This window comes from Hirsutella rhossiliensis (assembly GCF_020360975.1).
Source record: "Hirsutella rhossiliensis strain HR02 chromosome Unknown scaffold00010, whole genome shotgun sequence".
NCBI lineage: Eukaryota > Fungi > Ascomycota > Sordariomycetes > Hypocreales > Ophiocordycipitaceae > Hirsutella > Hirsutella rhossiliensis.
The window spans coordinates 2,156,541-2,426,855 of NW_025408676.1; the positions used below are offsets into that span (position 1 = coordinate 2,156,541).

Below are 270,315 nucleotides of genomic sequence, written 5' to 3' on the forward strand. Positions count from 1 at the left end.
CCCAAATACAGCGCCGGCTCCGGAGTCCTTTTTGGGCTGTCATTCCGCCTATCCTCTTGGATTTCTGGGTGCCGTAGAGCTTTGGCTCGCGAAATTGGCCAATTGCCAGTAACTCTCCAGCCGGAGAGTATATTCTTCTTCGTCATTCCCACTTCACGAGCCTTGGCGTAGGCTCTGATGAAATTGACCTTATCCATCGGAGCAGAACCAGTCATGGAAGCGAACTTTTCCAACTCTCGTCGATATGCAGCTTTGGAGGCGTTGAATACTCCATTGTCCAATGGCTGGAGGCCGTGAGAGCAGTGTGCTGGAAGGTAGCAACAGTAAACGTTGTTCAAAAAGCATGTAGCCATCCATTCGTCCTTCGCTCGGTTAGCAGCGACCTTTGGCTAGGTAAACAAAGACAGTACCGTTGCATGGCTCCCGTGGCCGTCTAGAATGATTAATCTGGCATCAGACTCCTCGGCAGGCTTGGTCTGGGGCAAATAGACCCTTTCAAGCCATTCAACACCAATGTGGTCATCAGTCCACCCGTTTGGTGAAGTTATGTAATGCCAGTTCGCTATCTTCTTGAATTCATGAAGGAACCACTGTTTTTGGAGTTCCTTTCCCTTGAATATTATGCCAGGAGTCAAGGAACGGCCGTCCGCAGTGATAGCTTCGATAAACGAAGTCCAATTTCGAGTTTGTGGTCCCTTGAGAAGAGCCTTTCGCTTTGGGTCCGCGCTTCCGACCACCAGGCTATCCAACCCTAACGAAGAGAGTCTAGTTAGTCAAATTTCAAAAATAAAGAGAAAAGAGAAATGGCGGCTTGCCAAAACCGATCATGATGCCTCCTTCGTCAACGTTAACAATGTTCTCAGGCCGGATCCAGCCGTACTGGCCCTCCTTGATATCGAAGTACCAATGAACCGCCTTAGGCGTGAAGGATTCAAACCTATTAGCTTCCTGACGTCTACCGATCTTAGTCTCAAGGCCTCGGTGGCGCTCGATGAATCTGGCTACCCAGTTGCGTCCTAATTCTGGTTGTTCGCCTTGATGTCTTAACAAGCCCATGACGCAAGCGCGAATCTGATTGTGGGACGGAGAATATCCCAGAGGCTCCTGACGAAGAATCCAGAAAGCCAATTTATCTTCCTGATTCTTGGACAAGCGCTGACCAGGCTGAATTTGCTCTTTCATGGCCGTCAGGCCGTTAAATCTGTCGATCAGAGTCCTTCGAGGCACTCCCCATCTCTGAGCCGCTTGCGAGGGTGAACAGCCGTTATCGGTGACATCTAATATAGCCTCGGCCACGTCGTCTTCTGTATATTTCCAACGAGGCCGCGATGAAGGCATTTGTCGCATCGAGCTGACCCTGTTTGGAAGGAGGATACTTGTTTCCTGTGTATGCAGATATCGGGGTCCCTCCTGACAGCTATTTAAGCTGGGTCAGTGGACACCCAACGCTCTTTACTCTCTCTTTTGTAACAGAAACAGAGACCTCTTTTACCCCACTAGCTTTCACATACGACTTGTCCCTCGTGCGTGCCTCGCAGTGAGATCCGACAGCATTTTTATTGCGTTGTAAGAGACTGGCATGAGAAATGTTGGGAAAGAGCGGTGAGGAATTTGGTGATTAAGATGGTGACATTTCCTTGCAATGTGTCGAGAAGAAGGTCCGAACGAGTTGAGGTCTCTAGGTCTCTCTAGGTAATACAGCTTGAAACCAGGTAAGAAGGGAAGTCTGCAGACTGTTGTTTCTTCTTCCTAGACCACTGAGGGGTCCGGAGGATTTCCTATTCGAGCGGGATCCTCCAAGGAGCCCGGTATATCTTTTACTGGCTCGGGGACCTCAAGAGATTGAACTATCGACCTAATAGCTTGGAAAGCTATTGATCGGGGAGATCGAGCTGAATGTGCTGACGTAGATGGCTTACGCGGCCTTCAGTGAGAGGCAAGGAGTGCCCTCTTCCTGATAGAATGTACATTATACCTGAACACGGGATATGAGCACAGGGAAGGCACAGAGGGATATAAAAGGGGAGGGCTAGACGGATACAGGGCAACCGGAGAGAGCAATCAACACATGCACATCACCGACTATCAGATCATCTGAGAATCTACCTACGAAAAAGTCCCTTTATTCACTTTTATGCCCACTTTTGATCTCTCCTTCGCGAGACAATGGCTTGCATACATCACGTGCCCCACGCAACTGCACGAGACCAGAAAAATGAATTCCAATCAATCTTATATCTATGAGAAGTGACCGCTTGCCAATAACTTCTATTTTGGCCAAATTCTGTATAAATGAAATAGTTGAGTTTTGGTGGTGGTTTTTTTTTTCGCCTGGCGAAAGGGTGGGTGTTGGGTCGTGGGTATTCGTGCTGTGCACAGGGGTGATAGAGAATACGAATCAAAGGTGCTAAAGAGCTATGCCTGTGACTGTTGTATTGGTAATCTATGAAGAGAAGAGAAAAAGATGAAGAAGAATGAGGGGAAGGAGGAGAAGAAGGAAGGAAGGGAGGAATGAAGGGAGGCGTGTAACCCCGGTCCGAATGTCTTCCGAGACCCTCCTATAAAGCCTCCTTCTCGCGTAGGGCCAGTAGAGCCCATGTCCCCACATAATGAAGTCCTCCGCATCTAGACACTAGCAACTTTTTCTTTCAAGGAAAGACAAAGGTAACAATATAGCTGGTTGATAATCTAGTGGCCAGGGAAGGAAAGAAGTCAAAAGGCAAGGAGACGCTCTGTTTCACACTGGCCTATGGACTGACCCTTCTACCCGGATAGTCAGCTGGTTAGTCGAGATGAAGCGCTCAAGGGCCTTGTTTGGTGACGCCTTCGTCATTGCATCAGCTGGGTTGTCGTTGCCGTTGATCCATCGGACTTCTAATATCTCCCGTCTCTCATATGACTGCCGTAGAGCCATAATGTCAATCATAAGACGCTTTTCCTTTGTTGTGCCGAGCTTGACGATGCATTCGTAAAGGGAATAAGAGTCTACGCAGACGATAAGGGGATTGGAGGAGATTCAGTCGGTCGGTGATCATTCTTAGGGTCGTTGCAATAGCAAGGCTGATGTCAAATCCGTCGGTCATGCCGTAGATCTCGAGGCAAGCACACTTCGGGTTACCCTCTTGCACTTCGTAGAGCTCCAATGGATCAAATTGCCGTTAATGTGAAAGAAGGAACATCCTCGGAGCTTTCTTGTTTTTCGTTAACAAGCATAACAAGAAAGCCGATTTGTGATGAGAGGTCCTTATTGTTGGCAAATGATCCATCCGTAAAGACCATTAGTTTAGCTGTCTGTAGGTCTAGGGGCACGTATTGGATCCCTCTTTGTAGGTTGTCCTGTTGCCATTTGAGTCTTTTGTTGAGGGTGATGCAGTCCGTGTCTGTGGGCTGTTGGACCTGTGCCGCGGTTGACATATCACACGTAGCTTCTGGCTGGCAGATTGAGGCGATATAGGCTCCTCGGGCGCGTTGTTCCATGTACTTTTGCATACGATCAGAAGCTTCCACGTTAATAAGGGCGATTTTCTTAGCTTGTCCCTTCTGCTTAAGGTGAATTCGACCTTTTCGTCTAGTGCAAGCGTACAGCCGTTGAAGTCTAGGGCCGAAGAAATTAAAAGCTTTGTCTTTGGCTTGGCGATAAACTTAGCTTCTTGTATCTTGTTTTCTTCGTGTACAGAAAAGCCTGCTGTTCCGAGGATCAGGGTGTCATCCGTCTGCATGCCCACTATGCCAAACGCTTGGTTGGGGTCCGTGTTCGTTATAAGGAGGCATGGGTCGAACGTTGAAGTCGACATCCGTAGCTGCTCCCTATGATGCTTGTGGTATGTTGCGAACCAATGTAGGCCTGCTTCTGCAATGCCATAAAGAGGGCGGACGATCCGGATGATAGTCCCCTTTGGGTACTTATCCTGTAGTTCGATGGGAAGATAGGTTAGGACTAGGCGTGCAAGTCCTGTCGTTGAATGCGTATAGGCTTGTGATATATCCCTTAGTTCGAGGACATACCGGACGTAAGGAGCGTTGGGGCAAGGGCTATGATTAGTCTTTGACTAGCCCGCTGGATGGTAGGCGATTGGGTCAAAAGAGTGTTCTTCTCGTCGTCGTTATAGCCTTGGACTACGAGGCGAGACTTTTCGTACGGCTTTATATACTTTCCTTTAACTTCTCGGACTAATCGTGACTTGAAAATCCGTGTTCCTCGATGCTTGGTCGGGTCGAATAACTCGAAGGTAGCAGTTGTCCAGTCGGTGTAATAGTGATGATGGTTAACATCGGTGTCGAAATGCGTCTTAACCTTGTGATACGCTATTGCAAATGTATCGTCTTGATCGACGTAATGAAGGTAGAAGGTTTCTGCTCGTCCGTTAAGAATCCTAGGAAATACCGCATAGAATTGGGTCTCCCGGATCTGTGCATGGAAGCAGATGTTGAAAAGATCTTCATCTTATCGTCAAGGAGGTCGTAGGGCTCGCCTGTGTACTTTGGTCTTTGTCAAAGGTCTTTAGAAACTGGGCAGAAACGGCGGGGTCAAGCCGTTCGTTCGGAACGGAACGAGGGGGCAGGGCCTTGTACGGCTGATGCCCGTCAGGCTGGGTCTGCCTTGAAGGAAATGACTGTAGTAAGGGGGCTTGGGGAATAGACTTCGTCTGGGTCTGTTGAGTGGGGATGTCTTGGGGAAAGCTTTCCTGGGAAAATGGGGCTTGGAATAAGGTTCCTTGGGGGGTCATCTGTTGGGCTTGCTCGGGAGGCCTCTGGGGTCCTTGGGAAACAACCTGTTGCTGCTGTTGCAAAGCCTGGGCTTGGGTTGTAGGCTGGTCCCTTGGTGACTGGTCTTGGGTCGGATTTTGGATATTCTCTCGGGAAGAAGGCGTTGCGAGGGCTTGTTGTTGCCAGGAAGCATTTGATCGTACGTCAAATATCTGTTTTGTGAATTCCTCGGGGTCCCAAGTAGGGAAACTGTCGGCTTCGAGTAGCTTAATCAAGGATCGTTCGATTCGCTGGTGGTTCGTCCCAGTATATACTCCCTTTCGGCGGAGAACCCGGCGGAGCTCCCGCCGGTATGAAATTTCAACCATAAGGAACATGTCTAGCGTCCATCCTTCAAAGTCTTGTTGGAAAGCATGGAAGACTTCATCATCCCACATCTTCTCAAGAGTATAGGCTTTAAGGGCCTTAGCTGCGTACGTGGTTGCATGTATCTCCGTTATATTATCGACTGAGATATCTTTGAATCGAAGCTGAGGGTCTATAGCGGAAAAATCGGCCGCGAAGTCGGTTCCGCGCATAAATTCCTGAGCAGAAATAGGTTGGCGTAGGCGTACATCTTCTTGAGGCTGTATAACCCTTATGCCTTCTGTTTGTCCTTGTGACATGTTGATTGTTGTGATGTCAAGGCTTTCCTACCGGCTTGGTCTAGTCGGTTCTTGTCGTGTGTGTAGCATAGACTTCCTCTCTCGGGACTATGGTGCAACCTATAGAAATAGGTCTCGCAGGGAATTCTTCAAGGAATCGGGTCTTTCTCTTCCACTTGCAAACTTCCTCTCTCGGGACTATGGTGCAACCTATAGAAATAGGTCTCGCAGGGAATTCTTCGAGGAAACGGGGATGCTTTTCGATACCTAACTTTCTGTGGTTAAACAGACGTTCAACCACTGATCAGTGTTGGGTCGTGGGTATTCGTGCTGTGCACAGGGGTGATAGAGAATACGAATCAAAGGTGCTAAGAGCTATGCCTGTGACTGTTGTATTGGTAATCTATGAAGAGAAGAAAAAGATGAAGAAGAATGAGGGGAAGGAGGAGAAGAAGGAAGGAAGGGAGGAATGAAGGGAGGCGTGTAACCCCGGTCCGAATGTCTTCCGAGACCCTCCTATAAACCCTCCTTCTCGCGTAGGGCCAGTAGAGCCCATGTCCCCACATAATGAAGTCCTCCGCATCTAGACAGTGGGGTTGGCGAAAGGGTGGTGGTGCATGGGTACTGTAAACAGACGATATGCTATAAAGCTTCGACTCCGGAGCTCCTCTTCTTAGATGATCTCGCTTGCCGACGACGCTACTTCTTCCGAGTGGGAAACTTTCTAAATCACTTCCCTTATTGCCATGGCATTTCTTTCTCTATAATGCTTTCCTGCGGTACGCGCAATGCAACAATAACCCTCCATGTTCCCCCATCGCCCTGCCTACGTCTGTCCAATACTCCCGGTCTCGGCCAGCCTGCGCATACAACTTGTCAGCCCAACTTTGTCAAAAGCCGCCCTCCCGTCGTCGCTCTCTGCCCCACACTCTAAAGCATACTCCCCAGCCCTTCCAACACCATCTTCCCCACCTTGCTCATCAGTTCTCAAACAGTATCTGCGAGTCCGCCTCAGCGTGTGACACACTCGCGGTATCAAGGTCCATCTAGACCAGACCGTCGGCCTAATCTTAGGACTGGACATCACCCTGCCTAGCCCTCCTTCTGAAAACTGCACCTTGCTAAGGAGATGCATAGATACATTCGGCCCTCCTCCAAGTGACAACCACTTCCGCCAGTTTTTCGGGTTTAAAGTACCGCCCTCCGAAGAAATGAGGGCGTCCTTGACACATACCTAGACCAGTCACCAATCGTTCAACTAATACTGACATATCATTTCTTCCACCCGCTCATCGCTCCTGCTCCACCACATCTTCCAAAGCCACTCGACAGCCAAAAAGGCCCCGGCGATGACATGTCCATGACGTTCTCAATCTAGCCGGACTGCCCTTCTAGATTTACTCGCTACGATCAGCCATCGCATCAATGATCAAGGCCATTAACGCCAAGACACTGGCCGGAATCCTCCTCCCTAGATCGACCCCAGACATCCGGCTTCACCGTGTCCACTGTCCAATTGTAGACTCGACGAGGCTTCCACCCACTTCGCTCAGCCGCATGCAATACCCATCCAACTACCGACGACCTTCCAAGAAGGATTCCTGCAATGCTACCATAACCTCTTTCCTTCCTTCAATCTAATTCGCCGCTACCATCTACTCTATGGAACGATGACACCGAAGGATACCACTAAACTTTCTTTTTCTTCTGCAGACTCACGAACACTACCTACCTTTCGCCGACCTCCCAACTTCCCGCGACATGACTATTGCCCTGCTCAACTTCTAACCCTCAGCTGCTGACGTCACTCACGATCATTGAACCAAACGAGACTCTTCCAAAGACTTTGCCAGCTCATGTCTACCTACAGCCGCTTCTGATCTACCACCTGAAAGGGGCATCTACTAACTCTCAAGTCTCCCCGACCCTAGCCGCGAACCTTCTTTCCAACGGTAAGAAAACCTGCCTTATAGGACGCCTACCTCTACTCTACAATTTCCCCTCCATTACACTTCCTTGGGTGACTGCATCCTGCCATGTTCTCACCATGCCGACCTCCCAGGTCAATGCCGATACTTCGTCCTCGCCACGGCAACCTCTCGACAGCACGTCTCTCGCCGTATCTCGACCTCACCCTTCTTCCTGTCTTCCTGTAACTTCTCCTGTCTCCTGTCGCCAACTTCGTTCCGAAAGGCGTCTTTGCGCGAGCCGCGGCTGGCGAGCCTTCCACTCGTTTTACGTTCCATAACCGCACAACGGCCCCACAATGGGCAAAGTACGTCGATTCTAAGCAATGTAATTGGCCAACTTCGCACCGGTCCAGGGTAGTCATCTCTTAATTATTGACATCAAGTACTTGACAACTTGACACTCTTGCAACTTGATTGATTGACGACAGCTATTAAACTTGACTTGAGAACTTGACTTGACGGGAAGTCAAACTTGATTGAGACTTGTCAAGTTCGAGCTTGATTGTTAGCCACACTGTGTGCAACAGCGAGGCCACTACGGAACATGCGCTGGCCTCGCCGCCAGCCAGAGCCAGGGTGGCGATCAATTCCACCTCCACCTCCACCTCTTCAATAATATTGAAGTGGAAGTCACGTGTTTCAATTCAATCAATTCAATCTCACTTGCACATTGAGAGCTTCAATCCACGCCGACGCCTGGAACGTTGACCACGCATTGAAGCATGTATGTATGTATGTATGTGTATTTTTCGTCCAGCGGCCGTGAGGCCGCTCAGGTCCCGGTGGGGCACAGGACGTGCTGAGCTAGGGCTGTCTACAGTTTCCCCTCGCAAACGTAAACAAACCACCATCCAGCATTTCATCGGCTCTGAGGCGCTCCGTGTTGAACCTGGTGCCCGTCAGCGGGTCGTACAGGCGCGGCAGTGAGATTGCCATTCAGTTTTGGTCTCCAAGGGACCGTTGTCGGAGACTGCAGAGCGCAGCCTCAGTTGACCCGGCCGGGCAAAGGGTGTTAACCACGCATTGAAGCCGTTGAAGCGGGGGGTGATCTAGGGTAGCATATACACCTAGTCGAGTCGCGTCTGACGCGCATGGTCACTAACTAGCCTTACTCAAGGTCTTGGTACTCTAGGTCTCATACTAATTTTGGATGTGAGAATGTACTCAGTACTTGTGCGATTGGACGCGTCTGGGCTGAAACTTCCCACGGTCGCGTCCCATGGAAACTTTGATCAACAATGCATCTATCTCCTTCCTGCGTCAAATGGAAAACGACGTTCCTGTCAAGCCCCAACATGCTTCAGAAAAGGGCTCATCTAGCAAGCCGTTTACTAACACCGATGTTTTTGCAAGACGAATAGAGCATCTTCCCATGGAGTCTCCTTTCGCCAGCTCGAGCACTGTCGCCCCCGACGTATTTTCGCAGTGACAATAACCATATCTTGCACGATACCGTTCGAAAGCGGAAATTGACGCCGTGGATACATTGATTGACGTGTCAGGCAAGGATGCGAATAGCATTATATGGAGTGTGGGGGATAATACCAGGCATGCTGCCGGTCAGGGCCATTGGAGACCCCGTGGGCTATACGTGGTTCAACGTCTTCAATTCAACTCAATCACTCCCATCTGAAAGCAGGTGGTTCAACTCAACGGGACCAATGATGAGTAAGCTGTCAATTCAACTCAATGGTGAGCCCAAGTTGATGGAATTGAATTGATCGCCACCCTGGCCAGAGCGCGTTGTTAAGATCATTACCTCTACGGAAGAGGCAGCAGCAGTGGAAGAAGCGATCGATCCTGTCCTCGAGGCAGCGTATAATAGTGAGGTTGAGCGGAAGTTGCTGTCAGCGTCGCCACAAGGGCCCACGCCGCCGTCATCGCCGCCGGAGTCAGGGGGTATCCCCTTCTCTTGGATGACCTTGTGGAGGATCTGGAAATATTGATTGACTCGGGTGAGGTCTTCTGAGGCTTGACGCTCCGAGTGGAGCTTCTTTTGAAGTTTCTTGAAGTACGGTAGCCGTGACGTTTGAGAAAGCGAGAAGTCCACTTGCTACCAATGACGCGATCGGCTTGACCAGATCGCTGATGCAAAATATAATTTGCTGCATCGGTGACGAACTCTGGGCGTACCGCAAGGTTGATATTGTCAAGGCGATCGATGTAACGACATAAAGCCGCCTCTTCTGGTTGCGATAGCTTCAAATTCGTGGCTGGTCGGCCTGCTTTGGGAGGACGGCCTTCGAGGCGGTATCGCAATCGATTGCGTGGTGCGCCGAATTCGCGAGCAACCGTGGCCACCTTCGCACCAGAAAAATGTTCAATATATCGAAGAGCTTCTTGAATACGGGCTTCCATTTCGGCAAGTCATGTCGCGAAGCACGTCTGAGATCTTGAGCTCGGGGTCCCATAAGGGGTATACAGCTAAGGGCCCCGACGGGCTAGACAGAAAGGCAGCCTGCAGAGAGTTCTGCGGCTGCAGAAGACTATTAGGAGACCGCATTAGGCAGCCACATAGGCTGTAGAGAGACTGCATATACGGGGGAAGCTGAAAGAGCCCTCGGCGACTAGGAAAGTCAGTATGCAAAGGGGGCTGGGGAAAGGAGCCCAGCCCCTAGATATTGTACCTATACAACTGAAAAGGGATATCAATAGGGAACCAAGGGATATAAATAGGGAGCCTAGAAGAGGGCATTTGCAAGAGGGACAGACACGACGGAATACAACACATCATACCCATCGTTACACAATCAATGCCCACTTGCATGCTCTCTTCGTGAGAAGTCAAAAGAATGTGACCTGGTTGAAGTGCAGGGGGTTGAAGTTGGACGGAGAAAAATTTGGCTATTGCGGTGTACTGGCTAATGCGGTGTCCAGCACCAGCTTGTATGTATGTATGTGTATTTCACCCGGAGGATTTCTCCTATAGGGCCTAGACGTAAAAGCTACTGACATTTCAATACATTAATGCGTAACACCTTAAGCCCCACGACACCAGCTTATGGAGCTGGTGAGAAACGAACGCGAAATAAGTGGGGCGTGGCACGGGTACACGGTCTTAGCACACACATGGCTGCAGCACATACCGTTCCAAGAAACAAATGAGGAACAGAAGAACAATGCCGCGGAAGAGCAAGAACAGCACCAAGCGCAACTCGAACCAATTCGAGTTGCTCGATGACGAGGATGACGGTACGAACGATAATGTGGCCTGTGGCATCATTGTGGCCAATTCAACAAGCGCGGCCGACGTGACAAGGACCAGCGCCCGCGGTCGCCCCCTGAAACCGACACTGCAATTCGACCCAGAACCGCGCCCATCACGAAAGAAATCCGCCGTCCCGAAAGCGAAATCGACGAATTCCGACCCCAATGTCAACGAGGATTCATTGGCAAGAATCGAAGCTCTCCTGAAACGCGTCGAGGAGCGGGCCGAAAGGGCGGAAAAACGCGTCGAGTCTCTGGAAGAGTTCATTCGAAACGAGCTCTTCCCACGCGTCGCTAGCCCTCCGGAGTCCGCCACTCCAAGTGCGCCTCATCAGCAACAGCACCAGCACCTGCCACCTTCGCCACCACCCTCTCCGGTCCCAGGGCCACTGCCAGGCATTGGGTTGGACGTGAGTCGGGTCCTAGACAGCGACATAAAGGAAGGCAATGCCGGCACCATTCGTCGGCGCGCGAACGCTGCCCTTGAGAAGTTGGGTGTGACCTGCCTGGGCGTCAATTCTAAGGGAAACGGGCGTTTTCGGCTTCTCTTTCGAGAGACGGACGTCGATAAAGTACGGCAGAACGACACCTGGATAAAGACACACTTCGACAAGGGAACGCTATATGGGGAGCAGTGGTACCCTCTACGGGTTGATAGAGCACATCGCGGGGTTGCGACGGATGATATCGGATGCGCCGTGTTTGAGCGGATGAACGGGGTGAAAGTGCACAAGATGCGATGGCTCGGGACAGCGTCTGTCGACAAGGAATACCGCTCTCTAGTGGTACACCTGGATAAGAAAGAGGAGGTGGACAGGTTGCTTGCAAAACGAACGGTTGAGATGGCGAATGGCGAGTGTGCATACACGCGACCATTCGTTCAGGGACTTCAACCAGCGAGATGCTACCGTTGCCACCTCTACGGACACTTGCATTATCGCTGCAAGGCGCCAGCTCCGATCTGTGGACAGTGCGCCCAACCGGGCCATTCTGCGTCGACTTGCACCTCGGACGTTTTCAAGTGTGCAGCGTGCGGTGGAAAGGAGCACACAAGGCTACAGATCCTGGGTGCCCGGTGTATCGCCGGAACTCGCCAAGTTACGACCGACGCCCTACTAACATACATCCTCTGTCTTAACCTTTCTTTTCAGCACAAACCCTCTACCTATACCTGTGGTTGCCCCACAGCTGGTAGGTTAGCTACACCGGACGGCTGAAGGCAGGTGGACTCTTCGTCAAATGCGGCGGAGGAGAGTGGTCTGTACCTCATCAGACAGGCTCCAGAATTGGAAAGGACAGGTCAAATGAGCAAGAGACGGATTGAAGGATGTAAGAGAAATTCAGGCATTAGATCGGGACGAATTCCTTGGGCTCGGAACCGAGTATTGGACAACTCTAGATTAGGCTTAGCGAGTCTGACGCAGTGCCTCTGACTATCGTCAATGGCGGAATATACAAAAAAAAAAAAAAAAAAAGAAACAAATGTTCGCAGCACACACAGACCCAGGACAGAGATAACACTAGGACACACATGGTCCCAGGACACATACGGTCCCAGGACGAATATGGCTCCAGCACACACGGTCCTGGGACCGATATGACCGCAACACACATATGGTCCCAGGACACACGCATGGTCCCAGGACTGTCCTAGGACACATATGTGACATGTCCCCGGGACACATACGATCCCAGGACGAAAATGGATCCCAGGACACATATGGTCCCAGGACAGATACGGTCCCAGGACACGTACAATCCCAGGACATGTATGGTCCCAGGAAACATGCCGTCCCGGGACACACACGGCCCCAGGACACATATGACCCCAGGACGAAAATGGATCCCAGGACACAGATGGTCCCAGGACAGATACGGTCCCAGGATACAGACGGTCCCAGGACAGATACGGTCCCAGGATACAGATGGTCCCAGGACAGTACGGTCCCAGGATACAGACGGTCCCAGGACAGATACGGTCCCAGGACACACACGGTCCCAGGACACATATGATCCCAGGACACATACGGTCCCAGGACACACATGGCCCCAGGACACATATGATCCCAGGGCACATGCGGTCCCGGGACATACACGGTCCCAGGACACATATGATCCCAGGACGAAAATGGATCCCAGGACACAGATGGTCCCAGGACACGGATGGTCCCAGGACAGATACGGTCCCAGGACAGATACGGTCCCAGGACACATATGGTCCCAGGACACATACGGTCCCAGGACACATACGGTCCCAGGACACATACGGTCCCAGGACACATACGGTCCCAGGACACATACGGTCCCAGGACACATACGGTCCCAGGATACATACGGTCCCAGGACAGATACGGTCCCAGGACACAGATGGCCCCAGGACACATATGGCCCCAGGACGAAAATGGATCCCAGGACACAGATGGTCCCAGGACACAGATGGTTCCAGGACAGATACGGCCCCAGGACACGTACGATCCCAGGACACGTATGGTCCCAGGACACATGCGGTCCCGGAACACACACGGTCCAAGGACACATATGATCCCAGGACGAAAATGAATCCCAGGACACATATGGTCCCAGGACAGATACGGTCCCAGGACAAATACGAATTCTGCCACACACGGTACATCAGCCTCCAATGGCCTGGCTCCCCAATTCGCACAGTAGCCACTGCGTCACCACCTTAACAGTCACAGAACCTTCCATCAGCTTCTAGTCACTCATTCGGATCTCCTATAAAGATGCTGCTCATTCTACACTCTAGGTAGGAGAATCAAGAGTTTTCCAGTCCCCGATTTTATGCCCACTTGTGAAAGGCATCACCAAACTGGGCATGCAACCAGGTTGTGGCCAAATACAGTCTATTATCCTGATAAAGAAGAAGAAGAAGAGAGAAGAGTATACAGCTAGATCCCCCTTTTATGATGTAGCTGTGAGCTCAGGGGCTCAGGGGTAGAGACAAGGGTTCCTTGTCCGTCCCGTAATTCCAGCTCAGGGCTTCCAGCCCTATAACACCACTTGCTCATTATCACGGGGCAGACCTAGGATGCCAGGGAAGATCTATGTTATGCTGTGAGGAGGGCAAACTATGGAGGTGAAACAGAGTCCAGAAAAAGTACAGGAGGCACGTGACTGAAGCCAGGTTGGTGCCGTGACACTCATCATCCATGCGATAAGTTCCATAAAACAGACTTTCTCGGGGCGCGTACCTGTAAGGCACACAATCACGACGAAACAGAGAGTGAAGAACGGGGGCCAGCGATGTAATTGTTGATCTCCAAAGAGCCCCTCCAGTGGGCCGTGGTCATCCCCTCGTACTTATATACCGGTAGCTCCTGCCGCCCGTCGCGATCCCCACTTCGGTTTCAGATGACGCAACCCAGGTCCGTAGGCGCGTGATAGTACCTATGTTGTAAGTTTCCTAATTTTCTGAGTGGCACGTATATAAGAAGTTGTGCGGTGTCACACACAGACCAAGTGCCCTAACTGTCAATTGCGCACCACTCGTTGGAGCGCGCGCGTTCTACTTTTGGCGCAATATGCGGTGTAAAGTCCCATGACGCCCACTCTTTAACTTTTACCTGCGTCTGAACTCTTTGTTTCGCAACCCCAAGGGAGAACATGCTGTTGTGCCAGACAGGCAATTTACTCCAGACAAAATCGTCCCTCTTTTGGGACTAAAAGGCTGGTCCCTTCTCTCGCGAAGGAGAGAGCAAAAGTGGGCATAAAAGTGGATAAAGGGACTTTTCGAAGGTCGAGTATCATACGATCAGATGGTATGTGAAAATGCATGTGTTTTTTCTCTCCTCTGGTTGCCCTGTATCCGTCTAGCCCTCCCCTTTTATATCCCTCTGTGCCTTCCCTGTGTTCATATCCCGTGTCCAGGTATAATGTACATTCTAAAATACTTCGAACACCCGTTAAGTTGCCAAGGCAAGGGGCTTAACGGCTGAATATCCAGCCCGAAGGGTGAACATCGTATTCCTGCAATTCAACTTTCCTAGGGGGGGACCCCCTAGAACCCCCCTTTCGCCTGCGGCGGCCATCCAGCTGTTTAAACCGCTCCTTGACTGGCCCAATCTAACTATATACCCTATATCGAACCTCCCCCTTCCCTGTAGCTTATAGGAAGACGTCGTTTAGTCAAGGTAGAGTGGTGGATACGGTGCATCGCTCAGCTGTTGACCCTGACGCCGTTGTTGGTCAGCGAGGCGCATCTTCATCCCTGCTTTAGCCTTTGTAGTTAGCCGTAAACGCAGCACGTAGGGGAGACAGGCTTATAAACCTTCTGTCGGCGTGTGGTTATAGAGGCTCTGACGATCGAAAGGCGCCTCAAGGAGTAAGCCTTGCAGCGACGTAACCCGTGACACAGCAACATAGCTAATACCGGCCTGGAAGTCGCGTGTAGCGAGATCAGTAACTATTTGCTCCTTCGTTAGGCTCTGGCATTTGTGAACAGTGATAGCAAACGCCACCATCAGGAAACTGCGTGCGAGCGCAGGTCTCGTTGCCCATAAGGAAATCACGCCTGACTGGGAGGATGGGTGAGATTTTCCTGCCCTCGTTAGTTATTAGATATGGCGGTCCATCGTAGCTATCAAAGTCCACCATAATAACGGCCGGGGGATCTTCCAATGGTTCGGCGCCTGGGTTCCAGGCGATATCGTATACAGTACCCTGGGCACCGTTAACTAGGCCAGCTGGCTGCCATAGGTTAGTAGTGAGCATTACCCTGGCGCCCTTAGCAACAGGGAACTTGTTAGATAGATTGCCAGCATTGTCGCTTGGTGCCTGCCCCGCGCCCTTGCCCTGATTCTTTGCCTCCACCTGTATTGCCGGGGCGTTGAGATGCACCATATGCTCGTAATTGTATTCGTTGACCCGGGCCCTGGTAGAATACACCCGCAAAGCGGCCCTGAAGCTGTCAACCTCGCTCTGCGTTAGCCTGGACTGTACCCGACTGCTAAGGAGGTTCCAGGACGGTATGGATAACTTGACTTCACGCAGTTCCTGCAACGCCCGACGGAACTGAGCCTGATCATCACCAGCCTGGCGCTGTACCGTGGTCAGGAAGACGGTGCGGTCAAATAACCGGTAGGCCACCTGCCCTCTCCTTTCCAACGAAGACAGGCTGGTGCTAGTCGAATACAGGGCTTTTGCCGGACTGGTGGTAACTGGAAGAAATCGCCCACAAGCAAGACGCTCACACCACCAAAGAACTCGAGGCTACGCTGTGGAAAGGCCTGTCGCAGACGGGAATCGATCCGCGCGAGCTGCTCAATCCCCAGCATGCTCTTTTCATCGATCACGAGGTATTTGACGTGCCGTAGGCGGGACTGAAGGGCGGCTGCGTCGGCTGGGGAAGGTCGGTAAAGCACCACCTACTGGGAGGCGTAGCAATGAATGAATGGTGCTGCCCTGTATCTGGTTACTCGCAACGCCTGTTGGCGCTACGCGGCAAATAGGGCTAGGATTCGGTAGAGCGGCCGCCTGAAGAAGGGAGAAAGCACCTTGATAAGGAACGACTTGCCGGTGCCACCACCACCATCAACGTGGAGAAGGATTTGAGTGGGATTTCGCGCCTGGAAGTGGCCCATGAATGTGTCGTACACGAGCCGTTGTTGTGGATTCAGCGTATTACGCCATTGAGGGCCAAGGACCTCCACATCGTTGGCCATGGGGTGGCTAGCGATAAGGTCCTTCCAGTAGCCATCTCGAAGTTCCGGATATGTACCCACATGCCGTGTCCAGTCGTAATTGACGTCGATATCGCGGCGGCCAAGAAGGTCAAGAACTTCCTGGGTAAGGGGGTGGTCAGGTAAAAGGGCAGCGAGGCGAATCCAGTCTTCGTCATCAAATTCTTCCCCCACAGGCAGAGCCTCATATTGATCATCTTGAGGCTGTAATCGAGCCTCTTTTGGCTGGCCGTAATGGTCATCACCATGATTGTGATGCTGCCAACAATAGGAGAAGGCCTGAACGTGGGAACTAAAAGCCTGGCCGTCGAAAGTGAGGAGCTCATCAAGCCGGCGATGTGGGTGATTTAATGTCAGCTTTACACGGCAATAATCTGGCCACTGCTGGCCTTCTGGAGCAGCCTGATAGCGAGGAAAGTAAACCAACACACGGGGCCTGCCGTTAACGTTGCCTGGCCGCCATTGCTTCCATGCGGAAGGGTCTCTAGAGCGGAAATTCCAGTGTTTGAGGAAGGAAACGTAGGTCAGGTCCTTCAGGGCTTCCGGGCGCTGACCGTACTTTTCGTAGACGTTGGGGCCTCGTCAACCTCATCGCCGTCAATGCGTAAGGAGCGGGAATGTCTGTCAGGATGACGGCAGTCAACGTATAGGCAGATTCGTGAGCCCTCCTGTAACGGCAGGCCGAGGAGTAAGTGGCTAACCTCCTGCTTCGAGTAATCCCGTTCAGCAACTAGCTGATTCAGGAGCTTTGACGTGAAAGAAATCAGGGGGTTGTGGTCCTTGACCCGGGGCATCAGCGCCTTCCCAATCTGGGCAAAAGACTCGCTCTTCTTTTCTGACTTGGAGCAGTATTTGGCTGCGTAATCGATCACCTGCTGGAGGCTCGTGCAGGGAGAGACATCTGTATTGGCTAGCCATGCAACGGTAAGCAAGCGGTTGTAGTGGTTAATCTGGCCATCGTTCCTCCCACCCCTAAAGGTCCAGTGCTTGGAGTGAGGCAACTTGTCAAGGGAGGCTAGTAGGCGCTGTCCGTGAGGAAATCCAAATCGGCACTCTACCTGCTTGGTATGCTTATTGCGCTGCATACAGTAGTTGTTGCAGCGGTGGCGTTGCACGCGGTTGACTACCATCGATAGGAACTGAACGGTAAGGGCTGCTCCAATAGATTGCTGATCAGGATTCCCTTCCCAGGAGCCTGTATTCGATGAGGCTCTGGGTTAACGGCAGATACGTGATATCCCCAGATACGGGCAAATCGCTCCCGGATCGATTATCGTCAGGATCCAAGTCTGGGTGGCCACTTAACCAATATAGGCCATGGTGGTGACTGGACCCCCTGCCCTGCCACTCATAGCGGCCCCAAAGGTCCGTTAGGTTGAACTTCTGCTTCAGGACAATAGTCGTAGAAGCGTATAACGCTTGTAGAAGTGGTAGGCGGCGATGTGGGCGTTGTCTCGCAGTAGTTGCCGGGACAGGACCATGCGCGCCGCCTCAGGAGCTGCTTTCCACTCTTGGAATCGAGGCATGTGACGATATAGTGATTCCCAGTGGTAATCGGCCGCACTTGCAGTAACGAAAAGGCCAGGTCTGCCCAGATTGTAGGCATATGCTTCCAATTCCTTCCTTTGCTTATACCAATACGGCCGGGTGCCCCTGATTACCGCGGCTTGGCGCGTGATCGACTGGATCAGGTCCTGAGCCTCTGGCTCATCAGGCTCAGCCATCGCTTCCTCTAGGTCAGCGCGTGTAAGGGTTGACGGCGGCTGTCGCGTTGCTTGACGAAGTAGTCACTTCGCTTTCGGACCTGCGCACGTAGCAGCGTGTTGAGGGCGACGAAAGGCCACGTTTTATGGCGGGCAAAACGTCCGTCATGCCATCTCATCGCATGGCCAAGGTAGTCCTGGTACGTGATGCTCCGTAGGCGAGGCTCCACGAAGTCGGCCTTGCCGTCAGGGTAGAGGGTAGGGAACGCAAGCGATAACAGCGGCTGGGAACGGTTGAATTCGTCGATAGGGGTCCTGCGAATGGATGGCAATGGCATCTGGTGGTGAGCCTGCGCGCTATGCGACATATACTCAACATTAGCCATACGCTCAGAGTCAGGGGCAACATCAAGGACTCGGGACTGCAGGGCGTTTAATTCGGTATCGGTAACCTGCAAGTTCGGGATCGCTGATGCGTCCGCATCGCAGGGATCCTCTTCCAAGGCCTCCTCAACAGGGCCTTGTGGGATCTCGCCGTCAGGTATGTCAGCCACTTGGCTAGCAATGGAAGCAACTATGCTGCCGTCAAGAGGAAGCCGTTGCAGGCGATCCTGGCTCACGACGATATCGCGATAGCCCGGGTGGTGGCGCTGTAGGTAATACAGCCAGGTCAACAGGCATGAACGGCGTACCCGGAAATCGCGAGCAAACTGTTGCTGGAAGCGAGGGTCGCCTTCCATATTAGGAGGCCGTAGGAGCACGATATCTAGCTCCTTCGGTAGCACTGGGAGCTCTTCAAATAGCCTACCAATGTTGCGAAGAAAGTGGATAACGTGGCCGCGATATTTGTATTGAGCGCCACGCACTTGTAGGACCTTGACGTGTACGTGAATCCTAGCAATAAGCATCTCCTCAACCATCGTTAGATCGGGTAGATTGCCGGGGACTTCCCCAAAGTCGAGGTTATTCGCAGCGCTGAAGAAGTAGGGCTCGTCGAGGGCTTTCTTCCTGTCTCGACCAATGCAGCGGCTGCAGATTTTCAAGCTATTTCGTTTCATATCGAACCAACGCTCCTGGCAGCGAATGCAACTATGCATCTTGTCGTCATTCAGGGCAGTATAGAACTCTCGCACAAGCGCCTGATCTTCCTTACTAAGGGCGGGCAAGTCAAGGTCACCTGTAAAGGCGGATCACTACTCTGATCAAACAGCCGCGCTTGAGGCTGTGTGCCTTGACGAGTATAACGGCCGCGGTGATGACCCTGTGACAATAATGAAGGAGTGGTAGGAAGCGATTCCTGTGGTATAGGAGTGCCTTGCACAACAGGAGCTGTAGAAGCAGTGTCTTGAATCGGCGTGCCCAGAACTACTGTTGGCAGGCCAAGGGTAGGAGGAAAAGGGAAGGTCCTCAACAGGGCTTAGAGTAGATGGCCCCAGCGGAGGTATAGGCAGTTCCGGTGCAGGCGCCAGGCCACGGAATAAAACAGGCATGGCAGGAGGTCGTAGGTCAGTCACAGACGCAGGCGTTGGCGCAGTCCGCCTTGGAGGCGTCAGGTTAGCTAGCGAATCCGTCCTCTTCGTGGCTCTGCGTAGCGATGGTCTCGAGGCGATATTCCGCATCGCGGTAACGGCGGCTCGCGATTCGGTTGCCCGTTCTTTTCGGTGTGCCCTACAGCTAGCACACTGTCCTGTAAACTTCGTAGGGTCCTTGACGCTTCGAAATTCGACTTCGGGCAGATCTTGCTTGCAGGTACGACAGTTGCGGACTGCCTCGGGCATATTGTTCTCCATCTGACCGTATATATCCACCTCTTTCCCACCGAGACTGCTAGATATTGCTCGGGCAGAGGCTTTGCGAGGACTTGCGTGGCTGCAGCAATACACACCCGCAGGTGGTGCCAGGAATGTTGTAGCTAGGTCGGCCGCGGAGCCAAATTTGACCTAGAATCCGTTAGTAACCGATGGGTTCGATAGATTCGACCCACGATGGAAGTGGAAGCGTGTGCTTGAAACTTGCATTGAAGAAAAGCTCTCGGAAACGGCTAGCTCGTTACCTAGTCAACGCTCAGGGTTTGCGGCATGGCCTTCATTTGGTGGCGTTGCCAACCGACCACTCCCCGCACGAGTTGAGTACAGGGGAGGCCAATTAGCCAATGAGAAGAGGTTTTATGCCTCTCTTTCTGACTGAATACGAGAGGAAGGCTCGCCAGCCGCGGCTCGCGCAAAGAAGCCTTTCGGAACGAAATTTGGCGACAAGAGAACCGGAGAAGAGTTGGCTACAGAAGAGAGAGAGAGAGTTGGCGACAGTAGATAGGAGACAGGAAGAAGAGTGAGGTCGAGATACGAGACACGGCGAGAGACGTAGAGCATTATCGTGAGTGAAACCGAGACAGAGCGTCGGGAAGGCAGCCTAGGCCGCTGGAGGAAAATTTGGTTTAAAAAGGCGCAAACTCAAAGGGCGTGGAGAGACGGCAGGGTTGAAGAGAGATGTGAGTGGGTAATGCATGTCTGGGCGAGTGGAAGGCTCGGAAAATTTACATGTGCTACCGGTATAAGTCGTAGGTATAAACAGAATAAGGAGTATATTGGGGAAGTTTTGACTTGATCGTCTTCATGAAAAGGAGAACAAGAAGAGAAGAGAATGTGCTATTCGAGCCTTTGGCAGTTGATTTTGAGGATGATGAGACATGTTGTCATGTTGTATTGTTTCGTTTGATGCTTTAAAGTTCAGAGAATATTCTTGGGCGGACGTCGGGCGCGCAGTGGTCGGGAAGATATCGACGCGGGAGGTCTGATAGAGCCAGAGGCGGATGTGTCTTGGTGATTGACCTGTTCGGTGTCCGTCTCTGACTCTGCGGGTCTTCCGGGGACAGAAAGGAGGAGGTATCGGATTTGGGGAGTCTTGACCGTCACAGTCGGTGATTATGGTGGAAGTTTCGGGAGAAAGTCGCGGTCTCTTGGTTGGGGTTTGGTAGGGATCGGGCAATGACCGACTTGATGCCAGCATAAGGGGATCAACTGGGCCAGAAGCATGCGGCGTGGGGGAGGTGGGGCTTTGGGCGGCCTTGGGTTTCTTCGTAGAGGTAAACCTGGCCAACGCAACGCTATAGTCCGAGGGATTGCCGACCGCGCTCTTGGGTGTCGTCGGCAGTAGTTGTGTTGCAGAAGCCTGGTCGGACATGGCCTTGTCGTGGAAAGTCCACGTGTCGGGGACGACGATGAAGATATAGTCTTGGTCGAAAGCCGGGGCATGTTTCATGATCTGGTGATCCAGTAAGCCGGCGATTTTGCCCGTACAGGTGAAGAGAGCGTTCGACTGGAACTGGCTGTCGCGCCTCTCGGTCATCTTCTTGCATAGGGAGGTCCAAGGATTAGCGTGAATGGGGAAGATGACGAAAACTTGGAAGGGTGAAAGCCCTTGAAGGGGTTTGCCGGGAATCCCAGGACAAATAAAGGTGGAGAGCTGGACAAAGCCGCAGCAGCTCAGCTGGGTGTCGTCAAGGGCCGCAGCCGAGTTTCCATGCAGGAGGTCGCGGCCGGAGCCGATGACAGGTCCCGTGAAGGAGACAATGGGTTGTATCGTTGGGAAAGTATCCACCGAGCTGAGGGTGCGAGTGACAATTCTATGGATATCGTCAGGGAGGGCAGTGGCGACAGAGAGATTTGGAGCATAGACTCACGGTTGGTAGCTGTGATCGCGGACTATAAGCGCGGGGACGGTGTATTCTGTGATGTTATCATCGTCCGACTCAAGCCATCACGTCGCTCGATTTCCCACGTCAGGGCAAAGGGATGAACACGGCCGACCATGAAGAACCATTGCTCGGTCCATTCCGAGGAGATTATCTGTTGGTTGTATATGGAAATATTAAGGCTGAAGAAGATGCAGGTCGATGGATTGCCAGTATCTGACCGGATTGCTGCATACTCCGGAGTCGACAGCCATGAGGGCGTGGGAAGGAAGACCCTCGCTAGGGTTTCTGCGTTGAGCCCTTTGACACGATGCTCATTCTGGTAGGCGAACCTAGCCGGGCAGCCGGGCTGGACAAAGGCCATCATGGACATGTCGGCGCCAGCATTTTCTGGCTGTCAAGAGGTTGCCGCGGGAGGACGAGGTATCGACGTTGATCTGGGAGGCCGACATCGTGAGAACATGGCAGATGTAGTCACCGTGGAAGTGTAAATGAGGGTTACGCAGAGTGGAGGTGGGCATCCTATAAAGCAGGTTTTCTTGCTGCTCGAAAGAGGGCTCGCGGCTAGGGTCGGGGAGACTTAAGAGTCAGAGAATGCTACCTAGGTGATAGATCAGAAGCGGGGGTATGCGGGAATGAGCTGGCGAGGTTCTTGAACAGTCTCGACCATCTGGTTCTATGGTCGTGAGTGAAGTAGGAGCCGGGGTTGGAAGTTGAGTAGGGGTGATGGCTATGTCGCGAGAAGTTGGAGGTCGGCGAACAGTAAGGTTAGTGTGGGTAAGTCTGCGGAGAAAGAAAGTCCAGCAGTACCCTTCGGTGTCATCGTTGCATGGAGTAGATAGCAAAGGCGACAATAACGAATGAGAGTGAAGGAAAGAAAGAGGTTATGGTAGTATTGCAGGGGTCCCTTTTTGACGGTCGTCGGTAGTTGGATGGGCATTGCGTGCGGCTGAGCGAGGCGGGTGCCGACCGTGTCGAGTCCACTATTGGGACACGGTGAAGTCGGATATAGGGGACGACCTGAGGAGGAGGATGCGAGTTGGTCACGAGAACTCTCAAGAGGGTTTGCAAGTCGAGACTCCGGTGGCTAGCGACTACAAGAGGACAGGCAGGGGATCCTGGCTGTCGCTTTAGCATGAAGGCCGTTGATGCGACGTTGGTGGTGGCGAGGAGCAAACCTAGCCGGGTAGTCCGGTTGCACGAGGACACCGTGGACATGTTATCGCCGGCAGCCTTTTGGCTGTTGCTCGACGAGGTGGAGTGGCAGATATTGATGGAGCAACTGATGCGCAAGGTGGGTGGGACGGCGTTGGAAGGGCCGGAGAGTATGGTTGGAAGTGTGCGGCGGGCGGTTGGCGCGGCCACCCCATGTGCCGGAGGTCGGCAGTAGCCAGGGATTCGCTGGAGTGCGCAAAGAGAGCACGGCGATGGAAGGGCCGCCTTTGGCAAAGCTGGGGTAGCAGGTCGCACGTGGAGACCAGCCGAGGGCCGGGACGGTGGACGCACATAGGGAGGGTAAATGGGGGATTACAAAGGGGTAGTAGTATTGCATCGCTTCGGTACCATAGGCAAGCATTATAAGGGAAGAAACGCCACGGCCATGAGAGTAGTGATCGTTAGGAAGCTTCCCACTCGGAAAGAAATAGTGTACGCCAAGAAGCGAGATTATCCAAGTGGAAGTGCTCCGGAGCCAAAACTTTCTAGCCTGTTGCCAATCCACGCTAGTCGACGTCGAGGAGGCAGTAGCATGGCGGACAGTCCTGCAGGGAAGCTAGGCGAGGCGGCCGCTCACCGTGGAGCCTGTTCGTTGTCAGTCGAGGATGGAGAAGAGGGTAGGAACGGGGGAGTGCCTGTTTCGGGGTGCGGAGATGATACAGGGCAACTCCGAGAAGGGCACGGAGCACGGGAGACAAGGTTGGGGCGGTTCGGGAGATACAGATCAGTGGCGAATGAAGCATTAACGTTCCGGCTGATTCAGCCTAAGCAGTCTGCGGTCGAAGAAACCGCATGGAGAAAGCATGCAGAGGCGATCGCAAAGTCACTGCCGAGAAGACCGCCGCGAGGCGGTTTGCGGTCAAGCAGAGCACGGAAGTCCGTAATTTGGTCAGCAGCGGAAATTCCGCGCAACGTCAGTCACCGAGTCCGCTTCCGAGGTTCGTGTTGCCTACAGAACGTGGAGACCAGGGGCAGTGGGCTCTAACAGTCCGCCCCTTCATCGGCCGTTTTGCCCCAGGAGAGGGTCCTGAAGGTGACGGGCAGGGAGATAAGGCGGCGACCGGCGGTGTCCCGGGTGTTCGTTCGAAAAAAGGACCGACGCTCCGACCTATCCAGCCCAAGGATACGACTTTCCAAGACCTAAGACGAACGGCGCAATTTGCAGCATCGATTGCATGGGGTTTGCCCAAGCTCCGTCGGGGACCGGTTCGGCGGCCAAGGGCACAGGTGGGTGTGGACGATGGCGCAGCAGAGGCAGCGGACGGCTCGCTGCGCGGACAGAGGCAGTCCCGGAGGCGGGAGAAGAGAGCCCGTCTTCCTAGCCGGGATGGGCGCCCGATAAAACAGGTCCGAAGTGGAATCGGAAGGCATAGGAGACGGGAGCTGCAGGCCGAAGACCTGGCGAGTGTGCTGCGCTTTTTGGAGGAAGACTTTGCCTTGAAGGAGAGATTGTCTAACGATCAGACGTGGTGCACGCCAATACCGCTCGAGAGGAAGGTGTCGACGGTGCGAGACTTCTATCAGGCGTTCCACGATGCGAGCACGTTGCCGATACGGACCTGCATGGTGTGCTACCGCAAGTGTACGAGAGGAGAGTTGAGGAGATTACATGGGATCATTGGCTGTCAAGTTGCGTATCAAAGGGCGGCCGCTCACCATTTTCATGCCGGAGTTGCTTTCCTGAGGGCGAGTCCGTGTCGGTGTGCGCCGAGTGTGGCCGATGCCTGGCGCGCAGGAGCCTGTCGCCGGCGATCCACCTTCACAGTCGCCTTGGCTGCGAGCACATGTTCCCCGATGAGCTCAAGGGACTGACGCCGGTCGAAGAGAAGCTCATCTCGCTGAACTCATGTTACGGGTTTGTCACGAGATATAGCATTCCGGGCGGGCAGAGGCAGAGCGTGAAGTATCCGAGGCATGTCAGGGCCACATCACGGTGTTTCCGAACAATGTGCAGGAGCTGGCCACAAAGTGCTCCCGCACCCCTTTGCAAGCACTGGACGAGATCCACATCTCGTGGCAGGGCGCGGAGAAGCCGGCACCGAGCGACCTGTCGAGTCTCTTGTCGGTGAGGCGGCGGGTGGTCGAGAGGGCCCTTGTCTGGCTGAAGCGGAACAACCCCCACTACGCCGAGATCGAGATCGACGCGGCGGAGATGGAGAGCTGGGGAGACTCGATACACGGGTACCGTCGTCGGTGTGCGATCGTATGGAGCGGAACGAGCCGTCTGGGTGGGAGAAAGCGCGGACGGCGCACGTTGTGCCGCCCACGGAACGCGCCGTGGACGAGGAGGGGGTGGAGATCGAGGAGCTCTTCGCCCTGCTCAACCAAGGACAAGAAGCCGGCGGCCAGGGTGAAGGTCACGGGCCCAACGGAGAAGGCGCGGTTCGCGATGGAAGTGACGCCTGCCCCGACCAGAACGTTCCAGCGATCAACGAGGTGACGTCTTCTGGCATGTTCGCGCTCGACGGACCGCCAGACGTCGCGGACGTGGAGAAGCTGCAGTTTGCCTGTGACGCTGTTGGTGAAGGTGCCGACGACGGCCGTGCGGGCCCGAGCGTGGGTCGGGTCCCTAGCCGGGGTTCGGGGCGTGGCGACGGTGGTTGTGAGCCATACATCCGGGTTTCGCGGGGTGAGTTTACCGATTCCTTTGAGGCGTCCTTCTTTGCCAGGACGTTCCCGACCCTGTTCCCATTTGGCGTTGGGGACCAAGGCTGGTTGAAGAGACCATGGTCGACGCGGGAAGGTCACGGCCAACTTGCGAGGCAGGGCTGTCGAGGCAGAGGCGGCCGCGGAGACCCGTATCGTCTCGAAGCTTGAACCTTCAGGCGTGGGCCGAGATCGTGCTCCGGCGCCATGGTGGTCGATTTGCACTGCACCACATCTTCGCATTTCTCGTCTTCAACATGGGGTGCGGTCGAGGAACCGCCGGGTCAGCATGTTGAGTGTGGGAGGAAGAACTTCCGCAAGGTAGAGCGCATCGTGCGTTCGATGACCACAGAAAGGCTAGCGGCGGCGAGGGTCGAGTTGGAGAGCTCGGGTAAGACGACCGATGGTGACGTGAAGGAGCTTCTCAGGAGCCTCTCGCTTTACGGCCACCGGCAGCCCATGTCGAGAGGTCCGTCTCAATATGCGGCGGAAAATCCAGTCGCTCATCGTCGGATATGGCGTGCCGGCCATCTGGTTCACCATCAACCCGAACGACATTACGAACCCGGTGAAGCTGCGACTGGCGGCATACCGCACACGCGATCCCGACGCGGCCGAGGAGTTCTTAGAAGGCCTTGGGGATGCGTATAAGCGGGCACGGCTGGCGATATCGGATCCCATGAGCTCGGCCGTGTTCTTCCACCGCGAGATGAAGCTGTTCTTCGATCATTACGTGAAGGTCGGTGAAGAGTCGGTATTCGGGCGCATCGGCAAGTACTATGGCGCCGTGGAGACGAACGAACGAGGGCGCTTCATGTTCACGGCTTGCTCTGGCTGCACGGGAACGCGCATCTCAGCTCGATGCTTGCCGACATCCACGGGGAGGATCAGGCGGCGTATCGCGAGCGAATCGTCCGATACATCGATAGCGTCTTCTCAGAGGTAAGAATGCCTACCTAAGATGTGCCACCGGGAGCCTGAAGTACTCTTCTGATGGCCAAGTGGGGCCGGGTTGACGTGCAAGGCAGGATCTGGACCAGGAAAGTTTTGCGCCGTGCAAGCGGAGCGATCTGTGACGGGCGGTATTGGTTCCCTGCTGGACAACGCCGCGCAGTTCTCGGCCGCGTTTATCGAGGAGGCCAACTTCTGTGCCGGCGCGACGCAGGTGCACACGCATAGCCCGACCTGTGTGAAGTATTCCTTGGGCAAAGGAGGGCGGAAGGGACCTCTGCCGGTTCAAGGCGCCATGGAGGTTAGTCGACAAGACCGCCCTCACGGCAGACGGGGTGCTGCAGATCCGGAGGACACACAGCATGGTCAATCGATGGAACGAGGCTATTGCTGTCGGGCTCCGGCACAACCATGATATTTCCTTCATTGCGACGCAGCGCAAGACAATGGCCCTCATCTATTATGTCACGAACTACGCGACCAAGGTGGAGGACCCGGTGTGGAAGCGTGTGGCGGCCGCGGCCGAGCTCCTGGCCGCCTCAACAGGTGATGGCACGGCCAACGGAGGGCGGGACGGTGGCGGAGACGCTGCCACCGATGACCCTGTCAAGGGAACAGGACGCGACAGTTCCTGATGAGAGTGGCGAACCGCGTGTTCACGGAGCGTCCGCTATCACAGGTCGAGGTCGTCGCTCACCTTCTCGGATATCCGGCCGAGTTCACCGACAGCAGCGCGTGGGCGTACCTGAACTGTTCTCTGCTGTACTGGGAAGTCTTTCGGCGATGGCGGCATCTCCGAGAAGCCAGTGGCGCTGCGGCTATGGATGACACCTTGGATGAGTCGGTCGTCGTCGAAGAAGAAGGCCTGAGAATCTCCCACGTCGAGGCGTACCAGCACCGGGAGAGCTGCTGAAAGGCCTATGCCTGTATGACTACATATCGATCGTCAGACTGAAACGCATCGGCAACGACGAGAGCTGGGCGGCTTGGGGAGATGTCTTTCGAGGATGGATGGGCGCCGGGACGACGCTGGGTTCAGGTGCTCAGGCGGCCGGGCAAGCACGCTACCGTCTGCCTCGACGGCTACCTGAGCAAGGACTTCACCTACGATGACGAGTCGTGCTACCGGAGGTGTGTATGGCAACTGCTCTGTCAGCGGGCATTATCGGAGAGGCTAACCCACCCCCTGAAGGGCAGCCGTGCAGCATCTTGCGCTGTTCGTGCCGTGGGAGTCCTTCCTGGGCGAAGGAACAGGTGAGATCAACAGCATCTGGGCGCGGGCTCGAGACGCTATGGCCCGAGAATATCATGTCTCGTCGACAACGTGCAGCTGCTTCGACGATCCGCCGAAGACGCAAAACGCGACGCCAAGCAATGGGCAGCCTCGTCCGGCGATGGCGACCCGACGGTCGCACACGTCGAGGAGGGTGGAGCAGGCGAGGCGGGCGCGGAGTCTGCAGCGACATATCAGCCCAACAGCATCGGAGACGCAACGCGGCTCATCGACGTCGTCCGAGGTGCAGTGGGAGCGAATCAGGTGACGGCCAAGTCGCCGGAGCTCATGGCAATGATACAGCAGCTCTGTCGGTTTCAGCAATCGGCGCTGCGCTCGACGGCCGAGCTCGAGGCCACGGCGCTGATCGAACGGGGGGAGAGGCGGTTAAGCATGCCAGGGCGGGTATTTTCCGGGGCCGCACTCCCGCCGCAGGATCAGGTCAAGGCTATCAAGTCGCAGCAGGTAAGTGCCTCGAAGGAGAGGGAGAGGATGATCCAAGGGATACAAAGCACGCCCGCCGCCTGGGAAAGCGATCGCCGCGCAGCTGCGAAGGGTGATGACCGGTTTCGGGAGGACGAGGTCGAAATGACGATGGCCGACTCCGACGAGACCGCTATCGACGCAGGGGCGGGAATGGACGTTCAGTTTGGCCCATCAACCTCCTTCCTCGCGGCGGGCAAGGTGTTGGCAACACGGCTGACGCTGAACAAGAGGCAGTCCATCGCTTTTCTGATAATATGCCGCCAGCTCGATTTGATGCAGCAGACCGACGGGGGCGATGCCTGCCAGCTGCGCCAGTTCGTCGGTGGCGAGGGCGGTACCGGCAAGTCGCGAATCATCGAGGCACTCGTCGAGCTGTTCAGTAAAAAGAGCCTTTCGAATCGTCTGCTGATCACGGCGACGTCGGGGACTGCGGCGGCGCGGATCAACGGCATCACGATCCACTCCGCCTGCGGGTTCACTAAAGACCAAGGGGGGGGCGCGAACATGGTCAAAGACCTTGACGGGGTGCGGCTGCCGAAACAGGCGGAGCGGTTCATCCACGGCCAGTCTCGAATGGATTGGCAGGAGAAGGATATGCTCGTCATCGACGAGGTGAGCATGCTCGGGGCGCGGACGCTGCACGCCGTGAACGAGCGGCTTCGCCGGCTTCGCGGATCGCGGCAAGATTTCGGGGGGATCCCCATCGTCCTCTTCTGCGGAGATTTTCAGCAGTTCCGGCCGGTCAAGAGAGGTCGATCGTCCAGCCTAGCGCGGCCATCTCGTGGGACGTAGACAACTCGTTCAAGGCCGAGCAGCGTCACCAGCACGACAAAGCGCACGCACTGTGGAAGAGGTTCACGACGGTCGTCATGCTGGACGAGCAGATGCGCGCCGCCGGCGACCCGGAGCTGCAAAGGCTGCTGAAGCGGATCCGTCTAGGCGTGCAGGATCGGACGGATCTAAACCTCCTCAACTCAAGGTGCTACCGGGAGGAAGGCGGATCCCTTGGGAGACGGGCATCACCGTGGTGACGCCGCTCAATAGGAATCGGTGGAACCTGAACATGGAGGCGAGCCTGGCGTTCCGGGTCCAGCAGCGGTCGACGATGCGCATTTTCATCTCCGAGCACAAGTGGAAGGAGGAGCTGCCGACGGAGGAAGAGGCGATCATGATACTCAACCAGGGCGACGATAGCGCGATCCCGGTGCCGGCCGTCTTCATGTTCGTGGCCGGGATGCCCATCGTGGTGAACCACAACACCCACCAGGGGCTGAAGCTAGTGAACGGCGCGAGCTACTCGGCGGTGGAGGTCATTGTCGACAAGGCGTACCCGGGCATCGGATCTCGGCCGATATGACGATCCACTTCGGGCCGCCGGCGGGGATCATTCTCGAATCGGAGACGACGAGATATCTCCACTTCGTCGGGATGCCGCCGGGCACGATCTTGTTGACACCCATGACCGTTAAGATACAGTGCCAGCGAAAAAGGCCGTGGCAACGCAACGACGTCAGCCGAAAGGGTTTGCCGTGCGCAGCAGCGTTCGCGTGCACGGACTACAAGGTGCAGGGCAAAACGCTGGAGCGCGTGGCCCTCGAGCTGCGAGGACACGGACGACGAAGATGGATGGAACGGTGGTGCCCTCGCAGTGCGACCCGTACGGCCTGTACGTGCAGCTATCGCGCTGCCGAACTCTAGACGGCATCATGCTCGTGTCCAAGGTGCGGGACAGAGACTTGGTGGGCAACCGGGTCCCCGAGGAGATGACTGCCGCACAGGCCAGGCTCGAGGTACTGAGCGAGAGGACCGTTGAGGAGGCGTTGCGCTGGCTGGACGGTGATGCTGAAGAGTCAAGGCGGCCGCGCTAGGTGACGCGATGAAGAGTTCGGCAGGCGGGAAGAGTCGGCAGGCGGCAGACAGGGTGGGAGGCGCCTAGTGGTGGGATAAGGCACGCGAAAAGGCAACAGAAGCCGGGGGAAGGGCAGCGACCAACAAGGAGGGAGGCAAGGAGGGACCAATCACAAGGGACCAATCAAGGGGCGGAGAACTTTTGGGGGGAGAGGGCGGGGTCTGCGGGGCACGTTAGAAGGCCTTTCGTTCCTCAAGGCACACGTTAGAAGGCCTTTCGTTCCTCAAGGCAAACGCCCTTCGGGCTGAATAAATTTGCTGTTGCACACAATGCCAGGCAGCTATCGTCAATCGCGGGTAACGAGCGTCGAGGCCGATCGAGGCTGCCTGCTTGTGTGCTGGCAGTCGACAGGCGATGCGGGGTGCCACGTCTTGGAGCAGCTGTCGAGAAGAAGGTCCGAACGAGTTGAGGTCCCTAGGTCTCTCTAGGTAATACAGCTTGAAACCAGGTAAGAAGGGAAGTCTGCAGACTATTGTTTCTTCTTCCTAGACCACTGAGGGGTCCGGAGGATCTCCTATTCGATCGACCTGTTTCTGTAACTTCCGGTGGCAAAATTGCAACCTTGAGAAAGAACCCTCTTCCCCGCGCTTCACACCACCTCGGCTTATCTTCGCCACCTTTTCGGCCCCTCTACGGCAGTTGAAGATGTCGAAGACCTCGGCTATGGCGCCGACGAAGCGGACAATTCTAACTGAACCCCAGGACTGGGACCGTTGGGTCAAGGAGCTCCGAGCACGAGTGGATAAGCTTATCCACAAGCTGATCTTTCAAGATGGCTCTGAAGCTATGGAGCTACCTGAGCGCCCGACTTTTGACGACTTTGCACAAGGCGTTCGACAGTTTGTTAATCTAACCAGCGAACAGCAAAGAGCTTACTCGGCGGCACTTCATGAATATGAGGGCAGGCGTAAGGAATACCTTTACGAGACTAAGCTAATCACGGCAGCCAGGACAGCTATTACGGGTCTATTAGCACTGCTAAACTAACCTCCCTTCGAGAAGGGATACGCTTAGACAGTGGCTGCAGAAGCTAGAAGCATCGACTGCTCCTTCACGCGGCTTTATGACTGACCGAATTGGGAAGCAGTATTCGAGTCACCTTCGTACTAGTACTAAGACTAACATATTAGACTGGCTGACTAAGTGGGAAGAGATTATAGAAGAAGCTGACCTTTACTTCCTAACTGAGGCACTAACAGGCCAGTGGCTACGAGATATAGCTAGCGTCATCCGACCTCTTAGCGATGGATACGCCACTATCTTCTACGAAGACAGCCGAAGAATCGATGAAGAAGCAGCAACTGCTCAATATAGGGTCTATCAAGCTCTTCGACCAGACTCTATCGGAAGCACGCCTACTTTGGCAGCAGTACCACCTTCTTCGACTCACTGGACCTTTCAGCTTGTTGCTAGAAAAATCAGAGAAATTGCAGAGCAACAGCCGCACCAGCAGAAAGGAGGAATCAAGAGAGGTGCCGGCTTTCTAGCTGATAAAGAAACTGATGAAAACGACCCTTCTGAAGAAAGACCGAAAAAGAAGAAAAGGAAGAAACCTGACACAACCAAAAACACAGAAAACCGATAAAACCGATAAAAACCGATGCCCTGCGTGTGGACGGATAAGTCATGTTCTTTCTGACTGCTGGGCTCTCTTCGAAGATAAACGCCCTCGTGGTGTGATTCGAATCCTCGAATAGAAGAAAGGGTGCAAAGGCCCTTGAAAATGACCCAGATTTGAGAAAGAAGGTGGAAAAAATCCGTCATGAGAAGGAGGCATAGCAACTACCGAAGAATCGGATAGTCGGAAGAATCGTTGGGCACGCAAACCCTGCCTTTGTCTTTAAGGCTAGCCAAACGACCGCCTCTAACGACTACCCTCTTCGAAAGTCGACTCTGCTAGACTCAGCAGCTTCTTTACATATTTGCAATAACCTATCGAAATTCCGGTCTTTTAGAAAAGCAAGAAACGAATACCTAGTCACAGGGATTCAGAAGTCCGGATCGAAGGTTATGGCAGAGTCAACGTTACGGTCACGGCCCTAGGCGGGTCATTACGGTCTTTACGGTTAAAAACCGTTGCTTATTGCCCGAGATTTTCAGCAAGCCTGGTATCTTTCCAGGCTCTTCGAGACGAAGGAATCTACTGGGATACCTTCACAGAGCCAACACGGCTAGTCTACCGAGACAAGAGACCGATTTGTATTTTATTTCGGAAATATCGCCAGTTTGTTCTCGATTTCCAGCCTATTCAGAAGGAGGATATCGAAGAAGCGGCTTTCAAGCCTCTAAGCCGAGAAGAAGAGGCTCCGGGACCCAAGACCGACAGCGTCAGCAGAAGCTAGCCTTTGGCACGCCCGACTAGGTCACCCGGGACCCTAGCTTTACTAAAGCTAGGACTACGAAAAGGAGTGCATATTCGAGGTCCGAGGACCCATGAATGCCAGCACTGCGCTCAAGGGAGGGCAATAAGACAGGTTTCTCGAAGAACCCCTATTCGAGACGAACGTCAAGAGCCCTGCCAAGAGATTTGGATCGACTGGACCGAGCTTACCCCTGATTTCGAGGGCTATGTCCGTGTGATGTTTATCACAGACGCATATTCGGGCATGGTTTTCCCCTATTTCCTTAAGACCTATCATTCAAAGCATCACCTAGCCGCACTTCGAGATTTCGTTAGCTGGATGAAGCTTCGTTTTGACTACACGGTGAAAATCGTACGGTCTGACGGAGAGCTATTCACTAATAAGATTAAGAAGTGGCTACGAAAGAGAGGAATTTCAGCAGAAAAATCAGCCTCGAATACACAAGCCCAGAACGGAGGGGCAGAGCGGTCCGGTGGAATTGTTATTGAAAGGGCTCGCAAGATGAGGATTGCAGCAGGCCTTCCTCACGACCTATGGAAAGAGACCGTGGAAGCATCCTGCTATCTACGGAATCGAACCCCGAGCCCCTAGGACTACGAACTCGATTTCGAATTCGTCGGAAGACTGGAAAACACCTCTTGAGCTCTTTACGAAGAAGGATCAACCTCAACAGCATGCCCAGCTCAAGGCGTACGGCTGCAGAGCCTATGCCATGACTTCTAACGCACAGCTAGGCAAGAAAAAGAGGCAGAAGCTTGATCCACGGTCACATATAGGATACCTGGTTGGATATAATTCAACGAATATCTTCCGAATCTGGATTCCACAACGAAGAAAGGTCATTTCGACAAGGGATGTTATTTTCGATGAATTTACCTATTTTGATGGGAAATTCGAGCAGCCGACGCTGCTTCCTAGCATCAATGACCTAATTCAACGCGTTGAGATACCGGAGGACCAGAAAATCAACCAGGAAATCCTTGACGAAGAATCGGAGCTTGAGAGCGTGTTCGACGAAGACTCGGAGGAAGAAGAAGAGGAACAGACCGACCTTACCGATAACGAAGAAGACTATAAGAGGGCTAGGGAGCTTGAAGAAGCTTCTCTTATAACACCTCCACTGACAGAAGAAGATCCTGAGGCAGGATTCTTGGTCTCTCTTCCGGTTGCTACCCTAAGGGGTGGGGCGGTTTGACAACTCCTGGAAAGCTTCCTTTTTATCAATCGACGAGTCAAACAGACCTCTTTCTACATCGTCTACCAAGGAATCGTCTGATCAGATGATAGGGGTAGATCCGGAACTCAAACCACTGCCGACTTTGGACCGATTTAATGACTTTTATCCTACTCCTATAGAGGACGGGGTACACGGAGCCTTTATTGCTGGACGACTATTCAAGCCAAAACCAAGGACCAAGGTACACAAGAAGGACCTACCAGACCCACCAGAAAACACCAAGCAGCTAGAAAAGCACCCTTTTAAGAGGAATTTGTTCAAGCTCAAAGGACCACTTAGCCTCTCACGAGGAGATGGGGTCCTTTATCGAAGTTCCTTGGAAGAAGGCTGCGGGCAAGCAAATTCTATACTGCAAATGGGTCTTTACCTATAAAACGAATAAGCATGGGTTCCTTCTAAAGTGCAAAGCCCGCCTTGTGGTCTGCGGCAACCAGCAGGAAAGGGGATCTACCGACTCGAGCAACGACCCTAGCAGGGATGTCTTTCCGGGCACTCATGGCTATTGCAGCAGAATTCGACCTCGAACTTGATCAAATGGATGCAGTAAACGCCTTCGTTAACTGTCCACTCGAGGAGGTAGTCTTTATGAGGATGCCTCCCGGGTTTAGCAAACCAGGCAGAATTCTTTTGCTCCGGAAAGCCCTATACGGTCTACGACGATCCCCTTTGCTTTGGCAACAGCACCTTACCCGATCCCTAGAGGAATTAGGATTCGAAAAGGTCCCACAAGAACCTTGTGTGATGAAGAAGGGGGCAGTCATTGTCTTCTTCTACGTTGACGATATTGTCTGGGCCTATAAGAAAGAAGACCAAGGAATAGCTATGGAGGCTATGCGAGGACTGCAAGAACGATATAAAATGACATTGCTTGGGGAGCCCCTGGTTCCTAGGCATACACATCCTTCGGGACCGGACTAAGAAGACGATTTGGCTGACGCAAGATGCCTATATCGAGAAAATAGCCCACAAGCTATTAGGACCGGACCGACTTTCCTCAAAGCTTCCAGACACACCAATGACAACAGAAGAGCTACTCCCTTCTACTAGCCGAGCAAGCGAACAGGAAATTCATAGGTACCTACAGAAGGTAGGATCTATCCTCTTTGCAGCTATTTCGACGAGACCAGATATCGCCTTTGCGGTCTCTCGGCTAGCTAGACATAACCAGAACCCCAACGAATCACACCAGAAGGCAGCAGACCGGGTTATTCTTTACCTCTATAATACCCGTTCCTTTGGAATTCGCCTAGGAGGATCAACCGACAAGAGAGCCGATATCTTTATTTGCTCTAGTGATTCTTCCTTTGCCGATAATTCTCTTGACAGAAAGAGCTCACAGGGTTATATTATGACCCTATTCGGTGGACCTATTGCGTGGAGAGCTTCGAAACAAGCAACAGTCACTACTTCTAGCACCGAAGCCGAATTGCTGGCTATTTCAGAGGCAGCAAAAGAAGCTATTTTTCTTAGCCGGATGCTTAGGGCCCTATACCTTCAAATTCCGGACCCTTTGCAGCTAGAATGTGATAATAGTCAGACGATAAGACTGCTTGCAGAAACGAACGCGAAGCTATCAACGAGACTACGACATGTTGATATCCATCAGCATTGGTTACGCCAAGAGACTCAAGAAGGAAGAATTCAAGTCCGTTGGGTTCCAACGGCACAGATGAAAGCAGACGGCCTAACCAAGGCACTCCCTCGTCAGAAACTACAGAAATTCCAAGAGATTATTGGAATAGTTGACTTAAAAACCAGGCTTCGGCTTGAGACCCGGATGGAAGACCTACGAGACCGGATTCTAGTAGGACGGTTAGGAGAGAGCCCTTGACCGCATAGGAATATTAGGGAGGTCTCCTGGCCACGACTACACGGTAACCTCGTTGAGGACCTATAACCCTTGGCTGTAGCTTTGACCCGTTGGGACGGCTCATAGCTAAGGGTGTGTCGAGAAGAAGGTCCGAACGAGTTGAGGTCCCTAGGTCTCTCTAGGTAATACAGCTTGAAACCAGGTAAGAAGGAAGTCTGCAGACTATTGTTTCTTCTTCCTAGACCACTGAGGGTCCGGAGGATCTCCTATTCGATCAGGATCCTCCAAGGAGTCCGGTATATCTTTACTGGCTCGGGGACCTCAAGAGATTGAACTATCGACCTAATAGCTTGGAAAGCTATTGATCAGGAGATCGAGCTGAATGTGCTGACGTAGATGGCTTACGCGGCCTTCAGTGAGAGGCAAGGAGTGCCCTCTTCCTGATAGAATGTATATTATACCTGAACACGGGATATGAACATAGGGAAGGCACAGAGGGATATAAAAGGGGAGGGCTAGACGGATACAGGGCAACTGGACAGAAAAAAAAACACATGCACATCACCGACTATCAGATCATCTGAGAATCTACCTACGAAAAGTCCCTTTATCCACTTTTATGCCCACTTATGCTCTCTTCTTCGCGAGAGCAGCACTTTGACCGCGTGGTCCTGGCCGTGTCCCCCGACGTCGCGGCCAGGGTCTTTTGGCCACTGGCGTCGACGCTACACGAGATGCCGACGAAGCGTGTCGAGAGCTATATCCTTAGCTCCGAGCCGGGGGCCCTGTCCATCGCGAGCGGACAAGACTCAGTGGCAGGGTGCTCGCATCATTGCGGCGAAGCCTGGCCGGCCCAAGTCATTACGGTCCGCACGCAGTTCGACGGGGACGCTTCGAGAACGCAGGCTCTCCACGCCATGCCTGGAGGAGCGCTGGTCAGCACATGCTTGCCCGGCGACGGACTCGAAGGCGGTGTTACGGACTGCAAGCTTCACCAGAACCTTGCGCACCACCGCAAGCAGAGCCGCAGTGCAGAGCATCATGGGCTTGGATAAGGTATTCCGGCAAGACGCACAAGACGAAGCCCAAGGTAGCAGCTATCCGGCTGGGTGAATGGCGAAGACAACGTATGGCTGGCTGGCTCTTGGTGCTGGGACGGCATGGTGCTGCTGGAGGGATGCGTCGTGTCAGCGATGCGGGTCGCCGAAAATTTTGGAGTGCGCATACCGTGGCGAGGCGACTGACGGGCGTGCGGACATATTGGCACATTGTCAGAAGAAGGCAGAAATAATGTATCCCGCATAAGAGGGATGTCTCATTACCCTGGTCCGATCGCAAGATACGAGGCATAGCGTGCCGCTGGTTTAGTACGTGGAGGTACCGGTATAGTTTTGCAATTCCAGCTCGTACTGGACAAAAACCCACAGTACAACCACGTAATATACCGTGAGTACGGTCAATACCAGCATAGTGTTACAGGGTCAGCACTGTTGGCACAGGTGCTGAGCGTACAGTAGTTGATGTAAATTGAAGGTTCTCCGAGACCTCTCCAAAAAACATGACTTCAGCGACCAGAGGCGAGCGAATCGATGCATGACGATCGAAGATCTCAAGGAGCAAATCGAAACGACAGTTAGCACGACAAAAATCGGTCAGGCTTGAGGAACTTCGGATCCTTGCTGTTCTCTTTCTCCTTCTTCTTGCACCCGCTGGAGCTCGCCCCACATCCATCCTGCGTCTCCGGTTTGGAGACATCCGGCTCGCACTGGTGAAAGTGTCGAGAAGAAGGTCCGAACGAGTTGAGGTCTCTAGGTCTCTCTAGGTAATACAGCTTGAAACCAGGTAAGAAGGGAAGTCTGCAGACTGTTCTTTCTTCTTCCTAACTGGATGATGGTCCTCAAAAAGTGGGCCGGAATTCGGTAGCTCGCAATACCCTGGATCATACTTACCCCTTTCACCAACACTCCTCATCTTGATGTTCTTACTGTCATTTACCATGAGTCCTACGTCTGCCCAAAGGCTTTTACGATGATGGTGCCTATTGTCTGTGCCCGCTGTGGCGAGGAGGCCGGCAGTTGATTTCGTCAGCAACAGGAGCTCGGCTAGGGCAACTAGGAACTGCCTGAGCTGTCGCGACCAGCGCACTTCTCCTGTCAGGTCAGTCTCCCACTTTGGAGGTTCAATACTGACGAATTGAAGTACGCTAGGTCCAGAGGCGCGATCCTGAGGTTAAGGAGCCTCGCCACCGCTCCTACGTCAAGTGGCTCTCTCTTCGAAGAGAACGGACGAAGATGCCGGCCTATCGCCTGCAAAGGATAGGTCGGGAACTCGTCCAACGCCGCCAGAGACACTACAACAACCATCTTCCGTAGCTAGAAGCTTGTTCGGAGAGCACAGCAGCCAGCCTCATGTTGTATTGGGCACGCCGCTTCCAGCAACCCAACAAAGCCGGCGGCTCTTCAGGGCACTGGCTCCCTCGCCTCCCGTGCAGCGAACGACCCATCCAAGAGTCTCACTCTAATGCATCGACTGTCCGAAGCAGCCCTGGTAGTATTAGAGATTACAGTTACTTGGCTGGTAGATTCCACAGAGGTGGGAAAGACTCGCAAGATGATTCTGCCAGGGCTGGGGCGAGAGCCAAGCGGGCCAAACGACAAGGTCTGCTGGCAGCTTTTCACGGACCGAGTCGGAAATGTCTTTGGTCAAAGTGTAGGTGTCGTCATGCTTTCTCGAGACGACTGACGAGGACTCGAGCACCTCAAAGGCATTGCCTAGTCTTGAGCCGTCTGAAAGCAGACTGGCCAAGTCCGGGGCAAGACCCGAGGCAACTGCGCCTACGTGCTCGATTTCGCCTTGAGCAGTCCATCTTTTTCGCGGCCTGGCTCCGCGAAGCAACACGTCGATAGGAATATTGTCCGAGGCGAGACGGAGAGACGATGCGCGGCTCAAGGGTGCTTGGTTTGCTTGGGCTGCTTCGAGGCAGTGTCATGGTACTAGGAAAAGGTGCCGAATGTGGCATGAGCCTATGTGTCTCGTTGATGAAGGCGGACTCCACTAATGACGATTAGTACTAAGCGAGGAACCGTGGCTACGGCCAGGGGCTGTACATGTGATTTTATTCAGGATGTTGTTAATCAAGGGGGTGAAGTCTGCAATCTTGTGGCACATGTCTGAGCTGACGGAGAGGCTTGTGAGGGCAGCTAGGTAGTCCTTAGTCGACGCTCTCCCAGCTACAGGCGGATAAGCAGGGGAGCTACATGTAGCCATGGCGTTGGCTGCACTCACTTGGATGCGGATCGCAGCAGGCAGAGAAAGGCCGGTGAGCTGCGCGGGGGCGCGGTTGACGACGGGGCCAAAGTGGTGGAGAATGGCGGCCCATCTGGAGCCGATGCGGAGGATGTGATAGACCTTGTGCCTAGTGCCATTGACAAATGGCAACGCATTCTCGATTTCGCGCACGATGGGATCGACCGACTGGCCCTTGTGGTACAGCTGGGCGAAGGCGTATCAGCAAATGCGTCGAAACAGCTGCTGGATCTCATGCTCGTGTTGCCCCTCTCAATGGCCAGGAAGACACTGACAACGGCGCCGCCGGTAGAGCAGCCACCCACCTGGCCAATGTCGAGCTCGTGGCCGTTTCCAAACACGCTGGTTGCGCTGTGCGGCGAATACGTCTTGACCAGGTCGGCGGCGGCAGGGGACAGTCGAGGTGGTGAGTTGTTGCGTGCCTTGACAAGCAGCTGTTCTCGAGACGGGTCGGGCAACGGACCGTTGGCTGCTGGCGATGATGACGGCGACGACGACGGCGATGGCGACGGAGCTTGTTTGTGTTTTCGCGGCTGCTTCCGTACTCGAGACGCCGTCGGGGCTGCAAGCCTCTTCTTGCCTTGTCGGACAATGGCGTCGTCGAGGTCTCGTGGCAAAGGGATATGGAATAGATGCGGCGCCTCTGTCAAGGCTTGCTGGAGGATGCCGGCCTATGCGCACACGAGTCCACGAGTTGTTGTTTTACTGAATGGAGGGGGGGTGGAGCGGTTACCTCGCCCGTGGAGATGTCGGAGAATTGCTTGGCGCGAAATTTGTGGCATAGGCAGCACTTGCCAGAGGCGCAGGCTTTAGCGCAGACGAAAGGTACTTTGGGGCCAGGACGAGCTATTGGGGAAGGTCCGTTATTATGTACCCGTGCCACGCCCCATATTTATTTGGAACTCGCGAGCTCGCACCATCAAACCAAATAAATAAGGATCGGGCCGGAGGGTGAACGTCCGCAAAGAGAAGCCGTGGCCATGCCAGACCTCACCTTGCAAGAGATCGAGGAGAAGGTGATGGCCGCGAAGCCCTGGAAAGCGCCTGGTGAGGACGGCCTTCCTGCGATCGTATGGAAGAAGCTCTGGCACGTGGTGAAGCACCGGGTGTGGACGCTCTTCAGCTCATCGCTCCGAGAGGGCGTCGTGCCTCATCAATGGCGAACGGCCAAGATCATCCCTCTGAGGAAACCAGATAAAGGAGACTACACCATGGCCAAGGCGTGGCGACCGATTTCTCTCCTGTCGACGCTTGGCAAGATTCTGGAGTCAGTCGTGGCGGAACGTATCAGCTATGCAGTCGAGACCCAAGGGCTTTTGCCCGCGAACCACTTTGGTGCACGGAAGCGCAGGTCCGCAGACCAAGCACTCGTGCTCCTGCAAGAACGGATCTACAAGGCATGGAGAACGGGCAGAGTGCTCAGCCTCATCAGCTTTGACGTCAAAGGCGCATACAACGGAGTGTGTAAAGAGCGAATGCTCGAAAGGATGAAAGCCCGAGGCATCCCGAGTCGTCTGGTCAAGTGGATCGACGCATTCTGCTCGGGACGGACCGCGTCGGTGGTTGTCAACGGGCACACTTCCGAGCAACAACCCCTGCCGCAGGCCGGCCTACCCCAGGGATCCCCTCTGTCGCCAGTGGCTTTTCTTTTCTTCAACGCAGACCTGGTGCAAAGACGGATCAGTAACAACGGTGGCTCTATCGCCTTCGTGGACGATTACTCTGCCTGGGTCACGGGGCCAACGGCAGAGTCAAACAGAGATGGTATTCGGTCGATTATTGATGATGCGCTTGATTGGGAGAAGCGCAGCGGCGCCACTTTTGAAGCAGAGAAGACATCCGTCATCCACTTCACACGCATCACGGAGCGCAACAGCGACCTGCCTCTCATCATCAAAGGAAACGATGTCAAGCCGAAGAACAACGTGAAGCTGTTGGGAGTCATCATGGACAAAGCGCTTCGCTTCAAAGAGCACATCGCCAGAGCAGCCGCCAAAGGCTGGCCGCGGCCATGTGTTTGAAACGACTGAGAATGGCTTCACCACGGACGGCGAGGCAACTGTTCGTCTTCGAAGATGAACGTCAAGCATGCGTAGGCGTTTGTGCCGGCAGCGTCGACAGCCGCCATGCAACTGCAGGCTATGGACGAGGGCGACAAATATTAGGTACCATGCCCCACCCCCCTTTGGGTAACGTACTTCACCCCCTACCGTGCCACGCCCCACTTTATTGTCACTCGTAGGACTCGCACCACGCCTTTACTGCCCGGGCCACGCGCGCCGCGGGTGAGCTCATCCAGTGGGGAGCCGATAATGGCGTAGTGTTCGACCCGGGCAAGACAGAAGTCATCCACTTCACGAGACCGAGATACAAAGGGGACCTGCCGTCGGTCTGGCACGGGTCCGTAGAAAGGAGCCACAGCAGGACCTGCGCTGGCTCGGCGTCTGGTACGACAGAAAGCTCTCATTCCGCACGCATGTGGAGAAGTGGGCCGCGAAGGCGATGACGGCCGCAGGGTTCCTCCAGAACCTCTCAAACACCCGGCGCGGAATCCCTCCCCGGTCGACACGGCATGCGGTCACGGCCTGCGTCCTCCCGATCCTTTTATACGGCGCCCATGTATGGTACCCGGGGGCGCTTCGGCCTGTGTGGGGGACTGCCCGCTTAGTTCCGTCGCGGATCACCTACCTGAAGAATAGGATCCAGCTGACCTTAAACGTCGCGATGCGCGCCATCGCGCCCGTCTGGTGTACCATGCCCATTGTGGCCCTCCACCGAGAGACCGGGATCCCCCCTGCCACGCTGCTCCTCGCAGACGCTCAGAGACGCGCCGCGGTCCGTCTACGCTCCCTAGATGAGCGGCACCCTTGACACCCCGTATGAGCATCCTCCCAACGCCTGGCCGGGAGCTAATGAAGAGGCACGGTATGCGGGCCTCGCGCGGCCCAGAAGCAGCACGCCTCGAGACTCCTGCGTCTTCACCAAATGACGGCCCATGCTCGAGGCCCCGACTTCTCCCCAGCACCCCTCAGCCCGACCCGACAGGGGCGTAGACAAAACGCAGGCGGCGAGAGACTTCAACTCGTGGCTCCGGGTATGCCCTGAAGATACCCTCATCGTCTACACTGACGGCTCGCAGAGCGAAGACGGCGCCTGCGGGTATGGGTACTCAGTGTGGCTAGGCCCTAGCGAAGTGACCTATGGCAGCGGTCGGGTCCTACTCGCTGAGGTCTACGACGCAGAGGTGGAAGGCGCCCTCGAGGGGCTTCGAGCGGCACTCACGTGGTCCCCCAGGACCCCGGACCAGCAGTGCCGGATAGTCGTCTGCCTTGATAACTCTGCGGCTATAAGAGCCATACGAGGCAGCCCATCGATCTCGTCGCAAGCGGCGGCGGAGAAGTTCGCTGAGGCCGCGGCTCGGCACGGAGACGTCAGGACGCGCTGGTGCCCCGGCCATACGGGGATCGCCGGCAACGAGCGGGCCGACCAGCTAGCAAAGGAGGGCTGCCGGGCCTCGGCCGGACAGGCCGCCGACGTACGCGAACATCAAGAGACAGGCCAAGGCTGCGGCCAGGCGCGACTTCCAGGACTGGTGGGCCGCGGGGCCCTGAGCAGCTACAAGAGCCTAGGGCTCAAGGCCTCGCTCGGTGCCCCCGGCTGCACACCAAACGACAGCACCTCCATCACCTGCTCGCTGCGAGGAGCGGGCACGGGGACTTCGCCGACTACCACGAGAGGTTTAACCACGAAGAGGCCCGGATCGAATGCTCCTGCGGGGGGGAAAAACCACGACACACCCCCTCTACTGGCCGAAGGTAAGTACTCGACACCGCCTAAGGCTAGCCCCACGGCGGGCAAGGCTATCAACCAGGCACTAGGAAGGGATTTGACCGGTTCCTCGGGCTAGTAACGGAGGCAGGATTCTTTGATCGGATTTGCCACCGCCACTAGCTCGAGGCAACCCCAACCTAATATGTACAATTCTCTCTTTCTATGTTTTCTGCCCGTAGGCTCCCTTGGGCCTACGGCCCAGCTGACTGCGTGGGCTTTCTCAGTCACCCGGCTCTGACCGAAGACTGACTAATATTACGGCTTTACCGCCGTGCCCGGAACCCGCTGACGGGGGAAGGGACCTGAGAATCCGAGCGGCCACAGAGTCCAAGAATTGCTAGATAGGGGAGTAGAAGTAAGGAAGGCGCGACGGGTTTCCGGCGAGCACCCTCATCTTGTACTATACCTAGCCTAGCACGTCTTTTGCCCTTATAGGGATGTCCCAGACGGTAATCAATACTACTACTACTACTACCACGCCTTTACTGCAACTCTCCCCTGTAAAAATTCTTCTCTTCTGCGGGCTGTTAGCAGCCTGTTAGTGGATAATTATTTTCAGGTCACCCGACCATGCTTCTGCCTCTCTAGCCCTAACGGGGCTCTAGCAAGCACCAAAAGGCAGACTTTGGAGAGTTCGTCTCCTCTTGGGAAGCTGGTCTCGAATAACGGCATGCCTCGCGCTGCCTCGCCTTCTGCCGCCTCGCGGCATCGCCTTCTTCTGCCGCCTTTACTGGCTGGCCTCGACTTCTGCCGCCTCGCGGCCCCGACCTCTTCTGCCGCCTCGCGGCCGACTTCTTCTCGCCCTTCCTGGCACGCCTCGCGCTGCCTCGCACCCTCTGCCGCCTTTACTGGCTGGCCTCGCCTTCTGCCGCCTTGCGGCTCTGCCTCCTTCTGCCGTCTCGCGGCTCCGAACTTGCCGCCTTGCGGCCTTTCTGCCGCCCAGCGGCCACGACTTCCTCTGGACTGGTGGGCCGCGGGGCCCCGAGGAGCTACAAGAGCCTAGAGCTCAAGGCCTCACCCGGTGTCCCCGGAGCTGCACACCAATCGACAACACCTCCACCACCTGCTTGCTACGAGGAGCAGGCACGGGGACTTCGCCGACTGTCATAACCACGAAGTGGCCCGGATCGAACGCTCCTGCGGAGAAGACAATCGCCATCGGGGCGAATCCCCGACTAACATTGCTACACTCTCTGCTTCCTTTTTCTTTTCTTTTCTTTCTGCCCCGTAGGCCCTCCTCGAGGGCTTGCGGCCGGCCCATGACTTCGTGGGCTTTCTCAGTCACCCGGCCTCGGCCAAAGACTGACTACTATTACGGCTTCACTGCCGTGCCTGGAACCCGCTGACGGGGAAGGGCCCTGAATTTCCGACCGGCCTCAGAGCCTCAGAATTGCTAGATGGAGTGGTTAGGTGCTACACACGGTCCTTAGTCCAGGTACTCGGGATATTCTATGTATCTAGTCTTCTCTAGCCTAGCACGTCTTTTGCCCTTATAGGGATGTCCCAGACGGTAATCAATACTACTACTACTACTACCACGCCTTTACTGGCTGGCCTCGACTTCTGCCGCCTTGCGGCCCCGACCTCTGCTGCCGCCTCGCGGCCCGACTTCTTCTCGTCCTTCCTGGCACGCCTCGCGCTGCCTCGCACCCTCTGCCGCCTTTACTGGCTGGCCTCGCCTTCTGCCGCCTTGCGGCCCTGACCTCTGCCACCCAGCGGCCACGACATCCTCTGGACTGGTGGGCCGCGGGGGCCCCGAGGAGCTACAAGAGCCTAGATAGAGCTCAAGGCCTCACCCGGGTGCCCCCTGGAGTTGCACACCAATTGACAACACCTCCACCACTGCTTGCTACGAGGAGTAGGCACGGGGACTTCGCCAACTGTCATGACCACGAAGTGGCCCGGATCGAATGCTCCTGCGGGAGAAGACAATCGCCATCGGGGCTAACCCCCGACTAACATACCTACACTCTCTACCTCCTTTCTTTTTTTTTCTGCCCCGTAGACCCCCGAGGGGGCTTGCGGCCGGCCCATGACTTCGTGTGCTTTCTCAGTCACCCGGCCTCGGCCAAAGACTGACTACTATTACGGCTTCACTGCCGTGCCTGGAACCTGCTGACGGGGGAAGGGCACCGAATTTCCGACCGGCCTCAGAGCCTCAGAATTGCTAGATGGAGTGGTTAGGTGCTACACACGATCCTTAGTCCAGGTAGACGGGATATTCTATGTATCTAGTCTTCTCTAGCCTAGCACGTCTTTTGCCCTTATAGGGATGTCCCAGACGGTAATTGTAATATAGGCTAACTGTGCGAAAAGACTGATATACCCTGTGTGACAGCCTGTCACGTGCCAGCTGAAGCAGACCTCCGAGACATTTCGGAGGTAAGCGTCAGAAACGGAGGATGCTATTATGTTAAAATCTCGCGAAGATGAGAGCAAAAGTGGGCATAGAAGTGGATAAAGGACTTTTCGAAGGTCGAGTATCATATGATCAGATGGTATGCGAGAATGCATGTGTTGATTGCTCTGCCCCGGTTGCCCTTTTCCCGTCCAAACAGCCCCTTTGTATCCCTCAAGCTTCTCCCAAGTTGATATCCCGTTTTCAGGTATAGTATACATTCTATCAGAAAGAGGGCACTTCTTGCCACTTACTGAAGGCCACGTAAGTCATCTACGTCAGCAACATCAGCTCCATCTCCCCGATCAAATAGCTCTTCTAGCTATTAGATAGATAGTTCAGTCTCTCGAGGTCCCTGAGCCAGTAATAGTTATGCTGGACTCCTCAAAGGTCCCCGTTCGAATAGGAGATCCTCCGGACCCCTCAGTGGTCTAGGAAGAAGAAAGAACAGTCTGCAGACTTCCTTCTTACCTGGTTTCAAGCTGTATTACCTAGAGACCTAGAGACCTCAACTCGTTCGGACCTTCTTCTCGACATAAAATGATCTCACCTCTCAAGCGTTGAATAGGCTCTTTAGAGATCAACAATTGCATCACTGGCCCCGTTCTTCACTCTCTGTTTCGTCGTGATTGTGCGCCTTACACACCCTCCCTATCCTCTTTACAACAATAGTAGGGAGAGAGGCTCTTCTAACCTTCCTCGGGAAGACGAAAATAGGGACGGCGACGTGGTTTGCGAAAGAGTAACCTAGGGACTTCTAGACCTCTAGAACCCTAGGGGTGAACAATAAGGCGTGGGACCAAAAAGACTGACCTTATACTTGTTTCCCTTTTTCTTTCCTATACACCCTGCTAGCTATTTAGCTAGTAAAGCTAGCTATTAAATTAGCTAGCTGCAGGGGGCTAGCCCCTGCCGCGTCATAGCCTAGACGGCCATATACGCGTAATGAATAAAAAAAAAGGCGCCAGAAAGACCGCGGTCACGGCAAACAAGACACCCGCCTCGGTAACTGCCTTGATAGTTATCTCGTCCTGCATGTTGAAAAGTGGCAGCCTTCAACGGTGGAGAGGGTGGAATTTGGACTTGGAGTAATAAAAAATAAGTTACCAAAAACAAGCGTTGAGGTTGAACTAGGAACAGATCAACAGACTATGCTAAAGTAGAGCATCCCGACATCCCGCACCAAAGAAAACAAATAAGCAACCGACCATCGGCCAACACGAAGAAGCAGCATCTCGGATCATTCTAGCTGATCATTCGGACTCGTAGTGCTGCATTCTCGATGGTTGGGCAAATTTCCTAGTATGACCCTTACTTACGTGATACATTCTCTTAGACACACGGATCTAAACGGCCTGGCCGCCTGCTTAGATGGTCACTGACGTGTCTGATTGCTGAAATCAAGACCAATGATCAAGTCGCGGGGCGTCCGGTCACGGAGTTGCGCCGCCCGTTCTTCCGGTGTTCCAGTGCGCCCTAGAGTTGGGCTCGGATTCTGGTCCCTGGCAATGATAGTGGCTGGAGAATCTGACCATAAGACTTTCCCACCGTGCAGCATCTTGCCGTTGATCGTGATACGGGGGAACAGCGTGGCCACTATTGTGTGGTTTGCAATACCAACTTTGCCGGCGTTGCGAACTCCAAACTCGGGGTAACTCTCCATATGCTCGTCTTCACCCATGAGAATCGTAACTTGAACAATATCACTGGCTGGCTGAGCTTCGTGAACCCATACCTGGGCTGCTCGGCGCAAAACTCATCGACCCGCCGATGGAACTCTTGCACATTTGCACGCGAGACCAACCGATCGAGCAGCCTTAGGATATAACCTCCAGCATCGACTACCGCCTCCGCAGCCGCCTCCAGCTCTGAATCGTCTTGGAATTTGGTAACCTGGTGGCGGAAAACTTGTTGTAGCTCTTTTCTTCCTCGAAAACTCGAGCATCTGGTCCGCTGCCTGCTTAAAGTCATGCGGGACGTAGAACGGGCGAAAGATGTACGCTGAGAGAGCTTCACAGATGACGGCCTGTCCCGCCGCACGGCGCATTAGAACTGCCTCTTTGGTAGCCCCAGTTGACAAAGGGAGACTAGGAAAGCGGGATTGCAGGCTTTGCAATGGGGGATTAGAAGTCTATGACACTGTCAGTTAATGTCTGTTAACCTCGCTACGGTAGCAGCCAGCTCACCCTTGCAGCCTCGGGGTCGGACATGAAATTCTTAACAATGGTGTGGGATACTGCTGCCAGAGAATTCAGCTGTTCTCTACTGTAGAAGGCGTCAGTCAACCGTTGTAATTTTAATAAGGCAAACCAGATACCCACAGTCTTAACTCTCGAGTCTCGTCCACGTCATGAAAGAAACCAGAGCCAAGGTCTCCTCTCGCCTGCATCAGCTTCAATCTCAGATCGTCGCGTTCAGCTTGAGCCGCCTGGAGCTGAGATCGGTGTATAATGCAGTCTCTCTCCATTGTTTCTGTCTTCTTTTGGAGTCGATCACGTGCATTATTGGCCGAATTGGCATTCAACTCGAGGGTTGCTACTTGTTTTTGTAGAGAAATGTCCCTGTCCTTGATCGTCTCTAGTTCCACTTGGAGTTCCTCCATCTTCCTTTGGTGAGTTTCCAAGATGGCCTTGTTTTGGTCAAATATCTTGTACTGTTCGCCAAACGTATGTGCTAGCACGGACCTCTCCTAGCCGCGGCCGCCTTATGCTGCACCAGTTCCCCATTTAGCCGCAGGACTTCTTTTGTCTGATCGCCTAGCTCTCTCGAGTCGTTGCTTTTCGTCGATGAGGTGGGCGTAGTTTTGTATAGCGTCGGCGTCTCCTCCTACTTCTCGGGCGAGGCAAATGAGGGACCAAAGTTTAGAATCTTTACTGGTTTTGGAAGGGGGCCCTCTGGCTGCCGGCTTTACCTTGGACTCAGCCATAGCAGCGAGAGACTGAATCCGCTCCCTGAACGATAGATGAATCATTTGGCTGCAGAGCCAAGCTGAAGAGGGCTTCGTCTCCATATCATATAGGTGCGCCGCCAACACCCACCCTTATTCCACTGGCCGACCTCCAACTTGGCAGGCAGAATTTGAACCTCAGTTCTGCCTGTCGTGTTACCATAGAGGTGGTGTGATCAGGGTGGTTTTCCATACATGGAAAGGCCTGCAATCGATAATCGGTATCGGCCCCACATTTATTGCAAGTATTGCAATACACCTTTCCATACTTGGTCCGTGCACGACGACAAAATGTCACTGAAGACACCTTCGACAAGATGGACAAATTCACACCATATGGTGAATTAAAAATACGAAGTAATTGATTGAGCTCAATGATAATGTCCAAAAGAGAGGGTAGGCAAATCTTACGTGTTTTGTTCCAAGACGAGGAGGGAAATCAGACGGGAATTTGCACGAATTCTCACGCCACGGTCACGCCACCGCCCCCCTCTTCAAGACATTGTTCTTCACCCAATGCTTCAACCAATTCTCCTTTTCAATTTGGTCCGCATCCAATTGTGCCCTTTCCCAGGAGATCGTACGACGAGCCCCTGAAAACACCCGTTCCGGCTCGTCGCTCATCGCTGGCATTGATAGGATGTCTATTGCCATTCGTGATAACTTCGGCCGTCGGTTCCTATGTCGCTCTTGAAGCCACCATGATAAAGCAGTTGTTGGCGCAATCTCATATGGATCACCTGAGATGTAATCTTCATACTCGTCTTGACTTGTAGGTCGAGCACAATTCTGCAGATTTCTTGAAATACGATCAAATGCATCAAGGCCATTGTCTTCTTCTTCGTCCAGTACATGATACGAAATTGTACCGTCGTTTGTATTTCGGTAAGAGTAGCAAAGGTCTTTGACCCGTTTGAAAGCAGTTTTATGCCACTTCTTCTAATTTGAGTGGATGTACGTCGTGCGATAGCTTGGATGAAGGACCAAAGAAGCGGCGTAATAGGGCGAATTCTCTTTATTGATAATTTCTTGGTCAAGGTAGCCTTTGAAGACACGGCCCAGATCCCACGCTTGCCCGTAGAGTTGATCAAATCCTTCGATGATGGACGGTTGAAGAGGAGATAAATTCTCTGCGACGTTGATGACATACTTTCTTGCCCTCAGGGTGTTTTCGAAAGCTGGCGGTGACAGAAGTACTGTAGGATCATTCTGGGGACAATAAAGATAATATATGAGGCGGTTCCTGCCTTTGAACTCCGCTTCCCCTAACCCTTTTACTACCGGTACATTACTGCCAGATGAGCATGTTTTCATGATCCAAAAGCAGGTTTTTCTCTTGTCTTGGGAGATATAGACGCGAATGAATCCGAAGCAATGGATTCAGAATCGAAGAAACATAACTAACACAGGCTCAGAATCCATTGTCGCCAGGTGATAATGGTATGCTGTGGGTTGGTGGTGAGGCTGATTTTGTGGATGTGCGGATTTGTAGCGGGGGTTCCAGGCCCACAGCCCCTGTAGGTAGCCCCCTGTAGGAACCCTTGTTAGTGGCGTGGTTCAGCCAATAGTATGGAAATACATGGATCCATATCCATACCTATTCCATGCCATTCATGGAAAGGGTATTTCCATATTTAGATATGGAAAACCACCCTGGGTGTGATTGTGACCAGACTAGATTGGCCAACGAGTGGGGTGCTGGGCAAACCGTTGACACAGCGACCCATGCAGGAGGCCATCCAGTTGTTACTATATGTGGTTCTTAATGCAGAGTCATAGATTGTACGCGAGACTTCCCCTTCAAGGACTAGTCGACGTTAGTTAAGGCTACGACGGATGGTGGGCCGAAGGATCACTCCTGGAGTACCAAGGACGAATGGTTCTAGCCACCAACCTAGTGGAGTGCTGCCGTCAGCGCCGCTCTGCAACTCACGCGAGTGAGAGGAGCATCGAGTGCAGGGCCAACAGCATAAGTCGGGCAAATCATAGATTGACACGCTGTTGGGGGCAAATGCGAGACCTGCAAGGACGGCCGGGGCAACGAATACGTAGTTGCAGCCTTTTGCATTAAGATACTACATTGCTATAACCAACCGCATATAAAGTACATGTTCTCGGCCGGAGATAAGAGGGACTACTCCACTACTCCACGACCCACCTTGCTCTCAAAATTTAAGCCTCACCCATGAGGGGTCTCCAGCTTCTCCCACCAATCTGCTACCTTCCAGTCACAGGGCCCCATTTAGGCATCGCCGTCCCTGCAGGCATCACCTTCGCCTGGTGGCCGCGAGTCTCAGTTACGGAATTATTCTACATTGTGTCCGTATGTGTTGCGTCGACCAGCGCAATGGCGCCGGCGGGGCACGAGCTAGAGTGGCTCCCACTCGCGGTATCGCAGGTCAGGCGGCAGCATACATGTGAAGGACGTCGACTCCAATCGGCGAGTATCTATCCGGCGGGCGCGAGAGCAGCTTCCGCCGAGATCCTCCTGCCTCGTCGATGACGTTCAACTACTCCGGCGGTCGCTGAGGACGCAAAGCCCGGCCTCGGGAGGCGACGGGGATCCCGCTGGCGCACTCGGCGAGGATGGGGTGGAGGGGCCACGCCCGGCGGACCACGACGCGACCTCGGCGTACCAGTCCGACAACGTCGGAAACGCAACGCGACTGATCGACCTCGCCCGAAGCGCGTCCGGGGTGAGCCAGATCACAGCGGGATCGCCCGAGCTTTCGGGAATGATACAGCAGCTGTGCGCTTCCAGCAATCAGCGGCGGCGCTGGCCTCGACGGCCGAGCTCCGGGCCGCCATCGTGACGGAATGGGGCGGGAGGCACATCGACATGCTGGGACAGGTGTTTTCCGGGGCCGCGGTGCCGCCGCTCAGCAGGTCCAAGGCCGTCTGGAGCATAGCCCTGCCTTCGTTGACACTATTGCTGCTGCTGCTACTGAGCCTCTGCTGCTCGGTCGTGTTATTGGTCGTGGCTTCAGCTGGCGCCAAACGCGTTGCAATCCTGGCGCTCTGCTTTGTCCCATCTGCCGTATCTTCAAGCTGTCGTGTGGCTTCCCGAATCTTGCTGCTAGGTCTCGTGACGAGACTCGAATTTTTTCGTGGGCGTAGGAGCGGGTGTCGCGCCCTGCCCCACTATGATGACGGCCTCAGCCGACTCTTCCCTGATGGAGCTCCTTAATCCTCCGGTGCTGTTCTTTCGAGGAGGATGTCGGTTGAGCTCGGAACGCACCGTATGCAGTGTCGACTCTCGTTCGTCTTCCCGCGGGCGATGTCCGCGGCCAGTTTACCAGCAGCGGCGACATCCGCCCCGCGTGTCTAAATAAGCGTTCACCGTGGTGACGCCGCTCAACAGGAACCGGTGGAACCTCAATATGGAGGCGAACCTGGCGTTCCGGGTCCAGGATCGGTCGACGATGCGCACCTTCATCTCTGAGCACAGGTGGAAGGAGGGCCTGCCGAAGGAGGAAGAGGCCATCATGATGCTCAACTAGGGCGACGACAGCGCGATCCCGGTGCCGGCCGTCTTCATGTTCGTGCCGGGGATGCCGGTCGTCGTGACCCAAAACACCCACCAGGGGCTAAAGCTGACCAACGGCGGCGGCTACACGGCGCTGGAGGTCATCGTCGACAAGGCGTACCCGGGCCACCGCGTCTCGGCCGACACGACGATGCACTTTGGGCCGTGGCGTCGGAGACGACCAAGGAGTACTACTTCGTCGGAATGCCACCCGGCACCATCCTGCTGACGCCAATGAGTGTCAAGATCCAGCGCCAGCGGAAGCGGCCGTGGCAGCGCAACGACGTCAGCCGAAAAGGCCTGCCGTGCGCGGCGGCCTTCGCATGTACCGACTACAAGGTGCAAGGCAGAACGTTCGAGCGCGTGGCCCTCGAGCTACGGGGAGCACGGGCGACGAACGTCGACGGGCGGGTGGTGCCCGCGCAGTGCGACCCGTATGGCCTGTACGTGCAACTCTCGCGGTGCCGGACGCTAGACGCCAGCATGCTCGTCTCCAAGGTGCGGAAGAGAGACCTGGTGGGGAACCGGGTGCCCGAGGAGATGAGCGGCGCGCAAAGCAGGTTAGAGGAGCTGTGCGGCAGAACCATCAGGGGAGTGCTTCGCTGGCTAGGCGATTGCGCCGAAATCTAGCGGGGAGACGGACGAAAGGCGTGGAGGGAAAAGGTGAGGATCGTCGCCCGAAGTGCGGCGATACGGCGACGACCCACCGCGTTATGCTTGATTGGCAGGATTTATTGATACGGATGGTCATTTCTCTATAAAATTAACAGGTAATTATGTGTCGAGAAGAAGGTCTGAACGGGTTAAGGCCCCTAGGTCTCCCTAGGTAATACAGCTTGAAACCGGGTAAGAAGGGGGTTCTGCAGACTGTTCTTTCTTCTTCCTAGACCACTGAGGGGTCCGGAGGATCTCCTAATCGAACGGGGACCTCTTGAGGAGTTCGGCATATCTCTCACTGGCACGGGGACCTCGAGAGATTGAACTATTGATCAAATGGTTGATTGGGAAGATCAAGCTGAAGTTGCTGAGCCTGCTGCGATTGTCTGTGGTTGCCAGTTGCTCTCCTTCACTTTCCAGCATAAGCGTAATGAATGAGTGATTGTCGCTGCCTTCCTCAGGATGGGGCGTAGTACGCTGGAGCAGCTGACACTTCATGCTCGGCTTGCCGCTGCTATCAGAGCTGTAGTCGTCGGCAGTAAGCTCGTCGCCATCTGCAGTTTGGAATCCGATCGCTGCTTCGTTTGTGGAGGTGATCAGGGCACATCTGAACACCTGGAAACTCTCTACAACGTGGAGGCCAGGGTCAGAGGAGCCTATAGTCCTATTAGGACTATAGGCTCAGCGCTCTGAATAGTCCCGACCATTAAGAGGACTATTAGCCCAAACTATAGCCCAAAAAAGAGATATAAATAGGGACTTAGATTTAGGGCAGAAAGAAAGGAACATGGACACAGAAATACACAACAACTACCCATTTTCTACAATATATGCCCTTTCTGCTGACTTTCTTCGTGAGAGCAGCTGCTAGCCTTGGGCCACGCCACACTTCATCGGCAGCGCGGGCAAAATCCGCTCTCACGCTGTGAGGAGTCTCCAGCTCCAAACTAATCAGCAATGAAGTGGAGAGCTCAGCAGAGCAGAAAGCAGACCAAAGTCAGAACAGGCCATTCCAGCGTGTGTCTGTGGGAGCCAGGGGGCCACAGTTACATGGACTGCCGACAACATCTAACGGCAGCAAATAGCGCACCAACGCTAATGTGGAAGGGGGCTATTGCACCAAAAGTAGAACGCGCGCTCCAACAAGTGGTTCGCAATTGACAGTTATGGCATGTGGTCTGTGTCACTCTGTGTGTGACAGGGGCCGAGACGAACCGTAGGATGCATGCTAATTTGTGATTCTCTTGCGGTTATTCGTTACAGTCACAGAGCCGCATTCCAGCTGGTCTAAGCTAGCTGTCAGAGCACGCATCTTCCCCGCCAGACGAAAATCTATTGCTGCTCAGCAGAAGGACCAAGCAAGGCAAGGCTCAAGAAGACGCCGACAGTTAGAGTTTCTACGACGGACCCTAGAATGATGGTGAGAAACAAAAGCACGCATCCAAGGTTCGTACCGGCGGCACAACCACGACCGCAGCCAGCCAAGCTCGTGCGAGCCGAATTCCACTCACCGGCCAAAGCACGCCAAAGGCATCGCAAAAGCACCGAGGGTGGTCGAGGAGGACGCCATCGTCTTAGATAACACTGGCGTTCGCGCCCCGGGGGCCACTTGCGGATTTTGATATTCAGAACAAATAACTCGCATGCAATGGAAATATCATATTGATAGACTGAACTGTGCTTGGCCTTCCGGCCTAAGGAAACAGCGATACTAGCGCTCAAACCCGAATGCCAGCGTCTAGAGGCGTGCGCGCGCTGCACTAATCTGAAACGCCGTATTCCACATAGCTGCCTCACAACTTCATTGAAGAGATGAGCTTATTCCGTATTTCTTGAGGGCTCCACGTTCCATCTATTGGGACCAATGCCGTTGAAACAGTTTTGCCTTTCTCCTTTTTCAGTGTTGAGATAGTTGTTTCGTTATTGATCTGAACCTGAAGGTTATAGCTTTGGGGATCACCGCTCGTTTTCTTCATGCGGAAAGTTCTGTCAGCAAAATAATGAAGCCTTTTGGGATTAGCAAGCGCACTCACACCCTGCATATCTAGCCGGAAATCAGTGTCCTTGAATATCGTGTGTTCTCCGTCTGTGATATCTTGTAGTTTATTGTCGGGGATGCCTTCAATAAATGTCTTAAGGGCTTTGCTAGCTTTACCCATGCTGGACTGAGGTTCTCCGTGAGAAACGTGGCGTTTATCTCGTGTCGAGGAGGGTTGGCGATGTAAGGGAGGAGCGAGAAGATATAGCTGGCACTGGTGAAGGATTCGAATTCATCCACCCCAAACCCCACACCCCACCAGTACTTTCTCGGCAAAATCTTCACTGCGCAGAGAACCCCTGCTTTGCTCTAATAAAATCTTATCCCATCATTAGGCGCTATTGCCTAACAGATGCAGGGTCGCATGCTTTAGATGGATATCGGAGATAGATGTCGGACGGGCAGCGGGCTTTGCTCCTTTCAATCCCATCTAATCATTAGGCGCTATGGCTCATTAAGTGCAGGCTCACATGCTTTAGGCGACAGGGAGGCAACCCGATCGTGGGTTGCGCAAAGGAGCCTTGAGGAACGAGGGGGGTATTGCATTGGCAGGGGGATCAAAAACCAACAAGGGTTAAAGAGGCCTTAGCGGCCGGCGCGGGAGGGCCAGGTATGGAGGAAGGCATTGGCACGAGCAGCCAATGGAAAGTAGGAAGGCCGGCCAATCAGGAGGCAGCTGGTACGGCCTGAACCATGCCGACCGGGTGGGCCCTGCGCGGAGATGGATGCGACTTGCTCTGTTCGCCCCTAGCGGCGACGGAAAAACTTTCGGGCGACATGGACGGAGGCGACACGTTTAAAACATGGACGCCTCACCCCGCCTTTCGGTTGCTACAGGTTCTCAAAGCAATGGCATCACCAAAGCAGCAGTCAAAGGGGTTCGAATGGGTGCCGACAACTTTCTCACTCGAGCCTCGCTGGACCACTGAAATCGACCCCGAATCGATCAAGAGAGTGATCGAGGCAACCACAACGGCACGCTGTCTCCAAGTAAAATTCTTGGCCCAAGGAGCGTTCAACAAAATCTACACAGTCTGCATAGATGGCGGAACTCTCATTATGCGGGTGTCATTACCGGTTGACCCTGAGTGGAAGACAGCCAGTGAAGTTGCCACCATGGAATGGATTCACGACAACACCGCGCTTCCGCTACCAAGGGTCCTTGCTTATCAAAGTAATCAAGATAATGCTCTTGGGTTTGAGTGGATTCTCATGACGAAGATGCCAGGCAAAACATTGTCTAAGGCCTGGAGATCAATCGACATGGAGGCGAAACAGAAAATAGTTCATCATTTCGCATTGTATGCGTCCGTTTTGTTTAAGAATCAACTGCGCGGCATTGGCAATATCTTCCTAGATCCGAGAGAAAAGTCTCATGGCAAGACCAAGTTTACTGAAGTGGGAGGATTATCTCGATGCAGTTTTTAAGTCGCTTGCAACAAAGCGTTCCGCGAGGACCATTTCGATCAAGCAAAGACTGGATCGCAGCACGTTTGTCTCTCAACGAGTATGAATGCAAATCGACATTGGCCAATAGTCAAGACGCAGATGACCTCGAAGATGCGCAGAGGACACTGGAAATCATCCAAAGGCTCCAAAGCATCCTCGGCGATGTCTTTCCCGAAAAGAGCGCACACCGAGAGCCTTCAATGCTCTGTCATGACGACCTTTCTCAGCATAATATTCTGGTGGACGAAAGCGGTACGTTGACTGGAGTTTTGGACTGGGAGTGCGTGTCAGCGGTTCCACTGTGGAAAGCATGCTCCTATCCTTCTTTCTTGATCGGTCCAAATCGGACTATGGTGCCCGACCGGAGCAGATATCGATTTGATGCCAATGGCGATCCTGGAAGTTTGTATTGGGAGCATTTGATGGAGCATGAGCTGACGCTCTTGCGCTGCTATTTTGTGGAAAGAATGCGAGTCCTTCAACCGCAGTGGGTCAGGGTTTTTGAATCGAGCCGTTTGCAAAAGACTTCGACTTGGCGGCGAATAGTCGCGATAGCGAGTTCTTAGCACCGCACATTAACGAGTGGATCGATGCGATAGTGGCCGGAACGAAAATGACGACCAGTTTGTACGACCAAATATATACGTCTTGAATTTAGACTGGAAATAGACAAATTGGCTTGCAATCGAACCTCTCATACCAATGACGACAGATAGTGACTTAGGGGATGACAAGTTGATACATTGGCGAAGAGTGCCGAAGACTTTGACCCTCTACCCTTTACAACCCAGGGATGGGCATCTTACGAACGGGAATCGAATTCGATAGATTCATTCGACCCCCCTAGTCTTTACGAATGTCGAATCGAATTTCGTGGCGTTGAATTCGATGCGAATTGAGCGGGCCTAGGGTAGATTCGCATGGAATCGAACGCAGCGTATTTCATTCGCGGTCGAATCTAACCGCTGGCGCCCGTTCGATCGATTCTGTCGAACGAGTCTCGCCAAGCTGTCGATGTAGGCGCACGGCAGCCTCACAGGAAAATGGCACCACGGACCGCACAAGGATAAGTATGTGTTGGTGACAGCACAATCGATACTGTACAAAAAGGTCATGTTGAAGCCGAGTTTCGCGTGCAATCTAGCGTTGAGACCACAGGTGTCTGGAATGGGCGCGCAAAAGTGCATCCGCTGGCGAATTGACAATCGAAGGCCGTGTGCGTCATTTGTTGGTCCTGCCTGTGTCAAGCCTGCATTACATGTTCGTCCGATAATGCAAGCCATTCTCTTGAGATGGTTGCCACATCTGCCCTGGAAAGGACTTGAGCGCTGGGGACCTTTGCATCTGCACGCACAGCCACGTACATAGCTAAGTACTACAATCATTGCTTGGTGGCGCCCTGCGAGTTTCTATTCCAAGCGCCGGAATAAGAGGATGACGCACCTGATTGAGCCCAACTCGAGCAACACGCCGCACTCAACTCGCCAAGCGCCGTAACGTTGTGTCGGTCACCCATAATTTTCAGAGCAACCCCTCGATCCGAGCTCACCGCGGCGAAAACAAAAAGTGACTCACACCCACCCATGCCTGTCGGGGGATATGGCTGACCTCAGATTCTATACGTTGAGCTAACGGCTGTGGAGCTGAAGTGCATAGGTGCAAAAACCCCGAACCAACCAGAGTAAAAACGTATCCCTCCCTGCAGCCTTTATTACCCTGCATAAAATGCAACAGGGAACCAACAGCATACCCAAGCGCTACCAAACCGGTTTTCGGTTCACAGACATGGCGGAACTTCTTCCTCTTCGAGGCCGCTCGCCGTCACTCTGTTGGTGGCGCTCTCCTGCCGAAGGTATCGCCACCGTCTGGAGACGTGCCAGTAGAGCACCGACAACGTTCAGGTACGCCCAGATGCTGCCGCTCGTGAACTCGCTTGGGTATACCAAGAGATGGGCGACGACCTCGACTTGCGACAGAGCCCGCTCCGTGAACACCCGGTTCACCGCTCTCATCAGAAACTGCCGCGTCTTCTTTTCGGTTCCGTCGTCGCCGACGACGCCATTTCCGGCATCCTCCCCAGCGGCCGGCTGGCCACCTGCCGAGACGATGGGCAGCAATTCCGCTGCCGCAGCGACGCGCTTCCATGTCGGGTCCTCTACCTTGGTCGCGTAATTCGTCACGTAATATACGAGAGCCATGGTCTTCCGCTGCGTTGCTATGAAGGAGATGTCATAGTTGTGGCGGAGCCCCACGGCAATCGCCTCGTTCCACTGATTCACCATGGGATGAGACCTACGGATCCGCAGCACGCCGTCCTGTGAGAACGTTGTTTTCTCGACCAGCTTCCAAGGCGCCTTGAAGCGACAGAGGTCTCCCTTTCGCCCCTTGTTGCCCAGGGAGTACTCGACGCATGTCGGGTTATGGGTGTGGATCTGCGTCGCGCCGGCGCAGAAGTTGGCTTCTTGAATGCGGCCGAGAACTGTTCGGCACTGTCCACCAGGGATGAGACGTCAGACGTCACCGAACGCTCCGCCTGCACGGCGCAGAGGCCTTCCTGGTCCAAGTCCTGCTTTCCGCGTCAGCCTGCGTCTTCTCGGCCCATGACAGCAACGCCCCTGCCGTTACCTCGCAGAAGACGCTATCGACATAGCGGATGATTCGCTTACGGTACGCGGCTTGTTCCTCCCCGTGGGCGTCGGAAAGCATGGAGCTCAGGTGCGCGTTTCCATGTAACCAGAGCAGCCCGTGGACGTGAAGGGAGCCTCGTTCGTTGGTCTCCACGGCACCGTAGTAGTGGCTGATGCGCCCGAACACCGACTCCCCGCCCTGCATTTACGTAATGCTCGAAGAACAGCGTCGTCTCCCGGTGGAAGAATATGGCTGAGCTCATCGCTTCTTCGCGCTGACAATGTTCGTGTGGAATCGTGGCACATGTGCAACGTCGAGAAGAACGAGGGTGCGTGTGTTTCTTCCGTTTTCGCCATCCAGAACATTTTCCATCCTTCGGGTGCCTCGCGCTTCGACCTTCAAGGAACCTTCTCCGATCAGAACGTAGTCGGCTTCCTCAGCTTCGCGGATGTCGGTCAACAGACTCCTGTCATTGACGATATGGGTAGTTGCTCCTCCGTCATAGATCGTCGAATTGTAAAGAGGATGCTTCTCGCGTAGAGCTGAAAAGACCGAGTCGGTGGTTCCACTTGTGAGGCTTTTAGCAGGGTTCCGCGGCATCGGCATCATGTGGTGCATACAGATCACACGTAAGCAGAAACTGTCATGGTTCGGATTCCTATTATGCTAATATCCTCTAGACGCGGTGAAAAGCATACGGAACCTAGGGGGGGGGCCGCATTAGGGGGTTGGGTCATAAAGCGCAGCCGCAATGCTATCTGGCCCCAAGCCTGTCCATGGGATTTATCTTCGAAGCAACTCATTACTAGCCACTTACCGCAAGGCACTGGCATCGGCTGCATGTGTTATTGTGAGGATAAAAGCTGCGGACAGAAATGAAGTCGAAGACACGCGGATGCGACGTGACGATGGGACGATCTTCAATTTCAGCCGGGTTGCAAAATCGTTAGCCGCGAGATCGTGGAACAAGCAAGGGGCCTCTTCGGAGTTGGCCGAGTGGAATAAGGCTATTTGTGTAAAAATTTCACTTCGAGTACAGTACTGTATCTGCCAGCTCTCACGAAGAAAGCAGGGCAAAGGGCATACCCGTTGATCTTGGTGTGGGGCCACAGCAGCCCAACTAAGTGTCTTCGCCACTTAGTTGGCCCAAAAAATCCGGCACAGCCCAAAAAATCCGGCACAGCAGGGTCCTCAATTTGGGGTGCAAAATCAAGGGAAATTCTACGCTTCGCTTCATGGTACCGTCAATGCGACTTCAAATAGCTAAAATATACATGTGATCAATAGCTGCGGATCACCTAAAGACGCAAGTAACAACGAAAAGTGAAAAATCACGTCTTTGGGCCTATTTAGGAGCTGCCGCCTTCCAGTCGAAGAGATAGGAAGACCGCGTTTGTGAGTCCAAATAGACGTATTATGTAGTAATTTCGCCTGTTGTGCGTCTCTGAGAGCTATTTTATCCATACCTGTGTTCCTGGAGCGTCTGCTGTATCTTGTTGGACGATCGGGTGCGCGGTCGAGGGCATGGTGTATCGACTACCGCTTCAACCGCTGCTAACGGCGGCGATGAGGGTATATTCTCTTGCGTGTCGAGTAAATTGTCCTCGTCTTCATCGTCGGCGCCATCCTCACTATGTTTGTCAAGATCGAGGCCTGTGAAATAGACGGTATCGTCACTGCCGGGCAACGACGACATATCTGTAAGTGGGCGAGGTCGGGTCGCTGCGCGCGCCCTGACATCTCTGGCGGAGTTATTTCTCTTCGTGGTATCATAGAAAAGGATTCCTTGGATGGCTCTTTGAGCTCCCGCATGAGGTATCGCAACTTTGCTCCAGAGTGTAGAACTCAACGTCTCGTCCCGTAAACTCTAGCCAGGGCTTAAAGTTCAATGTCTTGACTCTGCCATTGACTAACTGCTTCTTCCCGACTTTATAGTCTTCTCGGATCTTCTGCATCTCTCCACGAACTCGTTTAAGATGCATCCTTATCTCCTGGCGCGTTTGAAGCCGGGTTTGCTTTGCCTGGAGCTCCTCATACTCCCGGGTGATGTCGGCCATGCTGGAGCTCGTGATAAACTCTCCGCGCGGCCTGACAATCTTGCCTCTCTTCATTCGATTCGCATACGCCTGGGTTCGGCTATTCTTATCGCTGACTATGCCCTGGGAATGTGACGCCATCGCGATAGACTCGGTGTTCACTTTCGCAAGAACCCGCAAGTTTTCTCGTGATGGCGAGCTCATGAGGGCCCATACCGTTGCCGGATATCATTGAGGGCATCCGCGGCGACTTGAAACGCGTCTCCGAGGGTAGGAGCGAGGCGTATGCAGGATTGATCGGCTGCTGTTGTCGTAGCTGCTCGTGGAGGATCTTGGTGATCACCGGCGCTGGGTCGACAGGAAAGAGGCCTGTTTTTCAAATGCCGCCATAATGTTATGCCGCGTGAAGCCAGCCTCATATACGTCCTGAAAAGCTGTGAGGAAGTTGACCCGCGAAAATGATATGTTGCCTTCTGCGAGCGACTTCCGAAGCGCTTTCTGATGTGCTGACTTTAGTGGCTGGAATACCCCAACATCAAGCGGCTGCATGAGGTGGGTGGAATGTGGAGGAAAATAGCAATGATGATATCAAACTTGATACAATACTCAGCAAAGTCAAGGTGGTATGCCCTGTAAAGCCATCCACAACAAGCAATCGGTAGATCTTCTCGTCGTCAGGCCGTTGGTTTGGCGGCGCCTCCGCGACTCATCCCCATGTTGGGGCGCCGAAGATGCTCGTCACAGCCGAACCACTCTTCCAGCGAATTTCCTGACTGTTTTGCTTGCGCTGACGATGCCCAAGACCAGCAGTTGAAATGCCTTGCCCACTCAAGGTGTATCTCTGCGTTGGAAAAGCCAGTTGGCGACTGGGCAAACCGTACGCCTGTCATGATGTCGATGCCGGCCCAGTTGGTGGTAGGGTAATGTTGGAAAACAAGCCAGGGTGGAAGAGAGTCCCCCACTGCGTTAACTGAGGCAATTACCGTGCAGGATTCTCGGTTTGCTGGGTCTAAAACTCGGGGCCGGGTGCTCTTGACTCTAGTGGTGCGCAGACTTGCAAATAGATAAATCATAATCAAATCAAATCAAATTAAATCAAATTAATCCAAATCAAATCAAATCAAATTGCCCCTGCGCTGAATCAAATCAAATCAAATCGCAACACCCAAATTTATTTGGATATCTGATTATTTGGATACGCCCCACAATGGCGACCTGGGCCAATAGTTTTGGGGAGCCAGCCCTGCCTGGCCTAGAGTGGTCGCTAATTACGGGCAGTTGCTTTTCCAGGCCGTGTCACCAAGCTTTCTTTTTGTGTTTTACCTGACACGTTTGATCGTGAAATATATCTTTGGGTGCATCTGCCATATTACGGGGGGAGATATTTGTAGCCGATGGCCAAAATGGGACAGCTCTGCACTTGACTGCTGCAATGGCGCATATGGGAGGAGTACCGAACCCTCGCGGTCGAGCAAGATACGATACCCGAGGAGCCCACAGCTGCAAGGAAGACAACGGACCTAGATGACTTCATGACCTCAATTAGGAAACTTGGCGCCCAACCTGCGCCCTCACCGTCCTCCATGCGTGACGAGTACGCAGAATGGGTGGGCAGTACCGATCCGGGCGATTGTCTTGTGGACAATCCCATCCAGTACTGGCTTCTCCGCAGACGCCAATATCCACGCCTGTCGCGAATGGCAATCGACCTCTTTTCCATTCCGGCGATGTCTTCAGAGCCGGAGAGAATATTTAGCCTTGCCGGACAGATGGCCGCAGCTCAGAGAGGCCGCCTCAAAGCGGACCTTATCAAAGCGGACCTTAAGGTATAGGAGCGGCTCAATGTATTTTGTCGTGGGAAAAAGTGGGGCTATCCAGATATCCAAATGAGATCCAAATCGATTCAAATCAAATCAAATCAAATCAGATCCATGATTTTGCTATCCAAATCAAATCAAATTGGACCCCGGATTTGATTTGATTTATCTATTTGCAAGTCTGGCACTGGTGCGCGTGATGAGAACTTGGATGCGTTCTCGCAGGCACCCAATGCGTATTCCGGCCTCGTCTTCATTCCAGATCTCTGAACTGCCAATACGGTAGCTGGTGATGATTTCTCGAAGCTTTGAGTAGAAAAATTCGACTTCTTCTACCCCGTGGGCTTCAAAGGACTTCCGGGCTCGTTCAACTGCTTTGAGATACGTCTTCGCGATCGCAGGATGACTTCCACGCCAATTGTCAAGCCAACTTGACGAGACCGGGCGGGCATTGGGATCTCGACGCATTCTTATTGCATTTGCAACAGCTTCAAGTTGCTCTCGTGGCGGGCATGCCGGGGGGGTCCATCCCCCGTACATAAGCAACCAGGGGGGCGTCTTCGTCCTCCCGCAGCGCCCAAGGACGCCCTGGAGGACGGGAAAAGGGGGTTCTTATGAAATTAATGGCTCTCTGTACGGATGAGCTCTTCACATTGTAACGGATGGCCGCATCTCGCACGGAAAGAGGCGTTCTTTTGGTGTTGTTGAGCGACGAACATCGGCTCTGGGGTCGCGACGAGACGCCAGAACGGCTTTGCTGCCTCCAGGGTAGCCATGTTATCTGTCATAATGTATTCCGGCAAAAGATACGTAAATAAAGTCAAGTTGCGCGAGAAAACGCGGTTGAGATGCATAGGGTTGACGTTTTGGAGGTGGGCTGCTGTGCCGGATTTTTTGGGCTGTGCCGGATTTTTTGGGCCAACTAAGTGGCGAAGACACTTAGTTGGGCTGCTGTGGCCCCACACCAAGATCAACGGGTAATTATTTTGGGGTGCATGTGTGTTCCTTCTTCTTTTCTGTCATAGGCCCTTTATTTATCCCCTTGTCCTGCTTCTTCCTCCGTCTTCCATCTTCTTCCTTGCGGACTTACTAATCCATAGGCACCCATCTCTCCGCGTCAGCGTGCCACGTCCTCCCCGTTTCATCCTGTCTCGCCCTACACCTTCAGCTAGCTATCAGGCTTCAGGACCGAGTCTTAGACCCTTCTTCTCGACACCAGCCGGCTAATTGTGTCCACATAAGTAGCCCGAGTTTTATTCCTCCGAGCCAGGATGAGATTTTGGTAGTTATATTCGGCTCTATAAGTCTATATGAGTCACATACTGTACGGCAGTGGCGGCGACAACGGCTGCAAGTCGTTAACCTCATCTCCTGGAATTGTTCGCGGCATCGCTAAGTGAGCCATTTACAAATGAAATCATCTTCATCAGTCCTTTTGAGCACGGATTTTTTTAATTCATTACGCGTGTGTGGCCGTCTGCTATGACGCGGCAGGAGCCAGCCCCTGCAGCTAGCTAAGTTGATAGCTAGCTTTACTAGCTAAATAGCCAGTAGTGTATGTAAGAAAGAGACAGGTAAGGAAAAATTAACAGGGTCAGTTCTTTTGTTCCCACGCTTTATTGTTTACCCCTAAGGACCTAGAGGTCCTTAGGTTACTCTTTCGCAAACCAGTTCGCCGTTCCTATCTTTGTCTTCCCGAGGAAGGTTAAAAGAGCTTCTCTCCCTACCGTAGTTGTAAAGAGAATAGGAAGGGTTAGAGGCTGCCCTCTTAGGGCCTTTCTTAGCTGGGTTCTCTCCTTCGTGTAGTTCTTACAACTAAGAATAAGGTGTGAGGCAGTATGTCTCGACGAGCCACACCTACACCCTTCTAAGTCTGTCTTTCTAGCTCTAGCTAGGTAAGCTTTCAGAAAGCCTATCCCTAGTAGGAGCTGGTTAAATGCTGAAAACACCGCGAGGCTCCTATCTGGCTTATAGGAGAAGCGAAGAGCTTTTTGCTTAGCCTGTCGGTAGTGCTTCCCAAGGCCCTTAGCTCTAGGGCAATTTTCTTCTTCTGCCTTCCATAGGGCTCGCCAGCTATCCAGGCTGGCGATACGGACTTGTTTTCGTAGATAGCTAATAGAGACTGTTGGCGTCCCTACTAGCGGGGCCTTTAGCCCGCTCTTGCTAGCACGATCCAATGCCACCCATCGGACAAAGAACCACCGACTGCAGAAGCGACGCTCCCTCAAGGAGATGCAGTTCGGGTGTACACAGCAGGAACAGGGTCCAGATACCTTCTCCGTCGAGAGGGCAAGGGGTGTAGCCTCCATGCCTACGACGTTGTCTATGTCAAAGACCACTCTGTTCAATTCTGCGATAGTCACAGCTGTAAGCACTCATCTCCGACCGACAAAGGGTACCGGTACAACAACCACCCGTCCATGCTGGTGGCACCGGGCAGTCAGTGCGGGCGTAACACCCGCAAAGACACCGTTGTCCAAGAACTGATCCATGCGCCACTCTGTTTCCAAAAGAATAGGGGAAAAAACTCACCCTCGTTCGTACCAGTTACACCATGTTCGTCTGTCCCTCGACTGATGCTTCCAGCGCAGTAAATGGACCCTCTTGGTTGCGCACACCACTGCGTGGGGGATTAAAATGCTGTCTGCCGATAGAGAAAGAGAGGCACGAAGAGAGAAGGAAGGAGTTTGGGTAACTCCAAAGTGCGAGCCCTCCGCTCTTACATACCCATTCTACTGGGTTCCTCCATCACGTGTGATTCGCCCTACCCGCGCAAAGTGAAGGGAAAAGGAAATCCCTCGCGGGATTAAAAAAAAAAGGGAGCGGGCATCGCAGCCCTTCTTATACCCTCCGGTGCCCGGGCTTCTCGTCCCGGTCATGTGTGGGGTCAGTGAAACTGATCGTAACCTGACCAATTGACGCGGCGTGGTCCTCCGCCCCCCTGCCTCTTATGACGATCAAGTCGCTCCTTCCAGTCGCAGGCCCAACGGTGTATTGTTTGGGTGTGGAGTGTATGACTAAGTGACTTGGTGTTGTATGTTTGTTTTGGTATTCGTCACTCAGTCCGTATCCATGCGTATTGATGTGTGGTGTCCGTCGTGCGCCCTTGCGGACGCCTACTCCTCCTGATTGATGTGTACTGGGGGCCCTTGGACCATGGCACGAATTGGTAAAGCCGATTTCCCTTGCGATGGACAGCAGTACAAAGCAGGCGTGGAACGAAGAAGTGGCTTGGTTTAATGAGCCAATGAGACGGAGGGAGCATGGTACGCCGCAGGATGCAAACGACGTACAGTTTCACTGCAGCATTCATTTCCACAGTTGACCGGGGAAGGGACCCGGTCATATTTCATAGGCGAAGCACAAGGAGAGCGGATCGATCATGGCCGCGTATGCGGCTTGTCTATATCATCCAATGATGCCTTGACAGGGGTAAAGCGGTTATGGAGCAACACGTCGGGGAGACAAATACTTAAGGGTCTTGATGTTCGCTGCCTCAGTTTCTGTTTCAACCAAGACAAGTTCACCCTCCATTACATCCATCTGTGTCCTTGAGGTCACTTGGTTAGCTTCGAAGCAACCCGTGAGTTCTTGTCCGTTCGCAGGAAACAAATCTGGGCGTCGCCGGACGAGAGTTACTAATCAGTGTCTAGAAACACTAACCATGACGACCCATGGCAACGTGGCTGCACATCAGCAGGAGCGGGCCCAAGGAGCCAAGGGCAAAACCTTTTTCTGGGGCAAGGAGTTCGTACCTGAGAGTAGCGGAGCCGGCTCCCTCTTTCAGAGTCTTTTCTGGCTTGCCAAGAAGCTGTACGAGGGTCAGGTTTTAGATCTCACTAAGTTGACGACGAACCTTTCGTCTTTTTGGTGCCCCTATATGGGTGCAGGGGACGTGGCTGTTGTTGCCGTCTACTTTCTTTTCAACCGTCCCGATGAGATGGATATCTGTTGGCGAGAGCTGCGAGGGAACCTAGCGGTAGCCGCTGACGTGTGGCAAAGGTGGCCCGATACTTTGGCGACCGGAGAGCAGGATTGTACCATGGTCTTGCTCTTTGATCCATCATCACCTTTGGAAGGGCCGTTGGAGATGGAGGAAGCGGTGCAAGCAGTCCAACATTTCATGGGTTATTGTTCCAGAAGGGAAGGGGCGTCCCTGCTGGAAGGACGCACACTCTGCCCTCGTCGAGCTTGTTCCAGAGAAGAAGAAGGAACAGTGGTTTGCATCTCGCCTTTACTACTTTCGTTTTTGGGCAGCATAGTCGTTGTCCCGGTCAGCCGTTTCCTTGTGAAACGAACTAGCCGACTCTCTAAACAACCCCACTTGCCGCTTTTGGTAGTGACGATAGCTTTATCCCCTCAGATCGGTGTGCATCGCGGTAAGAGCATCACTGGATGGCGACAGTGTCATTCGCTTGCCAACAGAGCGCCGAAGAAAGTTTATGGCCACACGCAAGAGCAAGATCAATCTTTTCCAAGCGAAAACATGGCACTTTTCTTGGCATTCCTCCCGCAAGAAAGAGGCAAGGATGCTCACACCCCTTCTCGGGTCTGGGACACTTCTCCAGGCATTTGACCGCTTTGTGCAACACGTCAGAATGGCTCTTCCAAGGTAGGGATGACCGCAGTAGAGTCTTTCAGACGGCGGGTTCTTGGACTCTGGAGTATTGTTGCTCTTGGCAGGCTTGGGGAGTCTTGTCCAGCGTTTGATGTTATTGCAAATAAGCACAGGTGCTGATTGACGCCGATCTCCGCGCGCTTCTTATGCGACCCGACACAGCCCCATCTCTCGTCCGATGGTTTCTCAACTTTCGGCCGATACCCCACTACAAGGTAGCAGCAGGTCTCGCGAGAAGCTGGATTGCGTGCACCGCGATAACGACACGATCACGAGCGGACGGAGAATAAAATGAGACAAACGGTAGCAGTGAATGTTTTATCCTTGCCGGCTCCCAATCACAAACAGCGGCGAACGACCTGCAAGCACCGCCATCAAGCGCGCCCCCCGCCCTTGGTACGGCTCACAATCAGGAGCTTGGCGGGCCGTGGGCGACCGACCAAACACCGGCGAGAAGAGGTCCCTAAGAGAAGGAGGTATAAGCGGGATAGAGTTCTCCGTCGCGCCGCGCTGGCGTTGACGGCTATTCGGGTATAACGCGCCTACGGGACCTGACGCCCCGGCCCAATTGGGACGGAGGTCCCCCACCTGCACCAGGCTGGCGGCTGCGACCCTCTCGCGAAGATGAGAGCAAAAGTGGGCATAGAAGTGGATAAAGGGACTTTTCGAAGGTCGAGTATCATATGATCAGATGGTATGCGAGAATGCATGTGTTGATTGCTCTGCCCCCGGTTGCCCTTTTCCCGTCCAAACGGCCTCTTTTGTATCCCTCCAAGCTTCTCCCAAGTTGATATCCCGTTTTCAGGTATAGTATACATTCTATCAGAAAGAGGGCACTTCTTGCCACTTACTGAAGGCCACGTAAGTCATCTACGTCAGCAACATCAGCTCCATCTCCCCGATCAAATAGCTCTTCTAGCTATTAGATAGATAGTTCAGTCTCTCGAGGTCCCCGAGCCAGTAATAGTTATGCCGGACTCCTCAAAAGGTCCCCGTTCGAATAGGAGATCCTCCGGACCCCTCAGTGGTCTAGGAAGAAGAAAGAACAGTCTGCAGACTTCCCTTCTTACCTGGTTTCAAGCTGTATTACCTAGAGAGACCTAGAGACCTCAACTCGTTCGGACCTTCTTCTCGACAGACCCATCTTGCTCAACACCGCGACGACGGCCGCCCGCGGGCCGAGGCAGATGGGAAAGGTTGTATATAGGTTTTCCTCCTGGGCCACCGGGTTTTTCCTATATAGGTAACGAGTAGAGGCTCTAGAGCTTATAGGCTAGCTAGTGTAATTGTCAGAGGGAGCAGACTGACGGTCTAATCCGCACACGTATAAACTCCGGTGAAAGAGGCAGGTTAGACACAGGGACTTGAGTCAGGTATCGATACAGTAGAGGAACGAATCCATAGATTGATTGATTACATAATTGCACGAGCCATGGATTGACGTTGACGTAGACTGACCTCAATAAATTGATCAGCATTGCGGAAGCCGTGGATTGATTTGTCAGCTGTAACTGCTCCCTTGATCTAACTCGTGGCTCAAGTCGCTCCAGTAGATGATATTTCGACCTTTCACTGGTACTTGAGTGGTCTAGATTCAAAAAGAATGACAAAACTGTCTCAGCATACAGGGTGGCTTTTCTCGCCCCCTCGCCTATCCAGAAACAAGTAATCAGCAGCTAACTACTGGCAGGACCAGATTGCAAGCCTTGCCGTAAGTATCCGGGCCGCGATAAACAATATGCGGCTGGCGACGACTCTGCTGTTAAATACGTTTTGGATGACCCTGAGTCGAAATTCCGGGGTAAAGGCAGTATTGAACCAGGTGATATTTGCACGCTAAATCTTGAATTTAGGCGCACCTGGTCAAGACCCTGTGCACCACTATGGGCACTGTGTTGAGTGAAAGCATCCAAAGGGTTTAGGCATGGAAAGTGGCCTGGTGCGCAAAACTGCGAATTAGGGGGAGTTCCCAGCGATTCAAGCTGCCGTGCACCAGCCTTTGCCAGCTCTGTTGTCGGGCATGCCGTAGGAGAAGGGAGTGAATGTTCCTCGTTTGGACGGGTATAGAATGCCTGAGAGTACCGAGGACTTGTTTGCTGCACACTTTCCGTTCTAGTCGTTGGTACTTGGCCTAAGGAGGGTTGTTGAGGCACCAACACGTTTGCACATCGACTCGGAGCTGACGACGAGGATTCGGACAAAATATCTCCAATGCCAAGCGTATCCAAATGCCGACCTCCAAAATCTCGGATGTGATCTTCATCTGCACGATAGCTCGGAACCCCTTGCCATTCTGCGTGTGTGACGACGCTGACACCTGAGGTTGCTGGGTCTAGGTCTGGCAAGGGTGTTACCTGATTGTCGGGAGTAAGCATTTTGTCAGTGGAAGTGGCGTCAATAGACATCGTCTCGTCGTTTGCTGTTGAAAGTGGGGCATTCAGGGCATCGAGAGTAGTTTCTTCGCGTGAGCAAAGCGATTGTTGCAATCGTTCGACACCTAACAGCCGATCGTCTCCATCACTGGTGGTGTCAGTATGAACTGGCATTGTTGGTGTCGCATGGGTGTCTGTTGACTGAGGCGTGTCGTCCCTGGAGCCTAGTACGGAAACAGTGTCGTGATAATTGCGTCCTTCAATCGTTTAGTGAGCATATTCCCCATGGTTGTATCTTTCATGGACTTCAGCACGCGCACCTTTGCATTTGTCTGCACCGATGGCTGCAGCTCCCTTTGGTTCCGACTTGGCACGTTCTTGAAGAAAGTTCCGTACATGTTCGACATACGGAACAGTTTTGACTTTTGAACCGTGCGGGTCGAACTTGTCGAGATATTCGGCAGCAACCCAAGCGACAGGGCTTTTGCGAGGAAAAGTCCTATTAGTAAAGAACATAACGGGAAACTGCCGCTCTGAATTGAAGGGTTCTCCTATTCGGAAAGCGTCGTGCCACGCATACTCCCCTGTTTGCGGGTCTTTCGTGTAACATGGTGGTACACACTCATTAAGAGATGTCTCGTTGAACGAGCCTGGCAGGCCAATATCGGCAAAACTGCCCAGAGGAAGGACCATGACGGCGTGCCACTTATTATTCCAAAGTGCAAGATAGACCTCTCCGGGAACTGGATCAATGACACCATGTTTTGATCGCACAGCACGGCCGCGCGTTTTAGTTTCTGATCGGTCACCGGTGGAGGAGGCCGAAGTATGGCCTTTTTTGGGTTGCTGTTCCGCCAAAACGGCCTCGGGATGTCCGTATTCATCATCCGGTGCATCCTGGCCCGCAGTATTGTACTGTTCTGTCAGGTTGAAGTTGCGGTTATGGACCCGAACGCCTAAGTGTTTGATGGCACCCGCATGCCCTTTCGACCATCGATGATGTTTGCTCCTCACATGCTTTGCGGCACCGGTGATGGTTTTGAAAGCGATTCCATGTTCCCGCATTGAAGGATGAACCACTTACCACTTATCGGTGGATATTCGACTATCGTGGGCTTTCCGGTGAAACTTTGTCTTTGGGAACACGTCTCGAAACGCTGCCGACCCTTCGTCCATCGCTGACGGTTGTATCTCAGTGCGAGCGCGCTTGCGTATTTCGCCCGCAGCAGGGGTATCATGGTTTCGTTTTCTCTGCAACAGTGAGTAAATGTACGGTACTGGGTCTTGGTAGAGGTAACACGCACAGAAATCTCTAGCCCGGACCATCTGCCGCGTCTTCCTCCAAGAACGCATTCTGCACCGGCGATGGCGGCTGAAGTGGAATGGCTTCGTCGAGGTCGTGTTCCTGAAGTGACCTGTGCACTACGGTCGGGCCAAGTGTCCTCACCACATCATCGCAAAGCGATTGCAGAAGTGCTTGCATTTTCTCATCATGCGCGACCTTCTCGAGCTCTATGAAAGCCTCACGATTGAGCTCGAGCTCTTTCAACTCACCTCCAATCGCCAAAGTCGTTTCTCGAATGGAGCAGAGTTGGTCTGGACTGGGATGTGATGGTATGTCTCTCCACAGACTTTGCAAGCGGTGCTCAGCAAAGTTAACCCTTTCTTGATATGAGTCTTGTGGTGGTCTGATCTTTCTAAAATTTTCACGCCATCGTGAGAGGCAGCCATCGAGGACCGTAGCTTTGGTGAAGGCATCTTTTCTCTGGACAGACATTTTGTCCACGCGAGATATGCGTTCCAGATAATGCGGGCGGCGACCCTAAGCCTCCCGAGGAAAGCAGGACGGTCGAGATGAGGGATTGCGAAGTGGTCAAGCATGGATGAATACTTATCAGATAAACGATATGCACGGCAACTCGTTGCGACAAAGAATGACAAGGCCGGTTGGAGTAAAGATTCCAAGCAAGAAGTGAGAGAATTGAGAAGCCTGGCGCGAAGAGGGCCGACATTGTTCCAGGTTGGCAACTAACTAAGGGGGCGCTATCCCTGTCACGCCCCGCTTATTGCATGTCGATCACACCGATCACGACTTTTGCCCTCACGATACGGAATGGCTGCATCACGCAACTCACGCAGCCTGTGCGAGGTATTGAGTGCGTTGAAGGCCACGACCTGAACTGGCCTTTGCCCCCTTTCCTCAAGTGAGGTTTTCGGGGACTACGGCGCACCGAGGCATTTACAGTCGCGTTTGATATCAGTTTCACCCCGCAGACCCCGGAGATAAAGGCTCAGGTGGGCCGCTTTTGGCTGTCACCACTTCAAGCGTGGCTGAGTACGATGAGTACGACCGTAGGCAGCTTGGATATCCTCATAGTAATTGCGGTGCAACAAAATTCGTTCTGAGCTGCGGCTTGCAGTTCGATATGCTAGCGAACCGTCCTGGTTCTTTTTCACCCCTTTATGTAACGTTGAAACGGTGTCTATGGCTCAGTTGCACGCTAGTTGTTCCTCGACTCACAATCTATGTCTGGGGTGGGCAAAGGTGCTAAAGGTGTGATGTATCACGCTGCATAAACATATCACATGCTTAGCATTCACGACGCCTGCCGGAGCTTCATTATGTGTCACTATCACCGATAGAGTGCATAACCGTTGGTGACTAGCACCGTCGCCTAATTGCGGGGTGATTGTCAGCGGCCTGTTGTCGACCTGATGGGGCAATAAGGCCGATGATATACCCAGAGGCAGTGACAACGAATGCAGGGATTTAGTTGCATGGCATGGTGCAGGGCTAGCTCCTCCCGAAATTTGCTTACAGCTGCTTGCGGGACGGAGAATCCACACAATGAAGTGACAAGAAGGCGGATTCGTGTATGCAGGTGCGCTGCGGCATTGTGCATCTAGGCACCAACATGTGACTCGCTTATACTAATCCCGTTAAGGAAACGATATGTGAGTTACTACGCAGTGGCGTCGAAACACTGCCCAGCCTGTCCGCGGATTCTAGCCCCTCAAGTAGCGAATGTGGATGCAGCCCTACACTCCGTGTATGCAGGAACGTGTGGCGGCCCAGTTACAATGTAGCAGCATTTAAGTTGCTCTCACCTTTCTTCTGAACAAAGGCTTTCCCCTGCAAAGGCGAGGGGTGCGGGGAGGTCGCCAACAAGGGTCACGACTACGACGATGTACACGAAATGTAACTTAGACTGGCGACTGGTCCTCGGAGTAAAGAAGGTAGCTACAAGCCATGTCGTTAGAGCCTTCGCCCACCCGAAGTAGCTAGCTCGAGATGGCCCATCTACATAAACAATGGAATACGCTTCACTCTAATACTAGGGTCAGTCGTACTGTACGATGAAGGAATCGATCATTCGTCCGATACGCGCCTTATGCTTTACTTTCATACGGATGCCGCCTACTGGGGCAGTAACCAGCCTAGGTCCAAGGCCCGACCGCCTATGCCAAAAGAGCCTCCGATATTGTGGGTCTCCCCGGAGGCCGTAGAGGCCGCCGTGCCGTCTTCCCCACCCCAAGAGACCGCGATTTGCCAATCAAACGGCACGGACAGTACCTGATAGTGGGAGTTAGGCAACCGCGAAGCAGCCATGCGCTTGCTTCTTCTACATAAATGGTCCACATTGTTGGTCATAAACGAATGGCGACCAACAGCCTCCGCTCTGGTAGCACTGCGTCCTGCGATGGTCTAACTAAAAGTTTCCCGAAGGATGGCCGTCTATACTGGCAATCTAATACGTGTTGGTGCCACAAGAAAGCCGCGCAAGAGCCAATGCGCATGGACACACAGCCATAGCTGCACATTCCACCCATCATCAGACTACATGTTCATGCAGAGACCATGCACCGGTGTGCGAGCACGAACCTCCGCCGAGTATGCACACACGCTGTCGTCGTCATCATCGTCGTTTCTCAGCTCCCTCTCTCTACCAGCTGCCCGCTGCCCCTGCACCCTCTACTACCTACTTAGGCATGTACCCTCCACCACCACCACACCCCTCGCTACCACCGGCAGTCTCCAGAGTCCAGACCGCCTCGGCATCTCGCCTCGTACAAAGACGTCACCTCACGGCTCTGCCCTTTCCCCCTTCTTCTCCGAGATTGTCGAGGCAATTGCCGAACAGTCCCTACTTGCATCTGGCTCTCGCTTGCATGCCTGCCCCATCCGACCAGGGCCTTGCGTTTGCGCGACAGATGTACCTACAGCATCCCTTACAGCACGCCTCACAGCACGCCTCACAGCACACCTGACAGCACACCTTACAGGAGGAAAGCCGCCGTGCATGTGGCATCATGCCCGCGTCCTGTCTACAGAATCCTTGCAGTGACTGTACAATAAGAGCCAGTAGGACATCGGAGCGGTGATATTGCCAGCGCGCATTAATGAATCAGCGTGCCATCCACGAGCCAATCGCATGATGACGGCGGCGACGACATGGCCAGCGATATGGACCTTTTGTCGTAGCAACACACCAAATCCCGAGAATATGGACCCGACACACTACTGCCTGTTGCCTGGGAAAATCTGCCTAGGAGTACCACCAGGCTGGTGAGGCGTTGGTCGAAGGCTCGGGTCCCCCAGGCCCTGGTGAGAACAGCAGCCTGTTTTCCCCTTTTGGCAAGCATGGAAAGATTTTGGTTCGGCCGGAGTGCCCCGTGCTCACCGATCGTTGGCGCTAAGTGACAGTGCAGTGCGCCCTTGTGTCCTCACGCTCCTGGACTTGCTCGACCCAGTTGGACAAGATGCAGCCCGATTGGGAAAGCACAGTCTCTTTGTCCCGAGAGCTAGCGGCTCTAGGTTGTACGAGCCGGCGGCGGCCACTCTTGACTAGAGTGGTTGGTGCAACGGGACCTTCTGCCGAGCCGATTGAGACCTCACGCCAGGCCCCATTGGTCGCGGTCTCGACCTGGCCAGGTTCGCCTGATCGCCCGTCGAGAGATCTGAGATTATGGTGACAGGTGGCTACAAATCCGTCACGGCGCACGGTTGACTAAGCCAGTCGACGGCAATATGCGAGCTTAATCCAACGACGTCTCTTCGTTGTCGCAGGCGACTATTTTCTATGACCGTCAGGGTGGTGGTGGACGCGTCGAATGAGAGCAATTGCGGCCCGAAAGTCAATCGCCACAAGGGATGCGCGGGGCGACGCGCAGAATGAGGTAGCCAACAGGCCATCCCACTTGACCTCTTTGCCACCCCATGATTCGGCGTTCCATCGCACCGGTACGTCATGCTAGTGCAGGAGCGCGCGCACTCTGTCGGCCGTTCATCGATGGTTAGGCCGAGCTCAAAGAAACCGCGATTCGGTCGCGACCCTTGCCTTCGCCGCAAACCCCCAATGCTTCTGTCGCAGATGTTGTTCTCGCCACTCGGCTCACATGGCTCGTCATCAGGCGCGCTTCCGCAGCACCCGGACGTTCTCCGAGGCACACATATCATCTGGCAGATTCCAAAATAGACAGCATGCAGCTGCAGATCCTCTGAACAGGCAGGTCTCCCCTGAACGCCCGCGAGCAGCAACGTCCCACGGGACCTGGGCGTGTTAACGCCGACGCCGCTCATTAACGGACGAGTTGCAGCGTTGAGCAAGGCACTGCTGGCTGTTGTCGACCAGTGCAAGTGCCCATAAGCAGACGCCTAACCGACCAGGCTTCGAAAATGAACTTGCGACGGCCTTGTTGAGCGCGTGTTGGCGGCCGACCAGCTAGCTAATCAAGGACGAAGACAGCAACCCTACCTCGCTTGAAGTAGCGGCTAAGTGGGAGCCGTTTTGTTCCCGTGCCGATCGCTAGGGGAAGGCGGGAGGCGGGGCCGACGTCGATCATGCCTATCATGCAGTGTGGTTTTCAATCTGGACCCTTGTCAATCCAATCAATCAATATCGCGGATCAATCCTAGTCAATCCGCGTGGCCAATAAATCAAATTAGGGGGCGGCGCCTCAAACGGCGGATTATGGCGCCGCAAGGATTGACGGATTGAACTTCATTCAATCCGAGCGCCGGCAATCCCCATTATCGGCAAATGAGGATCGATAATTGCGCGCTCGTCTGGAAATTATCTCATTTTAATTAACTATTTGTTCCGCCAAAAAAAATGGACTGTTAAATTGGTGGCGCCGCCATGGCAGTTGTGGCACCAACTGGATTGACAGGATTGACAATCTTACTGGCCAATTGGATCAATCCGTCAATATCGATTGATCAGGATTGACTGGATCGAAAACCACACTGCTATCATGGTTGGCAGGATTGGGGGCGGGGCGATGCATTAAGGCTGTCACGAATACAGGAACGCTACTCTAGCCTCTGGCCAAGATGCAATGCGAAGAAGGCGCAGGTCCAGGCGAGAAGTCCTCTCATTAGCACTGCCAGCGCTTGTTCTCCTCCGATAGCACAAAAATTCTTAGTGCCTCAATGTGCCGTCCGATCGCTTCTCGTCCGTCTGCATGAATCATTAGCCAGCAGAACGACGAATCACGGACCTGTCCTCAATACGCCTTTCCTCCTCGACGGGATCCGGAACGGCTTGGTTGTTCGTCCGCTCCCCGACCATATGTACTCGCCCAAGGGCTGATTGGCGAGATTGGCTCGCGTTGTGTCGTCCATACACATGGACTAGGAAAGACTAAATGAATGATCTCTTAATGATGATGATATCTCTCTAGCTACAGAAGGAGTGGGAGGCTATGTCTTATATAGACATAGCTGACAAATGTCGACATGATCATAGACCTTCTAGAGACGACCAGTCTCTTCCAACACCCCCCCGTAGCCAGACATGGCTAGATGACTGAACAATCCAAATGTCAAACATCGTGACTTGCAGATTAGGCAATCGGAAGAGAAATAAGTCCAAGTTGACGAACAAAAGCAACATGGCGATCCTGGGTGAGTGGCTTGGTAAGTCCGTCTGCCACCATATCGTGCGTCGAGACATGTTGAATGTCAAAGTCTCCTCGGGTTGTGCGATCAATGATCCATTTATAGCGAGTGTCAATGTGTCTTGTTCTTGCCGAGTTCATTGGATTTAGTACCGTGAGCTGTGCATTGCGTGAGTCCGTGAATATGATGACTGGCTTGCTGGATCGGATTCCAAGGTTCTGTATGATGCGATCAATCCACAAAAGAGCTTGTCCACTTGGCGTGAGATTCATGAATTCGGCTTCCGTTGTTGACAGTGCGACAATTGTCTGTCTACTGGATTTCCAGAGAACCGGACAGCCGGCTAAAAGAACGGTATAGCCAGCAGTAGAGTGCCGTGTTGGTATTCGGTCTGCAAATGCTGCATCCGCAAATCCGAGAAGTGGAAGATTGTTAATCGAGAATTTCCCACCTAGACAGAGGGACAAGTTCGTAGTTCCAATGAGGTATCTAAAGAGGTGTTTTAGCAGCTGTTTATGCTGGTCAGACGGTCCGGCGTTGGCTTCGCAGAGACGATTTGTCGTGTATGTAATGTCTGGTCTCGTTCCCGTCGAAAGAAAGTTCAGTGATCTCGTTTGTCTGATGTATGACTTCTGAGAGGCCTTGTCTGGCTCCCAGGTAGCGGGAAGTTCGAATCCTCGAGGCCAGGGGGTTGTCGCGGCATTGAGTCTCCGATATCCGTACTTCGAAATGATTTTCTCCGTAAAGTTCTTCTGAGAGAGGTAGATACGCCTGTTTGGCCTATCTCGGATGACAGTGAAGCCAAGGAAGTCTTTCACCTCACCCAGGTCCTTAACTTCGAAAAAGGACTGGAGTTGTTCCTTGACGTGGAAGATTATCTCTTTCGTTGGTGCGGCGACTAGCATATCGTCCACATAGAGGATCAGAATGCAGCCACGCTTTTCATCTTTGAATAGACAGAGATCCGCGTCAAGAGGTTCAAATCCGAGGTTTTGAAGGATAGGTGTAATCGTCTTGAACCACCAGAGAGGGCTCTTTCGTAAACCGTAAAGGGCTTTCCGAAGGAGACAGACCCTGTTTGTGCCGTCTTCGTAGCCTTCTGGCTGCATGACATAGATGTTGGTCCCTTCCGGTATGTCTGCATTGAGGAATGCTGTAGCAATGTCAAACTGAAAACATTCGAGGTCAAGAATCGCGGTCCACAAAAGAAATATTTTGACAGATGTTGTGTTAGCCACGGCAGCGTACACGTCTTGGACTGCCCAGCTGTCTTCTTCTTCAAAATTCCCGCAGACGACCCAGCGGGCTCTGCCAAAACATTCACCGGTAGGTGACATTTTCTCGTCAAGGACCCATTTTCCTGGAAGTAGCTTCCCGTCGGGTGGCAAGTTCGTTAACTGCCAAACTTGTCGATCCTGGAGATATTTATACTCTGCGTGCTTTCTGAACGATGTTTACTGTTGTTATTTCCCATCTCACTGTTCTCATGGCCTCCAGCCATTAGACAGCGCTGTTTTCAATCATATAATGACAGCCTACCGGAAGGAGCTTGACAGACTGGCTTCTTTGACGGATTCCACGCCCGTTGACAAGGTCAACTTTATACGTGCGTATGCCAGGGGACGTCAAACGGGAATGAAAGCAAGAAACAGCTTGTCCGGCTGGAGAACCACCGGAAATTGGCCAATCTCGCGTTCCAAGGCATTGGGGCACCCTGAGATCCAGAAGACAAAGTTACGGCATCCCCGGAATATAGGCCGTTTTTGGACTCTGATAACACCCCGAAATCCAGCCGCCATATTCGTGACCTTGGCAAAAGCAGAACACCTACGACTCGGAGGCTATATGCCAAGATAGCTAAAGGCTGGGAAACTCAAGAACAGGCACTAGCAGAACATGGTGGTAAAATTGCTAGGCTGGAGGAGGAAGTGGACAGGCTGAAGAGAGGAAGAAAGAGGAGGGCCATCCCTAACCCAAATAGACGCTTCATGTGTCTCGCCGAAGCTTTGGCGGCCGGTGAGATTGTCCCAGAAATTGGGAGTCCAAAGAAAGCCGTTGTGGTGGATTGCGACTCGGAGGAGGAGGAGGTGGAGTCGGAGACGGAGACAGCTCCGGGATTGAGGTCAAGGTATTTGGGCCTCCCAGCGCACCACACGACTGGGTCCCGTCATAAAAATACCAAGAACCAATTAGTGTGTTCAATTCTCGTTCAAATGATGTAGCCTTTACATTTTTATCTCCATAGTTCGCTGAAATATAAGCAGTTCAAGAATCAGATTTTCTCGCGAAGATGAGAGCAAAAGTGGGCATAGAAGTGGATAAAGGGACTTTTCGAAGGTCGAGTATCATATGATCAGATGGTATGCGAGAATGCATGTGTTGATTGCTCTGCCCCCGGTTGCCCTTTTCCCGTCCAAACAGCCCCTTTGTATCCTCCAAGCTTCTCCCAAGTTGATATCCCGTTTTCAGGTATAGTATACATTCTTATCAGAAAGAGGGCACTTCTTGCCACCTACTGAAGGCCACGTAAGTCATCTACGTCAGCAACATCAGCTCCATCTCCCCGATCAAATAGCTCTTCTAGCTATTAGATAGATAGTTCAGTCTCTCGAGATCCCTGAGCCAGTAATAGTTATGCCGGACTCCTCAAAAGGTCCCCGTTCGAATAGGAGATCCTCCGGACCCTCAGTGGTCTAGGAAGAAGAAAGAACAGTCTGCAGACTTCCTTCTTACCTGGTTTCTAGCTGCAATCCCTAGAGACCTAGAGACCTCAACTCGTTCGGACCTTCTTCTCGACAGATTTTTGGTGAGGTTTGTCTCATTTGGCGGAGCAAAAGGGGGGGGTGAGCAAAAGGGGGGGTAAGGATGGTAGGCGTGGAGAAGCGATGGCAAATGCTTACGAACGTATGACGCTCAAAACGTGGCATGTACCGACCTTACGCTGTCGCGTCGTATGCACCTATGGTTCCATGGTCTAAGAATCGCGACCGAACCGTCGTGAGGGCTGGGAGTTTCGGGTAACACAGAAACGTGCGTAGAACACGGCCTATTAATGCGTCGGCTAATTGATGGCGACGGAGAAGTGATATCGCGCGGGGGGGCAAACTGTGTGATAAGGCACGGCCAAAAACTGCACTGGGGACGGGGACGTGGATAACTGGCCAGGTTCGTCTGTGGACGTTGTCGCAGGTACCCATTGCGTTGCGCCGTCGTCCGGTTGCTGACGAGCAGATAGATGACTGATGTGGCGGCCTGGATGTGGATGCAAGTTCGGAATGGGCTTCGCGAAAGAACAGCCTTCACGGCCGCGGTCCCGAGGGCTACACTGGCACAGGACGGAGAGAAGCGCAATTGTGCAATAAAGTCTTTCCCGGTCAAGCTCCGTCGTACTGTGTTGACGTGGCGAGTTGCATTTCTCGGCGCTCCACTCCATCGCTGCGGCTTGCGCATTCAGGATTGGGAATCAAGTGTGTGGGCATCTGGCCGTAATCGAATGTTAGTTTGTTGATATTATTACGTCTGCCGCCTACGCCGCTGTCATCTGATTCTTGACGAGCTGGTCACGGCTTGGCAAGGATACGCGCTTTTTATTTTTATTTTTTATTCTTTACTCGCATGTAGCCTCTATAAGCAATCCTAGCTAGCTACATAGCTTTAAGAAGCCTATAACTAATTAGGGAAGGGATTTTGTAAGGAAATACAAAGGTAACATAGGAAAGGTCAATCTGGTCGGTCCCTCGCTGGTTCTTTTACCCCTAACGGCTTTTTAGGGCCTATAGGTTACTCCTTCGCCAACCATGTAGCTGTACCTATCTTAGTCTTCGCTAGGAAGGCTAGAAGGGCTTTCCTTCCAAGCGGCTAGCTATAAAGAAAAGGTAGGCTAGGGGTTTTCTGCGGTCTTAGAAGAAGGGCCTTATAAAAGTCCCTTCTTTCTTCCTTATAGTTAGGGCACCTTAGTATAAGATGCTCTGCTGTATGCCTCTCTTGCCCGCAGCGGCAGGTATCGAGGCTAACCTTATTAGCCTTTGGATACGCGCTTTACGTCAGCTTCGCGAACCAAAACAACCCGGCGTACTGAGTTTGTGGCCTGTTTCCACTCGCTTGATTGAAGCCGTTGCCAGGAAACAAGAACCCGGAAAGACAAGAAAAGAGCAGCATTCCAACATGTCCGGGAACTGTTCTACATACTGGGACGAAGTGTACGGGCAAAGGCAAGTCTGATGTAGACATCCGGCTAGCGGAAGGTTGTTGGCGACGCCCTCACCGGCATCCCAATTATCCACTTCCTGACAAATTGTCACACCACTAAGGTGGTCCCGGGCAGGGACTGGTAATGGCCCTGCCTAGCGCCGGTATTGGGGCCAAATCTAGGTAATACGTCTCAGGTCAATGCTGGCCACATGAATGCGCTAATGCCATGGCCAACGTCCTTTATGGCACCTGGACCACTTCCTATCGAAACAGCGATCTCGAAGGCCAGATGAGGACAGTTCCCACTGTGACTTATTCATCACCCTGGAAGGCTACCCAACCACCCCCCCCCCTTAAAGTTCAAGGCCACAGGATGCCGCCCTGGGGCGACCGTGAGGACTCTGGCCCTACTGTAGGATGGCAGGTTCCTACTCAGGTAGGTCCAGAAGTGGTATACTCTTACCCGGTATATCCTTGATTGATACAGATCACCTTTAACGGCATGTCGTCTCATAGGTACTATTGGCACGCAGTAATCTAGATGAGCCGGAGACGGCCCTGATACTGACTCCGATTCGTGCTGTCTGGTGAAGTAAGCCGCTCTTTCACTGATGTCAACTGGAGTGCACTGCCTGTTAAATACTCTCCTGCACGGCATCTGAACCATTATAACGCCGATTCCTGCTTAAACATGGCGCGTGGGAAAGACTCGGAAAAGGCCTGTCATGTTGGCCTCTTTCGGTGTCTCCCTATGTTACAACCTCCATCCTTTGTTAGTACACTAAAGGCAATCAGTCATTACGCACGTACTGTCTGACCGGATTCCCGCGCAAAGAATGGATCAGACCTGGGGTTACATGCAATTCTGTCTGTCAACTTAAGGCTTGTGTGGCGTACGTCGCCTACTGTACATTCAATGCCATGTCTCTGTGGAGGAAGCTATCCCTCAGCACCGACTATTGAGGTAACTTGTGCTTCGAGAGAAAGAGACAGCGTGGGCTGTATTAGAGTTTCTGATCGATCATGCCGTTTACGGTGCAGTACAATACAGTACTGTCTGTACGATGATGTATCTGACCCTAACCAAGCGGTACAGGCAAGAAGGAAATAGTTGACCTTCTTGCCCAAGTCCGTATTGTGAGGGCACACTTCTACGCGCATGAACTGAACAGCTGGAAGCGAATCCACCTATTTCAAACGACAAATATAACGCGATGCGTGCATCTACGGCCTTGAGCATTGGCACTGTTATCCAGTGCTAACAAAAGTCATGGTCGAAATTGTTGCCTCCACTCCTCAGAAAAGGGACCGAAGGAGTGAGAACGTGTCGAGAAGCTTGCGCAATGTGATGAAGAGACTGGACACGTTGCGATCGAAGTACGATGTCGATATCTACTTCTGTGCTAGACATGGTAGATATTTCGAATATTCATCATCTCCTTCTTTCCGACCGTCAGTGCTTGAAATAGTACGTCAATCTGCCATGCTGGAGATTGAGATAGAAGCTAATTGATGACCAGGAAAGGAGTTATAGGGCCGTGCAGAAGGGCCCTGAAGACTTTAGAACGAATGATGTCCTCTCGGGCTCTTCGGTTCATCCGCAACGCTCGCCAATGAGCACCTCAGAAGTATTGGAAGTCGATGAACAAGAAGCGTCGGAAAGTCATGTACTACGGGCGGAGGTTGACACGTCTGTAGCCAACTTTACAACATAAATGACGTTCCGGCGGGGCCATGTATGGCCGCTCAAGATTTCCATTTGACGCAGACCAATGACATGAACAACACCACTTCGGACCGGCGTCGTCCGGTGAGATGATAACCGTCATCACATGAAAGAACATAGAGGACCGGCATGTACCCTTGACATTTAAGTCTGGCGGCTGCCGCGAAGTATCGGACCTGCTGATACAGTATCTTATGTGTTAGAATGCATCTGTCTCGAATGCTTCTGCCAAGTTGCAGAGAAATAGGCTTGGTTGTCCAGTTCGTGTGCCGCTCCGAGCATGGTGTAGCCAACCGAAGGCCTGTTACCCCGGGGCTCGCGAGGGAACCCGGAGGAAAGGATAGCTGTCCTCTAGGGTGGACTGGAATTGGCTTTGTTTCGTGTTGCAAACCAGACGTCGTTTTAAAGTGCGCCTCAATTGAAGGCCGGGCTTTGTTAAGAGACTTGGCTTCCGCCTTCGTGCGGATGTACCCGTGGGTCAAAAAGAAAAAGGAGCGAATCAAAACTATGGATGCCACGTCTTGTGTAAGAGTCATGCCATTGTTTTCACGCGCCTGAAGTGCTTGACCCTGGTAGGTGGCTGGTGATTCCAACTACTGGCTGAATTGACTATTCCAGAGAAAAAGCACGGGGCCGGGAGTCATCTCGCGGTTATAAAAGCAGGTTAGCATAGCCCCTTAAGGAGGCCGTCAGAGATCAATGAATTGAACGATTTGGCCCCGTTCTTCACTCTCTGTTTCGTTGTGTGCGCTTTGCAGGTGTAACCTTTGTTCATGCCGGTGTACGATCTAAAAAGATCTTCAACGTCATCTAGGTACGACTTGCTCTCTGGGTCCCCTCCCGGCCCATCTCGCGGCCACAGTCAATAAGCCGGCATAAGGTCGAATAGAGGTCTCGGAGGGCATGAGATCCCTAATTTCAAAGGGAGTGAATCATGTTGCACAGTCAATACAGTACTGTACTGGCATCCAGAAAGGTATTTTTTGCCAAGGTTTGCCGAAAGATGCACCGAAAGTAGAGAATTGGCTGTCGTCAAGTTTAGGCATCGGGGCCGGGCGCAGGGAAGAATTAGTCGTTGAGCTGGAGCGAACTCCCTGCAAACAGCCATTTGAAAAATTGATTCGCCGAAGACACCTGTCAATTGCTGTGGTCGGAGTCAGCCCTTTGACGGCTGCTTCTGCTGCGCCAGTTTTGAGACCTTGCTGGTTCGCTGGTGAGTTTGGGAGCCCGGAAAGTTTTGGAGCCTAGCGAGCAAAAGTTGACTCTCGCACATGCCGTTCGTGATTTCTATAAACATCCGCCATACCCATTGGAGCCAGTGCAGCACGTGAGGCCCAGACTGCAGGGAACGTGCAATGCTGGCTCAACATATACCTTGCGTCTTCTTCAGCTCCCTTTCTTCACGCACTGCCACCGCTGCTCCGCAATAACCGGGAGCATAAACTGCTTTGCGAAAAGGTACGTTTCTTCCTTGTCGATTGCAACATGACTTTAAAGCAATTGGCGTTATTATTTCTCTTATCTGACGGAATATGACCTGCTAGTTTTTCGTGATCATAGTTGGCTGAATCATGAAACTGCCCTTTCGAAAACGTGACAAGAAGATTGTTGTTGCGTCGCCTTGTCCTGACGGGGTCCGCCTCCCTAAGCCGGAGCCGCCACTGATTCCGCCACGTGGAGCATTAGCCGGACCGCTCACGCAGATCCTCCCGGCCATCCTGCAATATATATTCTCCTTTGTGTGCCCGCACTCGCGTGATGAGAGCTACGACACGTGCGAGGGGAGTATCGGCGACGGTGGATGCATGCTGTGCGACCTGAGAAATTTGTCTCACTGCGCTCAAGTCAGTCGAACGTGGCGAGCCAATGCGACCATGGTCCTGTACGTTTTTGCAAAGCCGCAAACCCCTCTTTGTCTGTTGAGACACCAGTCTTATGCACAGTCTCTGGTTTCCAGTTATCACAGCGTTCGAATAGACATGGTGCACTATTGCAGGCTCGAGGCCCATCTAGCTGAAAAGCGTAAGAAGACTTCACACCTCGACCGCAACGGCATCCCGACAAATCCGGCACTAGCGAGATTGAGGCTCTTCCGACGGACAGTACGTGAAGATCCAATTCGTATCGGCAAGGTCGTCCAATTTCTCAAGACGCCGTTTATGATACGCGAATCGTGGCAAGTCGAGTTGGCCCAAACCATTGCCGTGCTGCCTAATCTGCAATATGTTGACCTACCTGAGAGAATGTTTACTGATGAGCCCAATAACGCCATGCTCAGGCGCGAGGTGCAGGTGCGGTGCTGTAAGCTCCGCAAAATCGCATATTCTCGGGGATCTGAGTGTTGGCTTGTCGGTTTGGCCTCTCAGCAGGTGTGGCTATGGCTCGAGGTTCTGGAGCTCAACAGCCTTGACGTCGACCCCTTGGCGATGCGGGCTGTCCTCGCATCTCTAACCCGCCTCCGGGCTCTCAAGGTCACAAAGACACACAGCTTTTCCGATGAGCTGATGGCCTTTGACGACGGTCTCCCTCCGCTGGTCGCATTGGAAGAGCTGATACTGAAGGATACGCCTAGGATGACTACTGTCGGTTTGATCAAGTACTTATCTTCATATGAGACCCAAAACGCGCTTAAGGTCCTAACTCGAGGACACGGGCGTCCAGTCGTCGCAGCTGCAAGAGGTCTTGGTAGTGACACCAAGCTTGAGGACCTTGGCTTTCCAGGCAAAGGTTTCGGAGCCTTTCCCGAGCGCGAAGTGGCCTCAACTGCTAGCATCGGCGAAGCTGAAGACGTTGCGTTTCGAGATTTCCGAAACGCCAGACGCGGGTCCATACACAGCGCCTGGCTATTATTCATACCTCGCGTCTTCCATCCTTTCTGGAGGTCTGCCCAGCATACACAGACTATACGTTAACGACGTCAGCTTCCCTAACAAGCTTTCACGATTGTCGTGGCCGATCTCAAAGCTAGGAAGAACCCGAATCAGTCGAGGCTGTAGCTCCTCTATCGCCAGCCCACCTTCGATGCGCATGTCGCTAACTTCAATTCCTGCTGTCGCCATACCACCCAATCAGCCGAGTTTCAGCCTGAACAAAAAAAATCGCCTCAACTGTAATTGTCCCCCCTTTGTCCAGCAGGAAGCAGATGCGCCTCCAACACAGATCCTTGAAGTATTTAGCAAGAGCAACGACATTAATACCTGGGACTTTACCTGCATTGACTCCCACAGAATGCCAGGCGCTGGGGTAGCTTCGAGCAGTTGTCCGGTGAGCAGGTACGGTCTCGCGGCGGACGTGGCCGGACATGACTGGGACCGAGGCGAGGCGCGCTGGAGCCTACTGAGCAGAGATAGCATAAATGAGTTCTTTGTAGTGTCGGGGGGTGAAAATTAAGCAGAACAACAATTCGTACCGCCCTTCAGTATAACTTTAACGAACAGAGTCGCCAACAACAGCAGCTGGTGCGAGGAACAGCATCAACCGTGTCCTTCGACGAGGCGATTCAGTTCTTGTGGATGTTTGCCTTGCGAAACTTTCTCAAATTACCCAAACCCTCAGCAAGAAGATATAGTAGACTTATTGCAAGACCGCTAGCAGAGGAAGCACACGAAGGAACAATACATGATTTTGCGAAATTGGCCAAGATCTAGGGTTTCAGTCGCCAGAGATCAAGAGTCTAGCGCAGGCGTCAGGCAGCTCCGAAAATAGCTGGGGAGTCGAGCTCGATTGTAACTTGACAGAAAAAGTTTGCCTGTTTGAGCATCACAACGTCGTCCCAGCGAGTGTGGTGGTGAAAAGCGAGGGCAAACCGCATTTACAACGACGTTGCGGTCACCCGAGATACGAAACGTACTACCAAGTCCGGAAGTTTCTCGAACCACTTTCCTACAGACGCCGCCTTACGGACGCCGTGTGGCTGACCCCCTAAATCTGGCATGGATACATTCCACTGCCATGCACCATGCCCCTTCCAGTGCATGGCTGGTTTTGGAACTTTCGTTCCAACCATTACTTCCCAGCCATTCTTCTGGCTAGAAAAGGCAGCTATCTGTAGCTATCCTAGAATTTCGAATCTTCTCCATTTCAACAATACTAGGAGTAGCGATATGACCACCATCCTGTCTCCTGGCGGCGGCCAGACACAAACATCGCGTGCTCTGTTCGACCCTGGGCTTCACTACGGCGATGGAGACAATAATTCCTTATACAATCTGTTTGCGATATGGCCAGAAAACTATTTCAGCAGTCTGCCTAAGCCGCATGGCAATCGCGGAGTCGATGAACCGTATTGGGTTTTGCGGCAATCACGAATATTCTTGGACGACTGTTTCCGCGGCGGCGGCGCCAGGCGGTTATTTACCCCGGTGATTCCAGGCCCCGACAAGCCGGAGAGAGCGTGCTTGCGCGAGCAGACGAAATCGAAAGACACCGACAAGTACATCGGTAGCACCGTTCGCTTCCAGTTCGCCTTGTATTTCGCTCAAGAGCAAGCCAAGTTTGACACAGAACTGGCTCTTGAATTGGCCAAGAATTGCCGTAGACTTGGTCCTCGGCGAGTTGCTTCAGACATCCTCAGCCCATCGACGTCGCCCTTATCACCGTCGCCGCTGGAGCAACCAAGCGGAGAGCAAGAGGGATATGAAGAATGGAATGGCATTTCCGATGCAGAGTCTAGCAGTCAAAGTACCTCTGCACCTATCCCTAATCCGCCAATTCCTGGCCCTGCCGCTTTATCGATTGATGCCCTTCAATTCCAAGTCAACGAGTTCGCAAAGAAAACGGATTTGGGGTTGTCAGGCATAACGGCTCCGGCAGTCAAGCGCGGAAAACCCGATACGTGTTTCAGTGTGACCGGTACGGCGAGCCTCGCCCGTCTAGGAGCGCAAGTCTTCGCCAAAAACGGTCCCGCAAGTGTGGTTGTAAGTGGAAAATTATTGCGGGGGCCCTGGAACAGGACGACTATATGTGGACTCTACGGGCGTTTTCCAATCCGCAGCACCGCCAACACAACCACGACTGCAGTATGAGTCTCTCGGCCCATCCAGTTCATCGGAGGCTTACTGAATCTGTCAAGGCCACAATCGAAGTGATAAGCCGACGAGTCGGGATAAGGGCGCGCGATATACGCGGCATCGTCAGAGAAAAGCACCCCGGCATGCTCTACACGAGAAAGGACATATACAATGCCCGAGCACTTTTGCGCCGCGAGAAGCTTGGCGGATTGGGCTCAACGGCCGCTTGATCAAGCTCTTTGACGAGAGGGACATTCCATATATCGTCAAGTGGTCAGCGACAGAACCTGGTCGCCTTGTTGGCCTAATATGGACCTTTCCATTCTGTCTCCGAATGTGGAAACGCTTTCCGGAAATAATGAGCTTTGACAACACGTATAATACGAATCGATTCAAGCTACCGCTCTTCCAGGTTACAGGCCAGACTTGCCTAAAGTCTGTCTACAATGCCGCGTTCGGTCTGATCGATAACGAGAAACGTGAAGGGTTCCAATTCCTCGCAGAAGGGATCAAGAAATTGAGTGAGAAACATGAGATTCCGCTACCTGAAGTCGTTATCACCGACTACGATCAGCAGATGAAGGCAGCATTGATAACCAGTTCCCCGACAGCCAACAACAAATATGTATCCACCATATCAACTCCAACGTTCTTCTCAATGCCAAACGGAAGTGGAAGAACGCAAAGGAAGAGAGCGATAGCGACGGTGGTAGCTCTGGCAGTGGACAGACGCAGATAGCGTTGACTTCGGGGGATATAGACGCTGTCCTCGCGGTAGGGAGACATGGTGACCCGCCTTTAAAGAACGGCCGCCCCGCGCCTGTGCCTCACAGCTACCGGGGCGTCCTTGAGCTATGGAAGTATGTGGTCTTCGCACAGACCAAGCAAAATTACGAGAAGGCATGGGTGCGCCTGTGCGAAGAGTTCAATGACCAGCAGGCTATTCTAACGTATCTTTACAAGACCTATTTGCCCATAAGCGCGCAGTAGGCTCATTGCTTCATCAAGAAATACCGCAATTTCGGGGTTCGGTGACCTCCGGTACCGAGGCCAGCAACAACAATATCAAAGTTATCTACTCAACGGAATGAGCAATTTTCATGGGCTTGTTGAGGCGATTGAGGGTATGCTAATCGATCAGGAGCGAGACTTCACTGATAACTGCTCGCAAGACGAAGTACTGACCTCACGAACATACTCTGGCCCGGGGTCAGAGTACCTGGGAGTGCTTCGCATAGTGATGTCCCAGCCAGGACTCAATCTGCTCGCTAAGGAACACCGCCATGCTCTAAGATCGACACCAAGCGGTTCCTGTCCTTGGCCGGAGCCGATCGGAGGTTGCAACGAAGACTGTACTATCTCTCCGCAGCTGGGGATTCCTTGCCGTCATACAATCTATAACAAATTGGAAGCAGGGGCGATCTTGACGAAATGGGACGTCCACCCTCGGTGGCACCTAAGGCAGCCCACCTCGCGCAACCCCTACCGCCGAATTCTCGATCCCAAGATCACAACGAGCCTTCGAGGACGTCCAAAGAATGCTACACAACCTGTCCCTGAGAGCAAGGCGGTTAGTCTACCAAACCATGAATGCAGGGGAGATCGGGTAGCGGCTGGCAAGACTAGCACAAGCAGAAAGTTCAAAAACAAGACAGCCGCCCTTGGACCGAGTAAGCAGACAGGTGTATTAAAACTTATATCTATACCATCTTGTTCAATAGTATCAAGACGAAAAAATCTAGGATTTTATTCAGCAGGATAGTTATAATTTTGTTGAGTTGTAAAATAATTAGTAATTATTATAATTACGAGAAATATTATGATCCAAATATTCGTCATTATAACTAGAATCATATTGAGTAGGATATTGTTCCATTTGCTCAGGCTAATTTTTATTATTTGAGTAGGCGGAGCCTACGTAAGTTTGTGAAGCTTGATTATTACTATAATATTGTGAATTTTGATTTATATAAGGAGAGTGTGAAGACTCACCTTGTTCTTCATATGGATTTTTGAGCAATTATAGAATAATAATCATAATTTGATAAACTACAAGAATAAAGATCATAACTATTATGATTTTTATATTCTTCTACAGAACGACTTAGGTGTGCGGCAAGCTGGCCGCAGAAGGCAGCCTAGCATACGGAGAAGGCGGTCAGCATGGGAGACCATCTCTGATCATGAGGAGCTAGAATCTCCACCGAAACGCAGACGCCGAAGCTCCCGTAAGCGGCCTGCCACTTCACTGCCCTCAGCCGTGTCAAGTTTCGGCAGCAAGGGAAATTGCGAGGATTGTATCAATGTGCGAGGGTAATTACATAGGGCCACGGGAGCGAAAGCGCTCCAGGAGGCACCAGTAGTGTAGATATCATCAGCATGGATAATGGCACCGGACGAAACGGGTATTTAGCGCTTCATTCTGACTCTCTCAGCTGTCAGTCAATCCTAGTTCTGTAGCTGCCTGAGTAACTGAGAACCTATTTGACCGGTTAGAGCTACGTCAGTCCCATGCAACAAACACCAGAGAACCTGTATCCGTCCGTTTTAGACATGATGTGGCTGACGAATGGATCAGCCACACGGCGTCCGTAAGGCGGCGTCCGTAGCAAAGTGGTTCGGCGCGCATAGTCATTGCCTTCTCAAAAAAGACTTTCTGCATTACGACTAGAGCAGACTGACGGCCCTGATATAGCGTCATTTTCATACTAAGATCACAATACCTCGCCTTCTTCAATACGTCTAGTCAGCACTGCCAGCGCCACCAATTCAAGGCGCCTGGGATCGAGCAACAAAACTTGACCACCGAAAAAGTAACATTTCCGCCAGCCGTCGGGCGGAGCGTTTTGTTGTTGAGAGAGGATTCGGATTCGGATTATTCAGATGTCACTGTTTTGTCAGTTAGCACGGAGAAGGCAGACGAGGCAGAAAGACGGTCGACGGCGAGGGAAGACTCAGCCGAGGCGTGGGAGGAAACACAGCCCCAGATGCAGCAACATGCTGTCCAGGTGGCGTGCAAGACTTTTAAGGAGAGCAGATTCCTTCACAGTCACACGAGTCGACGCAGGGGACCCTCGTGCGGTAGCAGCTACAGCAAGGGCCTTGGTAAGGGCGAGGGATGAAGCTCTTCTCGGTTACGTTGCAACCCATTACGGACGAGAAGTATTTTGAGGCGGCAATAGAGTCTGGATTGAATACCATCATCGTCCTTCCCGCAAACGATTTCGAAATATTGGTCGCTCTTCGGCGGGCAGGTGGTCAGTTACGTCTGGAGGAGTATTGGCTGGCCGATGCGTTTCCGCTGTGCGCGAATCCATGACGACATAATAGTGTTGCCATGCTATACCTAAGCTAGTCGCGGGATGAGGTGCATGTTCTTAATGCGACCGTGCGGCAGACGGTTAGGTGCCGAGACATTCACCTTGTGTTTTATTTCGTCGTTGACACGCGCATGAAGCCAATGACTGCCCATTGATGGAGAGATCAGAAACTGTATAACACAATACTATGATGATGTTGGTATACAAGTCACGGCAGTGTCTTTGCAAGCGCTACATTCGCCGTGCTGCATGGTGGCCCTTTTTTCCAACGAGTCGTTATTGACCGTAGGCCCTATAACGTCATGATCTGGGGTCACGACTGCGAGGGCTTCGAGGCAATGTAAACAGAACGCCGCCACTCCAAGTGCGGTGTCGTGGAAGTAGCGCACTTGTTTCCGTGCTCGGTACACCTATCCGCCACGTTTGTCGCGGTAGGGTGAACACAGGACGTGCTGAGCTAGTGAGGCGCTCGTTACAAGCCTGCTACCCGTCAGCTCGCGGGCTGTCTTCTAATTCAGTTCAACCGATTGTTTTCTAGCACTTCGGAGCCCTGGTGACCCGGGCGGACGCATGTCGCAGGATCTCTGCGCCCGTCTTAGGCCGAGGAAACGAGAGGAAGGGCAAAAGGAAGGAGAAGGTCAGGGCGGAAGGGGAATGAGCGCCTAGTTGCGTGGGCCAATCCCTCTGAAGAAGGAGGTTGCTTCGCAAGCTTGATGAAGCGTACAAAGTCTTCGCCTAGCGCCCGATTGACAGCTGCGGCCGGCGAGGGCGCAAGCCGCAGCCGGTGGCGTGACGGAATCTTCCTACAATAGAAGACATGCGTTGGGTCTTTCCGTCGTCCGCATGAGTAGGTCAGTCGCGCGTCGTCGTGATTGAACCTTTCGTAGTAGTCAGCAAAATCCCCGTGATGGGTTCTTGCTGCAAGGAAATGATGGAGCGAGGGCCGAGAAAGCGCCAATTCAGGCGGGCAGCCGGTTGTAGCCTTGAGGCCTAGATCTTTGTATCGTTCGGGCGCAGAGGCTTCCCACCAAACCTTGAAAGCCTTTTTCGGCCGCTGCCGTGCAATCTTGCGCAGGTTTGCAAGTGTTGGAAAAGCGTCCGCAGGTTCTGGCAGAGGAGTGCCTGCCTTTGCCAGAGCATCTGCCTCCTCGTTACCTGGAATATTGGCATGGCAGGGTATCCAACGGGTCTCCACAGCTCCTTGTTTTCGAAGCTGAAACGATGTGTCGCCCGACCATGGGTAGAATGCGGGTCTTCATGGCTCCAGAGCCTGAAGTCGGAACTTAAGGTGGAAGGAGCAAATAGGGCATTCTCACTTCTGGCTGTTGTCTGCCTAGGAGGCCATTGGCCTCTTAGGCCCTCCCAGGGAGGGAACCCTGTAGGTGGATAGCAGATTTCAGGCCTACTCTATTCTCGGGCTCCCTTCCGGACTGCGCACTCACCCGACATCAAGCGATCTGCACATCGGGAGTGGACAAACTACTCAAGAGGCGCCTACAGTACCCCGAGGAGAGAGTCGCCGCTGCCACCAACTGGACGATGGAGCTTGAGCTTCAAAAGAACACATCCGAGCATTGCGCTTCTGGCTGCGTGAGTTTAGGGTTTTGGATAAGTCACAGCAGCTATTATCCACTTCTTGCCGCCGCGGGACTGCTATTCCCGCACCCCCGATTGAAGGTAATCAGTTTTCGACGTGCAAGGGCTTTACGGAAGGCTGTCAAATCGCCGACGCATCACCTCAAGGAATGTCAAAAATATGATCATGAAACCCCCGCGAACCCAGTCTAGAGAAAAGGCTGCTTTCTTGCCTTTCAGTGTCATTGTTTGCTGGAAAGCATCCCCAACTGGACAAGGAGACACTGGTCGCAAACTGGCGTGTCTTGGCCGCGCGAGGCATCGCATTCATTGGGGACGGTTGTAGCCTTTAGATGGATTGGTCGGTCAGTCCCAGGGGCTCTTGTACTCTTCTGGCCGCACTGGACCCGCTGCTCCAGGGACAACCCCGCCGTTGCACGTCGCCAGTATTGACCTGTCGTCTGTCCGCACTTTGCCGCCCATGAATGCGGCGCAGGTGTGTCGAGAATGCTACTCTTTTCGACCTTAGGGTCCCTGTTTCCTGGGGACAGGCTCAGCTGCACATTGTAACACAGGCCGCGGATCGGCCCGGTTGTGGCTTATAGTGGCCTCGCAAAGCGTTTCCTATTCGTCAGTTTCCCCATGGTGGGGCATATCTGCGCAAGGTCGCTAGGCAGCGACCAAAAGACGCATTCAAAGCCTGGTGGGAAGTTTCTGCACCCCAACAGTACAGGGTCCTCGACCTCGATGCCACGACTGGCTGCCCGCCAGAACTTACCATTCCACGACCTCTGCTCCACCATCTGCTCGCAGCAAGAACCCACCACGGGGACTTCGCTGATTACCACGAAAGGTTGAACCACGACGATGCGCGACTGACGTGCTCATGTGGTCGACGAAAGAACCAAACATCTCTTCTATTGCCGGAAGATCGAGCCGCGGCATCGGATGAGGCTGGCACCCTCACCGAGCGCGGCGGTCAACCGAGCAATAGGCAGAGACTTCGACCAGTTCGTCAAGGTGGCGAAGGCAAGCTCGTTCTTTGGAACGATCTGCCCCCGCCACTAGGCGGCAGCAACCGCTTTCCCTCCTTCCCTTCCCCTTTGTTTGCACACACACCCATTTTCTCTTTCCCGACTCGGCCGGGCGGAGGGTGCTCTCCGGAACCGGCCCTGTGAGGCCAAAACGAAAGACAAGGCTGTCGCGCCTGAACGTCCCGCTGACGGGCAGCAGGCTGAGCAAAGAAGCGCCTTTGAGCCGATGAAATGCTGAATGGTGGATTGTTTACGTTCTGTGGAAGGGGCAGAAGACGCGGATTGGTTCTCGTTTCGTTTCGCGTATTGTGGGCCTACTCCGCGATACTAGACTTCCAGCAGCTCAGCACGTCCTGTGCCCCGTCTCGGGGACCTGAGCGACCTAAAGGTCGCTGGACGGAAAATACAATAATAATAATAATAAAGTTGCACGGTGGGAGAGCACCGAGCCATCTGCGGATCCAATTGAACCCATTGCAGAGATGCCGAACGATATGGCGTCGTACTCTTGCAAGAGCCTTGGACCCAGGTTCGGGGTTCACGCTGCCTCACAAAAACCCACCCCGCCTATGATACCTACACGCCGGTCAACGACTGGGAGGACAACGACACACGACCGCGCGTCATGACTTATATACGACGAGGCGCAAGACTCTTAGCTGATCAACAACGCCCGGCCGCGACCCGAGACATCCTTTGGCTCATGGTCAACGGCGTAACAGTGGTTAACATCTATCGGGAGCCTTCTTTCGATGCCGCTCTTGATATTCTGTTTGCGTGGCCGATAGCAAGGCAGTGCATTATAGCGGGAGACTTCAACGCTCGGCACCACTCCTGGCAGGTCGGACCCTCCCGCGGTCACGGTAGCAGCATAGCTACTTGGGCGTCGGAAAACGACCTTTCACTCCTCAATCCAATCAATACACACACCAACGTCCATGGAAACGCAATCGACCTAGGCTTCTCGAATATCGCTCTTGCTGAAGCGACCGTGGAAGATCATCTCGCCACAAGCTCTGACCACTTCACCCTTAGCATCTCTCTCCCGGCCCTAACGCCAGCCACCGTACCACAAGGAAAAATTCTGCTTGCAAGCGACGAAGAGCTTAAACGGTATGCAGAACTCGTCGAAGCTGGACTAGCGACCATTCCCGCAGCGGCGTCGGCAACGGAGGATCTCGATACGCTCGCAAACGCAATCATAGACCTTATCCAAACCGCGGCCCGCGCGGCTGGTAGGCGATCCCAGCGTCAACCTCGAAGAGCTCCTTGGTGGAACGACGAGTGCATAGCCGCCGTGGCTGAACACCGATGCGTGAGACGCGCCTTCCCCCTCGGGTTCAACCGCGACGTGCAACTTGCCCGTCGAGACTTAAGGCGCGTTGTTCGACGGGCCAAAAGGGCATACTGGCGCAACCTCATCGACGGGGTGCAAGACGATTCGGACATTTTTAAGATCACACGCTGGCTGAAAAGTCCTGGGGTATTCCGCCCGCCGCCTCTGCTGGTGGGCGAGACGATCGTCGAGACACAGGCCGGCAAGGCCGAAGCTCTACGACGCGCCACTCGAGCGAAGAACTGCGGAGGATGACATTCCCGATCCTTGGATACCGGTAGATGTCACCACACCCATCCCGTTCCTGTCAGAGGTGCCGATCGAAGAAGTGCAGGACGCTCTACTTCGAACACGCAATACGTCACCAGGATCGGACAATATCACGGTGCGCCTACTCAGGACAGCGTGGCCTGTCCTGAGTGGCCATATACAGCGCCTATATCAGGGATGCCTTTCAGTCGGCTACCATCCTCGGAAGTTCAAAGAGGCAGAAGTGGTCATGATCGAGAAGCCAGGGAAGCGGGACCTTTCCAAGACCCGCGCCTGGCGGCCAATATCTCTACTCTCCTGTCTTGGCAAAGGTCTCGAAAGGCTAATCGTGCGCCGCCTAGCCTGGGCCTCGATACACTACAGTGTCCTGCACCTCAGCAAATTGGTGCTCTCCCGAAAAGGTCCGCAGTCGACTTAGTTGCCGCTCGTACACGATATCGAGGTGGCCCTGTCCCGCGGCAAGGTCGCTACGCTAGTCACTATGGACGTACAAGGTGCCTTCGACACTGTCATGCGCAACAGGCTCATCCTCCGACTTAGGCAGCAAGGATGGCCACCTAACCTCGTGAAGTGGGCCGGCTCATTTATGCAGGACCGCTCGGCCGCCGTACGGTTCCAGGACGTCACGACGCCAGCGTCGCCCCTCAAATGCGGCCTGGCACAAGGCTCCCCGGCATCACCGATCCTGTTCGCTTTGTACATCGCCCCAATCTATCGCCTTGGAAGTTCTGGCTGTCGCTTCGGCTACGCAGATGATACAGCGATGCTACGTACCGGGTGGTCGCTGGAGGAAACGACTACGCTCGCCTCTCGCGATATGAAAGAACTGTTGACCTGGGGTGCGTCCAACGCTGTAACGTTCGACCCGGACAAAACTGAAATAATGCACTTCTCTCGCAAGAAGGACATCTCCCGACCGTCGATCAGGCACGGCGGCGTTGAGGTCGCCCGGAGGGCTCCTTACGCTGGCTCGGCCTCTGGCTTGACCGGAAGCTTTCGTTCAAGACCCACGTAGAAGAGTGGGCAGCCAAAGCTCGACGGGTAGCCAACCATCTTAAAGCCCTTGATAATACCAAACAAGGACCTCTCCCCCGTTCAGTTTGAAGGGCCGTCAAGGCCTGCGTCGAACCCATCCTTCCGTACGGCGCCGAAGCGTGGTACCCCGGCCATACGGCCCCAAGCACCGCGAACCTGACCCGTCTTGTGTCCACCAAGATACAGCGTCTCGTGCTTCGCCTAGACGCGGTCTTGAGACACGCCATCCGAGCGGCCCTTCCCGTCTGGAAAACGACGCCATCCCCGGCCTTACATCGTGAAGCGGGATCCCGCCTGCGTCTGTCTTACTCATGCTCAGAGGATTCGCTTCTCAGCCCGCTTGAAGTCCTTTGACGTACGCCACCCCCTAGTCAAAAGGGTCTCACCGGAGTCTTCCATGACGATCCACAATTCTATCAAACGCATGTTCTTCATCAAGCCGCGAGGCTATAAGTCCAGGCTCGAACGCACTGATCAGCTCCTCCCAATATGCCCTCGCCCAGCGCTTCTACCACGACGCTACTTCGACACTGAAGCCAGCCCGCTTCAGACAGCAAGGAAAGCCGAAACTGCCGAGGAGTTCCTCAAATGGCTCAGAACCGCCCCTGCGGGAACGCTTGTTGTATACTCCGATGGGTCGCAACTGCCAAACGGATCCGTAGGATACGGCTTTGCAATCCACCAAAATAGCCAACCGCTATCCCAGGGATCGGGCCGGCTAGGTCCGGCCGAAGTCTTTGACGCGGAGGCAACCGGGGCCCTAGAGGGCCTGCGAGCCGCTATCCGCCTGGCCGAGACTGCGACAAGCAGCATCATAGTCTGCACTGATAACCTAGCAGTGGCCACTTGTCTGCAAGGCAATCCAGCCGATTCATCGCAGGACAAGTTTACCGAATTTCAGGGCCTGACAAGGGCACACGGAGACGTGCAGATCCGCTGGATCCCAGGTCATGCCAACATACCGAGCAATGACGAGGCCGACGGCCTCGCCAAAGCAGGATGCTTGCAACCCGAACCACCAGGGGCCATGCCATCCCTGGCACACCTGCGCAGACTGGCCAGGCAACAACCGAAAGACGCTTTCCACACATGGTGGGCCGTCGAGGCGCCAGTGTCATACAGACCTCTAGACCTCGAAGCCACCACAAGTTGCCCTCTGGAGCTCACGCTGTCAAGAGCGACGCTCCACAACCTTCTTGCCGCAAGATCTCGGCACGGAGACTTCTCCGACTACCACGAGCGTTTCGACCATGACGATGCGAGTCTGGACTGCTCATGCGGACGACGCAAGACGCCAGAACACCCCTTCTACTGCAGAAAGATACCGCCTCGGCTCCGGATGAGGCTGATCCCCTCACCGGCCGAAGCGATACACCATGCGGTAGGCAAGGGCTTCAAAGCCTTCGTCGCGATGACATCGGAATGCTCCTTCTTCCAAAGGATCTGCCCGCGCCATTAGACGGAACTCACTCCTTTTTCTCCCTTTTGTTTTGTGTTTCTTAAGTCCACGGTCACTTCACCCGGCCGGGGCCTCCCACTCAAGCAAGGCTCGCAGAAAGCGACAGCCTGAGCGGAAACCCTTTCCAGGCTCATCGCGAATGATGGGCGCCGATTGCGACTTCAGGTCGCATGCAACTCTACACCCCGCGGACGGGTGCGAGGCTCAGACGAAACAGCGCCTTTGAGCCGTTGAGATGCTAGATGATGTTGTTTTGAGATGAAGTCGGGCGGCTTTGTACAATAAATTCGTCAGCCTAGCACGTCCTTTGCCCCAATAGGGGCTTCAGCTACACGCTCTTCGGACGTTAAATAATTATAGGTTATAGGTTGCACGGCAGGACCGTTGAATGCCACTTACGACACTTGTATGAGTGAAATGACTTTGTTTCTTCGAATTTGTGTTGAGTCAAAACTCGTCAGGAAGCTATGCATCGTTCATTTTTCTTTGCGAATCCTTGCCTACGTAGGGTCGCCATTTATCGATATCTATCCACACTCTCCCTTAGCAAGCACAAAGCCTACGCTTTCAAATGATGTCCGTGACGTCAACTAAACTCATACACGATGTGACTCGCCTTCCCCGTCCATCCAAAAAAGCGTAGTCTATTGGCATTCACGCGTCAGATACGCGTTTTGAGGCTTTTCGCGATGCCGGTCATGTATTCAACGATACCATTCGCTATTTGCGACGTCTATTGAGTTGGCTTGCTGATGGAGTACCGTACTCTCGACTTTAAATTTTGCAAGCGCGCCTCGCGTCGCGCGCGAAGCTCGTAAACCCGTACCTAGTCCTCGAGGTTTACATCGCGGGTAGACCGAACCGCGTACTTAGTGCAACGCCGTTGACATACTGGGGGATATCCAGCCTTCCAACCTTCTACTCTAAATCGTTTCCACTAGAAAACCCCCATAACTCATTTCCATCCCGCCAACATGACTTCGTGCCCTTCCGTCAGTTCATCCGACAGCGACAGCGAGATAGCCGGAATGGGTCTCGAGCCAGCGCCTGGTCCAACGCCCTCTTCGCCACCCCTTCCTCCTTGCAAGCCGTCTCCTTCGACGGGCATGGCAACCCATCTCGCCCACGACGAACAGTACGAACGCACACTATGGAGCCATTTCCCCGGATGGCTTTTCTCCGAGCGAGTCAGAGAGACGCGTTGCTGGGCATGGCAATTCAGTATGACATCCAGAAACAAGGCGATCGCAGATGGGTGTGCCAGGCTTGCATACGCAAGAACGCGCCACGTCCACGCAATTTCGAAGCCGATGGCATTCATAATGTGTACAACTATCTATTCAACGATCATGGGATTGGCGCCCCGCCTGGGAAGACCCAGGGTACCGCTGAAAAGAAGACGTCGAAACGCAGGAGGCCCGTGGGACAGAAAACTCTCGCGGAGTCCATGAAACTTGACCTACATGACCCTCGAGAACAAGCCATCGCGAACTGCTTCATCAAACGTTTGACAAAGAACACTTCCGCAGAGTCCTTGTGAATTGGATCGTAGCCAAGAACCATTCTTTCTCCACCGCGGAAGAAACCGATCTTCACGCCATCTTTGAGTACTTGAACCCATCTGTCTCGGGTCGCAATGCCAACATGACCCACACAACAGCTCGGAAGAAGATCATGGTCGCGTTCGAAGAGCACAGACACAAGGTCATAGACGTCCTTCGCAAGGCTCCTGGCTTAATCCACATTTCTTTTGACGGCTGGAGGTCTGGGAACCGGCATGCGCTGTATAATATCTATTGCTTTTTCAGGACCGAGGATAACAAACCCTGTAAGATCACAATCGGAGTTCCCGAAGTTAGCGCTCGACACACCGGCCCGAATATTGTGGCAGAGATCCTGGATGTCATCGAATCGTATCAGATTGAAGACAAGATTGGTTATTTTACTCTTGACAATGCGCCAAACAATGACACTGCCTTGGAGATTATTGGTGGAGAGCTGGGATTTGTTGGCAAAGCCAGGCGAGGGCGCTGCTTCGGACATATCTTGAACCTTTCCGCCAAGGCCATTCCTTTTGGCCATGATGCCGATGCCTTTGAGCGTCGGTTGTCAGGTGCAGAGCCTCTCACCGAAGCCGAGCATCTGCTTTGGCGCAAGAAAGGGCCAGTGGGCAAATTGCATAATCTCGTGGTATCAATCCACAGATCAGACTTGTTGACCAACATGCTTCGCAGCATCCAAAGAGAGGCATTCGCCAAATCATCTGATCCCAAGCTGAACACGAGAAAGCCGATGGATGTGATCCTAGATAACGATACCAGGTGGCTTTCCCAGCTGTATATGATAAGGCGGGCCCTTCTACTACGCGATAACGTTGAGCGACTCATCGCGCATCATCGCATCGAGTTTGAACAGCAAAACAAGAGTAAGAGGGGGGGTCTGAGAAGACCTACCAGGCTGCCTTTCATTTGCCAGCCCGAGAGTCAGCTCACCGATAAGGATTGGGAGGTACTTGAGATATTTGACCAAATTCTCACTTTTTACGAAGCCACGATCAGAATGCTCGAAGGTGATGGTCAAATTCGAAAGCGGAAGCACGGATGGATGGGATCATATGGCAACGTATGGGATGTCGTTCAAGGCTTTGAATTCCTCCTGGGACAACTCGAACACTGCAAAGACGTGGCAGAAAATTTTCCCGATCCCGAACATCTCAGGATCAACATCAATCTTGGTTGGCAGAAGTTAAATGACTACTACAGCACATTGAGCGACACTCCTATCTACTACACCAGTTTGGCCCTTCATCCAGCGTACCGATGGAAATGGTTCGAACGCAACTGGGGTAATCGGCCAGACTGGATTGACGAGGCACAGAGGATCGTGCATGATGTCTGGCGTGCTGAGTATCGAGAGGTTACTCTTCCGGATGAAGTGGCGCCGGGGACAGAACTCGTGGTAAAACGGCGAAGACTTTCTGGCAATCCGTTCCAAGAATTTCTGGAACGAAACCGCTATGCGGCTCCAGCTGCAGACCAAGACGGACTCGCGCCCGGCCAGGATGAATACCTGCACTGGATAACGCACTGTGAAGCTGGCGACGGCTCAGTTGACGATCCCATTGCATACTGGCATAACAAGCGACACAAATATCCGAATCTGTCGCGAATGGCACTCGACTTCCTGACCATACAGCCAATGTCCGCCGAATGCGAGCGCCTTTTTTCCGCAGCAGGCAGAATGGTCAACCCTCTCCGGAATCGACTCGAGGCGCAGACGATTGGCATGTGCCAGGTATTACGTTCGTGGCTGCGGGCGGGCATCATCCAAGATTTAGACCCCTTCTTCATCTCAGTTGAAGAAGAGACGAATAATCTCGAGCTGGCCCAGATGTCAGATCAAGAGGTTGAAGAGTGGGCGACAAAGTGGCTTACACGGGTGGCTAGCGCTCTGGAGGAGGCAGAATTCAGCTGGAGATCATCTCGCTTAGGGATGCATAAGGTTATGCAGGCCATGCAAAGGCAGAAGTGGTTCCTGCTCTCAGAGACGCTAGTCTCTCAGGAAAGCTTCAAGCTGCATTTCGAATGAAGGCACTTGCCAATCCACTCAATCCACGCAATCCACCATGGCTCCCAGTGGATCCACTGAATCCACTACACTGAGGCATTCAGTGGATTGTAGTCCACCCACTCCGCTCGAGCTGCCAGTGGATTGAGTGGAGTGGATTTCAACCCCTGATTCGGCATGGACGGTAAACTCGTTGAGACCACTCATGCCATACCAACTGGATCGTCCCCCATGACCTTCTGGGTCTGGGGCAGCGCTTATGGTGCGCCTTTTTCGACGTTGATCTCGCGGGAACTATGATAGGGTAATATTTGGCGGCTAATTTCTTCACTGAGATTTGGCCAATTTTATGTCCATGGTTGCGCCTGATAATGAAGCATTAGTTGATTCTGATGTATAGAATAAGCGATTCCATGCCGATACTTCGGCCCGTGCTATACCAAAATCTGCTCGAAATGCCAAGGACATAACGAAGTCACCTGGCCAAGCAATGGTGAGCCATGGCAAAAAAATTGAATTACGAGCCTCAGATCTCTTATCGAGTGCGTATTTAACCGTAAATGTAGTAGCTACGCAGAGGTCACATTCGTTCTCAATATGGACGCCGCCAGGGCAGCCCTCCCTTGTTACAATGATCCATTTCCCGTGAGCTTCGCCACCCCCCAATGCTTTCCATGCATATGCTGCGTAATTGTACTTAAGACCGAGGCGAGGAAAGAGAGATTAGCGGACAGGAACTTGCTTTACTTCTAGTTATCTAAATGCAGAGAATCCCCCATTCCATCTTTAAGATCTGATGCAATCTGTCGGCCAGTCCTGGGACTGCGAGCTGTTCTCGGCGCCATAAGCTAAGGAAAGCCCTAATCACCAAGAGGGCAAAATATGATTGCATTGACAGAACGGTTGCTTTCGAATATCTTCAAAGTTGGCTGAAATCGGTGGAAGTGAAAATGATGGTTTTTGGTGGGCTTTTTTTTCAAATGCGCTACTGCAATAGCAGGGTCGTCGCTGCCCGCATCCCGTCACCAGCCCTTCGCCTTCTCCAGCGCACTCAGCCTGTTATCCACCAGAACCGTCTGTTCTCTCCGAAGCGAGGATCTGCTCTGTGACACCCACCCACGGTCGCAGCTTGTCGAGCTCCTGGCGTGCCTCGCGAACGTCAGGCCTGTCAGGCCCGCTGCGGCCCCCCAGGCGGCGCGACTCGCTCTGAAAACCACTGACCACGCCCAGCTATCTCCACTGGCATATCCCACAGCGTAAGGGTCGAGGTCGGGCAGTTGAAGCCCCACCGCCGGATCGGAGGCTGCTGTCCGCCCGGCCGGAGACACTGCAGCGACGCCACCTTCAGTAGAGCCTCACGGCATGCCCTCAATTCTCTGGCTAGCGGCTACCTCTCTCGTTGTGACGTTGAGCGCTCGTATATGCCGGAACTCTACATCAGCTCCATGTTGTGAAGCTGCAGCCCCCTGTATGAACGCTTGTCCGCGGCCGGCGCGGGCAAGAAGGCTTTGTTACCCAACAGCGTCCGATCATTGCCATGGTTCCTTACGAACGGTCTATGGGTTGCAGCGAAGGCGTCGAACCGTGCCCGCATTGTAGCGGGTTGGATTTATGAGAGGGGCCCAGAACTGGATCCTGAAAAGAGCTGGGATGTACCGCGTGCACGGATGACGCATGCACGGACGATTTCCGTGTCGTTTGCTCGATTCCGGGCGCGGCTGCCTACGGTAGTCTGCCTTGCCGCGACCCTGCGAACCGGTCGCCCGGTGGTCAGGCAAGCCCGCGTCGGCTCCTTTTCTTCTCCCTCATTGGTGCTACTCATTCTCTCGTGGCTGCCTATCAGAGTATCAGCTCCCACGCAGAAACAGCAACCAACGCACAGTTCGTGGGGAGGTGCCGAGTTGCTTGATGGTCGCAAACGTATAGCACGTTTCAGTAGGCGCTGGACATCCTTGCTACTGCATATGTGGCCCGCCCAAGACTGCGGCCGTCACCCAATAGTTTGCCATCAGGCGACCATCAGCAGGGCATAAAAGGACGACTCTGCCTCCCCCTCAGTTAAGAAAGGCCATCGACCGCCAAGTACAGTAGAACCCAAGATAACTTCATAGCTTCTGTCACCATGGCTCGAAAATGGTATCCTGTACACAAGGTCAAATACAACATTGCCCTTCCTGACCCCGATATGCCTCCCGGCCGCCTTCACCACGCCATCCTCGTCCAAACCAAGAAGAACGGGTCCGGTACCCTCTACCATGTTATCGGCGATATCACTTCGAGAGGCGGAATGACTTACGAGAGCAAGAAGACGGAAAATCCGGCGGGCTCGCGGTCTTTCCACTCCCAGGAATTACTGGGTTACACCCACTCCGACGCCCACCCGGGACAGTGGAATTCGGTCCTCAGCTTGCTGCCCACTCCACCCCAACAGAAGGTCTCAAACCCCAAGAAGCATGGCCGGGTCGAGCCCTTCAAGGAGAAAATCGGCGAGTACCAATACGTCTTCTACGAACCTGGGGAGGACCGCCAACCTCTTTGGAAGTGCACCGAGTGGGTTGAGTGGTATGCCATTCCGGCCCTGTGGGAGAACGGTCTCATTCAGGACCAGATCCCCTCCACTGAGGGTCAGTCATCGTCATCGGAATGGGTTTGGGACGAAGGGGTGGGACTTTACAGATACTGGGACGAGACGGCTAATGTCTGGGTATGGCAAGAGCGGGAGTGATGATCCTCGAGTTCTTTTCCGCCAAGGCTGCCGGAAATGGCGCCGTTTGAGTACGACCCTAGCCTCGTCTGACCCTTAAACCATGATGTATCTCCAGATCATTACGTTTCTTAGATGCTGCAAGATTGTCATCAATAGGCCTGCTTCCAGCTCAAGATGCTCTTTGTTCGCATCACGCCAGCAACACTTACCGTCGCAAAGAGGCACAGTGCATCGTTGGAAGTTGTAGGAGTTATTCTAAACAATACTCCTGCCGGAAGCTTCCTGCTCCTCTAGAAAATCTTCTCTTCCGGCAAGCCGCGATACAATAGCTACGCCTCCCCTGCTATCCTGTTGTGCTCTGTCGCGTCCTCATGGTATCATAGGTGAAATTTTTCGGTCTCCCTTTCTTCAAAAGTCGTTTCCACTCAGGCGCGGTTTCACTATAGAGCAATATCCTTCCCCCGCTCCTCTAAAGTAACGGGTTGGGCCTGGGGATATCCTGGTTTGCACTCTCGGCCAACCAATCCGACCCGGCAGGGGGGACCAACGGTAGCTCGGGAGCTCTCCAAGGTTCATTTCCCTTTTCCTTCTTTCCTCCTCTCTCCTCCCTTAGCTTTAGGATACTCGTTGCTGTCGCTCAGCAAGGTTTTAATATACTCAGCCGAGGCCGCCATATCTAAAGCCCGATAGTGTCAGCTGAGCGCTTTGTGCGTTATCTGTCCAGCTATTAACCTCCTTTCCCTCCTAGACGACATAGGCTCAGCGCGTAGCTTGGGACTTATGGGATTCGTCTATACTTGAGCTATGGGAGAATAGTCATCTATTTCTGTATGTCTAGGGCAAAGACAAAGGCCGACCTGGATCCATATACTCAAACAAACAATGATTGAACGACTAAATAAATTGCAAGTCCTGCAGCACCAATAGAAACATCGAAAGCTCTAGCGGGTACGGTTTGATGATGGCATCTATAGTCTCCGGCCAATCACTCCCCGATTGAAATCGTGCAACTGCCGAGGCATATTCCCAATACGCGGGATACCATCCCGCCGACTCCCAGTCCACGATACCTCTGACGTGATAGAGCCATCGCTGGTCAGACTCCGCTGCTTTGACCCCGGCGCTCCTGGCTTGGGTTCTGTGAGTACTTTCTCCACCAGGATGTTTCGCATGTGTAGGTCTCCATGAGTAAAGTTTACTCCATGGTTCTTCAGGGCAGTGGCAAGGTGCCGGGAAAAGAAGCTGGATGTCCACCCGCGCCGCCCGGTTTGTTCCCAATTACTTCGCGATGCGAGGGCTAGCGCCGAACCGACCTCTTCCGCGGTCCTGAACGGACCATTGATACTTGGATTGGGCCAATCCGTCTCAAAGACTGGGTCAGGAATGCTGCCACCGCAAACACCGCCAATAAAGTCGTGGGGCGGACTAAATGAACGCATTTGCGCGAATATAGGCCGCAGCTGCGTGGCAATCGACGACTTAGCTTCTACCGAGAGGGAGTTCCAGACCGACTCCAAGTCGACGCCCCGAATGTACTCCATAACCAGATAAAGAGGGCCAGAGGGCGGGTCACGGTACATGGCATATAAACGGGGCGCGGAAATATTGAGATGTTTCTCGACGAAGAGAAGGGCGTTCCCCTCATTTTCCGTAACGGTGGCGCCGAATTTCACAACGTAGACACCCCTGACGAGGCACATGCCACCGCCGTCTCCCCAGGCGCTCCTCCTAGGAGACAGCTCGGACTTTGATGCGTCGCGGATTTCATCTGGGGTAGGTAGAGGCCCTGGCAGTTCCGCAGCAGCGCGAAAGTAAGGAAGCTTCACGGGCGCTTGTAGTGCCATAGTCGAAGCATTGGCACATAAGCCGTGGAGCGATGAAGGAGTAGGATCTGCTTCAAAGCTGCAGATATGTACTGCAAGCGCCGTGCGCAGCGATGGTGCAGTGGTTTGCGAGGAATGTTTGCCAAAGGATAAGGTGAATAGTCAACGATGGTAAGAGGGCCTCGGATGCGGGAGTGGCAAGGCGGGCGGGCGGTAAAGGACCAAGAGATTTTCGTCACCGTCCGTCACATTAGGCGCGCCTTCCTGAATATCGGAAAAGGTGCGATAAACGTTCGGGTAAGGTCTAGCCCGAGTCGGACTTGGAAGCGAGAGAACACTTGAAGACCTGGCGAGAAATGAACTGAACTGAACTGAACTGAACTGTATTCTTACTTGTAGCCACTAAAAATGCGTAGCCATGCCCGGTGCGGAGTTTGCCAGGCAGCCGACACGGTAAGACGTTTATCCGAAACCCAACACCCCCAACTCTTTCTTCCCCCAATGGAGCCAGCGCTCATCATATATCAATCAACTCAATCAAGCCATCATCCCAATCAAATCAATCAATTCGTTGAACGGGCCTTCTCAATTAAATCAATTCTCCCATTTTAGCAAGTTGAAATAATTGATATATGTTCATGCCGAGTTAAAACCATGGAAATCACTTAAAATGTCCAGGCAGGCTGGAGCTTACCTTAGACTGGATGTCTACAGCTCTAGTTTACTTTCTTACGCGCCTGTACAACCCGCTGACGGGCACCAGGTTCAACACAGAGCGCCTCAGAGCCGATGAAATGCTGGATGGTGGTTGTTTACGTTTGCGAGAGGAGACTGTAGACAGCCCACTAGCTCAGCACGTCCTGTGCCCCAACGGGACATGAGCGGCCGCTGGAGATACGGCGCAAAAAAATAAGTGCCTCCTATCGCTATCTAACGCTGGTGAGCCCGCGACGCGTGACGCGCCCCAAATCACGTCGCGTTGCCGTATTCCTCGTTTCATCAGCGGATACCATTTGCCATGGATGGCGAGATGTCCGACTCTCCAGCTCCGTCGCCGCCCCCTAGTCTTCCGCAGGTGATATCAACGCCTTGCCCCACACCTCTCCTCGGCTTCCTCACGACTGCCCCACGCCAGGACGGTGGCCAAACAGCTCGAAGGGGCTGCTGTCACACAAGGTGCATCAGCCTCCAACGGTCTGATCATGACTCATATCCTCATCAGCCACGCCACCGTTCCCTATAGAACCTTCTACCAGCTTCTAGACACTCATTCGCATCGCTTATAAAGATGTAGTCCCTTTCCCACTCTAGATAGAAAAACAAGAGTCTTCCAGTCCCTGATCTTTATGCTCACTTGCTCATCTCCCGTGCGATAGCTGCAAATGCAGCATTGCCAGCCAATCCGACCATTCAGGATTTGCCCAAGATCGCCAGTACAAATCGTCGTTTCGTGCAGGAGGATTCGCTGGCCCGAAAGGGAGCGAAAGGCCGGAAGAGCTGGATCAGATCCCATGGGACATTCCTCGTCGAATTGAACCACCAGGATCAGCCAATAGGCCATTTCTGGTGCTGCCATCGATGCGACCTGAAGGGCGAGGCCGAGTTCTTCTCTGTACAGGCCACATCCTCGACGGCGGATCATCTTCTAAAGTCCGCTGCTTCCCAGACCCCCCGAAGGCAAGCGAAGCCTTGCTGACTTCCGCAGAACCCATCGGATCACGCCAGCCAGCCAGTCGAACGAATCGAGCCCGAGCCATGACAGCGCCATCGATCTCCATCCGGCCGTGATGCCGAAACGGCGTCGGCTCGAACAAAGCGTCATCCTGAAGGCGAAGGTCAGAGCGCTGAGCGTTGGATTTGTAGTCGATAGCGACGTGCCATTTACTATCTTCGAGCACAGCTTTCTTCGAAGCCTCTTTATCCAGTTCGACCATGACTTAGTGCTGCAGATTCCATGGAGTGGCAGTTCCATCACCCGAGAGCTGCAGCACCTCTTCGACACGAAGCGGAATGTCATCAAGGCAGAGCTGCGCGATGCTTTGACGACGATACACCTCAGCTTTGACCTGTGGACGTCGTCGAATCGTTTTGCGATTGTGGCTGTCTTCGCACACTTCATCGACCGGGGGGCGCGCCAGCAGTCGCGGCTGCTTGCACTTCGATGTCAATTCGGCACCCATAGCGGAGAGAACCTTGCTGCGTCACTTGTGGGCATCGTCCAGGACTGGAAGATCCGGGGGCGAGTCGGCTGTGTTATCTCTGACAACGTAGCCGCAAATGATCATTGCCTGCACTATATGCACAAGCAGCTGGACTCATCCATGAGGCCCGCTGACATCAAGGCACGCCGGATGCGTTGTTATGGGCACATTCTCAATCTTGTTGCGCGGGCCTTTCTCTTTGGCAAAGATGCAGAGTCCTTCGAACTCGAATCCGAGATCAATTGCATGCGAGGCCTTGCAGAGCAGGACCTCAGCCACTGGCGCGCGAAAGGACCCATCGGGAAACTTCATAACATTGTCAAGTTCCGCCGATCGTCGCCACAGCGGAGCGAACACTTCAAGCGCATTGTGCAGGAGGAAGAATATGAGGAATATCGGCTTTACGAAGAGTCTACTGCGGAACTGGAGGTCAACCTGAACAATAAGACTCGGTGGAACTCCACATACATGATGATCGAGAGGAAATGAGGAAGCGGACGGACATCCGGGCATTCTTCTTTGCACTTGAAGGCGAACAAGATGAGGCAAATCGCATCCCGGCGGCTGACATATTATCGAATGAGGATTGGCGCGTACTTGGTGAAGTCAATGCGATTCTCAAGCCAATATACCTTCAGATAAATGCGGACCCAGGGCTGGGGCAAAGCTGACGGCCATGGGCGCCTGTGGGAGGTGTTGGTAGGGATGGAATATCTCTTAGAGCACTTTGAGGACTGGAAGGCATTTTACGCGGAGATGACAATACAGACGATGAGTCAGGCTACCTTGGTCGACCTCGAGCCGGTTGAAGCAGCGTCCATTCCCACTGACTCGCCAGGAGGCCGGCCAAACCGTGCGCGTCGTCTCCCCGCTCGCTTTGATGATGACGAGATTTACGTAGCCAGACAGCGGACCCAAACGTCGAGGTTCACAGAGTCGGCTTTGCCAGAGCATTCACGAACTGAGTATCTCACAATGGGAAAGTCTGCAGCCTCCGAGATCTCGCAGAAGAGCACCCTGCCAGCAGTCTATCGAGCGTTTATCCGGACATCAATAAATAACGGGTGAAAGAAGCTGGACGAGTATTACAGCAAACTAGGAGAATCCCCTCTGTTTGCGGCCGCCATTATTTTGCATCCAAGGTTCGGTCTCGGGTGGCTAGAAGCAACTTGGGTTGCGGAGGAACAGCTAGCCTGGGTGCGCGATGCCAAGGCGGGAATGAAGGACTACTTTTCGCGTTGGTACAATACCTCATTTTTTGCATCAGACGATTTTCATGCGGAATCACACCGATTCCTATGCGACATACTCTATAGCGTTTATCGCAGTACTTCCTCGAGATGTTAAACCTCGGACGCCTCGCGTTGGTTGGCACCTTGATCTGGGCGACGAGGGCCTCGTGCGATCCCATGAACCAGGCGGGTTGCCGCGACGAATGTACCGCTCCGTGGTTTGAGTGGAACCTACAGAACGAAACATGTAGGGCCTCACTATGTGCAAGCAATTCTCCATACCGCAAGGCAGTTGCAGACTGCTTCGCGTGCATGGATAAGAACAATGGGTGGCGTTTCTTTACGTCTTGGGAAGATCTTTATAACTGGCCAAATGTTGAGGCCCTAATGAAGCGTCAAGCCCTGCATCAGTTTTGCCCTCCGAGAGTGTCTCACAATCTGACAGTATACCGTCAGAACCTGAAGAATATTCATCTCTGGCAGCAGTCAAGAGGAGGAAAGTTGAGAGCGACATCGACTTGGCATCACTTTCGGCAAGCTCGAGGCGATGAGCCACGTACGGCAGGTGGCAATTTGCTCCACTACTGTTGACGTTGTCGCAATCCATCGTGGTCAACCCACATTTCTGGCAATGCCCGCTATCATCTTGAGAAGGTCCATCACGTACACGTCAGAGAAGACACGAATGCTCGCTGCAAGCGTCAACTGGCCATCGAGAATGCCTTTGCGAGAACAAGCGAAAAACAGCTAGGGCCGACTCGAGAGAACGAGATCAACACTCTGCGGAGTGTGATCAATGTCGATGCCTTCCGAGAGGCACAGATGCTACTTTCCGCGAATAGGCATCTGCCTCTGAGCTGCGCGACATGGCCAGAATATCAGGCACTTTTGACCGCTATCAACCCTGCAGTCGAAGAGTTCTTGATTGACTCTGGCAATACGGTTGCTTCGGATCTAGACAGGGCCTACAATGCGCATCAACGATCCGTGTGCAGGTGGCTAGAAGGCGCTCGGAGTCTTGTGCACATCGCTATGGATGTATGGTCTTCTCCCTAGCGCAGGGCATACATCGCTGTTCACGCGCAATGGGTCGACGAGGCATACAAGCCCCGCAAGGCATTACTCGGGCTGCCAAATCTTCGCCGATCTCACGCAGGCGCAGCTATGACGCCGCACCTGATGAGAATCATCCGAAGATACAGCTTAGCACAAAAAATCGGCTACTTCACCGGGGACAACGATGCAAAAAACGATACTTGCCTCCGCCAACTTGCCGTTGATTTGTTGCGAGAGTACGGTTTGGCATTCGATCCAATATCTTCTCGAACGCGTTGCGCCGGCCACATCATTAGCCTCTCCCTCCAAGCCTTTCTCATTGCGACCAGCGAGAGCGCCCTTAGGGCCGCCATTGAACAGGCGCAAGATGAATCGAATCAGGTCACTGTCGCGGGCGCCTTGCACGACCATATTCAACTGGAGCCTGCGTCAGGACGTCATGGCAGGCGCAGGAGACGAAATGACACTGCCGGCTGGCGGAGCATCGGCCCAATGGGAAAACTCCACAATATCGCTGTATTCATCCGCAACTCTACAATTCACAACGATGCGTGGGATGACATTGCCGGAAGGGCGCTTGGTATCGACAACATTACACGCTGGAACTCGTGGTTCAAATTGCTTGATGCAGCTATCAGCCAAGAGGGTCCGTTGTCGGTGTTCGTTAATCAGTACCACAGAGAGCTAGAGGACGACATCCTGACTCACGATGGTTGGCAAGTACTGAAGATGACCCATGAGCTCTTACAGCCGTTTCACCAGGCCACTCTGGAGCAGCAAATGCAGTGGGCGTCAATAGATCAGGTGCTGGAAAACATGGACATTCTTTTATGCAATTTGAAAATGCAAAGGTTGGTCATCAATCGTGGGCGGCATCGCCGTCGAGTTGAACTGTTGAAGAACCCAAGCTAAAATTCCGACGTAGGTCAAATACGCCGATAACGCCCACATGGTGAACTCCATTCACATGGGCTGGTGGATTTTCTCGAAATATTACGAAGAAACAGACAAAGTCCCGTATATGCCACGGCACTGCTGCTTCATCCGGACAAACGGCGGAGGTATCTTGACCGTCATTGGGCAGTGTAGTGGCAACAGACAGCTATCGCCGCCGCACAAAGACAATGGGCGAAGTACAAGGACAGGCCAATTTCGTCGGAAATAGCCGTTCGATCCATTTGCGAAAGGCGGGAGGTGACCTCTTATGAGCGCATCAAGCAGTCAATGAGTGTTCTGGACGAGCCGGGCGATGAGGATGAATTGGACAAGTTCATTAATTCTCCCCCCGAGACATATGATGACCGACAATCCGCTCGAGTGGTGGTGTAGGGAGGAGCAGAGAGTCGAGTACCCACGCTTACACCAGATGGCTATTGACATACTTAGCGTACCAGCGATGTCGGACGACCCAGAGCGAGTGTTTTCTTGGGCAAGGCGTACTATCTCTTGGGATAGAGCTCGACTTTCGGCAGACAGAATCGAGAAACTGCAATGCTTGAGTAATTGGGTAAAGAATGACTTGATTCGCAAGCTGTACGTTGCGGTTGATGATGAGATCATGGATGTGAGCAGCGGCGACGGAGATGTGGCTGACCCTTCCGTCTTATATTAATAATTATTGATAAGCTTAAGAATACATAACAATATGAAGAATCCGTAAACAATACATAACAATATGCCAAAATTATGTATTTATTTATTTATTGAGATGTCTGCTCATTGACAATGTAGCTTGACAGGAAGCCCCATAAGAAAAACAAGCAGGCACTGACCGGACAACGCAAATTAGTGACTGCCAAAAAGCGTCCGTCAGCGGACAAGGACAAATGCCCGGACAGAGTCCGACCTGATTCTGCCTCCCCTACTTCCACCAGGGTTCGCTTTGAGAGCTCCAACCATCAACGGAGAGATGGATCTTGGATTAAGCCCGCGGAAGCTTTCCTCGAAGAGCTTTTTTGTGCTGTTATATGTCCTTGTGATGATTTTAGTGACCTCTGAATGAGAACAGGCCGCCTCGCTCCCGATAGCAGGATTAATGAGTTTCAATAAAGCATGTAGCTCGGGCCATTCAGCGCAACGGTCAGACAAATTCCTCATCGTGATGAGTCGGGCAAGAGCTTCGGAGATGGCGCCTTTATGGAGCACGCTCTTTAAGACCTCGTGGCCATGCCGGTCCTGGACCTGTTTCGCCTGGACAGCTTGCTTTTCGAATATTTGACGGATATGAACCGCGCTCTTCTTCTTTATTTCTGGATACGCTGCTTCGATCCGGATGCCGTGGATTATTTCCAGATGTCTCCGGCCAAGGTTCTGCAAAGAGCCTTGTAAGTAGGATTCTCGCAATAGCGGCAATTCCAGTACCATGTTCTCTCTTCATCACGTTCTGGCTCGCTAAGACGGGGTTTTTGAACATGGCCCCACGTGTCATGCGCTGTACAGCCTCGCTTCCGTTCTGCGAATGACAGAAAGGGAGGATGATGCTCTTTCGGGGCTTTGGCTCCGCTGGACGACACTTGAGTGCCACTGAGAGCTGATTGTGCCTGGCGGCATGCCGACGAAGTGAGCATCTCTCGTTATCTTCGACTCCAGAATTATCCCCGCCGGCGGTCCGAAATTTACTACCATGTCTGCCGAGATCCGATGCCATAGGTCCAACTTGTCAAGGATGACCTCCAGCGCTGTGTAACTGGCACCGTTTACCAGCTTCAGCCCCTGATGGGTGTTATTATGGTTCACGACGACCGGCATCCTGGGCACGAACATGAAGACGGCCGGCACCGGCATTGTGCTATCATTGTCCTGGTTGAGGATCATGACTGCCTCGTCCTCCGTCGGCAAACCCTCTTCTCACACATGCTAGGACATGGAGGTGCGCATCATCGACCGCTGCTGAGTCTAATCGCCAAGCTGGCCTCCATGTTGAGGTTCCACCAGCTCCCGTTCGGCGGCGTCACCACGGTAGTGCCTAATTCCCACGGGATTTGCTCACCCTCGTGGTAGCACATTGAGTTGAAGAGGTCCAGATCCGTGCGGTCCCACACGCCCCGTGGGATTCGCTTCAGTAGCCTCTGCAGCTACGGATCGCCCGCGGCGCGCACTTGCTCGTCCAGCATGACGACCGTCTTTAACTTCTTCCACAGCACGTGCGACTTGTCGTGCTGGTGGCGTTGATCGGCCCTGAACGAGTTGTCCAAGTCCCACGAGACGGCCGTGCTGGGGAGGAGGATCGACCGCTCTTGGACCAGGTGGAACTGGTATAAGTCTTCGCGGTTCACCGTACTCGGAGCATTGTGAGCTGCTTGAACCTCTCGGACCCCACAACCTTCTCTTGTTACAAAGTTAGCTGTATCGGTTTGTCTTCAGTCTCGCTGTGGTGTCATACTTCGACTCCGCTCGCTGGTGTATTTGGCTAGCTCGGACAATCCGAGTTGTGGCCAGTGGGCCAGGGCCTTCTGGTCAGTCATCGAGGTGAATGTCGGAATTGTTTGGACTTGCCTGACATCGCCACGGCCACTGCTACATCGGATTCTTCCAAAATTATATGGTGCGCCTGTTTCGTCATAAAACACATGTGGCACAGTAGACGCCTGCCTGAACAATGCGGCGCCAGTTGGACAGAACAAGGTATCACTCGCAGGAGATAGATACGCAGAGAACCACCCTTTGGCCTGGGCGGACGATGTAACTTTGCGTCTTCACTGTGGTGATTGCTCCCCCTACAGGCTTGCGGACTACATGTAAGGCAATGGGGACCGAGGCGATATTTTGGTAGCTTGTATCTATTTGCACCAGAGCAATGCCTACCAGACCGAGGGGTACTTCTCTGGCAGGAAGTACAGCAGCCATTGTTCTAAAAAGCACCTGCAGAGAGAAAGGACGCCACCGTTCGGTTTAGAAAGTTGTTGGAAATTGACCATGATATGCGTCCAAACAAACTATGGTGCGTAGGATTCTGGAAGACTTAGAGAGTGATGGTGACGTCGACTTAGATACGGTGTCTTTACTGTAGTTATTCCACAGGGATAGATTTAATCTATCGGTGTGTGTGGTGCAGGTCGGGGCTGGCGAGACACTGGCTATGACTTTTAGCTGCTCTCTCATAGCAGGACGAAGGTGTTGCCGTGTACTACCATCTGACACCCCTTTCGCTCACACCCCCTTATGCTCAAACAAATTACACTTGCCTCACCAAAAATCTGATCTTTGAACCGCATGAATTCTAATTACAAAATAAAGATACACTCATAATAATTATATCATGTGATAGAGAATTGAATTCTTCATCCGATTCTTGGTCTTTTGACCATGCGACCTGATTGGGTAGTGCGCGGAGGAGGTTCAAGTACTCTCACTTCAGTCCCTGAAGCTGCCTCCGACTCCGACTCCGACCCCGTCTCCAACAGGTCACAATCCACCACAACAGACTTTTTTGGACTCCAAAATTCGGGAATGGCTTCTCCGACCGCCAAAGCTTCAGCGAGATCCATGAAACGTCTGTCGGGGTTCTGAATTGCCCTTCTCTTCCTTCCCCTCTTTAACCTGTCCACTTCTTCCTCGAGCTTGGCTATTTTGCTGTTATTCTCTGCTAGTGTCTGTTCCTGCGTTTCCCAGCCTTTACCTATCTTAGTATACCGTCTCCAGATCGCAGGTGTTTTGCTCTTGCCAAGGTCACGAATATGGGGGCTTGTTTTCGGCGGATCGTCTGACCCCAAATATTCTGGAGAAGCCTTGACCCTGTCCTGTTGGATTTCAGGGTGCCGCAGCGCCTTCACTCGTGAGATTGGCCAATTCCCGGTTACTCTCCAGCCAGACAATATGTTCTTCTGAGTCATTCCCATCTCACAGGCTCTCGCGTACGCACGTATAAAGTTGACCTTATCAACTGGCGCAGAATCCGTCAAAGAGCCAGTCTGTCAAGCTCCTTCCGATGGGCTGCCTTTATGGCATTGAAAGCACCGTTGTCTAGCGGCTGGAGGCCATGAGAACAGTGAGATGGAAGGTAACAACAATAGATATTGTTCAAGAAGCACGTAGCCATCCAATTGTTCTGTCGTCAAATTAATGGGACTCCATTGCCATATACGGAAACGATGCACCGTTGCATGACTTCTATGTCCATCCAAAATGATAAGCCTAGCCTCAGACTCGTCAGAAGGCCGTGTTTGGGGCAAATAGACCTCCTCAAGCCATTCAACAGCGATGTGGTTGTCCGTCCACCCGTTGGGCGAAGTTATGTAGTGCCAGTCCGCAAACATGCGAAATTCTTCCTTAAACCATTGTTTCTGCAGCTCTTTGCTCTTAAATATAATCCGGGAGTCAAGGCGCGCCCATCTGCGGTGATAGCCTCTGTAAAAGAGGTCCAGCCGCGGGACTGGGGCCCCTTGAGAAGAGCCTTCCGTTTAGGGTCTGAACTTCCATCTTCCAGACTGTCTAGACCTAACAAAGAAATCGGATTAGCTTATATCGCTTATGGAGAGTTGATTACATACCAAAGCCCGACGTAATTCCCCCTTCATCAACATTTACGGTGTTCTCTGGCTTGATCCACCCGTACTCTTTCTCCCTGATGTCAAAGTACCAATGCACCGCTTTAGGGGTAAATGAGTTGAATCTGTTGGCTTCTTGACGTCTTCCAATCTTATTCTTGAGCTCTGGATGGCATCTAATGAACTTGACCACCCAGTGAACTCCCAAATACGACTCACGGCCTTCTTGTTTCAAAACAGCTGTGACGCAAGCGCGGATCTGACTCTGAGACGGAACATAACCCACAGGCTCTTGACGAAGTATCCAGGCGACTAATATGGCCTCCTGATCTCTGGATAAGTGTTGTTGAGGCTGGCTCTGGTCAGCCAATGCCGACTGACCTCGCATTCTGCTGGAAACAGTCCTCTGGGGTATTCCCATTTCTGAGCGGCCTGGTGCTGCGAAAGACCGTTATCCGTAATATCTAAAATTGCCTCAACCATCAAATCTTCCGTGTATGTCGAACGGCGCCGTTTTGAAGCGATTTGTGAGAGGTGGTGGAGGATGAGCAAGTGAGGAAAGGAAAGGAGGCAGGAGAGGATTAGGGGTAAAAATTGCCATTTTGCGATGCTAGGGTGTCACGGACCATGAGGACCGGGGTAACCAAATGACATTCGAAAATGAATCTCTAGCCATTTTCATTTACTTGAGAGGTTGCCGCTTGTGAATTGCTTCTCAATTGAGCAGATCCGGTGTAAGTGAAGTTGGCCAATTTTGTATGGGGCGGTGGCATTTTTGCTAAGCATAAGGGGGATGAGCGAAAGGGGGTGTCAGATGGTATACATTACACCAGACTCAGCAGAAGGGGAGCCAATAGAGGCGCGGACCCCCGCGCCTTTAAAGTCGGCGCGGACGTCCGCGCCTGTTATGTAAGCCCAGGCGGAAGATAGTCGGGCCGCCCCCTGACCTGTACTCTCCTTTTCTATTGCATGTGGCAAACTGTCGCACAGAGAGCCAGCCTCATATAGCATACCATCTGCGCTCAGAGTAGTTGTCCGCGGAAGCGATGCTATAATCCGCATATTAAGGTCGAGCGCCTGCATGCGTGGTGCTTGGACCCCATTGAGGCCAAAGCTCAAACGCAGGCTGCATTAAACCTCGCAGGCGGCCTCGGTTACAAGTGTTCTGCACCACAAAGCAGGAGTTTCCTTTCCTTTGTGTATAAAGAGCTGCTCACTGTCGTGCACTACAGCTAGCTCTTCAAGATAATTCCAATATGGGGCTTACTGAATTCCTGACGATTGCCTTCCTCCTGAGGGCCAATTCGACTCGCGAGAGTCTCTTCTTGCCTCAATTAATGCGTGGGCGGCTCCAGAGGCTATGCCTTCACCACAGGCAAGTCCACGAGAGACCCGCGGTCCGGAAGACGCACAGTCATATTTGCCTGCGATCGTGGAGGTAGACTTGGGGCTCATACAAGCAAGGACCAGAAGCCAGCTGATCGGCAACGGTCTACAAGCTCCCGTATCACTGGATGCCAGTTTTCCATCAATGCGAAAGAGAGCCTTGATAAGTCGTACTGGTATGTCAGGCATCGCCCAGGCGAGGAGAAGTCGGTCCACAACCATGAGCCCAGTCTGCATATTACAGCACATCCAGCTCATCGTGCCTCTCCTCAACTGACCAGTCAGCTATTGGGAACCTCTCAAGCGCTGGCATAGCACCAAAGGATATCCGGACATATATGCGCCAGAGCTCTCAGACTGCCCAAGGAGCGACACAGCAAGACATATATAACTGTATCGCACAGCGCAGACGAGAGCTCCTTGCTGGCCAGAGCACAATGCATGCCCTTGCCAATGAGCTTGACAACGAGGGGTTCCAGAGCCGCATACAGCTTGATCATGATGGCCGAGTCACAGCAGTCTTATTCGCACACCCAGCGTCTCTAGGATACCTCAACGCATACCCAGAATTACTACTGCTAGACTGCACATACAAGACGAACAAATATAAGATGCCACTGCTCGATATGATCGGCGTTGATGCCTGTCAGCGGTCATTCTGTATTGCCTTTGCCTTCCTCAGTGGTGAAGACGAAAATGACTATATCTGGGCACTGGACCAACTCCAATCGATATACGAGTTATATGACATTCGCCAGCCATCGGTTATCCTGACAGATCGCTGCCTCGCCTGCATAAACGCAATTTCCCGGTGCTTTCCTGCGTCCAAGTCTCTGCTTTGCATCTGGCATGCGAATAAGGCGGTGCTTAGCTATTGCAAACCAGCTTTCGACCGTGACGATGAGGACTCTAATAGTGATGAGAGGTGGGCTGAGTTCTTTGGGTATTGGCACTCAATCGTGGGCTCGAAAGATGAGGAGACATTTGATCAACAAGTTGAAGAGCTCGAGAAGCGCTTTGTGCCACGATACGTCAAGGAGGTTAGCTACATACGGGAAACCTGGTTGGACCCGTATAAGGAAAAGCTCGTCAAGGCCTGGGTCGATCAATATGCTCACTTCGGCAATGTGGCTACTTCCCGGGTGGAAGGCATCCACGCATTATTGAAGAGTCACCTTAAGAAGTCAACATTAGACCTCTTCGAGGCAACGAGGGCAATCAAGCAAGCTCTCCTCAACCAACTGGCCGAGCTACAAGCCAACCAAGCCAGGCAGCATATACGGATGCCAATTGAGCTCTCTGGAACCGTATATAGCACGGTACGTGGCTGGGTATCACACGAAGCCTTGCGACAGGTTGCAAAGCAACACAAGCGCCTCAACGAGAAAAACACCCCATCTTGCACAGGCAGCTTCACCAAGTCTCGCGGTCTCCCTTGTGCGCACGCATTACAGTCTCTCATAGTGGAAGATCTGCCCTCCGGCTACAACATTTTCATACACATTGGCGCCTTCGACGGGATAACAAAGAGATTGGTCAGGTCCTCATAGAGCCTCGTCGGCGACTAGACCAACTTGTCGCCGCATCAAGGATATCACAGTCATCCACACAGCGCGAGCCAAGTGCATTTGAAGCCATAGAGTCAGATCTACGGCCAAAGGCGCCGCCTACATGCAGCAAATGCCACCAGCAAGGGCACATCATGACATCTCGCAATTGTCCTTTACGCTATAGCGACATACTGCAGCGGGCAGAGGCACGGGCGGCACAGACTGCAGAGACTGCAGCAATTGCAGGGACTGCACAGACTGCACAGACTGTACAGACGGTAGCAGTTCCAGAGACTGCGCAGACTGCAGCAGTCATGGAGAAAATGACAGTTGCAGTCACTACGGTCTCTACAGTCTCTACAGCAATTGCAGAGACTACAGAGACTACAGAGAATCTATTATATGATGACCCACGAGCCATCTATCAGAGGTATGTCAGGAAAGAGACTCTTGGTATAGAGCACAGCCTCGCGGCAGTCTCAAGACCAACCAGGCATACCGAAAGGCAATGGGCTTGCCATTGCGCTACAGCAAGACTGAATATGACTGGTGCCTCGACTGGAAGCAAATGTCAAGGAGCTGCGGCTCGAGGCAATGGACCAAGGTAGAGATGATGGCATACCTTGATTGGGATAAGGCAGAAGAAGAGCGATTAGATGCCCGGGTGGCCGAGGAAATTCAGGTGCAGCCTTTCTCACGAGAAAGAGGTACTGCAGGTATATGGGCTGACTGCGAGAGAGACTCAGAGGAACAGCAGGCATTTTATTCACATATATAAGTGGTGATGATGCCGGCGATGCGAAAATGTGAGGCAGATCGTGAGATCACCGACATGCACCGGCGTGTAGCACTGTAGCTGGCCAATTTTAAGGCGGTGAACTTCCCGCGCACCTCCTTGCCACGCAACAGCGGCGCCCTTTGCGTCACGTCAATCTACCAAATAGGGAAGGCTATGGGTTCGAACCCTAAGGGATATCCTCCTTTGCAATTAATTGAAGCTATATGTATGCAGCAAGCATGCTGTATCGGTGAGGCCGACTGCGAGCGCAGTTGGCGGCGGCCCAAATGGCCTGCCAGGCTTACATAACAGGCGCGGACGTCCGCGCCGACTTTAAAGGCGCGGGGGTCCGCGCCTCTATTGGCTCCCCTTGCCTTGGAGAACATTACTCAGCCTGATCTCGATACGAAATCCTCACATAGCAGAATCTCCACGGCAGAATCGACCCCGGCAGAACCCTCTGGCAGAATCTCGACTGGCAGAATCGACCCCGGCAGAACCCCGCTGGCAGAATTGACAGAATCCCCACCGGCAGAATCACACGGCAGAGATCCCCCTTTGGCAGAATTTGAACTGGCAGAACGCCAAGATGCCTGCCAAGGGCAAAAATTTCCTTTACCAATCTCTTCGAGCGCTGCTTTTCTGACACCCTGCAGTCTCAGCGAGGACGTGCAGCCATTCCGAGTATCATAACCGACATGCTCATACTGTCTTTCACCCTTCCCGTGCAGTGACAATACAACGATGTGACTATTCTCGTGGCGACATTCAGAACTGGACCATTGCCGCGGTCGAGGAAATGCACGTTGCAACACCATTTGCACTGTGCTTTGTATAGCAGCAAGCCACGCGAAGTGGCTGTGCTGGCAGAATTCGCCGTCACGTGGCGGCCGCACCAGGCAGCAACGCGTCAGCAAATGTGGAGACAGCTTACCCGCCTGTTCCCGGGGAGGAAACCGCGCCTTCCTGAGTGGGATGCTCGAGGATGAAAAATACTTAAAAAGAAATTTTTATATTTATTTAAGTTAAAATCTAATCTTTAATATTATACTTATTTTTATATTTTAATTATTTTAGTTAGAAGCTATTTATATAATATAATAGAAATTTTAATAAATAACTAATAGTAAATTCGGTTTTCTATTAATTTAAGTAATATACTATCTTACTTTATTTTTCTTAGGTTCTACCTTTCTAAGCTAGTTTATAATTTATTTAAAACTAAGGTATCTGTCACGACCCTGGGCGCCAGCGTAGAGCCGCCAGCGCAGAACCTCACCAGTGTCACGTGCCCAAGCAGCATCACGTGCCCACGCGCGACCTCGTGTCTATATAAGGGCCCGCTCGGTCGTGTAGTCTAGTCTTCCTTTCTTGCTCCTTAGCTTTGAGTCTTTGTTCATAGTGCCAATACATCTTTATAGCCGTCAAGGCTCGTATGTGCCTGGCCGTAACACTACTCAAAGCTCAATAAGATCGCTTGCCAGCGATTAAGCAAATAGGCACCGAGCTTTCACGTCACACGCGCCTGACGTAAATCCAGCGCATCCGTTCTGACCGTTCCGACCAAGACTCCGACCACCGACCAAGTGATCCTCAAGGCTGAGATCACGTCCGTTCCGACCAAGACTACGCGTGTGTGTAGTCGTCCGACCAACCGTTCCGACCAAGGGATTCGTCCCGTCTGACCTCCGACCGTCCCTGCTTGTGCAGGCATCTGACCGTGATTCCGCGTGGTATCATTTCCGACCCTAGACTCTGACCTCCCGCTCCTCCGACCGATCTCGCCGCGCGCCGACTAAGACTGCTCCGACTACCGCCAAGACTCCGAACAAGACCGGCTCGACACCTATCACCTCGCGACTATGATATCCGAGGAAGCCCTGCCCTCTGATCAGCCTCGCCGTTCCACCCGGCTTGCTGGCCAAGCCACTGAATCCGAAATGGTAGCCATGGCTGCCCCGAGCCCCAAGACGCTCTCATCCGCGAGATGAGGAACAGATTGCGGCCTTAACGGCCCGTCTAAATGAACGCTCTCCGTCTGTTGAATCAAATCGACAGCACCGGAGCCCTCGACTGCTTTGCCGGCCCAAATGGCCCGGCCTTCCGACCAGCAGGCAAAGCTGCCTGGCCTATTTTGCCCCCTTCCCAGAGGGCAAGAACCCGAGTACAGCGACGCCGCCAAATCGCGCATCAAGGTCTCCGCGACGTTCTCAGGAAGAAGGACGAGTTCCATTCCTTCATCCTGAGCATAAAGAACAAATTTGACGAAGACGTGCGAACCTTCCGGACTGAGAACAGCCGGATGGTCTGTCTGTATAACCTGCTCGAGGAAAAGCCCGCCGAGCACTTGAAACCCGCTTCTCCTCTGACACTCGACCCTTCTCTGGAGTGGCAGAGATGATCCAAGCCCTCGAGTCCGCCTATGGCAATCCGAATGAGCTTTCCGAGGCTCTTGACCGCCTGCAACGCCTCCAGTTTACCGTGAATGGGAAGACCGACATTGTGGACTTCCTTGCGGAATTGACTACTTAACTGCGACCGGTCGTGTGCCCGAGGACCAGATGAAGCATACCTTGTGGCAGCACATCCCAGCCAACCTAGATAACAGCCTCTTGACCAAGACCCGTGACGAGTCCGTGACCTACGAGGTTTTCTGTGGGTTCATTAAAGACGCTGTCCACTGCCAGAAGAGGAGTATGAGGCAGACACAGGACTCCCGCTCTTCCGACCGATCTCGCCGCGCGCCGACTAAGACTGCTCCGACTACCGCCAAGACTCCGAACAAGACCGGCTCGACCCTATCACCTCGCGTGATGCTGGCAGAGCCTTGACCGACGATGAGAAAGGGTCCATTGGGATAATGGCACCTGCTTTATTTGTGGAAAAACAGGGCACCTCTCTCGCGAGTGTCCCGACCGCACCCATGCTGTCTCCCGTGTCGCCTCCGTCCCTGTCCCTGCCAACGACTCTGATCAAGATTCGGAAACGAATAGGACCATCACAAGACTCCTTGATGGTCCCTAAGGTGTCACAGACAGCGAGTAGGTCTAGCAAGTCATTCACTCTGCCAAGTCAAGTCCAAGTGGATGGTGTGAGCCTACCTGCCCGCTCCCTCTGTGATACCGGAGCCGAAACCCGTTTGCTGGTTAGCCCAACCTTCGCCCAGTCCGCCGCCCAAAGACTCGGAGCCCAGATTAAGGAGCTCCCGAGTCGGATTCCTCCAAGACTTCCGTGGAAAGCCAGCCGGCTATATCCAGAAACAGCTGGTCGCCACTTTCGTCATCGATGGCCGTTCGTTCGCAAACGAGACATTTGATATAGCTGAGTGTGGCCATGATATCTTTATCGGTCTTTTCTGGATGCGGGAGAAGCGCCTCCTGCTTGACTGCGCCGCCCGACAGATCATCTGGCCAGATGATCTTCCTGCCCTCGCCAAGTTCTCCCCGACGATCCAGCTCTCGTCAAGCCCCGCTCTCGGGTCGGATCGACCCTAAGATCCAGGCCGACGCTGAGAGGCGGAACCGCCTGCTCGAGAAAGAGGAGAAACGCTACCGGATCCTCCACAAGAACTGGCGCCGCTCTGATCAAGCTCCTCCGGCCTCTGTCCCGACCCCGTTACCGACTCCGTCTCCGTCGTTTCAGTCCAAGTCTCCGTCTGCCAAGAAGTCTGTCCGTTTTCAGCTCACGACCGCCCCTGCTACCGCCTTCGTCTCCGTCGCCTCGGTCCAAGCCTCCGAAGATCAAGCCCTGATTAACGCCCTGGTCTGCCAAGTAGAGTCTCACGAGAGATTCGAACAGTGGAACGAACTCGAACCGTTGATGCCCGGGATCCAGTCCAGCTCGAGCCAAGCTCCGGCCTTGACCAGACCGTCCCTAGTGCTCGAACCGTTGCTAAAGTCTCCCGGATCAGAAGACCTACCAGGGACAAAGCATTCCGTTCCTCAGGAGAAGACCCTGAGCATGTTGCTTGTGTCCGTAGTCGTCTACCGCCCCAGCTCACCCATCTAGAGGATTCTTCTCGAAGAAAGAGGCCCACACCCTACCTTCGAGCCGACCCGGTCACGATGTAGTCCTAGAGCTTGAAAGCCTCTTTCGCCGACAGGACCCCGTCGTACCGCACGCCCGTTAAGTATCTGCCTCTAGAAAAGAGACTGTCGATCACCTCCGGAGATAGACTTCATCGAGCCCGATCCGAGTCCGCACGCCGCTTCTGTCCTCTTCGCTCCGAAACCGAACACGACCGCCCGCCGCTTCTGCATCGACTACCGTTGGATGAACGATCATCTTAAAAGTCGCATCACGCCCGCTCCGTCCCTCGAAAGTACTGCTTTCGGTTGCCGTGAAGCTCAACGCTTCACGAAGATCGATGTGATCCAGGCCTTCCACCGTCTCCGCATGGACCCTGACTCCGAGTATTTGACCGCCTTTCGCACCCGTTTCGGAACTTTCCGCTGGAAAGTCCTCCCGTTCGGTCTGAAGGTAGGTCCCGCCTGGTTCCAGCAGTTTATCAACGCGCAGCTTCACGATCTCCTCGACCGGTGCGCCAGCGCCTACGCAGATGACGTCCTGATCTACTCGGATAAAGAAGAAGACCACTGGAAAGACTGTCAAGAAGTGATCTGGCGACTCCATCAGGCAAACCTCAGGAGACATCAAGAAGTCTAGATTTAACGTGACCAAGGTTGACTACCTCGGCGTTCTGCTTGAAGCCGGTGTGGGCCTTAGTGTCGACCCTCGGAAAGTTCGATCGATACAAGACTGGAAGTTTGAGGACCTCCGAGACCGCACCGCGATCCGATCATTCGTTGGCCTATGCAACTTCATCCGTGTTTTCTGCTACCACGCCTCTGGAGTGGCAGAACCCTTGAACCGGTTGCTTAAGAAGGATGTTGCCTTTGTGATGGGCCCGGAGCAACGCGAAGCATTTGATCAACTCAAGCGCCTGGCTATCGAAGCCCCGGTCCTCGCCTTCTTTAGACCAGAACTGCCGACCCGACTGGAGACCGATGCCTCCCGGAATGCCACAGCTGGTGTTCTATGGCAGGAACAGCCTGATCAGACCTGGAAGCCCGTTGGATTCTTCTCTAGGACCATGACCCCGGCCGAGCGAGCCTACCCAATCCAAGATCGAGAGCTCCTCGCCGTCGTACAGAGTCTAGAGCACTTCTACCCAGAGCTCTTAGGCCAGAAATTTGATGTGATCACCGACCACGAAGCCTTAGTCCATTTCTCTACGAAGCGCCTGCTCTCGGTACGACAGATCAGATGGTCCGACTTTCTCGCCCAGTTCGACATCCGTTTCCTCTACCGCCCCGGTCGACTGAACGTAGTCGCCGATGCCCTCTCCAGGAAGACAGCCGAGCTTCCTACCGTAAAGGCCCGGGAAGCCGAGGAACGCACGGTGACCCTGATCCCTCCGGAAAGGCTAGGCTTCGCGACCGACTCTCTAGACCCTACGGCCGCCGGCCACCTGCCCCCTCAGAACTTTAGTCCCGAACCTAAGCCTACTAGACCATTAGTTCTGAGGGCCACGAGTGCCCTACAGACCCCAGAAGACCAAGGGATACAGCAGACGCCCGATCAAGACCGCCCAGAACTAGACCCGAACTCAGTCCCGAAGGGAGCCGAACTCGTTTCATTGATCCGCCAAGAGAACCTCCTCCAAGACCTCGGCACCCATGGAACACACCTGATCGTACCAGCCCAGACCTCAGACAAGCAGACGTTTCTTCAGACCGCGCTCATTCGCGAAGCCCACGAGCCCCAGATCTTCGCTCACGCCGGACAGAACAAAGTGATCAAGCTGCTCCAACGAGACTTCTACTGGCCAAGGATGAAGGAGGATATCCGTCGTTATATTCGGAACTGCCACGACTGCCGCCGCAACAAAACCCCTCGAGACAAGACCCCTGGACTGCTCCATCCACTGCCCGTGCCGACCTCTGTTTGGGAGCACGTCGAATGTGACGGGAAGGATATGCCGAAAGACCGTTACGGATATGACTATGTTTGGACCTTCGTCTGCAAGCTAAGCCGGATTATCGCCACGCTCCCAGGAAGGAAAAACGATACGGCAGAAGTCTTAGCTAGCCGCTACTTCCGCTACCTCTATCGTTTCTTCGGTATGCCCCTCGTATGGATTTCTGACAACGCTGGACAGTTTATTTCTGCCTTCCTCGCAGAGATTAACCGGCTCACGGGAACGAAGCATCGTCATGGAAGCTCCCTACACCCTCAGACCCAAGGGGGTGTAGAAGTCACAAATCAATACCTGGATCAAAAGCTACGATTCTACGTGACGAAGCATCAAGACAACTGGAGTTCCCTGCTGCCCGCCCTCGACTTCGCCCATAACTCGTCTTGGCACTCTTCCATCGACATGGCACCGTTAAAAGTAGTCCTAGGCCGAGATATCCGGAACCCCCTGTCACTGCCCCCGACTGACAAGACCGCTGCCACCGGACCCGCCGCCAGAGCTAGGGAACTTGTGCAGACCGCCCAGGAAACCCAGGAAGACGCGAGGAATGCTGCCACCGCCGCTCAAGAACGTCAGAAGGAACAGACTAATAGGAAACGACGACCAACCGACTTTGCCATCGGTGACCGAGTTTTTCTCAGCAGGAAAGGCTTCGCCACGAACGCTCCGACTACTCGGCTAGATAACCAATGGTCAGGTCCGTTCGTAATCCTGGAAGAACGCGGTTATAGCTACGTACTGCAGCTGCCCGAGTCGTACAAAATGAAGAACCTATTCCACGCCGACCGTCTTCGAAAAGCAGCCAATAACCCTTGCCCCAGCAGATCCAGTCACCTCCGCCACCCGAGGAGATCAACGGAGAACCCGAGTGGGAGGTTGATCAAGTCCAGCAGTCTCGAGTAACCGGTAGGAGTCGACGACTGGAATACCAGGTCTTATGGAAGGGATGTGACCTGATGAGACCTGGTACCCGGCTAGGAATTTCCGTAACGCACCAATGGCATTGAAGATTTTCCACGATGAACATCCGGACGCAGCAGGCCCACCCGTCAACCTGCAATACTGGATCGAATGTGCTGCAGCGGAGGAGGGCTGCGAGGAACGAGACGATGACGACACAGCAGAAAAGCCGTGAAACCAAGAACCCGCCGCCACGACTGACTACCTTGATACGCATATCAAGGCCTTAGACGGGGGGCAGTGTCACGACCCTGGGCGCCAGCGTAGAGCCGCCAGCGCAGAACCTCACCAGTGTCACGTGCCCAAGCAGCATCACGTGCCCACGCGCGACCTCGTGTCTATATAAGGGCCCGCTCGGTCGTGTAGTCTAGTCTTCCTTTCTTGCTCCTTAGCTTTGAGTCTTTGTTCATAGTGCCAATACATCTTTATAGCCGTCAAGGCTCGTATGTGCCTGGCCGTAACAGTATCTATTTTACTCCTTAATTTTAAATTTAGTAGAATACTTAAAACGGAACTATATTTAGTATTATAAGTTTAAATTATACCTATATATATAAGTTTTATAGAAAAAGTCCTCGCTTACTAAGGTACTATATAGTGCTAAAAGAAAAAGTAAAAGTATTATTATACTTAATTTATATAATATAATACCCTTTTAATTTTAATTTTAGATTTTAAGGTAGCTAAAATTATACTAGCTTCCTATTATAAAGCCTTAATAAAAATAAAAGGAGGAAATAGTAAGCTAATATAAGTATTATACTAAGGGATTAACTAGTACTATTATTAGTTTATAATCTTAACTGTGGGTAGGCACCTGCGGCAGCTGCTGCAATGAGACGGTACTAGGGTTAACCTGTGATGTTGTATTCGTCTTGATTCTCTATCTAAGGAGGCAGAGGCCAGCGTGGAGAAAGGGGGCACGCTGCCCTCAGCCGCACACGTGACCGTACGGGTCACGTGCCAACCATGGTTGGTCACACCACTAGATAGATACATTCCTACAATTGCTAAATATAATAATAATATATAGAAGTTTTATAGTCTTAAATTAAAGTCTCTAGCTAGTTCTTATATTTTTTAGTAAAGAAAAATAATAAGGTTAATGTAGGAATGTATCTATCTAGTGGTGTGACCAACCATGGTTGGCACGTGACCCGTACGGTCACGTGTGCGGCTGAGGGCAGCGTGCCCCCTTTCTCCACGCTGGCCTCTGCCTCCTTAGATAGAGAAAGACGAATACAACATCACAGGTTAACCCTAGTACCGTCTCATTGCAGCAGCTGCCGCAGGTGCTACCACACTGATCAGTGACCGGCCCACGCCCGTCACAGACAGCTAAGTAGAAGAGACAAATTCCTCAACCTTCGAAGGTGCTATAGTCCGCGTCACTTTACTGTGGCCCTGAGTAGCGCTCAGAAGAAGGTTATTTGTGCTAAGAACAAGGAATCTCCCGCTGGTTTGCCCAGCCGCGCGAGAGTCCTTCCAACTGTTGATTACGATCGCCCGCTAGTTTGCCTAGCCGTGAGCACCGGAATCGACAGGCGACCACATCGCAAACAACTAGTAAGAACGTTCGACCCTTGACGTTAAGTAGCAAGATCCCCGTCAGTTCAGTCTGGCCGCGAACGACCTACTTAGTACGCGACGCTCGACCTCCTATTAGCGACAACTCGTATACGAAGAGACCAATACGAACCCCACATCGTCTCATTCATTTGATCACGATAGCCCCGACCGCCCGAGCTATGTCCCCAGAAGCCCAGCTCGAAGAAATATGCGACCAGATGCAGGCACTAGACATCCAAGCATCCGCATTCCGACAAATTAATATCGACCTTTGGGACAACGATATCACACACGACGAAAAGGACAAGATCGCAGTAACGACATATGTGGCAAAGTTCATATTCATCGTTCAATCTGGCAGTGATCAAGGATACGACCTCCTTGGTTACTTCCAACAGCATTTTGAAGAATGGACCGAAGACACATGGGACCGCGCCCCGAATGAATACAAGAGAGCCCTCAGGAAACTACTAAGGAAAAGAGGTATCTACACAGGTTCACAAAGGGGAAATTCGCAACACAATTTCTCATATTACAAACTATCGAGAACCCACAAACCTGGCCAGAGCAGGAGTTTACGGAGATGGTGTTTGATGAGAGGACTGCTGCCTTCAGGAGGCAGACAGCATTACTAGGATCAAATGCTTCCACTAATCCCCATCCGTCTCAACCTCCTTCACCATCAGTTACGCCCTTAGCAGCACCTCATCAAGGTCTTAACGAACCACAACCTATTAAGACCCTAACGAGCCCTCCTAACGCACCTACTCCTGCTCCGACTATCCAAGATAAACCTGCTCCGACCTCTCTTACTATTCATCCGACTTCCTACCGCTTCCAGAACCCCGATCTCGTCCAACCCGTCACCAACCCCATCCCCGAACACTTATCCGGCCCTGCAACCTTTGGAGAATACATGAAACTCCCCCCGGATAACATCCCGAACGCTATCGTCGATAGCGACATCCAGCAGAAGTTTATGAAGACCTGGAACAAAGATCGGAACTACACAGGAGAGCCGTACGATCTCCTGATGATAAGCTCCGCCTCTTCTTAAGCAACTGCTCTCATATCCAAGTGAAACCGTCACAATTTCACGCACTCTTTCCCCGGATCCTTGATGGAAGAGCCCAAAGATTCTATCTTGATAAGATCACATGGGCTACGACGTTCCGACAAGCGTATGATATCTTCAAACAACACTTTGACACGGAAGTCAACCATGTCCACTACCATACTGACTGGACAACAATAACCTTTAACTCCATCCGTGCCCAAGATGCTTCGAAGACCCCACGAAGTGCTTCAAACCCTCTTTGATAAGCTTCAGCTCTGCCAACGAGCCCTTGGCAGGAGTACGGAGGAGACCTTCTACTGCGTACAACGCTTATGAAAGCATGCCGTGAGTACCCGAACTCCAATACGCTCTTTTCAAACCCGCCGATAACGTCGAGCACCTTCTTGCAGATCTTCGTGCATCCGTTGAAACCCATCTTGCCCTCATAACAACTTCTCAATTTCCCTTGACTTTGCTGGATCATTTGATCATAACGATCCACACCATCAGTACTACCTCGACCGTCGATACAATAACAACCGCTCTCGAGGTAGATACGGATATTCAGGTCAACGACCCAGCCGCGGATACAGACAAAGCTACAACCGTGGAAACTACCGGCCTCAAAGCCGTAGTAACTACAATCATAGCTACAGTAACCGAAACTGGACGAAGAAGTGTTTTGTTTGTGGACAAGAAGGCTGTTGGTCAACTAAACACTCTACGGATGAACGGCAAAGGCCAAGGACCAACATATCACTCAATGTCACTTCATAGGTGTACAACTCACGGACATCGGAGGCTATATTCTAGACTACGAAGGTCATGAGATGAGCAGCTTTGATGACACTGAAGATACATGGGAAGAACATGACAATAGCACCAACGATCACCCGGAACAATGGCAAGCAAGCCAAATGCTCTGTCAACAGGCATTCAATCATTTGATCACAGGAGAAGACGTCTATCAGACGGATCAAACCGTTGTTCCAGCCTCGCAATTTATTATTGAAGATCGCTATTCAAGGGATAGATTCAAGGTATCATGATCGACACAGGTGCAGCAACATTTTCCACAGCAGGATACTCTCAGTACATCGCCCTACAACGAGAAGACCCTTCTGTAGCTCTCGACAGCTCCACATCCGGCCAGGCCTCCATCAAATTCGGCAACAGCGACGCCATCCACTCCTCGGCACAGTCGCCCTTAACACACCCTCGGAAGGATCACGTTCCACGTCCTTCAAACCCCAACTCCCTTTTGCTCTGCCTTGCTGATATGGACCGGCTTGGTATCTATTTCAACAACATCACAGATACCATCAATTGTACTAATCATTGTACTAATCGCCCTACAAGCATTCCAGTCGTACGCAAATGGGGACATCCCTGGTTCTTCCTTACGAAAGATGAAGAGTCCATCTCGTTTCTTACGGAAACAGAGATTCGTACACTTCACCGACGCTTTGGACACCCAGCAGTCCCTAGGCTCCATCACCTCTTGAAGCAAGCCGGGCACAGTGACGTCTCGATAGACACATTAGAGACTATCTCTAAGTTCTGTCACCACTGTCAAATGCACTCACAAGCCCCACGCCGCTTCAAGTTCACCCTTAACGATGATCAAGAGTTCAACTACGAAATCATCGTTGATGTGATGCACCTAGGAACACCACAACGCCCTGTTCTACACGTTGTGGACTCAGCTACTGCTTTCCAAGGAGCCAGATTTTTACCGTCAATGTCAGCTAAAGATACATGGGAGACCCTCCGGACCCTCTGGATCGACACGTATCTTGGACCTCCTGATACCCTCCGTCATGATGCAGGAACTAACTTTGCTTCTCTCGAATTCCGGAACGAAGCAAAGATTATGGGAATCAAATGCTCTCAAGTACCTGTTGAGACGCATTGGTCCATTGGAAAGATTGAACGCTATCACGCACCCTCCGACGCGCCTTTAACATCCTCCATGCTGAGATTGGCCACACCACTTCCGCCGAAACAGTCCTTCAAATGGCTGTTAAAGCAATCAATGATACGGCAGGACCTGACGGTCTTGTGCCTACGTTGCTTGTTTTCGGCGCATACCCTCGCGTATCTACAGACTCGCCCCTTCCGCTTCTACCCTCAAAAGATCGGAAGCTATGCAGAAAGCGATGAAAATGCTCCGCCAACTCTCGGCAGAAAGACGAGTTAAGGATGCCCTCCATGCACGCAACGGCCCGAGCACGACAGAAGTGCTATCCCTCCCGCTGCAAAGTGAAGTTCGCGTTTGGAGAGAGAAAGACGGTTGGCAAGGACCCTTCAAGATTGCATCGATTGATACCCATAACATCACCATTGACACAGTCAACGGCCCCCAAGTCTTTCGATCGACCCTTGTACAACCGTATCTGCGTGATGATACCACTCTTTCCGACCCTACACACGACACAGACCCCTCAGGCATTCGTTCAGATCTTAATGAACAACCGGCTCAAGACCCCGTTAAGACCCTAACGGACCTGCCTGCCCGACCCGAACCCCGCCCCCGCAGAGAGGACGCCCACCAGGATCAAAGAACAAGCCAAAGGATTTGATCATGATGGCCCAAGCCGTAGACCAGAGCTTCTTGACCCAAAAGGAGGAAGATGCACAAGCTCTTTCCTCAAGCTACGGTCTGATGGCATAATCACCTCTCCTGGTGACCCCTTCGAAGAATCCGATAACAAAGAGATTACTGACCTCGTTGGCCGCGGTGTATTCCAATTTGAACGATACGATCAAATGAGTCATGGAAACTATAGAATCTTTCGCTCTCGAATGGTTCGTGAAGTCAAAGGAATCAACACTAAGCCCTACGAAAAGTCTCGACTTGTTATTCAAGGACATAACGACTTTGAGAAGACCACCCTCCTGACGCAATCTCCGACAATTCAACGCGTTAGCCAGAGACTCATCCTCGCTATTGCCCCGGACTTCTTCAAAACTACGGCATAACCCTCTCCTCCGTGATATCACTCAGGCATACCCGCAATCCCAGACCAAGCTTTCCGGACCATTCTTACGTATTTGCCCACGGAACTACAAGGCAAATACCCTAACAGAACAATTATTCGTGTTATTAAGCCCCTGTACGGTATCGCAGAAGCCGGAGTCCATTGGTTCCGCACATATCAGCAGCATCACCTCGAAAAGCTGGATATGTCTACCTCCACCTATGACTCCTGCCTACTGATTTCGAATACTGGCCCTGACACGCTCGGTATTGTTGGAATGCAAACTGATGACACCCTCATCCTTGGAACGAACAACTTTTCTACCCGTGAAGAAGAAGAGCTACAAAGGCAGAATTTCGTTCCAAGCCCAAGACTGACATCACATACGGAACAACGGTTGACTTTAATGGTGCAAGACTGACGTTGCTGAATAATAACCCCTTAAGAAAGGATCCCTTTACTTCAACAGAAGGGACAAGCAGCAAAAATGACCACCATTGACCCTAAAGCAATTGATCGTCACCAGCGCTACGTTGAGGAACGAGCGCGAGCCTCATACATTGCTTCAATTGCTCAACCGGAAGCTTCTTTCGATGTTTCAGTCGCCGCCCAAGTACAGACCCTGAGGATAAAGATTACGCAATTTTGAACAAGCGACTGCAATGGCAAATGGATCACCAACTACGTGGCCTCACGTACAAACCAATTGATCTAGCTACTGCAAAGCTGATGGTTTTCACCGATGGTTCTTTCGCAAACAACAAGGACTTATCCTCCCAACTAGGATTCGTCATTGCCCTCGTTAACGAGACAAACCACAAAGAAAAACAGTTCGAGATTAGTGGTAACATCGTACACTGGAGTTCAACAAAGTGCAAACGTGTTACCCGTAGCGTCCTAGCATCAGAGATCTACGGTATGGCCAACGGATTCGACATAGGCATCTCCTTGCGATGACTATGAAGATAATTACGGAACGACTCAACCTTCCTCCTATCCCTCTCATCGTCTGTACGGATTCGTACTCTCTCTACGAATGCCTAGTCAAGCTCGGTACGACGAAGGAAAAACGATTGATGATTGATATCATGGCCCTTCGCCAGTCATACGAGAAGAGAGAGATAACAGATATTCGTTGGATCAACGGCGCAGACAACCCAGCAGATGCAATGACGAAAGCATCACCAAACCGAGCCCTGGAACGCTTCATCGATACCAATAGTCTGACAATTCGAGTCGAAGGATACGTACAACGTTCCTAACCGCTCCTTATACCTATGATCAAATGATTGCTCCTATCAGGAAGACCCTTCACTTCTTCCCAGATATCTACAGCTAAGAACAAGACGTCGGACCCACTTTTTGGCAATAATGACACACGCCCTCACGGCACATTCCTTCACGGCCTTAACGCTACTATCCTTTAGACCCGTTCAAGGTGTTGCTGTGCTTCTCACAGCAAAAGAAGAGTTGCCTGTGTAGGAATGTATCTATCTAGTGGTGTGACCAACCATGGTTGGCACGTGACCCGTACGGTCACGTGTGCGGCTGAGGCAGCGTGCCCCCTTTCTCCACGCTGGCCTCTGCCTCCTTAGATAGAGAATCAAGACGAATACAACATCACAGGTTAACCCTAGTACCGTCTCATTGCAGCAGCTGCCGCAGGTGCCTACCCACAGCAATAGATATATAATTTATATATATATATAGTCTGCTCCCTTCTTTTATCGCGAAGCGTGGCCTGATTTCGAGGTTCCTAGATATCCCTCAGTAAGAGGGATCTAGGAAGCTAAAACTATCGGGAAGCGGTTATCAGACATTTGTGTCAATTGCAGCGCACCTGTCGCAGCGCGCGTTCTACTTTTGCCTACGTGGCGCAATGGTCTTCGCGACAGAAACAACCGGTATAGAAGAAGGAAGAAGAAGCTGAAAAGAGGTGCAGATAGGAGGGTGGGGGAAAGAGGGGAAGCAGAAGTAGCGATGGCTTCCAATGGAGGTGGCGAGAGATAAAGCGGGATTGCTGGCAACGGCTGGAAAAGAGGGGTAAAAAGGCTGGTCATCTGATGGACATCGAGATCTGGCCTGTAAGGGATTTCCCTTATCAATTGGGATGCTAGAGGGACATAGAGGGGAGCGTTGGATAGAGGAAAAGAGGAGGAACAAGGCAATACAACAATTAATTCTCTGCCCTTATTGCCCTTAAAAGATTCAAACAACTTTGCCCTGCCTGTCCGACCCCGTACCGTTAATTTCACCTTGGTGCATTTTATATGCACTTCTCGCGTCTCACTTCGCGAGATCTTAAGATTAGTAATTTGCTGGACCTTAATACAATTAAGCCTACTTGGCTATATTTTGACAAGGCAACTATAAAGAGAGGCATCTAAAAGAGCTCGCAGGAAGCTATTTAAGCAATCTAATAGTCAGCTTAGAGAGAGCTGCCGCAAGAGAAACTTAAGCTTAGATTAAGAGAATTCCTTAGCATCTAAAAGATCACTAAACTTAAAAGAGGAAATAGGCATTAGGAGAGCTAAGAATGTCGCGAAGCGTGGCTGGATTTAGCAGGTCTCAAGGATATCTCTTAGTAAGGGAAGCTATAGGAGGAGCTACGGGTAACCTAGGTGCAGAGAGCTAATAAGGGGCTATAAGAGGAGCTAAGGGAGGTGTAGGGAGCTAAAGAGTAGAAGAAGAGGTAGCAAAAGCTTCTAGTAGAGGGAGCGAAAGATAAGACGGAAAAGCCGGCAACGGCTGGAAAAGAGGTCCAAAAAGTTCTGTCTTTGGTCGGACATCGAGATTATAGCTATGCTGCTGCTGCTGTTATAGACAGTACTGTGTGTATTTCCGCAAAATACATAGAATCTTGTTAGAAAGAAAGACATATGTCAATTGCAGCGCACCTATAGGAGCGCGCGTTCCACTTTTGCCTGCGTGGCGCAATGGTCTTCGCGACAAATCCAGTCCGTGCAACCTTTATTATACTACCCTCTTTCGTCCATGCATGCAGCATCCCTTTCTCCTTACGTGTGCCGCCGTTAGGCATTCCTCCGCCTTAGCTGTCTGGACCGCCTAGATCCGGCTGGTGCACGACCTAGTCTATATATTTAGCGCTTACCTTTATATCTGCCGTTTGACAGACCCTGTTGGAGGGATGATTATACTTTTATTTTAGCTGCTTTTTGCTATCCTTTTATATTCCCTTTTCTAGAGTCTCCTTTTTCTTTAGGCGTCTATAACCTCTTTCCTTAAGCGCTCTCAAGTGACTTTTGCGGGATAAAATACCAGGGCTGAATTAGTATCTATACGATCAAGGAGATAATTATTTAGAGCTTTACCGCGCTACCTACGCTGCTTCTGTCGCAAAGTGTAGCCGGATTTTGCAGGTCTCGGAGATATCTCCTAGCTAGAGGGGTATAGAGGAGCTGAAAGCGGTGTAAGAAGCTAGAAGGAGGTGTAGAGGTCGAGAAAGGAAGGTGTAGGAAGAGAGGGAAGCGGAAGTAATAGCTTCTATAGAGGTAGCGGGAGAGTAAGACGGATCTACTAGCAACGGCTGGAAAAGAGGGTAAATGCATTAGTTCTAATAATTAATCATTTATATCGTATTATAACTTATATACTAGTACTATATAAACCACCGTTAGGCACCAGGGCGCCTATATATTAGCCGCCTATCTCTAACCTATATAGAGTTAATTGTCTAATACTACATATAACCCCGCACGCATAGCTATATAGCTAGGTATATAATCTATAGCATTATTTAATAGCCTAAGGCACTATTATAGTCTTATAGGCTAGTCGGGGTAATAGGCCTATATAAGGACCTTTATAGCTCTAATAGGCGTAGGCCTAAGGGCACTTATATCTTTCGTGGGTGCTAGGTTATTATAACTAGCTATAATATATAGCTGCTAAGCTAAAAGCTAATAAATGCACTATTATATAATATTAAAAACCTAACCTATAATCTTTATCCTAAATATTTCTAGACGGAGAAACTTCTCCGAGCAAGCTATAGATATATAATAAGATAACTAATTTTACGGCCTATTATATACTCTAAATTTTAGATAGATATATATCTTAGAATTTTTACAGTTATTTATATAAGGAGGCAACTTCCGCCTAGGAAATATTATACTATGTAATTTTCGCGAAGCGTGGCCTAATGTCGCTGTTCTCGGAGATATCCCTTAGTAAGAGGGACCTAGGAAGCTGAAAACACCGGTGTGGAAGAAGGAAGAAGGAGCTGAAAGGAGGTGCAGAGAGGAGGGTGGGGGCAAGAAGGGAAGTAGAAGTAGCGATAGCTTCCTATAGGTGGCGAAAGATAAGACGGATGTGCTGGCAACGGCTAAAAGAGGGAAAAACCGGCAAAAGCTCGGTAGTTAAGAGGACATTAGTGGCTTCTTTAAGCAGGATCTTCTTTGTTAATTGGGATGCTAGACGGATATAAAGAGGGCGCTAGATAGAGGAAAGAAGGACAATTAAGGCAATACAACAATTACTCCCCTGCTACTGCTACCCCGCAAGAATCAAATAACTTTGCCCTGCCTATCCGACCCCTTACTTCTACTTTTACCTTCGTGCATTTTATATGCACTTCTCGCACCTCTCTTCGCGAGTAATCATAAGTGCTAAATATTCAACGTCTTATTTATATTCATCCTTGCTTTTCTAGGATAACTAGATCTGCTACGAACATCTCTATTCCCGGATTCTTATATTGCCTAGTTTATTTACCTGCTCCTATTTATATCCTTTCCGGGATCATCTAGAGAGCTGCCATGGCACTTAGAATATTGTCGACGTTGTTTAAACATCCAACAGTAGACGAAACTTCGTCTATCGTAAAAGGAATTATGCTAACCTTTATAATTATTTCGGCAATCTCTCTTATTAAATGTCGGCTCGAACACTATCTTGACCAAAAGCCGTTTCCTCTGGCTAACCCTCCTATGTGGTACCAGCCTCGGATTATTAGACAAATAGAGTTTTTATTTAAAAGCTCGGAAGTTCTCTCCGATGGTAGAAGAGATAATGTTGGAAAGCCCTTCAGACTCTTGTCAGAACTCGGCGAAGTGTTGGTGTTACCGTCGCTATTTGCAAATGTTATTGGCAACAATACACGTCTTAATGCTCATAAAGCTCGGGCAGAGGTGAGAAACTAAACCAACTTTATATCACAACGTATTACTGACTATAAGTAGCAAGTTCATAGCTATTTACCTGGTTTTGAGCCGTTCCGGTTTATTCAAGATGAGTCTCGAATTTTGCACACAGTGATTAAGAAGTGGCTGAAAGGAGGGAATCTCGGTACGTTGGCCCGGTCTTCAATATCTCAATGGTTTCTTTAATAATATATCAAGACGCTTTAGTTAAGCCGCTTTCATCCGAAGCGGAGCTAGCTACCAGAATGCTTCTCGGCGACTGCTTAGGTAATTCTTTCGCCAAGAGTTGTATAGGCTGTATTGACAGGACATATTAGAATGGCGCGAGTGCAAACCTTTTGAATCTATTCTCGACCTAATAGTCCGCATGACATCTGGTATCTTCCTGGGCGACGACATCGGCCGCAACGAAGACTGGTTAAGGATCACCAGCGAGTATACATTTCACAGCCTCGAAGCAATCGTAAAGATCAACCTTGTACCTAGGCCGCTTCGGGGCATGCTTCACTGGTTCTTTGCAGATTGCAAAAAAGTGAGGCGATGTTATGCCCAAGCGCAGGAGTTCTTGAGACCTATTGTCGAAAATCGAAATACGAAAGGCCAGTTCAAGACTGGAGACAAGTTTAAACCGATATTCAATGACAGTATCGATTGGGCCGAGCACGAGAGCAACGGTCATTCCTACGAACCGTCCGCCTTCCAACTCATACTATCATTTACAGCAACACATAACACAACGGACCTTTGCACCTATACGTTAGCCCTGCTGGCCAGCAACCCAGAATTATTTGAACCAGTGCGCAGAGAGATGGTCGACACCCTTCGGTCGCATGGATGGAAGCAAGGGGCGCTCGATGATCTGAAATTGCTCGATAGCGCGATAAAAGAGGCGCAGCGTCTAAAGCCTATCGATTTAGGTGAGGCCACCGAAAATTACAGCCATGTTTATTTCGTGCTGATCATTTTAGTGACAATGAGCCGAATCGTTTCCGAGAATACTATCATTGCCGGCGATTTGAAGATACGTAAAGGTGAACGAATCGCTGTCGACGTCTCCAGTATGATGGATCCAGCCATTTATGGAAACCCAGAAAATTTTGATATCTATCGCTTTGTCCACCTGAGCGAGAAACCGGACTGGACGAAGAAAGCGCGGCTTGTATCAACAAGTGCGGAACATCTAGGATTTGGCCACGGATTTAATGCTTGTCCTGGTCGGTTCTTCGCTTCCAACACGGTTAAGGTGGCTTTATGTTTCTTAATATTGAAGTACGACTGGAGACTTGGGTCGGGAAGCGACGTGAAGCCACTTATTATTGGCCTTATTAGAACCACTAATCCAAAGGCAGCGTTATTATTCCGACGCCGAAATGCAGAGATAGACCTCGGAAGCCTGCTTTGATAATGGTATTGCTCTGGGGAATTCACACTTGCGACGTACGTTATAAAGAAATAGTTGGTACGTACGACGCTTGCGCGAACTTTGCGTCTTCATTAAGGGGACATTAGCCTCAAGGAAACGCTTTTGACCATTGTCGCTCAAGCAATAAACAGCCATGAGTGCGTAGGCACACTCGGTGATTGTGGGCAGCGCATCGTTGCTGGTCATCGATTTGCGCTCTCTTTTTTGGCAGATTCATTGTGCAGTAATAAAAGTAAGCCGTAAATCAAGGCCGTGACTAGGGAGCACATACTTCTGCCTAAAGAGCCCAAAAATTAGGGCAGTGTGGCTAGTTAAGGCGCAGCGCCGATACCGCATAATTAGGTGCGTATGTTGGCTCGTCTTAAGGAATTTTCCGATGATCTGCCGGATCCCGTGACCCGCCGGACTTACACGCGACCGTAAGTTAATAGACATCAATCCATAATAACTCCATAGCAACGGGGCCAAATTTTCTCTAACTTAAAATGTAATAAAAAAGCGACTACGAGATATATATCATCCTATTTCGTAGTCGTTAAGCTATTATTGTCACGACCCAACGAGGGTCTTAAAGACCCAACAAGGGTCCCAGTGGGCCACAGACTAATGTATAGCTATTGAAGGTTGGGCTCACGCCCACACGCACTAACAGGCGCGCCCCTCATCCCTATAAGCGGAGACGATGCCATCGCCGCATCCGGAGGCACCGAATGCGGTAGTTAACCTAAGGGATGCTAAGGAAGTCACTTAACGGATCCGGATAACCGTAAGCTGCCGGATTAGTAGGGAAACCTATTCCCCCCGTACTTCGTATATATATATATAGTCACACCTACGGACTCCCTCTTTTAGGCAGGACAGAGCAATATACACCCTCTTTCTTTAATGCAAAGACCTAATAACTAGCAATAATTATAGTCGCTTACTATTCCGCTGCGGCCGTCCCGAGCTCCGATATACTACTACTATCTCCCGATTACTCTTAATAGCTAGAAAAGGTCTTTAGGCACGAGGTGTTCGGCCTAGCGGAATCCTTGCCTTCTTTGCTAAGTCGTGCTATAGCTAATCTAGCGCTTGCGATATTACCGGAAGCTCTAATAGTAACGGAGGAGCGACGATTATTTCGTTTAGAATTCCTAGACTCTTCTCTTATAGGTTAAAAGGCCCTAGCTAGCTTTACTACCCCTATTACGGCCTTTCCTAGTAAAGACGCCCGAAGTCGTTATAAAGCTATTAGTTAGCCTCTTTCTCTTACTTTCTAGCTTCTTTTTCCTATAATTTTCGCTCCCTTTTCTTCTCTCGCTACTTCTTTCTTTCTAACGGACCTCTTTTATTCTTCCGCCTTCTACTATTACTAACCCCTCTAGGATTCCTTTTAAAGAGCCTCCTCTTTCTTTTAGGCCTCTATTATAGCTTTCTCCTCTTAAGCTTAGGCTACTTTTTACGGGCTAAAGACTAAAGTAAAGTTAGGATCTATATAGTTAAAGAGGTAATCTTTTAAAGCGGTACTATACTACCTACGCTACTTCTTATAAATTATTACCTTATAGAGTCCCTTATTCTTATATCTAAGTAGCTTAACCTCGGATTTAAGGCTTTTAAGAGTGCTCTTTAGCCTCTAAGTATTAACTTTTAAATCTATAGTAGATTTATTAACTACTTTATTAATAAGCCGTCGTAATTCTTAAGTAGTAGGTGTCACGACCCTGGGCGCCAGCGTAGAGCCGCCAGCGCAGCACCTCACCAGTGTCACGTGCCCAAGCAGCATCACGTGCCCACGCGCGACCTCGTGTCTATATAAGGGCCCGCTCGGTCGTGTAGTCTAGTCTTCCTTTCTTGCTCCTTAGCTTTGAGTCTTTGTTCATAGTGCCAATACATCTTTATAGCCGTCAAGGCTCGTATGTGCCTGGCCGTAACACTACTCAAAGCTCAATCTTCGCGTGCCCCGCGAAACAAATATAGGCAACCTTCGCGTGCCCCGCGATAAACAAATAGGCACCCACAACCTGGTCCTTCGCGCTGGACTGAAAACTCGTGCACTCCGACCGACCGTTGACCCGTTGCACTAAGGACTGTGCCCCGACTCAACACCGACCGACCCTCCTGTGTGTGATCAGGAGCCCGACCGATTCGCTTCGTTAAGGACTGCGTTGCGAATCACTTCCGACCCTCTGTATGTGATCAGAGGTTGACTGTCCGTGAGGACACTCGACCAAGCCCTCCGAAGGTACTGGAGGCACCTGTCGACTCGTCTGCGTGTGCAGCTCGGCTCGGCCTTGACCCGCGCACGCACTAAGGACTGTGCAGCGCATCGACCCGCTCCTCTTCCTAAAGACTGGAAAGGAACAACCTCCGCCTGTCGACTTGACCCTCCTGTGTGTGATCAGGAGGTTTGGCCCACCGATTCGCTTCGTGTTGGATTCGACCCCGACTCGCCCTTGACTAGGTGATGCCGAAGAAACTCGACTACGGACCCCCGACAAGGAAGTCAGTCCGTACGGCATCGCAAGTGCCTGATCAAGGCCCCTCGACCCAAGACCAAGACCAAGACTCGACCCCGATTCTCCAGCTGCAAGAGGAGACGTCGGCCTCAATCGAAGACCCGCCAACGATGGCCCAAGTGACGGCTCAGCTGGCCGCCCGTCAACCTGCAATACTGGATCGAATGTGCTGCAGCGGAGGAGGGCTGCGAGGAACGAGACGATGACGACACAGCAGAAAGCCGTGAAACCAAGAAGCCGCCGCCACGACTGACTACCTTGATACGCATATCAAGGCCTTAGACGGGGGGCAGTGTCACGACCCTGGGCGCCAGCGTAGAGCCGCCAGCGCAGCACCTCACCAGTGTCACGTGCCCAAGCAGCATCACGTGCCCACGCGCGACCTCGTGTCTATATAAGGGCCCGCTCGGTCGTGTAGTCTAGTCTTCCTTTCTTGCTCCTTAGCTTTGAGTCTTTGTTCATAGTGCCAATACATCTTTATAGCCGTCAAGGCTCGTATGTGCCTGGCCGTAACAGTAGGCTATTATAATACTAGTAAGTCTTTTAAACCGCTGCCTATATTAAAATCGTCGGTTTTCTTCTTTATAATTTATAATAGGACGACTTTAAGATTAAAAGGTAGGAGCCTAGTCTATATCTACTTACTTTTAATATTCTTTAAAAAGAAAGACGCCTTAAATATATTCTAAAATAAGGTCTAGAACTCGCGCTTAAATAGCCTAACGAGCCCTTAAGACTTTACTATCTATTAGATAAGCTAATTTATATATACTATTAATAGAGGGCTAAATAGGGATACGTTTAAGGGCTAGAGCTTATAAGTAAAGTAAGGAGGAAATACTACTATAATAATCTAATACTAATCGTACTACTTTAGAAAGTCTATATTAATATAGCTAAAGTATTTATTAGTAATAAAAAGGTAATAATTACGTCCGTTTTATACTTTTACTTTAGTAAACGGATTCTTATTATTAATTTATACTAAGGGACCTATTAAAGGTATCTAGGAAAGCTACTTATTCTAAGCGGCTAGAAACTATAGCTTATTCCGTTTAAGTAAAAACTAACTACCTACCTTTCTTCCTCTTTAAGTTTATATTTAACTTAGTACTTAATAATTAGTAAGGTAAATTATCTTACTAAATAATATAGTTATTATAGAGTATACGTACCGCCCTAGCGCCTAGGTACGCTAGCGCGCCCGGGCGTATCCTTAATATATATAGTTAATTAACGAAGCTATTACTTAGTTAATTTCTTTCTTCCTTTACGTATACGTATACTTTTCGGCCTCTACGTAGTAGAGGGGTTAGTAGTATATCTACTACTTTAGCCTACCCTCTAGCTAAGACCCTAATAATAGTATCCTATTATATCCTTAAAATTTACCTTAGACTATTAATACCTACCTTTTTAGTAGTAGATATAAGCTAGTTAGGGATTAGGTTAAGCGCGCTAGTAGTCCTCCTAAAGGTCCTCTTCCTTATCTAAGTTAAAGGCGCTAGTTACTATCGCTTAGGCTCGCTAATAGATTTCTTTAAGGGAGTATATCTTAAGTCGTTTCTACCTTAAAGCGGCCCTAGCTCTCTTAAGCCTAGAAGGCCGCCCTAGCCTCTTCTCCCTTTCTTTCTCTTTTTCTAAGGCTATAGTTATAGCTCTTTACCTCTTTACTAGCCTTTTAGTTAGTATAGCCTCTACCTATCCCTTAGCTTAGGGCCTTACCTTTACTACTTAGCGCTCTTAAAAACCTCTTAGGCCTTACTAAGTAAGAGCCTTAAATACTATCTTATACCTTTTATAGTTTTAAATAAGTATAGCTCTACGCTAGGTATATATCTTAATAAAGCGCGTACTAAATAAAGATCTCTTTAGTCTTTAATTAATATATATCCTTACCGCCTTTATATATTAATACTTTATATTAGCTATATATCGCTTTTATACTATAGTACTTAGCGATATATTTTATTTAATAGTACTTAAAGTACTAGCGAACTATATGCTACCTAGGGCGCTACTATAGCGGCCTAGGTCAAACTAGGGCGTTAGCTAAAGAGGAAGGCTTTACTTAAAGGCCTTTAAAACTATATCTATAATAATAGACTTAATATTACTTAGGGTTAGGCTTAGTAGCGCCTGCCTTACTTTAGTAGCTAGGAGCCTTTATATAATATTTTTAATAAAGTTATAAGTAGCTCCTTATATATATTTAGTAATATTAGCCTTTACTTTATTTTTAGTAATTTACGTAAAATCGCTTTAGTTTAGTCCTAAGCTTATTATATTACTATATTCCTATTATAATTAAAAATATAATATTTAGTAGTTACTTACTTTACTAACTACTATTAAGTTACCTCTTATCTTACCCTTATCTTAAGGCTATTATACTATCTTAGTATAGGGGTAACTAGGTATAAGGAATCTAATAAGATTATTTATTTTAATTTTAGCGCGCTATAGCTAGCTTAGGACTATTATAAGGCTTTATAAGAGTCTTTTTCTTTTAGTAAACCGATTAAAAACGCTAATAAGCTAATCTTTTCTAAGCTTATAGCTAGTCTAGCCTATATCTAAGGTTTTAAAAAATACTTATTAATACTCTAGGTTAAAGTCTATAAGCTAAGTATTATAAGCTATGCCTATAAAGGGCTAAGGTTATACTATAACGACCGTACTAAAGTTAGGCTAAAGTAAACCTACGTATAGGTAGAGCTCGACTCGAAATTAGGCGAATAGTACTTAAATATAAGTCGAGCTAAGGACTAAGGAAGATAGATAACTAACGTAACTAAGATAGAGTTTTCCTCCTTTCTCCTTAGCTTTAGATAAATAATTATTCGGCCCTATACTACTATACCAAGTATATACTAGCCCTTAATATATCTAAAGCTCCTTTTCGATAAGGCTATAAAGCCTAGAAAGAGATCGGACCGAAAGGATATAATATAGATATCCTAACGACCTAGAAAGGGGAGAATAGGCCTAAGGACGGCAAGGAGTAGCGATAGGAGGGCCTAACGCCCGGCTAATAATAAAGTAATATACTCTCTATAGGTAAGAAAGGTAGAGATAAGGTATTAGGTAATATAGAGCTAATTATAAATATAGGAACTAATTAGCTAGATTAAGAGGATATACTAAAGGATAGATAAACTAATAAGAATAGGTATATAAAAGGGCTAGGCGAGATAAGTAGTTTAATACTGCCCTTAGGGGCAACGGGGGGCTAGCGACGCTAACGACTAAGGGGGGGATAATAGGAAAGAATAGCTATAAAAAGCCTCTCCTAAGCCTAGGAAAATTTAACGGATAACGACGGTACTATACCCTATAAGTATAATATATATAAGAAAAGTATAAGATTAATAAAGAATTCTTCTTAAGCTTAAGGGAAATCTTCTACCTTATTTATAATTACCTAAACGCCGGGCTATAATAAACGGTCGCTATATACTATAAAATAAAAGTAGAGAAGAGCTACGATTAAAAGGAATTCCTAAAATACCTTAACTTAATCTACCTTAATATAGATATTTAGTTACGCGCGGCGGCGGCGATCTAGATAATAAAATAAAGGGAGAGTTAAACGTTTCTAGTATTCCTCCTAAAGTTTAAGTAAAGACTCTTTAAGGCTAAAGGCGGGTCTTAGCTATACGACGTTTAGATCGTCTTCCTAGAGGGGGCTCTAAGAATCTAGCTCCGCGAGGCGTTAGCTATAGTTAACCTCCTTATATTAAGCTTCGCTACTTATACTAATTAGGTAGTATAAATAGCGGCTAAGCTAGAGAGGGTCTAGTAAATAAGATAACCCTCCTTAAACTAAAGGAGATTAGCGGATATATACCCCTAGGAAAGGAAGGATAAAAATAAGGATACCTTAATAATTAGTATTAACGCTTTAAATAAATAAAAAGAAGGGTAAAGCTAGCTAGAGAATTAAATATACTTTAACTATAGAGTAAAAGGATATATCGCGCTCTATTATAAAAAGAAGAGGTAGGAACCTTAGAGGGTAGGCGTAATAAAGGAAGAGAGGGGCGCTAAGAATAATAATAACTTAGAAAAAGGGGAACCTTAGTATAAAGTTAAGTACTAAAGGTAAAAGAAAAATAATAAGAAGCTTAGAAGTTAATAAAGGACTACCTTATACTAAGCTTAGTAACGCTAAAGGTAAGTATTCTCGCGAAGAGAGATATAAGAAGTATATATAAAATATATAAAGGTAAAATTAAAAGTAAGGGTCGGATAGGTAGGCAGAGATGTTTAATTCTTACGGGGGCAGCAATTACGGTAGGGGAGTAATTATTATATTGCCTTAATTCTCTTTCTTTCCTCTATCTAACGCCTATCTTTATACCCGTCTAGTATCTTAATTAATAAAGAAGATCCTGCTTAAAGAAGCTACTAATGTCCTCTTAACTACCGAGCTTTTTACCGGTTTTCCCCCTTTCTAGCCGTTGCGGCATATCCGTCTTATCTCTTGCTACCTCTATAGGAAGCTATCGCTACTTCTACTTCCCCTCTTACCCTTACCCTCCTCCTTTTAGCTTCTTCTTTAAAACCTGTTTTTTAGCTTCCTTAGTTCCCCTTACTAAGGGATATCTCTAAGAACTACGAAATTAGGCTACGCTTCGCGATATACCCCCTTAGCTATAGCCTGCCCTTATAGTAAGGGCATAGCTAATACGGCTTCGGGCTAGTAAGCGTATAAAGGAGGTCTTAGTCTATACTTATCCCTTACTCGAGAAATCTAGGTTTTAGCCCTAGGCTCTTTAGACCTACTTTAAGAAAAAGGGCCTAAGGAGGAAATTAAGTCCTATAAGAAAGGGGGCTCTCTGGATAAGTCCCTAAAAAGGGGCCTTTAAGAAAAATAAGTCCTAATTAAGCTAAGGGCCCTCCTTTAAGATAAGTCCTAGTTCCTCTCTTTAGCTATAAACGTTACTTTCTTATACGTTCTATTAGCTCCTCTCGTAGACTCTTAAGGCGGGCCTCTAAGGATAGCTTCTTATAGACGTCTTCTAGCCTAATTTACTATAAAAAGACAGCTAGCTTCTACTTTAGTAAGGGCTTTATAAGACCGTTGGCTTTTATCGTTACCGTTAAAACCTAACAGACGGAAATAAGTCCCCTTTAAACCTCTTAGCGTAACTAATACTAGTAGATATCGATATACTATAGCCGGGTCGATAGCTTACTATTTTCCTTTATAAGAATTCGTATAGTCTATATATTATCGTATTCTATAGCTAACGGGGTCGGAATTTATAGTCGTAAAGATATAAGTAGCTAGCTAAGGAAAATCGCTTCTTTTAACGCTTCTAAAAGAGCTAGTAGCTCTACCTCCGTACTTAAAGTCGTAACGGTAGCTTACTTCGAAGCTCTCTAAGCAATAGTTCCTTTAAAAAGGGATATAATATACCCCTATAAGCTTTTTCTATCTAAGGAATTATCTATAAAGGACGAATCGCTTAAATAGAGGAAGATTTTAGTAGCTATTTTCTTCTTTCCTTGCCCTCCTAAGCGTAGACTATATAATCTCATTAAATAGAGATAAAGGATAGCTCGGTCTATTACTTCTTAGTGCCTAGGGCTAGGATTTTAGTTATACCTAGCTAGCTAGGAGACCGTAAAAGAGATATCCGGTCTAGTAGAAATAGCTAAAAAAAGTAGGGAGCCTACCTTCTATTAATATCGGTGTTTCTCTTACTCCCTAGCTTAAAAGGACGGATTAAGTAAAAGCTCTTTATCTAATATAGGCGTAGAGGGAAGCTTCTTATCGAGGGAATTAGGGAGGAATTTATAAGCGACCTTATTAATATAGGCGTCCTAGGTAAGCTAGATAGTCTATTAGGACCTATTCTAAAGGATTCGAATCCCTAGGAACTACTTTAGCTCCCCTAGCCTAGTTATCTTATACCTTTATTATAGGCCTTTTATAGCCTCCCTTATAATTACTTCTTCTTTTTTTAGGTAGGCCTAGATAATATTATCTACGTAGAAAAAGACTATAAATTTACCCTTCTATATTATATACGGTTCCTAAGGGACTTTCTTAAAGCCTAGGGCTTCTAGGGAACCTATTAAATGCTATTACTAAAGAAGGGGTGATCTTCGTAGTCCGTATAGAGCTTTCCTAAGCCGTAGAACCTTTCCTAGCTATTAGAAACTAGGAGGAAGTCGTATATAGATAACTTCTTTTTCTTTGAGAGGGCAGTTAACGAAGGCGTTAACTATATCTATCTAATCGAGCTCGAGGTCGAATTCTACTACTATAGCTATAAGGGTCCGAAAAGATATCCCTACTAGGGTAGTTGCCCTAGTAGGAAGATCCCGTTTTTCCTACTAGTTCCTATAGATAACTAGCTAGGCCTTATACTTCTAAAGGAAGCTATGTTTATTAGTCTTATAGATAAAGACCTACTTATAGCTAAGGACCTGTTTTCCTCTTACTTTTTCCTTAGGACCTCTTGAAAGACCCTATCTCTTTATATAATGCTAGGTAGTCTTTCTAGGCCTAGAAAACTAGTCTCTAAAAGGTGTTTTTCTAGCTGCTTTTAGTTTACTAGTAGGTCTAGGAGGTCTCTTTATATACCTTCCTTGCTAATAGTAGCTAAAAGCCGGCCTGCTATAAATGCTCTATAGGAACCGTCTTCTATAAGCGTTAGATAGAAGTCGGAAAAACAATCGAAATAAGGGAGAGGTTAGTCTTCTTTATATCGGGCCCTATACCTTCCTTTGCTTCTCGAAGCAGGGATAAAAAGGCAGCTAGGTAATCCTTCTAGAGAGGTGCCTTTCCTACCCCCTTAGGGGTCGAGATAGGAAGACTAACTAAAAAGCTGCTTCTAGATCTTCTTCTTACGGAGGAGGCATAGGTAGGCAGGCGTATTTTAGCTCTACCGCTTTCCTATAGTCTCCTTCTTCGTTTAGATTATCTAATCTAGCAGCTTCCTCTTTAAAGTCGGCGTTATCCTCGACTACTTTAACGTCGGTTTCTTCTTTTATTTCCTTGTCTAAGGCCTCTTCTTATAACTATTAGGAAGGGGGGATTTAGATCTTTTAAATTAGCTAACGTTATAAGAGTAAGAGGGGCTATTAATCCCTCTTTCCGTCGAAGAAGCTAGATTTATCGAAAATTATATCCCTAGTTAAAATAACCTTTTATAAAAGAGGAATCTAGATCTAGAAGATATTTATAGAATTATAGCCGATAAGGTAACTAATAAAGGCTCTAGGATTAAGCTTTCTTTTCTTCTTCCTTTTTAGCTATATATAGGTAGTTATAGCGTATGCCTTATAGCCGTAGGCACGAAGGTAGACTAGCGAGGCCCTCTTCTTCGTAAAGAGCTCGAGGGGGGATTTCTAGTCTATCCCTTAGTTTAGTTCCCTAAGGTCCTTAGGGTCCCTAGGGGTCCGGTTCTAAAGGTAATAAGCGGTCTTAACGACTTCCCTCTAAAGGTCGTATAGAAGCCTTATAGTAAGTCTTATTATACGGCCCTTTCTATTATAGCACCCCTAATCTTTCTGCCCTCCGTTCTAGGCCTAGGTATTTAGTGCTAATAGGAGGGTAAAATGCCCTTTTAAAGCTAATTTAAGATATCCTTCGTAAATAGCTCTCCGTTAAACCGTATCTTCTTTACCTCGTAGCTAAAGTAGGATTTTATCTAGTTAACGAAGTCCCGAGGAGTAGACTAGTTATACTTACTTAGGTAGGTCCGTAAGAAATAAAAAAACATTACCTTAACGAAGCTTTCTTAATTCCTTAGAGACGTCGGTCTAGTCGACCTAAATTTCCTTATATAGCTAGTCCGGCCGTAAAGGGGTTCGTCTAGAAATTCGTCTCTTAGTCTTTCCTTAGCCGTAGTATTCGTATTCGACGGTCTTTAGGCCCCTTATTCGTACGCCTTATTATTAGCCTAGCTTATATAAAGCTAGGGGCCCGCAACTAAGTCGTGCGTGCTAAAGACCGTCTCCTTAGGCTGCTAGAAGAGGGTCCTTTAAACCTACCCTCCTTCGAGCAGGGAAAGCTAACTTCGAGAGATTCCTTCCTAAGGATAGGTCGGAATTCGAGAATAAATTAACCGAATTTCTCCTCGATAAGCCTAATAGTCTAATTCTTCTAGACTAGCCTTATAGGCTTAGACGTTATATCCTAAAAGATTCCTTTCTCTCGAAGAAAGCGGAAGGAAATTAGGCTCGTTAAGAATCGAGGCAAAAGCTACCCTTTTCGTCGAAGAATTCGTATAGGCCCGTTAGGTAATTTTATCGTAAAATTTACCCTTCCGTATCCTCTATCTATACGGTTAATTCCCGGCAATAAGGTATTCCTCCGTGCCTTCTTAAAGGACCGGAATCGTAAGAGAATATTATAGATATTAAGGGAAGCACTAGAGTTAAGGATAGCTGATTTTCGTAGGGGATAGTCGGAGGGTCCTAACGGGTGGTCTTACTAATCCGTAGGGAAGATAAAGGCCGGATTTACTATACTAACGATTTTTCCTCGAATTTATAGTAGCGTCGTTAGTTACTATTTCTTAGTAACCCGAATCTCGTCTATCTTCTTTTATAATAAGGGGTCCTCCTTAAGAGACTATTATACTATTTCTTATAGCCTCTTTAAAGGGTTAACTCCTTTAGGTCGGTTTTCCTCGAAGACCTACTAGTATTATAATAACCGATAGCCTAGGGATTTATAGGCTAGGCAGCCGTTTCGTTTAGTCTTTCGTTTCTTCGAGGAATCCTCGTCCCGATCTAGTAGGTCTGCTTAAAAACCCCCCCTTTTTACCCCTTATTGCTGATTTTAACGAGGTTCGATTTCGACTAGTTCCCTGACTTTTCGACTAACGGACTAAAAGGTCTATTAGGGGACTAGTCGGGCCGGACGGACTAACGGGGCCGGGCCCGGAGCAGCAAGTAGAGCCGGGGCCGGGACTAGTGCAGCCGTTAAAGACAGGGTTAAGGCTCTCGAGGGAGGAGGAGCCAGAGGGGCAGCAGCCGTAGCAGTAGCAGCGGGGGCCGCAGCAATAAGGGCTGCAGCAGCTGCAGGGGCAGTAGGTCGAGCTGTCTAGGTCGAGTGCTAGCTACGAAGGAATAAGACTGCTTACTATTATACTCTAGCAGCCTCTTTATTTAGTTCCCGGCTAGCTTCTTAAAAGATAGTTAAGTAACCGTTACTAATAAGCTTTATTAGCAGAGATATATCCTATAGCTACTAGCCGGAAAGAGCTTCTATTAGGAAGTATTAGTTAGCTTCCTCGAGGATTTCTTCCTACTTAGCTAGCTACGAAGAAGCTAGTAGGTTCCTAGCAGAAAAGACTCCTAGGTATACCGTATAGGTCTTCCTAATACGGTTAGTTATATAGCCCCTCGAGGGAGCTATCGAGGTCTTAAGCTTTAAAAGCTACTGCCTAGGAGTCTCTTCTTCTTAAAGAGATTAGCTTTATAGCACTAATAGATTCCGTTATTACCGCACGAGCAGTAGTTAGTAGCTTTGTCTCGTAAAGGTATTCCTTACGGTAACTCTTATAGTTACCTAAGGTAGTAGAAAAGCTCTACTATACGGAGGTTAGCTTAGAGAGAGGAAGCTCCTTCTATAAATTCCGTTGCTCTAGGATAAAAGGGGCTCGAGAGGGTCCTACTTATTAGAAGATTAAATTATAGATAGTTCTATCTATACGAGCCCATAGCTCCTTTACCTACTTATCCTAATCTTAGGGCTCTATAAGAATCGTCCTACGGACCGTAGGGGCAGCAGAGGAATCGTTTTTCGATATTATTATAGGGAAGGGTAGAAAAGTCGGTTAAAAATCGGCTTTTCTAGTAAGAGGTAAAAGGCTACGAGGATATAAGAAAGGTGCCTTTATAGCAGCCGGAAGGTATAGGAATACTATTCCTCCCGGGCTTATAACTCTCGCGAAGAGAGATATAAGAAGTATATATAAAATATATAAAGGTAAAAGTAGAAGTAAGGGGTCGGATAGGCAGGGCAGAGATATTTAATTCTTATAGGGGCAGTAATTATAGTAAGGGAGTAATTATTATATTACCTTAATTCTCCTTCTTTCCTTTATCTAACGCCCCTCTTTATACCTATCTAGCATCTTAATTAATAAAGAAGATCCTGCTTAAAGAAGCTACTAATATCCTCTTAACTACCGAGCTTTTTACCGGTTTTTCCCCTCCTTTCTAGCCGTTACCGGTATATCCGTCTTATCTCTCGCTACCTCTATAGGAAGCTATCGCTACTTCTACTTCCCCTCTTACCCCTACCCTCCTCCTTTTAGCTTCTTCTTTAAAACCTATTTTTTAGCTTCCTTAGTTCCCCTTACTAAGGGATATCTCTAAGAACTATAAAATTAAGCTACGCTTCGCAATAAGTATTAATAGGAAGAAGGGACTTAACGCGCTTATAGATACTAGCTATAATTACTATACTATAGTAAGTAAGAGAGTAATAATAAAGTTATAAATACCTCTCGCTAATAAGAAGAGAAGATAATTAAGGCTATTCTTAAAAGATATTCTAGCCCTATAGATAAAAGGAATTATAGTATTTAAAATAGATATTAACGGCTATATAGAATAAACTTTTATATATATAGTCCTTAAGCTAAGCTACGATATATTCCTAAGGAGGCTATAGATAAAGAAGAACTAAGTAATATATAACGTAGCGGGGATTAGATTTAGTATAGTAAGGCTAAGATCTAAATAGGCCTATAAGGATCGGAAGTAGTAAAGAAGGTAAAATAGATTTAAGGGGAAAGGATTATTAGCGCGGTAGTATTTATAGCGGAATATTAAAGGGAGAGGGCGGTAAGGGATAATAAAGGAAGATAGAGGATAGTTAATATCTAAGTAATTACGATAAAGGATATAAAGAGAGCGCTCTAGCTAAAGATAGCGGTATACTTAGCGGACTATATCTTAAAGTAAGCGCTAGATATATACCTAGACCTCTTTATACCTAAAAAGGCTTTAAAGATACCCTTATATAGGCTAAGGGTAAACTATAAGATTAACTTAATACTAGATAAGGATAAGGTAGAGCCCCCCTTACTATAAGGACCCCTTTATAATATATTAAGGGAAGAACTCTTAATACTAAGGAAGACCTTAAGCGAGCTAATAGAGGTAAACCTAATCCGCTTAAGTAGCTCCTTAGCCGCGGCCTTAGTACTCTTTACCTAAAAGTTAAATAGTCGCTTATAATTTTACTATAACTACTAAGCCTTAAAAGCGATTATAAAAAAGGATAAGTACGCGCTACCCTTAATTATAAAGATATTATAAATACTTATAAAGGTAAAGTAGTTTATAAAGCTTAACGTTATAGTAGTATTTTATAAGATTTAGATAGTAAAGTACTATAAGTTTAAGATAGCCTTTTAAATAAAGTTTAAATTATTTAAGTAATAGGTATACTTATTTAGCTTAATAGGGACGCTAGCTACCTTTTAATAATATATTAATAAGGTACTAAGGGAATACCTATATAAGTTTATTATAGTATATATAGATAACGTTTTAATCTACTTATTAAGGTCTCTTTAAAACTACTAATAAAAGGTAGTAAGGGTACTTTAAAAGCTATAAAAGGCAGGCCTAACGCTAGACTTAAAGTAGTATAACTTTATAATAAATAAGGTTAAGTACTTAAGCTTTATTATATAAGTAAAGGGTAAAGTTTAATATAACCTAGAGAAGATCTAAGTAATATAGATATAGTAGGTACCTTAGAATATAAAAGGAGTCCGGAGCTTCCTTAGCTTCGCGAACTACTACTAAGTCTTTATACTACTCTATATAAAGGTATTAGTATACCTAGATAGCCTTTATAAAAAAGGCGCGATCTTTAAGTAGATAGATAAGTACTAAGTAGTATTTAAGTTTATTTAAAACGCCTTTTATAACGCCTTAATACTATAACTTTATAACTTAAAAAGAGAAATATACCTAGAAGCAAACTAATTTAAATATATAATAAGGGGGGCGCTAATATAGATAGGGCCGGATAGTATATAATACTTAGTAGGATTCTTCTTAAAGAGACTAAACCTAGCGGAGTATAACTACTTAATCTATAATAAGGGGATACTTATAATTATATAGTACTTAGACTTTTAAAGAGTAGAACTTTAAAATATACTTACTTTTATAATACTAACTAACTATAATAACTTAAGGCATTTTATAATAAAGAAGAAGTTGTGACGGCCTAGCACCGTCACACCCCCTTTGCATACATGACCCACATGTTGCTGAGCCAACGGCCCACACGTACGGAAGGCATATTTAGGGAGAGGACACCCAGTTGTATTGTTCTGTTCTCCTTTCTCTTCTTCAGAGCAGAATCTTCGTAATAGAGTCCACAGCCTTCTGGCTCAGTCCGTGACCGTCACACTATTCTGCTCTCTACCACGCCATCGCTGCCGAGCGATTCATAAGAACGCCACGACTTTACCCCATGCCAAGACTGCGCTCGGCCGGCCCACTTGAACAGGACACGGCCCTCCATAGATCGCAGCTCCCGACCCGTCTTACCAAGCATCGAAGATCAAGACCAAGACCAAGACCAAGACCAAGACCAAGACCAAGACCAAGACCAAGACCAAGACCAAGATCAAGATCAATACCAAGACCAAGACCAAGACCAAGACCAAGACCAAGATCAAGACCGAGATCAAGACCAAAGAAACAGTTCAGGGACCATCGAATCGCACATAACCATCCAGGAAGGACAGGGACCTAAAATGGCTGACAGAACCAATCAGGAGGGCAGCAGCGGCTTGTTCACCGAATTGTCTCCCGAGCAGAGACAGCAATTAACCGACCACATCAGCCGAGAAGTGGCCCGTTTGGTCGCCCAAGTACGAGTGACCGAGCCAAGAGACAGCCAATATGGTGAAGATGAAGTCAGCACACCAGGCCAACGGGAAGGAACAGCCTTTGACGACCGCGAAGAATTCCGGCCGTCAGGATATGCGGCCCTTTTAGCCTTCCGGAGATATGAGTCGATGGATGGCACCAACCCAAACTATAGAGAGGGACGGAAACGTCGGGGAGAGAAACCCACCATGTTCTCCGGCGAAGGACTCCTCGTTTGAAAGCTGGATTAAGCAAGTAGAGGGCAAGTTCGAGGAGGACAACGATACTTTCGCCTCTGAGAAGACGCGGATCAACTTCGTGATTACGCGTCTCGAGGGCACCGCGTATAAGACCGTAGAAGGACGCCACCACTCGCTGACTCGGCCTTTCACAACATTGGCCGAACTAATCCAGGTCCTCCAGACAGCGCACACAAACCCAAACAAAGGCGCCGACGCCCGCGCCCAGCTGCGTGTCTGCAAATACGATTGGAAGAAGGACTTCAATATTTTCTTGGGAATTCAACTCCATGTACGAGGCGGCGGGGTACCAACCTTCAATGCAGAAACAGACCCTGTGGGACTCTCTTCCTGCTCCGGTCAACCAAGCGGTGGTCGAGAGGGTCTACGATACGAAAGTGCGCTACGAGGACTTCTGTGAGTCAGCACAGCACCAGGTGTTCGTGGCCCGCCACAACTTTTCCGAAGCGCAAAGAAGCGCAACCACTCTAGTAGTAGTGGTGCCCGAGGGTTCGGAACAATGGCGGCAACCGTAACAATGCCCGTGGTCGCCACCGGGAACAAACTGGCAACGAAGGGCTAGCCGGGAAGCTGGAGGGAACCGTATCTCCGAGGAAGAGAGGGAACGTCGCCGCATCAATAACCTGTGCTACCGGTGCGGAGAATCTGGGCATATCGCCCCATTCTGTCGCACCCGCAACAACAACACCCGGAAAGGCAACCACGAAGACCGTGGAGAGCAGGCGGCCCCAGTCAGCGCAGCGACAACCAACACCGCCACGGGCAAGGGCAAGGTTTGCGACCCAGACTCGAGCAGTTCGGAGTCGGAAAACGAGTAGGCCAGGACAAAGTCTCGTTCCTGGCCGACTTGGTGTCTGTGATTGGAGCGGCGGATTTGGACAGACTCATAGGGGGCAAACAGCTGACAATCTCATCTCGCCTTAAATTGAACAACATGTCTATTCTCATTCGTGCCCTTGCAGACACCGGAGCGAGTATGTATCTCGCCATTAACCATAGGTTAGCGAGAAGAGCGGCCTCACAACTTGGGGCCCAGAGGAAGAGGCTTGATCAGCCAATTCACCTAAAGGATTACGCGGGAGTCAAGCACAAACACCCGATCAAGGAGGTTTTTATGGACTTCGAGATTGATGGACGACTCTAAAGAACTTACCATTCTTGGTCGTCCGGATGGACTACGACATCATCATTGGCAGGAAATGGTTTGAACAACACAGGGTCGCCGTTGCGCCTGGACTCAGGAAACTTCTCTGGTCATCAGGACGGGAAGGCGCGACGAGATTATCGGGCCGAAGACGAGACAGTCTGGGGAAGCCGTCCTGGCGAAACCCGACGATTCCAACCACGCGAGTCGACGCCGATAATCCGCAGCAAATCCGCGCTGTTTCCGGTACGGAGCCTATCCAAGGAAGGGGGAAAACGGACGACCAAGAGGACGTCATCCGTGACTGTGGTCGCCTTGCTACCGACCAGCGTCTGGCCGGCCAGGAGAGCAATGCCGGCGGGCCGCCAACGTGTTCGGCACAAGCGCAAGCCCCAAGAATTCATGAACTAGCGTCTCCGGGAGCAAAGGGGACCCAAGTCGACCAGAGTCAATTGCCACAGGATGGACCACCCCACGACCACGACTCTGCAGGCCGACGGGGTGGTTGCCAGCTTTCTAAACCCGCAACAGGACCGGGAACTTCAGGGCTGCTGACAGCCCGCCTTAAGGGAATTCAGAGTGCATCGCGCCTCGGAGAATTGGCTCGAAGAAGTGTTACGGTGGCTCACGTGAACCCGCAAACGCCAGAGATGCCTAAGGTACCACCGAAGGACACCCGCCCAGTTATCCCACTTCCACGGGGTGAGGATGACGAGACGGTCCGCCTGATCAAAGAGAAACTCCCGACCCCGCTGGGCCATCTGGCTGGATTTTTCTCGAAGAAGGAGTCTAACCAGTTGCCTCCTCTCCGCGGCCCAGGAGGGACATGAAGATCTACCTGACCAAGCCATTGCCAGAGCGTTCGAGAGGTGTCTACCGCAACCCACATCATCTAGACGAACTACTCCGAAAGACGATTCAAGATTACCTGGACAAGGGTTTCATCGAGAGCTGCTGGCCTGGATTTGCCTCACCAGCCTTCTTTGTGCCCAAGGGTGACATGGGCATAGATCGAGATTCGTGATCGACTACCGGGACCTCAACGACGCCAGTGCAAAGATGAAGTACCCCATGCCTCTGTTAGAAGATACCCTGGTAAAACTAGCAAGCGCCAAGTTTTTTACAAAAATCGACATCCGTCAAGCCTTCCATAGGTTGCGAATGGCCCTCGAAAGTATGGATCTGACGGCATTTCGGTGCCGGCTGGGAACTTTCCGTTGGAAGGTGATGCCCTTTGGGCTGACGAACGGCCCAGCAATCTTTCAATGCTTTATCAACGACTGCCTGAGGGATATCCTGGACATCTACTGCAGTTCGTACGCCGACGACATCCTGATCTATTCAGAGTCGGCCGAGGAAAACGTGCGCCAGACCGAGGAAGTCATTCGACGACTGGCAGCGGCAGGCCTACAGGGCGACATCAAGAAGAGCTCCTTTGCGTCACCGAGGTGGATTACCTCGGGCTGGTGATTAAGGCGGGGGAAGGTATCGCCCTTGACCCTAAGAAGAAACAGGCCATCCTTGAGTGGAGGCTGTCGGACCTAAAATCTACGAAAGCCATCCGATCTTTCCTCGGATTGGTTAACTTTGTCCGACGCTTCTCGAAAGAAGTAAGCGAGCTGGCGCACCCGCTCAACGAGCTCCTAAAAAAAGGGGCAATCTTCAAGATCGGCAAGCAAGAGGAAGCGGCTTTTGAAGCACTCAAGGAAGCCCTGGTCCGAGCTCCCGGAATGGGCTTCTGGAAGATAGGCGCCCTGACTCGGATAGAGACTGATGCGTCAAAGCATTCGGTAGGCGCCACCGCTTTACAACAACAGAACGACAACTCATGGAAGCCGGTGGCCTACTTCTCCAAGACCTTGTCGTCAACAGAGACGGTATGGCCTATCCAAGACCGAGAATTCCTCGCCATCATCCGCGCCCTAGAAGAGTGGAGGCCAGAGCTGGTTGGGGCCCTTTGAAGTAGTAACGGACCATGAAGCTCTCAAGTACTTTGCGACAAAGCGGGTTTTATCATCTCGACAAGCCCGTTGGGCACAGATTCTGTCGGAATTTGACTACAAGATGACATACCGACCCGGGAAGGAGAACATAATTGCAGATGCCCTGTCCCGGAAAAGCGAGAACTTCGAGACCGTCAGAGCCAGAGACCTGGATTCCCGCACCATGGAACTGGTCCCGAACGATCGGGTACCCGCAGAAGTTCTCGAGGAGACACATGTCGAAGCTGCTCCCCTAGACATCGCGGCAAATTCTGAGGACCGCGGCCCAGCAGTACCTGGGGAGGCACCAGCCGGAGTGTTCCTTGTGGAGCTGATTGTCCGGGAAAATGAGAAACAGATTCCCAAGGAGGACCGGCGGAAGGGAGATCGTATCTGGGTGCCGGAGTACTCGTCAGAAGGGCTCGCACTGCGAACTGCCTTAATCCGGGAAGTCCACGAACCCAAATCAAGGGTCATCCCGGGAAGAACAAGATGAAGGCGATGCTGCGGCCGTTCTATTACTGGCCACGTATGGATGAGGATCTCGCGCGCTACGCACGCAATTGCCAGGCATGCCGTAGGAACAAGGTGTGGAAAGATAAGTCACCTGGATTGCTCCATTCGTTGCCCGTCCCAGAGGAACCTTGGCATACCGTGCTGGTGGACGGAAAGGACATGCCGAATGATCGAAATGGATTCGACTACGTTTGACGTTCATCTGCAAGCTGAGCAAGCTGATTCTCACGATTCCGGGAAAAAGACAGACACCGCCGAAAGACTGGCTGCGATATTACCGCCGCGTGTTTGGTCACCTCGGTCTACCGAAGATTTGGCTCTCGGACAACGGACCACAGTTCATTTCGAAATTCATGGCCAAGGTCAACGAGATGACGGGAACAGAGCACAAATTCGGCAGTGCCTACCATGCGCAGACTCAAGGAGGCGTGGAGATTACCAACCAGTATCTTGACCAACGCTTGACGTTTTACGTGTCGTATTTTCAAGACGATTGGAGTGAGCATCTGGCGGCGTTAGACTTCGCGCATAACTCCACGCCGCACGACTCAACAGGCATGACTCCGATCGAGGCCTCCCAAGGGCGAGCACCCCACGCGGCTTTCGTTCATATAGCGACCGACAAGCAGGTCGGGGATTGGACCGACGCCCAAAAGGCAGCCAAGGACTTTGTGAATCGAGCCAAGAAAGTTTGTTCGCTGGCAAAAAGGAACGTGGAAGCGGCTCAAAGGCGCCAGGAACGATCAGCCAATTTGAAGAGAAGAGTGCCCGATTTTGATGTCGGTGACTGGGTGTTTGTTTCGAAAAGGGGCTGGTCAACTGACAGGCCAACAACGCGGCTAGATTCTAAGAACGCGGGTCCGTTCAGAATCGTGGCAAAAAGGGGTCACTCATTCGAGCTGGACCTACCCAAAGGCATGAGGGTGGCAAAGGTGCTGCATGCCGACCGGTTGAGAAGGGCTGCGCGAGACCCGCTGCCGGGACAGCAGGTGGAAGCTCCGCCGGCCGAGATGATTAACGGCGAGCCAGAGTACGAGGTGGCGAAAATATTGTCGTCAAGGATCTCAAGGGGGAAATTACAGTACCGAGCCGAGTGGGCAGGACAGGACCCTGACGAGCTATACTACGACGCTGAAGGGTTCAAGAATGGTGCCGCAGCTCTCAGGCGGTTCCACGACGAATATCCCGAGGCACCTGGACCGCCTGTACGATTGGCAGAATGGCTGCTAGCCGCTGCGGAAGACAGGTGGGCAGAGAGTCACAACGATGACAACAAGGCTGTCGGCCGTGGGCATGAGCGACGGCGACTGCGACGACACTCGTGAGGAGCCATCTCCACCGTTGGTGTTCGACGGCTTTAGGGGTAGTGTGACGGCCTAGCACCGTCACACCCCTTTGCATACATGACCCACATGTTGCTGAGCCAACGGCCCACACGTACGGAAGGCATATTTAGGGAGAGGACACCCAGTTGTATTGTTCTGTTCTCCTTTCTCTTCTTCAGAGCAGAATCTTCGTAATAGAGTCCACAGCCTTCTGGCTCAGTCCGTGACCGTCACAGAAGTTAAATAAGAGATAAAGCTAATAAGCGATAGAGCTTATATCTTATAACTTTATACTAAAGTTCTAGCTAAGGAGGCTAGTAGCGGTGCCTAACGCGCTATCCCGCTATAAGTAAGATTAGCTAGTAGGCGAAATAAATAAAAGGGAAATAAGGTAGGTAGTCTAAATAATTCTAGAAACCGGGTACTTATAAGGCCGCTTAGTCCTTATTAAGGGCTAATACGCCGACTTACTAAGACGCTTAACTTAAGATAGGGCGGTAGTAATAGCGCTATAGGTAGGTAAAAGAGGGGTAAGCGTAGTAGTATACGTTAGCGGAGTAAAGAGGCCTACTAAACGACTTAAGGAGGAGGCGAATAAAGGCGATAACTACCCGTTGATCTTGGTGTGGGGCCACAGCAGCCCAACTAAGTGTCTTCGCCACTTAGTTGGCCCAAAAAATCCGGCACAGCCCAAAAAATCCGGCACAGCAGCCCACCTCCAAAACGTCAACCCTATGCATCTCAACCGCGTTTTCTCGCGCAACTTGACTTTATTTACGTATCTTTTGCCGGAATACATTATGACAGATAACATGGCTACCCTGGAGGCAGCAAAGCCGTTCTGGCGTCTCGTCGCGACCCCAGAGCCGATGTTCGTCGCTCAACAACACCAAAAGAACGCCTCTTTCCGTGCGAGATGCGGCCATCCGTTACAATGTGAAGAGCTCATCCGTACAGAGAGCCATTAATTTCATAAGAAACCCTTTTCCCGTGCTCCAGGGCGTCCATTGGCGCTGACGGAGGACGAAGACGACGCCCTGGTTGCGTATGTACAGTGGATGGAACGCACCGGCATGCCCGCCACGAGAGAGCAACTTGAAGCTGTTGCAAATGCAATAAGAATGCGTCGAGATCCCAATGCCCGCCCGGTCTCGTCAAGTTGGCTTGACAATTGGCGTGGAAGTCATCCTGCGATCGCGAAGACGTATCTCAAAGCAGTTGAACGAGCCCGGAAGTCCTTTGAAGCCCACGGGTAGAAGAAGTCGAATTTTTCTACTCAAAGCTTCGAGAAATCATCACCAGCTACCGTATTGGCAGTTCAGAGATCTGGAATGAAGACGAGGCCGGAATACGCATTGGGTGCCTGCGAGAACGCATCCAAGTTCTCATCACGCGCACCACTAGAGTCAAGAGCACCCGGCCCCGAGTTTTAGACCCAGCAAACCGAGAATCCTGCACGGTAATTGCCTCAGTTAACGCAGTGGGGGACTCTCTTCCACCCTGGCTTGTTTTCCAACATTACCCTACCACCAACTGGGCCGGCATCGACATCATGACAGGCGTACGGTTTGCCCAGTCGCCAACTGGCTTTTCCAACGCAGAGATACACCTTGAGTGGGCAAGGCATTTCAACTGCTGGTCTTGGGCATCGTCAGCGCAAGCAAAACAGTCAGGAAATTCGCTGGAAGAGTGGTTCGGCTGTGACGAGCATCTTCGGCGCCCCAACATGGGGATGAGTCGCGTGGCGCCGCCAAACCAACGGCCTGACGACGAGAAGATCTACCGATTGCTTGTTGTGGATGGCTTTACAGGGCATACCACCCTTGACTTTGCTGAGTATTGTATCAAGTTTGATATCATCATTGCTATTTTCCTCCACATTCCACCCACCTCATGCAGCCGCTTGATGTTGGGGTATTCCAGCCACTAAAGTCAGCACATCAGAAAGCGCTTCGGAAGTCGCTCGCAGAAGGCAACATATCATTTTCGCGGGTCAACTTCCTCACAGCTTTTCAGGACGTATATGAGGCTGGCTTCACGCGGCATAACATTATGGCGGCATTTGAAAAACAGGCCTCTTTCCTGTCGACCCAGCGCCGGTGATCACCAAGATCCTCCACGAGCAGCTACGACAACAGCAGCCGATCAATCCTGCATACGCCTCGCTCCTACCCTCGGAGACGCGTTTCCAAGTCGCCGCGGATGCCCTCAATGATATCCGGCAACGGTATGGGCCCCTCATGAGCTCGCCATCACGAGAAAACTTGCGGGTTCTTGCGAAAGTGAACACCGAGTCTATCGCGATGGCGTCACATTCCCAGGGCATAGTCAGCGATAAGAATAGCCGAACCCAGGCGTATGCGAATCGAATGAAGAGAGGCAAGATTGTCAGGCCGCGCGGAGAGTTTATCACGAGCTCCAGCATGGCCGACATCACCCGGGAGTATGAGGAGCTCCAGGCAAAGCAAACCCGGCTTCAAACGCGCCAGGAGATAAGGATGCATCTTAAACGAGTTCGTGGAGAGATGCAGAAGATCCGAGAAGACTATAAAGTCGGGAAGAAGCAGTTAGTCAATGGCAGAGTCAAGACATTGAACTTTAAGCCCTGGCTAGAGTTTACGGGACGAGACGTTGAGTTCTACACTCTGGAGCAAAGTTGCGATACCCTCATGCGGGAGCTCAAAGAGCCATCCAAGGAATCCTTTTCTATGATACCACGAAGAGAAATAACTCCGCCAGAGATGTCAGGGCGCGCGCAGCGACCCGACCTCGCCCACTTACAGATATGTCGTCGTTGCCCGGCAGTGACGATACCGTCTATTTCACAGGCCTCGATCTTGACAAACATAGTGAGGATGGCGCCGACGATGAAGACGAGGACAATTTACTCGACACGCAAGAGAATATACCTCATCGCCGCCGTTAGCAGCGGTTGAAGCGGTAGTCGATACACCATGCCCTCGACCGCGCACCCGATCGTCCAACAAGATACAGCAGACGCTCCAGGAACACAGGTATGGATAAAATAGCTCTCAGAGACGCACAACAGGCGAAATTACTACATAATACGTCTATTTGGACTCACAAACGCGGTCTTCCTATCTCTTCGACTGGAAGGCGGCAGCTCCTAAATAGGCCCAAAGACGTGATTTTTTCACTTTTCGTTGTTACTTGCGTCTTTAGGTGATCCGCAGCTATTGATCACATGTATATTTTAGCTATTTGAAGTCGCATTGACGGCACCATGAAGCGAAGCGTAGAATTTCCCTTGATTTTGCACCCCAAATTGAGGACCCTGCTGTGCCGGATTTTTTGGGCTGTGCCGGATTTTTTGGGCCAACTAAGTGGCGAAGACACTTAGTTGGGCTGCTGTGGCCCCACACCAAGATCAACGGGTAATCTGCAAGAGGATGTCACAGGTCCGGCTTTGGTGGGCGGTCAGCGGATTACCCCGCAGATTACCGCCGATTACCCGCTTGCCCTTGACATCACCTCTGCCGGGTTGATGTCATCTTCGGAGCGCCATAAAGCGCGAAAGCCGGGACCGACGACGACAAAACCAGTTCGACTGGATAGCCTGCGTTTGTGCGATCAGAATGCACCCTGTCTAAGGTCCTACATCCTGTCGGTTGCGAGGTTGCGGTGATTTGAAGCATTTTCTAGCCTTGACGCGCTGGAGCTACAGCGGCGCTTAGCGGATGCATACCCTGTCTACAGGCCACTACCGCTGACTGTAGCGACGCAGCCCTGACGGCCTGGGGCACTTTCGCCGCCAAGGTCCTCGTCATTCTATCAGACGGGTGTTCAAAATCACTGCGCCATCGACTTTTCGCTACCACCGACGTTGAATTGCCCCGACGCACGTTTGTGTCCCTTTTCGCCTTGCCTGTCCTTTCGGATGGCCTTGAACAACTTATCCAAAGAGCTGGGTCCACGTTCTTCGTCCATTTGCCTCGCCACGATATCTTCAGTTAAGCCGTCCGACTGGGCCCGCCTCCGAACCTCATCGACGATGATCTTGCGCGTGGAAAAGTAATTCTTCTCTGCAGATGGCCGCCATCGAGCACCCCAGTCTCGCTCAAGAGAATCCACAGAAGGCATTTCGCCCCAGCCCTGCCGCCAGAGACGCAGCAGCTCCTGTACAGATTTGACAGAACGGGGAGCTTGAAGCTCGGAGGTTCGCGCGGCCCAGGCGGCTCGCCATGCGCTCTTCCTGGGGCTTGCCCTGGCCCGCTTGCACCATTCCCTGCTGCTGCTCTAGAGAGCGGAGCGTATGTCGGACCGCCCGCTTGCGAAGGGCCTATCTCGGACCTGAGGACCGTCTCTCGTGGAGCGCGGCGCCTCTGTTGATGAGCTCCCGCGATCTCCGCATGTTGACCTGCAGCACCTTGGCCGGGGCTGAAGGTGACGGTGTAGGTGGCCTGCGCAAACTCATCCAACTTTGTGCATAGTTCGTAAGAAGCCCCCAAAAGGTCTAGATGTCTTCGCTCAGCTAACTGCTCGGCTGCGACCTGTTGAGTCAGTACTGTGCGCAGCTTCTCCGCAACCACCGGGATCGCTTTTGAATGACCGTGGTATGGCTGTCTTCGTGGTCCCGTGTGCATGTGTCTTGAACTTTGCTGGCGAACGCTTCAAACTCGGGGCAAGAGAAGACCGGATCCTGAAAGATAGGATGGTCGGGGTAGGACTCGCGAAGGAAGACAGCGTCCTGCAGGAGCACCTCTCGAAGCCACTCCAGGAGTTCCAAGAAGGCGCCGGCGGCCATGTTCTGCTCCACCCCAGATCTGAGAAAGGGCTACTGTGGGCCTCTTTCCATTTGTCGAGTTGAGGCCAGACCTGCACGAGTAGCACCACAGGCGGCCTCACGGTGGCCCGGGCACGAAATAAGACCCCGACCATTCAGGGTCAAAGTCGGCCACGGCCTCATGAATTCGAAAGGCAGGAAGTCAGATAGCAGCCGGTCATTTGGTCTCCGTTATTCCAACGACCGGCTCGGCGGATCTGTATAGTTCGGGTCAGCCCGGGCCAGGGGTTGGCGGCTTGCCTAGGGCAGATGACATGCCTGGCCTTCATCCCCCCCGGCCATGTCGGCGTTTTGCGTCGCCGCCACTCTAGGCGCGTGGCTGACCTTGGAGACCTTGATGCCGGCCTTCTTGTAGAACCTGGACGTCCATTCTCGGGCAGTCTGGCCCGACAACGGAGCTGTATATTCGGTGAGTGAAAGGGTCGATGCACCCTCTGAGTTATGGGATTCCGGTGAATGCCATCACGCTTACCTTGAGGCTCCTTCGCCGATCGGCGGAGCACCTTCGTTTCATACCAGTCTTCGCTTCTTTGGAAGACGGGAAACCTTTCCGCCTTTTCTACCTGCCAGCGCCAGAAAAGCCAGAACGCGAGGGCGCCGATGAGACAAGATCGCGGATCTCGATGCCGCAGAGCAGATCCATACTCCATGCGGCCGTGCTGGTTGGTCTTCCCACAGTTCATCACGACAACCAGCGCCTTTGTGGTATACCCTGGGCCTTGAAGCCCTCGTTGGGTAAGTCCAGGGAAAGCAGTCTGCCAACTCCATCGGCAGGCGGTTGCCGGACCGCAGCAGCATGTGGTTCCCGAGCAGAAAGTCCACCTGCGTCCTCAGGGCGCAGGCGATCTCTCCTCTCGGACCATGCCACGTTGGTGTGGTCGGGTATCTGCGCCGGCGCATACACATCTCTCAGAGTTCCAACTCCCTGTCCATGTATTCCTTCCTCTTCCGGCTCCAAGTCGTTGCAAGAATGCTGCGTTTGAGCGCCTTCAGTGCCACTCCTGTGGCCGGGCCGCAGGATTGACTCCCGGCTCTTCTGCTCGTCGTAAAGCTTCTGTATGGCCGAGACGTAGCCCCGTACAGTATTATACTGTAGTTTGAGCGTGGACTCATACAACTCCAAGTCGGAGTCTGACTCGTATTCGCTACCTCCGCCGCCTACAACGATGGTATCTGCTGGGGAAGCTGGGTGTTAGTATGATGGGCTGGCTCAGTCCGACGACCACATCCCGTGATCAACATCTGTTACCTGATGGTGCTCTGCGTCTTTCACGGCCCTCTTGGCTTCCTGAGCCTCGAGGTGTCGTTTTCTTTCATCGGCGACCCTCTTCCTTTCTTGGGAGGACGTGATGCCACTACCTCCTTCATGAAGAGCAAGAGCTTTCCTTCATCGACCAGGTCTCCGGGTAGCTGTTGGCCCTGTGGTACCGAGGCCGGCCAAACGTCCGGGATCGCAGGCCAGTTGGCTTGACACCACTCCTGTGAGGCAGTCAATGCATGGATCTACATGAAGATTGCAGGGCGCGCATGCGGGCTTGCCTTCCATTCTTCCTGCTTGGGACGATAATTTCGCTTCGTATTCTTCGGCTGGGTGTTCTCCAGATCTAACAGGTAGTGCTCAATGGCCGCCCTGACCCGGGATCCTCTATCGCGTTCGACATGGTGCAGGCGGTCGCCGTCGCGACGGTGGCAATGGAGGAGGTGGAGGAGGGAGGTGGGAGGAGGGAGGTGGAGCGCAACGCGCGTGAGCGAGACCGAAATCGAAGGTCTCGCGCAGGGCCCCGCGGGCGTGGACCTTCGATTTTGCCGTCCGATGGCGGTAATCCGACTAAGAAAACGCCAGCCCCGCAGGGCCGGGCCTTCGAAAACGACATGGTTTTGCGTGGGGCGGGGCGGTAATCCGATTACCGGATGACCGGTCAGCCGGCCCCGGGACCTGTGACACCATCGATTTAGAAAGAGGTTCCAGTGTTGGATCCACCTGTGCACTAGGCACCGATCGCGCACGTATAACTAATCGACCGCGCTAGTCACGTGCGAGTAAGAGGTGGGGCACAGGAGGAAGGTCTTTGCACACAGTTTAGGGACACGTTTCCTGGTTACGCAAGATATAACCAATTGAACCAGTTCGAATAACCTCACTGCAGTGAAGAGCCTGTCCACATATTTCAATTTAATTCAAGTTAAGTAAGTTGAGCGACGAATTTATTTCAAGTAATCAAGTTAGACCCCCGAACTTGACTTACTTGAATTGATGTCAGCGCTGTTGCGAAGAGAACCGACGAGCTGGGAATGACCCTAGGGGCAGAAAACAAGGAGATATATTACGGAGAGAATGAATTCCTGGTTTGGTGGGATGGTCTTCACGAGTTCATGCAACCTCCTGGGAGCAGAATGACCCATAAGAATGAGATTGAAAGAATGGTACGCAAGATTGTTGTACGCTATCATATGCGCGACATGGGTGACAAGGGACGCCACTTCGCGACAGAGCTGGAGCGACTGTTCGAACTGGCCGGAGCTGAGCGAATTGCGATCGAATTCCTGGGCAGCGGAACAGCCGAGGGAAGCAATTCTGCGACACAAGCAGTCATACAGGGTATTTCAACCATCGTCAGGGCTCTTTTTACGCTACTTTGGCGACGCTTTCACCATACGAAAGGCTCTCGGAGGGTGGGTTCTTCTGAATGCCGCGAGGTTCTCATGTTTGCGCTCGTACTGGGACTCACCTTCCGAATCCGCGAGGGGAGAGAGCGAGCAGGAGCGAGGCGACTTTCTGTTGACTTGATATGAGACATGGACCAAGACATGTTTAGGCAGCAGTTACAAGTGGTGAGTCACTGGATAGTGGCACGGACGTGCCACTATGTATATATGTATGTTGAGAGCTGTCAGACAGAATTGAATAGAAGTAAGTTCAATCGCAACAGGTTATGCACCCGGTTGCTTTTATTATGCTTCCACTGCACGATTGAACTCGGCATATGAGAACACTTTTTCGTCAAGAATCGACGGTTGACAGCAAAGACCCGGCACTATGGGCAAGAAAGACTACAAAGGAACCATCCTTGATGGAAGAGACTCCTTTGACAGCTGGAAGATGGATCTTGAAGATAACTTGTTGAGTGACGATCTTATGAGCTGCGTCACCGGTAAGGCAACAGCGGAATCGTCAGATTTATCAACGCCAGGAGAGAATGCTGCGGACATTAAAAATGTCTCTCTTGCGAGAATGAAAATACGACAGAGTATTGACCAGATCCACAAGAACTCAGTCAACCATCTCACCGATCCACGAGCAATTTATCAATCCTCGTTAAGCGATATGCGACATCGAACAAAGCGCGCCTTCGACAGCTGATCCGAATGCTATACGACGTTAGTACGCAGACGAATAGAACTGTGCAGGAGAAGGTCGACGACCTAAAGCGACTTCGAGCTCAGATTAATAGCCAAGACAAGGACATTGTTATCCATGAACAGCTATTGATTTGCTTCTTGCAAATGAGCATGGACGACGCTTTTAACACTACGGTCGAGATCTTGAACGCCTCGACAGAGACGTTGACAATGGAAAAGGTGCAGAGCTCTCTGGAAAGCAAAGAGTTGGAACTCGTCGATACTACAATCAAGGGAGAAACCGCACAATTCGCGGGTCGTGGCCGCAGTGCATGGAACAAAGGGAACAACAGGTCCAAAGCACAGGATGGTGGCGATGATAGCAAGGAGGAATATCTGAAGAAGGCAGGGGTGCTGGTCTTGTGGCGGTATGCATTTCAAGCATGATTGTGCAATTTGGCACCAAACCAAAGCAGGGAAGACCTGGCTAGCCTCTGAAAAAGCGAAGGCGAGAGAGGCCATGGATAGCAAAGGAAAGGCAAACGCGGTCAGGATCCTTGAAGACAGTGGTAGTGAATCTGAGAGATCTAAGTCCCTGCACATAGAAATGGGCACCCCCCTGTTTTGGGCACCCCAAAAAAATCACGACCATTTTCAACACCATTAATTCAATCCCTTCTCACTGCCCACCACCGTGCACTACGATACAATCGTCACCTATTTCTGAAACCTCAGCTTCGGTTTCATCAGATTCTTCATTCTCAGCTGCGTTCACCTCCTCCTGCGCCCGTCGTATTGCCTCAATATTGGCGAACCTCGAATTCGGGCTCGTGACCACCCTCTTCCTTTTTCGGCTTGACGGCCGCCAATTGTGTTTCCAGTGCCTGAATCTGCAATTGAGCTTTTGCTAAAAGGCCATCCTTCTCGTCAAACCCTTTTGTGATCTTCCTGAACAGCAATCTCTTCGTGGGCACGTCGTCGTCTAGCTGGTTGAATTGAACTACCTGAACCTTCAGATCTTGCGAGCGCCTCGGGGTCGACCACGCAATCTGGGATGTGTCTGATTGCCAGTCACTGGTGGGTAAGTGGCTATTGAATGCATTGGCCACATTTTTCGCGTTCTTTTGCGTCTGTTGCTGTTCTCCAGCAGAAGAGGGCTCAAAGTGGCTTCGCCATCGACACCGGCCACAAACCCGTCGCTTTCCAGCCACCCTTGATGTTTGACACAGTGAGCGCTTGCTCGCGTGCTTTCTGGTAGCAGGAAAGAAAGTTTTGCTTGCCGACTGGGCTTGAATCGGTCAGGAGGCTGAGAAATCCGACCTGTTTGCGGTAGTAGTGCTTAAGAGCGGAAGACAGACAAATCGAGCGGTTGCAGCACATGAGAGGTATGGGAGGTAAGAAAAGAAGGTGAATCTGATGCTGGTAGCATAGATACATGAAGTCAACCGTCTCGTGACTTCCGTGGCCGTCCAATACTAGCAGTCTTCGCTCCGAAGGGTCGGGTGGCTGGGTTCTTGGAATGAACACCTTTCGAGCCACTCCACCGCAGTTTGGTCCGAAGTCCAGCCGTTCTTTGTCGCAGTGAATTGCCAGTCACTAAAAGTACTGAGATCTTCTGGGAACCACTGTTGCTGGACCGATTTGCCCTTGAAAATGACGAGTGGAGGGAGGAAGGTGCCGGCAGCGGACACGCACTCGATGAACGACGTCCAGACCCGAGAACCAGGCGTCTTCTTTTGTACAGATCGTTTTTCAGCACTGCCAACGACCAGGCCATTCTCCCAAGTCCTTCCATGATGCCTGCTTCATCCATGTTGTACCTGTTCTCCGGCTTAATAGCCAGAATCTCGGAAGGAAGAAATTGTTGAACCAAGGCCGAATTACCTCGGTAGAAGCGCCGTTGACACGCGCAGAGTCTCTGTGATGGCACTTCTGGGTCCGAACTGCAGGATTTCGTCTTAAAAATGCTTGCATCCAGTGTTTTCCGAGCGGTGTGTGGTCTCCTTTGACGGCGAGCATGCGCTGCGCGAACTGCCTGATCTGCGAGTGAGTGGGAGGAAGGCCCAAGGCGTCCTGAATGAGAATCCATTCGGTAAGTTGCTTTTCCTGTGTCTGAGAAAGCCTCTGAAGAGCAGAAAATGCATCCTTTCTGCATTCGTGACCATGCATGCGATTGTAAAGAGTTGCCCTCGGACGCCCCAATCGCGAGCAGCCTTCTTGGCGGATCCGCCATTGGCGATTGCCTCAAGGGCGCTGTGAATGTCAGACTCTGTATATTTCATCAGTAGTGGCTTGAAGACACATGCGTCAATTTTTTAGCAGATTGGATGCGTTTCCGCGGTGAAATTTGCTGTTGAAGTTGACGCAGCCGTTTAGGTTGGGCACCCATCTTGGGTGCCCAAAACAGGGGGGTGCCCATTTCTAAGTCCCTGCACATAGAAATGGGCACCCCCCTGTTTTGGGCACCCCAAAAAAATCACGACCATTTTCAACACCATTAATTCAATCCCTTCTCACTGCCCACCACCGTGCACTACGATACAATCGTCACCTATTTCTGAAACCTCAGCTTCGGTTTCATCAGATTCTTCATTCTCAGCTGCGTTCACCTCCTCCTGCGCCCGTCGTATTGCCTCAATATTGGCGAACCTCGAATTCGGGCTCGTGACCACCCTCTTCCTTTTTCGGCTTGACGGCCGCCAATTGTGTTTCCAGTGCCTGAATCTGCAATTGAGCTTTTGCTAAAAGGCCATCCTTCTCGTCAAACCCTTTGTGATCTTCCTGAACAGCAATCTCTTCGTGGGCACGTCGTCGTCTAGCTGGTTGAATTGAACTACCTGAACCTTCAGATCTTGCGAGCGCCTCGGGTCGACCACGCAATCTGGGATGTGTCTGATTGCCAGTCACTGGTGGGTAAGTGGCTATTGAATGCATTGGCCACATTTTTCGCGTTCTTTTGCGTCTGTTGCTGTTCTCCAGCAGAAGAGGGTCAAAAGTGGCTTCGCCATCGACACCGGCCACAAACCCGTCGCTTTCCAGCCACCCTTGATGTTTGACACAGTGAGCGCTTGCTCGCGTGCTTTCTGGTAGCAGGAAAGAAAGTTTTGCTTGCCGACTGGGCTTGAATCGGTCAGGAGGCTGAGAAATCCGACCTGTTTGCGGTAGTAGTGCTTAAGAGCGGAGAAGACAGACAAATCGAGCGGTTGCAGCACATGAGAGGTATGGGGAGGTAAGAAAGAAGGTGAATCTGATGCTGGTAGCATAGATACATGAAGTCAACCGTCTCGTGACTTCCGTGGCCGTCCAATACTAGCAGTCTTCGCTCCGAAGGGTCGGGTGGCTGGGTTCTTGGAATGAACACCTTTCGAGCCACTCCACCGCAGTTTGGTCCGAAGTCCAGCCGTTCTTTGTCGCAGTGAATTGCCAGTCACTAAAAGTACTGAGATCTTCTGGGAACCACTGTTGCTGGACCGATTTGCCCTTGAAAATGACGGGTGGAGGGAGGAAGGTGCCGGCAGCGGACACGCACTCGATGAACGACGTCCAGACCCGAGAACCAGGCGTCTTCTTTTGTACAGATCGTTTTTCAGCACTGCCAACGACCAGGCCATTCTCCCCAAGTCCTTCCATGATGCCTGCTTCATCCATGTTGTACCTGTTCTCCGGCTTAATAGCCAGAATCTCGGGAAGGAAGAAATTGTTGAACCAAGGCCGAATTACCTCGGTAGAAGCGCCGTTGACACGCGCAGAGTCTCTGTGATGGCACTTCTGGGTCCGAACTGCAGGATTTCGTCTTAAAAATGCTTGCATCCAGTGTTTTCCGAGCGGTGTGTGGTCTCCTTTGACGGCGAGCATGCGCTGCGCGAACTGCCTGATCTGCGAGTGAGTGGGAGGAAGGCCCAAGGCGTCCTGAATGAGAATCCATTCGGTAAGTTGCTTTTCCTGTGTCTGAGAAAGCCTCTGAAGAGCAGAAAATGCATCCTTTCTGCATTCGTGACCATGCATGCGATTGTAAAGAGTTGCCCTCGACGCCCCAATCGCGAGCAGCCTTCTTGGCGGATCCGCCATTGGCGATTGCCTCAAGGGCGCTGTGAATGTCAGACTCTGTATATTTCATCAGTAGTGGCTTGAAGACACATGCGTCAATTTTTTAGCAGATTGGATGCGTTTCCGCGGTGAAATTTGCTGTTGAAGTTGACGCAGCCGTTTAGGTTGGGCACCCATCTTGGGTGCCCAAAACAGGGGGGTGCCCATTTCTATGTGCAGGGACTTATGTGCAGGGACTTACCTACTTGCTTCCGAACACAAAGGAAACAGCCCCTCCACAATGGTATCTCGACAGCTGTGCTTCCCTCCATATCACCCCAAGGGAAGACCAATTTATCTCAAAGTTGTCCCCTACAAAGACAAGTGTTGAGATTGCAGACGGCTCGAGGTTCGTTCAAGAGGGAAAGGAGATGTGAGGATCTTTTACGTCTCACAGAAAGGAAGAGCAAGGTCGACAATAGTACGTGGTGCACTACATCCCGGAGGCGACGAGCAGCCTGCTATCAGTCGGTGAACTGGAAGACAGGGGCATGTATTGTCGTGGACTCTCCGGGAAGACAGTCACGGTGACAAGAAATCAGGAGGAGGTGCTGTTTGGCCACAGACATAAAAGGTGTGGCGCTTGAGCCAGACAAGAGGGCACCGAGCCCATACAATCCAAGAAAAGGATGGCGATAACGGGGTAGCGCTGAAGTCAATCCTGAAGATGCCTGAAAGACTACTACATGCTAGGCTGGGACACCCTGGAAAGCATATGGAGGGCAAACTGAACGCCGTAATGGATGATCTCGGAGACAACTCATTCTGCCCGTCATTCTGCTCAAGCTGCACCGAGGCCAAAATGACAAGAAAGGTCTCAAGGGAGCCAATGTCTGCGGTGACAGAAAAGCTAGAGAGAGTCCATATAGATCTTTGGGGGCCAGTTGAGCTATCACTTCAAGGAATGAAGTACATGCTGACAATCACCGATCAGGCTACCGGGCGAGTTTGGGTTTATTTCTCTAGAGACAAAACGAGAATTACCGACAAGATCAAAGCCTGGGTAGTTGTTGCAGAGGCAGAGTGTCGCGAGTACGGAAAAGGCGAAAAGGTCAAGGCGATGCGCTTTGATCGCGGAAAGGAGTTTCTAAACGAGGCAATGAGGGTATTTTGCACGGGGAGAGCTATTCGGATCGAACCAACAGTGGGCTACCACCCGGAGGGGAATAGTATCTCTGAGAGGAGCATGAGAACCATATCAGAGAGGGGGTCTGCTATGCGTCACGAAATGGATCTCCCTGCAGCATACTGGGAGTTTTCGAACGCAACAGCGGCCTATCTGAGAAATAGGGGAGCAGACTTGCAAATAGATAAATCATAATCAAATCAAATCAAATCAAATCAAATTTATCCAAATCAAATCAAATCAAATTGCCCCTGCGCTGAATCAAATCAAATCAAATCGCAACACCCAAATTTATTTGGATATCTGATTATTTGGATACGCCCCACAATGGCGACCTGGGCCAATAGTTTTGGGGAGCCAGCCCTGCCTGGCCTAGAGTGGTCGCTAATTACGGGCAGTTGCTTTTCCAGGCCGTGTCACCAAGCTTTCTTTGTGTTTTACCTGACACGTTTGATCGTGAAATATATCTTTGGGTGCGTCTGCCATATTAGGGGAGATATTTGTAGCCGATGGCCAAAATGGGACAGCTCTGCACTTGACTGCTGCAATGGCGCATATGGGAGGGTACCGAACCCTCGCGGTCGAGCAAGATACGATACCCGAGGCCCACAGCTGCAAGGAAGACAACGGACCTAGATGACTTCATGACCTCAATTAGGAAACTTGGCGCCCAACCTGCGCCCTCACCGTCCTCCATGCGTGACGAGTACGCAGAAGGAGGCCACACCATCCCCACTTGGCTACAATGATGGAGACGACATCCAAATTAGCCGACGCCACGAATTGACGGAAGATTCGCCAGTCTATTCAGCAGACGACGGTATTTCCTTCCCTGGGGACTATGGAGAAGACTTGGGACGAGAATGAATGGATTGAGAGCTAAAGCTCAGGGAGCTTTGGAGGAGGCATACAAATCTACCACTCTGCCCTGTTCTTCGACCAGCTTCCGCACAAGATCCAGTGCAAGACGACCAAATGGGTCCAAAATGTGGATGAAAGAAAAAGTCGATTTTCAACATGGATGACGACGTACGAACTGTATTGCCGCGAGCCTGTGGTGGGTGGATCCGTTGAAATGGTGGTTGAGAGTCAGCGCAGCGGCGACGGTTCCTAACTTATCTTTGATGGCCATTGACCTTCTTCGATTGCGCTGTCTACTGAGACAGAGCGGCTCTTCTCCAAAGCCAAACTTTCGGTAACCGACCAGCGAGGATCTATGAACATAAGCACTACTACCGCAAACAGGTCGGATTTCTCAGCCTCCTGACCGATTCAAGCCCAGTCGGCAAGCAAAACTTTCTTTCCTGCTACCAGAAAGCACGCGAGCAAGCGCTCACTGTGTCAAACATCAAGGGTGGCTGGAAAGCGACGGGTTTGTGGCCGGTGTCGATGGCGAAGCCACTTTGAGCCCTCTTCTGCTGGAGAACAGCAACAGACGCAAAGGAACGCGAAAAATGTGGCCAATGCATTCAATAGCCACTTACCCACCAGTGACTGGCAATCAGACACATCCCAGATTGCGTGGTCGACCCCGAGGCGCTCGCAAGATCTGAAGGTTCAGGTAGTTCAATTCAACCAGCTAGACGACGACGTGCCCACGAAGAGATTGCTGTTCAGGAAGATCACAAAGGGTTTGACGAGAAGGATGGCCTTTAGCAAAAGCTCAATTGCAGATTCAGGCACTGGAAACACAATTGGCGGCCGTCAAGCCGAAAAAAAGGAAGAGGGTGGTCACGAGCCCGAATTCGAGGTTCGCCAATATTGAGGCAATACGACGGGCGCAGGAGGAGGTGAACGCAGCTGAGAATGAAGAATCTGATGAAACCGAAGCTGAGGTTTCAGAAATAGGTGACGATTGTATCGTAGTGCACGGTGGTGGGCAGTGAGAAGGGATTGAATTAATGGTGTTGAAAATGGTCGTGAATTTTTTGGGGTGCCCAAAACAGGGGGGTGCCCATTTCTATGTGCAGGGACTTATTGATCCTCGGGGGCACCTACGACTACGTGGCCGCTTATGGGTGCCAGGCGCACCGATCACGACAGAAGCAGCAGCCAAGGCAGCACCGCTAGAGCAGGAGTCGCTAAACGAATTACGGGGCTCCTTAATCCAGAAGGTTCATGACTCCCATGTAGTAGGCCACCCGGGACGGGAAGGGACGATAGAAGCCGTATCCAGGGACTTCTACTGGCCGCTAATGCAACAGCATATCCGACGTTTCTTGCGTAACTGCGATGTCTGCGGCCGTACGAAGATATGGCGCGAGCATAAAGGGGTCTACTTAGACCGCTACCCGTACCGGACCGCTTCTTCCGCCAGATACAGATGGACTTTATTACGGACCTCCCCCTTGCGAACGGTAACCGCTGCCTCTGGGTTATCAAGGACCGGCTAAGTAAGGAAGTTATACTCGAACCGATGCCAACGATGGAAGCGGAAGCATGTGCAGAGCGCTTTCTATGGTGCTTCGCCCGCTACCACTGGTGGCCCGACGCTATAACGAGCGATAGGGGCTCGAATTGGGTAGGCCGCTTTTGGAGGCACATGTGCAAGTTACTGGGGATCGACCAGCAGCTAAGCACGGCGTACCACCCCCAAACCGACGGAGGCCCTGAGAGGATGAACCAAGAAGTACAGGCATACCTCCGCGCCGTGATTAACCAGAACCAGAACGACTGGGATAAGTGGGTTCCCGCGGCTCAGATGGCGTTAAACGGTCGGGTCAATACCTCTATAGGGATGTCCCCATTCTTCGCTATACACGGCTATGAGCCGAAGTCACCAGTTCCCTCGTTACGGAAGCATATGCGGAAGAGTATCCTCAGCATTCGCCAGAAACCAGGGCAAAGAAATTTGTTACCAAACTACAACAGATTACGGACCTCTGCCAAGCATCAATGGCGACAGCTACGCAGCAACAAGAACGCTTCGCTAACAGACGACGGAACGCGGCAGAACGCTTCGAAGTAGGCGATAAGGTTTGGCTTGACTTACGGAACTACGCGTCAGAGCGACCTAAGAAGAAGTTCGACTGGCTGCACGCTAAGTATACGATAAGCAAGGTACTCGACCCGTACACGGTTGAACTAGCAGACCTCCCGAGGGCTGCTATAATAGGTTCCACGTCGACCAACTCCGGAGAGCGGGGACGGACCCAATGCCTGGTCAGCAACGCACAGACGCTCAACCCCATCTATCCAAGTAGACGGGGAGGCTCACCAAGTAGTAGAGGAAATACTATGCGCTAGGTGGAAGAGAACCGGCCGCGGCCGTAGGCGGGAAGTCCTTGTACGCTGGCAAGGTTGGCAAGACCCGACCTGGACCTCTTTAGACAATATGCAACAGACAGCGGCCTTGGATAAGTACGAACAGAGATACGGCCCGGCTCTCGAAAACGATGGACCATACCAGCACCGACGAGTGGCAACGGAAGCACAGCCGGCCCAAATCCAGGGGCAAGTCGAAGGAATACAACCACAGCTGCAGATACAGGGCAAGAGAATACGCGGACCACTACGGGCTAGGACTAATGGCGACGCCCCGTCGATAGTAACGGCACCAGACCCTATAGACGACGGCCCTACGATCGTTGTAGAGGGACCAGGAACAGGAAAAAGGGCACCAGCGCCAGAGAGGAGTAGGGGCTAATGTGGCTACGCCCCGATGTGTAGATCTGGCATGGCCAGACTAGTCACGTGCGAGCGCCACGGACACGACTCCTAAAGGAGCGATGTAGACACGTCTCCCTTTACACTCTTTGTAGCTCAATTTACATCAATTACGCCCAGCACCTGTGCCAACAGTGCTGACCCCGTAACACAAACCACTGCAAAAAGACCTTAAAAGCGATGGCTGGAGAAGAGGATCAATGGATCCAGTAGGTTACGTTTGCCTTGAGGAACGAAAGGCCTCTTCTTATCGCGTTTGCCTTGAGGAACGAAAGGCCTCTTCTTATCGCGCGACCACCCAACCCAATTTTTTCCCCCCCAAACTCCCGTCCTCTGATTGGTCGGGTTCCTCCCTTTTGATTGGTCGGAAAGGAAATTATCATGGTTTGAAAGCTTCCCCGCAACCTCGACTGCTTACCGCTCCTTCCTCCGGCCTCCTTTTTTTCTGATGGAACGGCCCTGTTTCGTCCGCCCTCTCGGCCGCCTATCACTCCTAGCCGGGCCCTTTGCCTTTCTTTTGGGGTGTCTTGAAGAAGACGTATAGAACTTGCCCCGCCGAGGTTTTGTGAGAACGGTGGTTCTGCGGCTCGGGCCTAATGAGGAAATAGTTGGGCGTTCTATCTATTTATCCCCAGTCTCGTCTTGTCCTCCCGCGGCCCCGGAGGTCATCGCCGAGCCAGCGTAGCGCCTCCCCGACGGTCCTCTCACTGAGCCTCTCTAGCCGTGCCTGCGCCGCCGTCATCTCCTCGGGCACCCTGTTCCCTACCAGGTCCCTCTCCCGCACCTCCGACACGAGCATGATGCCGTCGAGCGTCGGGCACCGCGATAGCTGCACGTATAGGCTATACGGGTCGCACGGCGACGGTACCGCGCGCCCGTCGACGGTCGTCGTCCTCGCCCCCCGGAGCTCCAGCGCCACGCGCTCCAGCGTCCCGCCCTGCACCTTGTAGTCGGTGCAGGCGAAGGCCGCGGCGCACGGCAGGCCCTCCGGCTAACGTCGTTCCGCTGCCACGGCCGCTTCCGCTGGGCCTGGATCTTGACGCTGATGGGCGTCAGCAGGATCGTCCCGGACGGCATCCCCACGAAGTGGAAATCCTGGTCGTCTCCGAGGCCAGCACCATGCCGACCGGCGGCCCGAAGTGCATTGTCAGCTCCGCCGAGACCCGGTGGCCGGGGAAGGCCCGGTCGGGTATGACGTCGACCGCCGTGTACCCGGCCCCGTTCACTAGCTTCAGCCCCTGGTGCGTGTTCTGGTTCACGACGACCGGCATGCCGGGCACGAAGAGGAAGACGGCCGGCACCGGAGTCGCGCTGTCGTCGCCCTGGCCTAGCATCAGCACCGCCTCCTCCTCCGTCGGCGTGCCGTCCCTCCACTTATGCTCGGAGACGAAGATGCGCGCCGCCGTCCGTTGCCGGGCCCGGAACGCGAGGGCCGCCTCTAGGTTGAGGTTCCAGCGATTCCTGTTAAGCGGCGTCACCACCGTCACCCCAGTCTCCCACGGTATCCGCCTGCCCGCCCGGTAGCACCTCGAGTTGAGGAGGTCTAGGTCCGACCGGTCCTGCTCCCCCCGCCGGATCCGCCCGAGCAGCCGCCGTAGCTCCGGGTCGCCGGCGGCGCGCATCTGCTCGTCGAGCATGACGACCGTCGTAAACTTCCTCCATAGCGCGTGCGCCTTATCGTGCTGCCGCCGCCGCTCGGCCGCGAACGCGCCGTCCGCGTCCCACGGCACCGCCGCGCTCGGCAGCAGGATCGACCGCTCCTGCACCGGCCGGAACTGATGGAAGTCGCCGCAGAGGATGACTACCGGGATGCCGCCGAAGTCCCGCGGCGAGCCCCGCAGCCGGCAGAGCTGCTCGTTCGCCGCGTGCAGCGTGCGCGCCCCGAGCATGCTGACCTCGTCGATCACCAGCACCTCCTTCTCCTGCCAGTCCATCCGCGACCGGCCGTCGACGAAGCGTTCGCCCTGTCCCGGCAGCCGCACCCCGTCTACCTCCCTCGCCGACCCCGCCTGGCCGCCCTGGCCGACCAAGAGGCCGCAGGCCGAGTGCAGGTGATGCCGTTGATCCGCGCCGCCGCCGTCCCCGATGTCGCCGTGATTAGTAGCTGGCTCGATAGGTCCTCTGGGCGAACAGCTCGACGAGCGCCTCAATGACGCGCGACTTGCCGGTACCGCCCTCGCCGCCGACGAATAGACAGAGCTGGCCGGCGTCGCCGCTGTCGCCGGCGTCGCCGCCCTGCCGGGCCTGATCGAGCTGGCGGCATATGATGAGGAGGGCGATCGACTGCTTCTCGTTAAGCGTTAGCCGGCCCGCTAGCTCCCTGCCGGCGGCGACAAACGAGCTCGACGGGCCGAGCCGCACACGCATCCCCGCGTCGGCGTCCGCTGCCGTCACCTCGACGTCGTCCTCGCCGAAGCCGCCCATCACCCCGCGTAGCGCCGCACCTCGGTCGGCCCCGGGCGCCGACGCCGCCGCGCCGCCCTGGATTCCTTGGATCGCCCGCTCCCGCTCCCGCGCGGCGCTCCTCTGCTGCGACTTGATGGCTCTTACCTGCTCTTGCCGCGGCAGCGCCGCCCCGGAGAGGGTCGACCCCGCGAGGATTACCCGCCTCGGCCCCGCCTCGCCCGCCACCACCGTCGCATCGAGCTCGGCCGCCGACGAGAGCGCCGACTGCTGAAACCGGCAGAGCTGCTGCGTCATCGCCAGCAGCTCCGCCGACCGCGCCGTTACCTGGCCCGCGCCGGCGGCGTTCCGGACAACGTCGATGAGCCGCGCCGCGTCGCCTGCGCCGCCGGCGCGGTACACCTGCCCGCCCCCCTCGGCCGCCTCCTCCGCGCCCTCGTTGGCGCGTGCCGCCGCCGCCGGCTCGCCCTCCTCGGTCGTAGCGGCCCATTGCCTGGCGTCGCGCTTGGCGTCCTCCGCCGACCGCCGGAGCAGCTGTACGTTGTCCGCGAGCCGCGCGATCCTCGGCGCCAGCGCCGCCCGCCCCGCGCCCAGATGTCGTTGATGTCGCCCGTCTCCTCGCAGACGAATGCCTCCCACGGCACGAACAGCGCTAGATGCTGCACCGCCGCCCTTTGCACCGTTAGCCGGGCCACGGGCCGCGTCGCCGTCCGACGGTACGCCCTCGGCTTTGCTATACGTACCTCCGATGACATGACTCCTCGTCTTCCTCGCCGAACTCCTTACTGAGGTACCCGTCAGGCGTACGCTCGCCCCTTACCCGGCCGTCTGAGCACTTGCGCCCAGTCCTTCCCGGAGCCCAGCTCTCGTTAAAGGGTATCTCGCCCCAGGCCGCGCAGCCCTCGGCGCCTCCGCCATTCCGTTTCAGCCTTACGAGCGACGCGTAGTCGTAGAGACAGAGGCCCTGTAGGAGCCCGCCTCTATGCCGGTAGGCCTCGATGAAGGAGATCCTCGGCCCCGCCTCCTCGACGACGACCGTCTCGTCCGGCGCGTCGCTCGCCGTCGCCTCTACCCCGCTCGCCAGTCGGAGGTGCCGCCACTGGCGGAAGACGGCCCAGTAGAGCTGGTTCGTGTTCACGTACGCCCACGCCGCGCCGCTGCAAAACTCCGCGGGATACCCCAGGAGGTCGGCGATCACCTCGACCTGGGATAGCGGGCGCTCCGTGAAGATTCGGTTCGCCGCCTTTAGTAGGAACACCTCGTCTTGTTCCCCTTATAGGGTCCGCCGCGGCCTCCTCTCCGGCTCCGTTCCCCGCTATCGTTGCGGTCGGCGCTGGGGATACTGCTCTCGCTGTCGGCTCTAAGGTCGGGAGTAACTCGGCCGCGGCGGCCACCCGCTTCCACGTAGGGTCCTCTACCTTAGTCGCATAGTTGGTGATGTAGTAGATCAGGGCCATGGTCTTGCGCTGCGTCGCGATGAACGAGATGTCGTGGTTGTGCCGCAGCCCTACCGCCATCGCCTTGTTCCACCGGTTCACCATGCTATGTGTCCGCCGGATCTCCAGCACGCCGTCCGCCGTGAGCGCCGTCCTCTCTACTAGCCTCCAGGGCGCCTTAAAACGGCAGAGGTCGCCCACGACCGGCCCCGCGAGCGAGTACTTGACGCAGGTCGCGCTATGCGTGTGGACCTGCGTCGCGCCGGCGCAGAAGTTGGCCTCCTCGTCGAACGCGTCCGTTAAGCGCTCGACGTCGTCAAGCCACGACGACATGTGCGCCGTGATCGACCGCTCCGCCTGCACAGCGTGGTGCCCTTCTGCGTCTAGCTCCTACGGCCTAGGGTTAGTTTCGGCCCCTTTAGTCTGCGTTCGACGGAGCCGGGAGGCTACGCCTCTAGACGTCGTCCGCCTTACCTCGGAGAAGACGCTGTCTACGTAGCGGATTATTCGCTCCCGGTACGCTGCCTGCTCCTCGCCGCCGGCGCCGGCCAGCGCCTCGCCGAGGCGCGCATTGCCCTTTAGCCAGAGAAGCCCGTGGAGGTGGAGAGCACCTCGTTCGTTCGTCTCTACCGCCCCGTAGTACGCCCCGACGTGCCCGAACACCGACTCGTCCCCGACGTCGACGTAATGCTCGAAGAAGAGCTTTATCTCCCGGTGAAAGAAGACGGCCGCGCTCATCGGGTCCGCTATCGCCAGCCGCACCCGCTTATACGCAGTCCCTAGCTCTCTTAGGAAGGCCTCGGCCGCTTCGGGGTCGCGGGCGCGGTACGCCGCCAGCCGTAGCTTTACCGGGTTCGTAATATCGTTCGGGTTTAGCGTGAACCAAATGGCCGGCACCCCGTATCTGACGATGAGAGATAGTATCTTCTTCCGCATACTTAGGCGGCTCTCCCTCGACATCGGCTGCCGGTGGCCAAACACCGATAGGGACCGGAGGAGCTCCTTTACCCCGTCGTCGCCGGTCTTGCCCGTGGCCTCGAGCTCGACCTCGCCGCCTCGAGCCTCTGCGTCGTTAACGACTTTAGTAGACCCTCGACCTTTGCGAAGTTCTTCCTCGTTACGCCTAGCATACTGGCCTGGCGGTTCCTAGACCGCACCCCATATTAAACACTAGGAAGGCGAAGATGGGATGCGTCGCGAACCGGCCGCCGTGGCGCCGTAGCACGACGTCGGCCCATGCTTGGAGGTTCATGTTCCGGGTCGACGTGAGGCCCTCCGCGACCCGCTCCGCCTCGGCAGCCCGGCCCCGCCACCCGGTAGTCTCGCTTCCACGGGTAGCGGCCTCGTCGGCGAGCCTCGGCCCCACGCCAAAGGGAAATAGCGTCGGGAAGGTCTTGGCGAAGAAGGAGGCGTCCGCCGAGTCGGCGAACTCGTTGCCGCGCCGTACCTGGATATAGGGCTCGTACTTGTCGCCATCGCCGCCGCGCGCCGCCCCTCCGGCCGCCGTCCCCACCCACGTCCTCGGGCCTGCGCGGGCGCGCGCTCCGTCGGCCCGACGGCGTCGCGGGCGAAGCGAATCTTCTCGGCGTCCGCCACCCTGGCGGCCCGTCGAGCGGGAACATGCCGGACGACGTCACCTCGTTGATTACTTCCCCGCCCTCTTCGGGCCTAGCGCCGTCCTCTTCGTCGTCGCACGTGGGCCTGACGTCGCGACTCTCCGCGGGATCCCGCCCCTGGCTTAACATGACGAGGATCTCCTCGATCTCGACCGCGCCCTCGTCGTCCATGGCCCGCTCCGTCGGCGGCACCACCTGCGCGGTCCGCGTCCTCTCCCGCGCTGACGGCTCGTTTCGCTCCAGGCGCTCGCATACCACCGACGGCACCCCGTGCGGCGGCGCCCCCCAGCTCTCCATCTCCGCCACGTCGATCTCGACCTCGCCGTAGAGCGGGTTGTTCTCCTTAAGCCAGACGAGCGCCCTCTCGACCGCCCGCCGCCTTACCGACAGGAGGCCCGACAGGTCGCGTGGCCCCGGCTTCTCGGCCCCCTGCCACGAGACATGGATCTCGTCCATAACCGGACTAGCGGGTGCGGGAGCACCTTGGTCACCAGCCCTGCACGTCATTCGGGAATACCGTGATATGGCCCTTGACGTGCCTCGGATACCTCACGCTCTGCCTCTGCCCGCCGGGGATGCTATACCTCGTCACGAAGCCGTAGCACGAGTTGAGCGAGATCAGCTTCTCCTCGACCGGCGTGAGGCCCTTGAGCTCGTCGGGGTACGCGTGCTCGCAGCCGAGCCGGCCGTGGAGGTGCATGCCAGGCGAAGCCCTCTCACGCCCGAGGCACCGCGCGCACTCTGCGCATACCGGCACCGCCCGGCCCTCGGGGAAGCAGCTTCGGCACGCGAATAGAGACCGGCCGCCCTCCGTGACGGGGCTCCGCCATGGCCACCTCTCCCACGCCATTTCCCTTAGCTCCTCTCTTGACCGCTTCCGGTAACATACCTTGCAGGTCAAGACCGGTAGCGTGCCGGCGTCGTGGAACGCCCGGTAGAACCTCTGCACCGTTCGCACCTGCCTCGCGCGCGGCACCGGCATGCACCACGTCTGCTCGTCTGCGAGCCTCTCGCCCGCCGCGAACTCCTCCTCGAGGTGCTGCAGTACGCTGGCTAGGTCCTCGGCCTGCAGCTCCCTCCGTCTTGGGGTTTTCTGGCCCACCCGGACCCGGGAGCATTTCCCTAAGGCCTGCCCGCCGGGGGTGCGGCCCTTCCTCTTCCGCTCTCCCCCGGGCTGCCGATTCATTGTCCTGCCTGCGCCCCGTTAGCCGTCTTCATGCGCCTTGGCCTCGCTCTGCGACCGTACCGGCTTGTTGGCTGTCCGTGCTTCCGACGCTCGGTCCCGCCTCGGTGGGGGGCGCCGCGTGGACTCCGCCCTCAGAACCGGCCGAGCCCGTATGTGCCGCGGCGCCTGCTGGCCTCTGGGCGGGCCGCCCTCGCTCGGCGGCGGTGTGAGACCGGCTGCGATCGGTGTCGGCCGGGGCTGGATACGCCGCAACGCCTGCTGCCTTGCGTCGGCTTGGAGTCTCTGCTGCCTCGGTGGTCTTCCCCGCCTGCGCTTCGCGCCCTCGTCGACACTCGGCTGCGGCGTGGTGTGGCCGTTCCACCCTATTCCCATATCCGCTTCGCCCTGCCTAGGCTGGGCGATGTCGCCGCCGTTGGCAGTCGCACCTATCGGTCTCCAAGCGTCCCCGCCCGGACCGTCCTCGACCGGCGTCTCCAAGGCGCCACGCGGTCCGTGGGCTTCCTGCGCCGGGCTCGCGCCCCCCCCTGCTCCGCGCGGTCCCCCTCCAGCAGCTGACTCCATCGCGATACTGGCTGCCACTACCTTTATAAACCTCTCATCTACCTCGTGCTGCTATGCCCCTGACGTGGAGCCTCGTGAGTCGGACGTCGACGTATACGTCCTTTCCTGGGCTGCTCGTCTTGCGCTTATGTTGCTACTCGGCATGCAGCTTATGCGTAACGGACACTTTACATTTACAATGACCTATGTACTCTATATAGAGCTCCGTAGTACGTCTATAAGCATGCTGCTGCTCTTCACATTATACCGGCGCCGACTTTCCATTAAGCCTACCGGGAACTGCCTGCTGCTATCGCATGCAACGGCCTAGGCCGGTCTTTACATGTAAGTCGCTACGGCACCTTCCTCTTACTCGTGCTTTACATTCTACGCTCTCCTTGTTATCTGGAGCTATGTCGCTAAGCGCCTTGGTTCGAGGTTAGATGCTTGCATACTGGCTTTTAACCCCATGTCTTAAACGTGTCGCCAATGAAGCTGCCCTATTCTGTGACAATATGGCTTCCCGTATGTCGGTTGTCTTAAAAACCCTCTATCCCTAAGCAGACCGCCTTTTGCCCTTTTCCCCTCGCTTCCCATAGCATTCTCTAGACAACGCTCTTTCCATGTTCTCCTAACCGCTAAAATTTTTCCCGTGTTTCCGTTAATATCTATGCTCGTGTTCTGTAAGGCGGCCCTGGCCCTTCACTTCCCCGCCGGTTTCTTCCAACGATACAAAAATAGGAAGAGTTCCTGCTCCTATTCTGCCCCGCTTAAACGATTCAAAACGGCAGCGTCGCTCTTACGCTATACAACCTCGCCATGTCTTCGTCCCCGTCTTCGGCCGCCTCTCCGCCGCATCTGAAGAGGCCCTTAGTACTGGCAAGAGCGTCGACGGTGACATGTCTATGATGTTCTTCGCCCAGCCCGACTGCCCCTCGAGGTTCGCCCACTAAGACGAGCACCGCATCAAGAACCTTAACGCCGAAGGCTATCGCCCGTGTCTTCCTGCCCGTCCCCTCGTAGCTGCTCCCGGCCGAGTACGCGCCCTCCGCGCGGAGCCGGATGCCGCCGACCCGGCTGTCTCTCTCTCTTTAGCCTAGGTAAACCTCTCGATTTACGGCCAGCCGGTCGTCGACCCCGACCGGTCCGAGCATCGGTTCTTCGTTAACAGCCACGTCCACTCCCATGCCCTCCCTGGGGTTCGAGTGCCGCGACGGTCTCCACGCCGGCCCGGGCGATACCGTCGTCTACAATTCCCACGCTCGTCGTCCGCGACCATGGCTACCATCCATGCCCCCGCCCTGTATGCGTCTCCTCCCTGCCGCGTCGCTGACTTCTCCTTCTGGCGTCCTCCCGCGCTCCTTGGCCTCCCGACGGCCACTTCCCCTCGGCCCCTCCCGTCGTCTCCTTCCACGGCGTCGTCGCCGGCGCCGGCCTCTCCCTCTTGCGACGGGACCTCCAGCCCGGTCTCGACGCCGTCCGTCTCCGCTGCCGGCCGGGTAGTCGACCGTGTCTTCGTTCCTCAAGGCTTTTGTGCGCAACCCAGGGGGTTGCCTTACCTCGTTACCAATATGGGTCAATTCAGGCTCATAGCCACTTTCTTGTTACGTTATTCGCTACTATTTATTACGTATTCCCCACCTCGCTGAGCCTTAGTCCAAAAGTAGTGGATGGGCGGCTCTTTGTCGCATAAGTTATCAAGCCTGCCTAGGATGATTACTCATGAAGTGGCGGTATTACTACGCAACGCAGGCAACAAGTCTTTCATTTGTGTATAAAGAGCTGCACAATTCCCTGCAGCTCGTTCACTCACTTCTTGTTCTTTAGATAATTCTCATCAATTGACTGATGCCATTCAGGTCGCTTTGCACAGCCGCTGTCGTGCCAGGTGTGGGCCGTAACTGTCTGACACTCTTTTTTAATTTCCGAGAGCAACGGGCACAGAGCAAAAGTACGTTTATGGCCAGTGCGGTTGAGAGCACAGCTTAGTGAACACATCGACCCACGCTTTTTGCTGTCGGCGTCCTGTGTCAGCCCATGCCATGTGATGAGCGTCTATTTGCGGCCGTCTGCGGTCGTCATTGCACTTCCCGGCTACGAGATGACTTCGGCTTGCAAGATGTAGCCGTACTGCGGCAGAAGTCACCGACCTTCGGCAGGAAATGGCTTCCATAGCATAGGAATTGGAACAAAGGCAACAATTGGACCTTCGTCATAACGAGTTTCATCGTTGTAAGGTAAGCCAATGGCGTCGCGCGGCGCCTTCCCGCCTCTCCGAGTTCTCACCTGAATCGCTTGGCGGAAAGGTGTTTAGCTGAATTCGGACGGTCGCGCTTTTCTGCATGGTTCAGCGTATACATCTCAATTGAAGACATCCAGTTAAGTACTACATGACTCCTGGGCGGCATCTCGACACCGGACAGCATTACGCGTTCCGAATGGTGATCAAACCCTCTCCAGGTACTGTAGCAGTTCGAGGGGATAGCGTCAACTCATTTTGTCCAGAAACGAGCGGACAAACAGTCCATGAAACAGCTTCCAGGCATTGCAACCTCGGACGCTATCGGATCACTTGCGGCGCATGGCTTCCTTTAATTGGCCGTTCATCGTCACAGCTAATTTGTGTCGAAGCCGGTTCCTTTCACCCCAGCACCGTGCGGCTGTTACTCACCGAGACGATCGAGCTACAAAATTGTGCGTTCCTGCCTTATGTATCGCCGTGCTCGCCTCGCAACAATAGAAACACCACCCAGATTCCGCCGCTCAATCATGTCGCAGTCTGAGATCATTCAGGCCATTCTGGCTAGGAGGATCGCACCGCAATGGAAACATCGAGGGCAAAATGCACCCGCCAGGTTGTCGCAAACCGGTATCAGGAAGGTCTCGGAAGCGGTATGATGTCGCGACCAGCGGATACTGGGTCCTCAAACGGGCCCAAGGACTGTGCGTCGCAGCCAATGACCTGCCAGGCTCCTTTCCCTACGGAATGGTCATGTTACGGGCGACATGTGGTATTGAAACACCCCTGTGCCTGGGGGCATTTACTGACGCGACCCAGTGGTGCCAGATAATGGCGAGTCTGGTTCTCTATAAACGAGGCTATCTAGGTAATCGTCCAGGTTGAAATGGTGAGCCTTAATGCCTGCTAACTTGTCTCATAGTTTGGAAGACCTGGTGATGCTCCAGGACTCTCAGTAAGTCATGACCCAATCACAGGAAACAGAGCGAAACGGAGAGTCTGAATAGCACTAGAATAAAGGAAACCCAGCGGATGTATGTTAACCACTGTGGTCAAGACTACGGCACCTAACAACACGCAAACAGAGTCAATGAGCTTTTGCAGAGCAAGGAGGAGTAAGCGCCCTCTCGCGCTCACTTGACACAGCCGTCTAACCTCGCCTGTAGTGAGAAATCTCAGGTACAAGAGGTTTGGAGTAGTATCATCCTAGCAGCGGCTTCTTCAACACAGTGGACCTACCAACTTGCAGCTAGGAAAGTCCGGGAAATTGCGGAGCAACAGCCCAAACGGTCGTACGGAGGGATTAAAAGAGGTAGTGGTTTTCTTACTAACGATATAGACGACGATTCTTCTTCCAACGAGGCACCTAAGGAAAAACGAGCCAAAAGAGACGCATCCCCGGCCACCCCTCGAGGACAGGGTGGTTTTCCATATCTAAATATGGAAATACCCTTTCCATGAATGGCATGGAATAGGTATGGATATGGATCCATGTATTTCCATACTATTGGCTGAACCACGCCACTAACAAGGGTTCCTACAGGGGGCTACCTACAGGGGCTGTGGGCCTGGAACCCCCGCTACAAATCCGCACATCCACAAAATCAGCCTCACCACCAACCCACAGCATACCATTATCACCTGGCGACAATGGATTCTGAGCCTGTGTTAGTTATGTTTCTTCGATTCTGAATCCATTGCTTCGGATTCATTCGCGTCTATATCTCCCAAGACAAGAGAAAACCTGCTTTTGGATCATGAAAACATGCTCATCTGGCAGTAATGTACCGGTAGTAAAAGGGTTAGGGGAAGCGGAGTTCAAAGGCAGGAACCGCCTCATATATTATCTTTATTGTCCCCAGAATGATCCCTACAGTACTTCTGTCACCGCCAGCTTTCGAAAACACCCTGAGGGCAAGAAAGTATGTCATCAACGTCGCAGAGAATTTATCTCTTCTTCAACCGTCCATCATCGAAGGATTTGATCAACTCTACGGGCAAGCGTGGGATCTGGGCCGTGTCTTCAAAGGCTACCTTGACCAAGAAATTATCAATAAAGAGAATTCGCCCTATTACGCCGCTTCTTTGGTCCTTCATCCAAGCTATCGCACGACGTACATCCACTCAAATTAGAAGAAGTGGCATAAAACTGCTTTCAAACGGGTCAAAGACCTTTGCTACTCTTACCGAAATACAAACGACGGTACAATTTCGTATCATGTACTGGACGAAGAAGAAGACAATGGCCTTGATGCATTTGATCGTATTTCAAGAAATCTGCAGAATTGTGCTCGACCTACAAGTCAAGACGAGTATGAAGATTACATCTCAGGTGATCCATATGAGATTGCGCCAACAACTGCTTTATCATGGTGGCTTCAAGAGCGACATAGGAACCGACGGCCGAAGTTATCACGAATGGCAATAGACATCCTATCAATGCCAGCGATGAGCGACGAGCCGGAACGGGTGTTTTCAGGGCTCGTCGTACGATCTCCTGGGAAAGGGCACAATTGGATGCGGACCAAATTGAAAAGGAGAATTGGTTGAAGCATTGGGTGAAGAACAATGTCTTGAAGAGGGAAGGGGCGGTGGCGTGACCGTGGCGTGAGAATTCGTGCAAATTCCCGTCTGATTTCCTCCTCGTCTTGGAACAAAACACGTAAGATTTGCCTACCCTCTCTTTTGGACATTATCATTGAGCTCAATCAATTACTTCGTATTTTTAATTCACCATATGGTGTGAATTTGTCCATCTTGTCGAAGGTGTCTTCAGTGACATTTTGTCGTCGTGCACGGACCAAGTATGGAAAGGTGTATTGCAATACTTGCAATAAATGTGGGGCCGATACCGATTATCGATTGCAGGCCTTTCCATGTATGGAAAACCACCCTGCTCGAGGAAGAAGAACGCCTCACCAGCGCACCGAAGAGAACCTTACCAGCTTATCGACAAAGAGACCGTTGCCCAGCGTGCGACCTTTCTACACACTCACTGTCAGGCTGTTGGCAGGTATTTGATGAATTACGACCTTCTCGATTCGAAAGGAACGACCGACTTTGCGAGAGGGCAAAAAGAGCGTTACGAGACGACCCCAAATTGCAACAAAGGGTCGATAAGATTCGCAAAGAACAGGCATAGCAATTACAGCAGCTTCAACCGTCACAAAACCGGCTTATTGGAAAATCGTTGGAACAGCTAATCCCGCCTTTGTCTACCCAGCAGGCTCAAAGCCATCACCTTCATCGGCTAATACGGACTACCCTCTTCGCAACTCGACTCTCCTTGACTCAGGAGCTTCCCTAAGCGTCTGTAATAATCTTAGTCGATTCAGGTCCTTTAGGAAAGCCCGGAACGATTATCTAGTCACAGGGGACTCAGAAGTCCGCATCGAGGGCTACGGAACGGTTCACGTTAAAATCACGGCACCCGACGGATCGAAAAAGCGGCTACGGTTGAAGAGTGTAGCCTATTGTCCTCGATTTTCAGCAAGCCTTATTTCTTTCCAGGCTCTCCTAGACGACGGAATTTTCTGGGATACCTTTACGACACCTACCCGGCTGGTCTACCGCGATAAGACCCCGATTTGCATTCTATTACGAAAATACCGTCAATTTCTACTTGAATTTCAGCCCGTTACTAATAACGACATAGAGGAAGCCGCCTTTCAAGCCTCTAAACCTCGAAGAAGAGGGTCTCGAGACCCTAGGCCGACTGCAACGGCTTCTGCAGACCTTTGGCACGCTCGACTAGGCCACCCGGGACCACAGTCTCTTCAGAAGTTAGGGCAACGCAAAGGAGTTCACATTAGAGGTCCGAAAACAGCCGAATGCGAGCATTGTGCTCAAGGAAGGGCCTACAGACAGGTCTCGCGAAGACCCCCTTTCCGGGAAAGAGATACGCCCTGCTCCGAGATCTGGATCGACTGGACCGACTTAACCCCTGATTTTGAAGGCTACGTGCGAGTTATGTTTATTACTGACGCCTATTCCGGCATGGTATTTCCATATTTTATGCGGACCTATCGAGAGAAGCACAACTGGGCAGCGCTACGAGATTTTATCGACTGGATGAAGCTTCGTTTTGAGTATAACGTTAAGGTAATACGGTCTGACGCGGAGTTATTTACTAACAAGATTCGAAAATGGCTACGAAAAGGGTATTTCAGCAGAAAGATCGGCCTCAAATACCCAAGCCCAAAACGGGGGTGCAGAGAGATCAGGGGGCATCATCACAGAAAGGGCCCGCAAGATGAGGATTGCAGCACGGCTTCCCCACGACCTTTGGAAAGAAACAGTGGAAGCTGCTTGCTATGTGAGAAACCGGTCCCCGAGGGCACCTAGGACAACAGCGAATTCAACGGACCCTGGAAAACCCTCTCGAGCTCTTTACGAAAAAGGATCAACCGCATCAACACGACCAACTTAAAGCTTACGGCTGCAGAGCTTATGCAATGACTTCTAACGCACAGCTGAAAAGGAAGCGGTTGCAGAAGCTTGATCCAAGGGCTTATATCGGCTACCTTGTTGGCTATAATTCGACGAATATCTTCCGGATTTGGATTCCCCACCTTAAGAAGGTCATTTCAACACGAGACGTAATTTTCGACGAGTTAACATATTTCGACGGCAAGTTCGAGCAACCCACGCTGCTAGCTAGCATCAACGAGCTGGTTCAGAGGGTGGAAATCCCCGAGGATCAGAGAGCCAATCAGGAAATCCTTGATGAAGAAAGTGAAGAGGAGGAATTTGACGATTTTGAAGAAGAGGAAGAGGAAACGGAAAACGACGACGAAGAGGCCGAGAAGCTACAACAAGAAGAAGCTTCCTCATGACCCCACCGGCAACAGACGACGAGCTAGACTCTATTTTTTCAGTCTTGCTTCCTGTCTCTAACCCTGAGGGGTGTGGAAGAAAAGACCCCTTGAGGCCATCAAAAAGAGGGTTTTTTATTCTACCCAACGACGATTTCACGATTTCACGACCTAACGATTCAACGCCCTCATTTTACCTAATCTAACACTAGAACAGCCCGATCTGATGCCTCTAACCAAGGAGTCTTTATATGTCACAGGGATAAGCCAGGAAGACCGATTTCGGATCGATTTCACGACTTTCACTCAACGCCTATAAAAAACGGTATTCACGGAGCCTTTACAGCAGGCAGGCTATTCAAGCCGAAGACAACAAAAAGGACGCATAAGAAGGACCTTCCCGACCCTCCAGAGACCCAAAAGCAGCTACATCGGCACCCCTTCAAGGAGGGATTCATTAAAGCCCAGAAAGACCACTTACAGTCACACGAAGAGATGGGGTCCTTTCTAGAGGTTCCTTGGAAAAGGGCTGCCGGCAAGCAAGTTCTAGGCTGCATGTGGGTCTTCATCTATAAGACCGACAAACACGGGTTCCTTCAGAAGTGCAAAGCCCGCCTCGTGGTATGCGGCAACCAACAGAAAAAGGGAGACCTACCGACCAGGGCCACAACGTTAGCAGGAATGTCTTTCCGAGCTCTGATGGCTATAGCAGCCGAATACGACCTCGAATTAGATCAAATGGATGCAGTCAACGCCTTCGTTAACTGCCCTGTCGACGAAGTAGTCTATATGAGGATGCCACCAGGATTCAGCAAGCCAGGAAGGATCCTACTACTTAGGAAAGCTCTTTATGGACTACGACGGTCGCCTCTTCTTTGGCAACAGCACCTTACGGGTTCACTAGAGCAGCTTGGATTTCAGAAGGTTCCACAAGAGCCTTGCGTGATGAGAAAAGGGAGTATTTTAGTGTTTTTCTATGTTGATGATATCATTTGGGCATATCGGAAAGAGGACCAAGAAGAAGCTAAAAGAGCTATGCAGGGTCTTCAAGAGCGGTATCAGATGACCTTATTGGGAGAACCTAAGTGGTTTCTAGGGATTCATATCATACGGAACCGGTCTCAACGGACGATTTGGCTGACGCAAGACGCCTATATCGACAAAATCGCCCACAAGCTTATGACAGACTTACCCATGAGGAAGCTGCCGGACACACCGATGACTAACGAAGAGCTTCTTCCTTCTCCTTCTTCGGACCAAGCTTCTAAGCAGGATATTCACCGATACCTTCAGAAAGTCGGATCTATCCTTTTTGCAGCTATTTCAACAAGGCCCGACGTTGCATTCGCAGTCTCCCGGCTAGCTAGACATAACCAGAACCCCACCGATTCACACCAACAGGCCGCAGACCGAGTCATCCTTTACCTCTTTAACACACGTTCTTATGCAATACAACTAGGGGGCCAACGAGACCAGAATTCGAATGCGGCAGAGATATTCCTTTGTTCAAGCGATGCTTCCTTCGCAGATAATACACTCGACAGAAAGAGCTCTCAAGGTTACGTTATGACCCTTTTTGGCGGACCTATTGCATGGAGAGCATCAAAACAAGCAACCGTCACTACTTCAAGCACCGAAGCCGAATTTCTTGCTATTTCAGAGGCAGCCAAAGAGGCTATTTTTATCAGCAGATTACTACGGTCGTTACAGTTAGCTATTCCGATCCCTTTACAGCTAGAATGCGACAACAGTCAGACGATACGACTACTCGAAGAGGATAACGCAAAGCTTTCAACACGGCTTCGTCACGTTGATATACACCAGCATTGGCTACGACAAGAGACTCAGCAAGGCAGAATTCGAATTCGTTGGGTTCCGACCGCAAAGATGCGAGCAGACGGCCTAACAAAGGCACTTTCATTGCAGAAGATACGAAGTTTTCAAAGATTGATTGGCATTATTGATATTCAAGAACGATTACGGCTTGAGACCCGAATGGAAGACTTGCGGGCTAGGATCAAGGACAAGCATGGGGGTGATTCCCTAGGACCTGCTGCTCTATAGTTCCTCCCTACTGGGCATTTGAGGAGCTTTCTCCCTAGACTGGGCATTTGAGGAGCTTCCTCCCTAGGCTGGGCATTTGAGAAGCTTTCTCCCTAGTGGGCATTTGAGGACTATTCACATGAGACGCGGAGTCTCCCTTCAATGAAGTTTTACCCCGAAGGGACCTCTCGAGACACTCAGACAGAGCTTTTGAGTTTACCTTGAGTTTTCTCCCTGACGGACCTCTTCAGAGGAAGGCTTCGAAGCTGTTTAGCTGAGCCTGAGGGGCAGCCACAGCTAAGGGGGTGTGTCGCGAAGCACGTCTGAGATCTTGAGCTCGGGGTGACCATAAGGGGTATACAGCTAAGGGCCCCGACGGGCTAGACAGAAAGGCAGCCTGCAGAGAGTTCTGAGGCTGCAGAAGACTATTAGGAGACCGCATTAGGCAGCCACACAGGCTGTAGAGAGACTGCATATACGGGGGAAGCTGAAAGAGCCCTCGGCGACTAGGGAAAGTCAGTATGCAAAGGGGGCTGGGAAAGGAGCCCAGCCCCCTAGATATTGTACCTATACAACTGAAAAGGGGATATCAATAGGGAACCAAGGGATATAAATAGGGAGCCTAGAAGAGGGCATTGCAAGAGGGACAGACACAACGGAATACAACAAATCATACCCATCGTTACACAATCAATGCCCACTTGCATGCTCTCTTCGTGAGAGAAGTAATTGGCATTGACTTGACGGCATTCGTTATCGCAGATACGGACAAGGTCCATAAATTGACTAATTTCGGTAGGAGTATCTTTGCCCTTAGTGAGAGAAAGTCTCCAGATAACGTTGTCGTGGAGGGCACGTCGGAGGTGAGCAATGAGCGCCCCACTATCCCACTCGGTGAGCTTGGCGACGGCATACCATTCGGGGAGGAATGTCGTAAGGGATCTATGGCCTTGTTTCATGTCAAAGATTTTGAGTTGGGCGGTAGCTTTAGCGTCAATATCCCCGAAGGCTGACTGAAGGGTGTTTTTATGGCATTGACATCGTCGAAGAGAACCACCCCATCTTTAATGTTGTAGCGGACTTGGTCATGTGCTTTGCCTTTAAGGCATGAGACGACATATCCCATACGTTGAGGTTCCGAGTTCCACCAATCTTTATTCATTTCGAGCTTCAACTCGAGGTGCTGGAGGAAATTCGGCAGAAGCGTGGGGTCCTCTCCGGTGAAGGCCTCAGGATCAGGGTGTTCTGGTGTGCGGTGTGAAGCTCCTTTGACTGAATGATCTTTATGTACGCTTCATTTTCTGCCATAAGACGGGCGATCATTGCGTCTCCATCACTTTTAGAAATGAGCGTGTTTTCTAGGCGGGTTTGGAGGTCCTCCATTGCCCTATTTGTCGTCGTGGTCGAGGCACGTAGTGAATCGATTACCGCTTGCATACTGTATGCGGCATTGCATACGAGGAAGACTTCTTTCATGAGACCGGCTGGGTTAGCAACAAAGGCATTTCGGAACGTTTCATCGGTATTGCTGGCGTTGAGGAGGGGGCAGGGGGGCACTCGATCGACGGGTGTGGGGTAGCGGTAGCCATTGGGTTGTTGACGGTGATGGCTATAGTGCAGGTGGCGTTCGACAGTTTCGTTACGTTTTAGTTGACTTTGCGATTGTGATTTGTTGGTTTGTTGGTTTGCTGATTCGTTGATTGGTGAATTTGGTGCGGTGGTGGTGGTTTAGGTGGAAATTTGGTTGCAGGGTGTTTTGGTGAGGTTAGAGGTATCGAAATCAATAGTCACGTCGCGGACAGTGGTCTATTGAGGAAGGGTAGTCGGTAGACAATATGTGACGGTACAAGTGCACGAACAAGGTCGAGTGCGACTTGGGTAAAGTGATTGTCTACAAGAGAGAAAGAGGTTCCTAAGGAAGACTCTGACTTTCGCTATTTACATGAATAAAAGCGGGACCTTTCATAAAGTATGAAAGTCACATGATCGTTCCCTCACAGTAATCCCAAGTAAGCAAAGCGTCGAAGAGCTGTCGTACAAAAGCTTTTGTCAGGTTTGCTTGTGTCCACGTATCAGTTTGTGACTGAACAGCATCTCCAACTATGGGGAGTGGCGATAAAGAAGCGACAGTCGGCAAAACCCGTATCGAAAGAGTTTCATTGGCTTCCACCAATACGCTGGGATAGCCAAACAAAGAGCGGCGTACCATCGAAGAGGGCAGATGAGTAAGGCAACCCGCACAGATGACTTCCCCCATGGCCGTATTAATGGGCTCAACTGGATATGCTATTCGTGGGAAGGCGTCTTGAGACGGACCGGCATTGTTTTCTTCTTCTCCAATGCCTTCAAGACGTCCTGACGCGATTTGTTGGCATCCTCAGTCGTTGAATAACCGCTCTGCACGTTTCATCATGGCTGAAAGAGAGGGTTTCGAGCAGTTTGTCCTTTCTCATGTTGCTTTCGTTTAACCGCTCGATTTCGGCCCGTAACTCGCGCTTTAATTTGCGCTGCGAGTCGTCGTAGAGGCATTCGCTATCAGCGTCCCGACATCGCCAGCAAGGGTTTCGTCCATCACACTATCAATCCCAGTTTCAGTACTATCATTCCGCTGGGAAACTTTGAATTGGAGTAAAGGCAAAGAAGTTGAAGAGTCCAATTTTTGTACTACCTTGATTCGTTTCTTGCGGCAACGCTCGCAAGCCTTGGGTACCTGGATTCGACGGGGTATATTCCGTTGTTGCCGCCCCGTAGATCGTTGGAGGAAAGGACTAGGCTGAAGTCGGGGTTGAATTTGTGGCATCCCTTTCATAGAAGCAACTGCAAAGTTCTATCGTCTCCCCGATCCACAATACTGAGGTTTGGGACACGGACAGGGTGGTTTTCCATATCTAAATATGGAAATACCCTTTCCATGAAGGCCCCCTTTCCGCTCCCTGTGCCCGATTTTTAGTCTCCCTGTGCACCTTACCGTACTTAGCAAGACTCCACACGTAGACGCGTAACACACCATAATACACACAATTGGCGTCGCGGCAAGCAGTGCCTCCTGATACAACACCACAAGCCAAAATAACTCGTGATAACCACCCACCTCGCAATACCACATCGCGTCTGCGCAGCTAAGTTTCCAGAGGCACACAACCGCCACAAAGCAGCTAATCAAACCGTTCTTTCGTCAAGATGCTTCTCCAGCCCCCGCCAAACAATATGCCACTCTTTGAGACCTTTGACGATGCGTTTGACGAGCTCCAGCGGCATGCGCGCTGCCAAGGCTACGCCATAGTTAAGTTCAAGCCAAGCAACTACGAACATGGGCTCCCACGCCGTTACGACATCGTATGCGCATGCGGCGGCCGTGAATACAAGTCAGCCTCGTTAGGGCTCCGGAAGACTGGCACTAGGCGGACTTCCTGCCCGTTTAGAGTCAAGGTTGTGCGCCTGAAGCTAGAGGAGACCTCTGGCGAGTCTCTGTGATGTGCCCAAGGCACAACCATGAGGCCAATAGGGCCGGTGCCTTCCCAGAATACAGGCGCCTTCATCCACATCAACTCCAGCAGGTTAAAGACTCGAGGAAGGTGCCTTCCATAAAGAGCTACTTGACGATGAGGATCGCTTCTTCTACCAGATTGTGGGCCTTGACCCTGCCTTGCGGCTTTGGGCACAACATTCACACCTCATGATGGCCGACGTAACGAACAACACGAATAGATATGGCCTCAAGCTGCTAGAGATCAATGGAATCACTGCCTTGGACTCTATCTTCCCTGTGGCTTTCTGTTTAATCCCTTCCGAAGCCACGAACGCATTTACCTGGTGTTTTATACAGCTTCGCGAGTGGTTACAGTCAAAGGCAAGGCTAAGAGGCGAGGCTGACGGCAATGCCTTTATCCCACATTATCATCACTGACTATGACGCTGCTGCGCGCGCTGCATTGACGGCTACCTTCCCGGACTCGCAGCTACAGGTCTGTACGTGGCATATCATGAAGAACATCACTACAAATGCGAAGAAGCGCTGGCTTGGCGACTATGACGATGACGACCCATTTGACCCGCCGCAAGAGCCCCAAGGCGATGAAGACCCCGGGCGCTCTGCTGCTGCCGGAGCCACTGCCGGAAAAAGAGGCCCTTGTGCCTTCACAACAGCTTTCCGGTCCGTAATGTATGCCCCGACCGAGGACGAGTTCAACAGCCGCTGGGACATCGTCAAAGGCGCCTTCTCAGACCAGCACATTATTCTTAGGTATGTGGAAGAGGTCTGGATGCCTGTACGAACACAATGGGCGCGCGCTTGGGTCTGCCGTTACCGCAACTGGGGCCACACAACGACCTCGCCTTGTGAACCCCTTCACTCAAGCTCTCGCACCTTCCTTCGCAACGGCCAGTCGAATCTGCTTGAATTATATCATGCCTTGCAACTACAAGCCTCAACCTCACGAGAACACCATGATCGGACCGTTGAGCGCGAATCACGACGGACTCGCGACCCGTTCCGGCTACCATTATAAGATACCTGGGTTGCCGCCGAATACGCCGTCACAGGAGTAAGCAAAGCTGTAAATTTATGTGCTACGAAGGCTGTGCTTGGAGAGGATTGCAAGCAAGCCAGCAATTCCCCTTATTAATCGTCATCCAAAAGGCTCCTGTTCGCTCCTGTGCATATGATCAAATGGCTCAGACTCTCAGTTAGAAAAACCCCATCCCCGTTTTGCTGACCCATAAGAGAGCCAAATTGTCACATTGAGAGTTTCTGCAAGCAGGCGAATGTATGACCAGTCAATTCAATGCTTCCTGGGCAGTCACAACCTGGCCAGCACGCCGGGCAGCGTCAGCAGCCCGAGCAGCCATAGAGCCATCCGTGCGACGCCGGATATCATTGAGATCAAAGGACGCATCAAACATGATGCCATTCAACGTCTTGGCGCGCGAGACGGCGACGTAGGTGAGGCCAGACTGGAAATCGCGATGGGATATATCGGCAACAACCCATTCAAGCGTAGCACCCTGTGCCTTGTGCACAGTGATGCTATATGCAATTGTCAAGGGAAACTGAGTGCGAGAGCAGGCATACTACCCTTGATGAAGTCCCGCCAGGAGCGAAAGATAGGCTGGACGTTGGCTAGCTCAGGGTCGTCGAAATAAGGGGGGCCGGTATAGCGATCGAAGCGGACCATAATGACAAAGGGATGATGAGCTTGAGGATCCTGTACGTGATCCTCATAGGCAAAGTCATATATGGTCCCCAGTGCACCATTAACAAGGCTAACATCAGTCCAGACGTTCTCAGTCAACATAACTCTTGCCCCAATGCAAATGGGTAACTGGTTATGTAAGTTGCCAGCAGTCATAGAGTCAGCTTCGGCGGCTTTTGGACCGACATTTGTTGCCCGAACCTGTATGCAAGGCACAGCTAGGCGTTCCATATGATCCCTATTGAACTCGCGGACCTGGGCATTCGTTGTGTAGATGCGTACTGCCCCGTCAAAGCACGTAACCTCGGCTAAGGTCAGATTGGCCTGGACGCGGGTGCAGAGCAGCTCCCAGTCTAGGACAGTAGGAGCATTTATACGTAGGCTCTGAAGAGCAGTGCGAAAAGGAGCCTGCTCTTCGCCCTGCTGACGCAACACTTGTCGTAACACAACTGTCTTGTCGAATGCCAGGTAGGCATTGCGGCCATTGATATCAGGTAAAGCCGTGAGCATAGACGTAGTAAAGAGCGGCTTCTCCATAACAGGTGGAAGCTGGTAGAAGTCGCCGAGCGACAAAACGCTACGGCCGCCGAAAAAGGTGTCTTGATATTCGGGAAATATTTGTCGGAGGCGGCTATCAATGTAGCCAAAAGTACGCAAGCCAATCATTGACTTCTCGTCGATAATGAGGTAGCGGAGGTTGCGTAGCTTTGACTGTAGGTTGGCAATGTCTGTAGGGCCTAGCAACGGCAGCTCCGTTGAAGATTTGGTAAGAGGGAGTCGTAGAAGGGAGTGTAGTGTAACGCCGCCAATTGCATTAGCAGCCACACCGGTAGGGGCAGCCCGAGCGAAGCAGGTTGGAGATAGCTGCCCAAGACGTGCACAGAGCGCTCTGATCATAAAGGATTTACCTGTGCCACCTTCTCCGTCTACCTGCACAAGGAGCGGTGCCGGGTTTGGCTGTTGAGGGTCGAGAGCCTTCTCAAGATGTCGAGTAAATAGGTCAAACACAGTGCGCTGCTCGACGTTAAGCTGATCAAAGAGGCCATCAGGGACATCATCTTGGTTGTTGCCTAGGGGGTGTGAAGCTTTAAGCTCCTTCCAATAGTCATGCCCCAGAATGGCTAAATCCGGATACTTGCCAATGTAGGGCTGCCAATCGTGAGCAAGGTCAAAATCGCGATTCCCAGTAAGTCAATGTCATCTTCATCTGGACCACGATTTGGAAGCACTGCAGCAAGCTCTTCCCAACCCTCAGCCGCAACATCTTCCTCGTTACGCGGTTCTTCCTGGAATTCCTCTTCGACTGGAGGAGGGAGGTCCCCGTAGTAGTCGTCTGGATGAACGTCGTGGACAGCAGAGCAATGGTCGTATGCCCCAGAGAAGGTGTCGAAAGGGCGCCATCTACCTCTTTGAGTTCCTGAGGGTCGCGATGAGGATGGTGGAGGGTTAACTTGACACGACAAAAGTCCTCGTACTGCTCGTTACCGCGGAGGGCCTTGTACCGAGGGAATAGCTCAACACACGGTCAGGGCTCGGCTGTAGTAGTGCCAGGCTGCCGGGCGTGTAAAGTCAACTTTGGTGAGAAGCTCAAAGTAGGTCAACTGCGCCCATTGATCGTTGCGAGCGAGGTATTTCTGATATATATTCCTTGAGGCCCGAATACCATCAGCAGCTTCATCTACAATAGCTGCCTGCCATTGCTCTTGAGGAGGGCGGCAGTCAACCGATCGTACAGTCCTCGTGCTTTGCTGGAGTGGTAGGCTGAGCAGCAGGTGGTTAATCTCCATAGCAGACCAGTCACGCTCAGCCGTAAGCTTGTTCATGAACTTGGCGACGAAGCTGACGAGACCCTGTCGTGCATTGACTCTAGGCAAGATGGCCCTGGCGACGTCGCGGTAGCTCTCCGTCTGCTTCTCAGCTTTAGAGCAGTACTTGCCGAGATAGTTAACAACTGCATGAAAGGAGGTGCAGGGAGAAATGTCATGATTTGCAAGCCAGCCAATAGCCAAAAGGGGATTGAAGTTGTTAAGCAGAGGGTCGTTGCGTGCGCCATCATACACAAGGAATGTCGGGTTAAGGCCATGTGTGACGTGGGCCTCGGCATGGGAGGCGCGAGGGGAAGTGGAATCGACATAGCTTTTCCCTTGACAGAGAGTTGTCAGGCAGTCGGCGGTGTCGCAAGCAATAGAGCTCAGAACAACGATGGCGTTGTACGCGATTAACAACCTCAGCGAGGAACTGGAAAGTAGGCGGCGGTCGGACTAGTACCAATGGATTTGCGTCGCCTTGCTGCATCACACGAAGCGGCTCTGGGTTAATGGCAGAGACATAAGGGGCCCAGAACCGGGCAAACTCAGCTTTGCCTTCGAGAGTAGACATATCAGGCTTTGGTGTATCCCTAACCCAATAAAGGCCGTGCACATGCGTGCTGCCACGGGCCTGCCATTCGTAGCGAAACCAATAGTCGGTAATGTTGAACTTTGGCATCGATACTATCTTAAGGAAGCTAGTAAAACGGCTGTGAAAGTGATATGCTGCGATATGAGGGTTTTCAAGGAGATTCCGGAACGCAATAGCACCCTTACCACGGCTATCAGCCTCACGCCATTCAACATATGACGGCATGTGTCTCTGGAGGCTATCCCAGTGAAGATCAGCAGCTGAGAAGGTGAGGAAGACACCAGGACAGGTAAGGCCGTGGACGAGGGCCTCAAGCTGATGTCTCTGGCCGCCCCAGTAAGCTCGTGTGCCTTTTAAGCTGCTTGAGAAGCGCACAATGGAGCTCAGGAGTGCACGAGATTCCGGGTATCTTCCTCAAAGGCATTGCGTAATTCATCCATGTCAACTCGCTGCTGCAGGCCAGGCCTCTTCACAAAGAAGGAACTGTGAGAGTTAACCTGTTGCCGCATAAGTGTGTTAAAAGCAACATATCGAAAGCGTGGATGCCTAGCAAAACGACCATCATGGTATCTCACGGCGTGTGCGATATACTCATCGTACCGAATTGTCCTCTGACGAGGTGCCACAAAGTCTGCCTGCCCAGTAGGGTAAAGGGTAGGAAAGGCGAGAGACAGCAGAGGCTGGGAACGATTGAACTCATTGAGAGGCGTAGATCGGATATTAGGCATCTCGATGTGGGCCTGGCGCAGAGGGATCTGCTCGGGCGGTACGGGTTCGTGATCCTCAAGCTGAGCCCGGAGACGCTCAAGGTCAGCCTGCGCTGCAATGAAGTTTGGGACTGCTGCTGCATCGTAGTCGTCGATGCCAGCTGCATCAGCATTCTCAACAGCCTCAGGGTCAGGGTGCTCTATAGGATGTTGCTCTGCTTGCACGCCCTCAGGCACAGCGACTTCCTCGGCAAGCATTTGATCAACCACATCACCGTCGTTTGGTAGCTGACTTAGGCGTTCAGCGTCAATAATGATATCTCGATAGCCAGGGTGGTTAAGTTGAAGGTGCTCCAGCCAGACGCGAATGTGACCTTGCCGAACACGGAATTGACGTCGAAACTGCCGGACGACGTGTGGCTGGTTCGTTGAATCCCGTGGGCGTAGTATGATGATGTCCAATTCGCGCGGCAGAAGAGGAAGCTGCGTATAGACGTGGCCAATATCCCGTAAGAAGTTAATGACATGACCACGATACTTATACTGCTGGCCACGGTACTGGAAAACCTGGATGTGGACATGCACCCGCGCAATGAGCATCTCCTCGACTTGGGATAGTTCTGGGAGCTCGTTGGGAACGCTGCCGAGATCCAGGTTATTTTCCTGGGAGAAGAGGAAAGGTTCGTGAGGCTGCCTTTTCCCATCGGCGTCACGACGACGGCAGGCAGAACAGACATCATTCACAAGGACCAGGTTGAACCAGGACTCCTTGCATCGACTGCAATACTCAAGAGACTCAGATTCAAGCCTGTCGTTCCACAGATTAAGGAGGTCCTGATCACTCTGAGAAATGGCCTGTGCGTTGAGATCGCCGGCAAAGGGCCCAACGATGTCCAAAGGAGGAACGTCTTCATCGGCCTCGTTGCCTTGGATAGATTGTAGGCTTGCAGGGACAGAAAGGCCAATGCGAGGAACCAGGGACAGATTCAAATCGCCTGCTGCAAAAGCAGAAGAGGCTGGAGACGACACGTTAGAAGGGCTGCTTGACTGCGGATAAGAGAGATGAGAATGTGTTGCTGACCGCGGAATGGAGAGCGCAAGAAATGAAGGGACGGGAGACGAAGGGGCCGGCTGCATAGAAAGCAACTGGGAGGTGCGTTGCGTTGCGGATGGCTCATGGCCTTGCCGTCTCTCTATACGATGATGTCGACTGATGGCAACTTGGCGGGCGTGTGCCCTTGCATGGCCTGGACTATCCTCTGGCCGAATGCCCCGAAAGAACCTCCTAGGGGTCCGAGTGCGAGGCTGTAGTGGAGGTAGGCGTAGCGGAGGCGGGGCAGGACGAGGCTGCAGAACAGGCAGAGCAGGCAGAGCTGAAGGTGTCTGTGTAGCTGTAGGCCTACGCGCCGTTGGACTCTGCACATCCACGCTTGCATGTCGTTTGTGGATCGCTGAAAGGCCTCGAGTAGCTGCCATTAAGCGTTGAGCCTAGGTGAAGGAAGATTAGCAGACAAATTGGGGAAAGGAGGCAAAGGAGAAACGCACACCACGATTATAAACCTGACGACAGGGAGACATTTTCTAGTGCGCCTAGACGGGTCAATCAGATGAATGAATTGATCGTCTTGCTTGAACTGGTGGCATTGAATGCAAAGACGATGGGGAAGGGTATTGGGTAGATCTGAAAGGCCCCAGTGGGAGGAGGATCCTCGGAGGAGACGGAGACGGCATATAGATGTCATATAGGCAACTTTCTAGATGATTAATTTACCAGATTTCGAAAGGAGGACTAACGTCAAAGGAAACAATGCCAAAGGATTCGAAAAGAAGTTCAATGTCAAAGGATATCAAGAATCGAAATTTTCAAGAGTAAATTGGGACTTTCCCCTGCGCGGGGCCCTGGGGCTACGCCTGCGGCCGGCATTTTCGCCTGCAGCGGGCTTTTCGCCTGCGGCGCTGCATGCCACGCGATTCTTGCGGCGTGATTCTTAGCATCATATTTGCCAACAGCAGGCATTTCTACAGCTCAAGCTCCAGATGCAACAATGCATTAATATAAGGCGCGCGCTGTGTGACGTCTGTTGCGGCAAAAGGTGCCCTCTCCACGGCAAAGGCACGGGTAAACTTTTTGGGCCAATCAGGAGCACTCTTTACGGTGTGAATAAATTTACTGCGTACAGTATACATGAGCTCTGACCAATCATAACGTTGCCCACGGATAAACTCTGGGTAAATCTGACCAATGATGGTTCTGCAAATTGTGAGTAGGGCCAATCAAAACGCTGGGCTAGCAAAACAGTGGAACGCACTTTTTCCTCAGTAAAGAAGCACAGCTGAATCTGCGCACTGCGTGTACTTCGTCACTTCGTAGCACAAATTTACAGCTTTGCTTAATGAGGAAGCCGTCGAGAAGGCGTCATATCGGTCTCTCGAGCTTGTACAGAAACAGGCACTAGCCGCCTCGGCCGGCCTCCTCAAACCACAAGAGCGGCCACTTGGGGAATGTGGGACTAGCTTCACTGCCCAATACGGGCTGCCCTGCAAGCATATTATCGCCTCGTACCTCCAGGTCCAAGGGGAGGGGACTAGCCGCAAAGCTATAGCTACAAGACCCTTGCCCTTGAACTTGTGGGACAACCACTGGCTTCTACGGCAGGATCTTGCCGTCACAGACCCATACAGACGAATTCGCGATCCTCGAGTCATTGCCCGGCGCCGCAGACCAGCCAGAGCCATTATCCATAGCCTTTGCACCTGTGGCCACGACTGCAGCCGTTGCAACAGCCGCTGTAACTACACCTGTGGCCTCGTCAGCAGCAGCAGCAGCAGCTACCCCACCAGCTTCGCAACAGCCACAGCCTCGCGGGCAACAGCAACAGCGGCAGCCAGTCTTGCAGACAGTGCTTTCGCGGCTTGAGGCTATTGGCAACTACCTTGGCATTGGGCCGGCTATAGCTTCGTGGCCGGTGTCAACACCACAAGCAACGTCAACGCCACAAGCCGACATCGTGATCCGTCAAAAGCCTACACAGCCGACCTCATACCAGCAGCCGCAGACTTTCCGGCGCTCAGAGTCTGCCACCCAACTTGCGGCGGCTACCTCCGCCTTCGAATATCACGAGCCGCCGCGGCCGCCGCCTCAAGGAGGGTCTCAACGGGGGCATCGCGAGCGCCCTCGTCTCTTTACCCTTGTTACGGGGTCAGCACTGTTGGCACAGGTGCTGGGCGTAATTGATGTAAATTGAGCTACAAAGAGTGTAAAGGGGAGACGTGTCTACATCGCTCCTTTAGGAGTCGTGTCCGTGGCGCTCGCACGTGCTTCACAGTACTCCGTCCATGAGGTCATTCTATTCATCAGGTCCAACACGAGCTCGGAGTAGTACTCATCACGGAACATAGTCTCTACGAACCTCCGTCCACCCTCGTCTCTTGCACGTCGGGTGCAGTTGTCGGCCGACAACTTCATACTTCGACTTGCAATAGCACCTAGAGAGCGTACCTGGTCTGATATAGCAATACCATATCCTATATTCTCAGATAGCTTGCATCTCGGTTCGACAGCAGATAACATCTGTTGGCACAGGTGCTGGGCGTAATTGATGTAAATTGAGCTACAAAGAGTGTAAAGGGGAGACGTGTCTACATCGCTCCCTTTAGGAGTCGTGTCCGTGGCGCTCGCACGTGACTAGTCTGGCCATGCCAGATCTACACATCGGGGCGTAGCCCTTACATTAGCCCCTACTCCTCTCTGGCGCTGGTGCCCTTTTCCTGTCCCTGGTCCCCTACAACGATCGTAGGGCCGTCGTCTATAGGGTCTGGTGCCGTTACTATCGACGGGGCGTCGCCATTAGTCCTAGCCCGTAGTGGTCCGCGTATTCTCTTGCCCTGTATCTGCAGCTGTGGTTGTATTCCTTCGACTTGCCCCTGGATTTGGGCCGGCTGTGCTTCCGTTGCCACTCGTCGGTGCTGGTATGGTCCCTCGTTTTCGAGAGCCGGGCCGTATCTCTGTTCGTACTTATCCAAGGCCGCTGTCTGTTGCATATTGTCTAAAGAGGTCCAGGTCGGGTCTTGCCAACCTTGCCAGCGTACAAGGACTTCCGCCTACGGCCGCGGCCGGTTCTCTTCCACCTAGCGCATAGTATTTCCTCTACTACTTGGTGAGCCTCCCGTCTACTTGGATAGATGGGGTTGAGCGTCTGTGCGTTGCTGACCAGGCATTGGGTCCGTCCCCGCTCTCCGGAGTTGGTCGACGTGGAACCTATTATAGCAGCCCCTCGGGAGGTCTGCTAGTTCAACCGTGTACGGGTCGAGTACCTTGCTTATCGTATACTTAGCGTGCAGCCAGTCGAACTTCTTCTTAGGTCGCTCTGACGCGTAGTTCCGTAAGTCAAGCCAAACCTTATCGCCTACTTCGAAGCGTTCTGCCGCGTTCCGTCGTCTGTTAGCGAAGCGTTCTTGTTGCTGCGTAGCTGTCGCCATTGATGCTTGGCAGAGGTCCGTAATCTGTTGTAGTTTGGTAACAACAGTGTTGCTAATAATATGACAATAAAGTAGTATACTGCAGTATATACAATACAATACGCGATTTCTCATATTGTACCAATACAATATGCTCGCCGTCATATTGTGACGATACAATATAGCGCCTTCCATACTGGCAATATATGGCTTGTATTGTTTGTATTGGTTGGTAGTCATTCGCCTTTCCGTTCCCCAATTCGCGCCAATATGATGACGCGTCAAAAAACACGCGTAAATATAAGCATGTTCTATGTATTGTTTTTCGTCTGGCGGACCTCCAGGACGTAAAAGTTTCCTATTGGCGCACGGAAACGCGTAAATGTATGTATAAATCCAGACCTACAGGGTAGCGGCTCGCCGTCCAAACACTGTTTTCCTCCTCAACCCCGCTTTCCCACCCCAGGACTTACAAGCAATCTCGATGCCTCAACAACGCCTGCCTTTTGTTCAAACATCGCCGCGACGGGATTCGTCAATATCAGACGAATACTCGGAGATTTCCAGCCCACGGTTGCATGATCCAGATGAGACCCAAACCACTGAATGCCAATCGTCGCAACCTCGCACGGCCTCCATAAACCCTTCGGCCAAGCCAAGAACATCATGGGTCTTTTCTCATATGCCAGACGAGGACATAGAGACGAAATACTACAATCAGCGGACCGGAAAAGAAGAATGGCGCTGCAAACACTGTGACAAAACGTATTGCTGTTCCGGTGGAACTGCGGCCCCAGCCAAGCACCTTACGGATCCTCCTCCTGACGGTCACGGCCTCCCAAAGGCGCGCCACGAACTGCCAAAGTCACGAATATACGAACTATTCTCGAGATAGCTCGTGTTACGGCCAAAGAACATCCCCGAAAACGCCGTCGGCTCAACGATCAATCCGGAGACTCGATCGACCCAGACCAGCTCGAAGCTTTATACGTAAGGTTTATTACGTCCTGTTCTCTCCCATTTAGGCTTGTGGAATGCCCAGAATTCCGAGCATTCTTAGCCTACCTCAACGCCGATATCGATACTTGGCTTCCAGATACACACGAGACCATCAAGAAATGGATTATGCGGCAGTACGAAGGTCAGAAGGAGAAGGTCAAGCAGCGCATCCAGTCAGCAAAGTCAAAAATTCATATCAGCTGCGACCTATGGACTTCCCCCAACTCTTTGGCCATCTTAGGCGTAGTTGCTCATTACGTTGCAGAAGACAGTCAGTTGGAACACCATGTCTTGGCTTTGAAAGACATCGACAGTGAGCACGACGGATATCACCTGGCAAGGGCAATTTTGGAAGTGGTTGATGACTGGGGTTTGCTTCCAACCTTGGATATTTTGTGATGGACAATGCAGGCAATAACGATACAATGATGAGATCTCTTTCCTTGGTAAGTACGGCGCACTGTTTTTCTGACTGGCCCTAACATTTACAGGCCTTCTACGTCGATATGACATTCGATACGATCCCAAATCTCACCGACTCCGCTGCCAAGGTCACATTATCAACCTTGCCGCCAAAGCTTTCCTCTTCGTTACCGATAATGAGAAGCTCAAAGACGACGAACGTGATGGGCATAATGTGACACTAAAAGAGATCGAGGCGTGGCGGAAAAGGGTCCCCTTGGCAAGCTCCACAACTTCGTGGTTTTCGTCCAAAGTAGTGTTCAGCGTCGCCAAAAGTTTCTGGCCATCAGCCATAATCGCAAGCTTGCGCGAGATAATGACACGAGGTGGAGTTCGTGGTACACCATGCTACGAGCGGCCTTGCATCTTAGAGGCGCAGTCGAGGGATATTTCAACAAATGGGTGGAAGGAGATTGTGCCGGAGACGAGCTCTCCCGAGGAGTGGGTCATCCTCGAGAAGATCAAGTCTTTCTTGGAGAAGCTTAAAATGACGACAAAGGCCCTTGAGTCATCGTTTGCAACTCTTGACAATGTTCTCTTGGCTATGGACTTCGTATTGGCGCAATTCGAAGCAGGAAAAGAGGCACATATCGACGATCCGATTATGGCACCAATGTATAACTCGGGCTGGGCGAAGATGGATAAGTACTATTGTCTTACTGACGAATCGCCTGCCTACGTCGCTGCGATTGTGCTTCACCCTTCGCATAAATGGCACTACATACACGAAAACTGGAAGAAGGAGGGCTGACTCGTCAAAGAAGCTGATGGAGACACTGTGGGATGATTATAAACCTGTGGAGCCGCCTTCTCTATCTGAGGTTCCGTTGACGACCACGAACGAGTTCTTGAATTGGAGAAACAAGCACCTACAACCAGCACTTATCACAGACGAGTACGAGCGATATTGTAAGTCTGAACGGGTTTATGGGTTCACAAGCGCCCTCGCATGGTGGCTGGAGGAAACACAGCAAAAGAACTACCCATACCTGAGCAAAATGGCGGTGGATATACTGTCAATTCCCGCAATGTCTGCTGAGCCCGAAAGACTCTTCTCTGGGGCAAAAATAACCATCACAGACCGTCGAAATCGACTTGGGAGTGATGTAATTCAGGCATTGGAGTGCTTGAAGTCATGGTTTGGGATACAGGATTTTCAGGGTGACGATATTTCAGCAACGACGGTTGAATAATGAGGGTCACGTGGGATATACGGGATATATTGTTTTACTGGCAATATATTTGGTCACTGGCAATACAATACAATATGGACCAATGCCATATTGCGCAATACAATACGCACCTCTTGACAATACAATAATATTGCGAGGGGTCCATATTGCCAATATACGTATTGTTTATATTATTAGCAACACTGGGTAACAAATTTCTTTGCCCTGGTTTCTGGCGAATGCTGAGGATACTCTTCCGCATATGCTTCCGTAACGAGGGGAACTGGTGACTTCGGCTCATAGCCGTGTATAGCGAAGAATGGGGACATCCCTATAGAGGTATTGACCCGACCGTTTAACGCCATCTGAGCCGCGGGAACCCACTTATCCCAGTCGTTCTGGTTCTGGTTAATCACGGCGCGGAGGTATGCCTGTACTTCTTGGTTCATCCTCTCAGGGCCTCCGTCGGTTTGGGGGTGGTACGCCGTGCTTAGCTGCTGGTCGATCCCCAGTAACTTGCACATGTGCCTCCAAAAGCGGCCTACCCAATTCGAGCCCCTATCGCTCGTTATAGCGTCGGGCCACCAGTGGTAGCGGGCGAAGCACCATAGAAAACGCTCTGCACATGCTTCCGCTTCCATCGTTGGCATCGGTTCGAGTATAACTTCCTTACTTAGCCGGTCCTTGATAACCCAGAGGCAGCGGTTACCGTTCGCAAGGGGAGGTCCGTAATAAAGTCCATCTGTATCTGGCGGAAGAAGCGGTCCGGTACGGGTAGCGGTCTAAGTAGACCCTTTATGCTCGCGCCATATCTTCGTACGGCCGCAGACATCGCAGTTACGCAAGAAACGTCGGATATGCTGTTGCATTAGCGGCCAGTAGAAGTCCCTGGATACGGCTTCTATCGTCCCTTCCGTCCCGGGTGGCCTACTACATGGGAGTCATGAACCTTCTGGATTAAGGAGCCCCGTAATTCGTTTAGCGACTCCTGCTCTAGCGGTGCTGCCTTGGCTGCTGCTTCTGTCGTGATCGGTGCGCCTGGCACCCATAAGCGGCCACGTAGTCGTAGGTGCCCCCGAGGATCAATAAAGCACTCGGCGACTTGTACCTTCAGCTTAAGCTTGGGGTCGAGGACCGAGATCCGTTTCGTACCGCGTTATAAACGCTTGTAAAGACTGGATCCTGGTTTGCCGTTTGCTGCCATAATTGTTGTAGCTCTGGGTCGTGGAAAATCGTGTGTTCTTCTTCGCCTTCTCCCGCTTGAGTCGACGTTACTCCGACGTAGGTACGTAGGGCTGCTTCTGGAATAAGCTGCATATCTCGTGCTTCGTGATCCGCTTCGTTTGGTCGGTCCTGTTCGCGGCGAGAGAGCGCGTCTGGCACCACTGCTTCCGTCCCGGACGGTACTGGAGCTGGAAGTTAAAACGCGAGAGATATTCAGCCCAACGTGCCTGCCTTTCCGAGAGCTGTTGGCGCGTCATGAAATACTCGAGGTTCTTATGGTCGGTAAGGATAACGAAGTTATCACAGCTTCGTAGCTCGGCTGACCATTGTTCGAGACAACGAATAATAGCGAGCATTTCCTTATCATGGATTGGGTAGTTGCGCTCAGCCGGTGATAGCTTCTGCGAGTGGAACGCTACTGGCTTGCGTTGTCCGTCGACTTCCTGCGTAAGTGTGCCCCAAGCGCCCAGCCGCTACAGTCTGCTTCTACGAAGGTTGGCCTCTCGAAATCCCATTGAGTAAGAATAGGGCGTTCGTAAATAGCGTCTTTAGTGTCTGGAACGCCATATCGTGCTCGTCCGTCCACTTGAACTTAGTCCCCTTTCCTGTTAGTGCTGTTAGGGGTGCAGTTATTTCCGAGGCTTGCGGTATAAATATCCGGTAGTAGTTAACGAATCCTAGAAAACTGCGCAACCCCTTCTGGGTAACGGGGACTGCCCACTCGACTATTGCTCGTATCTTGTCGGGATCTGCCTGAATGCCAATTCCTGCGTGAATAATGAATCCTAGGTACTTAATCCGCTTGACTCCAAATTCGCATTTCTCCGGGTCTAGGTGTAGTCCATGCTCGGCGAGGCGTTCTAAAACTAACCGTACCTTCCGGAAATGGTCTTCTCTGCTCCCGCTCGAATAGATAAGTATATCGTCCATATAAGCAGAGGCGAACTCGTCGAGGTAGTCTCGTAGGATACCGTTAATATACCGCTGGAAGGTTGCTGGCGCGCCACTTAGCCCGAACGGGGTAACCATCCATTCGAAGAGACCGTACCGGGTGCGGAACGCTGTCTTCCACTCGTCTCCTTCTGCAACCCGTACTTTATGGAACGCTTGTACCACGTCGACCTTCGTGAACCACTTCGCATCTTTTAGGTTGCGAAGTGTGTCCCCTATTAGAGGAAGGGGGTAACGGTCCGACTTAGTGATTGCGTTCAACGCTCTGTAGTCACAACAGAATCGCAGCCCGCCACCTGGTTTCCTCACAAACAGGACTGGAGCTGCTGCTTCTGAACTGCTTGCACGGATAAATCCTTTATCCACTAGGTCTCGTAGAGTCTTCTTAAGAACCAGGAGTTCCTCTCGTGACATACCGTATAGTGCTCCATACGGTAGTGGTAACTGCTGGCCATTCGGGTCCTCCTTGATTCTGATTTCGTGGTCTATGCCTGGCTTATGAGGATTCAGCTTATCAGCTTCCTTCTTCATAAATAGAGGCAGTAAATCGTGGAACCGCTGGGGTATCGTTCGGCGTAGCTCTGCTTCTGACATGGGTTTCTTTGGTGATAACGCCCTTTCGATATCCTTCATGCTGATAGCGAAAATCGCCGTGGCAGCTGCCTCTCTTCCTTCCTGCTTGCGGATCCTTTCAAAGTAACCCACAAAGGTACTGGCTAGTACGTGCTTTGCTTCTTCGAACTCCTTGGCTTTCGCAGAATATTCTCCTTCCCCGAGGTGATCTACCCAGTCTTGTGTAGGTTCATGCCATAGTCGTTTCTCGTGGGGCACTGAGTACGACTTTGTGTGGCATAACCAGGGTTTTCCTAGGATTAGGGGGAATTCCAATCGGGGCACCACGTAGGCACAGATCGTCTGTATGTGGCCGTTGACCTCCATTGATAGCCATACGAGGCCCCTAATCGTTGCTCCTTCCATTGCCCCTGATGCTCCTGTAATAGCTCGCGGTGCTATTTCCACTATAGGAACTTCCAACTTCTCGACGACTTCTTCGTCAACCGCGGCGTAGCACTGGCATCCCTCGTCTACGAGTGAGGAGAAGAGATTGGTCCTATTGATAATGCTTCGAATTATTGTAGGACCAACTTCCATTTTTCCTGAGAACTTCTCTTCTTTGCCACTGCTCCGTTCTTTGGCCTCGAGACCCGTCTTTGTTTCGAGGCTACGCATTTCCGAGAGGATGGGGTCTCGCTAAGTCCTGACTCTTCCTCACTAGAGTCGTTACCATCATCTTCCAGCAAGGGCATGATCCTAGCGGTGCGGACTTTACATCCCTCGACCGGCTAGGGTCCTGTCCTGGCGAGTAGGGGCAAGCGGCAATGAAATGGGTGTTGTCGCCGCAGCGGAGACAACGACCCTCGTCACGGCGTTTATTCCGTTCGTCCTCGGATACCCACCTCGCCCGTTGCTTCCGTCCTGACCTAGGCTGGAAGCGAACCGTCTTGCTCGTTCCACTTGACCCCTGGCCGTTCGCCCGTCCTCTCTGACCCTGCCCCTGAGTGCGTGTAACCGTCATTATTACGTCGCCGTCATGGTCGCGTGCGTCACGTGCGTTCTGCTCGGCGGGTAACGTTGCTGACGGTGCCGGGGTGTTGTCGTTACCGGCGACCTGGATGTTGCCGATGCCTGATGCCTGCCCTTGGTCACGTTGCCCGCGGGAGCCCTGCTTCCTCTGCAACGCCTTAAACTTCGCGGTGTGCTCGAACGCCCAAGCAATCGGGTGTAGACGTTGGATGTACTCGTTGTAGTCCTTCGGCATGATAACCGGGACTAGTTGCTCACGGAGAGCAGGAGAGATCGAGTTCCGTAGCCATGCGAGCTTGGAAGCATTATCCCAGCTCGCGCCGCCCGCTTTGGTCAATGTTTCCTCGAATTCAGGAGGAACTTCCCAAACTCTTGGCTGTCTCGTTGAATGAGGGTGCGCAGCCTGTCCTGCGCCCTCTCTGTCTGCTGCACGCTGCCGAACGTCTGGGCTAGGTGCGAGAAGAATTTCCGGGGGTCTGGGTTGCCCTTCGCGCTCTCTTGCCTCCAAAAACCCTCGACTCTCCTCATCATCTGATCCGGCAAGGTCTGCAGGATCTCGTACCACACGACGTTGTTATTGCCGTTTAGGCCCTCCTCTTCGTCGGTATTGTACTTAAATACCAGACGGTCGAGGTAGAAGTGGAAGGACTCGGGTTGACCGTTCCACTTCGGCCAAGTCATCGGCTTGCGCTTCTTGCCACGGTCCATTTCCTGGGCTGCTTCCGGCCTCGGTTCGACGGGTAAGATCGCCGGGGTACTGAGCACCCCCGGGCTGGGTGTCAACGGTGGCGCTGCTAGGCCTAGCCCGGTGAACATCTTCCGCAGTTCTTCGTCTCCCGCGATCCCAGATAAGATCTGCAAGAGCTCTTGCTCCTTCCTCCATCGGCTCGTTGCGCCGCCGGTCGCGGTGCCCTGCATAACTACTATTGTCCTCCATCTTGTTCGTCCGTCTCGTCGTCCGATCGATCGTCCGTCTCGTCGTTTAGCCTATCGCCTGTCTTGCTGTCTGTCCTGCTGACTGTCCTGCTGTCTGTCCTGCTGTCTGTCCTGCTGTCTGTCCTGCTGTCTGTCCTGCTGTCTGTCCTGTCTTTTGTTAACTGGTAGCTCAATATGTTACGGGGTCAGCACTGTTGGCACAGGTGCTGGGCGTAATTGATGTAAATTGAGCTACAAAGAGTGTAAAGGGGAGACGTGTCTACATCGCTCCCTTTAGGAGTCGTGTCCGTGGCGCTCGCACGTGACTAGTCTGGCCATGCCAGATCTACACATCGGGGCGTAGCCCCTTACAACCCTTGGGTCCTCGACCCCTCTTTCCAGCACCCTTGCATCAGTGGAAGGAGGATTCATGCCGCTCCCGGCCAGACTTGCAAATAGATAAATCAAATCAAATCCGGGGTCCAATTTGATTTGATTTGGATAGCAAAATCATGGATCTGATTTGATTTGATTTGATTTGAATCGATTTGGATCTCATTTGGATATCTGGATAGCCCCACTTTTTTCCCACGACAAAATACATTGAGCCGCTCCTATAAGGTCCGCTTTGATAAGGTCCGCTTTGAGGCGGCCTCTCTGAGCTGCGGCCATCTGTCCGGCAAGGCTAAATATTCTCTCCGGCTCTGAAGACATCGCCGGAATGGAAAAGAGGTCGATTGCCATTCGCGACAGGCGTGGATATTGGCGTCTGCGGAGAAGCCAGTACTGGATGGGATTGTCCACAAGACAATCGCCCGGATCGGTACTGCCCACCCATTCTGCGTACTCGTCACGCATGGAGGACGGTGAGGGCGCAGGTTGGGCGCCAAGTTTCCTAATTGAGGTCATGAAGTCATCTAGGTCCGTTGTCTTCCTTGCAGCTGTGGGCTCCTCGGGTATCGTATCTTGCTCGACCGCGAGGGTTCGGTACTCCTCCCATATGCGCCATTGCAGCAGTCAAGTGCAGAGCTGTCCCATTTTGGCCATCGGCTACAAATATCTCCCCCCGTAATATGGCAGATGCACCCAAAGATATATTTCACGATCAAACGTGTCAGGTAAAACACAAAAGAAAGCTTGGTGACACGGCCTGGAAAAGCAACTGCCCGTAATTAGCGACCACTCTAGGCCAGGCAGGGCTGGCTCCCAAAACTATTGGCCCAGGTCGCCATTGTGGGGCGTATCCAAATAATCAGATATCCAAATAAATTTGGGTGTTGCGATTTGATTTGATTTGATTCAGCGCAGGGGCAATTTGATTTGATTTGATTTGGATTAATTTGATTTAATTTGATTTGATTTGATTATGATTTATCTATTTGCAAGTCTGCTCCCGGCTTCGCAGCTAAGTAACGCTACAGTTAGAGGAAAGGGGGGACGCTCGCCACGGTGGAAAAGAGGCCACGCAATGCGGCAGCCGTATGAGCTTGTAATGCGGCTAGAAGATATGGAGGAAATGTGCGAATAGCTTCAAATTCACAATGTTCAACGCAAAGACTACAATCCGTGACTACCTTCTAATTGGTGTGTTGCACACAAATGCAAGTCTTGGCCGATTCGCGATGCTTCTACCTAATACGGTAAGGTGCACAGGGAGACTAAAAATCGGGCACAGGGAGCGGAAAGGGGGCCTTCCATGAATGGCATGGAAAAGGTATGGATATGGATCCATGTATTTCCATATTATTGGCTAAAAAAAGGGAAGCGGAGTTCAAAGGCAGGAACCGCCTCATGTATTGTCTTCATTGTCCCCAGGAGGATCCCTACAGCACTTCGGTTACCACCAATTTTCGAAAACACCTTGAGGGCAAGCACGACATCAATGTCGTAGAGAATTTATCTCCTCTTCAATCGTCCATCATCGAAGGGTTTGATCAACTCTATGGGCAAGCGCGGGATCTGGGCCGTGCGACAGAGATTGAGTCCCAGGTCTTCAAAGGCTACCTTGACGAAGAAAAGATCAATAAAGCGCTAGCTTGGTTAGTCGTCATACTAAACCTCCCATACCGAATAGTTGAATCTCGGGAATTTCACCTATCGCACGGAGGATGAGCAAGTGGGCATAAAGATCAGGGACTGGAAGACTCTTGATTCTGCTATCTAAGGTGGGAAAGAGGCGAGATCTTTATAGACTGCCTGAATATGAGAATGGAAGGGAATGGTAGTGAATGGAAGCATCTGATCGGATCATCTGGAAGCCACTGATGCGTTGATGATGCCTCCTAGAAGTTTCTGTGGGAAATGTGGAAACGGACTGTGCGAATAGGGGTCAGACTGTTGGAGGCTGATATCCTATGTGTGACAAGGGTTGGAACGCCATGGACCGGTACAGAGGGCAACTTGTCCAGGGGCCGTGACGACACCATGAGCTCTCTGGTGGAGATGGACCAAACAAGGATGGTCAAAGACACGAGCAAAAGGTGTCGTTGGTCCGTTCCACATTGGGATTCGTGGGCAACAGCGCGGCTGCCGGAAGCGTGACTCTCAGCTGTGACAATTCCGCAAGGTGGGTTTCGAACTGGCACGCAGAGCCAAGAACTTGGCTCTCTCCTGGTCGGCCTTATCGGGGCCATTGGTCGTGAGCGTCAAGAAAAGGCAGGATTGTCAGGCTGGAAGGGAAGGAACAGAGAATAGATCTCTGAGATGGGAAAAGATAATTAGTTACTGGGCAATTCCTTCGGCTTTTCCATCTCTTCAAGAATCATCTCCATCGCCCTTTCTAAAAGTGCTCTACCCTTGGGCCTTATCGCTGTCCAACTCATCAACAGAACACGGTTCTTGACCATCCATAAAAACCGCGCTCGCACCGCAACTCGCCAATTTGACAAATCTTCTGGACTCTTCCTGCCATGCTTCGTGCATACTTATTTCCATTTCGGCGCTGATGCTCCTGAAAACCGGAATGCCCACTCCCACACCCAACCTGGAGTCCTGGACGGCCCCCAAAAATATCTATCCTCATTCCTCACTGAGCTTTCGACAATACCAGTAACGGAGAAGAGATGATTTATCTCTGAGGTCGTGGAAATTGTGGTGGAGTCTTTTGTGAGGGTCCTGCATACACCTCTTGCAATTTTCGGTGATGATCTGAAAGGGGGTGGACTCCAAGTCGGCATGGCTCCTCATGGCTGCACTTCTTCTGATCAGTGTCGTTGAGGTGACCGCACCTAATCGAGCATGGGGTGACAAGATGTGATGCCATCGTCTTATTGCAGGTAGCTTGACTTTGTTGAGTCGCAGAAGACTTAGAAGACTTGAAATGGTGAAGACTTTATCGCCATTCGATGCCATATATACCAGAAATCCAGCTCCGCAGGTGCCTGCACACTCTCTGCGCCTACAATGCGAAGAAAAGCCAATAATACTTCACCTGAAATCTGTCGCAGGTCTTAAAGTCTCACTACTGTGCTATGTCGTTGGCCATGTCACCTGCAGCGTGTGCAGGGTGCAAGCAAGCCCGGTACAGGATCGATCAGGCCTGGCGTTGTTACTGTATGGCTGTGTCCATATATGCGCCATTTTATAAACCCTGCTCCGTAGCTGCCACTTTCTCTGCGCCCGACGCTTCAACTAGAAGCTGCCGCAGGATTTGAAGTCTCAGGAAGGCGTTTAGACCGGGCCAGGGCCACGCATTCATGTTCCCTGACACTTGTTGGTAGGGGGACATGCCCTTCTAACCCCTGCGAGCTGGACCACGGATGCTTGGCCCCTGTGATTACGAGGAACGGTTCGGATGGAGCCCAGCCTGTGAAATGGATGGTTTTAATTCGCCGGGAGGCTCTAAGGTTATGCCCAATAGGGCCTAGACGTCTAGCTGATTGCGCTTCCTCTTTTGTCTCGACCGCCCGCAAGCCCTTCCTCGCTTCCTACGCTCTGCATCCCTTAACCTCGTAATGTCAGTGATAGGCCCGCCACTTTCTCCAAGTGTTCGGCATCCTATCCTCAGCAGCTGAAGCGTGGTCTGTCGCTGTGTGAAACTTTTTGATGCTAGTGTTGCTCAGTCTGCATAGTCACCTCGACTGCTGCCCCTGCTCTCTGTCGAGCCTTCCCGTCGCGATTGGGAATTTGATCGCTGCTCTCACTGCTCTCGTCTAGCGCCCAATTCCCCCGGGTCGTGCACTGCTTGTCCTTCACAAAAGTACGACAGGTTTCCGATTTTTGTTCTCGCGCATTGCAGCATGATCTCGCGTTCCGCCATCCATTTCTTGCATCGGAAAAGAAGATGCTCCCTTGACCGCGGTCGTACAAAGCGGACTCCGTGAGCCCGGCCCATGTTGCCCACAAAGAGGCGAGATGGGGATCATGATAACCAAGACACAGCGGCCACAGTTGCATCGCCATTCGGGGCCCATTTCTATTGGCACACAGACAAGCCGAGATGCATTCGTCAAGCAGACAGTCGGTGCGGGCCAGACGCGCCAGGCGGGAAGGCCGATAACCCGGATATAATTCCGGCTGCAAGACTCGAGTCAGCATCCCTTGCGTCTTCTCCAACCGAAGGTGATGAAGAACACAGCCGCGCGTACGCCCGCCTCGGACGGAGGCCAGCTGTCTGTCAGGGTTGTCGAGGGTGTACGGATCGGCCGTCCGCAAGGCGAAGCGGCAGTGCCGGGATGAGGCCAAATGAATCCATCGGGCATGCGAGTCGCATGGAAAATGAGTGTCGTCGGAAGCAACGTTGAAGGTAGCACTCCAAGATGTTGGTGGACTATCCTACGACCCATTCAGCCAAAAGAGGGAGATGATGGACTGGGAGAAGTGCATGTAGTTGAATGGTTGACGCCAAGGCCATCACGTCAAGTTGCTTCTGGAGAAAGTTGTCACCAGGGGTGAAATCTTGCGGGACGGAGGAAGAGGGCACGCCGCTTCGGCCGAGAGCAGACTCCGAGGAAACGTATCCGAGCCAGGACTCGGAGGCAGAGGACGACGGGGCTGCAAGTTGAAGGACTACTCGTCCCACAGACCCACGTAAAGTGGGTCCTCACCACCTGTCTGTGTCAACCACCTGGCTGTGTCACTTGACGGCTTCAACGCCAACTTAATTTAATAATAAAACGGCAAAAAAAGTTAAAAATTGATGCATACGATAATTGAATACTGGCCGCAATAGTCTACCTATTTTTGACTTTTGTAGCTTATAAAGCTGATCGTTGGGCTTCTTTTTCGGCTTTCTTAGCCGCCCAGGCTGCCCGTCGCTCCTCGAGCTCAATCGCCCTTTTCTCCCTCTTTTGCTTCGCCAGTACCAACTTTTCTGCTTTTGCAATGCGAATATCTTCCTTTGACTTCGCAATAGCCCTCCCTTCGTCTACAGTCAGTACTCCACCGCTTTGAAGGTGGCGGTTCTTGTATTTCTTCCGGCCTTGGCGTTGCTGCTCGGCAAGCTTGGTATTGTACAGATCGACCATCGTTTGCTTTAACTCGTGGCCTTGGGAGATTGCACCTTTAACGTAGCGTTGAAGGTTATGTACGAAGACCTCCTTCTCAATATCATCAATTGGGTCAAACTCAAGGAGACGTTGGCCAACTGATTCAAACTTCCGTACGGTATGGGGGGTACCAAAAGGGGATGAATACGGCTCTGCAGGTAGCTCTGTCGGCGGCGTCTGGTCCCGTACCCTCTCTTTGAGTCTCTCGAGGATTGGCTTTGGATTGAATGGGTGGATTCCTGTTTTTTTGAATGCCGAGAGGATTGTAGACTCCTTGAAGGCTTTGACGCGGATTGATTGGATCATAGCGAGGAACTCCAGCTTGGTGATTTTACTCGCACCACTGCGAATAGCAAAATCGACTGCCCGACTGTGGTAATGTTTATACGGCTGAAATACCACGACGTCAAGCGGTTGAAGGAGATGCGTAAGATGCGGAGGCAATGCAAAGAGCACAATATTATGGGCTTCAGCGTACTCGATAAGGTCAAGGATATGGTGGGAGCCGTGGCCGTCAAGGAGCAATAGCCTCCAAGCACCTTTGCTCTTTGCATGCTTATCGAAATGTTGAATCCACGCTAGATTGAGCTGATCGTTCGTAAATCCCGTTTCCGTAACACCAATAAGGGTATCGCCATCTAGCTCCTTGATGGCGTACCACTGTTCGAGGTGGACCTTGCCGGATAGGATCAAAAACGCAGGGATGTATCGACCATCGGCAGAAATCGCTTCAACGGCTGTTGCCGACTCCCCTGTTTTCCTCAATACCAAAGTATTGCGATCGCCTTGATTTCGTGACGACAACTTGGTCCCTGCCAATACCAATACGGAAGCCCGTCTCGTCCATATTCCAGATATCAGCCGGGTTAATCCCGTACGAGGCAATCGTCTCGTGGAGCTTCTTGAAGTACCGGTACTCGGTAACGTGCGGGACTGATTCGGCAAGCTTGCGTTGGTTATCGAGTACCTTTTTGCTTCATAATATGATATCCCTTGCGTTTAATAAAACGGGATATCCAGTTTTTGCCAACAAAGCATTGGGAGTCGAAGGGTTCGTTGCGGGTACCATCAGGGCCGACCGTGGAGCTTAGAACCCGATTTGCTGCATCGCGTAATAAGTCCTTCCGCACCGCAAGTCCTATACGCTCAAGACGATCGATATACAGATCGATTGAGTCCTCTTGAGCTGGCGATAGCCTCGTATGCGTTGCTTTATGGCCGCTGCGAGGTTGGATGCCGTGAAATCGCAAGCGGAGTCGTTCGCGTGGAACCCCAAATTCCTTAGCCGCAGCGCGAAGGGACATATTGGGATTTGCCTCAATGGCTTTAATAGCCTCGGCTACGCGCCTTTCAAGCGTAAGCTCTTTATTCTTCATAATGTGCCGTTGTTGAGGTCAAGATAGAGGCTTGAAGCGGTGAAGTGACACAGCCAGGTGGTTGACACAGACAGGTGGTGAGGACCCACTTTACGTGGGTCTGTGGGACGAGTAGCTAGCTTCTTGCGTTTCCTTGAGGAAGAGCCTGTTCAGCTGGGGGTAGACAAGGTGCACACTAGTGCCGCACAAAGGAAGGCGTCGACGGTACGTGGCTTTTGTCAGGGATTCCGCGATGCGAACACGGCCAATACAGACTAGCATGCTGTGCTACCGCAAGCGGACAAGAGTAGAGTGGAGGGAGATAGCATTGGCTCAGTGGCTGTCAATTTGTAATCCTAAGGGTGCTAGAATTGCTTCCCTAAGGACAGGTGAGTAACGGTCCGTGCAGAGTGCACGTGATGCTTGAACCGAGGTGGCTTGTTGTCGGCGGCCTCAACTTCATAGCCACCTTGGCTATGAGCACTTGTTCCCGGACGAGCTCAAGGGCGTTGCGCTGGTAGAGAAGTTGATCGCGGTAAACTCGTGCTACGGATTTGCCACACGGCGTATAATCCCGGGCGAGTAGCGGCAGGCCGTGAGGTAGCCAAACCACGTCAAGGTCACGTCATGGTGTCCCCAAACAATGTGCAGCAGCTGGTGACGAAAGTGCTGCTGCACCGCTCTTGCACGTGTCGTGGCAGGGGTGGAAAGTCAACTTCAAGTGATTTATCGGGTCTCCTGTCCGTGAGGCGGCGAGTTGTTGAGGGTGCGCTTGTTTGGCTGAGGAAGATCAATCCTCGCTATGCCGAGATCGAGGTCAACTCGGCAGGGATGATAGTTGGGACCGCACAGGGTGTCGTCGTGGGTGTACGATTGCCTAGAAAGGGCTGCACATCGCCAGCTATACTGTCCCTCCTTAAGCGCATATTCTTTTCGATGGCCTGTCGGATCTCTCCGACTTCCGCCTTGCTTCTGTCCTTATATTCGACTCTGGACGTATCAAAAGTACAGTACAAGGTCTCAGTGGAGGCGCTTGGTGCTGTGCGAATCAACGAAAGGGTGCGGACGTTTGTCGCCTGGCTCGGGGGTGATGTGTGGCCACATCTGCGTATGACATTCGTGGACCGGTCTGGTGGCTCGCGAGGATCGGCTACTCGCGATCACATTAAGCTTGTCGCGCATGTGCTTCAGTTCATCGCCTGTCTCCTTCACTTGTCGGTTTAGTTCTTGGATGATTTGCAGCTGTCCAGTGCCGCTGCTGCTGACCTTCGCGGCTCGGTCGTGCTGTTAGCCGCAGCCTCGTCCAGTGTCGCTCGCGTCGTGCTTCTGGCGCTTTTCACTTTCCTATTCGCCGGGTCTTCAAGCTGTCGTGCGGTGTTTCGGACCTTGCTCCTAAGCTTGACTCGACCTTTCGCGGGCGTCGGAGTGAAGGGCGCCCTGCCCCACCATGATGACGGCCTCCGCCCGCCCTTCAATATTCACCAGAGTTGATAGCCGGAAAATATTTTTCCCGGCCTTAGGCGCCAGCCCGATTGTTGCACAACCGTCACCTTCAGGCACCGATGGACCTTTCTGTCCATCAACCTCTGCTGCACAGTTCTGCTTATGGCGTCAACGACATTCTCTATTGAGGACGCAAGGAGATTCCTTCTTGAAGATGGCTTCTACCACTTGTTGGACCCGGAACAGCAGGAACATAAAATGGCCATGGCGCAGGAAGACTTTGCCCTGTCGTCGGAGTACGGCCTGGACTTTTGCAAGCTCAAAGTCCTTGACGACTTGGTCAGTAATGGCGAGACATCCTGGTGATATTTACCTAACTCGGATAAGCGCATTCGATCAATCCTTGAGGCTTTCTTTGAATGGTCCGGCCTAGGACTCTATCTACGATACAGAAGAGATCCAGGTCACATATTCTCCTTTAGGAGGGGTGGCGCAAAGGCTGGTTTGCGCGTCCTGCTTGTTCAGGTGTGGAGCAAGGGATCTCGAGCGGCATTCTACAGCGGTTCACATTTGCATTCGTTACCTACCGTTCGAGCAGCAAACGACTTGTTCGAAATACCATCTGCTGCCTTGAGGAGAGTGGGCTGTGAAGGCAAAGAGACTGAATTTTCGAATGGCGGCTTGTGAGTTTATCCGCCGCCGCCGCCCCGGCATTTACGTTCTGACGTTCGTTTAGAGTTATTCTCGACGCTCGACTGTCTTTCGAGATCAAGCAAGGCTCCGCAACCATGTTTGCATTTACAACCAGGGACGAACTGGCGACATGGGCTAAAATGATCCTGCCGAAGTCACCGGGCTTGGCGCAAAAGGTCGCCGAAATGGAGAGCACAACTATCGGCGTAAATTTTGCATTTGAGGAATGAGGAGTGAACTCTGAAGACATGGCTTAACAGAAAAAAGATTATTGCTCTTGGTACCCTGCAGCTTCATCCTGTGATTCCTGGAATTCAACACCATTGTTTTGCATACTTCGAGACCGATCAACTGTTGGAAGCAAAGGTGAAGTCATGATGTCTGTATGAACTTGATCCAACCCCCCCTGGTATTGCTGCGCCGTATGGTTTGGCGGAAAGGTCATGTTCCAGAAGACGGGAGCGCTATAGTCTTCATACGGTTGGTCCAGAAGTTGCGAAGTCCGGTACAAGGTCGGCACTGGAATATTTGCAAAGTCGCCACCGATAGCCATGGCCTCATCACAGCTAGCCGATGGCCTAAGAGTGGTGACTGATTGCATGGAGTTGAGGACGTGGCCACGGCCCGTGCCTTGTTGGACGTTAGAACGCTGGCGAGGAAAATTCCGGAAAGAGTTCCATACCTATGAGGTCATGGAAAGGAGCTGGTGGCAATGAGTTCCTAATTTTCTCATCGACGCTGTTAGTTTCTGCTCTTGTCCTGGTCCTTTGAGCCCTCGAAGTCGTCGGGCTCAATTCCATGTTTGCGACATCCAAAGATCGTTTCTTGGTCCTATTTTCCCCTCTTTTTGATGGATGCCGAGATCCTGCAAGTAAAGGACGCAGCTCATCATCGACCCGTTTACGGAGCCCATCGCAGATCTGGGCTGTATACGAATCTTTGCCTCATGCCCATCTCTATGGCTGCTTGCATGCCCAATGTACTGACTCGCCCTGGTGAAAACTCGGAAGCAATACACGCATACTTCTTCGCACCGAACGTCTGCGCTTGGAGTATTAGCAATCCGCCTATCCAGAAAATGGAACGAGTGTTACGTGTTGCAAAGTGCCGCCGAAGTCTTTTCTTTTGTCGAAGGGCTCGTTTCGCCTGCAGTCTTTGTAGGGGCAGTAGTGTGATCGCGACCATGCGATGTTCGTCGCTGCATATGCTACTTCACCGTCATCGTCCTCTCCGTCGCAGTTATCGCCATTCCCATTATCGTTGCCATCATTTCCATCACATGGCGTATCGTAGCTATCGATGAGCTGACTTGAGTGGGCTCGACATTTGGCGATCTCGGCTGATAGAAAGCTTTCCTTAGACTGGAGAAAGATCAGCACGGCCAGTGAAACGGCTAGAGATAACTTACTCGATATCCTTCAATATGGGTGCGTAGCTCCTGTTTGTTGGAAAGCAGCCCAAGCAAATCTGACATTGTCGCTGCTGATAGATCTCATCCGACATGTTCTCGTCAATTTTGGAGGACGAAATGGCAAGACAGTCAGCTGGGCAGAAAATTAAGTGGAGGATACGGGTATCACATGTTGCCCTTGTGGCCAATAAGCAATTTGCTGAGGTAGCGAGCTGACAAATTTCCCGCCTTTAGGTTTCTCCACCTCTCATGTCGGGAAGCATTCACCCTTTTGATATCCTTGCTAAGAACTATTTGACTCGCCTTGACTCGCATCTGCTTACAACTGCCTGTGCCGAAAACGAAAATGTCCAAATGTTCCACATGCGCCGGTCATGGCGTGGTCAAGGGAATCATATGCCCTGATTGCGGCGGGGAAGGAGAGACCGTGAAGTGCAGGCGGGCATCATCTTGTAGGTGAGCGCGTCTGGAACGCACGACAGCCGACAGATTACCGCTTCGTATTTTACTAATTCATCTGTCAGCATAATCACGAGCCAAAAGAGCAAGAGCAAGACGAGCGGAAAGACGAACAGCCAGAGGAACAGCCAGAGGAACAGCCAGAAGAGCAGCTAGCCAAGCAGCAGGACGAGCCCTTAGAGCAAGACTACCGACATGCAACAAGTGCCACACAGAAGGTCATAGGAGAGGTGCAAATGTTGCCCATTATTATTATTATTATTATTTTGTATTGCGCCCGGAGGGTTCCCCCATAGAGCCACTACGCTAAGCTACGTACCTACTATACATGGTTTCTCCTCACCTAAAGCCCAACGCTTCTTTCCATCTGTTTCCAGCCTCGTTCGCTGTGACATGACAGGCCTGCTTGAAGGTCAGTTTCTCCAAGTGTTCAGCGTCCTACCTTCAGCGACTGAAGCGCGGTCTGCCAAGTTGAAGGCTGTTGTGTTAGTATGGTTGTTCTTGATCAGTACATGGCCCGTTAACGGTCCATACTGAAGCGTTTTGTCGCCAATGCGAACTGTATCGTCGCACGCACAGCCCCAATATCAGGTTGCCACTTGTCGTCGTCTGACTCTGCCTTGCCTCCTAGGAAGAAAGACAAGTCTCCCACCTTTCCGCGCGCATATCGCAGCATGGTCTCTCGTTGTACCGTCCATCTTCTGCATCGAAAGAGGAAATGCTCCACTGTTTCTGCAGACTGCCCACAAGTGCACTCATCCGATTCCACCGCCCCGATTTTGCAGAGGTAGCTATTCAGCCGCGATTTGCCAGTTCGAAGTTGTATCAACACTTCGGATTCCTTTCTTGTTAGCTCGTCGTACAACTTGCGGGTGTGCTTGCCCGGCAATGCCTTATCGATGCGCTTTGAGTGCTTTCCAACCCTTCCGGGATCTGACGAACGCGAGCGTTTTCGTTGAGCAGCAGTCGTAACGTCGTTGATCTTGCTTGAAACGTTGCTGGTTCGGCGATGCACTCGTCTCGCGTCGCTCTTTTCGCTTGCATTTTGGCCAGTGGCCCAAGGGTGAACTCCTCATTCTTTGCAGGCACCCAACGAAGTCTGACTCTGCAGCCTCTTTTCGCCAGATACTCAACAGATCCGTATATCGCCCGTATCGTGCACTGACCAGACTGTTGCCGTGGCCGCCCGATGACTTGCAGGACAGAGCGGTTGCTCGTCACAACCGTGAGATCTCGGTCATGAAGACCGAGAGGTACACACCTCAGAGCCGTGGCGATTGCCTCGAGTCCTGCTGTGTAGGCATTCTCTCATCACTGGAGCCGAGAGTGACGGAGTAGCTGGCCAGCACTTCGTCTACGCTGTCGCGGGAAGCATCCCGAACGACGCCTCCCAACCCGACCTTGCCTTTCCTTTGCGAGCTGGACGTCGCAATAGTGATGTCCTCCGGGTCATCCGACTTCAGCACCTCCACTCGGTCTGTCTCATCCGTTGCCTGCACTCGTTCGTCCCACGGCGCCAGTGCGAACTCGTGGATGACTTCCAGGCGCTTGGTATCTATTCTTCCCATCGCCGAGGCGAGCTTCTGCATTGGCGACGCATACCTCCTGTTCAGTTTGAGCCTCAACGATGTCAGAGGATGCGTCTTCGGAGCGTCCGCATCCTTATCCAGAATTTCGCTGCCGCTTGAGCATGCCGTTCTCGGAACGATTGCACGCCGGCCTCGGCCTCGGCCACTGCCGTTGCCACCGTGCGGAAGCCTCCCGTGACAGCCTGGGCTCCGATTCGCTGGGCCCTGCCAATCCACACCGCTTCTTTCACCCCGCACGCGTGCGACCACACGTTTGAGGCATAGTCCATGGCTGGCGCCACGGTCGCGACGAACAGTTGCCTCGCCATCCGTGGCGAAGCCATCTTCAGTCGTTTCAAACACATGGCCGCGGCCAGCCCCTTGGCGGCCGCTCTGGCGATGTGTTCCTTGAAGCGAAGCGCTTTGTCCATGATGACTCCCAACAGCTTCACGTTGCTCTTCGGCTTGACATCGTTTCCTTTGATGATGAGAGGCAGGTCGCTGTCACGCTCCGCGATGCGTGTGAAGTGGATGAAGGATGTCTTCTCTGCTTCAAATGTGGCGCCGCTGCGCTTCTCCCAATCAAGCGCATCATCGATAATCGACTGGATACCATCTCTGTTTGACTCTGCCGTTGGCCCCGTGACCCAGGCAGAGTAATCGTCCACGAAGGCGATGGAGCCACCGTTATTACTGATCCGTCTTTGCACCAGGTCTGCGTTGAAGAAAAGAAAAGCCACTGGCGACAGAGGAGATCCCTGGGGTAGGCCGGCCTGCGGCAGGGTTTGTTGCTCGGATGTGTGCCCGTTGACAACCACCGACGCGGTCCGTCCCGAGCAGAATGCGTCTATCCAATTGACCAGTCGACTCGGGATGCCTCGGGCTTTCATCCTTTCGAGCATTCGCTCTTTGCACACTCCGTTGTATGCGCCTTTGACGTCAAAGCTGATGAGGCTGAGCACTCTGCCCGTTCTCCAGGCCTTGTAGATTCGCTCCTGCAGAAGCACGAGTGCTTGATCTGCGGACCTGCGCTTCCGTGCACCAAAGTGGTTCGCGGGCAAAAGCCCTTGAGCCTCGACTGCATAGCTGATACGTTCCGCGACGACTGCCTCCAGAATCTTGCCAAGCGTCGACAGGAGAGAAATCGGTCGCCACGCCTTGGCCAGGGTGTAGTCTCCTTTATCTGGTTTCCTCAGAGGGATGATCTTGGCCGTTCGCCATTGATGAGGCACGACGCCCTCTCGGAGCGATGAGCTGAAGAGCGTCCACACCCGGTGCTTGACCACGTGCCAGAGCTTCTTCCACACGATCGCAGGAAGGCCATCCTCACCAGGCGCTTTCCAGGGCTTCGCCGCCATCACCTTCTCCTCAATCTCTTGCAAGGTGAGGTCTGGCATGGCTATTTCTTCTCTCTGCGGACGTTCACCCTCCGGCTCGATCCTCGTTGGCAGAGGCGGAAAGAAGGTGCTCAGGAGTTCCTCGGCTTGCTCGCCCTTGCTTTCGGTGATCGAACCGTCGGCTCTCTTCAGCGGGGCACCTTGTCATCCGTCATCTCCGTACCAGGCTTCAGATACTTGGCAGCCCTCCAGATGTTGCTCCTTCGATGACGAAGTCATCCCAATGGGCCTTCTTTTGTCTCCGCAAATTGTCGTGGTACTCCTTCGCAGCCTCCTTGGCGCGCTGCTCCAGATCCGGACGCGATTGACCGGCTCTTCGCTGCGCCCTTGCTTGATTGCGCCAATACGTGTACGTCCGACGGAGTCGCGTCAGGTCCTTTGTCCACCATCGCTTCGCGTATGACGGCGGCTGGGCTCGAGGAGTCAGATCTCGAAGCGCCTTGGTGACCACCCGCATGAGCTGATCCGCCTGCGTCTGCACCCCCACAGTCCACGGAAGAGGCCGAAGCTCGTCCTCGACCCTGGTTGCGATGGCGATCCACGGCGCGTTCTTGAGCATCAGGCGCTGCGGAAAGGTACGCTCCGGCACTCGAATGTCGAAGGTCGTCTGGATCGCTCTATGGTCTGATCCGTGCTCTGTTGGATGAATCACGCAGGATGTCAACTCGTCCGCCAGTTCCGCCGATGCCAGCACCAAGTCGATGGTGCTCTCCTCGTCCGACCTTTGCCACGTTTTCGTTCCTCTCGGGAGAAGGCTGCTAAGACCAAAGTCGTCCATCAGGTCAATGATGGGCTGGCCCTCCCTGTCTGCTCGCTGACACTTCATCTCCGCCCCAGAGGAGGTCGTGGCGGTTGAAGTCCCCGCCAAAACCACAATGTTGCCCATTGGTATGGATTTATTTCGCCCGGAGGATACTTCCTATAGGGCCTAGACGCTCTGGCTATTGACGGTTCGATACACTGATGCATGACACCTCAAGCCCCACAGATCATCTTACGCTGCGCCAACCGTTCCACTGTTCGCTTCATGACAGACCTGCTTGAAGGTCAATTTCTCCAAGTGTTCAGCATCCTATTCTCAGCAACTGAAGCGTGATTTGTCGAAGTTGAAGCTGGTTGTGTTAGTAATTGATGGTGGTTGGTACGCCGATTGTACTTGACGTATTCTTCTGTTGCAATTAACTTTTTTTTTTGTTTTCGGTTCTTCCTTTGAACTTGACGTTGTGAACTGGTGTTCTCTCATGACGTTGGCCCTGATGACGAGCGGGAACCCGGTGTACCCTGTTCACCCAGGGGTGCCTCCAGCCGGTTTCGAACCGACCTCTCTGCAGAGCAGAGACTCCAGACGTGTCACCACTACGCCATGGAGGCAATGTTGCCCATTAAAAGGGTAGCACAAAGCGAATCCCAATAAAGTGGGGGCGGGCACGATTAGCCTGTAGCGAGAGGCAGGAAAATTTACCGTGGACGGTACTGACTCAGCAGGGACCCGTGGCTTGTACGGACCCGTGTAGTTAGTTAACTTAGTTAACTTAACGTAATCCAGCCCCTTCCCGGTGTCGCGAAGCAGATTTGATGTTCAATTGAACATGTCACCTGAACAACAGGTGGCTTGATTTTTCGTGACAGTTATGAGCCCGGGAGGAGGGGCTAACCCCTCCTGGAACTTCCGGTAACTGCGCACGACCACCTAGGCTAGCGCGCACCCCGACGGAGTCAGTGTTCGAGACCTGCACCTGTGTAATGCCATAGCCAGAGCCCGAGGCACTGTCGCAGAGTAGCCCGAATGGCACAAGGCAGAGAAGGCCCAGAGCTAAAGCGAGTGGTCTCAGGAATCCCAGGCTAGCCCGTGATCCCTGAGGGGGTGTGTCGCGAAGCAGATTTGATGTTCAATTGAACATGTCACCTGAACAACAGGTGGCTTGATTTTTCGTGACACCCGGTCACACCCCCTACCCGCTCAAAAATTTCCCACCGACGCGACCCGCACCTCACGTCACGACCAACCGAACACAACAGACGGCAATTGATTCCAAGAGACAAACAAGCAAGTCAATTCAGAACTGTCTATCTATTACACGTCCGGGCATTGTGTTCAAAATACCTGCATTTACTATACCGTGGTGGTGCACGCTGTCTTAGGACGCATAGCTCTTCTTCTCTCTGCCGTCGGGCCTGCTCCTCCTCGACAAGTTGTTGCCGTGCATCATGGTTGCCATTCCTGTCAACCTGAACGCGTAACCGTGACAGAACCCGGGTCAGATTGAATGGGGAAAGGCCTGTGGCCATGAATCCACTTCGGATGTTCGACGGGGGAGAGTGCTTGTCGGCGGGCCTCGACGTATAGAGGCAGGAAGTCCTCTTTCTCGATGTGGTTGACCCCTGCGAGCATCTTCTCTTGAACCTTCCGCCCATATATCGTTTTAAGGGCGAAAAGCGCCCGACATCCAGAGGCTGTAAGAGATGTGAGGAATGAGCTGGCATTTGGAGTACCACAATGGCATTATCCGTACAGTACTTGTCAAATTCCGGCGTAACATGGCTGCCGTGCCCGTCGAGAATGAGAAGTCGACGTGTTCCAACCGTACGGCGCCGTGTAGGGGTGATAGATGAAGGTGAATTTTTTGAAGATTTTGAATGAAGGATGAATCAAATGAATTGAATTTTTTGGATCTTGATTCAAAATCTTCAAGCTCCATTTTCGCGATTCAAGTTGGGTTCGGGCCAATTCAGGCCATTCATGAATGGTTTGAAGGGATCCCCTAAACGAAGTGAATTTGGTGCGTACCTAAGCGATCGCAAAGATACCTCAGAACCGCCAATAAGTAGTATATAGTTTTATAGCCTTCTGAGAAACCTTTCGATAATCCAGAATACTACAAAAAGAATACTACAAAAATTAACTTACATAAATACTGATCCGCATGTCCTAGGAAAATAGACCGAAAATAAGCACTTTTCAAAAGCTTTGCCGAATCCTCAAAATACGTCGGTACAGCGCGTTCGAATCCGCCATTGTACACGGCTACACACTCGTAGAGCCTCAAGCCTCCGAAGCCTCCATTGTATCTGGGCGGGGTTGATATCGCAGATTCATCGGCTTGGGGGCAGGAGGTTTGGGGTAGGAGGTTCGTTGGGAGCCTCAGCCTCGGTGGGAACTTCCGCAGGAGCAGGGGGTTGAGAAGGAAGATTCTCGTCTGAACGCAGATTAGCATATACACATACAATGAGGGTATATTCATACCATCTACCAGCTTGCCCGGAATGTGGTCTGGTCTCCAAATAATACTATTGGCAAATGGCAGGATGTCATACTCCATGGCCGCCTTGATCAACGCCTGATCGATCTTATCTTCCTGAGTATAAGAACTCCGTAAAAGCGTTAGTACTCGCGCTGTATCTGCCTTCAAAGCGTGACGGCGGATCCCGAATTCGTCTCTACAACCACTGAAGAGGCGTTCCACGTCAACTTCAGAGCCAGAGACAGAGAGAATATCACGCGCCGCCGTAGCCAAAAGTGGCCACTCGTCCTTGTGTTCTTTCCACCACTTCCGTAAGAAGTCTGGAGACTTTGCAATAGACTCGTCGAACTCTGTTCGAGGAGTTGCAAACCACCGTTCAAGCTCCGAAATAGGGATCGCCGCGCCGGCCTCCGCCTCCTTCGCCTTCTTCATTTGGATGGCTCTCCACTGCGCAATGGAGACTCCTTGAGGACGCTCAGCTGGTCTGGATTGGCTCATAGATGAGTTTGTGGCATCCAATGTTGCTAGCTCCGGCCACTCCGTTCTGAAATACTTCTTGACTTTAGCTATAATCTCAGAGTATTGATCCGGTATCATCATTTCTAGTTGGTGAGTTTTATAACGCGGATCCAGGATGTGAGCTGCGAATAGCATCATTTGATCGTCAAGCTTCTTCATATATGTAGCGTGTTTTGTTTTGCCCTTCGAGAAGGCGTTTCGAATGGACACATCAAGGTCTGAAAATTCGCCAACTCCTTCGACTACATCATCAAGGAGAGCTTCCAAATCCCAATAGATATCGAGACTTTGTGAGATCGACGGCATAACTTCGGAGACTTTCAGAGTGTGTTCTTTAAACGGCTTCAGAACCTTCCGTAGTTGGTAGAGAGCGACAATCTCTCCCGATAAGGGCAGGAGGCACTTGACTTGCGGGTGAGTATCAACGAACTCGGTATACTCTGCCTCAAGCTCAAGGAATTGGTCAATCATGTCGTAGGTCGAATTCCAGCGAGTGTCGACATCGTAGGTTGGCTTCCGATAGTGCGTGGGGCATGCATTTGAAGTCTTGCTCTCTAGGCCCGGATCTCAACATCCACAGATTGAGGAGGCGAATTTTGGCAATCCCACTCCGACTAGAGTCTCCCGGAATGGTGTAGTTGTTGCTTTTATTCTCTTCGTCCCACTTATCAAGCATCTTCTTGGCTTCCTTCGCTGTGCCTGCCTTGAGATCTTGCAAGACGCCATCACAAATGAGTGAGGTAATATGAGCTAGACAGCGGATCCAACTCTTCTTGCCGTGGAAGCGCATGCGGGGCCTCCCTATTGGACTCACCTTGTCGTCGAATTTGGTCTTGAGAGAATCGTACAGAGACTGACAGAGCGTCCCGTTATTAGCGGCGTTGTCTCCCGTAATGGCGAGAAGCTTGGGCTTGAGCCTGAGCTCCTCAAGTGTCTTCTCAACTATCTCAGCTAGTTGTTTGCCAGTGTGAGATCCTTTGAGCTCGATAAACTCAATAACCTCCTCTCTCTCCTCAAACTCCGGCGTAATCCAGTGCGCAATAATAGCGAAAATAGGCACCCGGTTCGGTGCTGTCCAGATATCGAGGGTGAACGAGATGGTATCACAATTGTACTCAAGCTCAATCTTCAGCTTCTCCCTGCGTTCGACAAAGTCTGTGTAGATGATTGCGTAACGTTATACGACTCCTGTACACACAGGTTGTATTGTGAGCCAAGAACATCTCTTGGAAAGCAGGAGTCTCGACAACAGAGAAGGGTTGTCGGTGTTTTACAAACCACCGGCGGATAGACTCCTTTGCTGTGAGCCTTGCTCTTTGCCTAGGTCGACCGCTCCATGCATCTGCCTCTGTATAATCTCCTCCACCAATGGCGCGGCCGTATCCATTGATTCGAGCGTGGTGAGACTCCTTCGTAATACTGTGCGTTTTTAAATGGTCTCCCATGCCAGAGGTAACCCCTCGGCGGTTCGATTCAAGGACCTGGAATACCTTCCGAAGAGTAGAGGGATTTTGAAGGCATTCTATACAAGTCCACCGGAACTCTTGGAAGATCTTCGGTCCATCCCTGTACTCCGAGTAAAAGCTTCTGTCTATAGCTTCCCTCTGCATGTACCAATAAACGTGGCTGTTCTTGTCTCTCTTCTTGCGAACATGCTTCTGTTTGTTGTCGGCCCACTTCTTGATAAGTCCGGCTTTCTCTGCGAGCGTCATATGGCTATTGTCCAATGGCGGCTCCGGTGTATCCGTGTCGGGCATGTCATCATCTGACTCACAGTCAGGATGGCCCGGGGGCGCGCAGACAATTGTATCTTCGCCAGTTGAAAGAGGAGACGAAGGAGCCGGAGTTGTGCTACGATCAGGGCGCGCGCGGGGTTCTGAGGTTGAATTGAGGACGCTCAATGCTGGCATAATTCTGCATTGGCAATTTACGCCGGGTCCTAGGGGCGAAGAAGTTCGCTGCGGCATATGTTTTTGATTCGGCAGGGGCCATACTATCTTATGTATCACGTTATAATTAGCTATCCACTCGTAAGGTAATTAAATAAGGAGGGTAGATTGGAGAGTTTCACCTGATCTTGGCTCAAGGGCTCGAGAATGGGCGCGACACAGGTAGTCGGAACGACACCAAATAACCCACAATAAAATGTAAGGGATTCGAGGTTGAACGGGCAGGATAGGTCGTCGGGCAGGACGTTGATTCGGGGGCCGACCCGAAGCTGCTGTCGGAAATAGCGAGGCAGGAATTAGGCGAGGTCGTCGCAAAATAATGCGGCAGTTGTCGCGAAGACCGTTGCGCATGCAGGCAAAAAGTGGGAAGGGCTTGACGACCGTGTCTTGCCGACAGCAGTAGAATTAATAAGTGGTCGACTGAGCACGAATAACGCGTCGAAACGCGGCTAGTTGGCACAATATATCCTTATCATGCAGGTGTTTCGGTACTTTTTGATCGGGCTAATTTGTGTGGACAAGCAGGTAGCAGTCATATTGGGCTCGAGGAGTAGATAAGTCCCTAACAGCCTCTAAATCGCGAGATGACGCGATTCGTGTCACCTCCAATTGTTCGCGCAATATTGAGATGTTGAGGGACCTGAACGCGTTTTTTGAATCAGCTTGCCGGAGGCTGTTTAAGGGTATAAGTCCTGTATTATATTTCAAAAATATGGACTGCCGAGCTTAGTATGTGCTTGAAATGTAGTTTTGCAACTAGAAAATGACTGATCTATTGATTGCCTTCAGGATGATGTGGCATTTATTGAGCAAATGATAAGCACAGATATCGAGAGTTATACCACCCGAACGAGAAAATCCAGAACATTCGAGTGGCACTACATTTAAATGGTGTGCATTATAAAAAGGCACTGTTCATGACCTTTATGGTGTTTTTGATACTCCGTATAGGGTGGCAAGATTGCTGAAACGGTGGGTGTTAGGGTCTTTATACCAACATATATGGACACCCTAACTGTTACGGCCAGGCACATACGAGCCTTGACGGCTATAAAGATGTATTGGCACTATGAACGAAGACTCAAAGCTAAGGAGCAAGAAAGGAAGACTAGACTACACGACCGAGCGGGCCCTTATAGACACGAGGTCGCGCGTGGGCACGTGATGCTGCTTGGGCACGTGACACTGGTGAGGTGCTGCGCTGGCGGCTCTACGCTGGCGCCCAGGGTCGTGACACTAACTACCCCACCCCAATCCACTGGGATTTTTAAGCGAAGCTGTAAATTGTGCTACAAAGTGACGAAGTACACGCAGTGCGCAATTCAGCGGAGCTTCTTTGCAGGTTTTCTGGGGACCACTTTTCCTAGGACAGCGTTTTAATTGGCCTTACTATTAATTTACAGAACCATCATTGGTCAGATTTAACCGTGGATCACCCGTGACTACGTTATGATTGGTCAGAGCCAAATGTATACTGTACGCCGTAGAATTATTCGTACCGTACGAAACGCTTCTGATTGGCCCAAAGGTTTACCCGTTGCTTTGCCATAGGAAGTTTACCCCACCTTTGCCGCAACAGAACCTCACAGCGCGCATTACATCAATGCATTGTTGCATCTTCGTAGCACAGATATTTACAGCTTTGCTTACTCCTGTGACGGCGTATTCGGCGGCAACCCAGGTATTTTACCAGTGGCAGCTGCGAAGCGGGGTTATCCTTTTTTTTTCACCGTATATTTCGACCATATCGCCATTCATTCAAGATTTTGATGAATGAATTGAATGAAGACTCCTGATTTTTGATTCATCGAATTTGAAGACCTTACCCGATTCGGCTTCATTCAATTCAAGGGTCCCGAGGCCGATTCGACTTCAAAATCTTCAAATATCAGCCCTAGCGCCGTGTGTATGGGTCGAAAACTGCCTTTAACCAATGCAATCCAAGGTCGTCGGAAGTCCAACCTTTGTTGCTCACGGCAATCTGCCAGTCCTTGGGCACACCTGCTTTGTACCAGCTTGCTTTGTGCACCTTGCCCTGGAAGATGACCATCGCCGGCAAAGCCCAACCTTGGCAATTGATAGACTCAATCACCGTAACCCATTCTCGATTTCCTGGCTGCATGACCATAGGCCGACCTCGCCGGTCAGACCGAGTAAGGACTCTTGCCGTCGCAATGACTCCCATTTGAAACCCCGTCTCATCGAAGTTGTAGACATCCTCGTCAAGAATCCCCCATTTCTGCTTCGCCATTGCCACTCGATCGTACCATTCTTGGATCGTCTTCGGATCTTCGCATCTGGCACGTTGGTAATCATATCGACGAGAGTATTTCGCCTTGATTTCGTCGTGGTGGCCAACGAACTTCCGCACCCAATTCTCGCCGACAGTTTCTTGGCCGCGCTCAGAGAGCAACAAGTTGGCCGGCCATGCGGCGAGTGTAGACCACTGTCAGCGGCATCCCTCGCTCGTCCATCGGCATGACCCATTGTACGAGGGCAGTCTCTTCCGTCGTCGTCAACTTCCGGTTGTTCATCTGCGCGTCGCGTCGGGAGCGGGCACCACGCAGTCGACCAGATACTGTCGACTGAGGGACATCATATGCCGTCGTGGCCTTGTGGGTACTGTCGAATTGGCCTTGCTGATAGGCCTTGACGGCGAGCAGGACGCGTGGAATCGATTGGTCTCTAATTTCCGTCATCGTGCTCGGCGCCATGGAGTGCGGGTCGCGTTGGTGGGAATTTTGAGCGGGTAGGGGTGTGACCGGGAAGGGGGTGGATTACGTTATTTGCTCCCTGGCCTGAGCACTGCTGAGGTAAGCACGAGGTCGCACGTGGGCACGTCATGCTGCTTGTGCACGTGACACTGGTGAGGCTCTGCGTTACCTCAGCAGTGCTCAGGCCATTTCAAGCGGAGTCTAACCGTTTTAGGTCAAAGTCACGTTACTTGGACTACTCCTCCAGTAAAAGGCCTGAGGACCCTGTCACATGCGCACACTGACTATTCGATAATTTATTGTCACGAAAAATCAAGCCACCTGTTGTTCAGGTGACATGTTCAATTGAACATTAAATCTGCTTCGCGACATTTATATGTGTTTTTCGCGATGCTGGCAAAATCGCATTTTCTCATATCCTTCAACAAATCACATCAAAGCACATTAGATCTGTCCTTAATCTCACTGGGCTGTGCATAAAAGCACCCTATATCTCTCTATCCAGCTTTTTTGGTGCCTCCATCCTTTCGTCCTGTGGAAAACCCCGATATGTGATGAGCCGGAGCGCGTCAAAATCGCCATTGCCCTTTTCGGGGGTAGTTAAATAACCACTTCCTCCCACTAATCTGCCACCCCAAAGTGGGTCAATGTGGCGCACCTTTGAGGTAAAGGTGGCGTAACGCCAAAACCTCCTTGGCACACAAGGCACGCCGCGCAACATCACACAGTCAGCCGTAAGTGAAGCTTTTTCGCGATATCTTAACATGGCCTTAATCGGTTGCAACGCCGTTATCACCGCCGCGCCGCCCCGTCACGACCGTGCCACCCACGTCACCGTACCACTTGCCGCTATGGAGTCCATGAGCACTGTGTTCTCTACCACCTACGAGTCCGAGGCCGAGGCTACTCGTGCCTGCAAGACCGTAGGCTGGCAGATCGGCTTTGGCCTTAGGCGCCGGAATGCGAAGCCTTCGGCTCGTGCGCCGACCTATGTGTTCTGTGACTTTGATACGATGGAGCGGCTTGATGAGGCTAACGCCCTTGCGCTAAGGGAGATGGCGAAGGAATGCCCTTTATAGCCCTTGTAGTTATAGTGCTCTTGAATTGACGATGCGGGTCTAATGACTCCTAGAAAAGTGGCATTTCTATGTGTTCTATGCATCGCGGCCGGCTTCACTTGCGTTGTGTGCCTTGGGCATTGTGCCTTGGGTCTCGTGTGTGCACTGGGGCCGGCCGGACGTTGTGTGCGGCGATGCGCCACATTGACCCACTTTGGGGTGGCAGATTAGTGGGAGGAGGTGGTTATTTAACTACCCCCTTTCCGACCCGTGCATGCTCTTAGCAACAAGGGAAAGATCTCGGCACATGTTTCGGAGACTTTACTTCTACGTAGTACGAGTGAACAGCACGAAGTTCGTTTGATGCGCTGATGCCTTGTCAGATTCCAGGGGAGGACATGGCGCAGAGTCGTCAGTGATGGCGGCGTAAACGACCATATCTGGCTGTCTTGCGACTGGAGCAGCCCATGACGGCTTGCACCCGCTTATCGGCAAGCTTTGTGCGGTGTGTGAGAGGGGTGGAGCTACGACAGGAACTGGGGAATATCATGGGCAATATCAAGCCAGAAGCGAACGAGGGGACTCGGTCCCAGTGCAGAGAGGTTCTTGTATGTAAGGTATGTGGGAAGACGGCGGGGGTCAAGAAATGCGCGAGATGCCTGGCTGTGGGATACTGTAGTACCGATCACCAAAGAGTGACTGGAAGGTCCATAGACAGTCTCGACAGTTCCTTCCTGAGTCCGCTCAACATCTGTCAATGGGACCAACCGACGAGGCGCGACTCGACTTACCGGCTCCACGAGTACAAGCCTTGGACGAGCCGATCTACGTGTCCTCCGATGCGGAGTCCGAAGTAAGCGAAGGAGCCGGACAAGATAGTGTTGGCAATGGCTCTGTATAGCCGAGATCTGATTCCGATGTATTCTGACGATCCCGTATACTGAGTTGGGAGAAAGTCCATCTTTCTCGCCAATGGAAGGGTCGAGCCAGCCTGGCGAGTCTCGTTCGACCTACCAACCCCTGGCAAACCAGTCCAACGAGTTTTGTCCTACCAGCCTCCACAACCGTCGAAGATTCCGAGGACGACCATGGCAACCAGCGCTCCTAATAGTGTGGACCATTAAGAGGACTATTAGTGCACACTGTGGTTTACACTATTAGTGCCGCACTATTAGTGTAGTGTGCGTTTCTCACACCACACTGGTGGTTCAGTGTAGCTTGCCCAAACTGAACGGGTAGTTCAGTGCAAGGGTCCAGACTAATAGTTGCACTATTAGTGCGCCCCATGATTACCAGCAACCCGGATTTTACTACCTTGAATGTTGCACTCAGGATACGTACCATTTGTACTTGACACATGACGGATCCTGTAACAGGACTATTTCCTTTGCTTAAGCCACTACCCCTTTCTTATGCACATCTGCAATCTGTCCTCATTAGATTATGCGTCTTTCCTTGAACTCTTCTACTCTCTTTGATCATAAATAGGGTTCTTGCTCACTCCTTCTTAGATAGAAGAGACGAACCTCAATTTACATGTTGACCCTTACCTTTCCAAATTACTTCCCTGCGAGAGTTATGAGCCCGGTTGGCTCTTAGCTGTGCCATCGGATTCTCTTGCACCTTTTGCATAGCCCGTATCCGCGAAACAGGATCAGAGCACGTGCCCCTTTGGAGACCTGTAGGTAAAGACGTACCACAGCAACCTCACCCATTTCGACGACCATCAAACGAACACGATGGAGTCAACCAAGGAAGAGTCAATCGGTTCGTCCCGGGTCAAGCTTAACGGCCCGTCAGACTGGAAACAGTGGATAAGCATTATCCAGAAATTTGCCATTGCGCACGGAATCTGGGACTTTGTCGATCCAAGTCGACCACTCAATCCGGCTCCACGGGAACCACGGAGACCGGAACCATCAGATCTGCAGGATGAGGCGACACTCGTAACCCTCAATCCTGACAAGATCAAAACCTTCGAACTTCTGACTTCCCAGTATCGACATGAGTACTCTATCTTCAAGGCACGACAAAAGGCGCTAGCAAGCCTGCAGGAACACATCGTCAGGACCTGTGGGAACTACTACAACACCATTGCCTACGAACATGACGTTGCAAAGGAACTTAAAGTCCTCAAACAGAGGATCCAGCCCACCAGCTGGGCACAAGAACAAGATGTCCTTGACAGATTTCATTCCACATTGAAGTCACCCAACAGGACCAAGATTTCGGATTGGGTCACGAAGTGGCACCAAGTCCTTACCGAAGCCCAACAGCTCGGAATTCCAGATGCCCAAGGACTCAGACCGACTCGGTTGTTCTTGAAGGCAGTTTCGGGAGTAAATCCCACGTTTTCTCATTACTGGCTCAACAAGATGGAGGACGAAGCTCGTGGCATCGACCCCCCTCTGGCAAGGTCGATTCCCAGACGGCATTGAGATCAGTACCATTTTCGAGAGGGCACATTCCCCTCACGTCTGACCAGAAGGGAGGAAAAGGCGGAAACACGTTTGCCACTTGGCAGCAGACTTGCAAATAGATAAATCAAATCAAATCCGGGGTCCAATTTGATTTGATTTGGATAGCAAAATCATGGATCTGATTTGATTTGATTTGATTTGAATCGATTTGGATCTCATTTGGATATCTGGATAGCCCCACTTTTTTCCCACGACAAAATACATTGAGCCGCTCCTATAAGGTCCGCTTTGATAAGGTCCGCTTTGAGGCGGCCTCTCTGAGCTGCGGCCATCTGTCCGGCAAGGCTAAATATTCTCTCCGGCTCTGAAGACATCGCCGGAATGGAAAAGAGGTCGATTGCCATTCGCGACAGGCGTGGATATTGGCGTCTGCGGAGAAGCCAGTACTGGATGGGATTGTCCACAAGACAATCGCCCGGATCGGTACTGCCCACCCATTCTGCGTACTCGTCACGCATGGAGGACGGTGAGGGCGCAGGTTGGGCGCCAAGTTTCCTAATTGAGGTCATGAAGTCATCTAGGTCCGTTGTCTTCCTTGCAGCTGTGGGCTCCTCGGGTATCGTATCTTGCTCGACCGCGAGGGTTCGGTACTCCTCCCATATGCGCCATTGCAGCAGTCAAGTGCAGAGCTGTCCCATTTTGGCCATCGGCTACAAATATCTCCCCCCGTAATATGGCAGACGCACCCAAAGATATATTTCACGATCAAACGTGTCAGGTAAAACACAAAAAGAAAGCTTGGTGACACGGCCTGGAAAAGCAACTGCCCGTAATTAGCGACCACTCTAGGCCAGGCAGGGCTGGCTCCCCAAAACTATTGGCCCAGGTCGCCATTGTGGGGCGTATCCAAATAATCAGATATGTGGACAGGCTCTTCACTGCAGTGAGGTTATTCGAACTGGTTCAATTGGTTATATCTTGTGTAACTAGGGAAACGTGTCCCATACAAACTGTGTGCAAAGACCTTCCTCCCTGTGTCTCACCTCTTACTCGCACGTGACTAGCGCGGTCGATTAGTTATACGTGCGCGATCGGTGCCTAGTGCACAGGTGGATCCAACACTGGAACCTCTTTCTAAATCGATGATCGCGCACTAATCAATCCACCAAAACACACCAAACACAGCGAATTAAGATGAGATAGGAAAAACACGAACAAGAACACCAACAAACTCCTACCACGATGCATCACTATGTTGGATAGTGTGCTCTGACTGTAGCTCTCCTCCCCACACTGGGTGTGTTCTGCCACACGCCATCATGGGCCGCATTTCGAGCGCCGGATGCGCTAGCTGATTCCATCGGTCCCACGTTGGAATATGGACACGAGGATCTCCTCGTTAATGTGAATGGAATAAAAGAACGACGGTAAAGCAGAAGAAGGAACGAAAAAACCGATTAAATCTCGTCGAGAATTGTTGTGTTATTGCGATGAACGAATCCTTCCACCCTCACGTTTAGCTGATTGTCGCTAATAAACTGCGTGAGGGCGCTGTTTGTGATGCCTTCGTCATAGCATCGGCAGGGTTATCTGCGCCGTTGACCCAACGGATTTCCGCAATATCCCTTGATTCATATGCCTGCCTCAGCGCCATGATATCTATCATGAGTCGCTTCTCTGTTGTGGTGCCAAGTTTGACGAGGCACTCATAGAGGCTATATGAATCTGTGCAAATGACGAGCGGGATTTGCTTCAGATCAAGGCGTTGTGCGATCGTATTGACCGTTTGCTTGATCACAAATGCGAGATCGAAGCCCGATGTCAATCCATAGATCTCTGATGCAAGAACGCTTCGAGTAACGCGCTTGCATTTAGTTGAGCTCAATGAAGAATGTTTCCGCGGATGGAAAATGAATCGGTTGATTGCGCGGTCTCATTGGCGATGATAATCACAAAGCCGATTTGAGAGCTTAAATCCTTATTGTTGGCGAATGATCCATCGGTGAACACAAAGATCTTCGCGCTCTCGAGATCGATGGGTATGTAACATAGGCCACGGTCGGGATTGTTGATCTGCCATTCAATCCGCTTGTTCAAAGCCTTGAAGTCGGTATTAACGGGCTCTTGGGCTTGTGCCGCAACGGAACAATCGTATGTTGCTTCGGGTTGGCAAATCGAAGCGATATATGCCCCCCGGGCGCGTTGAGCAGCATAATCCTGATGCCTACTTGATGCCTGAAGATTGATCTCCTCGAGGTTTTGGGCTTGGCCCTTCTGCCTGACGATGACACAGCCATTTTGTATGGTCAGGCGGCTGCCGTTAAAGTCGCAGATGGAACCTTCTTGGAGAATCTCTTTGGCTTGGCCTTAAAGCAGAGTTCTTTCTCCTCGATCTTGAGAAATGCATCTGTGCCAACAATGAATGTGTCATCCGTTTGCAAGGCCGCGATGCCAAACAGGTCCTTGTCGGCGATGTTGTTTGCCGTGATCAGAAGGCACGGGTCAAACGAAGAGGTTTCCATATTAAGCTTGCGGCAGTGATGGTCGTGATATGTGTTGAACCAGTGGGCTCCTGCCTCTGCGATGCCATATAGCGGCTTCACGATTCGCAGGATTGTTCCTCTGGATATCTTCTTTTGAGTTCTTGAGGAAGGGCTGCAAGGATGACACGGGCCAGCTTGGTCTGGGATTGTGTGTATGCCATCGTGATGTCTCTGATCATGATGAACATATCCCGTGTGCAGAGAAACGGTGCTAAGGCCAAGGCCACGCGTTGTGCGGGCCGGCTGATGGTAGGGGCTTGTGTGAGGATCCCACGTTTCCCATCATCATTGTATCCTTGCACAACGAGGCGTGATTTCTCGTATGGCGTTGCAGTATTTCTTCCCTTAACCTCTCTGACCATTCGTGATTTGAAGACACGATATCCACCATGTTTATTCGCATCGAATTCTTCGGGTACAATGACCCCAGCGGCGAGGAGGTTCGTGAGCTCGAGTGTGTCGGAAGCTTCAAATGGGAAACCGGTGCTTGTGATCTTTCCTTCAGCTCGTAGCCGCTTGGCTAGGCCGAGATGTTCCATTTCTTTTCGAACAAGAAACGCATTAGCTTCATGATGAACGATAAATTGAACGGGTGAGCAAACAATAGTGGATTCTGATGTGCCATTTTGTGCAGCATCCTTCCTAGGTCGGCCACGCCTGCGCGGCCTCTTTGGCTCAGGGTATTCGAAAGGTTTGGGTTGGTCTTCTGTGGTAGGAAGAGGAAGAGGTTGTTGAGTTGTGGGTGGAAGGGGAAGAGGGTTTTGAAGAGGATGTTGTTGATCGGATTGTGTTGAGGGAAGGAGTGATTGTTGTGTTGATGGGTCTGTGCGGCTAGGGCTAGGGTCGGGTTGCAACTGAGGAAGGAGCGATTCCGGGTGACGATAGTACGGTTGGACGCATGTACTGCGAAATTTCGCTGGTCCGTTGTCCAGGTCAACTGCGATTTCCGTATCCGTCACCTCGAGCACTTTATATGGGCCTTGCCATCCGTGCTTCTCGCGAAATACGCGAACTTCGCTTCCTAGCGCCAGGGATAGGGCAGGCGCAACGCTGTATCAGGCCCATTACGCGTATTTAACGCGGTCTGAACCTTCCTCTGGGCGTTGATCTTCCTCAGCTCTGACATCGTTCGCCACACCGCCTTAGCTCTTGCCATTGCGGAAGGTGTAGGCGGCGAATCCATCGTCATTCGAGGCAGAGCACCGAAGACGAGGAGGGTTGGAACGAGGCCATCCGGACCGGCTGTGTCGTTGACAGCCTTGAAAGCCATTTGAAGGACTTGATCAGGGCTCACGGTATCCTTCAGCTCTGCCTTTAATATATCATATGCTCTTCGGACGGGCACATGATACTTCTCAACCTTCCCAACAGCCCAATGTGCTTCCACAGGCACCTGATGACACGTTATTCCCATCAATTTCGCTTCTGCTTGGAACTCGGCAGCAGCGAAATTCGTGCCTGCGTCATGAGTGATCACATCGGGTGGTCCAAGGTATGTATCCATCCAACATTGTTTCAACGCGAGCCACGTTTCCTTGGCCGTCATGTTGGATAGGAATCTCCTGCCTGATAGGCAGTGGCTTGATCAACAACATGGAGGACTGGTCTGCCACCCAATGTCATGACATCAACGATGACTTCGTAATTGAAGTCACAATCATCCTTCAAGCTGAACTTGAACCTTCGTGGCGGGTCGGATTTCATCTGACAGTAGTGGCAGAACTTCTTGATCATTTCCAGAGCTTCGATTTCCACATCATGGCCAGCCGAATTCAGCAGCTTGTGCAGCCGATACACGGATGGATGACCAAAACGCGTGTGGAGGCGCCGCAATTCAGCCTCCGTGAGATATGCCACTGATGCCTCTTGTTTCCGCAAGAAGAACCACGCGTGACCCCATCTTCGAATCACTGGAACGCTCACACCATTGCCAACGAGCTCGTTCGTGACGTTATTTAAATATACGCCGAGCCGATCCATATCAGCTAGGCATAGGAGGAATGGCGTTGGCACGTTGACTATATGAAAATCAACCTCTCCCACTGGTGTGTTCAAGGTGATCACGCCAAGTGGTGTTTCCAATCTTCCTGCACCAAATCTAACTGGTTCGGGCTTGCGATCATCACGGAATTGGACTGGGGGCATCTCTCGTTGGAGAGCACGCAGTTGTTCGATTCCTCCCGTCGATATGCATGCCGCACCTGTGTCCGGCATGATTCCTTGGAACGAGTCTTGAGAGTAACGATCTAGTATGAATTGTGTGGGTTCGTCACTGTTGAATAACTTGATGCCTACTGGAGAGATCCGATGATGGAAAGCTTCGTTGGACAGAAAGGTCGCAGCAGCGTAGAACGATTCATAAGGGTCAGAGGAGTCAGAATCATCAGATTCCTCGGTGCTCGAGTCATCCTGATCCTGTGATTCCCCTTCATAGTCAGCCAAGAACATAGCATACGAACGAGATTGACCGTGGAAGCCTCTCTCTCGTAGATACTTCTCTTTGGCTGCTTTTCTCTCGTTTTCAGGATGTCTCGTTGAGAAACAATCTTCCTTGCCGCAAACGTAGCATTTCTTCTTCCAATTTGGCTGACGCCTTTGTGATTGACCTCTTGTTCCGCCGGAATTTCGCTGAAATTTGCGATCCACGAAGTGCTGATCGTGTCCTCTATCCAGGTCTTGGGGATATTGGCCACTGGGTTGTTCAGATCGTTCATCTTGCATGGCAGATAGCGATGATCGAAGCTGTGATGCCAACCCTCAAATGTAGGTGCGGGAGAGTATATCGCGAGTCGGAATTCAGGCACACCACGGCACGCCCTGAGCGTTGCATCGATCAGGCCACCTTCGCCGCCAGACTTATCCCCGAGTGCTCTCCTACAGAGCCGCAATTTCGTAAGAAGGGCCTGGAGGACCTCGTCAGATGACTTACCGGGCATCTCAGCCCGAAGTCGGCTGAAGGTGAGGTGCTCCAGTGGGTATGATACATCTTCTGGTTGATTTCGGTGTCAAAGTGCTCTTTCATCTTCTGATACATCTCAGCGAAGGTTAAATCAGTGCTGATTTCGTGTAGAAAGAAGGACTGAGCTTCCTTGGCCAGAATCGAAGGAAAACACCATGGAATTTAGACGGAGGAATGTTTGCTTGACGGCACACGCTCATGAATTTCCGGATCTTGTCATCGAAGATATCGTATGGTTCGCCGGTATAGGCTAGTTTCTTGTCCCATATCTTAATGAATCTAATCGTGAGATCGGCCTCAACTTCCTCGTTCTCGAATCGAACAGGTGGAATGCTCGTGTATGCATCTCGGAAGTTGGTAGTCCGTACGGGAGCGTCTGCTGATACCGAGGGATTCGCGCCATTGATGCTGAGGCTCTTGCTGAGCGGGTTGATGGGTCTCAATGATATGAGGGGATTCCGGTTCTGCCGGTCGGGTAATAGTTGGCTGCTGGATTACTATCGGTGCCGGTGACGATATAGCCGCTTTAACAGTTCCTTGGAGCAGCTTCTGTTTCACCTTATATGCCACGGTGTTTTCAGCAACCTCTTGACCAAGCAACTCGTTCTCATCCCATTCAGGAAGTTCGTTACTTGTTAGAAGGCCACATAAAGCTCGAGAGATGCTAGAGTTGGCCTTGCCCATATAGATCCCCCTAATTCTGAGAAGCGTCCGGAGTCTTGATCTAAGGCGTGGGTTGATTAGTTCGAAGTCATCATAGCTCCATCCCGTGAAGTCGTTATACAGATCCCCAAGCAGGGCAATTCCGTGGTTACGTTTATCCACCGTGTATGTTGCCACACAGCCTAAGAAGAAGCTGTTGCGGTGGACAAGGGAGGAGCTCTGGGTGATAGGTTCGTTGAGGAAATCCGCGTCGAAATGCCTGATCGGGAGTGAAGGGAGCTCCACGATCGTCAGGTTCCGTTCAACGAGTTGCCTGTCTTCGAGAGACACGTTGGCCGGGGTATCCTGGGCTGTTGCCGGGGCTAGTGCGGCAGATGAATTGTCAGACATATTGACAGGCTGTGTGCTGAGAAACAGGGCACAGGGTGTCAATGAGGTTATCAATGTGCGATAGGGCACGCCTAAGGGTCGCTGATGACAGCAAAGCTTAGGCACGGTTGGATAACTAGAGTGGGCTCTGATGCAGAGTCTTCGTAGCAATCCGCGCGTTGTAGCAACTATCCTACCGTCAGGAGCTCGCTTTGCAGAGCGTGACGATAGGTTAGCTCTCTTCCGTCTTGCTGTTCTGTGTCACCTTTGCCGGGCGACACTGATCAGTGTGGACAGGCTCTTCACTGCAGTGAGGTTATTCGAACTGGTTCAATTGGTTATATCTTGTGTAACTAGGAAACGTGTCCCATACAAACTGTGTGCAAAGACCTTCCTCCCTGTGTCTCACCTCTTACTCGCACGTGACTAGCGCGGTCGATTAGTTATACGTGCGCGATCGGTGCCTAGTGCACAGGTGGATCCAACAAGATATCCAAATAAATTTGGGTGTTGCGATTTGATTTGATTTGATTCAGCGCAGGGGCAATTTGATTTGATTTGATTTGGATAAATTTGATTTGATTTGATTTGATTTGATTATGATTTATCTATTTGCAAGTCTGCTTGGCAGCAAGAGCGATCCGACCAAACGAATCCTCAACGGCCTTCTAATAACGACTCGACGAATTCCTCGTCAACCCGGCCTGAAAGGCCACCCTGCGTGTGTGGACTGAAACACTACTTCTCAGATTGTTGGTACTACAACGAGGAAATCCGCCCAGCCTCATGGATACCAGATCCGGAGATTGAGGCAAAGAAAAATGACCGACTTGAGAAGAGACCACACCTCAAGGAGAAAGTCGAGCAGTCTATCAAGCAAGCTCGCGATAAACGAGAGGCTAGGAACCAATCTAGCACTCGAAACGACACTCCGAGAACGGGTGAACCGTCAGCCGCTGCTGCGGTCACCGTAAGCTCACCTCCACCGGCAGCCGCATCCACATCATACGTCTACCCACTTCGAGACTCTGTTTTGCTCGATTCAGCATCAGACGTCCACGTAATCCGGGATCGGCACCGTTTCATTGACTATCAACCCGCAGAGGAAGGAGAAGGGCTTCTTTCGGGGAATGATTCCTTGCCTATCCTTGGTCGAGGCACCGTCATCATCAATGTCAGCTACAATCGAACTTTCCAACTCAACCAAGCCTTACACGTCCCGTCTTTCCACACCAACGTTGCATCAGCCGATCGATTCCGCAAGGCAGGCATCGATTGGACCCTTATGACAGGAATTGTGTCAAAGGATGGCTGGGAGATATGTAGGACGACCCCGATGCACGGACAAAATGTCCTCGAATTCACGCCAATCCCCCCTTCTCTCCCGCCTGCTATTGCCGCAATGACCTCAAAGGATCCTAAACCTTCTGATCCACAAGAGGCGCAACTCTGGCACCGACGTTTGGGTCACTTGAACCCTACTGCGTTGGAACACCTCGTCGAAGCCACCACAGGCTGTAAGATCAAAGGCCCGGCAACTATCGACTGTGAGGTATGCTCCCTCGCAAAAGCGAAAAAAACAAGTTTCACGAAGACCGTCCAAGGCAACTTCTTCAAGGCCTTTCTGGCGGATCTACATTGACCTCTTCAGCATGCACCAAAGCTACAACGGCAAGAAGGTAGCATTGTTACTCAAAGATGACTTTTCTGGGCTCATTTTCTGCTACGCACTTCCAAACAGTCAACAGGAGACCCTTCTTTCAACACTTTCACGTTTTTCTTCGTACATTTGGCGCCAATGGAGGCTCCAAGCATGCGTCGTTCACCGGGATAACGACCGCGGACTCCAGTCGGGGTACGTTACATGGATAGATGATGAGGGCATTGAGGATGAACCCACTGCTCCTCACACACCGGCACAGAACGGCCCCGCCGAGCGTTCTGGGGGGGTGATAGGCACATGGGCTAGGAACATGCACGTCGAGGCAAATCTCGATGATGATATGTGGCCTGAGACCTGGACCGCCGCCACCTATCTACACAACCGGTCACCTCAACTTCGCGAGAACTGGAAGACTCCCTTCCAAAGGCTACACGAGTGGCTTAGGGACAACAACCGAGACACCGGTTACTCAGCGAATCCTTTACCCGACATCACTCACCTGAAGGCATATGGCTGCAAAGCCTATCCTTTAACTACCACTGCACTTCAAGGTACTCAGAAGAGAGACCTTAAGACTCAACCACACGCCGAGATTGGTTATTTGGTGGGGTACGATTCCCACAATATTTACCGCATTTGGATTCCTTCACGTTCGGAAGTCCGCCGAGTTCGTGATGTCACTTTCGATGAATCACAGGTCTACCAGAAATCTGCTGGAGACACTCCCCTGGTCATCAAAGAACCAGAAAACCCGTTTCCAGAGCACATCGACTCTGAGTCAGAGGATGAGGAACCCAACGATCGGATGGTTTCTCAATCCGCCCCTGAAAAACGAGTGCGCTTCCAAGACGAGGTAGCACAACTGCTTACCCCTACGGAAACCCCAGAGCCACTTGACACTATATTTGTCGCTGGCCCGGAGGACCCGCCTCCGAACCCCGAGCCTGAGCCAAATCAAGTGGACAAGACTCCTCAAGAGCCAACTAGACGCTCAGCCCGAATTGAAGCGAGGAAACAGTCTCATCCCCTCAGCTGCTTTTCACGCTGCATTCCGAGCAGCCAGGGAGGAACGACTCCACAAGCGGAGTCTTCCCCCCTGAACCACGATCCTGGAGAGAACTCGACTCTCACCCCTTCGGAGACCAGTTCAAACTTGCTGGCAAAACAGAAGTTGATGCACTCTTTTCCCGAGGCACCTTCAAACCCGTTCGGCGCGATCAGATGGATCCGACCGCTGGAAGACCTCTTCCCCTCACTTGGGCATTCAAGTACAAATTCAACAAGCACGGATACCTGACCAAGTTCAAGTCCCGCCTCTGCGTCCGCGGAGACTTACAGGAAACCAACGGCAGAGACACATATGCAGCGACGCTTGCAGCGCGCAACTTCCGCATTATGATGGCCCTAATGTGCAAGTTTGACCTAGAATCACGGCACCTTGACGCTGTGAACGCTTTTACCAATGCCGAGTTAGACGAACTCGTCTATGTCGAATTCCCCGATGGATTCAAACGCTTTGGCTGGGTTCTCAAGCTTCTCCGAGCCCTGTATGGTCTACGAAGATCACCCTTGCTCTGGCAGAAAGAACTCACGACCACCTTTGCAGAACTAGGCCTCGAGACCTGTTCTGATGAACCGTGCATCCAGATGAATGACTGGTGCATCATTTTCTTCTTTGTGGATGACATCTCGATTCTTTATCGGCAAAAGAACGAGGACAATGTCAACCATCTGATCACACGACTCAAACGACACTACGAACTCACCGATCAAGGTGAAGTGTCTTGGTTTCTTGGGATCCGAGTCATTCGGGACCGAGATGCCCGCAAGGTTTGGCTTTGCCAAGATTCCTACATCGACAAGATTGCAACCCAATACGGAATCACCAAGAAAAGCTCCTTTCGAGGCAACCCGCTGCCCGGAAATTCCCTTCAACGTCACGACGAACAGGCCTCTCCTGAAAGCGTGAACTTGTTTCAACAGAAAACCGGATCGATCAACTTCGTTGCGATCTCAACCCGACCGATGTTTCCTTTGGTGTTAGCAAACTTGCTGAACACATGATGAACCCGTCTTCCAAGCACCATGAAGTCATGGATCAGATGCTTGAGTATCTATTTGCTACGAGATTCTTCGCGCTTGAGTTCTCGGGAGACTCCAACGAGCTCCACCTCCTCACCAAGCCAAAAGAAATCCGTATTGCTACCGATGCTGCTTTTGCAGACAATCCCGACTCGAGGAAATCCTCCCAAGGATGCCTCATCACTCTCTTCAACGGTCCCATTTGGTGGAATGCCACAAAGCAAGCCACAGTCACAACTTCCTCGACTGAGGCAGAGCTCCTCGCCTTCACTCACACTGCCAAGGAAACTCTCAGCCTCCTTCGACTCTTCAAGCAAATCGATCTTCAGCTTGACAACGACCCTATCATTGAGTGTGACAACACGCAAACGATCAGGCTTATCACAGCTGACGTTCCCCGTGTCAGAACCGCGCTTAAGCACGTTGATATTCACAACGCCTGGGCAAGGCAAACGTTCCAAGAAGGCCACTTTGAGGTTGAGTACGTCCCAACAAACCAAATGATCGCGGATGGTCTCACCAAAGCACTGCCTGGCCAAGCCTTCAAGGCCTTTGTTCAGCAACTTGGTCTTATTGACATTTCCCCACGAATTCACCACGTTCCCTCCGACGACGAGGAGTGATATCACAGTTTGAGGGATCTTCCCTCAGACTGGGGGGGTGTGTTGCACTCAGGATACGTACCATTTGTACTTGACACATGACGGATCCTGTAACAGGACTATTTCCCTTTGCTTAAGCCACTACCCCTTTTCTTATGCACATCTGCAATCTGTCCTCATTAGATTATGCGTCTTTCCTTGAACTCTTCTACTCTCTTTGATCATAAATAGGGTTCTTGCTCACTCCTTCTTAGATAGAAGAGACGAACCTCAATTTACATGTTGACCCTTACCTTTCCAAATTACTTCCCTGCGAGATTGAAATAGGGTTTCGGATTGATTTCCAACGAAAAACATGTATAACCTGTAAGACGAAGTGCGTAAAATACTTCGAACACCCGTTAAGTTGCCAAGGCAAGGGGCTTAACGGCTGAATATCCAGCCCGAAGGGTGAACATCGTATTCCTGCAATTCAACTTTCCTAGGGGACCCCTAGAACCCCTTTGCCTGCGGCGGCCATCCAGCTGTTTAAACCGCTCCTTGACTGGCCCAATCTAACTATATACCCTATATCGAACCTCCCCTTCCTGTAGCTTATAGGAAGACGTCGTTTAGTCAAGGTAGAGTGGTGGATACGGTGCATCGCTCAGCTGTTGACCCTGACGCCGTTGTTGGTCAGCGAGGCGCATCTTCATCCCTGCTTTAGCCTTTGTAGTTAGCCGTAAACGCAGCACGTAGGGAGACAGGCTTATAAACCTTCTGTCGGCGTGTGGTTATAGAGGCTCTGACGATCGAAAGGCGCCTCAAGGAGTAAGCCTTGCAGCGACGTAACCCGTGACACAGCAACATAGCTAATACCGGCCTGGAAGTCGCGTGTAGCGAGATCAGTAACTATTTGCTCCTTCGTTAGGCTCTGGCATTTGTGAACAGTGATAGCAAACGCCACCATCAGGGGAAACTGCGTGCGAGCGCAGGTCTCGTTGCCCATAAGGAAATCACGCCTGACTGGGAGGATGGGTGAGATTTTCCTGCCCTCGTTAGTTATTAGATATGGCGGTCCATCGTAGCTATCAAAGTCCACCATAATAACGGCCGGGGGATCTTCCAATGGTTCGGCGCCTGGGTTCCAGGCGATATCGTATACAGTACCCTGGGGGCTGCAGCAATACACACCCGCAGGTGGTGCCAGGGAATGTTGTAGCTAGGTCGGCCGCGGAGCTAAATTTGACCTAGAATCCGTTAGTAACCGATGGGTTCGATAGATTCGACCCACGATGGAAGTGGAAGCGTGTGCTTGAAACTTGCATTGAAGAAAAGCTCTCGGAAACGGCTAGCTCGTTACCTAGTCAACGCTCAGGGGTTTGCGGCATGGCCTTCATTTGGTGGCGTTGCCAACCGACCACTCCCCGCACGAGTTGAGTACAGGGGAGGCCAATTAGCCAATGAGAAGAGGTTTTATGCCTCTCTTTCTGACTGAATACGAGAGGAAGGCTCGCCAGCCGCGGCTCGCGCAAAGAAGCCTTTCGGAACGAAATTTGGCGACAAGAGAACCGGAGAAGAGTTGGCTACAGAAGAGAGAGAGAGTTGGCGACAGTAGATTGGAGACAGGAAGAAGAGTGAGGTCGAGATACGAGACACGGCGAGAGACGTAGAGCATTATCGTGAGTGAAACCGAGACAGAGCGTCGGGGAGGCAGGCTAGGCCGCTGGAGGGAGATTTTGTTTAAAAGGCGCAAACTCAAAGGGCGTGGAGAGACGGCAGGGTTGAAGAGAGATGTGAGGGGTAATGCATGTCTGGGCGAGTGGAAGGCTCGGAAAATTTACATGTGCTACCGGTATAAGTCGTAGGTATAAACAGAATAAGGAGTATATTGGGGAAGTTTTGACTTGATCGTCTTCATGAAAAGGAGAACAAGAAGAGAAGAGAATGTGCTATTCGAGCCTTTGGCAGTTGATTTTGAGGATGATGAGACATGTTGTCATGTTGTATTGTTTCGTTTGATGCTTTAAAGTTTAGAGAATATTCTTGGGCGGACGTCGGGCGCGCAGTGGTCGGGAAGATATCGACGCGGGAGGTCTGATAGAGCCAGAGGCGGATGTGTCTTGGTGATTGACCTGTTCGGTGTCCGTCTCTGACTCTGCGGGTCTTCCGGGGACAGAAAGGAGGAGGTATCGGATTTGGGAGTCTTGACCGTCACAGTCGGTGATTATGGTGGAAGTTTCGGGAGAAAGTCGCGGTCTCTTGGTTGGGGTTTGGTAGGGATCGGGCAATGACCGACTTGATGCCAGCATAAGGGATCGACTGGGCCAGAAGCATGCGGCGTGGGGAGGCGGGGCTTTGGGCGGCCTTGGGTTTCTTCGTAGAGGTAAACCTGGCCAACGCAACGCTATAGTCCGAGGATTGCCGACCGCGCTTTTGGGTGTCGTCGGCAGTAGTTGTGTTGCAGAAGCCTGGTCGGACATGGCCTTGTCGTGGAAAGTCCACGTGTCGGGGACGACGATGAAGATATAGTCTTGGTCGAAAGCCGGGGCCTGTTTCATGATCTGGTGATCCAGTAAGCCGGCGATTTTGCCCGTACAGGTGAAGAGAGTGTTCGACTGGAACTGGCTGTCGCGCCTCTCGGTCATCTTCTTGCATAGGGAGGTCCAAGGATTAGCGTGAATGGGGAAGATGACGAAAACTTGGAAGGGGTGAAAGCCCTTGAAGGGGGTTTTGCCGGGAATCCCAGGACAAATAAAGGTGGAGAGCTGGACAAAGCCGCAGCAGCTCAGCTGGGTGTCGTCAAGGGCCGCAGCCGAGTTTCCATGCAGGAGGTCGCGGCCGGAGCCGATGACAGGTCCCGTGAAGGAGACAATGGGTTGTATCGTTGGGAAAGTATCCACCGAGCTGAGGTGCGAGTGACAATTCTATGGATATCGTCAGGAGGGCAGTGGCGACAGAGATTTGGAGCATAGACTCACGGTTGGTAGCTGTGATCGCGGACTATAAGCGCGGGGACGGTGTATTCTGTGATGTTATCATCGTCCGACTCCCAGCCATCACGTCGCTCGATTTCCCACGTCAGGGCAAAGGATGAACACGGCCGACCATGAAGAACCATTGCTCGGTCCATTCCGAGGAGATTATCTGTTGGTTGTATATGGAAATATTAAGGCTGAAGAAGATGCAGGTCGATGGATTGCCAGTATCTGACCGGATTGCTGCATACTCCGGAGTCGACAGCCATGAGGGCGTGGGAAGGAAGACCCTCGCTAGGGTTTCTGCGTTGAGCCCTTTGACACGATGCTCATTCTGGTAGGCGAACCTAGCCGGGCAGCCGGGCTGGACAAAGGCCATCATGGACATGTCGGCGCCAGCATTTTCTGGCTGTCAAGAGGTTGCCGCGGGAGGACGAGGTATCGACGTTGAGCTGGGAGGCCGACATCGTGAGAACATGGCAGATGTAGTCACCGTGGAAGTGTAAATGAGGGGTTACGCAGAGTGGAGGTGGGCATCCTATAAAGCAGGTTTTCTTGCTGCTCGAAAGAGGGCTCGCGGCTAGGGTCGGGGAGACTTAAGAGTCAGAGAATGCTACCTAGGTGATAGATCAGAAGCGGGGGTATGCGGGAATGAGCTGGCGAGGTTCTTGAACAGTCTCGACCATCTGGTTCTATGGTCGTGAGTGAAGTAGGGAGCCGGGGGTTGGAAGTTGAGTAGGGGTGATGGCTATGTCGCGAGAAGTTGGAGGTCGGCGAACAGTAAGGTTAGTGTGGGTAAGTCTGCGGAGAAAGAAAGTCCAGCAGTACCCTTCGGTGTCATCGTTGCATGGAGTAGATAGCAAAGGCGACAATAACGAATGAGAGTGAAGGAAAGAAAGAGGTTATGGTAGTATTGCAGGGGTCCCTTTTTGACGGTCGTCGGTAGTTGGATGGGCATTGCGTGCGGCTGAGCGAGGCGGGTGCCGACCGTGTCGAGTCCACTATTGGGACACGGTGAAGTCGGATATAGGGGACGACCTGAGGAGGAGGATGCGAGTTGGGCACGAGAACTCTCAAGAGGGTTTGCAAGTCGAGACTCCGGTGGCTAGCGACTACAAGAGGACAGGCAGGGGGATCCTGGCTGTCGCTTTAGCATGAAGGCCGTTGATGCGACGTTGGTGGTGGCGAGGGAGCAAACCTAGCCGGGTAGTCCGGTTGCACGAGGGACACCGTGGACATGTTATCGCCGGCAGCCTTTTGGCTGTTGCTCGACGAGGTGGAGTGGCAGATATTGATGGAGCAACTGATGCGCAAGGTGGGTGGGACGGCGTTGGAAGGGCCGGAGAGTATGGTTGGAAGTGTGCGGCGGGCGGTTGGCGCGGCCACCCCATGTGCCGGAGGTCGGCAGTAGCCAGGATTCGCTGGAGTGCGCAAAGAGAGCACGGCGATGGAAGGGCCGCCTTTGGCAAAGCTGGGGTAGCAGGTCGCACGTGGAGACCAGCCGAGGGTCGGGACGGTGGACGCACATAGGGAGGGTAAATGGGGATTACAAAGGGTAGTAGTATTGCATCGCTTCGGTACCATAGGCAAGCATTATAAGGGAAGAAATGCCACGGCCATGAGTAGTGATCGTTAGGAAGCTTCCCACTCGGAAAGAAATAGTGTACGCCAAGAAGCGAGATTATCCAAGTGGAAGTGCTCCGGAGCCAAAACTTTCTAGCCTGTTGCCAATCCACGCTAGTCGACGTCGAGGAGGCAGTAGCATGGCGGACAGTCCTGCAGGAAGCTAGGCGAGGCGGCCGCTCACCGTGGAGCCTGTTCGTTGTCAGTCGAGGATGGAGAAGAGGGTAGGAACGGGGAGTGCCTGTTTCGGGGTGCGGAGATGATACAGGGCAACTCCGAGAAGGGCACGGAGCACGGGAGACAAGGTTGGGGCGGTTCGGGAGATACAGATCAGTGGCGAATGAAGCATTAACGTTCCGGCTGATTCAGCCTAAGCAGTCTGCGGTCGAAGAAACCGCATGGAGAAAGCATGCAGAGGCGATCGCAAAGTCACTGCCGAGAAGACCGCCGCGAGGCGGTTTGCGGTCAAGCAGAGCACGGAAGTCCGTAATTTGGTCAGCAGCGGAAATTCCGCGCAACGTCAGTCACCGAGTCCGCTTCCGAGGTTCGTGTTGCCTACAGAACGTGGAGACCAGGGGCAGTGGGCTCTAACAGTCCACCCCTTCATCGGCCGTTTTGCCCCAGGAGAGGGGTCCTGAAGGTGACGGGCAGGGAGATAAGGCGGCGACCGGCGGTGTCCCGGGTGTTCGTTCGAAAAGGGACCGACGGTCCGACCTATCCAGCCCAAGGATACGACTTTCCAAGACCTAAGACGAACGGCGCAATTTGCAGCATCGATTGCATGGGGTTTGCCCAAGCTCCGTCGGGGACCGGTTCGGCGGCCAAGGGCACAGGTGGGTGTGGACGATGGCGCAGCAGAGGCAGCGGACGGCTCGCTGCGCGGACAGAGGCAGTCCCGGAGGCGGAGAAGAGAGCCCGTCTTCCTAGCCGGGATGGGCGCCCGATAAAACAGGTCCGAAGTGGAATCGGAAGGCATAGGAGACGGGAGCTGCAGGCCGAAGACCTGGCGAGTGTGCTGCGCTTTTTGGAGGAAGACTTTGCCTTGAAGGAGAGATTGTCTAACGATCAGACGTGGTGCACGCCAATACCGCTCGAGAGGAAGGTGTCGACGGTGCGAGACTTCTATCAGGCGTTCCACGATGCGAGCACGTTGCCGATACGGACCTGCATGGTGTGCTACCGCAAGTGTACGAGAGGAGAGTTGAGGGAGATTACATGGGATCATTGGCTGTCAAGTTGCGTACCAAAGGGCGGCCGCTCACCATTTTCATGCCGGAGTTGCTTTCCTGAGGGCGAGTCCGTGTCGGTGTGCGCCGAGTGTGGCCGATGCCTGGCGCGCAGGAGCCTGTCGCCGGCGATCCACCTTCACAGTCGCCTTGGCTGCGAGCACATGTTCCCCGATGAGCTCAAGGGACTGACGCCGGTCGAAGAGAAGCTCATCTCGCTGAACTCATGTTACGGGTTTGTCACGAGATATAGCATTCCGGGCGGGCAGAGGCAGAGCGTGAAGTATCCGAGGCATGTCAGGGCCACATCACGGTGTTTCCGAACAATGTGCAGGAGCTGGCCACCAAAGTGCTCCCGCACCCCTTTGCAAGCACTGGACGAGATCCACATCTCGTGGCAGGGCGCGGAGAAGCCGGCACCGAGCGACCTGTCGAGTCTCTTGTCGGTGAGGCGGCGGGTGGTCGAGAGGGCCCTTGTCTGGCTGAAGCGGAACAACCCCCACTACGCCGAGATCGAGATCGACGCGGCGGAGATGGAGAGCTGGGGAGACTCGATACACGGGGTACCGTCGTCGGTGTGCGATCGTATGGAGCGGAACGAGCCGTCTGGGTGGGAAAGCGCGGACGGCGCACGTTGTGCCGCCCACGGAACGCGCCGTGGACGAGGAGGGCCGGTGGAGATCGAGGAGCTCTTCGCCCTGCTCAACCAAGGACAAGAAGCCGGCGGCCAGGGTGAAGGTCACGGGCCCAACGGAGAAGGCGCGGTTCGCGATGGAAGTGACGCCTGCCCCGACCAGAACGTTCCAGCGATCAACGAGGTGACGTCTTCTGGCATGTTCGCGCTCGACGGACCGCCAGACGTCGCGGACGTGGAGAAGCTGCAGTTTGCCTGTGACGCTGTTGGTGAAGGTGCCGACGACGGCCGTGCGGGCCCGAGAGCGTGGGTCGGGTCCCTAGCCGGGGGGGTTCGGGGGCGTGGCGACGGTGGTTGTGAGCCATACATCCGGGTTTCGCGGGGTGAGTTTACCGATTCCTTTGAGGCGTCCTTCTTTGCCAGGACGTTCCCGACCCTGTTCCCATTTGGCGTTGGGGGACCAAGGCTGGTTGAAGAGACCATGGTCGACGCGGGGAAGGTCACGGCCAACTTGCGAGGCAGGGCTGTCGAGGCAGAGGCGGCCGCGGAGACCCGTATCGTCTCGAAGCTTGAACCTTCAGGCGTGGGCCGAGATCGTGCTCCGGCGCCATGGTGGTCGATTTGCACTGCACCACATCTTCGCATTTCTCGTCTTAACATGGGGTGCGGTCGAGGAACCGCCGGGTCAGCATGTTGAGTGTGGGAGGAAGAACTTCCGCAAGGTAGAGCGCATCGTGCGTTCGATGACCACAGAAAGGCTAGCGGCGGCGAGGGTCGAGTTGGAGAGCTCGGGTAAGACGACCGATGGTGACGTGAAGGAGCTTCTCAGGAGCCTCTCGCTTTACGGCCACCGGCAGCCCATGTCGAGAGGTCCGTCTCAATATGCGGCGGAAAATCCAGTCGCTCATCGTCGGATATGGCGTGCCGGCCATCTGGTTCACCATCAACCCGAACGACATTACGAACCCGGTGAAGCTGCGACTGGCGGCATACCGCACACGCGATCCCGACGCGGCCGAGGAGTTCTTAGAAGGCCTTGGGGATGCGTATAAGCGGGCACGGCTGGCGATATCGGATCCCATGAGCTCGGCCGTGTTCTTCCACCGCGAGATGAAGCTGTTCTTCGATCATTACGTGAAGGTCGGTGAAGAGTCGGTATTCGGGCGCATCGGCAAGTACTATGGCGCCGTGGAGACGAACGAACGAGGGCGCTTCATGTTCACGGCTTGCTCTGGCTGCACGGGAACGCGCATCTCAGCTCGATGCTTGCCGACATCCACGGGGAGGATCAGGCGGCGTATCGCGAGCGAATCGTCCGATACATCGATAGCGTCTTCTCAGAGGTAAGAATGCCTACCTAAGATGTGCCACCGGGAGCCTGAAGTACTCTTCTGATGGCCAAGTGGGGCCGGGTTGACGTGCAAGGCAGGATCTGGACCAGGAAAGTTTTGCGCCGTGCAAGCGGAGCGATCTGTGACGGGCGGTATTGGTTCCCTGCTGGACAACGCCGCGCAGTTCTCGGCCGCGTTTATCGAGGAGGCCAACTTCTGTGCCGGCGCGACGCAGGTGCACACGCATAGCCCGACCTGTGTGAAGTATTCCTTGGGCAAAGGAGGGCGGAAAGGGGACCTCTGCCGGTTCAAGGCGCCATGGAGGTTAGTCGACAAGACCGCCCTCACGGCAGACGGGGTGCTGCAGATCCGGAGGACACACAGCATGGTCAATCGATGGAACGAGGCTATTGCTGTCGGGCTCCGGCACAACCATGATATTTCCTTCATTGCGACGCAGCGCAAGACAATGGCCCTCATCTATTATGTCACGAACTACGCGACCAAGGTGGAGGACCCGGTGTGGAAGCGTGTGGCGGCCGCGGCCGAGCTCCTGGCCGCCTCAACAGGTGATGGCACGGCCAACGGAGGGCGGGACGGTGGCGGAGACGCTGCCACCGATGACCCTGTCAAGGGAACAGGACGCGACAGTTCCTGATGAGAGTGGCGAACCGCGTGTTCACGGAGCGTCCGCTATCACAGGTCGAGGTCGTCGCTCACCTTCTCGGATATCCGGCCGAGTTCACCGACAGCAGCGCGTGGGCGTACCTGAACTGTTCTCTGCTGTACTGGGAAGTCTTTCGGCGATGGCGGCATCTCCGAGAAGCCAGTGGCGCTGCGGCTATGGATGACACCTTGGATGAGTCGGTCGTCGTCGAAGAAGAAGGCCTGAGAATCTCCCACGTCGAGGCGTACCAGCACCGGGAGAGCTGCTGAAAGGCCTATGCCTGTATGACTACATATCGATCGTCAGACTGAAACGCATCGGCAACGACGAGAGCTGGGCGGCTTGGGGGGAGATGTCTTTCGAGGATGGATGGGCGCCGGGACGACGCTGGGTTCAGGTGCTCAGGCGGCCGGGCAAGCACGCTACCGTCGGGAGTCCTTCCTGGGCGAAGGAACAGGTGAGATCAACAGCATCTGGGCGCGGGCTCGAGACGCTATGGCCCCGAGAATATCATGTCTCGTCGACAACGTGCAGCTGCTTCGACGATTCGCCGAAGACGCAAAACGCGACGCCAAGCAATGGGCAGCCTCGTCCGGCGATGGCGACCCGACGGTCGCACACGTCGAGGAGGGTGGAGCAGGCGAGGCGGGCGCGGAGTCTGCAGCGACATATCAGCCCAACAGCATCGGAGACGCAACGCGGCTCATCGACGTCGTCCGAGGTGCAGTGGGAGCGAATCAGGTGACGGCCAAGTCGCCGGAGCTCATGGCAATGATACAGCAGCTCTGTCGGTTTCAGCAATCGGCGCTGCGCTCGACGGCCGAGCTCGAGGCCACGGCGCTGATCGAACGAGGAGAGGCGGTTAAGCATGCCAGGGCGGGTATTTTCCGGGGCCGCACTACCGCCGCAGGATCAGGTCAAGGCTATCAAGTCGCAGCAGGTAAGTGCCTCGAAGGAGAGGGAGAGGATGATCCAAGGGATACAAAGCACGCCCGCCGCCTGGGAAAGCGATCGCCGCGCAGCGTTGCGAAGGGTGATGACCGGTTTCGGGGAGGACGAGATCGAAATGACGATGGCCGACTCCGACGAGACCGCTATCGACGCAGGGGCGGGAATGGACGTTCAGTTTGGCCCATCAACCTCCTTCCTCGCGGCGGGCAAGGTGTTGGCAACACGGCTGACGCTGAACAAGAGGCAGTCCATCGCTTTTCTGATAATATGCCGCCAGCTCGATTTGATGCAGCAGACCGACAGGGCGATGCCTGCCAGCTGCGCCAGTTCGTCGGTGGCGAGGGCGGTACCGGCAAGTCGCGAATCATCGAGGCACTCGTCGAGCTGTTCAGTAAAAGAGCCTTTCGAATCGTCTGCTGATCACGGCGACGTCGGGGACTGCGGCGGCGCGGATCAACGGCATCACGATCCACTCCGCCTGCGGGTTCACTAAAGACCAAGGGCCGGGCGCGAACATGGTCAAAGACCTTGACGGGTGCGGCTGCCGAAACAGGCGGAGCGGTTCATCCACGGCCAGTCTCGAATGGATTGGCAGGAGAAGGATGTGCTCGTCATCGACGAGGTGAGCATGCTCGGGGCGCGGACGCTGCACGCCGTGAACGAGCGGCTTCGCCGGCTTCGCGGATCGCGGCAAGATTTCGGGGGGATCCCCATCGTCCTCTTCTGCGGAGATTTTCAGCAGTTCCGGCCGGTCCAAGAGAGGTCGATCGTCCTGCCTAGCGCGGCCATCTCGTGGGACGTAGACAACTCGTTCAAGGCCGAGCAGCGTCACCAGCACGACAAAGCGCACGCACTGTGGAAGAGGTTCACGACGGTCGTCATGCTGGACGAGCAGATGCGCGCCGCCGGCGACCCGGAGCTGCAGAGGCTGCTGAAGCGGATCCGTCTAGGCGTGCAGGATCGGACGGATCTAAACCTCCTCAACTCAAGGTGCTACCGGGAGGAAGGCGGATCCCTTGGGAGACGGGCATCACCGTGGTGACGCCGCTCAATAGGAATCGGTGGAACCTGAACATGGAGGCGAGCCTGGCGTTCCGGGTCCAGCAGCGGTCGACGATGCGCATTTTCATCTCCGAGCACAAGTGGAAGGAGGAGCTGCCGACGGAGGAAGAGGCGATCATGATACTCAACCAGGGCGACGATAGCGCGATCCCGGTGCCGGCCGTCTTCATGTTCGTGGCCGGGATGCCCATCGTCGTGAACCACAACACCCACCAGGGGCTGAAGCTAGTGAACGGCGCGAGCTACTCGGCGGTGGAGGTCATTGTCGACAAGGCGTACCCGGGGCATCGGATCTCGGCCGATATGACGATCCACTTCGGGCCGCCGGCGGGGATCATTCTCGAATCGGAGACGACGAGATATCTCCACTTCGTCGGGATGCCGCCGGGCACGATCTTGTTGACACCCATGACCGTTAAGATACAGTGCCAGCGAAAAAGGCCGTGGCAACGCAACGACGTCAGCCGAAAGGGTTTGCCGTGCGCAGCAGCGTTCGCGTGCACGGACTACAAGGTGCAGGGCAAAACGCTGGAGCGCGTGGCCCTCGAGCTGCGAGGACACGGACGACGAAGATGGATGGAACGGTGGTGCCCTCGCAGTGCGACCCGTACGGCCTGTACGTGCAGCTATCGCGCTGCCGAACTCTAGACGGCATCATGCTCGTGTCCAAGGTGCGGGACAGAGACTTGGTGGGCAACCGGGTCCCCGAGGAGATGACTGCCGCACAGGCCAGGCTCGAGGTACTGAGCGAGAGGACCGTTGAGGAGGCGTTGCGCTGGCTGGACGGTGATGCTGAAGAGTCAAGGCGGCCGCGCTAGGTGACGCGATGAAGAGTTCGGCAGGCGGGAAGAGTCGGCAGGCGGCAGACAGGGTGGGAGGCGCCTAGTGGTGGGATAAGGCACGCGAAAAGGCAACAGAAGCCGGGGGAAGGGCAGCGACCAACGAGGAGGGAGGCAAGGAGGGACCAATCACAAGGGACCAATCAAGGGGCGGAGAACTTTTGGGGGGAGAGGGCGGGGTCAGCGGGGCACGTTAGAAGGCCTTTCGTTCCTCAAGGCAAACGCCCTTCGGGCTGAATGATCCAAGTGGCGGAACCCCGGTCGGGGAGTTATGATATACCCGTTATGTCACCGTATAAAGGCGGGGTGCCAGGTAGCCTCTAACCTATCTGTCATCTCTAGGGTAGGAGGCAGGCTGGCTCGTCAATATTTATGCGAAGCAGTTGAGATGCCAATACATTCGCTTCTTTCCGTTGTAATTAAGCATACTGGTAAGCGTCTAAACACAAGCTTTGCTAAGAGCTTCCGCCTGTTATTGACTTTATTATGCTATCAAAACATGTTGCTAAGTTATCGTTTCTGGTCGAGAAAACCCATTATACCGGATGTTGCCCTGCCAATTTGTTCAAGTTTGTCAGTCGGGTTACAGTCCAAAGCGCAGATTGAGCCTCGGCCACACTTCTACGGCCCCAGCTACACCAATCATTAGCTTCATAGGTCGATGCACCGCAAGCCTTCTGATGCTCTTCTCGTCGAGGCTCAACTGAGGATCTCCACCGCCGTTGCGTACGCAAATTGGATGCCGACGTTAGGAACACTGGGGCGTGTCGCTTGGCTGGCACGAGATGAGCGCGAGACGAGCGCGAAGCGAGCACGTACGGAACAATTCGCGACGATGTTAAGTTTCGTTGTGCGCCGACGCTAAAAGGGATATGACCGATCATTGGCCGGCAAACTCAAATTAATTGGATTCTGTGGTCCAAACCAAATCACTAGGACTTCCTAGGGTGGTCAAAAAGAGGAAGTTGTCCACCACAGAATGATCTGACCGGAGCTGCCACAAACAATCCGGTTTATCCCACCAATCCTGCTCTCCGCCAGATTCCCATGATCGCCACTCTTATTGTCTAGTGCAGTCCCTAGAGGATCATGTCCTCCATCGTGGATCACCCGAGGCTGGCACCTATATAGATGATTCTGACCTTATTAGTGGGACAGCGGCTTCCCGTCACCGGCACCATCCTCTTCGCCTGTCCTTAGCGTCTACCGCCGAAAGACGTCTCCTATTTGGCAGTATTGTCGAAGAGAAGAAGGTAGGAGTATTCCGGCAGCTTGGGTTGATTCCAATGGAACGAAATGGTGGCATTGCCAGCCCTGCTTCGACAAGAAAAGAGCGAAGAAATACAATTACTGTGGTGGGTCGTCCGCCATCGTCAATCATTTGCGAAAGGAGCACAATATCATTATTTCTGGGCGGCAGGAGATCAGGCGGGAAGTGACGCAAAGTCGCCTCGGAGACATCACCGCATTCCTGGCCAATGGAACTTTGTTCTCCACCAAGAAACGCAAGGCGACCGCAGAGGAAGATGCCTAGATCAAGCGACTCTCCGCGAACTGTACTGCCGTTATACAGTAGCTTGCAGCCTCTCATTTGCTCATGTTGAGCAGCCGGCCTTTCGCGACTTTATCCGGTATATCCGTCCGGCCGCCGATGATCTCCTCCGAGGTCCGGCGACACGGTTAAAAATGACTTACAATGGGGCTACGACAACAAGAAGGAGTTTGTAAAGCGAGCTCTGCAGAATGCTCTCTCGTCAATCCACATTGTTCCAGACAATTGGACATCGCCGAATTGTTTGGGCGTAATAGGGTTTACAGTTCAATTCGTTACCGAAGATCATGGTCTGCAGTCCCTGGTGGTGAGGATAAAAGAATTGGAAGGACAGCACAGCGGCGAGAACATGGCAGAAGCCATCATGGAGTTCATACGAGAATATGGAATAGCGACAAAGTTGGATACTTTATGATGGATAATGCCACCAACATGAATACCATGATCGACAAAGTCTCCGACGACTTGGAGCACGAGTTCGAAGTTTTCTACGATCCTCTTCCTCACCGACTTCGCTGTTTCGGCCACATCATTAACCTGGCCGTGATGGAGTTCCTCATAGGAAAGCGACCACCCACAGCAGATTCCTACCACGGACCGTCCGACGACGAAGTTAAGCAATGGAGAAAGCGAGGGCGATAGGCAAATTGCATAATATCGTGGTCTACATCACCTGGACTCCCAGCGACTTCAGACATTCACTGGTCTCACTGACGGTCTACGGCTACGGCGCGACAATGACACTCGTTGGAATTCGTGGCATAGCATGGTTGAGTGGGCCCTTAGAACAAAAGTCCGTCAAGGCATCACCATATTTTGTGCTCAAGAGCCTGCCCTGCAAGACGATGCTCTGACTTCCTCTGACTGGGTTACTTTGGCTGAAATTCACAAATTTCTCGAACCTTTTCACGACGCTACAATGGCCAACGAAGGCACCGGCAATTCCATCTCTGACGTTCTGCCAACCATGGACTATCTCTTGCATCACATTGAAGCGGCCAAGGAGGCCACTACCATCCCCCACTTGGCTACAATGATGGAGACGACATGGGCCAAATTAGCCGACTACTACGAATTGACGGAAGATTCGCCAGTCTATTCAGCAGCGACGGTATTAAATCCTTCCCTCAAGTGGGCCTATATGGAGAAGACTTGGGACGACAAGAATGAATGGATTGAGAGAGCTAAAGCTCGGGTAGGGGAGCTCTGGAGGGAGGCATACAAATCTACCACTCCCTGCCCTGTTCTTCGACCAGCTTCCGCACAAGAGCCAAGTGCAAGACGACCAAATGGGTACAAAATGTGGATGAAAGAGCAAAGGCTACGATTTTCAACATGGATGACGACGAGTACGAAGTGTATTGCCGCGAGCCCCCTAACTTATCTTTGATGGCCATTGACCTTCTATCGATTGCGCCTATGTCTACTGAGACAGAGCGGCTCTTCTCCAAAGCCAAACTTTCGGTAACCGACCAGCGAGGATCTATGAACATTGAAACTTTAAATCTCTTGGAATGCCCACGATCCTGGGACCGGAGCGCTCTGATACTCCCATCCGAGGTAAGATTTCTGTTTCGTCAGATGAAGAGTGTCTAATTATGGATTCCAGTGTCGCTATATCGATCCGGAAGCCACCGGTACCGGGTCTGAGTCTCTGATTCAGGAAAGGGGCGAGGAAAGCTGCACGTAAGGCAGGCAATTCGGTGAGGGCGCTGGAAAACTTGAAGGCAACCTTGCAGGTGCGACGGGTGCAATGCCAAATGTCAGACTATATGTTCACACTAATAGTGTAGACCACAGTTTGCACTGTAGTTCAGTTTGGCCGCGACGAACAGACTAATAGTTCAGTTTGAACATCTCAGGCACACTGGTAGTGTAGTGCGGCCAAGTCACACGCACTGAATGAGCAGTTTGAGGGGTCCAAACGCACTGGCCACACTATTAGGAGCACTGATGGCAACTGCTCCAGCACTCTCACATATCAGTCCTCAACGGTCGACGATTCAGAGGACAATAGTAGCAACTGCTCAAACAGCTTCATAGAGCGGCGCGAGCTTGATCAACCGTTTGATCCATTATTTTGTGACACGTCAAAGACAGACTAGACAGTAACCCGCTAACGGTCGGCCGAGCTTAAACTCCTGAGGAGAACTCCATACAACGACCGAAGCTTCCCCACCCTAACCTTTAAGAACGTTTCAAACTCACCCAATGAACCCGCCACAGGAAATTGGAGTTACTACAGTCGCCAGTCGTGTCAACATGCTGCCAGCCCATCAAACATTCTCCGCGTCAAATCACGGGATGGATACTTACACACTAGAGTTGCCATCTATATCAGCATACAGCGAGCAGCGAGCAGCCAAGACTCGACGTCAGATCACGGGATGGATGGATACTTACGGGCTAGAGTTGCCATCTATATCAGCATACTGCGAGCAGCCAAGACTCGACGTCAAATCACGGGATGGATACTTACGGGCTAGAGTTGCCATCTATATCAGCATACTGCGAGCAGCGAGCAGCGAGCAGCCAAGACTCGACGTCAGATCACGGGATGGATAGATACTTACGAGCTAGAGTTGCCATCTATATCAGCATACTGCGAGCAGCGAGCAGCCAAGAGTCCAAGACTCGACGTCAAATCACGGGATGGATGGATACTTACGCCCTAGAGTTGCCATCTATATCAGCATACAGCGAGCAGCGAGCAGCGAGCAGCCAAGACTCGACGTCAGATCACGGGATGGATAGATACTTACTTGCTAGAGTTGCCATCTATATCAGCATACTGCGAGCAGCGAGCAGCGAGCAGCGAGCAGGCCAAGACTCGACGTCAAATCACGGGATGGATACTTACACACTAGAGTTGCCATCTATATCAGCATACTGCGAGCAGCGAGCAGCGAGCAGCCAAGACTCGACGTCAGATCACGGGATGGATGGATACTTACACACTAGAGTTGCCATCTATATCAGCATACTGCGAACAGCGAGCAGCGAGCAGGCCAAGACTCGACGTCAAATCACGGGATGGATGGATACTTACTTGCTAGAGTTGCCATCTATATCAGCATACAGCGAGCAGCGAGCAGCCAAGACTCGACGTCAGATCACGGGATGGATGGATACTTACGGGCTAGAGTTGCCATCTATATCAGCATACTGCGAGCAGCCAAGACTCGACGTCAAATCACGGGATGGATAGATACTTACGCCCTAGAGTTGCCATCTATATCAGCATACAGCGAGCAGCGAGCAGCCCAGACTCGACGTCAGATCACGGGATGGATGGATACTTACGCCCTAGAGTTGCCATCTATATCAGCATACTGCGAGCAGCGAGCAGGCCAAGACTCGACGTCAGATCACGGGATGGATAGATACTTACGAGCTAGAGTTGCCATCTATATCAGCATACAGCGAGCAGCGAGCAGCCCAGACTCGACGTCAGATCACGGGATGGATGGATACTTACGCCCTAGAGTTGCCATCTATATCAGCATACTGCGAGCTCGACGTCAGATCACGGGATAACTAGATACTTACGCCCTAGAGTTGCCATATATATCAGCATACTGCGAGCAGCGAGCAGCGAGCAGCCAGGACTCGACGTCAAATCACGGGATGGATAGATACTTACGCCCTAGAGTTGCCATCTATATCAGCATACAGCGAGCAGCGAGCAGCCCAGACTCGACGTCAGATCACGGGATGGATGGATACTTACGCCCTAGAGTTGCCATCTATATCAGCATACTGCGAGCAGCGAGCAGGCCAAGACTCGACGTCAGATCACGGGATGGATAGATACTTACGCACTAGAGTTGCCATCTATATCAGCATACTGCGAGCAGTCAAGACTCGTAAAATCACGGGATAACTAGATACTTACACACTAGAGTTGCCATCTATATCAGCATACTGCGAGCAGCGAGCAGGGAGCAGCCAAGACTCGATGTCAGATCACGGGATAACTAGATACTTACGACCTAGAGTTGCCATCTATATCAGCATACTGCGAGCAGCGAGCAGCGAGCAGCCAAGACTCGACGTCAGATCACGGGATGGATAGATACTTACGCCCTAGAGTTGCCATCTATATCAGCATACTGCGAGCAGCGAGCAGCGAGCAGCGAGCAGGCCAAGACTCGACGTCAAATCACGGGATGGATGGATACTTACGAGCTAGAGTTGCCATCTATATCAGCATACTGCGAGCAGCGAGCAGGCCCAGACTCGACGTCAAATCACGGGATGGATGGATACTTACGCCCTAGAGTTGCCATCTATATCAGCATACTGCGAGCTGGACGTCAGATCACGGGATGGATAGATACTTACGACCTAGAGTTGCCATCGATATCAGCATACTGCGAGCAGTCAAGACTCGTAAAATTACGGGATGGATAGATACTTACGCACTAGAGTTGCCATCTATATCAGCATACAGCGAGCAGCGAGCAGCCCAGACTCGACGTCAGATCACGGGATGGATAGATACTTACGAGCTAGAGTTGCCATCTATATCAGCATACTGCGAGCTCGACGTCAGATCACGGGATAACTAGATACTTACGCTCTAGAGTTGCCATATATATCAGCATACTGCGAGCAGCGAGCAGCCAAGACTCGACGTCAGATCACGGGATGGATAGATACTTACGTCCTAGAGTTGCCATCTATATCAGCATACTGCGAGCTCGACGTCAGATCACGGGATAACTAGATACTTACGCCCTAGAGTTGCCATATATATCAGCATACTGCGAGCAGCGAGCAGCGAGCAGCCAGGACTCGACGTCAAATCACGGGATGGATAGATACTTACGCCCTAGAGTTGCCATCTATATCAGCATACAGCGAGCAGCGAGCAGCCCAGACTCGACGTCAGATCACGGGATGGATGGATACTTACGCCCTAGAGTTGCCATCTATATCAGCATACTGCGAGCTGCGAGCAGCATCACGGGATGGATACTTACGGCCTAGAGTTGCCATCTATATCAGCATACTGCGAGCTGCGAGCAGCCCAGACTCGACGTCAGATCACGGGATAACTAGATACTTACACACTAGAGTTGCCATCTATATCAGCATACTGCGAGCAGCGAGCAGCCCAGACTCGTCGTCAGATCACGGGATAACTAGATACTTACCCACTAGAGTTGCCATCTATATCAGCATACCGCGAGCAGTCGAAGACTCCTCGTCAAATCACGGGATGGATACTTACTTGCTAGAGTTGCCATCTATATCAGCATACTGCGAGCTGCGAGCAGCATCACGGGATGGATACTTACGGCCTAGAGTTGCCATCTATATCAGCATACTGCGAGCTGCGAGCAGCCCAGACTCGTCGTCAGATCACGGGATAACCAGATACTTACACACTAGAGTTGCCATCTATATCAGCATACTGCGAGCAGCGAGCAGCCCAGACTCGACGTCAGATCACGGGATGGATGGATACTTACGGACTAGAGTTGCCATCTATATCAGCATACCGCGAGCAGCGAGCAGCCCAGACTCGACGTCAGATCACGGGATGGATGGATACTTACGCCCTAGAGTTGCCATCTATATCAGCATACCGCGAGCAGCGAGCAGCCCAGACTCGACGTCAGATCACGGGATGGATGGATACTTACGACCTAGAGTTGCCATCTATATCAGCATACCGCGAGTAGCGAGCAGGCAAGACTCGACGTCAGAACACGGGATAACTAGATACTTACTTGCTAGAGTTGCCATCTATATCAGCATACTGCGAGCAGTCAAGACTCGTCGTCAAATCATGGGATAGATACTCGTTTCTCTAGATTTGCGTCCGATTTTGCGTCCAAAACTGGACTCGCTAGTCCCCTTGCGGCAAGGGCCGTGAAAAGAACGATCGTAACCTGCATTCTGGCCAAAAGGTGCTGAAAGGTGGGTTTGTTCAAGTATCAAGCTAAAGCCGAGTTGTAGTCATAGAGTACTCCGTATATATAGGAAGTTTTGAGCTACAATGTTATGATGTTACGACGGATGCGGGATTCAGCCATCTTATACTCCGTATACGCCACGCTTTTTCTTTTCTTTTTTTATACGCCCCGCTTTCGAAGGGTCACGCGTGCCCTCTTTTAAAGTAGAGTAATGCTACTTGCATAGTAAAAAATCTCTATTTGAACAGTAAACCCCCTTTTAAAGGCTTCTGATTCGCTAAAAGCCACTTCGCCAAACCCTGCTAGCGCGGAAAAGGGCCGAGAAGTACTCTTGTACCTTAAAGTATACCTAAGTCACTTAATCTTTATGGCGCTGCAATTAACGCTACAATTGAAGCTGCTGCAATTGACGCTGCTGCAATTGACGCTGTAATTTAACGCTGTAATTAACGCTGCAATTAACGCTGCAATTAACGGCGCTGTAATTGACGCTGCAATCGATGGGCGCTGTGCGCAATTAACGGAACCTAGAAGTTACCGTATGGTACGTTCAGTTTTCTGGAAAATGCACGTAAAAAGGTATTACTGTTCAAATAGAGATCTTTTTACTGTGCAAGTAGCATTACTCTTAAATTCGTATCGTATCGTATCTTAAAGTAAGGGTAAAAGCGAATCCCAAAAAGGCCACAATTGATATGCGGGCTAATTTTACTACGGGCACTCCCTACTCGGGCGGCGTCTTTGATTGGCCAAAACTTCTGCTGCCAGATCCACCAGAGTACGGTAGTGAATCAGAATAACGAAACGTACACTGCCAAACTAAACCCCATTCGGAAGAGCACCGCGCCACGAAATTTTGGCGCGCGCGCGCGTTCCCGCCGCTTACCTCTTTTTTCCACCTAGTTTTGAGGCTATCACCACTTTTCTTCAACACAACACCAACGCCGCCACTACGATGGATACGATCGAGCTCGATGACTCTGATGTCGCATCCATCGAGAATACACTATTTTGCACGTATGCCGAGGCCCTTGAAGCCCTGAAGGATGACCAACAAAGTTGGGGTTATGTCGTGAGTGTTGCAAACAGCAAGACTTTTGGCAAGATTAGGCGTAAACGTTGCATTATTTGGTGCCAACACGGCGGTACAGGCAAGTACAAATCGTCAACCAAAAAGTTTTGGATGTCTATTTTCGCGCGCGCCAAAATTTGGTGGCGCGGTGCTCTTCCGAATGGGGTTTAGTTCGGGAGTGTATGTTTCGTTATTCCAGTGAATCATTGGGCCACCCTAACCGCACGGCCTCTCGGCGATTGTCGCACGGCCTTGTGACCGGATTAGGCAGTTGCGACACGAGAGACTTCGGGTCTAGGCAATTTTATTAGCAAATCGATGTACCTATTGTACCGACGTTTGCCGCACCATTAAACGCGTAAGACTCGTGATGTAGTAACGCGCGCGCGAAAACGCTGTCCGTCAACGCCGTCTGTCAACGCCGTCAACGCCATCCGTGCCGATATCCCCAAAGCCGTATTTAACGCCTAATTTGAAGCCTTTGCAATGGACTCAACGATACTGTCTACCGAGATGGCTGCACCTTCGACTTAGGGCCGTTTGAGAGCTCGGAGACCGCGATTGAAGCTATTCAGGCCCTCGCGAGAGACGAAGGCTACGCTATAGTCAAAGTCAGATCCTCCAATAAGCGTATGGGTATTCCTCACCGTTGGGACCTCGCTTGCGCCCGTGGACCTACCCATCATGTGTCTATTGCAGCAAGGCTCCGCGAGGCAGGCACGAGGAAAGCCGGCTGCCCGTTTAAGGTCAAGATAGTGCAAATGTCTACACTTGTATCAATTGACGCGCCGGTCGGCTTGTCGCACGATACTTCTTTTCGTAGGCAAATTACAGGCAAATTGGAGGGCCACAGACAGGGATTTGACTTGCCTAATCCGGTCACAAGGCCGTGCGACAATCGCCGAGAGGCCGTGCGGTTAGGGTGGCCCGAATCATTGCTCATGCACAGAGACTTAAACCCCATTAGGAAGGAGGACCCGCCACCACAATTTGGCGCGCGCGTTCCCCAACGCGGCCGCCGCGTCCGCCCGCCCGATTACTGTAGGAGGTGGGAGCTTGCGAGTTCCAATTACAGACAGACAAAGGTGCATGGCGTTCCATGAAAAAGACAAATGAATCCCCTAGTACACACAAGCGGCGGCAGGCGCGGCGCTCCCACCCCATCGTTGGGACTCGGGAACGTTCGCGCGCGCCAATTTTAGTCGGGGGGCTTCTTCCAAAAATGTGAAGTTGCCGTGCATGATTCAGTTGAAGCGCGGGAAACGGCCCACTATTTCTTTAGTCACTCGGATTTAACTACCCCCCATCTTTTTGTCCAATCCCCCCGCCGCCACCGTCGCACCCAAGCAACAGTGGGGACTTGTAGGCCCACATCTCAAAAAAAAATGGTACTATTTGTCAGCTGATGTGTGTACCTGGTCCATGCATGTGGCCATGGAACACGACACGTGGATCCAATGACGACTTGCGGATGTCTCACACCCTCCATCGCCAGGACACTCTCTACTTGGGGACTAAAATCCGTCGATTCCCGCGCATGTCAAGTCATGCACGGGGTGCGTTGAGTAGCAAAAGTCCGTTGATTCGCCAAAAGAGTACATAGCGGCCCCGCCAATTAACTAGTAGGATTATGTACCTAATTTCCCCCCATGCATGACTTGACATGCGCGGGAATCGGGACGGATTTTAGTCCCCCCAAGTAGGCCCTGACCTGGAACTTCCTTCTACTCGTCCCACAGACCCACGTAAAGTGGGTCCTCACCACCTGTCTGTGTCAACCACCTGGCTGTGTCACTTTACGGCTTCAACGCCAACTTAATTTAATAATAAAACGGCAAAAAATGTTAAAAATTGATGCATACTGTCGGGAGGTCTGTACTGCAGTAACGCAATGGGTTGTATTCAAGATGTCTAGCTAGGAAGGGAGGAAAGGGAATGAGGGGGCACACTACGTGCCCTTTATACACGGATCCCGAGGTCCATACACGTGACGCTAAGGGTCACGTGTACGTGT

At 52.2% G+C, this 270,315-nt stretch overlaps 41 protein-coding genes across 41 annotated transcripts; 26 read left to right on the forward strand and 15 right to left on the reverse strand.

Moving 5' to 3' along the window:
* Window positions 1–334: 334 nt before the first annotated feature.
* HRG_08606 (DDE superfamily endonuclease domain-containing protein) lies at window positions 335–1,056 on the reverse strand (the record flags this gene model as incomplete). The annotated part of the gene is made up of 4 exons (XM_044867077.1): window positions 335–362; window positions 411–433; window positions 492–751; window positions 816–1,056. 4 exons carry the CDS (start codon window positions 1,054–1,056, stop codon window positions 335–337), a joined length of 552 nt encoding a protein of 183 aa, XP_044717964.1.
* Window positions 1,057–2,737: 1,681 nt separating this feature from the next.
* Window positions 2,738–5,372, reverse strand: HRG_08607 (polyprotein; the record flags this gene model as incomplete). The annotated part of the gene is made up of 5 exons (XM_044867078.1): window positions 2,738–2,953; window positions 3,178–3,480; window positions 3,561–3,937; window positions 4,006–4,443; window positions 4,481–5,372. The coding sequence occupies 5 exons, from the start codon at window positions 5,370–5,372 to the stop codon at window positions 2,738–2,740; spliced, it is 2,226 nt and encodes a 741-aa protein (XP_044717965.1).
* A 9,298-nt stretch (window positions 5,373–14,670) lies between these two features.
* Window positions 14,671–16,475, reverse strand: HRG_08608 (ATP-dependent DNA helicase; the record flags this gene model as incomplete). Its single annotated transcript, XM_044867079.1, has 9 exons — window positions 14,671–14,756; window positions 14,817–14,973; window positions 15,065–15,159; window positions 15,208–15,358; window positions 15,413–15,586; window positions 15,739–15,887; window positions 15,986–15,998; window positions 16,042–16,216; window positions 16,270–16,475. 9 exons carry the CDS (start codon window positions 16,473–16,475, stop codon window positions 14,671–14,673), a joined length of 1,206 nt encoding a protein of 401 aa, XP_044717966.1.
* Window positions 16,476–20,656: 4,181 nt separating this feature from the next.
* On the reverse strand, window positions 20,657–21,985 carry HRG_08609 (uncharacterized protein; the record flags this gene model as incomplete). The annotated part of the gene is made up of 4 exons (XM_044867080.1): window positions 20,657–20,775; window positions 20,924–21,552; window positions 21,610–21,631; window positions 21,691–21,985. The coding sequence occupies 4 exons, from the start codon at window positions 21,983–21,985 to the stop codon at window positions 20,657–20,659; spliced, it is 1,065 nt and encodes a 354-aa protein (XP_044717967.1).
* Window positions 21,986–24,620: 2,635 nt separating this feature from the next.
* On the forward strand, window positions 24,621–29,549 carry HRG_08610 (PIF1-like helicase domain-containing protein; the record flags this gene model as incomplete). The annotated part of the gene is made up of 13 exons (XM_044867081.1): window positions 24,621–24,695; window positions 24,758–25,025; window positions 25,076–25,546; window positions 25,835–25,873; window positions 25,950–26,232; window positions 26,340–26,424; window positions 26,724–26,979; window positions 27,045–27,277; window positions 27,473–27,564; window positions 27,626–27,687; window positions 27,816–28,943; window positions 28,985–29,171; window positions 29,237–29,549. 13 exons carry the CDS (start codon window positions 24,621–24,623, stop codon window positions 29,547–29,549), a joined length of 3,492 nt encoding a protein of 1,163 aa, XP_044717968.1.
* A 1,197-nt stretch (window positions 29,550–30,746) lies between these two features.
* On the forward strand, window positions 30,747–33,659 carry HRG_08611 (Integrase, catalytic core; the record flags this gene model as incomplete). The annotated part of the gene is made up of 3 exons (XM_044867082.1): window positions 30,747–30,940; window positions 32,587–32,815; window positions 32,979–33,659. The coding sequence occupies 3 exons, from the start codon at window positions 30,747–30,749 to the stop codon at window positions 33,657–33,659; spliced, it is 1,104 nt and encodes a 367-aa protein (XP_044717969.1).
* Window positions 33,660–36,140: 2,481 nt separating this feature from the next.
* HRG_08612 (uncharacterized protein) lies at window positions 36,141–36,566 on the forward strand (the record flags this gene model as incomplete). The annotated part of the gene is made up of 1 exon (XM_044867083.1): window positions 36,141–36,566. One exon carries the CDS (start codon window positions 36,141–36,143, stop codon window positions 36,564–36,566), a length of 426 nt encoding a protein of 141 aa, XP_044717970.1.
* Window positions 36,567–39,797: 3,231 nt separating this feature from the next.
* Window positions 39,798–40,838, forward strand: HRG_08613 (reverse transcriptase (RNA-dependent DNA polymerase) domain-containing protein; the record flags this gene model as incomplete). Its single annotated transcript, XM_044867084.1, has 4 exons — window positions 39,798–39,923; window positions 39,990–40,500; window positions 40,567–40,581; window positions 40,648–40,838. The coding sequence occupies 4 exons, from the start codon at window positions 39,798–39,800 to the stop codon at window positions 40,836–40,838; spliced, it is 843 nt and encodes a 280-aa protein (XP_044717971.1).
* Window positions 40,839–41,812: 974 nt separating this feature from the next.
* Window positions 41,813–42,724, forward strand: HRG_08614 (RNase H domain-containing protein; the record flags this gene model as incomplete). Its single annotated transcript, XM_044867085.1, has 1 exon — window positions 41,813–42,724. One exon carries the CDS (start codon window positions 41,813–41,815, stop codon window positions 42,722–42,724), a length of 912 nt encoding a protein of 303 aa, XP_044717972.1.
* Window positions 42,725–51,529: 8,805 nt separating this feature from the next.
* HRG_08615 (PIF1 protein) lies at window positions 51,530–52,149 on the forward strand (the record flags this gene model as incomplete). Its single annotated transcript, XM_044867086.1, has 2 exons — window positions 51,530–51,684; window positions 51,759–52,149. 2 exons carry the CDS (start codon window positions 51,530–51,532, stop codon window positions 52,147–52,149), a joined length of 546 nt encoding a protein of 181 aa, XP_044717973.1.
* Window positions 52,150–57,440: 5,291 nt separating this feature from the next.
* Window positions 57,441–58,495, reverse strand: HRG_08616 (ATP-dependent DNA helicase; the record flags this gene model as incomplete). Its single annotated transcript, XM_044867087.1, has 4 exons — window positions 57,441–57,506; window positions 57,556–58,142; window positions 58,190–58,229; window positions 58,289–58,495. The coding sequence occupies 4 exons, from the start codon at window positions 58,493–58,495 to the stop codon at window positions 57,441–57,443; spliced, it is 900 nt and encodes a 299-aa protein (XP_044717974.1).
* Window positions 58,496–58,549: 54 nt separating this feature from the next.
* Window positions 58,550–58,897, reverse strand: HRG_08617 (uncharacterized protein; the record flags this gene model as incomplete). The annotated part of the gene is made up of 1 exon (XM_044867088.1): window positions 58,550–58,897. The coding sequence occupies one exon, from the start codon at window positions 58,895–58,897 to the stop codon at window positions 58,550–58,552; it is 348 nt and encodes a 115-aa protein (XP_044717975.1).
* Window positions 58,898–83,826: 24,929 nt separating this feature from the next.
* Window positions 83,827–84,948, forward strand: HRG_08618 (uncharacterized protein; the record flags this gene model as incomplete). The annotated part of the gene is made up of 3 exons (XM_044867089.1): window positions 83,827–83,834; window positions 83,910–84,776; window positions 84,921–84,948. The coding sequence occupies 3 exons, from the start codon at window positions 83,827–83,829 to the stop codon at window positions 84,946–84,948; spliced, it is 903 nt and encodes a 300-aa protein (XP_044717976.1).
* A 10,029-nt stretch (window positions 84,949–94,977) lies between these two features.
* Window positions 94,978–95,511, forward strand: HRG_08619 (reverse transcriptase (RNA-dependent DNA polymerase) domain-containing protein; the record flags this gene model as incomplete). The annotated part of the gene is made up of 2 exons (XM_044867090.1): window positions 94,978–95,266; window positions 95,321–95,511. 2 exons carry the CDS (start codon window positions 94,978–94,980, stop codon window positions 95,509–95,511), a joined length of 480 nt encoding a protein of 159 aa, XP_044717977.1.
* A 444-nt stretch (window positions 95,512–95,955) lies between these two features.
* HRG_08620 (RNase H domain-containing protein) lies at window positions 95,956–96,990 on the forward strand (the record flags this gene model as incomplete). Its single annotated transcript, XM_044867091.1, has 2 exons — window positions 95,956–96,189; window positions 96,238–96,990. 2 exons carry the CDS (start codon window positions 95,956–95,958, stop codon window positions 96,988–96,990), a joined length of 987 nt encoding a protein of 328 aa, XP_044717978.1.
* A 1,150-nt stretch (window positions 96,991–98,140) lies between these two features.
* HRG_08621 (restless-like transposase) lies at window positions 98,141–100,578 on the forward strand (the record flags this gene model as incomplete). Its single annotated transcript, XM_044867092.1, has 2 exons — window positions 98,141–98,433; window positions 98,466–100,578. 2 exons carry the CDS (start codon window positions 98,141–98,143, stop codon window positions 100,576–100,578), a joined length of 2,406 nt encoding a protein of 801 aa, XP_044717979.1.
* A 2,101-nt stretch (window positions 100,579–102,679) lies between these two features.
* HRG_08622 (uncharacterized protein) lies at window positions 102,680–103,282 on the forward strand (the record flags this gene model as incomplete). Its single annotated transcript, XM_044867093.1, has 1 exon — window positions 102,680–103,282. The coding sequence occupies one exon, from the start codon at window positions 102,680–102,682 to the stop codon at window positions 103,280–103,282; it is 603 nt and encodes a 200-aa protein (XP_044717980.1).
* A 950-nt stretch (window positions 103,283–104,232) lies between these two features.
* HRG_08623 (phosphotransferase enzyme family domain-containing protein) lies at window positions 104,233–105,108 on the reverse strand (the record flags this gene model as incomplete). Its single annotated transcript, XM_044867094.1, has 1 exon — window positions 104,233–105,108. The coding sequence occupies one exon, from the start codon at window positions 105,106–105,108 to the stop codon at window positions 104,233–104,235; it is 876 nt and encodes a 291-aa protein (XP_044717981.1).
* Window positions 105,109–106,433: 1,325 nt separating this feature from the next.
* Window positions 106,434–107,777, forward strand: HRG_08624 (putative transposase; the record flags this gene model as incomplete). The annotated part of the gene is made up of 3 exons (XM_044867095.1): window positions 106,434–106,454; window positions 106,544–106,737; window positions 106,793–107,777. The coding sequence occupies 3 exons, from the start codon at window positions 106,434–106,436 to the stop codon at window positions 107,775–107,777; spliced, it is 1,200 nt and encodes a 399-aa protein (XP_044717982.1).
* Window positions 107,778–109,684: 1,907 nt separating this feature from the next.
* On the forward strand, window positions 109,685–110,532 carry HRG_08625 (transposase-like protein; the record flags this gene model as incomplete). Its single annotated transcript, XM_044867096.1, has 3 exons — window positions 109,685–110,222; window positions 110,298–110,427; window positions 110,502–110,532. 3 exons carry the CDS (start codon window positions 109,685–109,687, stop codon window positions 110,530–110,532), a joined length of 699 nt encoding a protein of 232 aa, XP_044717983.1.
* Window positions 110,533–123,171: 12,639 nt separating this feature from the next.
* On the forward strand, window positions 123,172–125,656 carry HRG_08626 (integrase core domain-containing protein; the record flags this gene model as incomplete). The annotated part of the gene is made up of 2 exons (XM_044867097.1): window positions 123,172–123,314; window positions 123,442–125,656. 2 exons carry the CDS (start codon window positions 123,172–123,174, stop codon window positions 125,654–125,656), a joined length of 2,358 nt encoding a protein of 785 aa, XP_044717984.1.
* Window positions 125,657–130,504: 4,848 nt separating this feature from the next.
* Window positions 130,505–131,321, forward strand: HRG_08627 (polyprotein; the record flags this gene model as incomplete). The annotated part of the gene is made up of 3 exons (XM_044867098.1): window positions 130,505–130,787; window positions 130,835–130,938; window positions 130,995–131,321. 3 exons carry the CDS (start codon window positions 130,505–130,507, stop codon window positions 131,319–131,321), a joined length of 714 nt encoding a protein of 237 aa, XP_044717985.1.
* Window positions 131,322–136,852: 5,531 nt separating this feature from the next.
* Window positions 136,853–137,514, forward strand: HRG_08628 (cytochrome p450 domain-containing protein; the record flags this gene model as incomplete). The annotated part of the gene is made up of 2 exons (XM_044867099.1): window positions 136,853–137,402; window positions 137,480–137,514. 2 exons carry the CDS (start codon window positions 136,853–136,855, stop codon window positions 137,512–137,514), a joined length of 585 nt encoding a protein of 194 aa, XP_044717986.1.
* Window positions 137,515–155,910: 18,396 nt separating this feature from the next.
* On the forward strand, window positions 155,911–158,506 carry HRG_08629 (reverse transcriptase (RNA-dependent DNA polymerase) domain-containing protein; the record flags this gene model as incomplete). The annotated part of the gene is made up of 7 exons (XM_044867100.1): window positions 155,911–156,063; window positions 156,132–156,560; window positions 156,610–157,137; window positions 157,544–157,679; window positions 157,737–157,870; window positions 157,940–157,974; window positions 158,050–158,506. 7 exons carry the CDS (start codon window positions 155,911–155,913, stop codon window positions 158,504–158,506), a joined length of 1,872 nt encoding a protein of 623 aa, XP_044717987.1.
* Window positions 158,507–163,429: 4,923 nt separating this feature from the next.
* On the reverse strand, window positions 163,430–164,971 carry HRG_08630 (centromere DNA-binding protein complex CBF3 subunit; the record flags this gene model as incomplete). The annotated part of the gene is made up of 8 exons (XM_044867101.1): window positions 163,430–163,507; window positions 163,569–163,708; window positions 163,783–164,022; window positions 164,133–164,483; window positions 164,560–164,570; window positions 164,739–164,789; window positions 164,850–164,861; window positions 164,946–164,971. 8 exons carry the CDS (start codon window positions 164,969–164,971, stop codon window positions 163,430–163,432), a joined length of 909 nt encoding a protein of 302 aa, XP_044717988.1.
* Window positions 164,972–166,347: 1,376 nt separating this feature from the next.
* On the forward strand, window positions 166,348–167,096 carry HRG_08631 (gag-polypeptide of LTR copia-type domain-containing protein; the record flags this gene model as incomplete). Its single annotated transcript, XM_044867102.1, has 2 exons — window positions 166,348–166,462; window positions 166,579–167,096. The coding sequence occupies 2 exons, from the start codon at window positions 166,348–166,350 to the stop codon at window positions 167,094–167,096; spliced, it is 633 nt and encodes a 210-aa protein (XP_044717989.1).
* Window positions 167,097–174,286: 7,190 nt separating this feature from the next.
* On the forward strand, window positions 174,287–175,507 carry HRG_08632 (integrase core domain-containing protein; the record flags this gene model as incomplete). Its single annotated transcript, XM_044867103.1, has 3 exons — window positions 174,287–174,575; window positions 174,632–175,060; window positions 175,170–175,507. The coding sequence occupies 3 exons, from the start codon at window positions 174,287–174,289 to the stop codon at window positions 175,505–175,507; spliced, it is 1,056 nt and encodes a 351-aa protein (XP_044717990.1).
* Window positions 175,508–176,152: 645 nt separating this feature from the next.
* On the reverse strand, window positions 176,153–182,168 carry HRG_08633 (PIF1-like helicase domain-containing protein; the record flags this gene model as incomplete). Its single annotated transcript, XM_044867104.1, has 10 exons — window positions 176,153–176,518; window positions 176,655–177,631; window positions 177,699–178,492; window positions 178,579–178,602; window positions 178,674–179,134; window positions 179,349–179,756; window positions 179,841–180,489; window positions 180,569–180,963; window positions 181,016–181,445; window positions 181,531–182,168. 10 exons carry the CDS (start codon window positions 182,166–182,168, stop codon window positions 176,153–176,155), a joined length of 5,142 nt encoding a protein of 1,713 aa, XP_044717991.1.
* A 13,514-nt stretch (window positions 182,169–195,682) lies between these two features.
* Window positions 195,683–196,312, forward strand: HRG_08634 (MULE transposase domain-containing protein; the record flags this gene model as incomplete). Its single annotated transcript, XM_044867105.1, has 1 exon — window positions 195,683–196,312. The coding sequence occupies one exon, from the start codon at window positions 195,683–195,685 to the stop codon at window positions 196,310–196,312; it is 630 nt and encodes a 209-aa protein (XP_044717992.1).
* Window positions 196,313–196,843: 531 nt separating this feature from the next.
* Window positions 196,844–198,819, reverse strand: HRG_08635 (uncharacterized protein; the record flags this gene model as incomplete). The annotated part of the gene is made up of 9 exons (XM_044867106.1): window positions 196,844–196,912; window positions 196,976–197,125; window positions 197,183–197,197; window positions 197,252–197,349; window positions 197,578–197,733; window positions 197,905–198,145; window positions 198,246–198,491; window positions 198,571–198,597; window positions 198,730–198,819. The coding sequence occupies 9 exons, from the start codon at window positions 198,817–198,819 to the stop codon at window positions 196,844–196,846; spliced, it is 1,092 nt and encodes a 363-aa protein (XP_044717993.1).
* A 7,166-nt stretch (window positions 198,820–205,985) lies between these two features.
* HRG_08636 (transposase-like protein) lies at window positions 205,986–206,773 on the forward strand (the record flags this gene model as incomplete). Its single annotated transcript, XM_044867107.1, has 2 exons — window positions 205,986–206,010; window positions 206,052–206,773. The coding sequence occupies 2 exons, from the start codon at window positions 205,986–205,988 to the stop codon at window positions 206,771–206,773; spliced, it is 747 nt and encodes a 248-aa protein (XP_044717994.1).
* A 615-nt stretch (window positions 206,774–207,388) lies between these two features.
* HRG_08637 (integrase core domain-containing protein) lies at window positions 207,389–207,835 on the reverse strand (the record flags this gene model as incomplete). The annotated part of the gene is made up of 1 exon (XM_044867108.1): window positions 207,389–207,835. The coding sequence occupies one exon, from the start codon at window positions 207,833–207,835 to the stop codon at window positions 207,389–207,391; it is 447 nt and encodes a 148-aa protein (XP_044717995.1).
* A 9,404-nt stretch (window positions 207,836–217,239) lies between these two features.
* Window positions 217,240–218,201, reverse strand: HRG_08638 (DDE superfamily endonuclease domain-containing protein; the record flags this gene model as incomplete). Its single annotated transcript, XM_044867109.1, has 4 exons — window positions 217,240–217,297; window positions 217,454–217,518; window positions 217,754–218,106; window positions 218,177–218,201. 4 exons carry the CDS (start codon window positions 218,199–218,201, stop codon window positions 217,240–217,242), a joined length of 501 nt encoding a protein of 166 aa, XP_044717996.1.
* A 2,209-nt stretch (window positions 218,202–220,410) lies between these two features.
* HRG_08639 (uncharacterized protein) lies at window positions 220,411–221,075 on the forward strand (the record flags this gene model as incomplete). The annotated part of the gene is made up of 3 exons (XM_044867110.1): window positions 220,411–220,491; window positions 220,540–220,835; window positions 220,889–221,075. 3 exons carry the CDS (start codon window positions 220,411–220,413, stop codon window positions 221,073–221,075), a joined length of 564 nt encoding a protein of 187 aa, XP_044717997.1.
* A 38-nt stretch (window positions 221,076–221,113) lies between these two features.
* Window positions 221,114–221,398, reverse strand: HRG_08640 (uncharacterized protein; the record flags this gene model as incomplete). Its single annotated transcript, XM_044867111.1, has 1 exon — window positions 221,114–221,398. One exon carries the CDS (start codon window positions 221,396–221,398, stop codon window positions 221,114–221,116), a length of 285 nt encoding a protein of 94 aa, XP_044717998.1.
* A 2,579-nt stretch (window positions 221,399–223,977) lies between these two features.
* On the reverse strand, window positions 223,978–226,566 carry HRG_08641 (reverse transcriptase (RNA-dependent DNA polymerase) domain-containing protein; the record flags this gene model as incomplete). The annotated part of the gene is made up of 8 exons (XM_044867112.1): window positions 223,978–224,335; window positions 224,410–224,508; window positions 224,599–224,830; window positions 224,897–224,911; window positions 224,978–225,488; window positions 225,555–225,766; window positions 225,844–225,881; window positions 225,941–226,566. The coding sequence occupies 8 exons, from the start codon at window positions 226,564–226,566 to the stop codon at window positions 223,978–223,980; spliced, it is 2,091 nt and encodes a 696-aa protein (XP_044717999.1).
* A 10,335-nt stretch (window positions 226,567–236,901) lies between these two features.
* Window positions 236,902–237,600, forward strand: HRG_08642 (uncharacterized protein; the record flags this gene model as incomplete). Its single annotated transcript, XM_044867113.1, has 1 exon — window positions 236,902–237,600. The coding sequence occupies one exon, from the start codon at window positions 236,902–236,904 to the stop codon at window positions 237,598–237,600; it is 699 nt and encodes a 232-aa protein (XP_044718000.1).
* Window positions 237,601–239,463: 1,863 nt separating this feature from the next.
* Window positions 239,464–240,104, reverse strand: HRG_08643 (polyprotein; the record flags this gene model as incomplete). Its single annotated transcript, XM_044867114.1, has 2 exons — window positions 239,464–239,856; window positions 239,922–240,104. The coding sequence occupies 2 exons, from the start codon at window positions 240,102–240,104 to the stop codon at window positions 239,464–239,466; spliced, it is 576 nt and encodes a 191-aa protein (XP_044718001.1).
* A 7,070-nt stretch (window positions 240,105–247,174) lies between these two features.
* On the forward strand, window positions 247,175–248,484 carry HRG_08644 (reverse transcriptase (RNA-dependent DNA polymerase) domain-containing protein; the record flags this gene model as incomplete). Its single annotated transcript, XM_044867115.1, has 2 exons — window positions 247,175–247,553; window positions 247,763–248,484. 2 exons carry the CDS (start codon window positions 247,175–247,177, stop codon window positions 248,482–248,484), a joined length of 1,101 nt encoding a protein of 366 aa, XP_044718002.1.
* A 5,949-nt stretch (window positions 248,485–254,433) lies between these two features.
* On the forward strand, window positions 254,434–256,892 carry HRG_08645 (PIF1 protein; the record flags this gene model as incomplete). Its single annotated transcript, XM_044867116.1, has 6 exons — window positions 254,434–254,504; window positions 254,604–255,435; window positions 255,485–255,637; window positions 255,804–256,043; window positions 256,234–256,246; window positions 256,333–256,892. 6 exons carry the CDS (start codon window positions 254,434–254,436, stop codon window positions 256,890–256,892), a joined length of 1,869 nt encoding a protein of 622 aa, XP_044718003.1.
* Window positions 256,893–257,396: 504 nt separating this feature from the next.
* HRG_08646 (PIF1-like helicase domain-containing protein) lies at window positions 257,397–259,732 on the forward strand (the record flags this gene model as incomplete). The annotated part of the gene is made up of 6 exons (XM_044867117.1): window positions 257,397–257,841; window positions 258,100–258,263; window positions 258,406–258,842; window positions 258,908–259,286; window positions 259,341–259,512; window positions 259,563–259,732. The coding sequence occupies 6 exons, from the start codon at window positions 257,397–257,399 to the stop codon at window positions 259,730–259,732; spliced, it is 1,767 nt and encodes a 588-aa protein (XP_044718004.1).
* Between the last annotated feature and the right edge of the window lie 10,583 nt (window positions 259,733–270,315).